At 40.4% G+C, this 288358-nt stretch overlaps 1 protein-coding gene across 3 annotated transcripts; it reads right to left on the minus strand.

Moving 5' to 3' along the window:
* Positions 1–56493: 56493 nt before the first annotated feature.
* bcl11aa (BCL11 transcription factor A a) lies at positions 56494–219663 on the minus strand. Of its 3 annotated transcripts, XM_069931508.1 has the most exons (4): positions 219469–219663; positions 214922–215254; positions 73579–75467; positions 56494–56665 (listed from the first exon to the last, which is right to left on the minus strand). In XM_069931508.1, the coding sequence occupies exons 1-4, from the start codon at positions 219521–219523 to the stop codon at positions 56594–56596; spliced, it is 2349 nt and encodes a 782-aa protein (XP_069787609.1). In that variant the 5' UTR covers positions 219524–219663; the 3' UTR covers positions 56494–56593. The 3 variants fall into 3 exon arrangements, with proteins under 3 accessions (XP_069787609.1, XP_069787608.1, XP_069787611.1); XM_069931507.1 differs by lacking the exon at positions 56494–56665 and having other exon boundaries at positions 70651–75467; XM_069931510.1 differs by lacking the exons at positions 56494–56665; positions 219469–219663 and adding an exon at positions 216750–216884 and having other exon boundaries at positions 70651–75467.
* Between the last annotated feature and the right edge of the window lie 68695 nt (positions 219664–288358).

Raw genomic sequence — 288358 nt, forward strand, 5'->3', positions numbered from 1 at the left:
TGCAATAAATTGCTGTGTGTGCACGTGTGTGCGCGCGTGCCCGCCTATATGTGAGTCTATTGATTATTAAATTCTGAACACACAAAACACACTTTTTTATTTTTGAAGAGACTTCACGAGGCATTTCATTTAAATAAAAAGTATTGTCCCATTCAATTAAAATTCTGTATTTTTTTTTTCCTTGAAGTCTGTGTCTGGAGCCAAACATAAAAAATGTACTGTAACCAAAGAGCCCTGAACCTCAGCAGGTTGGAGTATTGAAGGCAGATTCACCTTGGTGCAGTGGATGAATATTTCAAGCCAAGGTACACAGTTGGAGGATGTCATCAGCACGTTCGTGAGCAAGGAGCATAGCGTATGGCAAACAAAATTAGGGGAAGTTCAATAGCCTGCTTCCAATGCTTCACAAACATCATTTCACTGATTAGAAGCTCCATAGCATGTGAGAACAGATGCAAATGTTACAGGTGCTAGAGACTAGAAATAAAAACAAGATACATTGGAAACATTCAGCTATGCAAAGCAAGCAGTGTCTGAAGGAAAAGAAATTGATTAACATTTTTAGTCAATGAACAAAGGGTCTAAAACATAAATACCCTTATGTTTTAGTCTTAGCACCAAGTATCAGGTAGGAACATCCTGATCCGCATACGGTGTGGTACAATATTTATGGTCTCCAGCTGTGTGTTTTAAATGATTGAGTTATCAAAGCAGTAAGGTAATGAATAAACTGCTTTGAGAGTTGAAGGTGCAGCATTGAGCTTGTGTATTATGGAGAATATCAAACAAAATTTTGGAGATTTCTTCTGCACTGTACGGTAAGGAACTCAGCTTTTCTTGTGCATAGCAGTACTGTATTCAAGCACTGAGAGACACAGAGCAAGGTATTATAGTAAAGGTCAGAAAATTCGCTCCTAATGAACAAATTTGAAAAATGCATAAATACTGGTTAAATTTTCTCCATCCTTCATCTCTTCCTTTCCTTCAGCACTTCAAGTGTTTCTTCAGTATGAACTGAGGCAAAACATTAATCATCAACTGTGAAACTCATTGAAACTGACATCCATCTGTCCTTCTAGAAGGGTAGTAGGCAGAAGCCAGGAAACGTTGTTCATCATCTCCCCATAATTTTGCATTCCTCATTACATTCCCCTAGTCCGCAGAGATATGTAAAACAGAGAGTACAGGTTTACAAGAAAGGTTCAGAGCATTCGAGGGGATCAGAAGATTCCAGTATATACTCGTGTAATAGTCGAATTATATGGACCAATGTTTAGAGCAAAATTTAGGGGGATAATGACTCATATTATTTTTGACTGTGGTTCGCACCTGCGGCATTTGAGGTATCGGGAGCTCGGGATGGGTGGGTGGGTGGGTAGCCAGGACCAGGTGGTAAGTCCGCTTTCAAGGTCGGGAGCTCAGATGGGCAGGCAGCCAGTGCATAAGCGAGAGTCCACGGTCAGGACGTCAGGAGCTCCAGTGGGTGGGCAGCCAGGGCACAGGTGAGTGTCGGGAGATCGGGTGCTCCAATGGGGAGATGGCCAAAGCCAAAAAAAAGAGGGTGGGATGCGGTCAGCTCCTCCATGCAATATATGGAAAATACCAGATTTTAGTACCAAAAATAGGGGGGCGGTGGGGAGTGAACTTTTACATGTTATCAACTATTACATAAGTATATATGGTAAATGCCAAAGACAACCCCCACCCCCCCCCATCTTGCAATTCAACGAAAACATATCGATCACCTTTATTATCTACACCGTCCCACTTTATTCTCATGTTATAGATATACTCACTCTCCGACATTGTGCTATCCATCAATATGCTGCTCTATACCAACTCAAACTGAAAATATTACATTGCTACCTTAAAAAAAATTACTCAATACAAACCTTTTATTCTATTCAATGATATGCTCCATTTTAAACAGTTCACTCACCATCGAACAGATAATTAATCTAAAATGGCCAGGCTTGGCCTAGTGCCAAAATTCTTACCTCTGAGTCAGTGAAGGGAACCATTCTCTATGCCAAAGACTGCAGCCCACAATGCAATTTGGCTTTCCAGTGTAGTACTAAGAGTCACTGAAGACTGTGAATACCTGGAGCAAAAAACAAGCTACTGGAGAAACTTAGCAGATTAGGCAGCACATTGAGGAGGGAAAAGGATAGTTGACATTTTAGGTTGAGACCCTGCATCAGGTCTGAAAGTTTAGAGGGAAGATTGCCAGCATAAAGAGGTAAAGGGAGGGGCATGGCATGAAGTGGCAGGTGATAGGTGGATACAAGTGTGGAGGGATTGTTTGACAGATAGAATTAGGTGGGGTAGTGACAGAGCCTGGGAAGTAATGTGCAGATTATGGATAAGAAAGGAAGGTGAAGGAATCAGATAAGGTGGTGACGGTGGGTAAATTGAAATATTGGGGGCAGGTGATGGGAGAATCAAGTGCGAGGAGTGTGTGAGTAACGGGCATCTGGAATAGGTGGGGTCGGGTGAAGAAACTACACAACGGAGTTTTGAGGAGTAGGAAAGAACAGGTAGATCAGAGGGAGAGGGGAAGGAAAGTTACTTGAAAATGGATAATGAAATGTTCATGCCATTAGGTTAAAGACCACTCTGTAGGAATACAAGGTGCTATTCCTCTAGTCTATGTTTGACCTCGTGCAGTAGAGGAGGCTGAGGACAGATAGATCATTATGGAAATGAGATAGAGAATTAAAGTGGCTTGCAAATTGGCACTGCTGGTGACCATTTCAGACAAAGTATGAAGCTTTAATGACAAGGAAGTGCTGCACTGTTGCAGCTGTTATTTCTTGAATGAGATATGAAACCAACGGTCACACCTATCCCTTCATATGATCATTTTATGAACAGTCAACAATAACTCTTCAACCAACTGAGATAAAGAGAGCCTTTATTTATCTTAATCTTGTAAAGTGAATTGTTGCAATAGTGATTGTCTCAGAAACACCAGACTGACTGAGAAGTTATTTGGATGTGCACAGAGAAGATTTTTAAAAATCCTATCACTAATAGTTCCATCATCACTCATTCCAACTTTCTCTCCACCCATTGACAGGACTGTGTTAAGCTCACACACAAAACAAAAGTCTCCAATATTTCCACACCTTAGTGTCCATTTAGTGTTTAAATCTTAAAGCACCTTAGAAACTTTCTAAATACAAATGAACTGATGTCGGTGTTATTACGAGGTTCTGTTTCATTTAGTAGCCTAAAAGAACCCCAATAGCTTGTCATGCAGTTGATGTTGGAGATGCAAACCCTATCAAACAACATCCATATCGAATAAATGTTGAAAAGTGCAGACTGGCAGATCAAGAGATTGAATATATGTAAAGAATGATACTATTAGACATTCTACCTCAGATTGGAGTTCACCTTGTCCTGGTACCTAAATCAAATGAGACAGTATGATTTTGCACTGAATATAGAAAAGTTAATGGAGTAACAAAAACAGATTCTTATCCTATCCCTAGGGTGGATGATTGTGTGGAAAAGGTTGGAAAGGCTAAGTTTCTTATGAAGATGGAGTTATTAAAAGGTTACTGGTCTGTTCCTTTAACAGAGAGAGGAGGGAAATTTTTGTATTTGTGAACTCGTCAGGGTTATATGAATATAATGTTTTACCATTTGGAATGAAAAATGATCCAAGGACATTCCAAAGAATGATTAATTCTGTGATTCGAGGTTTAGAGCATACAGATGCTTATATTGATGATTTGTTTATGGGGAATGACACCTGGGAAGCACATATCTCTGAGTTAGAGAAATTGTTTGACAAACTTTCAAAAGCCAACCTCACTGTTAATTTAGCTAAAAATGAATTTGGCCATGATGCTGAGATTAATCCTGGTTATGTTGGTCAAAGCACATTGGTGCCTGTTCAGGCAAATTGGCACCTGCTGGTGACCATTGCAGACAAAGTATGAAGCTTTAACTCAGATGATTTCTGAGTTTCCTGTTCCCATGAGTAAGAAAGCTGTTAGGTGGTTTTTGGGATTAGTAGGGTAATATAGAAAGTTCTGTCAAAATTTTGTTGATATCGCCCTTCCTTTGACTAACCTTCTGAAGAAGGGTGAAAAATTTGTATGGACAGAACTTTGCCAGGAAAATATTTGATAAACTGAAAGTCATTTTATGCCACCAGCCTGTGCTTAAGTCCTATTACAAAAGATTGGTTGCAATGATATTGACCATCCAGTGACTTACTTATCCAAGAAATTCAATGAACATCAAAGGAATTATTCTAACGTAGAAAAAAAAATTATCACTTGTACTGGCTTTGCGGCATTTCGATGTTTGCATCTGCACAGCTCAGGAACCACTTGTTGTGCAGACTCTCCATAATCCCTGAGTGTTCTTGAGTAAAATGAAAAACAACAGTAGGCGATTGTTAAACTGGAGTCTGATTCTGCAGGTATATGATTGAATGATAGCTTTTATTAAAGGCAAGGTTAAGGTAATTGCTGATTGCCTTTCAAGATGTTAAGTTTGCAACATTGCTAAAAATGTTATATTTGTCTGTATAATATCATGTAACAATAGTGAATGAAGTATTTCAAACATTGTAGATTTTCTCTTACAGTTCAAAATGTTATGTGATGGGGGAGGTATTATGAGTTCCCATTTCATTTATTGACAGTCACTTTAAGGGTTAGTACAGGCTGCAACCATTCAAAACTGTGGTGAGAACAGAGTGGCAACAATCAGGTACTAACTGTGCCCAAAGTTGATCCGCTGGAGGAAAAGAGAGAGCATTTGTTGCTTTACCCAGGGACAGGTGGAGAGAGAGAGAGAGAGAGAGAGAGAGAGAGAGAGAGAGACGTGAGAGAAATATTTAAAGGAACAGCACACTTTGTGATCAGCAGCCATCTCATGAATGTTGTGCTGGAGTGACTGTGTGAAATGGACAATTTGGCTGATTCTACTGGTCAGGGGAATTATTGAACTCACCATGACCAAAGGAAAGGTAATTTTGAAGGGGACTTATTGAACCATACCATGACCAAAAGAGAGGTGCTAGAGGAAGCATAGTGGAGGTCACACATTTCGTTTCCCCTACACAAAGAAAAGGGGAGTTGTGACAACTGTTCGTCCAAAAGGATATTTCTCAGCAAGCAACTCGACAGGGGTTCGTGAGTTTTCAGCAGTCTGATCACTCAGTGTCACCCACCTCCTTTGTGATTACTTCTGTGCATCGGTTAAAGAGTATGCATTCCATTCCAGAATTGTGCCTAAACTGTAATGGTTTGGGTATCACACACAGGCATGTATAGTTGGGATTAAGTTAATTAGGGTGTTATATTATTGGTAGCTATCAATAAATATATTGTTTTTAAATAAAAACACTACCAGTCTCTTGGTGAATTTCTATTACTGCTGGTCTGCGATGTAACAGTGTAAGTAGCTCTAACACTTGTGATAATAAAAGAAGGTTGTCCCATCAAAGAGCAGTCAGGTGAGAGATATCTTGTATCAATGAAGCCAATTTCAGGGCTAACCCATGCTCATCCTTATGAATAAGAGGTTCCGTGGATTATCACGATGCAACTAAAGAGGTGATTTTCGGAAGTGCTTTTGGATGCTGCAAATTCTCTATTCTCCTCTCAACCTTGACGCAGTCTTTTCCATGTGCTTTGAGTCCATTAGAATGATCAGATCATCCTTAGACAATAATGAAGATCTACAAGATACACTGTAACCCAATACTTGTTTATTTATTTTATTCCAGATCAAAAAAATATTGCAGGTGCCTGAGGTTTTGCAGAACCAATTATAAAGGAGTTTTAGGATGATGACACAGCAATATCAATGAAGCCCAAAATATGAAGCTCATACGATGTGATCTTATGGTGGAGTTTATTTTCTGAAGTGATGTGTGTCCTTAACAAGGCTCATTTTTACTTTCTTATCCCAGATACCAAAACCAAATTAACATGCAAGCAGAGATCAAGGTACACTTCAATTATAATACAGCAAAAAAAATTTATTGAAAGGAATACAAAATACATGTTTCTGAATCCATGGTGACTTGCTGAAATAGAATACATTTCATAGCAGCATATATACACTGTCAATACAATGTCTGGTTACAGCATTGTAGAAGGTTGACAAGGTGCTTAGTATTCTCATGACAAGCTTAAATGATTGTTCAGAAAGATTGAAGAATTATGATTTTTTTTAAAACTGATTTTACAAGTTTATTTCTATGACCCTTTAAAATGAAGATAAATTGTTTTTTTTTACATTTAGGACATAAAACAAGGGATTCTAATGGATTTTGACTGGACTTACAATCATAGCAACACCAGCAATACCAGAGCATGCTGTACGTAGTGTCATTTTCATTCTGTTACAGGAACAGAGTATGTCATTCTCAGTTAATGAGCTGCCAATTCTGGTGTCATCTACAAAAACTAAAATTCTGTACATATAGAAGAATCCATACAGATGCAACCTTGAGACCAGCATATTCCCAATAGATGGAATTTGTTCCCATACACCAGTTCTGATTCTAACCATCAGTAATGGTGCTGTTAGACCTGTCATGGCTGAATTTTATTGTTATGGCATAATTATCCATTGCAGGATTCAACTGCATTTACTGCTCTGCAAAAGGGAAAGAAAGGTGCATCAGTCAACACATGTTTAATAAGTATTTTGTGGCATCTGTGATGGTATATCTAGGGATGAGGTCCTAAAGAGGGAATATGGAGAGTTAGGAAAGAAGTTAAAAATCTCAGAACTGCTGCCTGTGCCACACACCAGAGAGGGTAGGAATAGGAGTTGTGGCAGATGAATGCATGACAGAAGACTTGGTGCCAGGGGCAAGAGATCATTGAAATCTCTTCTGGGGAAGGTCTGACCTGTACAAAAAGTGAGGGGTTGCATCTAAACTGGAGGGGGGCCAATATCCTGGCGGGCAGGTTTGCGAGAGCAGTTGGTGAGGGTTTGCTAGTTTGGCAGGGAGGGTGGGAATCAAAATGTGAGTGAAGAAATTAGGGTATAAAGATAAATTCATCATGCTAGGTCCTCTGAGATGGTGAGGAAGAACAGGCAAGGGACAAAATGTATCCATTTCAATGCTAGGAGTATCAGGAATAAAGGGGATGAACTTAGATCATGGATCAGTACATATAATTATGATGTTGCAACCATTTCTGAAATGGCTGGAGGAAGGACAAGATTGGCTGATGCAAGTACCAGGGTTTAGATGTTTTAAAAAGAATAGGATGGGAAGTAGAAAAGGTGGGGGTGGGGGGGGAGGGGGGAAGTAACATTACTGGTCAGGGATTATATCATGGCTATAGAAAGGGAGGATGCTGCAAGAAGGAATGTCCACTGAGTTGGTGTGAGTGAAAGTCAGAAATAGGAAGGGAGCTATCACTGTGCTGGGAGTAGTTTATAGGCACTTAAATAGCCCTCGGGACACCGAGCAGCAGATAAGCAGGCAGATTTTGGAATGGTACGGGAAATACAGGGTTGTAGTTATAGGTGATTTCAACTTCCCTAATTTTGATTGGCAGCTGCTAACTGCAAAAGGGATAGATGGGGCTGAATTTGTCAGGTCTGTTCAAGGATTCCTGACACAGTATGTGGACCAGCCAACTAGAGGAGAGGCCACACAGAATCTGGTTTTGGGGAATGAACCTGGTCAGGTGGCAGACCTCTTGGCAGGGGAGCATTTTGGTGAGAGTGACCACAACTCCCTTACCTTCAACATAGCTATGGAAAAGGATGAAAACAGTCAAACTGGGAAAATGTTCAAATGAAGGGATGAGGCAGGAACTAGCAAGTGTAAATTGGAAACCCATGTTTAAGGGTGAAAGCACAGAAGTAATATAGAGGAAGTTTAGGGACCACGTGTAGGGTTCAAGCTAGGTTTGTCCACTGGGACAAGGAAAATAGGGTAGGAAAAGGGAACCATAGCTGACAAAACAGGTTAGGCAAGAGGAAGAAGGAAGCATACATTAGATATAGGAAGCAGAAAACAGGAAGGGCTCATAACAAGTATATGGCATCCAGAAAGGACCTTAAGAAATTACTTAGGAGAGTTCAAAAGGGACATGAGAAGGAAGTGAAGAACAGAAGGATGACAAGAATGAAGGTGGGGCCACTAAAGGATAGAGGAGGCAACATATACCTGGAGGTAGACGAGGTTGGGGACATCCTAAATGAATACTTTGCTTCAGTATTCACAAGAGAAAAGGACCTTAATTACGATGAGGTCAAAAATGAGCAGACGTGTGCTGGACAATGTGGAGATTAAGGAAGTTGAGTGTTGGATCTTCTTAAAAACACCAAGATTGATAAGCCTCAGGGGCTGGACATGATATACCCCAGGTTGCTATGTAAATTGAAAGGAGAGATAGCTGGGGCTGTAGCTACTATCTTTGAATTCTCTTTGGCCACAGGGGAGGAATGGAGATTGGCAAATGTAGTCACCTTGTTTAAGAAAATGTAATAGAGGATCCTGGGAATTATAAACCAGTGAGCCTTACATCAGTGGTGTGCAAACTAATGGAGAGGATTCTTTAGGATAGGATCTATGAACATTTAGAGAAGTATAGTCTACTCAAGAATAGTCAGCATGGCTTTATGAAGGGAAGGTCATGCCTCATGAGTCCAATTGATTTTTTGAGGAGGTAACAAAAGAAATTGATAATGGTAGGGTGGTATATGTGGTCTACAAGGATTTTAGCAAGGCATTTGACAAGGACCGCCATGTCATGAGGCATGGGATCAGTGGAACCTTGGCTGTGTGTATAAAATAAATTGGCTTGTACGAAGAAAGCAGTGGAAGGAAAGTATTCTGCCTGGAGGTCGGTGACTAGTGGAGTGCCGCAAGGATCCCCTGCTCTTTGTGATTTTTATAAATGACCCGGATGAAGAGGTGGAAGGATGGGTCAGCAAGTTTGCAGGTGACATGAAGATTGGAGGAGTTGTGGATGAGGCTGAAGGTTATCAAAGGAGACAAGAGGATACATACGGTGTGCAGAGTTGGGCAGAAAAGTAGCCGATGGAGTTCAATCCAGGTAAGTGTGAGGTGATGAATTTTGAAAGGACAAACCAGAAGGCTGAGTACAGGGTTAAAGGTTGGTTACTTAAGAGTGTGAATGAACAGAGGGACCTTGGGGTTCAAATCCATCCATCCCTCAAGGTAGCTGCACAGGTTGATAGGATAGCTAAGAAGGCCTATGGGATATTGGGATTTATTATTAGGGAGATTGAATTCAGGAGTACAGAGGTAATGTTACAACTCTATAAATCTCTGGTAAGACCACACTTGGAGTATTGTGTTCAGTTCTGGTCACCTCTTTATACAAAGGATGTGGAAGCTATGGAGAGTGTGCTAAGATTTCACAGGATGTTGCCTGGATTGGGAAACAAGTCATATGAGACAAGGTTAGCAGAGCTGGGACTTTTCTCTTTGGAGTGCAGAAGGATGAGAGAGACTTGATAGAGGTCTACAAGATTATGAGAAGCATGGATAGGGTGGACAGCCAGCACCTGTTACCCAGGGCAAGATCAGCAAGCACTAGAGGATGTATATACAAAGTTAGGGAGAGAAATTTAGGGGAGACATCAGGGGTAAGTTTATCTATTAATTTATTACACAGAGAGTAGTAGGTGCCTGGAATGCCTTGTTGGGGATGGTGGTGGAAGCTGAAACATTGACATGGATTAAAGAAAAATAGAGGGTTATGGGGTAGAGAGGGTTTAGTACTTTTCTTCAAGGAAGGAATATTCGGGTTGGTACAACATTGAAGAGTGAAGGGCCTGAATGTTCTAATACCTGATAAATGGTATGACCTGGGCCATCTCCGCAAAATCTTTGTATGGCAAGCGGTAGGCAGAGAAGAATAGGTGCAGTCCGCGTGACTTGGGAAGGAACATTGGGTTAGACCCTCTGAGAAGACAGAAGAACCTGCTCGCTGGCCGTTCTCAGTGAGGAATTAATAGTGTTCTGGTAATAGGCTACTGGCTCACTCACTCACTTTGCACAGGGCAGGGCAGAATCCAGAGATGCAAAGTAGACTGAAATGGGGGCAGCAACAATTCACAAATATGTTTGTTGTTTGTGAATAATGTCATTAATGGAATCTTACTACTGGTCCCCTTTTCTCAAAAAAAAAATCAGAATGTTTTGACATTCCTTATTTCTGTTCATTTTGTTGCTTTGTTTGGATGGTATTGATGCCATCATCAAAAGAACAGCTTGGAAAAGTTAGCAATTCAAATGGTCGACTGGAATTGAATACAATATGGGCATCCAACACTGAAGTACTAACAGCGATATCAACCAATGTTAATTATGCTCCAGTACACAGTTAGAATTAATAAATACTCCAAGACACTGCTCTTCATTATATGTCATCAGGACCAAATGCTTAAATAATTTACAGTAAAAAATTAACCGAAGTAGCCACAGAAGAACAAACGGGCATTCAAACAATCATAGTCCTATGTAATGGTTTGATTTATTTTTAAAGTGGTTTTGATGATGAGACACTCTCATTGATATTTCTCAATGCATTCATTAATTTTGTTTAAAGAAAAGGAATAACCTGTCACGTTATCAAGAACACTGTCAAAGCTTGATTGCTGGCCATCAGGAAGGGTACAGTGACCCAAATGCAATCCTAAAGGGGCCAATTAAGAAGAATGACATATGGGTCGTCAGGAATTTCCAACTTGCAAACTCAAAATGCCGGAAAAGATAAAAAAAAACGAATTTCCTTAGCAGTGTTCAAAAGAGTGACAGGTGTGAATGCACTGCAAACATTTCAATAACAATTTGGATAGTGAGTTTATCCCATAAAAATTAAGTCACTCCAAGCAGTTACCAGAAGTGCTCACCTCCTCCTCCAGTGGAACAACCATGCCCCTTTAAGGATTTGGGTGGGGAATGGTCGTTACTTTTTGAATGCATATATATTTAACATCCAATTCTAATTTAGAGTTTATCCTCTTTATGTGGAATGTCTTTGTTTTCAATGATATGATGCTCAAGTTCAATTAAAATTGCTCTCAGACATCAAACTTCCTTGTGTGTTCTTGCTTTCATTTCCTTCTAGCCATTCCAGTGCAGTCCCATATTAAAATCTCCTTAAGAATCTGAAAATCCTACAGAATCCTATTAAATCCTATAAGGCAATAAAAATCCTCCAAAATTCCCACAAGATCCTAAAGATTATTAAACAGGATTTCCTTGGGGAATATTTTAATGGGATTCTCACTATTGATTGGTGGAAACATCTTACTGCATTGCACAGCTTCAAGTGTAACGTATGAAAAATCTATAGAAAAAAAACAGTGCATTGCACAGAGAAATTCTACAGAAAAAGTGCCTTACCAGAGAGCGTCTTTATATCAAATATTTAAATGTTTTAAGTTATGAATCTCATACTTTTCAAGCACTAGCTTTAGAAAAAAAATCTGTTACATTGTTTCCCTTCAAAAGGGGAAATGTCCACGCAGCTTCCATCGGTTGGAACTCCGTTGATGGTGCTCCAGGCTCACCTTGCTGAGCGAGTGAGGCAACCTGTGTCTGTTTTTACTCCAGTGGCCCTGTCCATCTGCCTGTCCAGCTGGATTTCACTGTGGCTGTAATTGAGACAGATAATAGCCGTAATACCTCACCTACAAGGATAAGATTTGGTGAATTAATAGACAAATATAAATCAAAAAGCAGCAAATTGAAATCCAGAGTATTTAGGAACAATTAAATAAAATGTAAGTTTCCCAACTGGAATCACCACTAGTCTGTTTGTTGTGAGCAGGTACAATATCGCCTGGTTTGTCAACCTTCCAGAATTTCCCTGGCATCCACAAGAATTAAAGACTGATGTCAACAGCTTCAGGACAAAATATTGGGGCATTCAAAAATACACTTAAATTTAAACTTTTAAATTTAGGCAATCAGCATGGTTACAGGCCATTTCGACCCACGAGATTGTGTCACCCAATTACACCTAAATGACCTATACCTCTGGTAAGTTTTGAAGGGTGGGAGGAAACCAGAACACACAGAGGAAACCCATGCAGACATGGGGAGAACATACCAACTCCTTACAGACAGTGCCAGATTTGAACCCAGGTCGCCAGCACTATATCATTACTCTAACCACTACACTAACCGAGCTGCCCTTAGAAAAAATTAATTGGACAATTTCCATTAAAAGTTACAAATACATTATGGACCTACCCTAAGGTTGCCTGATACCTAAAAATCAAAAGATGAGAACTGTTCACTTTCGGATTTAGCTTGAAAGAGAGATGGAGGATGTGTGACCATTAGTAAGCTGTGAGATGAGTCAGTCATCTCTAGGAATACATCCAGTCAAAGCAGATAACCCTGGATATCTCTGCCATAGAGTTGTGCAGTATAGAAACAGGCCTTTTGGCAACTTGTTTTGCCCATCTTAACTGCTCTTGCGTGCATGAAGATTGCCTCCTCCTAAGCCACCATCCCAAGATGGTAGCAGGGCTGTAACTGCAGTAACGGCAGTGCTATCAACTGGAGCACACCCAGAAGAGCAGGATGTGAAGAGGGATCTTCCCAGTCATTACACTGACAGCTCCATGGAGGTTTAAACCACCTGCTTTCAAATACAGATAGATTATTTAAAACATCAGAGAACCCACAAATGTCTGTGTCCAAGATGGCAGTGCTAGGGTGGCCATTTTCCAAAGGAGGTCATGGTTATATATTTGCATTTGTAAAACAACAACAAATGCAAACACTGTGTGTGTGTGTGTGTGTGTGTGTGTGTGTGTGTGTGTGTGTGTGTGTGTGTGTGTGTGTGTGTGTGTGTGTGTGTGTGTGTGTGTGTGTGTAGCAATATATGGTAACCTATGACCATGTCCTCCTGTGTGTGTGTGTGTGTGTGTGTGTGTGTGTGTGTGTAGCAATATATGGTAACCTATGACCATGTCCTCCTTTGGAATGGCCACCCTAGGCAGCGCCCATGCTTGGCAACCCAGACCATGATTATTGTGAGTTTTGGGGGAGCAGCAGACTGGCACAAGGTACCAGAGCAGGAGAGTATCTCCTCCACCCCATTAAGGACAAGACTAAGAGAAGGATTACAGCAGTCGACCAGAGAGCAACTTGTGGTTGAAGGGCTCACACCAACCTGCAGGCTGCTGGCAACTGGCAAGTGGGAGCCAGGTATCAGGACCAAGAATCATGAGATGCCAATGGTGAGCAGGGCTCCAAACAGGCCTCTGGCATTGACAGCTTCTTTATCATGTTGGAGGTTTAGAACCAGAGTCCGAGGAAGGGGTCTCAGATGATTGGAGTTTGGGTTCACTATTGGATAAGACAGGATGCTGTGCAGAGATTATGGCAGCAGAGGAGGCGGGGCATTGAAGGAGGTGGCAGGATCCACTGACACTCGATGTCTTTGAATGGACTCTCTTTTCTCTTTTACTTCTTGGTATCAGTGCTAAACCATTTCTCATCCTGAGTTCATCTGCCTTATCTAAAAGGTTTCTTGCACTAAAATAGATGGAGTGTAATCCATTAGATTCCTTGTCTGGCCCCTACCTGTCCTGACCATTGCACTTACGCCTTTTAACATTTCTATTTGCTCAACTATACCAGCTGTCTCACTGCTGCTTTGGTCGCTCTTCCCTGCCCCTCCCTCCACCAGTAGCATGAGCAAATCTCCTTGTCAATGTATTGGTCCCTCTCCAGTTCAATTTCAACCTGTCCATCTTTTGCAGGTCTTAGTTTCCCTGGAAGAGACCCCAATGATCCACATCTCTGAAGCCCTCCATCGTACACCTGCCCCTTAGCCATGATTTAACTGTACTATCCATCTATTTCTCGCCTCACTATCTCATGGCACAGGGACAAATCCTGAGATTAAATCAGAAAGCTCGTGTTTTTATTTTAAACTTACTGTATTGTTCCCTAAATTCCCCTTGCCAATCTCTTCTGTGTACTAATTGTATCTGATTCCACCACTTCCTCTGGTTACATGTTCCTGATAGCAACCACATTATACTCGCAAATCCCATTTAAATCTCTCTCTTCTCACCTGCAACTTGTCTTCTCATGTTCTCTTCAGTCAAAACACAGAAATGCTGGATGAACACAGTTGGTCTCACAGCATCTATACCTGTTAAAGATATATTTCCTCAAGGTAGGAGTGAAAAAAACAGGCATCTGAATTAAAGGCTAGAAGAAGAAAAGGGGAAGAATGGGAGGGGAAGGAGTACAGACCAACAGACAAAAGGTGATCATTGGATAAGATAAGAGGAAATGTGAGGTCTGTGAAAGGAGACAGAGGGAAAAGGGAAGAGTGAGACACATCTAGAGGAAAGGAGACAGGGGGAAGAAGATGGGGAAGGGGATTCTAACAGAAACCAGAATTTGCAGGTGATCTCAGTCTGGCAGTGCATGAGACTATGGACAGACATGTCAGCAAGGGAATGGGGTGGAGAACTGAAATGGGGTGGCCACTGGGAGATCCATGCTCTTGTGGCGGAGAGAGCTGAGATGTTCAACAAAGAGATCTCCCAGTCAGTGTCTAGTCTCTCCAATGTAGAGGAGATCACAATAGGAGTACCAGATGCAGTTTCTCTGATGTAGAAGAGACCATAATGGGACCACTGGTTGCAGTAGATGACACCTGCATATTCATAAGTGAAGTGTTGCTTCACTTGCAAGGACTGTTTGGGGCCTCCAATGGTGCTAGGGAGGAGATGTGGACATAAGGAGCATCCCCTGCAGTCTCAGGGTTGATGCCAAGGGATGGTGAGGAGGGAGATGTGAACGAGGGAATCACAGAGGGAGCATTCCCTGCCGAAGGCAGAGGAGAGGAGAATATATGTCTGGTGATGGCATCATGTAGTAGGTGGTGGAAATGGCAAAAGAGTATATGTTGGATGCAGAGGAAGGTGGGGTGGTAGGTGAAGACATTGGGAATTCTATCCTTGTTGCACATTGAAGCAACTGAGAATATGTGGGTGAGGGCAGAGTTGATGGTGGTAGAGAGGAAGGCTCGTTGTTTGAAGAAGGAGGACATCTCTAATGATCTGCCTTGTAAGTCCTCATCCTGGAAGCAGATGGAGATGGAAGAATTGAGAGAAAGGAATGGAATCCTAACTCAGCCCTACTATGTGATCCCACCATGAGACACATAATCCCCTCTCCACCTTCCACAGAGTCCACTCCTCCCTCCCCTCCAATTCCCTCCTTGGCACCTAACGATGTGACCGCAGGAGATACTCCTCATCCCACACCTCCTTTCTTATCACCATTCGGGGCCCCAAACAGTTCTTCTAAGTGAAGCAACATTCACTTGTGAATCTGGTGCTCTCAATGTGGTCTCCTCTATATTAGAAAGACTGGACACAGATCAGGAGATCATTTCGTTGAGCACCTCTGCTCTGTCTGCCATAATATGGTGGATCGCCCAGTGGCCAACCATTTCAATTCTCCACCCCATTTCTTTGCTGACATATCTATCCATGGTTTCATGCATTGTCAGACTGAGACCACCCATAAATTGGAGAAACAGCACCTCATCTTCTGTATGGGCATCCTCCAACCATTGACATTAAGATCGACTTCTCTAGTTTCTTATAGAAACCATCTCCCCCAACCCCCCCGCATCTTCTTTCCCCTGTCTCCTTTCCTCTAGTTCTCTTCCCTTCTCTGACCTTTTCCCTTTGTCTCCGTTCACCGAGCCAAAATTAATTTTCACCTTTCCTCTTATCAATATCCAAATAACGCCTTTTATCTGTTGATCTGTACTCCTTTCTCTCCCATTCTTCCTCCTTTCTTTCCCAGCCTTTATTTCAGACACCACTTTTTTCACTCATACCTTGAGGAAGGGCTTGGGCGTGAAACGTCAGTAACTTACCTCCAAAGGACGCTGCGAGACCGGCTGAGTTTTTCCAGCATTTCTGTGTTTTGACTACAATCACAGAATCTGTAGACTTTTGTGTTTCATTCTCTTGTTCCCTTGGGAAAAAGATTCTGCCCATCTTCCCTGTCGATACTTCCTATGATTTTACTCCTCAGCCTCCTTTGCTCAAGGGAAAACAGGCCCGGCCTATCCAATCTCTACCAAAAATCAAGTCCTCCAATCCTGTACTGTCTCCAATACGACCACATCCTTTCTGATGTGAGGTGACCAGAAGTGCATAGAAAACACTAGGGCAGTTAACTTGTAAAGTTGGAACAAAACATCCTGACCTATGAAGCCAAGCATACTATCCTGCATTGTCACCATCAGGGAAATACAAATGTTAACTCTAATACTCCCTCACTCTAGGTCCAACACTTATTTTTGTTTATTTAGTTAGGTGGTTTAATATAATCCTGCTTCAACACAACGAATTTCATGCCATTCCTGACAATAAATTTTGATTTGATTCGATTCCAAAATGCATCACTTTACATTTGTCAGGATCAAATTCCATCTGCCAATACTCCATACAACTTTCTATCTGATCTATATACAGCTGTAACCTTGGGCATCTGCATGCATCATCAACAATTTACATCTCACTCTCAAACTTACTAATGCTAAGCTCATGTCCAAGTCATTCATACATTCAACAAACAGCAAGGATCGACAACATCAGTCCCTATGGTGCATAACTGATCACTGACTTCCCAAGAGAAAAGCAACCTTCCACCAACACCCTCTGCCTCCTATCTCCAAGCCAATTTTTGCTCCAGGTAGCATTGGATTGCATATGCCTCCCCTTTCAGGAGCCATATGCCTGCTGGAGTCCATATAAATAACATTTCCTGCCTGTCTTTACCAATCTTAAGTTGCTCCTTCAAAGAAAAAGTCAAATTTGAATTTGACCTGCACAAAGCTGACTGTCTCTGATCACCTCATCTTTTCAAATGTACAGAAATCCTATCCCTTAGAGTTTTTTTTCCAATAATTTCCTTGCAACTGGCATATAGTCCCTTTCACACTGCCAAAAAAAGTGGACAATTTAGCAGATAATCTGGCAGTATGGAAGGTCCAAGCCAGGCAGGGAGGGTAAAAGTCAACCAGGCTCTGAATCTTGTTGGTGGGGGGTTGTGTCAGAGCCTGGCCAAGTTAACTCAGATTTGACTTGGTCCCTGATAGACTGCAGTATGAGCAGGCAACCATCTCTACCAGGTGTCACCACTGGAGATTGGACTCCCCCTTAGATGAGAGATATCCACATGAACCAGGTGATTTCATGGTCCAGTGTGAATGGCTTACCAGGAACTGCAACCCGAGTCATTTACTCATCTTTTTGGGGAGTTGGCAGTGTGGACTCACCAGCTTGTATTTACCTGAAATAACATTCACTATCCTCACAAAACACAATACTATCATCCCCTGTGGTGAACAATGATGCAAAAATCTCCCTCAGAGACCCTGCACTCTTCTTCCTTGCTTCCAATTGACCTTTTGATTTAGCAAACCCTATGCATCCTGTGACATCTTCCTAACATTAACATGCATCAGACAATCAACATCATGCTTGAACTCATTACCTTCCATTTCTTCATAAATACAGATGAAAAGTATTCAGTTAAGTCCTTGGCCACATCTCCTCTTTGGTTCCTAAGGGATCCATTCTTTCTCTGACTCATGATACACTTATAGAATATGTCTGGGCTCTCCTTAATCAAGGATATTTCATGGCCCCTTCCTAACTTTTTTTTCCAAGTTCTTTCCTACACATTTTACATTCCAGTTGCTATAGCTGTTATCTGTTTTCTGATCAAACTTTCAATGTTTTTTTAAAATCATCTAGGGATCACAAATCATATGATCCCTGCCTTTCACCTTTACCCAAGCAGGCTGGCTTTGAATTCTTATGAATTCTGTTTGAAAAGACTCCCACTTACCCACATGCATCTACTCCCAGATTACATTCATCGGGTCCTCTTACGCTATCGAAATCAGCCTTTACCCAATTTAGGACCTTAACTTGAGAAGCAACCTTAACCCTACTCATAACTACCTTGAAGCTTACAGAATTATGGTCACTGCTCCCAAAGTGATACTTGCATCACCTGCCCAGTTTCATTTCTAAGATAACGATGAGTGCTGATCCATCTCTTGTGAGACTACATACATATAGTCTCCAAAAAAAACACTCTGAACAAATCCCATCCAAACTCCTAGCAATACTGAGAAAGGCAAAATCCTCCTCTACTATAACCATATTGCTCTTACCTACCTTGCTGTGATTTGCTTATATATCTGTTCCTTGGAACCCTGAAGTATAATCCCATAAAAGTGATTACTCCATTATTATTCCCATCTTGGACATCATACAGACAAGTATTAGCAAATATAACATTGCTGAGGAACTCAAGGCAATTAGCCCTGTACAATTGCAGCATGTTTTATACCATTCACCTTCCTCTTGCCTTCTATATCTTCCAGCATTTCAGTGGACAAGTTATCCAAGCCCCAATACATGCATCTGGTGCATTAATTGCTCCAGCCAGTAGCAGAATCTCAATTCCTTCAGCAACACATGAGCAGTTGGTTTAATTCTGCTTTGGCATTACCACAAAGTGCCACTGAGCTGACAGCATCCTGTTCAGAAAATTCTCGTCGTGTACACAAGTGGCACAAAAATACATCTCCTCTCAACATTCATGTTGAGAATGCATTTTCAGAACTTTTGCCATTCTAATCTATCACTGCAGCTAATATCAGACCTGCAATATTCACTTACACAACATAAGTTATAAGGAATCCAAACAGTAAGCTAATTATTTCAGGAGTAGGACACCAGCCACACTGTTTGACTCAGTCCCTTCTATAAGCAAATAGTTTTTCTACAAAATGAAACCATAATTAGAGATGATATTATTTCTTTTCACCCAAACCTAAATAAATCAATAATACATTAATTGTCTTATAGCATGCACGCAAGTACAATCAGTAGATCACGCCGGATAACATGACGTGAAATTGATACCATAATCTATTTAAGATCCAATAATTTGCTTGAAATTGAGTGTCGAAGAATGCACTACCATCTATGAATGGCTTTGCACAAGTTGCACACATCGGCTATCCTACACCTTACTGTGTGATTTTGGCCTTTAAATGGTATCGCAATCGACTAATGTGGCCTTCTTGATACCGAACTAAGAGCTTCCACACAATTCATATTTTGCTACTTGGCTGGTTTTTCAAACCCAGTGATTTTTTTCTACTGTCTTTTTAATCTAATAGCAGATTTAAATATTACAAAACATATCTATTTAAAAAAATTAAAGAAGTCCATACTGTGCAATGGCAAACAAAAATGTAAAGTTAACAGCATGTTACAAGTGAAGGATGAAAAAACAGCATTCCGACTCATCAATCCCACTCCTCCTGCCAACAGTCTGGAATTGACCCAAACAGGTTCAAAAGTTTGAGTTATATTTATCCGAGGTCATCTTTGTACCACATCAATGTGCCATGACTGAGAATGCAGATCTCCATCTCTACAATAATGTTCCACTGCATCCTTGACTAAGTTCATCTGCTGCCAAAACCTTCACATCCTAGTCCTGCGGACATCTTACTATTCACATATATTCCAGGCAAGAGTCCTTCATACTGCTCTTCACAAACTCGACACCATCCAAAACCTGACTCTGGAAATCCTTCACTCCCCTGCTTCTCAATCTCCCTTTCCTCTTTTGAGGTGATTCTTAAAACCTACCACATCGGTCATACATACATACACAAGCCTGTGCTACCCAATTATACCCAACTAAACCGGTGGGAGGAAATCATAGCACCCAGACAAAGCCCACGAAGACACGGGGACAACATACAAACTCCTTAAGACAAGGCAGGATTTGAACGGTCTAACCATGCCACAACGAAGTTTACTGCATGACCGGGCGTCGTCTTATTTTTGATAAACACCTGAACTAAGAGATGGTAAACAAATGGAACTTGTGCTGTAGGTTGTTCCCTCTCAAAGCTGCTTTGACATTCAGTTAAAATATCGCTTCTCTTACCTCAGCTTACTTCCAATTAATTTTTGATAATCCTATGAACCAATTGATCTCAATCCTGGAAGTTTCAATTGATACAGTTGTTTTCCTTTTGGAATTTGCATGTGGAAAAATGTATTCCTAATTCCAAGCCAAAATAATCCAGTAATAATCCACTTTTATATTCTGCATATTCTGGATTGCTTCACCAGATGAAATGGTTGCTTTGAATTTGCCCATGTAATTTTCAAGACCTCAATGAGATCAAACAACAGCTTGCAAAGTTTACCAGCTGCCTTGATATCATTCTGGTGGATATATATGCTGCACCCCTTTATGCAGGTATATTATAACCAAGAAATTAGATCAATTAGTGATCATTTCCATGTGCAAATCACAATATACAGATCTGAACCTGATCACGTGATCATATCTGGGTCAAATTGCATGCAGAAGGAAATTAGTTTTGGCATCTTTACACTTCAGATTTCAGATTCAGATTTGTTAATGGAGTACATACATGGCATCACATACAACCCTGACATTAACTTTTTTCTGTGGGTAAGGCAGAATTACCATTTACTGGTAATTAAAAAAACTGTACACAATATACACATGTAAACAAATAACAAATGTAAACAAACTGACTGTGCAATACAAAGAGAATTTAAAAAATCAATAAAGTGCACAAGTAAGAGTCCTTAAATGAGTCCCTGATTGAGTTTGTTGTTGAGGAGTCTGATGGTGGAGGGGTAGCAGCTGTTCCTGAACCTGCTGGTGCCAGACTTGTGGCACCTATACCTCTTTTCTGATGGTAGCAGGGATGTTCTTGATGTAGATGCTTTTGATAGTGGAGAGGGTTTTGCCGTGATGTTCTGGGCTGTGTCCGCTACCTTTTGGACATGACTACCAGTCATGTATACGTTTCCTTGTTTATTGACATAAATCGGAGCTTCATATTGGTTGAATATTCATAGTAGGGCAAGAAGTGCTTTGTTGGTTTTTACCTATTTAAAGAAAATACTCTGAAGATATTGGAGGGGGGGATGGTTGCAGGAAAGGAAGTGATGCTGAATAGGAAGTTTTAGAATGGATCACAGGCTTCTTAATCAGTACCCCAAGTTCACAGCTCGCAATCCAGGGGTGAAGTGCTAATTCTTCTAGGTGCTGGAGGGAGCGGCCCCATGAGGCTCCCGGAGCGGTGCTTCATTGAACTCCGGCAGCACTGCATCCCTGTTGCACTCTGCACTCTTCCACAATTTGGCAGCTGAAATCATTCAAGGGCTGCCTGAATGGCCACATTCCATAACTGGAGATGCCAATAAGACAGTGAGTGATCACACAGGGTACAGCAGAGGCAAAGTACATATTCATATCTAGACTTCCCTGATGGTTTCAGATCTCTCAAGTCTGCCATCCCTGAGGTGAACGTCATTCTCCACCCACACTCTCCTGCTTGGACTGCTCTCTCCACAGAGGTCATTATTTTCACTCTCCACCTCTTTGCCACAGGATCTTTCAAAGTGGCTGCAGCACTAATATGCTCAGAAAAGCTAGAGATGCTCAGAAAAGCTAGAGAGTCTGTCAACACTGACACAAAAGGACTCTTCAACCATCATCCTGTAGTTGATGCACGTCCTCATCTCCATAGCGCTATAAGTTTAAAAGACAATATGTCAACTGAAAAAAAAAACTAGAGGACCTCAGGAGCAAACAACAACTCTGATTAATTTAAATCTTAGAAGAGAGGAACAAGACACTTGTTCACAGCCTCGTCTCCCACATCTGGCAGGAGGACATGCCAAGAGATCTAACAGATGCAGAACTGTGAACATTTCCTTGAAAGCAAACAATTCTGACTGGGTAACTACACAAGCAAATCACTTTTCAATTCCACGTTCCAATGCACAAGGAGTTATCCCTTAATTACAGTGCAATGGTCATGGGTTTTCACTTCACACCAACTCCAAGAATAAGGTTAAAGAAAAAAGTGGCATCAACTATTATACATAGTGTTAGTGACATCACAAAAGCCTTTGCTAATAGAATATCCTTCTTACATTTGGTGGCCCTTAGTAACTGTTCCACATCCTAAAGGTCTTCAACAACTTATATAAATGGGGAGTCACGTGATGGAGTAGTGGCTGGTAGGGTAAAACCAGCCCTCTCCAGAAAAGAAGAAAAAAAGTCAAGAAAGGCAGAGTTCAACAAATATAAAATATAAGAAATAAAAGATAAAGTTGCAGAGAAGAGAAAGAAGATGGCACCTCAGAAGGAAAAAGTAAAAACAACAGGGAAAAAAGGAGAAAAGACACCGGAAAAGAAGGAGAAGGCCTTACCTGCACAAAGGAACAGGGAGCCGTGGTGACACCAGGGCTCTCAGCTGGGTGATGAGGAAAGTGGCAGGAGAGGGAGTGAAGTAAGTCGACAGGGTGAATAATAGATCCAGCAGGGAGGTATGTAATGATAAAGTGCAAGATATATTCAGAATTCTGGAATTTGGTCAATATATATGCACCTAATGAGGAGGATCAAAAGTTTATGCAGGATATTTTTTGAAGATTGTCGATACACAAGGAAATATATTGATAGGAGGGGATTTTAACCTTAATTTAGATCCAATGTTGGATAAAACTGGACAAAAGACAAGAAAAAGAATAAAGTGGCCAAATTTATGGTTAAATCAATGCAGGAAATGAAACTTATGGAGACAGCACTCAAGAGAGAAGGAATACTCATATTATTCAAGAAGGCATAAAACATACTCAAGGATTGATGTGTTTTTGTTATCGGTCCATATTCAAGGGACAGTTAGGAAAACTGAATATAAAGCTAGATTACTATCTGATCATTCACCCCTGTTATTAGCAATAGAACTGGAGGACATCCCACCAAGAACATATAGATGGAGGTTAAACTCCATGCTACTTAAAAGGCAGGAATTTAGAGAGTTTATTGAACGCTAAATTAAAACATATTTTGAAATAAACATGGAATCAGTGAAGACAAATTTATATTATGGGATGCAATGAAAGTCTTAATTAGAGGGCAGATAATAAGTTATGTAACTAAGATGAAAAAGCACTACAATTGGGAAATAGAGCAGTTGGAAAGGGAGATAGTAAGTACAGAAAAGGAACTAGTAAAAAGGGATGATATAATGAAAAGGAAGGAATTGGCGGACAAAAAAAAACAAAACATTACAAACGTACAAGGTGGAGAAGAACATAATGAAAATAAAGCAAAAGTATTACGAACTGGGAGAAAAAAAACACATAAAATATTAGCCTGGCAACTTAAAACAGAACAAGCTAAAAGAACTATATTGGCATCAAGGAAAAAGGACAAACAAATTACATATAACCCAATAGAGATTAATGAGAACTTTAAGGAATTTTGTGAACAATTATAAAGATGATAAAATAGAAGAGTTTTTAACTAAAATTGAACTGCTGATATTGCAAGAAGAGGAACAAAGTAAACTGATAAAACCATTTGAAATAGAGGAAGTATAGGATATATTAAAAAAGCTGCCGAACAATAAAACGCCAAGAGAGGATGGATTCCCAATAGAATTCTATAAAACATTTAAAGAGTTATTAATTCCTCCTCTCCTGGAAGTAATGAACCAGATAGAAGAAACACAAAACTTGCCAGATTCATGTAAGACAGCAATAATTACAGTAATACCAGAGACGGGGAAGGGTCCATCAACACCAGCATCATATAGACCAATATCTCTACTTAACTCAGATTATAAGATAATAGCAAAATTATTAGCATACAGATTGGCTGATTGTGTACCAAAAATAGTAAAACGAAATCAAACTGGATTTATTAAGAAAAGATGAACAGCAGATAATGTCTGTAAACTTATTAATCTAATTCATGCAGTTCAAGGAAATAAGAAGCTAACTCTGGCTGTTGCTTCAGACACAGAAAAAGCCTTTGACAGAGTAGAATGGAACTATTTATTTAAAGTATTACAGAGATTCAGTCTACCAGAAAAATATATTAATTGGATTAAAGCATTATATAATGGACCGTTGGCAAAGATAACAGTAAATGGATATGTATTGAACCAATTTAAATTAAGTACATCAACTAGACAGGGATGTCCATTATCCCCCTCACTGTTCAGAACTGATAAGAACAGAAAATAAAATAAAAGGGTTAAAAATAAAGGAGAAGGTGTATAAAATCAGCTTATTTGCAGATGACATCATAGTATACTTAACAGAACCAGAAATATCAATAAAAGAATTACATAAGGAATTGAAGGAGTATGGAGAAATATCAGGGTACAAGAGCAACGCAAATAAAAGTGAAGTGATACCAATGAGTAATGCGAATTTTAAAGAATTTAAAGAAGAATCACCATTTAAATGGCAAACACAAGCATCCGATACCTAAGTATTAGGTTAGATAATAACTTAAGTCACCTGTACAAACTAAATTATCAGCCACTAATAAAGAAATTGCAGGAAGACTTAGAACATTGGAAAGAATTAGCGCTAACGTGGATAGGGAGGGTAAATTGCATTAAAATGAATGTCTTCCCAAGGATACAATACTTATTTCAATCATTACCAATTCCCTTAACAGAGAAATTATTTAATGAACTAAAGAGAATAATAAGGAAATTCTTGTGGAAAGGGGGGAAACCAAGGTAGCATTAGATAAATTAACAGAGAGGTATAACCAAGGTGGTTTGCAATTACCAAATTGTAGAAATTATTACAGAACAGAACAATTAAGGTATTTATCAGATTTTTACCAGACAAAGGAAAAACCAGACTGGACTAAGATAGAACTAGATAAAATAGGGCAGAAGATACCAGAACATATACTTTATAAGTGGGATGAAAAGCTGGTGCAATATAAAGGCTCACCAGTATTGCATCATTTACTTAATATATGGAAGAAGCTCCACTTAGAAAGGAAAAAAAACAAATGACCAAATAGCAAAATTGTTACTGACACAAAACCCACTAATCCCTTTTACAATAGATAATCTTTCCTTTAGAGAATGGGAGAGAAAAGGAATCAAAAGAATAGAAAATTGTTTTTTGGGAAATAATTTATTAACATTTGAACAGTTGAAGTACAAATATGGAATAACTCATGGTACAATGTTTGCATACCATCAACTGAAAGCTTATTTAAAGGATAAATTGGGAAACAGACTGAGATTACCAGAAGAAAGCAGCTTTGAATATGTGATAACATACACAATGATAATTAAAAGATTTATAACGAACAAGCTGCAAGATAAAGAAAATGATGAAATAAGCTATAAGCCTAAATAAAAGTGGGAAAAGGATTTAAACATAAAGATAAAAAATGAGGCATGGGAAAAGTTATGTTCTGGAGCTATGAAGAATATAATAAACACAAGGTTACGCATGATACAGTATAATTGGTTACACAGGTTATATATCACGCCTCAAAAGTTAAAAGAATGGGATCCAACATTATCAGATAGATGTTTTTGGTATAAGAAGGAAATAGGAACAACAGTACATGCAATTTGGGCATGTAAGAAAGTGAAAATGTTTTGGGAAGATCTAAATCAGGTATTAAATAAAAATCACAAAAAGCAACATACCAAAAAATCCAGAGATCTTTCTTCTAAGTAATATAAGAAGTAAGGAATTAGGACTCAAATTGGATAAAGCGCAAAAAAAGATTTATTATGATAGCCTTAGTAGTAGCAAAAAAATGTATAATGTCAACTTGGAAAATGGAAGAGAGCCTGAGAATACAGCAATGGTACATTGGAAAAAATAATATATAATTTAAAAAATAAAGTGACATTATTTGAACAAATTTGGGAATCATACATGGAACATAACAGAGAGGGCTTGCCTTGGACCTCCACCCCCAAAAATGATAAGAAGACAAAACAACTTGATCCAGTGTGTAAAAGTAGATGACACATTTTTCTTGTGTATTTTTCATTGTGTGATGACATTGTTTAATGGTTTTATTGTATTGTATATGTTGAATATTTATTGGTTTTGGATGGGGTGGGAAGGGGTGGAAAGGGAGAAAATGCCACTGTGTATATTTAATGAGAAACTTTTGTATATATTTTGGTTGATATGGTTCACAGTGTGAAAAATAAAAAAATTATATAAAAAAAACAACTGATATAAATGACAGATGAAGTCACTGAAGGTGCACTTGCTTAATTTGCTGACGACACACAGCTAAATTTGGAAATAAGTTGTGATGAGGATATAAGGAGGTTTCAAGCAGATAGATAGGTCATGTGAGAAGGCAAAGATACGGCAAATGGAGTACAATGGAGTACAATGTAGATATGGCAGAAAAAATGAAAAGCATATCATTGACATAGGAGAGATTGCATGGGTCTGAAGTGCAGAGAGATCAGGATGTCCTAGTGCAATGTTCCACAAACAATAATTGTACCATAATTGAGAAACTTAACAGAATCTTGTTGTAAAGACACAATGCTGAAGAAACTCAGCAAGTCAAGCAGTGTCCTTTATAAAGGTAAAATACATAACCAACATTTTGGGCTGAACCCTTCATCAAGGTATGGAAAAATGTCAGCAGATGTCCAAACATAAGTGGGGGGTGGGGGGGTATGTTGATGTTTATTGCTAAGGAACTTGAACATAGAAATAGTGATTTATACAAAGCATAGGTGAGACCACATCTGGAGTAACTGCACAGAGAGTATGAATCACCTCATTTAACAATAGATGGAAAATTATTCCAAACAATTCAGAGATGGTGTCGTAGACTAGAGCCTGGAATAGTAAGATTGTCCATTGAGGAAAGATAGGAGGCTAGGCTGGCATTTGTAACAGAGAGACGAGACTTGATCAAAACATACAAGATTGAGGGGTGGCAACTAGGTGGGTATATAGAGGATATTTCGTTTTCTCAAGGTCACTATTTAAAAGTAAGAGGATGCCCATTTAAGATAGATTTTTTTTTTTTACCTCTTAGAGGATCATGAGGATTTAGAGCATGTTTCCTTAAAAAGAGGTGGAAGCGATCTTGAATACTTTGTTTCACAGAGATGTAGAGAGGCAAGGATCTGGCAGGTGGAATACAACATTGGTAAGTGTGGGGATTTTAAAATAAAATTAGGATATTGGACTATTATTTAAATGGTGAAACATTACGGCACACTGTTGTGGAGAGAAACTGGGGAATAAATTGCAAAACATTGAAGGTGCACCAGGTAATAAAGAAAACAAATGGGATTTTGGCCTTGATTTAAATTTTAAATTTAAATTTAGATGTACAGCATAGTAACAGGCTCTTCCAGCCCATGGGCCCAAGCTACCCAAATAACCCAATTAACCTACAACCTCCATACATTTTGAAGGATGGGAGGAAACCAACACAGATACGGAGAGAACATAGAAACTCCTTGCAGATAGCGGCGGATTCAAGCCCGGGTCCCTGGTACTATAATATAACTGAGCCACCCCAGGGAGATTCTGTTAGAACTGTACAGGGTACTGCAAGCAGTTCTGGTCTCCTTATTTGAGAAAAGATAAACTAGCTTTGAAGGTAGGGTAGAGGAGTTTCATCAGGTTGATTCGGAAATGAATGGGGTTTGCTTATGAGGAGAGATCGAGTAGTCTGGGACTATACTCATTGGAGTTTAGAAGGAAGCGGGGACATCATACAGAGAGATACAATTTTGAAAGGAATAGATAAGATAGAAGCACAGAGATTGTTTCCACTGACCAGTGAAATTAGAATTGGGGGACATGGCCTCTAAAGATTCAAATGAGTAGAAGCCTCTAAGAATCAAGTCAGTAGAATTAAGACAGAGATCAGGACTGCTGTTCCCAGGCAGTAGTGAAGCTGTGGAAAACGTTGCCCAAAAAAGCCAATAGAGGCAACCTTATTCAATGCATTTAAGACACAGATAAATACTTTTTGACTAAGGGTGATGGGATTCAGGTGAGTAGGTTCATGGCCAGATCAGCCATGCCCTTATTGAATGGCAGAACAGGCTGAAGGGGCCAGGTGGCCTACTCCAGGCTCCTGCTCCTATTTCACAGGTAAATAATTCTTGATAAAACAAAGGGATGAAAATCTTACTGACACTAGTGTGAAGACTGAGGTGAGGTCACAATCAGTTTACTGAATAGCAGAACAGGATCCAGCCCTGCTCCTAATTCATATGTTCAATATCATAATTTCAGCCAAGACATCCACAACAGACTCAATCACCTGACTCTTTGCTTAACTTTCCCCTCCAATACCAGACCTCACCCAACCTCCTATTGGAGATTCACAGAAGTCAACAGATGCTAGAATCTGAAGCTAAACACAAGCTGATGGAGGAATTTAGTGGCTTGAGTTGAATTTATCTGACAGATTGTGTTTAGCTTGAGTTCTATTAGAGTTAATCTACAGGTTAAAAGAAACCAAGGTCACTCCAACATCAATTACTAAGTTGCATTCCAAAGAAAACATTACATTTGCACTTGGACATGCTCGAAATCCAAATAATTGTCATCTTGTTCACCTCATGGTGCAAGAAAATGGGCTTAATATTAAATCTTAGAAAATCTAAAGATCCTTTACCAATCTCTTCCACTGTCTGACAGATCTGGGGTTAGTGCAAATGCATGCTTGATGGTCAACAAGGATTTGGTAGAACGAAGCGCATCTTTCCATGCATTGCATCTCCATGACAAGTGGCTGAGGCCAAGGCAGATTACAAATGAGAGACATGAGTTTGAATTCAGTTCACTGGGGAGAAACAACCAATTGAGATTGGAAAAGTAGGGAAAACAGAACAGGTAAGTGCAGGTCTCAGTGGAGGAATATTGGAGCCGAAATTTATGCAGGAAGGAGCCTGCTGTTGGAAACCTGGAGATGAAGGAAATAAAGGTAAAAATGTGTTAGTGGGAATAAGGGTGAACCAGGCCATGGATGAGATATAGATGGGATTGAAGCTCAACTGGGTGTGAAGAGAAGAACAACCTCAACAACATCAGAGGGAGGGGACTAGAGGGGTGATTCTTATGCCAGTGTTTCACATCTTGAGAACAGAAAATCAGAACAGATCTGAGGGCTATGGCAAAAAGACAGATTTGGATGTTATCAACAAACACACAAGACCTTGGAACCATAGCAGAGTTCATGCCCTTGGGAGGTGTGATAGCAACAAAACAATAAAAAAAAACACTCTTTGTGAAATTCAGCACACTTTCAAAAATTGAACACAATACACAGAAAGGTCAAGAACTGAGGAGCAGGGAAGGATAAAGTATTTATGCTTTCAACCTAACACCACACTCACCCTGCATAATAACCATCACCATCCTCACTCGCTTAACAGAATCCAACTCTGTATAATCAGGACTGATGGGAACAGACACTCATGGAAGAGCTGGGTGGAGGTTCTACTGAGGACTGAAGGTGGGAGTGGATTATTGCTCTTTTCACTTCTGACTTGTTACCAGGACTGGTAAGCTTGAATTATAAGGAGAGGCTGGATCACTGGGGGTTTTCCCCCTGGAGCATAGGAGGCTGGGGGGGGCCTTCAGGAGGTTTAAAAAATCATGAGGAGTAGAGTTAAGGTAAATAGTCATAGCCTTTTTCCCCAGGACTGCAAAATCTAAAAGTAAAGGACATAAATTTAAGGTGAGAGGGGTAAAGATTTAAAAGGCACCCAAGTTACACTGTCTTCAAACAGAGGGTGATGGGTGAGTGACATTTGTAATATTCAAAAGACATTTAGACAGGAACATGGATAGGAAAGGTTTAGAGGGATATGGGTCAAACACAGGAAAATAAGACATGCTTGGTCGGCATGGAAAAGTTGGGATGAAGGGCCTGTTTCTATCCTATCGAACTTTATGACTCCTTTGTCGATGCATTTTCAATAAAATATCAAGTCTCAGGGTCACCATAAATTGTTCCTTTTACAGGCTTCAGGCAACATTTACAGCTACTGTGTTTTCCTTAATTGGCTGGAATATTGGCAGAGAAAGTGTCCATTTCATGATCGTGGAATGGAGCGGGTAAGAGGAAGGAAAAGGGGAGAAAAACTTGTTATGTAAAGTTCAGTCATTCAGGAAAGACCCCATATGTCGACTGCATTTCCTTTTTGATTACCGTTTAATTAGTTTCTACAATTGATGGCACTGTTTCTCAAGGACATACATGTAGACAACTGTGCCATCTGCCTGTATCATGGTTCTCAAGAATTTCAATTAGCTGCTTTATTTCTTTATACAAGCAAGAAACCAGAAACTGATCCCCACCTTTCTGCTGTCGCTTTTATTATTCTCCATTAAAATATAAGTGGCAAGGTTTTGTGCACCACAACTAATGGACTAATCTATTTTGTAGTTGACATTGTTTGCTGTGCCTCCCACAGGCCACCACACAAAATGCTTCTTAACCTTTGAAGGCCAGTGTGGTGAAAATGCTTTCAGAACTGCCGTCTCTCAGCTCAAGCTTGTCGTTCTGCTGGAGAAATTGGCCAAACATTCAGGCACTGACAGCTTGCGCTGAACTCCAACTGCTCCAAGGAGCATGTAATATTTTTCAAAAGAGTTGAGGCGTTTTTGAAGTTGTGAATTACCAGTGAAGGTAAATTATTAAAAACTAGAGAGATAAAAAACTAAAATTTCAGTGTGCCTGTGCTTTACTTCCCTATCATAGCTTGATGCCAATGAGATAATCCCATAGACAGAGTGTGGAAAATAATGGGAGAGGTAAATCTGATGTTGTTTAAAATAAATGCATATCTGCGCACCAGTGCATCCATTCAGAACCTGCCTGCTGTTTAACTAATTAATGGGCAATTTTAACTAAAGCTGGCTAAATTTTGGAAACAGAGGCAAAGAAAAAGAGGCAGCAGGCCTGCTTCTACCACTACCAAGGAAATATATTGTACAGAACAATTTGATTAGAAGCACATTAATCCATGATAATGTTTGTTTTATTTTTCCAGTACTCATGAACATACTATTTCTGGCCTCAACAGTTGCAATTTTGTCTCTTTAGAAACCTATTTTCATGTTTCTTCCAGCGTTGTCTCCGCTCCATCCTCAACATCCATTGGAGCGCTCACACCCCTAACGTCGAGGTACTCGAGATGGCAGAGGTCGACAGCATCGAGTCCACGCTGCTGAAGATCCAGCTGCGCTGGATGGGTCACGTCTCCAGAATGGAGGACCATCGCCTTCCCAAGATCGTATTATATGGCGAGCTCTCCACTGGCCACCGTGACAGAGGTGCACCAAAGAAAAGGTACAAGGACTGCCTAAAGAAATCTCTTGGTGCCTGCCACATTGACCACCGCCAGTGGGCTGATAACGCCTCAAACCGTGCATCTTGGCGCCTCACAGTTTGGCGGGCAGCAGCCTCCTTTGAAGAAGACCGCAGAGCCCACCTCACTGACAAAAGGCAAAGGAGGAAAAACCCAACACCCAACCCCAACCAACCAATTTTCCCTTGCAACCGCTGCAATCGTGTCTGCCTGTCCCGCATCGGACTGGTCAGCCACAAACGAGCCTGCAGCTGACGTGGACTTTTTACCCCCTCCATAAATCTTCGTCCGCGAAGCCAAGCCAAAGAAGAAGATTTGATTCCATCTATTTTGCCAGCCATATCTCAACTGAAGTCTTCCCTCATGCAGGTTAAGATGATGTCTGTGGTGGGGGTGCTCCTCATCCTGCATTTGCATTAATAGCATTTTCCAGCAGCTATCAGTGCAAACGGAAGCAGTAGCGTTTAGCACTCGCAGATTCTTTATCTCTGTGGCCCTGTGGTATGAGTGCCTATGAGCGTTCCTCCAGCTGGGATGAGGAACCTCAGCATTAAATGGCATCAAATCTTGAACTCCCAAACAGAGAGCAAACCAGGGAACTTTCGTAATAGATGCTGTCAACATATTTAAGGTAAATACACAAAGTTACTGGAGAAACTCAGCAGGTCCCACAGATTCTATAGGAGGCAAAGATACATTCATCAAGGTATGAGCAAAATGCAGGCCAGTACCTGTATAAAAAGGCTGCATGAGGAGGGAAGAAGGGGCAGGGGTGGAGCATAGGCCACAAGCCAGAGGTCACGGGTGGAAATTGATAGGAGGGCAGGGAAAAAAAAGTGAAAATTAATCGGGAGAGGTGAGTAACTCAGGCACCTGCCTGCTTTTAGTTGCTTCTTGTGATGGGCCCTTGCTTCAGCCATAACATATAGAGCACTCAGAGCTGTCCAAGAATATTGCGAAGCCAAGGAGCTGACCCACCAGGATCTGTGAGAGTTGGCCTTTGTGCCTAGTTCCCCCAGGCAGCTTATTAGCTTTGACTAACAAAACCTGTTCTCCAGAGGAAGTCTCAGTGCTAACAAACAGCAGAAGCCACGGGGACGGCAGTTCAAGCCCCTGGACTGCAAGATCTCCTCCCATTGGCAGACGGCAGGGGAGTTTAAAAATATTAAATTACACTTTGCTGACAAATTCTTTAAAGACTGTTGATTAATGTAAATAACCAGCCAATATTTTTGTTTAAACTCTCAAATAAAGTGGGAGATTCTGCTACTAAGCGGTTAAAAAATTACAGCGGCCAGGAATAAAGTTTAAAAAAAGTACTATGATGTTTATTGCAACTATCGTTTGGCTGACATACCCAATTACGGGATTTTAAAAAGCTAGGTTTCATGTATTAAGTGTATTATTTATTTAAGTAGATGTGACCTTTGTGGAAAGTCTGCTCTCTCCACCTTCACCCAGCCCCCACCCAACCCCTGAGACGAAAGTTCTATAACTGATTCCAATAAAAACAAGTTCCACTGGTATATTGGGCTACTGTCCAAGAAATGTGTACATTTTGTGAGCTGGGTGATCATGACTGCAGCTAGCGATGTTGCAAGGACGTGGCTAGCTTGCTTTGTGCAACAGATCTGATCAGTAAGATAGAAAAATTGTCATAAACGGCAAGAAATCACTTGCCACCCTTTCAGGTAATGAATGCCTTTCACTTCTGGTGTCAACATCATTTAGATCTATCATTAATATTAGATCTACGCTCGAAGGGTTATGGCATGTTCAGTGTTAAATGACAGTGCTTCATTCAAAGTAGATTTAAATAAACCTACAAGGGATACCAAAAGCAATTGCAATGTACAGTAAAAATATAAAGATAAGCAGATAGCATGCAAAATATGCTGCCAAGTTAAATGAAGGGCAAAGGGATACACACAACCATAGCCAAATGTTCACATGCTCGGCTGCAAAAAGAAGGATCTTTAGAAGCTTTGGCTCCACCTTGCCCCGCAGCGAGTTAACCTCGACTACAGCTGTACCATCTTTCAATCCAGTGGACTTGCCTTTCCGTAGACAAATTGATTTGCAAAGGTTCAAACTGGCAGCTCTGTCTGCTTTGCATACAGAACGTTCCTCCGTTCAATGTCACAATAAAAGTATCTAAAGTCGACAGTAAGTCGCAGCAGGAACTGGCCGGTTCAAAGTCCAACTGCATCCTCCCCTCACCCTCGTCTGGTTTGAAAGGTCACCGCATGTCTGGGACAAAAAAAGTCTCAGGATCTGAGCCTTTATTAAAGGTCAGCATTATTCAGCAGAAGTTAACATGCTCGTGCTCAAAAATGTGCGCGCACTCACACACATAAATCCCCTGGAGCTCCACGTGGTTACAACTGGCCAACTGTGAAACAAAACTCTCTGTCCAGTGTACACACACTTGCACAGCCACGGTGCCTGGGATGGACTGAAACCAGGGACACCTTGATGTGGCCTTGGCACATCTTTGTAAGGTTACAGCAGCTCAAAACACAGTGGACCGTTTCCCTCGGGCACTTCCCAGATCTTTTTGGCTCCAGATTTTGTTGGTTTGGTCCCAATCAGTTTGTACACTTTTCAAAAATAAAAGGCCGCTGTTGATCCTTTATATTAAATTTTCCTTTTCTTTTCATGCACCATTTGGTCTCACCACTTCTTGCACCAACCTGATTCTTTCACAAAACCTTTTCCAGTGCTATCATCAGGATGCTTTTTATCAACTACTTTTCGGCGTCTAACACCATCATCCCCTCAAAACTAACCAGCAAACTACAAGACCTGGGACTCAACATCCCACTGTATATTTGGATCATTCCTCACCTCCTGTCCGCATTCAGTGAAGATTGTCAAGAACTTCTCCTCCACAATCTCCATCAGTACCAGAGGGCTACATTCTTAGCCGCCTGCTTTACCAACTTTACACTTTCAACGGTGTGGCTCGGTATGGCAATAACACCATCTACAAATCTGCTGACAGTAGCACGGAAAATAAAGGAAAATGACGAGTCAGCGTATAGGAGGAAGATTGAAAACTTGACTGAGCGTAAAGCCCTTCAACAGGTAGTGGACATAGCTCAGGATATTACAGGCAAAACCCTCCCCACTATCGAGAACATCTACAGGGAACACTGCCGTCAGAGAGCAGCAGCGATCGTCAAAGGGTCTACACCACCTAGCACATGCTCTGTTCTCGTTGTTTCCACCAGGAAAGAGGTATAGGTGTCACAAGACACACACCACCAGGTACAGGAACAGCTGCTAACCCCTCCACCATCCAACTCCTCAACAACAAACTCAATCAGGGACTCATTTAAGGGCTCTTACTTGTGCACTTTATTGATTTTATCTCTGTATTGCACAGTTGATGTGTTTACATTCATTATCTGTTAACAGTTATACATTTATTTATATGCGTACATTGTGTACAGATTTTTCTTGCACTACTAATAAGTGGTAATTCAGCCTTGCCCACAGAAAAAGAATCTCAGGGTTGTATGTGGTGTCATGCATGTACTCTGTCAATAAATCGGAAATCTGAAAAACGATGGTTTCTCTTAGCTCCTTGCCACTGGTTAAAATAGATCATCTCGATGTTTGAGGGCTTTATCAACGTTGTTGTTGGAATACGGAATCTACACAGCATTCAGTCGCTGAGAGAAGGTGGTTAAGGAGGAGCATGACATTAAAGTCCCCTATAGAAGACAGCACGGAGCCCTTCTTTAGTTACCCGTCAAGAGTCATCGCCTTTCATAAAGATGGTCATTACACTGTCTCTGAGGACGCCTGATACATTTCCCTCATTGTGTTCATGGGAAATATGGTTATGAATTTGTGACCAAAGTTTATTGACACCAAACCTGCAAGGATACCATCTGCTCCAGAGTTTTGTGTTGCAGTTGACACGTCAGTCATGGTGGAGACCCAATAGTTTACTACAGAATACAGTCAAGATGCTCACATCAAAAGTTCTTCAAAGTGTTCCTGCAAGCAGGTGTGGGTATCTTGTCCTTCCTAAAGAGGATCTGAAGATAAAGATTTTTCCATAAACTTAGCGGTTATCAGTCTGAGGAGGAGTTAGAGACAGATACAATTACAATGCCCTAGAGGCATATGGACAGATGTTTACATATGAAAGGCATAGAGGTACATGTCTGATGTAGGCCACATGGGATTAGTGTAGACAGGCCATGGGGATGAGGTGACTGAAAAGGCTGGTTTCTATGCTGTACTATTCAAGTATTTTATGATTCTATATTCAGCTCCATTCCTGGTTCTCTGCAGGCTGGACCCTTAGATATTTGGGCTTTACATGGCTCGGACAGTATTGTGAGACCTGCACATGTATGGTTATCACTGAATTGTTTGACCCGTTGCCTTCTTTCTGCTGTCTACCCTTCGGCTTTCAGGTTTTATGTTGGACTTCAACCTTTAGGTGGTAGTCAAAAAGTTTATTTTTTGCTGAGCATCATGGCACTTCTATCCAATGCCAATATTGTAGTTAACAAGCTCTGCATCTCCTGACCATTCTCATCAATTTAGTCCTTTTTTAGGGTAGAGAAGTCAAGAATCTCTTCACAGGTGCTAATAATGATGACCTTGAGGCCAGTCCAGACATATTAGGCACTGTAAATGTCTTGTTTGTTAGAGTTAATCAGGTTGTCTATAAAGACAGTGCCTGATCATTTCCTTATTGCAGGGTCCTTGCACCATTAACATTTGAGTTCCTAATTCTGTTGCTAGAACAAAAAAAAATTGAAATGTTGGAAGAAGTTAACCAGTCAAATAGTAACTGCAGAGAGAAACTGTCACTTTATGGGTCCAAGATCCTTTCTCAGAATGAAGGGTGAAATCAGAGCTGACATGTACATGGGATGAGCTAGAGCTGGAGCCAGACTTTCATGGAGGCTGTAGAAGTGAGATTTTGGTCAGAACTTTATCAAAGGCAAGAAGGGAAGCAAAGACAGCGACGGTGAACAGTGTGAAAGAGACCAAGAGAAATCCCACCAGAGACACGGAGAATGTAGACACTCCTGGCGGAGAAGTCACAATAAATTCAACAGTAATGGAAAACAAATAAAACTACAGATGCTGAAATTGGAAACAAAAGTTCTGAGGCAGGGTCTCCGATCCAAAACGTGGACTGGTTTCTCTGTCCACTGAAGATAATGACAATGAGTCATATATATTGTACAATGTACAATATTATCCAAAATTCTTACCTCATGCTGCTGAACAGGTATGTTTAAAAAAAACTACAAAAATAACTAAATCATCAACAATAGTATACTTAATTGAATTAGAGACAATAAACATAAAATAATAAATATTCACAGTTATCCTAGTGCAAAACAAGTGATTTACCAATAGTGCAGACAGCCCTTTTGTGGTTTTGGAGCAGTTCCTGATTTGCATAAATTCGAAGACCCTGAAAGCTGTTGGAAAGAAACTGTTCTTGAACCTGGAGGTGCTGTTTGACTGGCTGAGTTCTTTCAGCATTCCTGCTTTATTATTCCCCCAAATTCCAGCAACTGCCACTTACTTGTTTTCCATTCCTGTTGCTGGTGTGGTTTTGAGATATCACAGTGGTGGATATCACAGAGGTGGTCACTCCACTTGCCAGTAGTACACCTCATAGTGAGGTGGCATGAACTTCCTTGCAGTATCTCACACAGATGATGATTTAACCAAACATGTGCCAATGCCTGGACTGAGGGTGATGTCTTGATGCCTTGTTACTGTCCAATGCAAAACAGATATAGACTCCTTCCATCTGGACAACTCCAAGAGAAACAGAGCAAGCTGAATGAACCACTTTCCATATCCTTTTTGTGGCATTATCAAAGTCAAGGAGGACTATGGAGCATCTTGCCAAAAGTTGGTTGCTATTAGAAATTCATTTCCATTTTATGTCTGCTTCATGATCACATACAAGTTGTAACCGAAAGTAATGGGTTCACAACAGGCTCAAACTCAGAGCAAACTGATGTCAAATAAGGTTAGGTCATTGCAACCACATCTTTCCAATCTTCCTCACCATGAACGTATGAAGAGTATGTCATCATATAACACAACGTGCAAGTGAAATTAAAGTCTTATTTGCATGATGCTGCACCTCATGCCTAAAAACCTTCCCACTGTAGTAGAAGTCATCTAAAGGATCAGGAAAATCTGTTGAACCGATATAACATCCACTCCAGAACCAATGTCATCCAACTTCAGCAATCAAGCTGCAGCATGCACATATTTGGAGGCATCAATCACTAATACAAGAGAATGTGATTTACAATTTAATATCCACAAACAAGTGGTCCTTGCAATCTTCCAACAATAAAAGTCCACAGAGAAATCCTGACAAATATGGACTGCTTCTCATATCCTGGATGTCACCCCCTTAGCAAAGACAGGCATTGATGAAGAAGTTCACCAATGCCTTCAGTGAACCATCATAGCCTTTAGATATCTGAGAAAAAAAATGATTGAAGAACTTAGACCCAGCACAAAGCTAGTAGTCGATATGGCTGCAGTGACACCTTCCCTTTTATGTCCTTCTGAATATCTACAATAGCCACCTTAGTGTATTGGAAAAATACCACCAACACTATCTCTGCAAAATCTTCCAAAATGACTGGCAAGGTAAGGTCAAGTTTATTGTCATCTGATTGCACAATACATCCTGACAAAACAGTGTTCTCCATTTACAGCCTGACTGACATACAAGGACTGACACAACCAGACAAAACACACATAGGTAACCAATAAAATTTCAGCATCCTCACCCAGACTAACATATTCAGCATGAAATTCCTAATTACATCCAGCCAGCTCCTATATCACTCGTATGCCAGGCACAAAATTCGTTAAACAAATTTTATTCTCAGCTCTGGTGAGGTTACTAGGAACCCATTATTAATAAAGTAATAGAAGAAGATTATGAAAACTATAAGACCGTTACTTTATGAAAAAGAAATCATATTTTTTGAAAAATTGTTGCAGATCTTCAAGGATCACCAACAGTGTGGATAAATGAAACCAGAAGATATATCTGGATTTCCAAAATGCATTTAATAAGCTGTCACATAAATATTTACTGCATATTATAAGAACACACTAGGTTGGGAGGGGGTAATATAATGATATGGATTGAGGATTGGGAAACCAACAGAGAAAAGAGTTGAGATAAGTTAATTATTTTCAGATCGCAATCTGGAACTAGTGAGAATGTGTGGCCATTTGGCGGGTTCTGCAGACTCAGCTGGCCGTGCTTTATTGGGTGCATTTGGCTGCCAGCAAAACTTCCAGTGCCCAAGATAAAGGCACAAGAACTTATCATCCACTCGGCCAAAGCTAACCCAACTCCACTTTAGTGCAATGCATTCAAATGTTGAGATTCATAGGAAGTAGGAAAATATTTTCTCCCGCATCCTATGTATAGTACTCTCGTCAAGGGGGAGGGTGTGGAGGTGACGTGTCTATTTTTCGGAAATGTGCTACAGCTGCCTAGTGAATCACACAACTCACACTCTTTGAGTGACACCAGCTTGCCAATTGAATCAAGCGTCACAACCAATAAAGTAAAAGGGCAGCATTCCCTCATAAAGAGCATGGAACCATGCCTACATCTTTGTGTGCACTTGGATCTATCTGCCTCACAATATGGAAATGTAAAAGAAGAGTGAATTAAATGCAGTGCATTGTAATTAATAGTAAATCCATTCCCGCTTTTCCTCACCAGGCTCTGTCCATGAGCTGCCCTTAGGATTAGAGAGGATGTACATGTACATCCGAGCCTTGGGTTCTATCCATGTGACACAGTTGTGATCTGTAACTTTCCGCTTCAAATGAAAATAAATATTAGATTATACTTACCCATTTTCTTTCAGATTTTCTCCTCTTTCTTGTCCTTCTCTGCTGAAGGCAGTGACTCACGGTGGAGGCGCCGGCCCAGGACACTTGTGGTCTTATGATTCCTCGCCCAAATGGCTGTTGGTCATGTGTGGACCTGGACAGTAAGCGTCACCAGGTTTAATGATCATTGAGAAGAGGTGCCTGTTACATTGCCCAAGGTGCACATCCAGACAGCACAGTGGCTGCATATTAATCAGGAAGTGAGAACTCGAGATAATTCTTCTCCTCCAAAGCCCAGGGGCAGTTAAAGTTATCATTTCCCCTCCTCCACTACAGATTGGCTCAGCGCGCAGTCAAAGTTTGTGTAGAGCTGGGTTTTTCAATTCACACATGTCAAATACAAATTTTTGTAATGAGCACAGTGGTTTTTGAATTAGTTGAACAGAGATGCACCTACATGAATTCAGAAATATAAAACTTCCCAAGTACATTTCCAACCCAGTTGTTATTTGATTCAGAAACTGGGCAGTCAGTACGTGATCCGTTTATTCAAAATATGTCAGAAACAATTCTTAATTTATTACACCATCTTTTTGAAAAAGGTGCTTATCAATAATAACAAGTTCATTCACATGCTCAGCTTATTAATGGAACTGAAAACGATCCTAGAAAGTACTTTTTGAATGGACCTCATACCTTTCATACTGCATGAATGAAATCCTTTAAAAAGGAATTCCTTCACTATGTAATTTATTGACTTTTAGCAAAGACTGCTCTTCGGATGGCCATCCACACTCTGCAATCCATAAACATGTAATGGTCTGTTTGTGTTAAGTTTCATACATCTGTAAATTTAAAAAATAAAACATCTCTATTCTTTGTTCTTGTTGAAAGGGAGAAATAGTTTCCAGATATTACTGCTGGGTCACAAAATGATCATAAGGAAACAAGTGGAATCTGTAATATGAATAAAATCAGAAAATTCTGGAACCAGGCAGCAGATCAGACTCCATCTATGGAGAGAGAAAGTGAGTTAATATATCAGTTGATGGTGATGAAGGATAAAGCCATTAAAACAGGTGCAGAAATTATTGACAAAATTGAATTTATTCCGCAGCAGTTGAAGGCACACCAGAAGTGTTTCTTTCATTTTATTTATTTATTTATTCACCGGATGTGGACTTTGCTTGCAATGTTAGTATTTTATGTCCATCTAAAATTGAGCTGGCTGTTAAAAATCAAAGAGATTTGTCACACTCGAATCGCATGCAGGCCTGACAAGGCAAGGATGCTGATTTTCCTCCCAGTAGGACGTTAGTAAATCAGATGGAGTTTCACAAGAATGGTAGTTTGATGACGACTACTCAGATCAGTTATTTTTTTCTAATGGCAAGGTAAATGTACGGTGGGGAAAATCCACTAGGGCACATTGTAAAGTAAGGACGAGGTTTCAGAATGTGACGTAGGGATAATATTTTTGTGAACAGCAAAACAATACAACCCAGAACTAAGTAAATATCTTGAGACCCAAATAAATGAGAAAAACACTTTTCACCAATTGGTTGCAAATGTCTATATTTTTTTAAAGAGTGTAGGAGAGAGTTTTTCTCTTCAAGTATCATGTCAGCCTGGCCTGACCCAAACCTGAATCCATGCTATATACAAAGGATATATTCAGCTAGCCCAACCTGAGCCCAACGCCTATGATCACATAAGATCCAGAAGCAGAAATAGGCTATTCAGCCCATCAAGTCTACCCTGCCATTCAATCATGAGCCAATCCTTTTTCCCTCTCAGCCCCTCTGCCTGGCCTTCTCCCCATAATCTTTGATGTTCTGACTAATCAAGAACCTATCAATCTCTGTCTTAAATACACCCATTGAACTGGCCTCCACAACCAGCTGTGGCAACAAATTCCACAGATTTACCACCCTATTGCTGAAGAAATTCCTATGGATCTCTGTTCCAAGCGGATGCCCTTCAATCCTGAGATTGTGTACTCTTGCCTTGATTCCACCATGGGAAACAACCTTTCTACATCACCTCTGTCAATACCTTTTTTAACATTCAAAATGTTTTAACAAGATCCCCCTCCTTCTTAAATTCCAAAGAATAGAGCCAAGAGCTGTCAAACGCTCCTTATATGATAACAGTTTCATTCCTAGAACCATCCCAATGAACCTCCTTTTGACCCTCTCCAATGTCAGCACATCTTTTTTTTAAATGAGGAGCCAAAACTGCTCACAATTGAGGTTTCACCAGCGCCATGTAGAGCCTCAACGTCACATTTCTATTCCTTTTGAAATGAATGCCAGCGTTGCATTTGCCTCCTTCACCACCATCTCAACATGCAAGTTTACCTTCAGGCTATCCTACATGAGGACCCCTAGATCCCTTTGCATCTGGGTATTTTCAATTTTCTCCCCATTTAAAAAATTAATTCTCCATTTGGTAGACATTACTTTCTGACATTATATTTCACTTGCCATTCTCCGCTCATTCTCCTAATCCAAGTCCTTCTGCAGTCTCCCTGTTTCCTCTACACTACCTGCTCCTCCACTTACTTTTATATCATCTGCAAACGATCACAACCCCATTCATTCCATCATCCAAATCATTAACATACCACAGCAAAAGAAGTGGCCCCAACACCAAGCCCTGTAGCCCTGGCAGCCAACACGAATAGGATCCTTGTATTTAACCTTCTGCTTCCTGCCACTTAACCACACTAGTATGTTTCCTGTTAAGTAGCCTCATGTTCAGCACCTTGTCAAATGCATCTGAAAATTCAAATACACAACATCCACTGCATCTCCCTGATCCAGCCTGCTTGTCACTTCCTCAAAGAATTCCAATAGATCTGCCAAGTAAGATCCTCCCTTGATGAACCCATGTTAGTTTTTGCCTATCCTGCAGTGTGCCTCCAAGTACTCTGTAACCATTATGTCATGTTCCATCAGACTCTAGTTAGGTACTTTAACAATCCAAATGATGACACCTCCAACAGTCCAGCCCTTCCTCAGTTCTACATTGATGCATATCCATCGACTTTTGCACTCAAATCTTTGGAATGGGACCTGAAACCTGAACTTTTGGACAGTGACAAAATTTTAATCCATCAAGCCATGTTCAAGTTCATCATGGAAAGTAATACAATGAAACAAAATATTGGAACTAAATTAACAGTAAGATTGAAGAGTATGTTGGTCAACATACTTAATTAAATGTCTTTCAGCAAATATAGTATCTCACTGACCATGCTGTACTAATTCACCCATCAGAATGGACAGAATTCTGCTGATACACATGCTCCCTACAGCACTCTCGAGGGTTAAAAGTTCTCTGCAATGCAAATTAAATTAAAGCTATTTTCGTAAATATAGACAAGTTTTGAATTGATGAGATGTCTGGAATTAAGGAACCACAAAGCACCTTTCCAACAAAGATCCTTCATTTGTGTACTCACTAGACCCTGCCATTACCATTGACATAAAATCCATCTTCAAAGGCAGTTTGGACAGCCTAAAAGTTACATCCTGGAGAAGTGCAGCTTTTTTGTATTACTTCCTTTTCAGTGTTTAAAGAAAAAGCTCTAACATTTCTTTCTGCTTTTGGTTTTTTCCCCCCCTGGCTGTCATGGTTGCTGCACTATATTTTTCAGTGTACAAAATGCCCCAGTGAGACTCCCACATGGGTGGCAGCACTTGCACAGAGGAACGCTTATTAAATATGTTTTATCCATGATCTTTAGGAAACCAATCAGTCTCGAAAAAGACCACATCTTAACGTAAGAAAAAGGAAGGAAGACCTGTGAAATAAATAGTAACGTAAATGCAAGAAGTCATGTGATGGCTGACTTCAGTAATACAATGTATTTCATTTGAAATAACTCAAGATCTATGATGGTGTAAGAGTACAATTCCCTGGTATAATTTGCGGTATTTTAAAAGCAGTTTAAAATTGTATTTAACTTTTAAACTTAAAATGTAAATTTTAACTTTTTTTAGGCCAGTCAAGCAGGGGAATTTATATGAAATAGCCAAATGTATTTACAGGTTTCAACAACTTTATCAGCCATTTTACAAGTTACAATTGTCCACAGGCTTTTTTTTCCATACAAGAAACTATATGTGATTTTGTAAGGCCCCAGGCATTTTACATACATTATATAAAGACTTCAATGCAGACGGCAGGCTCCCAGAACAACAAAATCCAGACAGCAGTGCTGCAGAGAAATGTTTGACAAAGGTGTCATGTGATGTTAACCATGAAACCTAACACATGAACACTAACCTTTAGCCCTCTCTCAGTATTTGAAATTTAGATTTCGTTGAGTTACAGAATCACTTCTATAGGTCTGAACTGAAAGACAATGCACTAATAGTGTGCTGGCATTACTGTAAAAGGTTTCCATCTCATATAGGAGACTTAAGCTACTAGACACAACACAGATTTGAATTTTTTTAATGCTATCGTGAAAACTGGTCTATGCTAAATCTCAAACTTGTATAATCACCCCACATCTAATCATACTGTTTGAAATGAAACACAGTTTAGCAGCAGAGGATCTTGAAATGAGCCAGCAGATTTGCTATGCACGCATTTACACATGCAGTAAAGCAGTTTTGCAAGAAACAAAGCTTAATATTCTCCTAAGATGACTGTAGCACTTGCTGTTAGCCTTCATTTCTTCTCTGCCTTAACTAATTTCTCAAAAACTTCTCCTACTCTCAATTTCAGTCAATAAATGTCCATGTAATTGTTTAGAAATCTAGTCTCATTGCTTCCAAAAAGAAAAGCTTCCAGTGAACCTTAAAAAATAATTTGCATGTCGACTATTATATTTTATGAATAAAAATAAACTCTGTATCTGAATTGTGATGTGCTGAATTTACCCTTTTTAGCTATGGTAGAAAGACGGGGCCCAATATTCACCCTTTGCCTTTAATAAGGAATATTCTTTAGTTCATGACAGAGACAAAGCAAGATCATATGCTAGTTTCTACAGAAATTGATTTCAAATGTTTATAGCACAGAAAATCAAATAGAAGAATCAATTTGGATGGATCTAAGAAACAGTAAGGGGGAGAAAACATTCATGCATAAATTGGTGGCACCTGAAACATAAGGCATATAGTCAATGTGGAGGCACATAGGATTCATTTGCTATCATGAGGCGCATAGACATAATGGGCCGAGGGGCCTTTTCTTGTGCTGTACTGTTCTATCTCCCTATTGGTTGTGGTGATATAGGGAATAGTATAAATCAACTTATTAGGGGAACAATCGTTATACACTAATTATGTTAAGCTCTAATCTACATGTGGACAGGGTAAACAGACTAGAAATGGAGGACAAATATAGGGAGACCATAACATGTGGTTCACTTGATCAGCATGTTTAGAACCAATAAGATAACAAGCTATTTTACATCAACTGTTGTGCAATGAGAAAGGGTTACTAATAATATGTAATTAAGGGCTTTAAGGCAAGTATTATCTTCATATTATTTGATTTTACATAAAGAAAAAAAATGTTCAATTCAATCCAAACCCAGGGTCTTAAATTTAAACTGCAAACATAAGTGAATTGTTTATAGTAACTTGGGAAATTACATCAGAAAAGTACAAAAGGAAACATGACTAACTTTTAAAAAAACAGGATAGAATTTAGAAGACATCTATATGGTATAGGCAAATTCCACACAAAGCTGACACCCTACAACCAACATGTTTGAAATGCTGCAGTAAATTCTCATTTTCCCTGTATTTATTCTAATTCTAATGCAAAAACATTCAAAGTATAGAGTAAGCAATTTTTATAAATATTTTTCAGCAGCAGGATCTGGTATAATTTTGTTCATGCACTGTTCTCCCATCATCTTCTCACAACCTTCATTGTTATCTTAGCCCAGTGTATAAAAGTCAAGGCAGAACCTCCATCATATTGTTTCGATTTTATGAAATTAAACTCAGTGAATTTTATTTATTTTGTGTTATGTAAGATAAATGTGAAAGAAGAAAATAGAGATGCACACATCTCTATTGTTAAAGGGATTGAGAGCAAGAGTAGAAACGTCTTGTTCCAATTATATAGACAACCCCGGTGAGGTGATAACTAGAATACTGAGAACGCATCTGGTCTCCCTTCCTAAGGAAAAATATATTTACAATAAAGGGAGTAGAGCAAAAGGTTTACTAAATTGATTCCTGAAATGGCAGTCTGTTGATGAAGGAATTTATGCGGAATAGTTCAATATTCTCAAATTAAGAAGAATGCGAAGTGATCTCATTGATGAATATAAAATTCTTATGGGTCACAATGCAGGGATGGTACTTCCACAAACAGGGAAGTCTCGGACCAGGGATCAAAATAAACCACCAACTATTAAGTTGAGAAGAATGTCTTCATCCAGAAGACAGTCAATTTTTGGAGTTCCTTACCAAAAAGAGGATTGTGGACCTGCAGGGATTGATAGATTTTTGGATATTATAGTATATGGGTTTAGTGGGGGAAAGTGGCACAGAGGTCTTATTGATTGGCAGACCAGGTGCAGTAGCACAGCTGCTGCATCACAGAGACCGGGTTTAATCCTAACCTGGTACTGTGTGGAGTTGGCACATTCTCACTGAGACCACGGGGGGGTTCCTCTGGCAGCTCCAGTTTCCTCTAACATCCCAAAACGTGTCGGCTAACTGATACTATAAATTACTCTGATTGTACAGGTGGGTGGTTGAATTTGGGGTGAGGAGTTGATTGGAGTGTGGAGAGAATATAACGGAATTTGAAGAAGATTAATGTAAATGGTCACTTAATAATTCACACTGACTCAGTGAACCTGTTTCCATGCTCTATTACTCTATGACTATTCCTGCTTCAATACCTTGCGTCCTTCTCTTAGTTTGGCCGTTGGCTACAGAACAAAGTGCAGAAGAACTCAAGATAGGTCAAGGCTTCTTATCCCATGCTGCTAAAGTCTTAATTCAGTGATTGACAGTTTTTCAATGTCATGGAAGCAAGTATGATACCAACAGACAAACTGCCATGACCCAAAATAAAATTTTCATTGCAGAAATTCAAATACTGGGAAGCTTGTTGGAGGAAAATGAGTTCAAATGGCCACACCAATAAACCCTTCAGCTGTGAGGACAGCAGATTCAAGTTCCAGTTATATCTCCTGTCTATGCCATTGTGTAGGTTAGTTGGGCACCAAGTTTTAGCACTGCAGTGCATTCACTCACAAGAAGGTTAACCTGGATGGGATACAGGGTGACAATGATTTTTTTTAAATCAAAAGAGTGGAAAACAAGGGGCAGCTTGGTTAGCTCAATGCCAGCAACGGTGGTTTGAATCTGGTGCTGTCTGTAAGGAGTTTTCCCAATGTTTGCGTGGGTTTCTCCTGGGTGCTCCTGCTTCCTCCCACTCTTCAAAAACATAGAGCAGCTGTAGGTGAATTGAGGGTAATTAGGGGGCACGGGCTCCTGGGCTGAGTGGGCCTGTTACCATGTTGTATGTCTAAATTTAAAATTTAAATTTAAAAGTCCTTCCCAGCTTGTCCACATCCAAGAGCCTGGTAAAGAGTGAATCTTTATTACAGGCTTGGTTAGTAAAAAAAAAAATTCCTCACCATGATGTTTGAGAAATCATGCAAAACAACAGGCATAGACATGGAGCAAGGAACAATCCAAATAGGCAGGGAAATATATCATTTACAAAATGAGGGGAGAAGTAAATCTTGTCATAGAGAGCTACAATAAGAGCTTTAAAGGATCAAGAAAAATTAAGAAATTTTGATTTGAGTTGAAAATGCAATTGTTCTGGTGCATAGGGCAAAAGTATGATTTTAAACTATTCAATATTTCTGCATGTACAATTATACCACTATTATTGCAACATATCAAAATACCCAGATATCTTGCAAATCTCAAATGCACTGAACAACACATGCACCATCCTCTGAAGCTCTTAAACTATTTCTAGAATAACTTAGGCAGCTTTGCTATGATTGTGTTCAATTATGTCAAACTTTTGACAAACCTAGCTGATTATACTTCTTATGTGTATAAAATTTCTAATTAAATTTTATGTGGTGGTCAGAATGTTTATACGATATTGGGGCTTCCCATCTTCTGTGCCCTAAAAAACAAAATTTTAATTGTGGCATTAAATATTGTTCTGTGTAGACCTTGTATGCACGTCTGAGCAATGTCTGTAATTATTTACTTGGGTAAAACAAGAAAGGCTGCAGACACTGGAGTTGAAGTAAAAACATAATGCTAGACAAACTGTCCTTTTAAGGGCTCAGGCCCAAAACATTGGTTATGTATCTTTATCTTTGCTATATAAAGTTCGCCATTTGACCTGTGGAGTTTCTCCAGCATTGTGTTTTTAATTCATTCACTTACATTTTACTTTCACTATTGCCTTAAATAATCTACATCCAGCTTTAGTCCGCCTTTCATGATCATAGTTTGCTGATTTGTTTTCTGTAATGGGTTTACTGTTTTATGGGAGACTAAGGGTTAATAGTAAGCTCACTACAGTCTACTTCAACTTCTTTGTACTATCTGAGCCAGCTAACCTTGGGTCTCCAGACCAGTAAATACAGATGTCAGATGAACTTCACCTTTGTCCCCTCCACTTTTAAAAAAACACACACACACAACAAAACCAAACCAGACAATAAAACATTATTACACAAGGCTTGGTTTCTAGGGAAAACCACTCTCCTAATCTTTAAACTGTTCAAAAAGACTGAAGGGCACTTGGAGATTGAATACTGTATTTATGAAGACCAGACCACTTCCCCTCCCACAACCCCTTTTGAGACTAACAGCTGACCTTTCATCTTTTAAAATGGACAAAAAGCAGACAAAACACATCAGTGTTCAGCCACTGTGCTTATCTCAGTTGTCCACACCTAGCATTCCAGGACCAATTATCTTTAGACTTTAGCCTTGTGTGTTCGGCAAACAGTTGGGTCCTGAGTAAGGGCACCAATATAGAGTTTCATATCACTTCTGTTGTGTGTGAAAACAGCCTCTAGAAAAGAATGCCTAGGAAAATGGGGTTTCACAAGGTTTTAAAAAGACACTTCCTTGAGGCTGCTAGCTCCAGTTGAGTTTTGTGTTTCACTGGACTGACATCAAAGTGCTTAATAGCGTTAAAATGCGCTCACATTCTGGTCAAATATGCATTATTAATGACTGATAGAAAAATAATTTTACAGTCTTTGAAACTCTTTGGGTTTAAAAATATGTTCTACTTTCATTTTCTTACTTTATGGTTCTTCAAATGCTAACAAAAAACTGAAACCATTTCTGTTTTTAATCCTTTTGATTTGAGCTACGTTCAAGTTTCTGTCAGTTTAAGCACCTAAACCTTTATTTTATAGCAATCTAAAATGCCAGAGGAAATCTTTGAAACTCACTTTACAAATTCCATGAATAAACTACATCAGATCATTGAAACTGTTCAAAAACTGGTTAAGACTACATGCCTATTGTCAGGCTGAATACAAGCCAACAAAGCAAAATGATTCCAGACAACAGACATTTAAATGGTTGTGCTAACCTAGTAAATAAGGTTCTTTCCAACAACTCAACCATTTTAAACTGTAAATAATTTAGAAATTACACAACTAGTATTTATGACACTTAAAATACACCAACACAGGGATGCTGGCCTCTCCCTGCTCCATTGCTTACAACTTTTTGAATTATTAGACTTTTTTCTGTATTTTAATTTATCTTTATCTTCTTTTCTCATTTTCTTTCCCTCACACGTGCATCTCAGGAATATCTTCTACTGTCAATGTTTTCACTTTGTTCATCCATCACTCTTTCTACAAACACATATTCATGTTAAAAAAAACAGAGCAAATTTCTCTCACTCTCAGTAGCATTTCAAAACTAACTTACTTTGTTCCAGCTGTGGCAGAGAACTACTATTTTTTGAAGATACTGGAATTGTCTTCAATGTTGGACAAGGGCTGACAAAGTGCCAGGTGCAAACATCAAAGTGATGTGCGGTCCCAGGACACAAGGATAACGTCTCAAGTGTAAAAGCAGCAGAACCATGCAGTGAGACTTCAGGATATAAAATTGCCTTGTGTGGTGGTGCTGAACATGTTGGATTTGTGGGACTGGGGGCAGTCAGGGAGGGGGCCCAGCTGTCAGAGGGTTGGAAAAAGGGGAGCGTTGGATTGAAGGCCACTCAGGTCTTTGGCAGAATGGGCATCTTCAGCTGACCACAGAGCAGTGCCTTGTGGGGATCTGGGAGGGTTGAAGCTGCCACGAGGGAGTTGTTGATTCTGCGGAGAGGTAAATTTGGAATCAGAGGTGGTGGGGACATAGTTATCAGGCAGAGAGGGTATGGTGAAACCACTATTGTATATATTTGCATGCAATATGTAAATGACATGACCTTTCCTGGTTGACTCTGCTCTCACTGGCCGGCTTGTGACTCCTCCCCCTTTCTTCCCCATAAAAGGCTATCATGCCACAAGCCTGCCCCCAGTTCAAGTCCAGGTCAGCGTGAGTGTAAATAAAGTCTTCAGTCTCGGCAGCTTCAGTCTTTGTGTAATTGATCAAGCATCAGAGGAGCAAGATCAGGGGTTGGGGGAGGAGAGAACTGTGGAAATTAGGTAATGGACTTATGCAACCTCATGCAACAAAAACATAGTATGAATATGCTACAGTACAGGAGCAGGCCCTTCAGCCCATATATCTATGCTGAACATGATGACCACATAAAACTAAAACTCTGCTGTTTGTACACGGTACATATCTCTCAGTTCCCTGCATACTTGTGTATCTATCTAAAAGCTCTTTAAAGTCTAATTCTGTGTTTTTCTTCCATTGCTATCCCTGGCTGTCTGTTCCAGGCACCCATCATTTTCTTTTTTAAAAAACTGTTTGCATATCTTCCTTAAACTTCCTCCCTTCATCCCAACACATTTCTCTAGTATAACATGTGACATTTTTACTCTATGAGAAAGATTGTGACCATCTACTCCAGGGACGGCCCAACCTATGGTGCATGTGCCAAAAGCCGTGCATTGCATGATGAGAAGTGGTGCATTGCACTCCAGTGGCAAAATCAAAACACACTCAAAAAGGTAAAATAATGTTTATCTTGTTTTTATATTAAATCAATATCTCATGTAAAATGCTAAATATGTCAATATTAACATATTTTTACAAGAATTGATGGGGGCACATGAATTGTATGGCCACCCCAGATCTACTCTATCGATGCCTCTCATAATTTAATAAACTTCTATCAGGTCTCCCCTCAGCCTTCGATGCTCCAGAGAAAACAACCCAAGTTTGTCCAACCTCTCCCCATATCCTCCAACCAAGCAACCACAATTGCACACAATAAATTCTATTAATCAAATCTTAATGATGCTAGTGAAGAGCTAACTGCTAGGTCAGAATGTGGCTCCTGACGATACCTTATAGAATAATACAACACAGATAGAGGACCTTTAACCACTCTGTCCATGCCAACTTTGATGCCTACCTACACAAATCCCATTTCTCTACCATAGCCTGTATCCCACTCTACCTCTCCTGTCCAATTGGCTTTTATATAATAATGTATCTGCCTCTACCACCTCTTATGACAGCTTGTTTCAGATAACCTCTACTCTCTGTATGAAAAACACTCCTCAAATATATGATAAATTTCTTCCCTCCTCTCAAACATGTGCTGTCTATTTCTGGACTCTTTTATCCTCAACAAAAGATTGTGATTATCTATGCTATCTGTGCCCCTCATCATTTTATAAAACTCTATCAAATCACACCTCAGCCTCATACATTCCAGTGAGAATAAACAGAGCCTCTCCAATTTCTTCTTATAACTCGCTCTCTATTCGAGGCAACTCCCAGGTGAATCGCTCTATGGTTACTCCTGTCATGAGGAAACTAGAACCATAAATGATTGTCCAAATGTGACCTAACTAATATTTTGTACAACTGCAACATCATGCCTCAATTCCAGATACTCAACACCTCTGACTATGTAAGTGAGCATATCAAATGTCTATTTCACTGTGTTGCCACTTTCAATGAGCTGCTGACTTGCATCCCAAGTTCCCTCTGTATATCACTCCTCCTAAGGTACCTGCCATTTATTCTATATGTCCCACCCTAATTTGGTTACCCAAAGTATATTACACCTCACACTTATCTGGATTATATTCCATCTCCTACCCTGCCAAACTTTCTGTCTAATACCACCAATCCAGCCTGCTCCCTCTCCTGATCATCTATCATCTCCTCCTTCATCTTCTGGGCTCACTGCTGCTGATGGGGGTGGTGGTGGAAGCTGGTGAAATAGGTTTCTTTCAAAAGACTCAAGCGTGACTCATGGATGTGAGAAAAATAGAGGGTTATGGGTGTGAGGTGGGGAAAAATTAAATTGTTGTTTAATAGGTTCACAGGTCACCACAACATTATGGGCTGAACGGCCTGTATTGTGCTGTAATGTTCTATGTTATAAGGACAGGGCTCACTGATTAACCAGGTTTGGGGGGCGTACAATGGAAAAATCGCAAACTCAGATACTTCCTCTGAAATATCCTACTTTGTACGTTGGGAATAGTCCAAGCAGCAGGAGGATGTGGACGTTGATGGCTTGCTCTTCAATTTTCCAGATGGCAGCATGGTTTACTGAAGGACCAAGCTCCCTTACTTCCAGCTGACGTGGAGAGACAGATGTTCATGGACCATCCGTTGTCCTCAAGCAGCATCCTTCTTCTGGCAAAGAAACTCAAAAAAAGAGGCCACAGCAGACAGTCTCAGGAACAAGAAGTCATAACTGCATCCTATTTATCTAGCATTGACCTTTTGCATAGGAACACCTGCAATCAATTCCAGATTCAGGCAGTGAAGCCCTTTATGGTATCCACAAATCACTGTCAAAGCAATGGGTGTAATGATAGGCCTCTTGTGTCATAAACCTGCCTACAGCCCTTGCAACTTCCTTGCTTCACACTGGTACTGCCCTGCATCTTTTTTGTTGCAAATTGAACATTACACCAGGGGATATCGGAAACATCAGAGTGGAGAAGATCTGCAAGGACAGGTGCAAATAGAGCATGTAATAAAAAAGGAAAATTCATCAGAATTTTGAATGAGCTCAAGCCAATTATCAGTGAGGAAAGGGAGGTTGACCAGAAATACCATAAAGTAAGATTCATGCACACTGAAGTAACAACGCAATATGCACAACAAGCTGTTTCAACATTGGATCGAATGTGTTCATTATTCTGAGTGCACAGAAAGAACTTTGATACTTGCACAATGGAATGGTTCGAATGCAGATAATTCATACATTTAATCATTCCAGATGCTAATACATTTACTTAAGGAGTGTTCACAAGTGACATATTGAATCGTGCCACAGAGTTTGAAAAGTGCCACTTGCAGAGGAAACATCAAAATGAGTAACATAAAGGGGCAGATTTTCCAATCAGACACCTGCATTTCTACTGAACTTACCCACAATTCTCCACCAAAGTCCCAGATTCTCCTACTGGTGCAGAGGTAAGCCACATATCTTGTGACACCAGCTGACTCTACCCTTCACTGCTAGACTTTCATGGAGTCCAATAGGGCGGCTCAAAGTTTTTTCAGACATACAGCATAATAACAGGCCCTTTCAGCCAAAGAGCCTGTGCCATTCAATTACACCCATTTGATCTTACAACCCCCGGTTTTGAACTGTGGGAAGAGACCGGAGCACCCGGAGGAAACCCACACAAACACGGGTAGAATGTACAAACTCTTTACAGACAACATGGGATTCAAACCCCAGTCCCAACTGCTGGTGCTGTAACACTGTTGTGCTAACCATTCCAGACTTCTCAGCTCTCTGGCTGGTGTACCTGTTCGCCCAGGCTGTGGCAGGTTAAATAATGAGAAATTACGACTGGGAGAAGAGCAAGATGAATGCTTTACTTCAGATAATGTGTCATTAATTATTTTAAACAGTATACAAGAGTTCACATTTGGAATTCTAATTCTTTTTCTAATATCATTTTTAAAAATAATTTCCAAGTGACTTGGGATAAAATTTAGCCTGAAGTTTCCAAACTACTGCCATTGACATCCGAATGTGAGGCACAGAACATGGGTGCAGGATATTCAAAGAAATGAACTTTTATAAATTTTAAATAGAGTAAGTGAGACATTATGAAGCATGATTTGAGGATACAGGTTTCTGAGATGATTCATTTTAAAGAAGATATAATTTCACATGTACCAGACTGTTTAGACTCTAAAAATGCACTATCTCTTCAGACTAAATGATAATGTTTAACAGTAGATGGTCATGGCTACTTTGTTTTAATGCAAAGCTTTTTTTTAAATTGCATCCCACATTTTTTTGCCATCATTTACAGTAACTAATTAGCTTTATTAGAAATTATGGTTCATATCCCATGCCTGCCTGTGATGTGACACAGTAATGATTATTGATTTGCTTCCAAAGAAAATATTTGAATTTAATAAATAGTGTTGTGAAAGAAAACAAGAACCTTGTATAAAGTCAGTGTTCTACAATTTAGTTTTGATCTCAACATTTTCATTCTAATCCTTTTTTGTGACCATCTTGCTGCTTGATCATGAAAATCCAATGATAAAGTGCCTCCAATAAAGCTACAAATTTACCTTTTGCCCACTCATTTAATCTGTCTTTGTCCTCGTCTAGACACTTATCACTTGCTCATAACTCATCTTCCAATCTATCTTTGCTTCGCCAGCAAACATTAATACATGGTAAATAGCCAACCCCTGAGGAGGCTTCCAACTAGTTATGCTTTCTTACATATTAATCCAATTTTTTGCTTTCTGTCTGTTAACCAAACCTCATTGATAGAAGCAAGTTAACCTCAATCCCATAAATCCTTTTGTGTTGCATCTTACTGAATGCCTTTTGGAAGAACTAAGTTCACTACATTTACTGGTTTGCCTTCATCCAGCTGGCAAAGACCATCAATTACTTCAAAACGACACAAATAATGAGACATTAGGGGTTAATTTATCCAACCCAGTCACAAAACCCCAGAGAGACAGGTAATTAAAGTGTCCCAAGTTATGTATTAAACATTATTCCACTTTCATAAGATTATATTGACTTTGTCTAATCATGTTGTGCTTCTCTGGGTGGTCTGTTATCAGTTCTTTACTGGATTTCAGCAATTACCTGACAATTTACATTAGATTAACCTGCTTGTTACTTCCTGTTTTCCTTTCCTCTCCTTTCATGAACAACTGCTGTTTCTCAATCCACCATAACCTTTCCACAACATGAGGAAGTTTACAAGATGTCAAACAATGCATGCACTATCTCTGCAGCCATTATTTTTGCAGTCCTAAGATCGAGGGCATCAGGTCACGAGGATTTGTCAGACCTTGTGATATTACTGATGCCTCCAGATGAACAAACAGAAATACATCCAAAAAGATCTGGTTAAAATCAGACACCACAAATCCTAAATAACCTGGGACCTTTTAACTATCTGTCTCTGTGGCTGGGTAAGGATAAAGTAACCCCTTATTTGTCTCTGAAGGAGAACAATTCCAATACTATTAAAAATTGCTCCTGGTGGTGGGAGTGTGGGGTAGTGGGAGGGGAAAAGGGATTTATAAAATGTGCATTGACAAAAAGTATACAACGAATGAAGCACATTTCTATTCATTCTTTATTTGTCCTACAAGATGCCGCAACCACATGATGAAAATATTGCAATTGATATCTACATTTAAGCAGCTTGGAACCAATTTTGGAATCCATTTTGGCACAAAGTGTGTGGTGGCAGACATTATGAATTGTACTGAGATTTGCCTGAAGAGACCACTGTTCATTTTTCTTACCACGTGAAATTTCCAAAATTATCTAAAGGTGGGAGGAAGCAGAGCGGTTGGAAGCAGCAAACGGAAAATGTACGAAGCCTCAAAAGGAACATTTCATTGTTAAGTTAACTGTTTTATAATTCGCTCCATCATTTTCCAGTCCTTGCAGCTCTAGGATCACATTGCGATTCTACGGCAAGGAGAGGTAAAATAAAGTCATCTTAAGGATTTGGTGAGAAGACTTGATCAGAAATTCGAAAGATACTACAACTGATTTTCCTTATTTATTTGTTGGTTGGTTTTCATTGCAAGCAAAGCCATCAGCAAGAGTGGGTAGAATAAGCTGCAGGGTAGAGAGGTAAATACATTTGTTGAACCAGCCCCAATAGCCCAAGCTGCAGAGGTACTTACTTGCTGGTTTAAAATTCATCAATTTTAAGAATCAGAAGCTGATTCGGCTTTTGGCTTCCTCTCTTATTATTCGTCTTGTGTATAATTTTTAATTAAATCAGAGGTACAGCACAGTAACAGGCCCTCCGGCCCATGAGCCTGCACCACCCAAATGTACCCATGTGTCCAATCAGCCCACTAACCCTATATGTCTTAGGAATGTGGGAGGAAACCAGAGCACCCAGAGGAAACCCAAACAGATGTACAAACTCCTTAGGGGTAGCGCCAGATTCGAATACAGGTCGCTGACACTATAATTAGTGTTGTGCTACTACGTGTTAGTTTCTTGCTTGAAGTGACCAATGGATTCCCTAAAGAGAATTCCAGCAGTGCAGGAAGTAATTAGGGCCACCTTTGTGGCCATATGTCAGCACTGACACATACATATTTGCTGATAAAAGAGTTAAACATTGTCTTTTGCATCAGACAATCTCATTAACAAGAGATTTTGATGGAGGAGAATGGTAATACAGGTTTGTGAATGTCTGTGTAAGTGCAATGCTGCCCATAATCTTAGAATGTCATGCCAGTAAAGAAGTGGAGTGGTCACATCTCATTGGAACCTAATTGGCTGTACCTACCAACTAATGACCAATCAAATCTACAGATATTATTCAAAAAGCAATGGAAAGAGACCAAAAGATTAGCACAAGATCAATTAGAGCAGGGGTGGCCAACATTTTAATTTAGACATACAGCATTTCAGCCCACGAGTCCATGCTGCCCAATTAACCTACACCCCAGTACATACTCATGGGTCAAAATAGCCTATTACCATGCTGTATGTCTAAATTAAAAATTAAAAGGTTGGCCACCCCTGGATTAGAGTAATGTGCTGACTGATATAGGTTGTTCAAGATGATTCAGGAAAAGGGAGTTGTCCATAAACAAAAACAGTGAGGTGCTGCCTGCCTGGATCTTGTGGAAAGATAGTAGGCAGCAACCATTTGACATTGCTTTCAAAATCAAATCTTAAACCTCCAAAATCTGGCATCTTTAAGTCATGTTCATGAAGCCATAGAAAACCATTTCATGAATTTTAAAGCTTCATATAGCACTCAACATTAATAATCAAATTTACAGGCCTGTACTCTCTGAGAAGGGGGCTGTGAAAAGATCGGTTCCTGATTATCATGGGGAGTCCTGGTCTAATGACTGGTGAAGAACCCTTACAAAGTTGCTCCAACTTTGAAATGTCCATGCCTACAAAACAAAAAAAAACACAGATTTAATCCCAGACTTAATGGCATTGAGCATACATGGACTACTGGAAAGATGCACAAATAGAGTAACACCTCCCATTCTTCTTCAGTTAAGACTGATTGACTCATACCTGCAAACAAGATGAGGCAGCCAATATTCCAATTCTTTATCAAACATTGGAAAGGGTAAGTCATGGATATTTACTATTTAAAATTCCAATAACAATATATCTTAAGCAAAATCAATGAGCAACATTCAAAGGTTAACTCAGTTCCAAAATCCAAAAGATCTAAACTCGTAACGAAAAAATTAGTTGGGGACTTTTAGAATGAAAGCAAGAGTAATCTATAAACTCCATAAGGATTTAGTCACAGGACTAACAATTTTTTCAAATGTGCTGTTCTAAAAGTAATGCCTTTGACTTTAAGTAAAGTCAGAACTATGCTATTTATCGTGCATTGAATAAAATAATATTGGACATGGACTATATTTACCAATGATTAGAAAAATATCGTCTTCGGGAAATCATTTGACAATAATGTACTATTCAAAAATACAGTGGTCTCATTGAATTGGCATCCTAGATGGTGCAAATCCCAAAAGAGACTTCTTACCCTGGCCCCAAAGCAATTCAATCACTATCTTAAAAATTGCTCTGAAATTTATTCGCCTGTATATTTCTCAATGACCCCATTTTGAGCAAGTTTAGTGACACAGAAACACAACAGAAATCTCCTGCTTCCAAAATAAAGAAATCTACTATTTCACAAACTTTGAGACCTATTACAAATTTAGCTCAGACCTCAAGGAAATAACAATAGAAAGGTATTATCAAAGCACCACGACAGAAGAATGCAAATTGGAGCTATCTAAGCAGAAAACTGTGAGAAGGAAGTGACTGAATCTGAAGAGAAGATACAAACTCAGTTTTAGCATTGTGGCAATGGTCTCTTCTCAATGTTATTTCATAAAAAGTCTCATCATCTCCAGACCAAGTAGGCTTGGAGACCTGATCAAGACGTACAGCAATTTCAGTGCCACCTCTTGTTTGTAGAGGCCCCATATGGGTAAAAATCACTGTAAATTGATTCAATACATTTTTTCTTTGGGTGTTTCTGTCAAAGCAGCATTTTTTTTCTTTGTTTCAGCAGCAAACTCTATTTTTATTTGACCCACAATAGATAAAACTCCACACTGAGCTCGAACTAGGATGTTGATACTGACATTTCCCCCACCTCCCAGAGGTAAGATCAAAAGCTGATCAGCTCACTATCTGAGACAAGGTAAAGTAGTTCAACCCAAACTGCATTAATTTCCACTGAGCAATGCATAATATTGAACTGAAGTCACCAATTTAAGAATGTCACAACATGGCCTTTCTACTGAAAGTGTCAATATACATGTGTATCAACTTAATCTGTAAACATTGGTTTTGGACAAGTAAATACACAAGCCACTATTAAAATACTTGAAGGTATTGAGAAAATGCACATAATTATTAGAAAATGAAATAATTATGTCTGTTTCCATTTACAATAAATGAAACCTGGTGTGATTCTGCCCTTAAAGTCCTCACATTTCACAAAATACGAAAGGTTGACCGTTTGAGGGAGAAAATGTTAGATTGCTTGTGAAAAATAAATATCGTTCAATTCATGGTATTGTTTTGCAGAAAATGCATTAAGGACAAACAGGTATCTGAATTTATTCAAGCAATCAAGAGCCCAAGGCTGACTTCACAAGGTAATCAAAGTTAATTGCAATTCATTTGTTTTCTACCCAGGACTTTATACCATCTCCATGGTATAACATGGAACATGGCGATAGACCACAGACGTCAAAATTAAATGACCCTGGGTGGTAACAGTGTTGTATTTTAGAATCTAATCTTTTTTTTTCATTTTTCTAAACAAATAAACTTGATAACTAAAATATAAACTGATCAGATGCTTATTACAAATCAATCTTTTCATTTTGATGTACGAATCCAGAATTGATTTGCATAGCCAATATCAAGGAGACACTCTCCCAATCCTTGAGGTAACACCCCTGTTGTCATTTGTAAGTCCATGGGGTTTTTGATCCAATACAATTTGCAACCTGGAAAATGGATTCTTACCATATAGAACATGGGGATTTTCAAATAAAGTTGACTGAAGCTGATAAACAAGAGGAAATTATTCTCACAAAGGGATTTCAGCAAATAATACATTACTTTCTGGTATGAGAAATCTTGTAAGTGTAACAATAAAATAAATCTTCCACCAATCATATTGTTTCTGATAGAACATGAAATTCCTGATTTCTGTTTCTTGAAAAATCAACTTTCAATTCAGATGGAACACATTAACTGCACTATGACCACACAAATCTTTTGTGATAATATTATGCAATAATCCCTAAACATTTTGTATCAGTGATGATGTTAACCTATTAAAATGTGAAACTGGTAATCTTATTCATCATTCTGTGAACTGACCATCGATGTACAGTGTACAGTGTGAACCAATTATAGGAGATGAGAGGATCTCCTCTTCTTTCCCTCGTGCCTTGCTTCTCCACCCCGACCCACTTCATCCACCAAATATTCCAGCAGATAAATACAACTTGTGGCGCAGCACTTAGATCAGTAAAATCCCAGGAACAAATCTTTTTTCTATGCTGAATGAGAGGCTTTCAGCAAGGGTTAGTAGTGGGCATCTGCAAGTGGTCTAGGCATACCAGGCTATGGAAAAGGAGAGAAATTCACCCAGGACTTCAACTCCTGATTGCTAGCTAGGACCCTGCCTGCAACGATGGTACAAATGATGGCTGGAAGAGGACACAATCAGGCTAGGCTGTGATGTTCTCACTGTCAAACAGCCTACCAGCATTGATTGCCTAGGTTTACACATGAAGAATGGCCACAAAGACGAAGTAGTGCAGGGTTGCCGACATTCATTGATCCGTATCCACTGTGAGCCACTGCCTCCCGGAGATGAAGGGAAAGAAGAGAAAATTTGAAAGAAGAGGTTAAAAAGACACCAAGTAACGTGAATAGTTTTAAAAATCAACACAAACAATGAACAGTTAAGGAAGACAAGGTAGAATGGCAAGGAAACAAAAACACCATTTGTACTTGGAAATCATCAAGGCTTTGGAATAAGAATTAGCAACAGGAATTTTTTAAAAAATCAAGTGCTTTTAGAATCTCAATCTCACCCCATCCCATCCCAGCCCACAACAATTTTACACTTTTAACGTATAAAGTACCCAGGATAGGCCAGCAGCACTTCATCACCAAACTCAATTTGTCAGCGAACAAATGAGATTATATTGTGTCATTAAGCAGTAACTTCTACGTCATTTGAACATTCTATCAAATAAAAGGGAAATTTGCTGTTTTATGTCAAAAAAGCAAAAAAATTACAACTTTTTAAACAAATATGAAACAAAAATCCAAAATTAACATTTTTTATTAAATACCATGCAACAATTTCTTCCTTGTGTAAAAATTCACTCTTTGTAGAGCAAATGCATAATGGAAGCTCTATTTAAATTTATAACTACGCCATTCTCTAGTGCAGTATTAATGCCATCACAGCATTGACATGAAGGAAAAGAAGCACAGTATTGTATAGCAAACAACATCTTGAACATAGTCATTTCAAACATGCCATTGAGTAAGGAAAAATTTGTTGTTCAACAAAGTTCTCTAAATTTATCTAGGTCATGTAAACAATGGAATCCTTGTATGTAGCATATGGATGAGTTGAAGATAACCACTTTTCTCTGTCTCGCTTATAATAATATACATATAATTTGGCTCATTATTTTTTTAAAGTAAATGTTTGCCATGCAAGATTTTTCATCATGAAATGACATTTACAATTTTGCTATAGAACAGATGAAATGTTTGGATTGGCAACCAGTAACTGATAAGTTCCACAGGGATGAATGAATGAGGCCCCAACATTCATTCATATTATGAAGGAAATCTCATTTTATTTAATCTATACTGAAATCTGCAGGTGGGTTAGCAATTTGTGAGGAGGACACCAATAGGTTGGGACAGGGCAAGATGACAGATGGAGTATAATCTAGGAAAATGTGACCTTATCCACTTTGCAAGGAAAACTGCAAATGCAAATTATTATTTAAATGGAGTGAGACTACAAAATTTTGCAGTGCATGGGGAACTGGGGGCATGAAGGTACAGCAAATATTTGGGAAGGCTAACACATTGGGCATTGAGTGTAAAAGTAGGTAATATTTGATACAGCTTTGCAGGGTGGGGGATGAGATCCCATCTGGAGTACTGTACCCAGCTATCATTTCCATATTTATGAAACGATGTACTCATAATGGAGGCAGTGCAGAATTCCTGGCATGAAGGGGTTGAAGCAAAAAGAAAGATTAACCAGACTGGGCCAAAAATTATTGGAGTTTAGAAACAAAAGATTCTGAAGAGGATTGTCAGGGTAGACCCTGAGAAGGTGCTTCCCCTAGTGCAGTGGCTGTCAACCTTCCCCCCCTCCCCCACCCCCACTCACATACCACCTTCAGTAATCCCTTACTAATCACTAAGCACCTATGGCATCCTACGGCATAGGCGTTCTGCCATTAGTAAGGGATCACTGAAGGTGGTGAGTGGGGGGAAAAAAGTGGAGAACCACTGCCTAGTGGGTGTGTCTAGAATAAAGTACACAGTCTCTGAATAAGGGGTTGCTCGATGCAAGTGGAAGGCGAGGTGGAATTTCTTCTCACAAAAGATCATGAATCTTTGTAAATCTCTAGTTTTGAGAAGAGTGGATATGGAGTCATTAAGTACATGCATGGCCAAGACTGACACGTTAAACCAGTAGGTCAAGGATGATGAGGAGAGAATGGTGAAAGTGGTGTTAAGGCCAGGAGTGAATGAGGAAGCGTACAGGTGGGAGATAGATCAGCTCGTTGAATGGTGTAATGTCAACAACCTTGCGCTCAACGTCAGCAAAACCAAGGAGATGATTGTGGGCTTCAGGAGGAAGTCAGGGGAACACAACCAGTCCTCATCGAGGGCCCAGTAGTGGAGAGAGTCAAGAACTTTAAATTCCTGGGTATCAACATCTCCAAAGATCTGTCCTGGAGCCACCACGTTCATGTAATCACAAAGAAGGCTCACCAGCAGCTATACTTTGTGAGGCGTCCTAGGCGGTTCAGTAGGTCACTGAAGACTCACGTAAACGTCTACAGATGTACTATGGAGAGCATTCTGGCTAGTTGCATCCCTGCCTGGTATGGACATGCCAACTCTCAGGACAAGAATAAACTCCAAAAGCTTATTAACTCAGTCTGTGACATCACAGGCACCAGACTTCACTCCATCGAGGACGTCTACATGAGGCGGTGTCTTAAAAAAGCAGCCTCTATCCTCAAAGACCCCACCACCCAGGCCATGCTCTCTTCACTCTGCTACCATCGGGGAAAAAGGTACAGGAGCCTAAAGCGGCACAAGGACAGCTTCTTCCCCACTGCCATCAGATTCCTGAATGATCAATGAACCAAAGACACTGCCTTACTTTCTATGCACTTTATTTTAGAGTAATGTTGTAAGATGGAAATAATATGAACATTTGAGCTATGATGTTACCACAAAACAGAATTACCATGACTTTTTCATAACAATAAATCTTGATTCTGAATCAGCCATGTTCTTGGCAGGAAAAAGTTCTGGGTGCCAACTAACTTACTCTTACTTCTGATGGAATTCTATACTTTTGCATCGCTCACAATTTAGAGGAAAATATTTTACAAAAGTAATCAATCAGGCAACATATTTAGATTTTCTGAAAGTGAAATGAATTATTTTTCAATAAAATCTTGAAATAAATTACAGATATGTGCTGTTAGCAGGGAATAATTTACCTGATTACAATTTTTTTTTCTCTCCTACAGATCTTCTAACATTTGGATGAGGAAGGTCGAAATGATCAGAAGACAGGTGGCACAACTGCTAGATGCCCCATCATATAATAATAGTGTGTAGAACAGGGAGCCCCAAAATTGACTGAGAAGTCAGCACTGACGCGCATTTGAGATCTAGGGTGTTACCCCAGATGGAAAAAATTAGGCACAGACAACTCACCACAGACCATTTGATCACAGCACTAATAGGCACCTAAAGAACAGTGTTGGGTTAAACCTGTCAGCCATTGATCTGCATGGAAGTGAATGATGCATGCCCTTGGAAGACAAAAAGGGAGCCCAGGCCAAAAAAAATTACAAATTAGATAATTCACGTGAACACACTTTTATATTCTTGCCAAAATAAATTTTAATGTGAAGAATCATTTTTGGAATTTTAATTAATTTAGTTGATTTTCTGTCGTGGAAAAGGAAAAAAGAATCACAATGTCTCTAAAATTTAATAGGGGAAAATTAGCCTGATTTCCACCTGTAAACACGAGTGCAAATGCTGGCCACTGGTCACGTTCATTTCCAAACTTTCAGCTGCCCATTGAAATTGAACAAATGCCAGCAAGTTCAACGGGTGGCCAAAATGCTTTCGTGTTCAGAGCTGATGACCAGAAATTAATTACTTCCCACTATTTGTCATTTACTACTGAATGTTCAATAATAATGCAATAAAGTTTTCTGCCACATTGCTTGAAACACCCATGGTATGTTGCCAAAGTGCATGAAACATAATTTGGTGAAGGTCAAATAGTTATCCCAATAAATATATTTTTCTATTGAAGTTAAACAGATCATTTCTATTTTACACTACATCAAGTATCCAAATAAATGCTTCATTAATTGCTTATGAAAAGTGGTTTAGACCAAGTCTCATTAAAGGAAATATCAAGCTTCAAACAGTTTCTATTTAATGCACAGATCATTATCCTTTACCTACTTCCCAGCAGTGAATTATTTTCATCATTTTATTTACTTAGTGAAAGGAAGTTCCAGTTTGAAGACCCTTCATTCATTGCACAGCAGTCATTAACTGGTTTGAAGAGATTAACAGATTTTTGCCACCAGGAAGCTGAAATATCTTCCTTTTCTAATTTTAGTAAAGAGAAAAAAATGTCAGGAATAAAAAGTGTTATTCTACTTTTTAGTTAATATTAGGATCTTAGCCCTGACAAAATGGAAGTTTTCACAAGAACATCTAAAATCCATGTAATGATTAGAAAAGAAGGCTTTTAAGGAATGCTGGAACAGAGATTGACCATCCTGTGCCTCAACATGTTATTTAAATCGATCAAATCTGAATGCTACCTCAACTCATTCATCAGGAGCACTCCCTTTTTTTTGCCTTTGTCCGTCAGAAACTCACCAATCTTGCTTCTGTAATGTTCAACTGACCTCTTCTCAATGGGTTTTTATTTTGAGTGGGTGTGGCGGAGAGTGTGGAGGTGGGAAGAGACAACAGTGGTACGCTGGAATTTTAGTTCCAGATTCCAAGCCTTTGGTGAAAGGAAAATGATTCTTAACATCTCCTTTGAGTCACCTCGTTCACAGAAAATATTGGCTCTAAATGTAATCATTTAACTCTTTCAGTTCAATTAAATCACTTCCGTATTCAAAGGATATAGCACTGGTCTCTGGAATCTTGACTCTTAATTCCTCCCATAACTATACAGTTGTATCAGAGGTGTGAAGTGCCAGAAGTTAGCAGAGTACTAGATGAGGTCTATCCTGGGCTTTATGTCACTAATTCCATCTCTTTCTATTTCAGTCTTTTAGGGATAAGGCCAAATACATCTTGTTTTGATAAAAGGCCATTAACCTAAAATGTCCGCTGCTTCTTTCTCTCCGCTGTTATCTGAACCACTCAGCATTTCTTGTTTTATTTTAAACTCTATTAACCTTTTGAATTTTTTTACCTATTCACAATGTTGTATTAATTACAAAATATGGATTGCTAAAACTTTGTTCCTATTGTTTCTAGTTTTCAATTTAAAGATTGGACTGACCTATATTTCAAGAGAACAAGCTAGGAAAATCACACTGAATGCAGCTTTCTGCAGTTTTGGTGCCTTGTTGAACTTGGTAGTGCCCTGGTCCAGTCCTTCTCTCACCTACACATTCTGCAGTGCTATCTTCATTTGGTCACTAAACATTAAGATACAGTTCTTCATTCAAGTTTGATTAAATAGTTCAAAACAGAGTTCTCAGTTCATGTCCATCACTAGAGATGTTGGCCACTGTAAATTGACCTCAGTGTATAGTAGTCTATGCAAAACGATGATGGGAATGTGGGGAGAATAAAATTAAATTAATGTAGGACTAGAATAAATGAGTGCTTGATGTTTAGCACAGATTTGGTGGGCCAAAGGGCCTGCTACCAAGCTGTACATCACAAATCTATAATTCCATCCGCACTAAATAATTTCCCCCACAGTTAACACAGGTGTGGAGATGAGTTTTGAAAAAAATCTACAGTATTTTGCCACAATTAGTTATTGAGGGAAGAAATGAAACATTCAAAACAAAAATACTAAAAGCCAAGATTTTCATATTTATAGATTTAGAAAATACTGAGATCTGGGAGCACCAAGTTGAGGCCTGGAATTCACGACAACCAGTTAGGTAATAAAGGAAGTCACATTTAAACAGTATTCTGTATTGCATTGAATCTAACATTAAATTAACTTTCTATGGTCTAAAAACAAAGGCTACAACCTAAATAACATGGTACTAAAGCTAAAAGTACACAAGAAAAATCTGTTCTCATCAACTATTTTTTATATTCACATTAAACTCTCCACAAAAATCACCAAGTTTTGATAAGTTGCTGATCCCATATTTTATAGACAATAATATGGTAACATTTATGATAAGCTACAAATGCTCCAGGAATACAAACCACTGGTTAATTATAGCTATACCATGCATCTATGCCATTGACACCTTGGATTAGTATCTGCATTATTGTTGTACTTCCTTAGTTGATATTAATAATGACAATTACTGCTAGCCACTGCAGAAAATTAATTTATAAAAGACTTAAAGATAGTTCTGTGTATCTCAGAATGGAATTCCTGTGTGTATCCAGAGCAGCCATAAATGACTTTTAATCAGAGGTTTAAAGCCTCTGATTCAAGGCATTATTTAATACTTATTCTGGGGACAAACTGAACTACATAAAAAACACTAGAGGTCAGTGATTATGTACATCTATACATTGACTCGGCCACAATAAAACATTAATAAACCAGGTGAATGATACGACCATCATTACACAAGTCTCACTGGGAAACCATAATCAACTTGAAGCATCTTTAGATTTCATTTCCTGGAAGTCACACTACTTTGCAGGTGCTGTATTCGCTAAATAAAACTTCTCAAAGCTACTGTTGCTCCCTTCAACTAAATTAATCCAACATTTTATTCCCATTGCATTTAAAGTTAATAAAAATTTAAAAGAAATTCAACAAGGATGTTATCAGCATGTAGGAATAATTTGCCAAGGCTTGTTTTCAGTTTAACAAAAAGCATCCAATAGACTTTGCCAATCTGAAACAAGTGATTTCAACAATGGGTCACACTCATAGGCAAAGATTCAATGGGTGCTTCATAAATGTAGAGAAGGGACAGAATTTTATGTGTGGGAGAAGACTGTGGCTGAGTAATTCGGTCAGGTAATGCCTTTCAGGAGACAACTGGAGCAAAAGTATAAAATAAGCCAGCCAGCACCATCCTATTTACAGTGGGATTTTACACCATTCCAATGTTTACCAGTAATAGTAGTTAGCTTAATTTGCAAAATGTAACTTCATAAACATTTAAACAGTGTTGCATATAAAGAGATTTTGCAACTACAAAACAGGATTTTCTGTTCTTTTCTCCCCAAAGAATTTCAAAGCCCTTATCAATGAAAGAGACCAAAAAGCAGTTGAATTGTCAGGAAAGAAATGCTTCTAACCCACCTAGCAACTTGCATTTATATAGTGCCTTTAATGAAGCAAGACACCTCATGGAGCATTTCACCTCAAGGAACATTTCACAATAGAACAAACAATGGTAATCAGGGACACACACTCATCACAATTGTGGAAGATTGTAGGGACCCAACAAGACACAGATAAAGAGCCAGATAAGGTTACAGATTTGAACCTGTATAGATGGCTCTTATCTGCCTTGTATTAAGGCTGATCAAGAACTCATGGGCAATCAGGGAAAGGCAATAAATACAAGTGCTGCTAGCAATATCTCACCTCCAAAATGTATTTTTAAAAGCATAATCAGATCAAAATGCAGCAAATTATCTGTAAACACAAGGCAGCCATTCTCCATGCATCAAGATCCCATGAAAAGCAATGAGATTGAATGGATTAGTTAATCTGTTTCGAACGTATTGGCTGAGGGAGGAATATTAGTTTGAGAATTTTTTGATCTTTAGGTGGAAATTAAAAGTTAAAACAGTGAGGTTCAGAATTTATATTTTTATCATACATAACTTTACATCACTGTGCCCATAGAATCTATTGCATCTAGGATAGAAAACATTATTTTTCTTTCTTCCCTTTATTTTTCTGTTGTCATTTTAGATGTTAGTCATGAATTCTTTCATTTCAAGGATCTGCGAAACTAATTATTTTTAATGTGACATACAAAGTTTAAAAATGCATACTTTTAAAAATATAAACATATACAAATCACAACAATTAAAATTGGAACCCCTAACACAAAAAAAATCAGTCAAAAAATAATCCTTAAAACAGACCTACAATTTTCAACTCTTGAGAAGGGAACACTATTTATTGACAACTTTGCAAATGTCTGCAGCTTTCAAAGGCTGACTGTTGTAAAATGATGCCATTTGGATTTGTTAAAGCATTCTTATCAATAAAATGTAATTGAATAACAGCATCAGCAAAACAAAGTGTTGCATCCATCACAACTTTGAGATCTTGGTATGGGGGCGGGGTTTAAAATGCTTCGTGAATCAGCAACACGGAGCTTTACAGGTGTGTCTCCCTTATTACCCACACCTCTCCATTTACAAAAGCAAAAACTACCTGTTTCTTTAAAAATGTACATAAGTTCTAACAATTCAACCAATATGTAAAAACAAAGGAAGTAAACATATCCAAAATTTATGAGAACAAGGGGTCACACTTGTATATGGTTTTACGGTGGTGCCTTACATGTTACTCTTGTCACATAAATCTGCTCATGAAATTCTCATAAACGCACAAAGGCCTTATAGGTTCACGATTTTATAATGCAATTAATGTGTAACAGGATGGAAAAGCCACCATTTTAATTTGCCACTTTGCTTGCAGTGTTTGAGCTACATGGTACATGCACCTATGATTTGTTTGATGTATGATTTTTGGCAAAGATATGTCAACAGCAGCACACTAAGATTTAAAGCTATGGTCTTCTCCAGCTGGCAAGACTAAATCTGGAGCAACTGCAACAATAATGTTAAATTTAAAACAATTATAAATTAATTTGACAGTTTAAAATTCTCACTGCAAGAAAAAAACCTTACTAGAAATTTTAAAATTTTAAAATTAGCATTTTAAAGGACAAAATAACATTTTAGGTTACTTTCTAGATTCTGTTACGTATTTTCAATATTTTGTGCTTTATAACCTACATTTTCCATAAATAGTTTAATATTTGATGAAAATAGTATTATGATTGTATCCTTTTGTGGAAAAGCCATATGAGGAAGGTTCTCAAACAGGATTTTTCTGGGCAAGAATATGTAGAAACTCAGTTAATTCATAATAACTTCCCAAAAAACTCAATCCCCTTCTATGTCAGTAAGACAAGTAAAGCAAAAGGAAGTGTGGACTAATATAAATCTGCTTTCATTGAATTGAAAAAGACTAGAAATAAAGGATTCCCTCGTTACTCTAGATTTAAAAGGTTAATCTGTAACCTGGATATCTAAATCAGATACCAAAATATTTAGCTAGTGCAGTAAAAGATAATTTAAAACAAAAAAGCTACAAGATACTCCAAGTGATATTAGCAGAAAAGCATTTTGAACGTTTCTGTGCCACATATGTGTTCATTGTTAACACAATAATTCCTGAAATAATTATATTCAGAGGAATTACATGTAAACATAATTACATGGCTTGCTAATATTGCCACGGGTAATTTCTAGCATGGATTTGTTTAGTTAAAAGTTAGAAAAAATATCTAACATTGAGCCTCAACATAATTTTTAACATTTATGATAGGATCAAATTTACTGCCTTCCCTAATGGGTCAGTGGGTTAAGCCACTGGGGCAAAATTGGTCTTTACCAGTGATGTAAAATATATTCAAAGCAAATCAGCAGGCTGCTTTATATTGTATTTGATTTTCCATTCCACTGAAATTAATTGCTTGCACCACAAAACAGGCTGCTAAACTGAAAGCTCGTTTTTCTGTGAGATGCAAAATCCAATTTTACTCACATTGCATAGCTGACCCAAATAGTCTGAAGATTTCAGCTGCAGTTGCTAGCTTGTGCCAAATCAGTTGATGCCAACCAGAGGAAGAAAGAAGAATCCTAAAATTAACCTCAGTGCACTTGGGAGCAGGGAAAAAAATTAGTCAGCCAGGATCCCAGCTCACTCCAGTTCTCTTGTTGCACTAGGGCAAGACAGAATCAGTCATACTGTAATGCCTTTTATAATCAAGAGGTCTGTGCATTCAATGTCTCAATGCAATTCTGAAGAATATCACAGTGGTGAAGGTATATGGCTTCAGCAGATACAATATGACTAAAATTATGATTTACATACTGTAATTTTAAAATATTAACTAAAATATACATTTGTACATTTTCTCATTTACACCCTTGTATGAAAAACATGAAACTATGACCAATCCCCATGAACAAATCAAATAAAAGGAAATTCAAATCAGCATCTCAGATGTTCAATAAGTAAATTCACTGCCCACTGCCATACTGAGTCATGCAAACCAAATTCAATCTACATCCTACACCAAAGTGGTTGATGTAGATGATAGAGACAAGAACAAATGTAGTCAACATCCAAAATAGGATAAAGAATAAATCATCCCTGTATTCTGTACTATATCCTGTAGTATATTACCCAAGATTGAATTGGATTCTCCACATCTTCAAAGCCACACATCATTATATCATTGCATTAAAATAAAAAACCAAAACTGAAAAATATGTTTGAAAGCACATTTGTGTCCTGAAGAGAATTTGTAGGGTTGAGAAATTACAGGGTTCCTATAAAAGAAATGACCCCAAATTGTGCAAATTAGAATTTCCTGCACCTGGTTAATGCACTGCAATTCCACTAAACAAGTTTATGTGTTATTTTTCCAAGTCAGAAGATCAATTCTCAAAGAAAGTACTTTTGAGTAGAAGTGCAACATTGGCAGTACCACGAAAATAACTAACAATATTGCTGACTCACCTCATCGTAGGTCCAAATATTTGGACCTAACAATCAATTGATTTGTTGCAATTTATTTAAAGAGGTCTTGCTTGTATTTTCAACTCCCACCTGATCAACAGTCAACTTTAAACGTGCACAAGTATGAAGATTAATCATGCACTTTTAGTCAAGAGCAATTGTTGAAGAGAAATTGGTATTGATTAATCATATTTTAGACTTTGTTAGTTACAAAGAATTTATTGTATGCTTCATTCATTTTCTTTCAAATATTATCACATTTTTTGGATAGCCAATAATCTACTCAATCCAGCTATAGCCATTAACCCCTCACCTATGCAGGAAACAAACCTGCACATGGCGCACAGTGAATTTCCTGGTTGTCTGATATGTTAAAACCTTTCTTCAGGTAGACAATTTTCTGTAGCATGCTACCAAACTCTATATGGGTCAGAGAAAGGGGTCATTGCAGAAATAAACTCAGCTGGAGCAAAAGCTATGTACTTTAATTTTGCCATACAAAAACAAAGAACTAAATAAATTTAAAAACTAAAATAATGAGGAAAGCAATAAATAAGCACACACAAGGTTCACCAATTAGCATTAAATTTTTTATTATTTTTTTCATAAAGGGACAAAATGGGCATGTGAACAGGATAATGCAGACAACTGCCAAAACACAGACAGTGGTTTCCAATAGACTCCTGAACTTAACAAAGACCAGAAACAAATACAATAAAAGCCAGGTTGTAATGACCTTTGGTCATCTAAACAAAACAAAATAAAAAATAAAATGAAAAAAAAGATCAATTTAGTGCATCTGTTTTAAACAGCGCACATAAGCAATAATAAATAGTGAATCCCATAGTAAAAGATAAATGTCAAGTTACAACAACAGCTTTTATTACAGGAATAGAAAAGGCCGATAACAAAATATTCTGCATTGCCATTTACAAAAAAAGTATTGACTCAAGCGGTTGTAATATGCTTTGCATATGAAATTTTCCCAATCTAAATATAAAGCACCATTTAGTTTTTGGCAATGAAAAAACTGCAAACATTTAATTTACTGCATATGAAATTAGATGCTGGAATGTAGTAGGTGAGAGGTTAGGAGACAGAAGCACACTACAGAACAAACATTAGCTTGCAGTACTGTATACAGTATGGCAGCAGGAAGGGAAAGATATGTACAACCATCCACTTTGACCATTGGCGCAACGTTCTAAAGTTTCCCCAAGCAGCCGTTATACGACCTCTTATCTGTACAATGTCACAGGTGTATTCTTTTTTTAATTTTTTTTTGTTGAAACATACAAATAATTCGCACTATATTATCCTGCCAAATTAAAAAAATATACTGTGGCAGCCTGTTTTTTTCCACTACCAAAAAAGGTACATTGATACCTTTAAAGAACAAGCAACAGTTAAAAATACAAGCTTCAATATAAATACTATAGTGCCTACACTAGGTGAACATTTATTTCAAATAACCATTCTAGAAATACAGAAAAGTAGAGACCATAAATGTGTTTAGCATAGGAATCAACATGTGTGCATTTTTCTAGTTAAGTACTCTCTCTCTCTCTCTCTCTTTCTCTCTCTCTCTATATATATATATATATATACACACACACATGTATATACATATATATATATATATATATATACACACACACATATATATATACACATATATATATGTGTGTGGTGTATATACACACACATGCACACACACATATATATACACACACTCACATATATATAGACACACACATATATATCACACACACACACACACATATATATACACACACACACACATATATATAAAACACACACACACATATATATATAACACACACACACACACACACACACACACACTCAATATATATGTGTGTGTATATATATAAAATTTTAAACCTTTCCCCAATGCAAGTTTATACAACCTGAAGAGCTGTGTACCCAAGGCAGAGTATCCACTAACTGTATAACATGTATAAGTCTTGACAACCACCAAGACACTGAAATCCTAAAATATACTTCTCCCTAAATTAATGCAGTGTTTTTTTTAAAAACTTACCACTTATACTTAAAAAATCTGTACAAAAATTCTTGCACTGAAATAGTGAGATTATTTATTCTAATTGACGGCAGTCCAGAGGAGACATGCTGTTAAATCGTGTTGCTTTACATTTTATATTCTTTTTAAATTTAGCCAGGTGCACCATTCTAGTCAATGACTGGCAAATTGACTCTAAACAAATCCACTCATTTTTCTTTCATTAGTATTTTAGGATTTTTCCCCTTTATTATATGTGTGTAAACTGGGAAAATTGTACAGTGCATTTTATTGTTCTATTCAAGCTGTCTTTTATCCTTTTGTCTTTTTGCTCAGCCTCTGTACCCCTGATTAAAAAAAAGGGCATAGAAGTCATAAGCGGAGTCAAGTGCGATTAAAATATAAGATAAGGGTGGCTGAAGGGGCTGATAGGAGTATTGATGTATCATCTTTATGTTTATATAACGAGTGTGTGGTGTGTGAACCAAGCAGGACTTAACGAACCATTAGTGGGTGCGATGTGATTAATGGAATTTTCAAGATATTTTCCTCCTTTGTTCCTACTATTTTTTTCTATAGTTTTATTTATATATTGAGTATTGGTTAACTCACTGGTAGCCAAAACTATCAAGTGCATGACGTAGAAACATCACATGGGTCAACACAAACCCAAGGCTACTCCTCCAGGATTTAACTGAAAGAAAACCAATGCAGCTCCAAAAGATCCAAGGCACTCAGATTATCTTTTTCCCTTTAATCAAACAATGGCATCCATCCAATTATCATCGCCATTTTTTTCTCTTTCGCCAAAAGTCAAGGTCAGCAATTGTTCTTATGTTTTAATTTAATATAGTAACAGATTTTCCTTTAGAAAATAAAGACGGCTTTAACAGTGTGAATTCCAGCCTGTCCAGAGAGGGTTAAATAAAGGAATATATATATTTCTTTTTGAGGGGGGGTGGGAGACAAGAGGGGAGAAAATCCCCCATTTTGTCTTCCTCTCTGTGTTATAACCAAAACTATACATGATGTGTGTTACAGGACACTATGCAGCATGGTCTTCTTTTAAAAACTAAAGAAAGGACAAAGAGTGGTTACTCAGCACTAACCGAGGACAGAATTAAATTGCCAAACATACCATACATGCTGTCTAAAAGAAATTAAAACATACACAACACGTAAATTATTGCACAAGAGAAAGGCTCGAGTTTGCGTAAATGCAATAGTATTGCCCCGATACAAATCATGCAATCATTTGTGACATTAAACCAGTCTACTGGCATCAAGCACTTGTTCCTTACGTCCTCAGCTTCCACTTGGTTTTGATCACAAGAGAATAGAAAAAGCTATAGGGAACTTGAGCATCAATACACCTAATCAGTTTTTATATCATTATTTAACAAGCGCTCACTGTGCCATTTTTTCATGTGTTTCTCGAGGGTACTATACACGCTAAAAGGCATCTGACAAATTTCACATTTGTAAACGTCTTTCCCCACCTGACCGTGCGTTTTCATGTGTCGCGTAAGCTTGCTACTCTGGGCACAGGCGTAGTTGCACAGGTCACATTTGTATGGTCTCTCGCCCGTGTGGCTTCTCCGATGGACTGTGAGATTGCTGCAGTTCTTGAAGATTTTACCGCAAAATTCACATGTGTCACTTCGCTTGCCCTCCTTGGAGCTAGGCCGCCCTGGACCAGGTCCGGTGATGTGTGGAGTGCTGCCGCCACTTCCTGTGCCGCTCCGACCTGAGATCCCACCGTCCATCTCACCTGGGGGAGTGGAAAAGCGTAAACTTCCATTTTCTGAAGAGTGCTCGGATGAAGTTGCAAAAGGCGATTGTCTGGAATCTCCAAAGCTGAGGAACGGGTCTTTCATCTGCCGTGAGGCAGCGTAACCAGCAAGCCACTGTGAATAAACATTATCTGTGGGTGCCAAAGGTGCTGACGGCAGGTCAAAGTCTTTTTCAAGCTTAATACGTTTGGAAAAAGGACTGAGGGATGTTGGACTACCCAATATAGGCTTTTTTGATATGGCCCCAGAAGCCGATTCACCTGGTGAGGAACCTCTTCCATTGACTGTACCATCATCTGTGCGATCAGATTCACCAGCAACTGAGTCCTCATCATAAGTGTCTCTGTGAACTTCTGCTTCAGAAGAGCGATGCGTCCGCTTGTGTTTTTCAACCAAGACTTGATGGAAGGCCTCACCGTAATGCTGCATGGTATTCATAGCAATGCTATGCATTACTTCAGGGAGAGAGTTCTTCTCCTCCACAGGCCGTGAGCTGTTCTCATGGTGACGCCCGCCCTCAAGACTAACGCCAAAGGCAAATTCAGATCGATTTTCATTCTCGGGTTCCTCCTCTTCCTCCTCTTCCTCCTCCTCTTCTTCTTCTTCTTCCTCCTCTTCCTCTTCCTCTTCCCCATTTTCTGGGATCATGTTGGCATCAGTTTCGCTCTTGTACTTGGCTACCACTGACTTGAGAGCACTGCTGGCACTGCCAACAAGGTCACTTGTTCCAGGTTCGGGAGAGCTTGCAGTGGAGAGTCCATCATCTGACTTGACTGTCATGGGCGATGATTTGTGCAGGTGTGTTTTCATGTGCCTCTTTAATTTGCTGGCCTGAGTGCAGGCATGATCACAGAGGTGGCACTTGTACGGTTTCTCACCAGTGTGGCTTCGGCGGTGCACAATCAAGTTGCTCTGAAACTTAAAGGTTTTCCCACAGAATTCACAGGACTTGGACTTGAGAATACTCTGGGCAGGAGGAGCTGTGGACTGGAGGGGTGGGAGGGGTGGTGTGCTGAGAAATGGAGATTTGTTACTTGATTGGAATGGTTGTAATAGCCTTTGCATGGGACTTGGCCGGTTTGGTGACAATGGAGGAGTGGAGGTATTGCCAGCTAATTCCCTAAGTCTCCTGGAGAAATCCATTGATGGCGGCTCAATCGGTATGGAGTTAAGACGCAGTACCCTGTCAAAGGCACTGTTATGATGTGCTGCTGCCATAGCCATCTCCTCAGCACTCAGACGATCCATTCGATGAGGGTCCAGGTGATGCCGGGGCGGAGGGCTAAACAAGGGAGGTGTAGGGGGAAAGCGGCCTTCCACAAGCCCTGGTGTTTCCCGAGAGACAGGCCCAGACATTCTTAGCAAGTTGAAAGGACTATTATCTGCCACATGAAGTCCATGAAGAGGGGGTTGAGGACCACAATCTGCCCCAAGACCCGAAGGAATCCCAACCCGTGGTGTCAAGGGACTTCCATGCTCAGTCTCCAAATAAATTCGGAATCCGTGGGTGTTCTGGGCATGTTGGAGGAGAAACCATGCGCTGTTGAATGGCTGTTTGCAAGTTGTGCAAGTGTAACTGCTCGGCTCATCCTTCCCTGCAAGAGAAAACAAATAATGCCAACATGAAGACCTCTGCAAACCACACTCTGCCACTATCTTGCCACTTAAAACACCTATTTTAAAAGAAAAGGTTTTTAAAAAACTTGCACCCCAAATTTAATGGAAACTGTAAAGGCGCTAGGAGGCAACTTGAATGACTGAGTCAATTTCTCTTCAGTCTAAGTGACCTAATTGATAGATCTACAGCCTCACAAACTCTGTTACAATGGTCAGTTAGGACATGTGCATATTTACTTACATTGTTCCCAAGATTCTTTTAGGTGTGTCTGTGTGAATCAGCAAAACAAAGCAGGACGTAAAGTACACTTCATCCTGAATTTTATATCATTACTTTAAATAGGAGTTGATTTCTCTTGATAACAAATTTAAAGTACTCATAATTAAAGAGGAATCAATACATGAACATTTCCCATTCATCTGGTAAAACCACACATCCATTGCTCACCTACTTTAAAAACCTTGCTTGCAATGGTCATTTTTATTCTGTTTGGTAAATAAAGTCACTCTTGACCACACATTTCTCCATTAAACCTTCTTAGAAGTTTGCTACCAATCTTTTTTTTAATTAAGCTCAGTCCTAAAATGTGAATCAGACAGTAAAAAATAGATTATTTTCCATTAAGACAAGGTGGAGATGCTTTCGACAGGGACAAGTATATTCACAAATTCAAATCCTCAACTTAATTCCCTACATTATCAGTGCAAAGCCACCCTGCTCTGCCCAGTTTGAGAATGGTCAACAGATGGGAAGTCTATTTACCCTTGGTTTCCTCCACTTTAAATTTATGATTAAAAATTGATACAAGGTTATATTTTCTTCTTCATCTCTGCTCCATCATTCTTCATCTCTGCTCCATCAATGCTTGTCTAAGTAGGTTGAAGTTGGGTGCTAAATAATAGAGTCAGAGGAGTAATTGACTTACAAGCCCTGGCATTTCCCTTGACAGAGGCCCAGATGTTCTCGAAAGGTTGAAAAACTATCAACTGCTAAATGAAATCAGTGAAATGAAGATATCATCAAGGTATTGGTCACCCAATATGACTTTAAACTGCAGAATTGTGTCAATTCTTTTAAAGGAGTCCAGGCAGTAAATGTTGCCCATAACTCTTGATTTACTTTGATTTTCTTTAAACCAATGTGTCCCTGATGCTCAGCTGAAATCAGAAAACATTTCACAGGTCAAGGACTGAAGTGACAACCTGCTCATCTGTAAGGGTCTTTAACAACTGGGGGCATCAGGAGCAAAGTCTCTAATTCTTATTAATGGTCATTTCATGACGATCACACAAAATAACGAATCTGAAGAAGAGAAAATAGAGTGAGGTCATTAATATGTTCAGTGGAGATCTATTAGAAATTTGATGGGGATTTTCAAAATAACTGCATGATTAGATTCATGGTTTGGCTTGGTAGGTTTTGCAGCACCAGAGACTCATACATTTGGGTCCTCATGAACAACGTCAACTATTAGAAAGTCCTGGTCTTGCAGAGTCACCAACCTTTAAAACAGATACAGACTTGCTGCAGGCATTAATGGAGTGACCCCATATCCCAATTGGGGCTCTATAACATCACACAAAAGGAATATGACTCTTGTGAATGACTTCCCAGATCACTGTACTCTCATGGGATTTATTCTAATCCTTTCCAGAGAGATTCCCCTTGAATTTAGCCCAAGAATTTAGTCCTTCCTTGGGGGGAATTTCATGACAGTAAGGTTAAAAGTAGGGAGAATGTCAGAGGTTGCAACAGTTTGGTCAGTGATTGTCCTTTTCAGACATCAGTAAAATAAATGGTGTCTGCTGATTCCCACAGTCCAATTTCATGGCTGAAAGTTCTTCTGAAAAAGATGCTGGTTCCCAATATGACTTTAAACTGCAGCAGTTCTTGGAACAAACAGCATCGTGATAAATAATAATTTAAGACCCATCTGATTATCTAGATTGAATATCTAGAACTGAATATCACTGATAAATTTGATTTCATTTCTTAAACTTATTACCTTCATGGTTCAAATCTTTATTTCAATTCCCCATTTCTTTTACTTGTAGCCACATCTTATAATTTGTGTTGCTTTAGTGAGTTCCTTAAATTATTTAATCTCTTTTGCTCTAAATTAATTTTTAAAAAACTGGTTTCAAGCCTCCATAATTGGACCCCTGCTCCCTCAACCAATTGTTGGCAGAGAAACTGTGCACATAGTATTGAGTAGGAGACTCTTTTGTAAAGCTTACAGATGTAAAGTGAATACTTTGCACAAGTGTATTAATGTACAAATATACAGTTGACACTTTTACTTTGCATTCTCATAGCTCACAAATTGCCTACAAATATAGAGAGTTTATTTACTTTTATTTGCTGTAAACTCTTAAGTCATTTTTGCTTCCTTTCAAAACACTCCTTTTTCACTTCTTGCTACCTTTAAACACCATCTCAAAGCCCATCTCCCATCAGTCTTTTGGATTTCCACCATGTGCACTGGACTATTTTCAGAAATGTACTGTTTCACAGAGGAACAAAAGTATAAAACTCTAAATGGAGTTGGCAATGATCATGGACAGCATCAGAACGAATGAGTTCAACTATCCAACCCAAGCAAATACATCATGTGTGAACGCACCACCAAAAAGGTGAGCTGGGTGGTTCATAAACACTGTTGTTTTCTGCATGTTCAACATGGAGGAGCAGAGATACAGAATAGTGGGCCAGACGGAATTTAAAAGAAACCTTGCTTCCCTTCTGAGGTTGTATACTTTGGCTGCAAGAGTGTGTAAAATAACTTTGTCATGGAAAGCAGTAGTCCCATGCTTCCCAGATGTGGCATCAGATCTCTCAGTGGGAGAACACAATATGCTGGGGAAACTTAGCTAATGCCTGAATAAAATGGTACTGGCAGAGGTCGGGGGAGGAGCCGTGTGTGCATGCTTGCATGCTATCAAGACCTGTGACTGGAATGATGAATGCTAGGCCAAAATATTGTATCATTATATTTCTATTCCATGAAAATCTATATTGTATTCATCATTTTTAAACATTTAAAAATTATAGCATACTGTATTCATCAGTCAGCACTTTGGTACATCAGTAACAAGGGATCGCATTAACAATGCTTGCACAAAATCATTGATCCAACCAGGTGAGATGCACAAAATATTTCAGTACTTTATTGCCAGAGGTGCAAGCCTGTCTTTCAGCCCTCAGCACAATCTGATCTCTACACCAATATACAGTATCTTCCTAATGACCACACACATATTTGCAAATAAAATGTTTACCAACATTTTTTTCTCTAGTAAAGAATGACCACATTTCAGAAACAGTAGAAAAGGTCATCTGACAACCCACAATTTGAAACTCCATGAAGACATAATCTCATGGACATATCAGGCACAAACAGGAATTCAATCTTAAACAAATCGGTGGGATGGGGGGGGTGGGGAGGGGGAGGTAGTAGAGTTTGAAAATGGTACAGCTACAGAAAGGTCCTATTTATTTATATTTTCTTCTATTGGAATATCTTTAAGATCTTCCTTGCAAAAGTTTTGATATTTTGGCCATGATGCTCATTCCAAAATTAGAAATAAAGCCAATCCTTACATCCCTATTAGCTAAGCATCTAATCTTGTTACACTTGAAGTCTGATAGGGGTCCCTTTATTACACAATGGATTAAGGATATAAATTTCTTTATTAAACTGGAGAAAATCAAATGCACATTAAGAGGGTCCCCTGGAAAATTTGTCCATAAATGGCAACATTTATGCATTATTTCCCTGAATTACCAGTGCTTACAGAGTAAAAGATTAATTGTGGGAAGGTTATACCAGTACGATCAGTAATATACCGAAAATACTGTCCACAAAGGTGTCAAGGTGTTCAGGGAGTGAGGGGCCCGGCCGTGTATCTGAGGGTGTATGTAAACATTTGTGTATATGTGTGTTGATTTTTCTGTCAAAAAAATTAAACAGGAGCAAAATGTACATTTGTACAATGTTTACAAAGTTGTTTTTAATGCTCAGTATTTTAGGGGGAAAAAAGCTAATCCTCTGCAGTTTACTGAAACAAATATAATTTTTTAAACACTCCAGGTATTAAAATTCATGGAAAAACATCCAGTGGCAATAGCAATATGAGGAATTGATCAGTAATGCTTCCAAATGTCAACACTGTTCACATTTACTATTTCTAGCCAGGAATCAACTGTTCCCAATTGTCAGCTCCATGGACAAATTAAACAGGCCACCTCAGGTCCTGATTTTGTCATGTTCAAGACTTTCCACTAGATACTGCTAGTGAGCTCCATACATACTCTGGTGACCTCCAGTGGCTGAAAGCAGAGCACTGCAACTACATAGGGCCGACACCTTGGGATGATCTGAGACCACCATCTCCACAAAACAATTTATTTCAAGACAAACAAATGCTGCAATAACAGCCTCCCAGATTTCATTCTTTCCAAATAATGTCTGCTTCCTGGAAGAGAAAACGATTGAGTTGGAGATTTGATTTTGATGTCACTGGTGTCAGTGTTTTGGTGATAACAGTGTTTTGAGGTTTGTGACCAAGAAGCTTTGTGGTCCAGGATGACCTTCTACCCAACAAACATGATAAATGAATAACTCCCCTCATGACTCCCAGGATTCCAAAGGGAAAATAAAACAGGTCTTTGGGTACTGGGATTCCCAACCTGATTTTAGAGTAAATGGTATATCTGACCACATAATTCAAATGGTAGGAATAAAAGGAAAAAAAAACAAAAGTAACCTAAGTTTTTTATTAACCATGATAGTTTCTGTGGTCTTACTGGACTGTGCTGCAATAATGTACATGTTCTCTGGCACAATTTCCTGCTCTTCCTCCCTTGCTCAGCCCCCATTTGGAGATGTCAAGATCAGGCATGTAAAACTTTTCCAAAGGGAAGAAGTTGTACAGTAAACTATTTCAATGGAGCAGATTCCTCTTGGCAAAATATGAATGGCAGCAGAGAAAACCTGAGCCAAGATTTCTGAAACCTCCCACCATCCAGCACTTTCAGTGCATGGCAAGAGAGGACAGAATGCAAGCTGGCAAAACATTCCTCTACATTTTCATGAAGAGACCCGACAGGTAAAGATGAATTCCATGTTTTCTCCACCCTCATCTTTAACCTTTTCTTTGATCTTCCCTCTTTATTCCATGATCAGGAACTGGGAAGGAAGTCCACTTGCATAGGAATTTCTTCAGCCCAGGGGTGGCAAATCTGTAGAATTTGTTGTCACAGGTGGTTGTGTCGGCCAGGTCATTGGGTGTATTTAATACAGAGATTGATAGGTTCTTGATTAGCCAGGCCATCAAAGGTTATGGGAGAAAACCCAGGCAGGGGGTCTGAGTGGAAAAATGGATCAGCTCATGATTAAAAATGGGACAGACTCGATGCTCCTATGTCTTATGGTCTTGACCTGTGAGTCTCTACTAGAAAATACTGGATTTCAAGAGGTAGTACCAATGGGAACCTAAAGATACCCATCTGGTAAACCAACCTTGCACCCATGATGTAGTTTATGGCTACACACTGGCTGTATATTCAACAAGAAATAAACCTAGTGACCAAAAAAATTACAATATTAGTAACCAATGAGATTTTCTGTGAATATATTTGTTGTGCAGCTATAACAATGATGCTATTTGGCATCTCTATAGGTTCAGGATTGAGAGTTGCAGGTTGATAATTGTTGCCTTTAAGAGTGAGAAATATGAAATGGTCCAAATTTAAGCGGTAATATTTTCTGCCTTTCTACACAAAAACACAATTTAATCTGGTAGAGATGGCTACATCCATGAGTAAAAATATACATTATCCAGAATATCCTGCAATTAAGTGGCATATTTTACAAGACAAAGGAAGGGATCAAAGTAGCTTACAGAGCTTCAGATAAATATTAGTGATATGCATTGATGAACAATGTGATTAAGTGTGACTGTCTGTATTTAAATGGCAAAAAGGCTTAATATATAATCATCCAATTGACAAATTCACATGGGCAGCATGAATTTCATCTGCATGAATTTGACTGAATTGAGAAGCTAGTGAGCTTACAAACACTGAATGTGACCTCCTTTCTCCGTCTTATTTGTTGAGGTTAGATCAAGACAACAGAGGCGCCTTTTTCATGCAAAAGCAGGGCATACAAATATGTGCAAATTGTATAGTCATAAATTTGTAAAAATCAGATCAGAGAATTAACTGAAACATTGGAGTGTCGAAGAAACACAAAGAAACTAATAATTATTAGTAGTCAGCTGGAGTTCTAGGCTTCTTAATCATCAATTTATTTATTTCATGTCAGACATGTTAAGTAGCATTTTGCTTGCAGTTCAGTGGCTGCACTAAATAATATTTTGGCTCTGCAAAAACATTCATCTTAGGCTTTTAAAATGTGCTGTCATGAACCATAGAGGCCCCACGTAAACCTTGTATATCACCCACAAGTTAAACTTCAAAATTTGGTTTACTATTCATCCCTTATTTGTACTTAAGTGGGTCCAGCCAGAAGCAGGCTAGTTTGGATTCACCACTGGGCTTTTTTTCTTCTTTCATGAGAGTGAGGCAGACTAGGCCACAAACCCCTCTATTAATGTGCCAATGCAAATGCTGTGATTGACCCACAGAGGGGAAAAAGGGTGATTTACTTCAAACCAGTCTGACACTTCACCCCACCCCACCCCAACCACCCCCTCCCCGAAACAACCCCCCTCCCCCCAGCTCTACAGTAATTCATTACACTTCTAAGCCAGTTTAAAGACACAATTATATTTGAGCTTGGCCTCCAGGAGAGTAGTGCCTGAGCAAAGAGCTGCAATGTGTTTCCAGCCCAATTCAAGGCCATTTCATCAGTTAATGAGGCAAACATTTTAAGTGTTGTATCATTGGGAACCTTTGGATATTCCTCATGTCAATCTAACAATTCCCAACCATCCATGTGGTTAATGGCTACTCATTGGCAGTATATTCAACAAGAAATAAAACTTAACACCAAAGGTATTGTACATTTCCATTCTAACAGGTTATTTTTTGCCGAAGTACTATATTACCTATAATGTTGCAATATTAATGCTTTATACAGCTATGTACGATGCTGGAATGCGTTAAATGATGCTTTCCCATTTTTAGTGCCTTTATGTGGTTTCTGGTTCATGGAAGAGCCTATAGAAAGTAATGCATGTTTTTAAAGTCTCTGATCTTCATCCATGGAAGTTGGCCTCTGGGCAATACTGAGGTAGAGAGGCAACCTGCTTCACATTACAGATTTCCAGTGCCAGCTAAGACTACCACATTCCTGTTGCCAATGGTACACAAGCAGCACAAATCCCCACAGAAATAATATTTATCCGACACATAGTCTCCCTTTGTCTATTTTAGCAAAAATAAATCTGTCCACCATTAATTGTGGAGCACACAGCCTCAATAGTCATCAGCCCAAGTTCCACCATCTATGTATACAGTACATACTAAGATCAGTAGAAATAAGTTGAAGCCTGTATTCAACCTCACAAGAATTTCATGTTACATCAAATTCACAAAACAAGTAGACTTCCATTTCCATTTATTAATTTTCCAATTTCAAGCCCTGAGACTTCCAAAGAAATCTCTCTTTCCTCCCTCTCTTCCCACTCTCCCCTCCCCCCTCTCCCACACACTAAGTAAAATGTACACACTGAGTAAAATTCCAATTTTACTCAGGGGCTTGTGCATCATCTGTTAATACACTCCTTGCCAGATCCCATCTGCATTTCATTCACCAAACCAACAACAGGAAAGACAAATGTTTCAAAAAATGTTTTAATAGAAAAATAATCGCTAAGAATCTGCCAGTGACATGGAACTCTGGGGAGTAGTATAGATCTGTCATTTCTTTTTGCTGCTGCATTGTGTTGTCTTAGGTCTGAGCAGTTAGAAACTCTAATTTCTTTCTTATGGATGGAAACTTTGAAAGATGTCTGTCAAATGCTGTGATACAGTTTTTTTTATATACCATTTTTGTTTGTTCCTCCCCCTCACTCAACTATTGTTTAAATCCAGTGAGAAAATAAAGACTAGCATGCTTGACTGTTCCAGATGCACTTCTAATCTTATGGACACTGCCCACAAAGTCTCAGTGGGAGACTCCCATGGGAGTAGTTTCTATCTCATGTTGCACTTATATCATGTTGAATTTCATCTGTCCTCGGCCTACAGTGTCCATGTTAGCCATCAGGTATCTATCAATATTAAGCAAACAATGAACTGCTGGAGGAACTCAGCAGGTCAGACAGCCTCCATAGGTAAAATGGGCAGCCAACTTTTCAGATCGTGACCCTTCATCAAGTCTTGATTCCTCATTGTTTACTCAAGACCTATCGTTACTAACGCTATATACCATCCCTTGGCCCACAGACTTTTACGCATGTCAGGTGGTCACATTCAGAATGTTTGTGAGAGAACCCCCCCCCTAGAGGGTATCCCTCAATCTCAACTGCTATTACAAAAATCCAGTCTCTCCTGTCTCTACCATCCTCTCTGGCAGCCTGTTCCAGATTTCAACCACTCATTGAATGCAAAAAAATTCTTCCTCAAATCCCTGCCAAATGTCTTAAACACAAATTCTCTGGCTATTGACGCCATGATAAATGGGAACGATTTCTCAGTATTTATGTTATCTGTACTCTTCTTAATTTTGTTTACCTCACTCAAATTATCTCTCAGTCTCCTCTGCTATAAAAAAAATCTAGCTTCTCCAGTTTCTCCTCATTCCTGAAATGCTACCCAGGCAACATCCTGGCGAATCCTCTCCGCAGCCTCCATAAAGCAGTCATGTTTTTCTGATAGGGCGGCAAGTAGAACTGGACACAGTACTCCAGCTGGGACCAACTACTATTGAATATAAGTTTCCACACAATTTCCTTGATCTTATATACCAGGTTCTATCTAATAAAGGCAAATATCCTGTATGCTTTTTTTCACCACCTTTAGCTATTTGTGCTGCTGCCTTTAGGTGTCGATGGACGTACACCAAGGTTGATCAGCTCCTCATTACGTTCCAGGGACTTATCACTCATTAGCTCTACTCAAGCCCTGTTTCTCCTCCCAAAATAAAGGTCTAAATTCCTCCTGCCACTGCTTTGCACCTCTTATGAACTCATCAATATAACTCAATAGCCAAAGATTACTTTCCTCACTGTCAACAATGCCATCAATTTTCATGACAGCTGCAACTTGCTCATCATACCTTCCATGTTCACACCCAGAATGTTACTGTACACAATAAACAGAAAGAGCCCCAGCACCCATTCCCTGTGACTGGTTACAGGGAATCACACAACAAACGTCTACCTCTTATCCCTAAGCCAATTTCAGATCCAATTGGTCAAGTTGTCCTGGATCCCATGGGCCCTTGCATTTTGGACATTTCTCATGTAGGCCTTACTGAAATCCATGCAAACTATATCAACTGCATTACCCTCACTGACACACTTATTCACCTCCATGAAAAATTCAGTCAATCTCATCAAATCGGATTTCCGCTTAACAATTCCACATTTCCAAGTCCATATTTATTCTGTCCCTCAGATTTTTTTTTTCCAATGGTTTCCCTACCACTGACATAAAATTCACAGTTGCTGGCTTATCTTCTTGAGTAAAGATGCCACATTTGCTGTCCTCTTGTCATCTGGCACTTCATGTATCATCAGAAAAGATTTGAATATTTGTGTCAGGAGCCCAGTAATCACCTCCCTTGTCTCCCATTGCCATCTGGGATACATTTCATCAAGCCCTGCTAGCTTATTCATCTTTAAGTCTGCTATGACATCAAATAGCTCTTCCTTTTTTTAAATGCTAACTTGTTTTAAAATTTCACTGCTTCCATTCCTGGATTCGCCAAACATCACATAATGTCCAATTCCCAAGTGAATATGCTGAGAACTATTCATTTAGAACCTCACCTATGTTCTATGGCTCCTCACAGATTGGTTCTTTGGTCCTTCTTTAATTTAGGCATAGAGCACTGTAACAGGCCCTTCTGGCCCAAGTTCGTGCCCTGAAATACAGTAATTAACCAACAATCACCATATTTCTTTTGAGATTAGAAAAACCCACACAAGTCACGGGAGAATATACAAACTCCTTTCAGATTGCACTGGATTTGAACCCGGCTAACTGTGCCACCTCCTTGGTTGTTTCCTTGCGATTAATCAAACACTTTTCAGGATTTTCCTGAATCTTGGCCACTCTGTGATCTCTTATTTTCCTCTGAACTATTTTTTTTAAGTTTCACATATATTCTGTTCCCCTGTATCTTTTATTGATCCAACCCTCAATATCTCCTGACCTCCCCGGTTCCTTGAACTTGTTGGCTTACCTTTCACCCTTCCAGGAATATATTGGCCCTGAATTTTCTCAACTTCACTTTGATTTCTTCCAATTAGTTGCATATGGACTTAGCTGAAAGTTGCTGGTCACAACCTATTTTAATCAGCTCCTGCCTATCTCATTAAGCTACGTACTTGGGCTTAGATTAATGGGGTGTAAGTTGGGTGGCACGGACTCGTGGGCCGAAATGGTGTATGTCAAATTTTTAAAAATATTAAAAGCAGCCTTCTTCTAAATCAGGGCCTTAATTTCCATTCTATCTTGTCCTGCCCCATAATCACCTGAAAATCTACAAGGTTCTGGTCACTATCAAGTCAACTTGGCCTCATTTCCAAAGATTAGGTCATGTACTGTAGCACTAACCAATACTGGCTCAAAGCTTTCCAGATGTACTTTAGATATTTCACCTCCTGTAAGCTTTTCACACCAAAGTGTTCCCAGAAGTTAAAACGTCCTATCACTCTTCTCCTATTGTTTTTGCACTTTAGATCATTAGCATATATTTTATAAAGACCCATAAATGTTCCAAGAAGGCTCTCAGCAACCACTTTCCTCATGAGGCCAATGCAAAACACAATCCAGTCAATAATCTTGAGCAAGAGGGCTCTGAATAAGTTTCCTTACCAACTATTCCATTAAATATGATTCTGCCTCTATTTCCTTATATCTCTTGGAATTATTGCTATGAATAGATTTTGGAAAATCCACTTCTCACTGCCCTAAAAGGAAAATAAAACACTATTTCCGTTAAGAGGAGGAAAGATTAAAACAAGAGGACATGAGTTAAGAATTGAGGGGCAGAGGTTTAGAGGTAACATGAGGGGGAACTTCTTTACTCAGAGAGTGGTAGACCTGTGGAATGAGCTTCCGGGAGAAATAGTGGCGGCGGAGTCAATTGTATTATTTAAGAAAAGGTTGGACAGATATATGGATGAGAAGAAGATGGAGGGTTATGGGCATTGTGCAGGGAGGTGGGACTAGAGAGGGGTGTTTGGTTCGGTGCGGACTAGAAGGGCCTAATGGCCTGTTTCCGTGCTGTAAGTTGTTATGTTATGTTATGAAATGAGATGGCCTGGCAAGTAGATTTTACTATATTCCCTACCAGTGAAATGTTACTTTGTAAGTACCTTTGGCAAGCCATCTTGCAATAATACTGGAAGAGGCCATTCAGCCCAATGGGTCAATGCTGGCTCAAAGAACAAACAAGTTCCATTCCCCCTTTCTTACTTCACTGTACACCTGTAAATTATCTCCTCTCATACGTCCATCCACTTCCCTGTTAATTATTTTACCATTTACCTATACTCTGGGGTAATTTACAGGTGAACATTTTTAAAATTATTCATCCAAGGGATGTGGACTTCCCAGGCTGAGCTAACATTTAATTGCTCATCCCTTTTTGCTCTTGAGAAGGTGGTGATTAGCTTCCTTCTTATGCCACTGCAGTCCATGAGCTGTGCAGTTTGGGAGAGAGGTTCCAGGATTTTGACTCCACAATGGTGAAGGCCCAGCATATATTTCTCAGTCAGGGTGGTCTAGAGCTTGGAGAACAATTTCCAGAGTGGTGTTCTCTTTTTTTTTTTGCCACTCTTGTCCTTCTACCTGGCAGAGGTTGTGAGATTGTAAGGTGTTACCTAAGCAGTCTTGGTGAGTTGCTGCACTGTATCCTGTAGATGGAACAAACTGCTGCCTTGGTAGTGGAGTGAGTGAATGGTTGTGGATGAGAAGCCTATCAAGCAGGTTGCTATGTCCTGCATGATGTCAAATTTACTGAGACCTGCTAAGGCTGCACTAACCTGGGCAAGTGGAGAGTGACTTGACTTGAGCTTGTGAACAGTGGATAAGGTTTGGGCAGTTAGAAGATAAATGACAAGCCCCAGGGTTCCAAGCCTTTGCCCTGCTCTTGTAGCCACATTGTACGGATGGCTACTCTAGTTCAGTTTCTGGTCATTCAGTGATGGTTATACCACTGAATCTCAGTAGTGATTTATTTTTGTTGGATATCTTCATTGTTTGGCCCATGTAGTATAAATGTTACTCACCCAGCATGAGGAACCAAAGCACCCAGTGGAAATCTACGTGATCATGTGAAGACCCCACAAACTCCATACAGACTCCCAAGGTCAAGTCTGAACCCAGATTTTTGAAACTTTGAGACAGCAGCACTAACTATGCAGCCTTTCTCTCAAGTTTGGTTATAATGAAGAATAACAATGAAAGGGGGCGTCCCATTTTTTCCGATTTCCATTCTTTCTCCAAATTCCTCTTTCATTTCCTTTAAGACTTTAAACTTTCACTCCTAGCCTACACCTAAGAAACCTTCTTCTCTATCATACTAGAGAAAGTGAGGGAAGCATCACAGCCTTCCATTGCCCTGATCCAATGTTTAGACAAAGATTCTCTTACCAGTAGAAGTAATGAGCAGAAATAGTGACCAAGTTTTCCCCAACCCAGCCCATATCATGATCAACTGCAGCATGTTCTTCCACAACCCACCGACAAATATCATCCAGTTAGAAGCACTTTTACTCAGGCTCTTTAATGCAAGAATGAAAGCCACATGCAAACTATGCTTGATCTCCGATTAAGAATTTGCCCTGATTTGGAATTTGATAGCAAGGCAGAATTTGTTTTTTTTTTAATTTTAGCGAGGTAAGAAATACAAGATCATAGCAGCCATTTTCCCCAGCAGGTTGGCAGTAAAATATCAACCAACAACTTCACCCAGATTCTGCCACTCATTAGGTGCAACATACAACAATCAATTAACCTATGAACCCACACATTACTGGGATATGGGAGGAAAACGGACTACCCAAGGCTCTGGAGTTTACAAATAATTGAGGAAATTAGCCTGAGATTACCAAACCAGAGTTAAAGACTTTCAAACACAGGTAAAATTCATTGCAAGCCCTGTGGTGCTAGCCTAAAAAATATAATACTGCCAACTGGCTCTGGCCCCAGAGCTGCCCTTTTGAAACCTTTGAAGAAATTTCTAAATTTTTTTTTATCGTTCAAAGAAACTTTCTGCACTTTTCATAAGATTTTATATATTTATTAAAAACGATTTTGTGCTCTCTTGTAAATAGAAAATTAGTCCAAATAGCATTTTATTTATTTTCAGTACATTAAAGATTGCAACAAAACCATTAAAAGCCTTTTTTCCTTCTGATAAACAAAGATAAACCTGGCTAACACTCTTAAATATGACCAGGATTTTAAAGTGATAAAAATAATTGTGCTATTTCATAGATGCTTTTACATTTGTGATAATGCCAATGAATTTGAGTGGAAACTTGAACTAGAACTCTGGAAAACCATCAGAATTCTTTTGTGCCCAGGTTGCCAGCAAAATAGTCTAATTTCCTTTCTCAGAACTGTAAAGAAAAGCATAGGTGGGGGGGAGTGCGGGGGGAGGGGGGGAATTATCAGAGAGTGAAATTCCCCTTGTGTGGTTTGTGCACTTTGTCCTTTCTGCAAAGCCAAGATGTTTCCTGTTCAAGACCAAAGTTGTTGGCTATGACATTTTGATTGAGAATCATATTCAACTTACTTGAATTACCATTCTTTCACAATGAAAATAACACTACTCAATATGGATAGAACTCTGGATGGCTCTGCCCTAATAATGTCATCACATTGCTTCAGCACCCTCTTCCCTCTAACTGGATCCATAACTTCCCATCTAACAGATCGCAATCAGTGAAGATGGGTAACAACATCTCCATGATCCCACTCAGCACCGGCGCTCCTCAAGGATGAACTTAGTCTCCTCCTACGAGCCCTCAATAGCCATGACTGCACAGCTAAATATTGTTCCATCTCAATCTTCAAATTTGCTGAAAATACCACAGAAGGGGGCTGGATATCAAATAACGATGAGATGGAATCCTGGAAAGAGACTGAAAGTCTGGTGCCAAGATAACAACTTCTCTCAACCTCAGTTAGATGAAGGACATAATCATTGACTTCAGAAGCGAAGATAGAATATACAAACCTCTCCAGAATAATGGAAGCTAAGTGGAAGGAGTAGGTAGCTTCAAGATCTCGGGTATAAGACAGCACAGTTAGCACAATACTGTTGCAGTGCCACCGATTAGGACCGGGCCTGGATTTGAATCCCATGATGTCGGTAAGGAATTTGTACATTCTCCTCATATCTACTTGGGGTTTTCCCCGGGGGGGGGGGGGGGGGGGGCGCTCCGGGTTTCCTTGCACCCTCCAAAATGTACCAGGGGTTGCACATCAATTGGGTGTGATTAGGTGGAACGGGCTCATGTCCTGTTACCATGCTGTATGTCTAAATTTAAAAAACAACCTGACATGGGACAAAAACACTTCCGCAACAGTCAAGAAAGCACACCAATGCCTTTATTTTCATGGAAGACAAAAGCAAGTTTGGCACGTCCCCCTTGTCCTTCAACTATTTCTTCAGGAGCACCATTGAAAGCATGCTTACTGGATGCATGGTATGGGAGCTGCTCTGCTCAAGATTGGAAGACTCTGTGAAAGATGGTGATTGCAGCTCAGAACATAACACAAACATCCCTCCCCTCCATGGACTGTATCTTCATCTCCCGCTGCCTTGGAAAGACACCCAACATATTGAAAGACCCACCATATCGTGGACACACACTGTTCTCCCTGCTCTCATCACAGAGAATGCTTAAGAGTGTAAAAGCAAACACCAACAAGACTTAAAGGTAGTTTCAGCCCCGCAGCCATCAGGACCTGAATGAGCCCAGTGAATGTCCTATCATCCTGTCTTTGTTGGTGCTAATTAATCATTCTTTCATTGCAGTCCTATGCTCTGTAAATTGTGCTCATTACCGAATTGTATAAATGTTAGAGATAATTTGTTAGTCTGCTCACAGAAGAACCTTTCTCACTGTACAACATGACAGATAAACTTAAATACTGATGGTTCAAACACCTTGACATTATGAGATTTACCTTCTTTCCTCCAACCATTCTTTTTAAACACACTGGTTAATAGTTTTGTGCTAAAACCATGACTGTTATTTTAATCAATTATTTGAAATAAATATACTGGAATTATAAATAGTGATAAAAGAAAAGCATGTTGCAAAGATAGGTGGGAAACAAAAAAAATTAAATGGAGAATTTAGTACTTGTGATCACTTTTCCGATTATAGCAATTGCAGGAATTACACTGCTCACATAACACGAAGAGAGATTCAGTAAAAACATCTTTGCTTTCTAAGAGCTGCTTTGGAAATCTGGACTCAACCAAAAATAATTCAATATTTCTAGTAGCCAGTGAGAATCATTAAATTACACAAAAGGCCATCAAACCCTTATCAGAGAATGGCAGACCTTCGCTGTTTTAATAAAAAAAGCAGTATCAGATGTCTTTTCAAGTACACTAAATCTCTCCTCATTACAGCACATAGACCCAAACATCCCACATTATTGTTCACTTCAATTCACTATTTTAAAAATTTCAACAACCTTGAAAAAAAGGAACTAATCAAGTCTCAGTTTGATCCTCCTCCCCTCATTGGTATTGACATTATCAAACCTGTAACATTCAGGACTGGCATATCCTAACCTGCTTATTATTATCTGAACTCCATGACGCTTGCTTCAAAAAAAATCACATTTTTGACATTTTTTTTTCATTAAATAAGGTGACAGTATTAAACCTGATCAAGTAACGTTTTCCAAACAAGACAACTGCAGCAAGATGAAAGTAATGAATTGTTTCCACATTATGCCAGACCTTCATCACTGTTCATGAACTTAGAAGATTTGGATCAAGTCTTTATGCTTTTAATATCATAGACAAGATATTAAAACCAAACCAATTAGTAAAATTTGTCTCAGGAAAGGCATTTTCTCCAGAACTTTTCAACTGGCTAATACTTCATTAAAGGGAATAAGCACTGCAGAACCAACTCAACATTTCTGGCAGAGGAAGGATTTTGCAATTCATGTCATATCAATTTTTTTGGAATTGCTCATTCTTTCAGTGTAACATAACTGACAGCCTAATAAAACGTTTTGACCCAAAAAGCTATTTTGTTTTCTTTGTAAAACAGGACTTTGCAAGAGTGGTGATAATAGCTAGTAATCATTCTACCGGTAGCACACAATTAAAACCAAATTATTTTTATTAGGTCTAAACAAAGATGAATTATGCAGAAATTGAATTAGCCAAGCAGAAAATATATCTAAATTTAAAGTTTTCCAGTCAGACATTAAAGATCAAGGCAATAGGGCCCAAGGAGGCAATGAAATAAAAGTTAAAAGATATGGAAAACTCCAGACTTACATTTAATGCAGTCAATTTGATGACTCAACTTCGATAATGTTAGAATATAAAGCATTACAGCATAGTACAGGCCCTTCAGCCCACGATGTGCCGACGTATTTATACTAAAAAATAAACAAAACCCTCTCTACCTCATAACCCTGTTTTTCTTTCATCCATGTGATGTTGTCCCTACTTTCCCTGGGCCTTTAGGATAATCAATAGCTGACAATAAGAAACAAAGCACAAGGCTCAATCGAGCTGTTCTGCTGCAAATCTAAAGCTCAGCCCCTCCAATGTCACTCACTCTAACTGCCAATCACTCATTTAGATTTCAAATTGTGACCTATTTTGATGTATGTCAGCCTTAAAAATAAACACAGCTCCATACGGTTAAACGGGTTTGCAAGCCATGTCACTCTTAGCGTTCATAAATGCCAATCTGAACATTTCCCTTCATGTTGACAGCCCTGAAAGAGGTTTATGACCATCAGCAAAAATTGTGAGTCTGAATTATTACCCTGTATCTCACTGTCAGATATTTGTCATTCTCTCTCATGTTTACTTGAGGCAAAATCATATAGGTGGAAGGGTGATAAAAGAGGATGGTGATGGAAGAGCAGGCACACATGACTGTGCAAAGATAGCTTTGCCTCCCACATAGCACAATTGTCACATGGGGTAGAAAACTGGTTGGTGACATCACTTTTCATGATTTCCCCATGAGCTGAATTTCCACTCTTTGCCTTGCCAGCATGGAGTCACTGACAGAGATAATATCTGCCCATTCAGGAGGTACATGGAGAAGAAAAAAAATCATAGCCAGTCTCTTTTACAGTGTAATCTGGGGAAAGTCTCCAATTAGGTAAAAAGCTCTTCCTTTCAGCTGAGAATACTGGAAGAAAGATGTGAAAAGAAAAATTATTATGAAATATATTCCAAAATCTAGCAGCAAAACCAACATTCCAAGTCAATGTATGGACTACGTACGTCTATGATAGATCATTTTTAATTTTTTTAAAAAATTTCGAAATACAGGCCAATTACAGGCCAATTCAGCCCTGTAACAGGCCAATTCAGCCCTACAAGTCTGTGCCTCCCAATTTACACCCCATTAACCTACTCCCTGGTACATTTTTGAAGGGTGGGAGGAAACTGGAGCCCCTGGAAAAAAGCCCACGCAGGCACAGGGAGAATGTACAAACACCTTACAGGATACAAATCCAGGTCCGGTCGCATTCGCTGGCATTGTAAAGGCATTGCACTAACCACTACGCCAGAAGTGCCACCATAGTTTTGATTTTATTGCCACATAATTAAATTGACAATGTCTCAGTGAGCTGTCATATGACTAGAGCAGCTCCTACTTTCTACAGGAATTCATGAAGTTGCAATGTCAATAAATGTGTGCTTCTAAAATTTGGGTAACCTTAAACCAACAAGAAAACCAGGATCCCTAAAGCAAATATAACCTTTCCTACATTCACAAAGCTGGTCGAGTCGATTTTCCTAAGACTTCACAAGCTCCTCATTGCAAGCTTGACTGTGAGACCCAACTCTACAGCAGCATCCTCCTGTCTCCAAAATACAAGGTTCTCTTTTGGATGATATTTAAAATATTCATCTAGACTAAATATTGCATAAAATATCAATATCCTTGTTAGAACAATAAACAATTACTAATCTAGTGCTTCAATTTATCCATATAAATATATATTTTTAAAACTACTGCTTTTTGAAGTCTGGTAGAAGCATCTTCCTAACAAAAATAATTGTGCAAACCACAGAAATGCACCCATATGTTCCAAAATGCAGTGTTTTTCAAATATCAATAAAATAGTATTCATTCTTAAACGACTGCAAATCTGTGCATTTTACAGATATAGCAAACAAAAAATAAATCAGCCTTCCCTACTTAATATTAATTATATTTATCATTTTTTATTTCCCCTTTCAGTAATACCTCACCCAACTTTCCATGTTACAACTATGGGATCAGAGTGAGTGAAAGCAGGCCTGTTCTTGTCCTTACTCTCCACATTTAGTTTCTTCCAGCAGGAATAGGCGCATCATGCATCAATATCTTTCCTGACATAAAGGTGGATTCCATGGTTTAGAGGGGAGACCCTGGAGCCCACCATCATGCTTGGCAAGATCAGACAACATGGAAAATGACTGGGAACAGTCATTAGCCCCTTTCACACTTGCATCCCACTAAATTGGCCGTTCAGTGTCCCAGGATAGGAATGGAGTTTTTGCTGTTCTCACTTCACCACTCTTGATTGGGGCACTGCACATGTTCACACTTGCAAGGAGCCATCCCTGGGGTTAGGACTGTTCTACCTTCTACTGGTGATGTCATGACTCATCGAGCGATGCTGGACCTGCCCTAAATCCTGATCAATGTATTATGATCTTACATAATTAATCTTTATGTACAGCCCTTCAGCCCATTGTTGTTGGGGCAACCTATATAAACATTTATAAAGGGACCGTGGTGAAAGTGCTAGCAATAAATAGCAATGGCAGACAATTTTTAAACTGGGTGGGAAAGTTGATAGCACTATAGCGCACAATTTATACAGCATGGGAATGTTGGTAGCGCTATCATGTACAATTTATAAAGACCACGGGAAAAAATGATGGAGGACCTGCCCTCCAGAATTGCCTGCGGCAGAGAAAGGGCTGTATGCATGGCTATATGCACAGAGCACACATGGAGGGGTTTTTTTGCCACACAGCATTCTGGGAAGTCAGGTCCGCCATCGCTTTTTCCCATGGTCTTTATTAATTGTGCGCTATCGCGCTATCAACTTTCCCACACTGTTTAAAAATTGTACGCTATTGCTATTTATTGCCATTTATTTCCTCTCTCTCTCTCTCTCCTGCTTTAACTTTCCTACGGAAAAGTTTATACCATTTTAATCTTTTCTTCCTTCATGTTTCTGCACTCATGCAAACACTTGGGTCATTTCTATCCCAGAATGCAATTACCTATTCCACACTTGCCTGATGGCATGGCCGGCATCTGCAGACACTGAGGATTATACTAAGGGTTGGGAGAGTCTATCTCTGGCGTGAAATGACATCATCTCACACTGGCGTTGAGAAGATTTTCCTTTCACACTAGACCCTTTTTAGTCCGGTTGGCTGTTAATTCCTAGGATCACTTGCAAGTCTGAAAGGGGCTATTGAGACCTTCCTTGACGTGGCCGTTCAGAGGTGAAGAAACTACCTGGATAATCAAACTAAACTACACATTAAAAAATATACAAACTGATAGGCTCTATCAATAACCAAAAGTCGAGAGCAGGGGAATGATAAACTGAAGACTTTGGCTGGCCCAGATCCAGGCACAGGAATGCCGGAAGTGGGGAGGGAGGTCGACCTTTATGGCCATGTCATAAGGGGAGAAGACATAGGAGATGAGTCACTAGTGGGCAGGCCAGCCTCATACATACAACAGCATATAGGTAGGGAATGATGTACTATATCACTACACAAATTTCACTATTTTGTCACAAATACTACAATCGTAGGTAAGTTAGATGAGAGGATTTAAGATTTTTAAAATGCTTCATGAAAATACAGTAACACAACTTTGCTCCCATTTTCGTTTGTGGTTTGTTTCCCTTTGACAGTTATGGATTACCATTGACACAATGCTCTTGCATTGAGCATTAACAGGAAGTAAGCCATAGAAGTCAAAGCAGCACCATTAACTGCAACTATGATACAACTCTGCAAGCCAGACTACCTCATCCAAAAATAAATACCAAATTATTCCACACCAAATAACAATGGTAATTAATAAAACCAGCAAATGCTGGAAATCTACTCAGCAGATCAGACTGATTCAATTAGTGTCTTTGAGCTGAAACATTAATCCCGTTTCTTTTTCACAAGTGCTGCCTGGCTTGCAGAATGTTTCCAGCCCCCTTTCCCCCAAAGAGGGAATTAAATATGACACATTGCTCCATGTCTGCAAAAACCAATCAAAATATCCACCAGAAAAGGTAGTTTTTAGAATTATCTGATTGTATTTTATTCATTATTTCAGGCAAAACTAATAAGAATTCATCCAATTTCAAAACAAATTTACTATTTCTAGCATAAAGCAGCATCAGAACAATCTGGATTAGTCGTAGTTAATGCTATACTGCATTCCTGCTATTGTTGATTCATGATCCCTCTACATCTTAAATAAAGATTATAGTCTATTAAACATTTGAAAACAAAACTGCAGCTTAGCAGGCATCCCACTTCCATCAGTAATGAGAACACCTAGTGCTTAGAACTGGCCCAACATGGTCAAACTGTAGTTGGTAGTATTTGCTTTACCCATAGGATGATATTTTTATTGTTGGATTAAACGGCATCAGTGGCAAACTCAGGAGATACAATTAGCTACTGAGAAGAGGGTTCAATTTCATTTATTTCACATTGTGCTCCCTTAAAGTTGATCTGATCTTCAAAAGGCTGCTGAAGGTGGAGTTTGTTGGATGTAATGATTAGCTGTAGCTCGACACGGAGCATTGGAAGTGATTGGCAATACAGCTCAGCTTCAATTTGCAGATCCTCAATTAATTAGAAAGCCTTTGGATTCATGCAGATGTGGGTCACTATTGACAGTTCTATCTTTGATGCTTCCTGTGTGACCGTTGTTAAGTTGACCTTCCCTGAGCTGGCAGGATTACCCAGAATTTCATTGTCTGAGGAATTCATTCACTTCTGCTTTCTCCAACAGGAAACCATTGGCAAAGTTACCCAACCGTGCAGTTCCCATGTTAAACAAGTACTGATAACATCTGTATGGCCCTCAAACTAAAAATTATCACTGCAAAAGTTCCAAGAAATTTTGAAAGTGTGTGTGTGTGTGTGTGTGTGTGTGTGTGTGTGTGTGTGTGTGTGTGTGTGTGTGTGTGTGTGTGTATTATTAAATAATTTCCTTTGACGACAGTATCTTTCTGTTTTATCTTGTGGTTTGTTTACAATTGCTGTGAACTGCTCAATACAGCACAACAGACATTATAAAATGTCCGGTTAGTGTACCATAATATCACATTACCTCAAGAGCCTATAATCAGGACAGCTGGCTTATAGTGATCATACAAATCATATTAAAACACTTGCACCGTTTCAGGGAATCGATTTTCAGATTCCATTTGGTTTTAATACAGTTTCTGGTTTAAGGTGACTGGATAAGTTTAATTTTGCTTCTCTTGCATGGTTCAGAATTTTTATTTGGGGTTTTGGAAATTACATTCTGGCCTTTTATGCCATAAAACACAAAAGCTCTATTATCTTTTAATGCAAGCGGGTAAAAATATCAGAGGATGTGAATGATACAGGATACCACATTTTGATATTTTAATTCATCACCAAAATCATGTCCGTAATTTTCATGTTGCACAAGAAAAAAAAATCACAGATCAAAGAAACACATCAGTTTGCCAGGAAGAATTTATTTTTATCAGAAAGATTCACCATCTGGTACAAACAGTAACACCAATATAAACCCACAAATGCATTTAAATCAATAATATAATTAAGAAGGTTTTTTTGCTCATTACAAATAGAGGTTTTGAAGGATTGAGTGGAGGAAGAAGCTGATCCCTGATATTACATGCACTTTGCCAAAGCTTCTGGGCATGAAGACATCTGGCACAGGAATATATTGCTGCCACCTCCTTCAGGTGGCACAATAAACTGGCTGAAGTAAGAGCAGGTAAACAAAGTGGGAAAGATTCAAGTTCATCCATGACATGTAAATTAATAAATCTTCAAGAAGGAGAGACAGTTCAAGCTACACCACAGCTTACTAATGGTACTGGAATCTCTGGATTGGACCGACCTTATGTTTAAAGGCTGTCGCCTTTTCCTGCAGCTCTACTTCCCTATCGAAAATAATGGAGATTGCAAGTGGCTCACTTTTGAAGGGGTAGAGTCAGAGTATCATTTCCTCTTGGAATCGAAGTTCAATGCAAGTGCAAACTGCAGGAATGAAAATAGACAAGCTCCCCATTCTGGTAAGCTGACCTCCTTGTGGGAATAATAACACAATTTTGAAATTCTTATTGCAATGTAAATTCATCAATAAATGACTGCATCCAGAATGATTGCTATGAGCATTTCATTAAACACACAAGATAATTATTCCATGTACATAAATCCACAGAATAAATTTGATGTTAAGGCAAAAGCACAAAGAAAATTCTGTGGACTTGACTTAGAAAGTCTCTGTACTCGCTATATTCTAACTGGGAGAACCCAAGCCCTATCATTCCATTTTAACTGTTTGGACTCCATGTCCCCAACGAGTACATAAACTCCGTGCCCCGGTTTTCCAGGATTGGTTTTATACCCAACCACGTACAGTACTTTAATAATGTAAAGGTTTACCCAAGGACCCAGTCAAGAGTATATAAGACGAAAGGTTAAAAATAGCCAGATTTCAAAGGGTTAAAAACTAAGCATGTTTATTTGGAATTGCTTGTTTGAAATCTGCAAAATCAAACCTATGACATCAAAGCATCTCTTTGTCTCCATATCTATCACCATAGGATTTTTTTTTTCAGTTTTTTTTAATGAAAATGTCCATATCAGCCCATTTATTTTGAATGGAAGAATAGCAAGCAGGAAAATAATGTCAAAGGAATTATACAACCAATATCAAAAATATTTTTGAATGGATACATTAAATTGTTTTTGGAGTGAGTATTAAAAGTAAGTTTACCGTTTGATCCAATGTTATTTTTATTAGGGGACATTAAGTCGATTGCTTTAGGATTGAGATTGACTATGTATCAAATTGAATTTTATGTTTGGCTTTGGCCGTTTCTAAAAAATGTTTGGCCATTACTTGGAAATCTGATGTCGTTTTGGGATTGCAAAGATAGCATGGTGAAATGAAATCCTGTATTCGTCTAGAAAACACAATGTATAATTTGAGGAATAAATATCATATTTTTGTAAAGGTATGGAGCCTATGGAATTAAAATTTAATCTCCTGGTCTGTTCCGGTGGATCTCTCGGTCTCCACAGCTAAAAAGTTGATCATTTGTGATGATCTCCTTTCTTCTTTCTTTGTAGGTGGGTCGGGGAGGAGGGAGGGTGTTAGTGGGGTGGATGAGGGAGGTTGGGGGATTTTATTCAATTATATAATGTTTGTAGCAATATGCTATAATTAATGTTGTATGATTTAAAGTTATAAATAAAATATTTTTTTTAACATCTTTGAATTATGAAAAATACAGCTGGTTAGTACAACTGAAGCGGTGTACTGTACAAATTAACAATCATCAAATCAAGTCAAGTCGCATTTATTTGTCATTCATGCCATAACCATTGCAGTGTACAGTGAAAATGAGATAGTGTTTCTCCAGACTGTGGAGCCTGTTATTTACATGGATAAATTACATCAAACTTTTTTTAATAAATAACATATCACTTATAAATATCACTTTACATATGCTAGATCTATCCCTGGAGTTCAGAAGCCTTGTGGCTTGAGGGAGAAAGCTATTTCGCAATCTGGTCATGAGGGCCTGAACACTTAGGTACCTCTACCCGGATGGCAGGAGGAAGAATAGATTGTGGGAAGTGTGTGTGGAGTCCTTCACAATGGTTATGGCTTTCCGCAAACAGTAGCCATTATAAATGTCTATCATGGCAGTGAAAGAGACCCCAATAATCTCCTCAGCAGTCTTCACTATCCGCTGCAGGGACTTATGTTCTGAGACGGTGCAGTTCCCGAACCAGGTAATGATGCAGTTACATAGGATGCTCTCAATGCATCCCCTGTAGAAAGTAGTGAGAGTGAAGGGTGGAAACTGAACATTCCTCAACCTCCACAGAAAGTAAAGGCATTGTTTGGCCCTCTTGGCAATTGATCTGGTGGTCAAGGAACAGGAGAGATTCTCTGCCAGGGGCATGGCAAGGAACTTGGTGCTAATGACTACCTCGACAATGGAGCCGTCGATGATCAGCAGAGAGTGATCCCATGGGCTTTCCTGAAGCCCACCACCATCTCCTTTGTTTTGTTGATGTTCTGGTGTAGGTTGTTGTCTCTGCACCTGCCTGTTAATGCCAGCACCTCCTCTCTGTAAGCTGATTCATCATTCTTGCTTAAGAGCCCTACCATGGTCGTGTCATCTGCAAACTTGATGATATGATTAGAACTGTATCTCACTACACAGTCATGAGTCAGCAGGGTTAACTTCAGTGGGCTTACGCAGCCCTGGGGGGCCCCCCATGCTCAGTGTGATGATGTTGGACATGCTGTTTCCGATCCAGATTGACTGAGGTCTTCCAGTCAGGAAGTCGAGGATCCAGTTACAGAGGAAGGTGTTTAGGCCCAGCAGATTCAGCTTCCTCATCAGGTGCTGTGGTATGATTGTGTTGTAAACTGAGCTCAAGTCTATGAACAGCATTCAAACATACGAGTCTTTATATTCCAGGTGGGTGAGGGCTAGATGAAGAGTGGTGGCAATCTGGGGTGAGATACTGAATAAAAGAGAATGGATTAAATCTATACAACTTTGTATTTTCACATTTAAATTACCCAAACACTAAATTATTTTTTGTGCCTAATCAATTGAGAAGATTGCCAATTTTTGTGAATGGATATGTCATCAAGCCTGATGCCTTCAACACATCCCTTAAAAAACTGATCACCACTCTAAACTGCAATTCCTTGCAATAAAAGCAAGTGAACGTTAGGTCTCTTTGCAGCTTAAATAACGACAAGTCTCTCTTACAATACAATTTCAGTCTAATTCCTTGGCCACAAATCATGAAGTCGACATCCAGTCTACACTGTTTGAATTTTAAGCTTCTTAAAAGATTTTTATCAAACATTTTAAAACTTATTTATGAAGTTTAGTTGGTTTCTTACATTGTATATATTCCTCTTTTAGAAAAAAACAATTAATTTTAAAAGATATATATTCAAAATATCTGGCAGAGGAAAGAGACCTGCAAAAAAAAAATGTACACATTTGAAACACTACAATTTAGAATAATGATGTCTTGTTTGTTTAGACTTATATCCAAGCATTCTGTACAATTTTTTGTGGATAACTATATACTTTTGATAAGCACTCACTGTAACAAAGAATAAAAAAGATATTAATTTGCTGCAACTTGGTTGCAAAGTTCTTTGGGATATCCTGAAGTCAGGAAAGATGCCACATTCATAGATTCACAGAAACCTACACCACAGAAACAGGCCCATTGGCCCACCTCATCCAAGACAATTGTGATGCCTGTCTACACTAATTCCATTTGCCCACATTAGATCTACATATCTCTGAAATTTTTCTATCCATGTACATGTTCAATGCCTTTGAAAAATTGCTATAATAATTACTTCCCTTCCTGCTCTAGCAACTCACTCCAAATATTGACCACCCTCTGTATGAGAAACTTACTCCTCAAATCTCCATTAAATTTCTCCATTCTTACCTTAAGTCTGCATCCTCTAGTTTTGGACTCCCCAACTCTATCTCTCTATGCTCTCATTATTTTGTAAACCTTCCACCTCCTACATTTTAGTGAGTAAACTCAGCCTAACCAACCTTTTATTAGAACTGCAGCCCTCCATTAAAGACAACTTCCTGTTGAATCTTACTTTTGCACATTCAGTTTGTTTACATGTACATGTTGAGTCTGGGGTTTTTTTGCACAACGAGTAAGTGGTACTTCTGCCTCACCCGTCGGAAAAAGAATCTCCGGGATGTATGTGATGCCATGTATGTAAATCTGAAATTTGATTCTCTTCTGCAATCTCTCTATTGCTACGATGCCCTTCTTTTAGGGTGGCAATCAAAAATGTACATGAAATTTGTGAATCTTTTCTGGACCCAAGAGAGGTTGGGACTTTTTTTTCCACCAAAAGGAGAGGAGACTTGTGGAGGTACATAAAATCATGAGAGGTATAGATAATTTGTCAATCTATTTCAAAGGATAGGGAAATCAAAATGAAAGGCATAGTTTTAAAGTGAGAGGGAAAGATTTAAAACAGACCAGAGAGGCATCTATTTCACACAAAGGGTGGTAGCTATCAGACAAGCTGCCAAAGTAATAGACTATTACACAATGTTTAAAATAATTTAGATAGGTATGTGCATTTAAAAAAAAACATCTAGAGGAATATGGGCCACATGCATCAAATAGGATTAACTTAGGTAGGCAACTTGGTCAATATGGATGTCAGGCCAAGGGAACCATCTCCATGTTGTAAAGCCATGCCTCTATAGACAACCTTCTTCACTTTTCTTAGGTTTTGTCTAATAAACCAGATTCCCCCCCAAAAAAGAGTAGTTGACTGGTTAGGTTTTCCTAACATAGATGTGGGGTAGAATGCAACCAATATCAAAAGTTCCCATGAAGCAGGAATGTTCTTGCCACTTTTAGAGCAGCAGTGGCCAACATCAGGCACTCCTCTACTGCATTTCTTCTCGGGCGATTGGAATACTAATGACGCAGGAACATCTCCCTTTCTATTGCCTGGATTGGTCAGTCTACAGGTCCCAGAGGAAGTACAATGTTCTAATTAATGACAGGAGTTTGACAAAGTTAAAGAAAACTCCAGGCATATTATTGGATGGACTTGCATCTTCTAGTATGGATATGCTGCCTAAGTATGAAAGGATAGTTTGAGACGCTGCATTGGATTCAATTGAATAACAAGAAGCTGGGTATAGAAACTGCAAGCATTTGAAGTATATCCCAAAATTAAGTGAAACAAAACATTAAAACCACATATTATTGTAATTCCTCGCAATATCCAGAATACAGTGCTCTCCAATTTAACACACATCATTATCTGCCCTAACTATACCAACCATCTCCTGCCAATTCACTCATATCCTGACTATTTGACACATGCGAGATGGCAGATGCTAGAATCTGGAGCAAAAAACAATCTGCTAGAGGAACTCAGCGGGTCGAGAAGCATCAGTGGGAGAATCAAGACTAGAAGGATTCCACCCTGATGCTTCTCGACCCGCTGAGTTCCTCTAACAGATTGGTTTTTTTTCCCTGACTAATTTACAGCTGAAACCTAAATTTGTGATTTGAGTTCTTGTGAGGAAAATCTATGATGATATACTTGAAATTCAGGCTCAATAGTCTCGCTCACATTAACATAAAAGATCTCATGGTGCTCCTTGTTGACATGAAAAGGACAAAGTTGGTCCCCTAGAAGATCAGAGAGTCTGTCTATGTGTGGAGATGGGGGAGATATTGAACAGGTTTTTTTTTTGGATCAGTATTTACTCAGGAAAAAGACATGGTGCATAAGGAAGGAAGGGAAACCAGCAGTAGTATCATGGAACAGATAGAGATTAAAGAGGAGGTGCTTGCTGCCTTACAGCAAATATAGCGACTTTGATCTAATAAATAAGTCACTTGAAGGCTCAGTGAGACACTTATTAGTGACATCTTTTCAATTAGTTTCAATACAAGTCCAAATGTATTTAAATTCTTTATTCCATAAACTTGAAATGATCTTCTTTAACATTGAAATGAAATATCCACAAATAAAATTTGTATAAACTTCCAGTAACATTTATGATCATGGTCAATTAAAGATTTGAGCATTTCACCCACCCTTCCTTATGACTCCAAGTTTTTAATATCATATCTAAAACTCGCAATTTGCGCTTTGCCCCACTGCACATGTTCCAACCGGCACTAAATCGCCCCAACGCACTAAGCATGCTTCAGCCAGCACTCCAACACCTGAAAGTACTGTGCATGCTACTGGAACCGCGCATGGGCATAACAACGAAGATGGCCGCAAAAAGTAAAACTAACTCGGGGTGCCTTCGACGCTCGCAGGAACAAACAGGACGCCAACCTAACAAGATAAGTAAACAAATTACTAATTGTTTTCGCCTTTATGTCCCCTACAGCAAATAAAGGTAGATAAATCTCTCGGACCTGGCATGATATTCCCTCAGACCTTGAGGGAGAATAGTGCAGAAATTGTAGAAACCCTATCAGAAATATTTAAAATGTCCTTAGCCATTGGTAAAGTGCCAGAGGATTGAAGGATAGCTCATGTTGTTCCATTGTTTAAAAAAGGCTCCAAATATAATCAAGGAAATTGCAGGCCAGAGAGCCTGACATTAGCAGTAGTAGTTAAATTATTGGAGGGTGTTCTGAGAGATTAAACATACAATTATTTGGACAGCATAGGGCTGATTGACGATAGCATGGATTTGTGCGTGATAGGTCATGTTTAATGAACCTTAGAGTTTTACAAGGAAGTTTCTAAGAAAGTAGATGAAAGAAAGGCTATGGATGTTGTCTATATAGACTTTAGTAAGGCCTTTGACAAGGTCCCACGTGGGAAGTTAGTTCAGAAGGTTCAGGCAGAATGTATTCATGGAGAGTTTGTTAACGGGATTTAAAATTGGCTAAATTGGAGAAGACAGAGAGTGGTAGTGGATGATTGGTTCTCAGACTGGAGGCCTCTGATTTGTGGTGTGCCTCAGGAATCGGTGCTGGGACCATTGTTGTTTGTTATCTATATCAATGATCTACATGATAATGTAGTAAATTGGATCAGCAAGTTTGCTGATGACACTAAGATTGGAAGCGTTGTGTTCAGTGAAGAATGCTTTCAAAGCTTGCAGAGGGATCTGGACCAGCTGGAATAATGGGCCAGTGAATGGTAGATGGAATTAAATGCAGATGAGTGTGAGGTGATGCATCTTGGAAGGGCAAACCAAGCTAGGACATACATAGTAAATGGTAGGGCACTAAAGAGTGCAGAGGAACAAAGGGATCTGGGAATGCAGATACACAATTTCCTGAAATGGCGTCACAGGTAGGGTTTTAAAGAAAACTATTGGCATCTTGGCTTTCATAAATCAAAGTATTGATAATAGGAGCTGAGATGTTATGATGTGTCTGTATAAGACAATGGTGAGGCCAGTATTGTGTACAGTTCTGGCTGCCGAACTACAGGAAGGATATCAGAAAGACTGAAAAAGAGCAGAGATTATTTACTAGGATGTTGCCAGGTCTTCAGGAATTGAGTTACAGGGAAAGATTAAACAAGTTAGGACTTTATTCCTCGAAGCGTAGAAGAATGAGGGGAGATTTGATACAAGTTTACAAAATTATGAGGGGTATAGACAGAGTTAATGTGAGTAGGCCCTTTCCACTTAGGTAGGAAACCAACAAGGTCGGGTCAGATACAGCAATGAGCTCTCTGAACCCTTCTCCATTAACAATGGCGTGAAGCAAGGCTGCGTTCTCGCACCAAACCTCTTTTCAATCTTCTTCAGCATGATGCTGAAACAAGCCATGAAAGACCTCAACAATGAAGACACTGTTTACATCCGGTACCGCACGGATGGCAGTCTCTTCAATCTGAGGCGCCTGCAAGCTCACACCAAGACACAAGAGCAACTTGTCCGTGAACTACTCTTTGCAGACGATGCCGCTTTAGTTGCCCATTCAGAGCCAGCTCTTCAGCGCTTGACGTCCTGTTTTGCGGAAACTGCCAAAATGTTTGGCCTGGAAGTCAGCCTGAAGAAAACTGAGGTCCTCCATCAGCCAGCTCCCCACCATGACTACCAGCCCCCCCACATCTCCATCGGGCACACAAAACTCAAAACGGTCAACCAGTTTACCTATCTCGGCTGCACCATTTCATCGGATGCAAGGATCGACAACGAGATAGACAACAGACTCGCCAAGGCAAATAGCGCCTTTGGAAGACTACACAAAAGAGTCTGGAAAAACAACCAACTGAAAAACCTCACAAAGATTAGTGTATACAGAGCCGTTGTCATACCCACACTCCTGTTTGGCTCCGAATCATGGGTCCTCTACCGGCATCACCTACGGCTCCTAGAACACTTCCACCAGCATTGTCTCCGCTCCATCCTCAACATTCATTGGAGCGACTTCATCTCCAACCACGGCCAGTGGGCTGATATCGCCTCAAACCGTGCATCTTGGCGCCTCACAGTTCGGCGGGCAGCAACCTCCTTTGAAGAAGACCACAGAGCCCACCTCACTGACAAAAGACAAAGGAGGAAAACCCAACACCCAACCCCAACCAACCAATTTTCCATTGCAACCGCTGCAACCGTGTCTGCCTGTCCCGCATCGGACTTGTCAGCCACAAACAAGCCTGCAGCTGACATGGACATTACCCCTCCATAAATCTTCGTCCGCGAAGCCAAGCCAAAGAAAGAAAGAAAGAAAGAGGAGAGATAAATATGAGAAGACATGGCTTTAGGATGAAAGGGGAAAGAACTTTTTCACTCAGAGTGGTGGGAGTGTGGAACAAGCTGCTATCTGACGTGGTAATTGCGGGCTCAATCTTAAATTTTAACAATAAATTGGATAAATACATGGATGAAAGAGGTCTGGAGGGTTTATGGACTGGGTACAAGTTAATGGGACTAGTGGAATAATGTTTCAGCACAAACTAGAAGGGCCAAATGTCCTGTTTTCTGTGCTGTAATGTTCTATGGTTTTATGAACAAGCAGTCCCATCATCCTTGACAATTTACCCAAGAACTACCTTGTTAAAATCAATTAAATTTACTGTTTGCAAACCTTGTTTTTTGTGTTAGCTCTACTTTATAATTAAACTCTGTTCATCCATTTGTGAATAGATCCTCAGTTTCTCCATGAGCAGACCCCAATCAGTAGTGATTGGGGACATCACATCCTCCTCGCTGAATATCAACATGCGCACCCAAGGCTGTGTACTCAGTCCCCTGTTCTCTTCCCTCTACACTCATGATGGCATAGTAAAATTAGACTCCAATGCAAGCTATAAATTTGTTAACAACACCACCATAGATGGGTGAATAATGAGAATGGGTCAGAATCCAACATAAAAATCAAGAATCGGCTGGTGTGGTGCCAGAACAATAATCACGCACTCAACATCAGCAAGACCAAGGAGCTCAATGTGAACTCTAAGAAGGGAAAGCTGAGGGACCACACACCTATCTTCTTTGACATGATGGCAGTGGAGAGGGATAGTTCCTGGGAACTATTCAGAGAAGCTCTCCTGGATCCAGCACATCAAAGTAACTGTGAAGAAGAAGCACCAATGGTAGATGCGAGAGAGTCATGGTGGACAACTGTCTGTCAGGATGGAGGCCAGTGACAAGCGGGGTGCCTCAGGGATCGGTGTTGGGTCCCTTGTTGTTTGTCATTTAGATTAATGATTTGGATGATGGAGTGGTAAATTGGGTTAGTAAATATGTGGACGATACAAAAATAGGGGGAGTGTGGACAGTTTTCAGAGACTGCAGAATGATTTCGACTGCTTAGAAGAGTGGGCTGAAAGATGGCAGATGGAGTTTAATACAGATAAGTATGAAGTGCTTCATTTTGGGAAGAGTAATCAAAACAAGACATATGCAGTGAAGGGGAGGGCATTGAGGAATGCAGAGGAACAGAGAGATCTTGGAGTAACGGTTCATCGTTCTTTGAAAATGGAATCTCATGGGTAGAATGGTAAAGAAGGCTTTTGGTTTGCTGGCCTCTATAAATCAAAGCATAGAATATATGAGTTGGGAAGTAATGTTGAGACTATTCAAGGCATTGGTGAGGCCAAATTTAGAATATTGTGTGCAGTTCTAGTCCTCAAATTATAAGAAGGATGTCAATAAGGTAGAGAGGGTGCAGAGAAAATTTACTAAAACGTTGCCTGGATTACAGTATCTAGAATACAAAGAAAGATTGATTAGACTGGGTCTTTATTCATTGGAGCGTAGAAGGTTGAGGGGGAATTTGATAGATGTATTTAAAATTATGAGGGGGATAGATAGAGTACATGTGAATAGGCTCTTCCCCTTGAGGGTAGGTGAGATTGGAACGAGGGATCATAAGTTAAGAGTTAGGGGGAAAAAGTTTAGAAATAACATGAGAGAGAGCTTCTTCACTCAGAGAGTGGTGGCTGAGTGGAATGACCTTCCGCAAGGTCAATTTTGTCAATTAAGAAAAAGTTGGATAGGTGCATGGATGTGAGGGGATTGGAAGGTTATGGACAGGGAGCAGGTAGGTGAGACTAGAGAAGTTCACTTAAATCAGTGGGGTCTAGAGGGGCCGAGATGGCCTGATTCCGTTCTATAATTGTTATATGGTTATATCATTGAATACTCCATCACACTTTTACCCATGTACTGCGGAAACAATACTAACTAGTTACACCATGTTCTGGTTCCATAACTCTCATGCCAAGAACACAGAAGGCTTCAGTAGATGGCAAAGCTAGCCAAGCCTATCCTGGGCTCTGATCTTCCATCAAAACATCTTTGTGAGGTGCTGCCTCAAGAACATCACCCTGGTCACAATATTTTCTTGCTGCTACCTTTAGATAGAAGGCACAGAAGCCTGAAGTCCAGCACCTCTAGACTCAAGAACAGTTTTTATCCAACAGCCATTAAGCAGTACCTTAAGCTTAATCATTAACTACTCTGGGACTACCAAAAGGTCTGTATGCCTTATTGATATGTCCCTTTTTTTCTTGCACTAACTGCAACTGTGAATATTTATTAAGGGCAGCACGGTTGGCGTAGCAGTTAGCACAATGTCTTTATAGCACCAGCGACTGGGACCTGGGTTCGAATCCCACGCTGTTTATAAAGAGTTTGTACATTCTCCCCATGTCTGCGTGGGTTTTCCCTGGAGGTTCCAGTTTCCTCCTACCATTCAAAACTTATAGGGAATGTAGGTCAAATGGGTGTAAATTGGGTTACACGGATTCATGGGGCCAAAATGGCTTGTTACTGTGCGAGATGTCTAAAATCTAAAAAAAAATCTAAAATTTACCTAAACTTTTATATTCATTACCTTCTCTTCTGTCTTGGTATATTGTGGCAATATAATGTACGCTATTGTAGTTGGTGCATCTTATCCACCTGTTTGGCTGCAGCAAACGAGAATTTCGGTGCATCTGTACATCGTACTTGTGTATATGACAATAAACTCTAATTATTCATTACCCATAAACTGTGATGACACTTTCAAAGTAAATTATTCACTGGAAGCAGCTAGCTACACCTTTGCCCATTTTTTTTATTGCCATATTTTATCATTTACTTTTGACCTCTAAATAGCGAACAGTGTCCCACCATTTCTGTTTTCCACAAACTAAAATCCTTACCCATCATCTGTTTAAAATAGTCATGGAATGTGGTACGCCAAGCCCCAATCCTTTCAGCATGCTACTAATCACTTGCTGCCAATTTGAGTACTCACCCGTAATGCCAATATCATTGACTCCTGCTACACAACCCAGTGCATGCCAGCAATGTATTCTCAATTCAATGGACTTCACATTTTAGCAACACCCCATATATAAACTTTAACATATGTTTCTCAGGATCCATCTAAACAAGATTCACAGATATTATATTTCCTGGTGAGCAGTTCTAGACTAACATAAATTCATAGAGACACATCAGATTGGATCATCTTTATACAAATCGAAATCAAATTTGAAATGAACTATTCCTAAACTGCCCTTTATTTTCTAAATTGCCTTTTCCTTCTGCAATTATACACAACCCTGCCCATCAAATAAAAGCATAAAATAATCCAAACATAGCCAATGTAAAAGAAAAACATTTCAAAATTTCAGGTGCAAATCCTGAAATCTCCAAGTAAATGGGGCATCACCTAAAACATAGTTAGTTGTTGCAGGTTATTTGCATTCCTGATCACAATTAACACTGCTAAGCTGATATTTTGACAGATCTTTCAATAGAGTAAATATTCTGAGATTTCATACCGGTCAAGGATTTCACAAAATGTGCCCTTATGTATCAAGGAAGATGTTTATGGTTGCCACAAAAATTCAGCCACAATTTAGATGAGTAGAATTGCAATCAAATCTGATAACCAGGAATTTAGGCCATTTAAAATAATCCTTTCATCTCTTTAATAGAAGAGGCCCAGTGTACAATGGTGTAAGAGAGTTGCAATTACCAAGTTCCTTCACTCATGTGAAGCTGGCGTCCTTCTCAGACACTTGTTGAACGTTGTTAAGACTATTGTTTGCAGATGTGTAATGTCAAATACACCAGATACTTTCACACTAAGCAGTAAAATGTTATTGATCTATCATCAATTTTTCTTTAACCCAATTCCAAGACAAATATGACGGTGGAGTGGGATTAAATCCACAAGAGACCCTTTAATTATTTTTGAAATATCATAAAATGATTACAGCATAAGGAGACATTTCCATATGCTGCATTTGTATCAGCTCTCTGCCAGAGCAACTCATTAGTTTCAAACCCCCACCCCATACCCTTTTTTCTGTGGCCTTGCAAATTTTTCTTCGCCTTATATTGATCTAATTCCCTTTTACAGGCCACATCAGAATCTCCTGCCACCACATCTGCAGGAAGTGCACTCCAGATTCCAACCTCACACAGCATGAAAAAGTCATTCCATATGTCACTTTAAATGTTCTTCCCCTTTATTTTATACAGGTGACCTCTAACCTTCAATTTCTCCACCAAAGGAAACAGCATCTCACCATCCACTCTGTCCAGACTTCTCATCATTTTACATGGTTCTGTCAAATCCACCCCTCAGCCTTCTCCACAGAAAACAGTCCCAGCAACTCTAATCTCTCCATGGTATAATTTCAGAAATTATTTGTAAATCTTTCATGGACTCTGCCTTCACCTTCTCTCTATAATGTGGGAACCAGATTTGAACAGGACACCTCATTTGAAAGCAGATCAATGCTTTATAAAGATTCAGCTCGAGTCCCCTGCTTTTATACTCTATGCTTGTATTGGCAAAGTTTAGAATTCTGTACGTCTCATCTTTCAACTTGCTCTGCCACTTTCAATGATTTGTGTGAACATAACCCCAGCTCCCTCTGCTCCTACATTCCTTTGAGAATAGTATCTTCTCATTCTACCTACCAAAATGCATCACCTCATATTTCTCTGCATTAAACTTCATCTGCCATGCATCTGCCCTTTACACCAACCTGTTTATATCCTGCTACAATTTATCATTCTCATCTTCACAATTTGCAAAACTGTCAATTTGGGAGATGCAGACTCTGCCATAGGTAACTCAGGAGCTATTTGATTGGGTCGACCATTTGGAAGGTGGTGCACTCCTTCAACCGTTAACACTGGGCTTCTGCATTGTGGTAAAAAGATAAGGTTCTTGAATGCTCCTTTTCCATATATGTCTTCAAACACATTTTTCCCCCTCAGACACTCAAAAGCATGCTGACCCACTGAAGCTGATGATGAGTTTTGCAATTATTAAGTAGCTCCCAAGAACCGTGTTTCCTTATTGGTTTCCTGTAATTTTGTGTGTCTTGTCCATAACTCAGCTGCAATCTTACTACTTAGGTATGGCCTTACCTTCAATATTTTACAACCACTATCTCCTCCCCCACCACCCCCTCTCCCCACCCCCCTTCTACTCCTGCCAAAGCCAGCAATGTGCACCAGTGAAATGGAAAATCTTTCTCAAGTTTCTCGGAAAAGCTCTCCAGAATGTAAAAGATGAGCTCCATGAGGATGCACTTCAATCATTCGCCTGAATGTAATTAGCAGCTGTCACACACTGCTATTACTTCATCCACCTTAGAACCTCTCTTATAGTAGTTTACAGAACAGAACCAGGCCCTTCAAATCAAATTGTCAATGCCAACCAATGTGCCTTCTGGTATTAGACCCATATCCCTCTAAAACTTTCCCATCAAAGAGACTGTATTTTAAACACTGTAATTGTACCGTCCTCCATCATTTTGATGGCTTATTCCAGATACCCACCATCCTCGGTGTGAAACCTTGACCCTCAGGTTCTCATTAAATCTTTCTCCTCTCACCTTAAACCTTTGGCCGCTTGTTTTAGACTCCATCTACCTTATCTTTGTTCCTCCTGATTTTCTAAACCTCTCATTCCTATAGGATGGCAATGAGAAATGAACCAAATATTCCAAGTCAGAAGATGCTGAAATGTATTTGCTAGAAGAACTCAGCAAGCTTAGTAGTGGGAGATAAATAATTTTCAACATTTTAGGTCTGTACCCTTCATCAAGACTCAGAGTATACAGGGGAGATAGCTGGAATAATGAGGACAGGATGGGAAGGACTAGACGAGGTGAACCAAGGAGCTGTGAAAGATGACAGACTGATAGATAGGGAGACTGAGGCACTTGAATGCTAGGTGCCAAGCAAGAAAAAAAGTAAGAGATGAAGGAATCAAATTCTAAGTCCACTATCACCGACGTCTTGTTCAACTGTAAAAATATACTTCACCAAATCAGGTACAATTTATTTACAATGTATTTTCAGGAATGTTTGGCTTTTGAGTCTAAGTTAGCTTCAGTAATAGAGTACATTTTAAACAACCTACAAATGTTACCTCTTCCAGTGTCTTAACCATTGAAACTGGAGCCCCAATGCTTGCTTAGATTCATTCCTTCTAACAGTCCAGTTAATGCCCCATAAGTGATTATCCATGGGTGCAGTATCACAGTTGTCATGTGCAACAACAAAAACAGCTTCCTCATTGTCCAATGCTCAGTGCTTTGTTTGTGGTCAGTCACTCAGCACTCAACAACATCTTGTTTGACCAACAGTGGTTCCAAAACAAAATCATGCAGGAGGAAGTGTTGTTAACAGCAGGAATTGATGTTCAGACTGCTACCTACAGTCTTGCGTCCAAACAGAATTCACCTCAAAAACATACATATTAAAAAGTAGCACAAAGTATTTTTTAATCCCTGTTAATTAAAAATGAGAAACTCAAAAAGTATACCATTGGCAATATTCAAAAAAGTTCACCAGGCAATGGCAAAGTTCTTAAATCTAATGATTTTTAAAGATTTTTCAGCACCTCTCTTGAATTGAAGGGATTTGGTCGACAGAAGGAAAACAAAAAAAAATCTCTTGGAAAACATTACTGTTCTGATCTGGGCAAGAGGAAATCTTTTGCTTGTCTTAACACGGCCTAAATTTCTTCTCTTCTCTCCAGATCACATTGGTGCTCTCTGGGAGCAGAGGTTCTCGAATCTGTTTTCTCTGCACCACCTCCACTCTACTGTTTGATTACTTGCCTCCACAGGTGTCTTGAGCAGAGAATCTCTTCTGGATGATGAAATGTATTCTCATCTTCTTTCTGAATGCCTAACCCCTTATTTTGAAACTGACCCTAGGCTCTAGACATGCTAGCCAAGAGAAGCATCATCCCTGCGCAGGCATTTCTCTCAAGAGAATTTGAACCCAACCATCTTAATTTCTCCTCATATGACAAACCCACCATTCCAGGAATTAATCTGGTGAACTTTTGATATACTTCCCCAATGACACCTCCTTCAGCAAGAAGAACAGACAAAATCCCAGAAGCAATCTCACCAAAGTTCTTTATAACTGGAGCCAAACTGCTGCACTCTCTTAGTGAAATAAATGTCAACATACTATTTGACATCATAATTGTTTGCTGTACATGCATGTTAACTTTTATTGATTTATGTACAATGAGAGCCAAGTCACTCTGAAAGGCAACACCTTTCAAACCCTCAATTTTAAAGTACATAGCATTCTAGTTTTCCACCAAAGTGAATGACTGTACTTCCACCGTTCTTAAAGACAGATGGTCTGGATCAGACACCAAAGTATTAAAAAATTTTCCTCAGAGCTCCCACACGATATCAATACACATCAGCAACCCATCTAGTATCTCACCAGCATGAGAGCACAGTTAGTGACACTGGCAGATACACAACAGACAAATGTAGCCAGGCCCTCATCCAAGTTCCGTGGTTGTACAAGTCCAGAGCTAATTTGAGTCCTATATACCTGCCACCTTTTAGGGCTGAGAGCACCAGTCCAAGTACAGTGTCTTGTTTTGCCTGAATGTCTCACAAAGAAGATTTCCTCATCATGTTGTATGAGGGGAGAAGGAGACAAGAATATTTTCAACAAGAATACCATTATATAAACTGAGACATGGTTTCTCTATCCATCAGATGATAGAAATGTTCCAGTCAGAATCAGATGACACTAAGGACTGCTGAATTACAGTAATGGATTTGAAGTTCAGTAAAATTGCCATTTATACAGTTTATAGAATCCTACAACACAGAAATAGGTTATTCAGCCCACCGTACCTTGCCAGATATTTGAATGATCTATCCAATTGGACACTTCCCCGACAACCCTGCAAACTTGTCCTTTTCAATTACATATTCAATTTCTTTTGCAAGTTACTGCTTAATCTGCTTCCACCATCCCTTTGCATTCTAGATCTAAACATATCGCTGAGTAAAATAGAGCCCTTTATATCCCGTCTCCTTTGACAGTTGTGCTAAATTATATACCATCAGACAACATTCCTGGGTTATCATACTCTTATTGAGGCCCACTTTATTTGTCAATACAGTCATCTACCGTTCCCAATACACAAAGCTGTTCCAGGCTTAATTCATATGAATCCCTTTGTCCGTTGTACAAATTCCAGGCTCCATTTACCTTGCGCTGCAACAAATCTGTTCAGCTGTCACAATTCCAAAGTTAGAGTACTGCCTTTGAAGCTTCACTATTGATGAACTGCACGAGCTGAGTGCAACTTTGAGGACTGCTTTATACTACAAACTCAATATTGGAGATGTCGAGCTTCACTTAATGGCTAGCCTAAAGCCCTCAGAATTCTAGTTAGCTGCAATCTACTGCAAAAGAATATCATTGTGTCAGAATTATTATTGAAAACATATGTTTAAAAGTGAATGTGAATTCCAGATGTAAAAATAATTTTTACCATTACGCAATAAAATAAACTTCAGCTAATCAACTGGAGACTTGTCGGTGCAATGACTTACAACAAGCTTTTTACCTCTGGGAAGGAGACATAAATCTTGCCCACTTTGGTATGATTGAAATCTTTTCCCTGAAAGTTAATAGACCCTATGTGAATTAAGTTTACACAATTTTAACCTGTTTCAAAAAGGCACAGACTCAAAATTACCCAAAATTGGTACTCCTATCCTGAGATATCATAAGAATGGTTGCTGTGAAAAAAATTGTATGATCAGGGAATTTTACAAGGATTTTATTGAGAGATCTTTACACTATCACATGGGTGCAGAGTAGAGTAATAATTATACAGTATTGGGACGAAAGAGTCTGTAGGTGCTGAAGTCTAGAGCAAAACAGCATGTTGCAGAATTCAGAGTGCCAAGCAAAAGGTGTACATGACATTTTTGGTTATAAACCCCTGCATCAGGATTGAAAGGGAGCATAAAAGGTAGCGAATATATAGCAATACCTAAGGGGTGGGAATAAGGCTAGTAGGTGCTCGATTCACCCAGACAGGGAAGGCAAGATGGGTAGATGAAACTAGGTGAGAGGAGCAAGTAGGATAGAGGATAGCAGGTGATAGGAGGAGGCAGATGGGAAAGATATGATGGTCAGATGGAATGAGGTGGGGTTAGAGGATGGGAGCAATGAATTAAAAGGGAGAAGAAAACTACATGGAAAGATGAGTGCATGGGAGAAGAGCATCAGCAGTGTGGGTTACCAGAAAATGGAAAAATTCACATTCATAACCTACCCAAGAAAAATGTGGAATGTTGTTTTTTCTAATTTGTATTTGGCCTCTCCATAGTTGTATGGATGGCTGGGTCAGACTGAACCATGTGGGAGTGGGAAGGAGGGTTAAAATGACTTGCAACTAGAAGCTCAAGTTGGCCAGTGTGGACTGAATGCAGGGGCTCTGCAAAATAGTCACCTGGTCTATGGTTGATTTCACCGGAGTAGAGGAGACCACATGGCGAGCATCAAATGCAGTAGACCAAGTTGGAAGGGGTGCAAGTGAACTCCTGCCTCACCTGAAAGTACTGTTTAGGTCCCTGGACGTGGTGAGGGAGGAGGTGTAGGAATGTGTTACACTTCCTTCAGTTGCAGTAGAAAGTGCCAGTCAGAGAGGGGTGGTGAAGAGGAATGAATGGACGGGGAGACGTGAATAGCATAAGTTGAGGTGTTGGGTGCGGAGACTATTGGGATGGAACACGAAGACCAAAGGAAGTACTGTGGCTTAAGGGGGTGGTCAGAACAGAATGTGGAAAATGGAAGAAATACAAGCGAGGGATCACATTGGACTACCAATCTCGCAATTACAATTTTAAAATCGCGCCATAACATGAACATTTTTGCATGATCCAGTTGTCAAATTCTACTTTTTCTCCAATTGCAACCTTTGACAACAAATAATCAGCTAGCAATCTCATGCATAGGGACATTAACTGTTTTCTCAGTTGGACATAATAAATCCATGATATGTTATAAGAGGAGCAGGGCAGTATCCATCATACATTATTACGAGAATCAAACTTGATCATTATCACATTGTTCTGGGAGCTGCTGTGCACAAATTGGCTGCTGCCTTTTCTTCATTGCAACAGTGACGACACTTCAAATATTCGTTGGTCGTAAGTGCTTTGAATATCCTGAAAGGAATGTGAAAAACTCTGTGTCAATCTTTTCCTGATCTGAACCAAAATAAAAGCAGAATCCAAACTACTTTGACAAAAGTAGGCAACTCGACTACAATCTTAAAAAGTATTGGATATTCCCAGTTCGAGATTTCCCAATCCTTTCCACCACATTCTAGCCCGGCTACCTGTTGCTTCCAAAGTCTGCTCTCTTGATATATAGGCCCAACTTAACTGCACACATGCTCTATTTCAGCCTGAATCCTGCCTCTGTTATTCCCACAATACCTTTCCCCTGCTGATCTTCCTCCAGATGTTCCTATGTTTTCGGCTCCAGACTCTGTTCCAGCCAGAATTCACTGTTTCTTTCCCTCCTTGCTAGCTTCTCAAAGTTAACTGCTCCCTTCCTTTCTGTTAAAACAATTTCTATAAACTTAGAGCTCATTATATATCTATTGCAGAAAAACAAATTGTAACTTTAAATCATTCACAGAAATAGCTGAATGCTTTTGCGCAATTATATATTATTAAAGCAAGACCTGAAAACACAAAGGTAATCAAGTATTTCAAGCCACAAGTTTGGGAACATTAAAGAATTAAAGGATAATCCAAGCATTACTTTTAATATTCTGATTATTGTTTAATTGTACTCAATATCTTAATATTTTCCATCATTGGAAATGACTCACAACATTAACCAAGAACGATTGAACTCCACAAGCAATAATTGTTATAATTTACCCATTTAACTTCTACAGTGGGAAGGACACAGAGTCTAATGGCAGTAATTTTGGTGCATTAAAATTATAACTTTTCTGACTCAACCAAATCACATTTTACTTTAAAAAAAACCTTGAATTTTCAAACTGTTTCAGAATTAGGACAAGTAAAACTTGTTAAATACCAATGCAAACTGCACCAAGACTGAATTAATGAAAGGGTCAATCCTCTGCATTGATCAAAGATTCTCCTCTGGACTTTAGCTAGGAAGGACAAAACAGGTTCTCCATACCAAATGGCAAGCAGATCTAGATTTTCTTTACAATAGCTTTTCCAGAACTTTGAAAAGACACATCCACTAAGGAGGAAAATAATATTGTTATCAGGCTCTGAATAACTGGACCAGTGTGACAGAGCAGAATCATCCGATTGCTGGGCAGTTGAGGGGAAATGCCTTCTTTGGCCCAAATTCACATTTCACAGGATATCACCCTGCAATCGAATCTCATCCTTATGCTGAAGAGCAAAGGCCAGTAACTATTTTTTTTACAGAAATAGTTTAACTATGCAGGAAGCCAATAACACATTGACAATACCTCCATGCACCTCTGCTTTGCAGTAATTATTAAAAACATAACCCATGGCATTATATTTAGACAAAAATTTACAGTGGAAAACCCTGGAAGTGATCAATATCATGGAACAGCTGACAAACAAATTCCCTGATTGATATCCCACACTAAAATTGGCCAGCAACTCAGGAGATTTGGATCACAAATGAATCCAGGGCTAAATTAGATATTTCCAGAAGCATTCAGTAAACCACTTTCTACAGTCTGAAAATTCTGTTGAGATTTTCCTTCATTCACAGAAATTGTTGCATGCATTTGCAGAAATCATATTTTAAAGGCTTTAAATTACAAATGTAAATTTGAGAAATTCAAGCAATATAGTGTATTTGAAAATAGTAAATAAAAACACACATTTTGTGGATAATCCAAACATTAATGTTAATATACTGTTTTTTTAAAATTTACTGAATATCTTAAAAATCCATTCCCCCCCTTTAAAAAAATGGAAGGGAGCCTAGTATATGTACATCCTATCAGGGGTACACACACACACACACACACACACACACACACACACACACACACACACACACACACACACACACACACACACACACACACACACTCAAAGAGTGGAGAAAGAAGAAAACACATTTGCCGAGATCAATACAGCTCATCTGAACAAAGTTACAGAACCTCCAGTGTTTTATAGTGAATTACACCCAGCAACAGTACTCTAAAGTCACAGAAGATTACAGCCATAAAATTAAAAGGCATAAATATCTTACATGTAGCTGTTTATATTTCTGCTGTTTATGAGTGCTGGGCATTTCTAATCAATTATTTGTTATACATTAATCGTCTACTTTCACTGTACTTGGAACAATTTAGTGATTAATATGCATTAGCCATGGTGTTTGATATAACTGGGATTTAATTAACCAACAGATTGTGGACACCGATCAACTATTTGAGAATCTATTAAATATAAAGAAGAGAACAGGTTAGAATTACTGCTTCAGTTCATAGCAGCATTGTTAAATCAACAGCTGAAACAAAGAAAATATATACAAGAGGGCTATGGTCCACAATCATTGGACAAAAAGGAGCATTAAGTGAGCTCAAACTTGGAGCAAGTCCAGTGGCTGCCAGCCATTTCACCAATTTTAATATTTCACCAGATCTCATTTACTTCAATAGTCTATTGAATAAAATCAAAGTCATTGGCCCTTTTCATTACATAGAGTTGTTCATCCAGAAGGAGCCCATTTGGGCCATTTTGCCTGGAGGGGGGAAAAAAATCCTATTCACTTGCTTTCCTGATAGTTCTGCAAATTTCTCTTAGCCTTACATTTGTGACTCAGTTGATCACTTTCTTTATTGAGTCAGACGATTTTGAGCTCGCTCGCGGAACGCGGCAGAGTTGACAGCACAGGAACTAAGTCTAGCCTGGCATTTCAGTGCACTACTGAGTGAGTACTCCACTATTGGAGGTTCTGCAGTATAACAAGGCTTTAAAGCAAGACACAATGTCAGAAAAAGATGGGTTAATTAGCTGTTTTCCTTGCAAGTAGAATGTGCCAAGTGTGTTGGATCATTTTGACTTTTGGTTATGCTCAGTGTGAACCATTGCCTCAAATGAGAAGCATCCAACAATGTAAGAAATTGTTCAACTGTCAGAATAAAGCAGGAATGCAGTTAATGATTTATGTGCTTGCTATCAGCTATGAAACAGTGAATATAAACCTGGACAACAGTGCTTAAACTTGCTCTCAGAACAGTGAGACAACTGGTGGATTCTGACCACAAAAAGAGCTGCAACAAGAGATAAGCCATCATTTATCTTTAGTTACAAAACTACCATAATGTGCAAGAATACACCAAGCTGAAGCCCATAATAAACATTTGACAGCCACGATGTGATGCAAGTGGACCCAAAAGATGTGATGTGCTCAGAGATAATTAGATTCTCAAAAAGTGGTCACAAAGACAGCAGCGTCAAATTATCCTGCCAGAGTTTTTAAAAATCCATTAAGGCCACTGAATACGAGATCGCCAAGAGGAAACTTCCCCCTTATCTCTGAAACAAGGGACGATTTCTCCCTCTCAAGGTGTGGAAAAGGTGTGACTCCACAACCAGCTGTGTCCTCCAGTGCATTTCAGGAATTGAAATATCATTTTTCTTTATGTTCCTGCTGTGTAACAAGTACATTGTATCAGACGTGAATATCCATTAAATCTGTCACTTTCACCATGTGCCAAGGCACCAAACCAGTGACTGTGAAAATTTGTCAACAGTTTTCCCCTTCATATCAAAGTCCTGATGGTAATTTTGATGAAGAGCAGAGCATTATCTGGTGTCCCAGCCAATATTTATTCCTCACCAGTCATTAAAAGGAAAAAGATATTATCTGATGGTTATCTTGCTTTTATATTATTTACCTTACAACTTTATCTCTCTCATCTGGCACATGGTGGAAGACATCGGAGTCTGTAATCATGAATCTAGAAGTCCAAATGTGGTAAATATAGAAGGGTTCCCCTGCCTCCTCCCTGTGACTGATGAGCCCCCTCAGAGTCACAATGCATATTTTTGCCCATCTGGAGGTACAATGAAGCAGGGAGAATCACCAATCACAATACACGATCAGCTCTACAAAAGCCTTTGCTTCTGTCAAACAAAGATCCTGGAGATTCCTCCTCAAATTTGACTGTACACAGAAATTTGTTAACATCCTGCATCCGGTAAACAATAATATGTTAGCCATCATAACCAACAGGTCCAATCATAATGTATATTGGGGTTAATTAAGGTCATGACATTACAAACTCTTTACTCAATCGTCCTTGCTGCTATGCATCCTTTTTATTTGAAAGTCCCTCAGGATTGAGATGACTTGTTTACACTCCAGTTTTATGGGTTCTGAGGTGTCTAATAAGGCACAAAGGGAGTAGGGGTGGCTGATGAGGCAAGTGGGTTGGTAGTTTAACTAATGTTATTCTGGTTTTCACAGCTCTCAATCCTCCTGTCACATGACTATGAGATTCCCAATACCACCCTGAATGCTCCTTCCCCATGTTTTCGTGGGCCAGTGGTTCTCAGGGATTCGGTGGTGTTGTTGATGTTAAAGGAAGCTTTGAACACATCTTTGAATCTTATTTACTGTCTCTCAGACAACCTTCTCCCACATCAGCACTGCCAATAGAATGTCTGTTTCTGGAGACTGGCTTGGGGTATGATTGTCATGGCCAACAGATCTAGCCAACTGAGAGAGAGCAGGGTACAATTACAATGTTCAAAAGGCAGTTATATGGATAGGAAGGTGGTAGAAGGATACAGACGAATTGTGGCAAATTAGACTAGCCTCGAAGGGGAAAACCAGAGTTGCATGGTTTAAGACATGGTACAGGAGCCTGAAGACAAGCACTCAACGGCAGAAGGACAGCTTCTTCCCCAATGCCATCAGATTCATGAATGAACAATGAACCAAAGACATTTTTCGTGTATTTTTTTTAATGTGGTTTATATGAATGTTTGCACTGTGACGCTGCCATAAAACAACAAATTTTGTGACTTGTTCATAACAATAAATTTTGATTCTGATACTTGAAAACCCTTGGCAAACTTTTCCAGATAGTTAATGGAAATTGTGCTGATCAGCTGCATCACGGCCTGGTATGGGGGCACCAATATCTCTGAGTGGAAAGCCCTCCAAAAGATAGTGGACAACATCCTAGTACAGCCATTCCCTGACATACGTCTGAGTTCCGTTCTGACTGACCGGTCGAATCTTGAAATGGACATACATCAGAAGTATGTCAGCATGGCATGTAGTCCCCACACTGATCCCACTGTCCGATGCTCTCCCGACAACTGCTGTACTTGTACACCATTCTTTTATCCTGAGAACTGAGAGAGATGCTGTGATGTACACAATGCTGGGATATCGTCTGACAGTCACTGTGGCACTGGTGGACATAGGACCAAGCATAATTTTTATATTTACATATATTTTTTCTTAATTTTTTTAATTTATGCAGTATTTTTTTTCAGTCATATGTGCAGATAGTCATAAGTCGCATAGGTCGTAAGTAGGGGAGAGGCTGTACATCACAGGCAAAACTCTCCCCACCATCCATAAAATCTACATGGAATGCTGCTGTCAGAGAAGCACCAATCACCAAGAATGTACACCACCCAGCACACACTCTTCTTGCTGCTGCCATCAGGAAAGAGGTATAGGTGTCACAAGCCTCGCACCACCAGGTTCAGAACAGTTGCTATCCCTCCATCATCAGATTCCAGAACAGAGACTTATTTAAGGACTCTTTCTTAGCACATTATTTATTATTGAATATTTATTTTTTGTATTACAGTTTGTTTACATTTTCCTCCTTTGTATGTTACTTTTCTTAAGTACAGGGTTTTTTTGTGCTACCTGCAGGGAAAAAGAATCTCAAGGAAGTATGTGATATCATGTATTTATTCTGACAATAAATCTGAACTTTGAACTTTACCTTCTGCGCATTTTCTATTTTGATTTTAGATGCTAAAACAAGGTTATTTAAGTTATCGAAAAACATAGTTAAGACCAAAATTCAAGAGACTTTTTTATTTTATTCAACAATTTAATTTATAAAAAGCAAAACTTGGCTCAACTTCTTCAGCAAAAAATTGCAAAAATACTGTGATACTTAAAGGGTTAATTATCAAACACCAATGAAGGTTTTCACAAACACAACAAATTAATTAAAAATGTATACACTGCTGTGCAAAGCCCCAGAGGTTCACCTCCCTGAGTAATTTTGTTAGTACAAAAATAGATGTTGCAAAGTACAAGGCAACAGCAGTCTGAAAGAGAAAAGTACAAGTCCCCTTAAAATTGCGTTTGAAGTTTCTTCCTGATAATGGAGGAATCCCGTGGCAATGCAAATATTCCTTTTTATCCCACCATTCCCATTAAATAGTCTTGGGAATTAATAAATACCTGAACAATCATCCTCTTCAAAGCAGCAACCTCATTATCAATGTCCATTAATTTTTCTTATGTTCTTCATCCTTCTTTCTTCCCACAAGTTCTTTTCTCAGAATGCTAAGGAAGTCCGATTTAACTAAATTCTTATTTGCCCAAGTGACTTAGCAAATAAATGTACATCTTTAGGTTGTTTAAAAGATCGCAAGATTGAATTTGTTGTTTGGATATGCTAGCTAGGTGCATTACCACCCTCTGGCCCTTAGACAAAGGAATGGAGGGCAGCTTAAGGAAACACTTTTCATTTTTAATAGGTTTCACTGAACTTGGCTGGAAAATCTTGCTTTTACATTAATAACCTTCACCATAAAATAACTGGACGGCCATTATTATGGTTGCAATCGAAAAACAGTCAGATGCTTGAGCTACTGGATGGCTGTCAGTGCTTGTAGATCTAAAGAACATTAGTGCCATCAAAGCAAACAACGAGAGGCGAAGAAATAAATTAAAGTCTAATTCAATAGGCCATGAACATAGGGGCAAGGATCGCAACATACAATTAACCTACGCCCGTGCAGCGTAATGCAGGCAGCGTGCCAACTTCACACTGCCAGCTAATTGTAACAGCTTCAACATCAAGCCAGTGCTAAACTGGCAATTCATTAGCTGGAAGTTACAGCAGGGAATCTATACCAAGTTGCTAGTATCAGCCAAAGCCTGCCTTCACTTCTGAGGAATGAAGCAGAGGCTGCAGCAGGAGCTGGAGTTGCTTCTCAACCCTAAAAATGACACACCGGAGTACATGGGGTCCAATGGTTTCCAAACATGATGCCCCATGATCTGGGGAGGGAGGTAGATAGGTGAAATGCATCTGGTGTCACAGGAGATCTTGAGGGCCTCCAAAGTCAGATATGGAAAGCATCGAGAGAAGATTCACTTGAGGTTAAGCCATAGAACCTGAGTACAAAGTCAGCAGAAGTTCAACAAGTTGCCAAGATGTATTCTCAAATCCCACCAACTACATCACTGCTCCTCGTGCATCACTCATTGAACTTTTCCACCTATCAGCTATCCTAACTGGTCTGCACATTCCTAACATATCAATCCTTGTTGAAAAACTTGACCCAAACTGGGAGAAGCAACAACTCCTTCCATTCCCTACATCGGATATTGGATGCAGACTGGGAGATCATTTCACTAAGTACCTTCGCTCTGTCCACATCAGTGGCCAACCACTTCAATTCCACACCCTACTCCCATACTCACATGTTTGTCCATGTCCTCATGTTCTGTCCTACGAAGACCACCCATAAATTGGAGGATCAACACTTAATTTTCCGTCTGGCCATCTGGATGGCATTAACAGTGACATCTACGGTTTCTGCTGGCCCACCCTCCATTCTCACTCCCTTCCCTTTCCCTTTGTCTTCTTTCCTCCAGCTCTCCATCCCCTTCCCTCTCCATTCATAGAGCTTTCCCTCCCTTCCCCTTTCTGGCTGGTGCACCCTCTCTCCTTTAACCACCTATTACCTCCTGCTTTTGAGACTGTGCTCCTCCCCATGTCCCTCGCTCCCAACCATTTTGTTCTGGCTATACATCTTTATCTTTGCTATATAAAGTACACTATTTGACCTGCTGAGTTTCTCCAGCATTGTGTTTTTACACCTTGCAGTGGTGTTGAATCTGTGGCCAGTAGTGGAGCTGAAACAATCCAAAAATCATACCCAAAACTCTCTCTCTCTCACACATCTCACCTCCTTTTCAATCCAGACGCTCCTTGGATTTATAATCGCAAGGTGTCAATGTACCCCTATTATTTTGCTTCTCTGCCAGTATCTCCACCTTATCCATGCCATATTATTTCTGAAATCCTGAGCTATTATTTGCTACAGGATTCCATGTTAGACAGTTCTAACAAAGGGTTATCAATTAGAAACATTAATTCCATTTCACTTTCTGCACATGCTGCCTGATTTGCTGAACATCACCAGTACCTCCAGTAACAAATCTTGCAGGTTTCTAACATCTGAAGCTTTTTTAAAAAAAATATTTTCAATGACTCTCTTGGAACACTGCACCATATTATTCAGAAAGTTAGATTGGAATAGGTTATTTTGTGGAAATTTTTGCAATTTTACCAAGGGGGAACTGCAATGGTTAATGACAAGAAGATGGTGACATGTGGAACTGTCATCAAATGAGGCAATGGAGATGGGATTACTCAAATCTCACTGGGATGCATTTAATATAGGACGCAGAGAGGGAATATTCAGATGGTCCCCTGCCGTCATCTCTTGCTTCTTCCCCTCAGATCCTCACCATATAGCCAGCGCCGAGGCTACACACCACGCAACTCAAAAAACTGAGCCGCACAGATACACAAGATACATCAACAACAGTAGTATAAATTAAATTACCACAATTGGCTAAGAGCCAGAAAAAAAAGACAAAAGGGTAGGTCAATATTTATGTATCTTTTTATATTTAGTATTTTTTTATTTTTATATCACATGACACATTATGGCAATTTAATTCATACTGTGATGTATCTGCAGCAAATAATTTTAGTGTATCTGTGTATTGTACTTGTGTATATGACAATAAACTCTCAAACCTCCATTCCTTCTCCGAAATGGTCCAAGCAGTGAGAGGGTCACTTTAGCTGTGTTATTTATCATATTTCCTGCAAAACTATGGTGCAGCCAAAATCAGCAAAAATATTGTCAATTAAAAAGCCCCATCAGTCAGTAACCACTCTTTGGTTTAGTGCAGCAGCTCAAAATGGAACTGGCCCTGTGGATTACCCCAGAAGGAAGGGCACAATGATACAACCAGGATATTTACTATTGAAATAAAACAGAGAACATTGGAAAAACTCAGCAAATCAAAGTGTAACAATATTAATATTTGGGGAGAATTAGAGTAGGTCACATACATGCACACATTTTACAACTGATCTTATTTGAAAGAATGAAGAATTGACATTGCAGGATCTCTTGGAGAATGTAAGCACCTTTCACAAGTAGGTGTTAATTGAACTGAAGTCATAAAATGCTTAACTATTGTCTTGCTGGAGTCATGCTGTCTATCAGTACCCTTTCTGTAAAGTGCTCGTAGAAAGGTCACTCCTGGATTTCGTTTATCTAACAGATGGGAGCAGAAGAAAGAACTCCTGTTATTTTGCTCAGGAAGGTGGGGATTTTGCAAAACATGAGTCACAAGCTCTTTTTGGAGTTTCCTTGGAGAGAGAAGCCCTCTCAGCTGGTGTGTGTGTGTGTGTGTGTGACACAGTGCAATCCAGGAAGAACTGATGAAAAGTTCCAAAAGCAATGGATGGCTGGAAGTGCTATCTGTGTGATGTTTCTCTTGGAATAAGAGGAAGAGAAGGTGCTCTGTCGTAACCTGAAAGAAAGAGGTTACCATCTGAAAAACCCCTGATGGGACAAGTTTCATCAGCAAGACATTGACAATGGTGATACCTCAGTTGTGAAGTCCTGGAGCAACAAACATCTCTCCGCAAACCTTACAAGAACCCTTCCTGAGCGGTAAACATTTATCTTTCAAGCACCAAAGCCTGGTGAACTTTATACATGTTAAACTCTGTGCACAGTATGGTGATTGCCTGCAACCAGAGAACTTGGAAGAAGTGAGATTGACCTGTGAACCAAAGAACTTTTCTTAAATTTATACACACATTACATACATGTGGGCTTAGAATTAGAAGGGTTTTTTTTGGGGTTAGTTAAGTATAGAGTTAAGTTAAAGTTTGATTCTATTTTCATGTTTGAAGTTGATTAAAAACAACTTTTGTTTTAAAAACCACTTGTCTTGGTGAATGTCTATTGTTGCTGGGTTTTGGGGTCCTTTGGACTCGTAACAAAAGATACAGTCAACATTTCAAGACTGAGACCCTTTGTCAGAACTAGGAAAGAGGACTCTGAAACATAACAGAAGATGCTATTTGATTTGCTATGCTTTCTCAGCATCTGCTATTTTTGTTTCAGATTTCCGGTATCTGCATTTTTTTTAACTTACTATTGACCTGTAGGATTCACTAGGTTTTCAACCCCTATTAAAAACAAAGAAATGCTGGAGGAGCTCAGCATGTCTTGCAGCGTCCATATGAGGTAAAGATATATTACCAACATTTTGAGCCTGAGGCCCTTTTTCAAAATCTGTTGACTACTGACAAGAATGCCCTTCAATTCCAAACTAAGGCAATGTTGGCATCAACTGCAATGTATTATGTGCATAATCAATAGTGCGGTGGGCAAGCCAAGCATTGTTAGTATCTCACCATGCTGGACTATGACAAGAGGGAAAAAAATGTCATTGGTTCTTGTTCAATAGAAAATGGTTGGAACTTTATGCAATGGTGTCCAGAAGAGATAAAGGTCTTGCGGCTATCTCCTGCTCCAGCCTGGAAAGAACTGGATAAATAATCTTCATAGCCACAGTCATCTTAATACCTGTTCTGTTCAGAGGCTGCAACAAAAGACCAATTGAATGTGTTAGTTTGAATCTTGAAAGATTCTTGCACTACTAGGCCGTTTCATTATCCAGCACATCACTTCATTGAGAGAGTTTTATTCTTTTAAAGTTCACAAAATTTGATGATCATTCAGAAACTTGACCAGAAGACTTGCTTATAAAACAATTCACTTGTCTGCTGAGTTGGGATACAGGAGTGATTCCATTATTTCATCTTTTTTTTAAACTTTATTTATTCGTTCAAAATACAAATAGTAAATAACATATACAACAATTAACCATAAACATGAACGTTATATTTTATAGAAAAAAGAAAAGAACCCCCCCCCACCCCCCTTCAGCCAACTCTCCTAAGGAGAGCCATAAAGAAAGAAAAAAAAATTAAGGAAAAATTAAACATACATATTGAGATTTAATCAACGTAAATCAAAATGTAAATATTCTGAATATAACAACCACTTATTAATAAAAAACTATAGTTATCACGCGAAACATATGTAATTTTTTCCATTATTAAACAATTTTTCATCTCATTATGCCATCTATTAATATCAATCATATTTGTATCTTTCCACGTATTAGCAATACATTTTTTCGCTACAGATACTGCTAAATATACAAAAGCAAGTTGAAACTTATCTAATCCCAAACCTTTCAGAGGTTGCAAACTGTCCAATAAAAATACTGTCAGATCTAAAACTATTTTAATCTTCTACAGGTATTCTAAAAACAATTGAATTTTCTTCCAAAAAGATTGTATATATATACATACACACAACATGACCAGACAGCATGAAAAAAAGTTCCAACAGAATTACCACATCTAAAACACAAATCTGATTCATGAAAACCATACTTTTTTAGTTTTTCAGGTGTTAAGTATAATTGATATAAAAAATTATAATTAATCATTGCATAATGTGCATTTATCAATCTAGTTACACTATCATAACAGATATCTAACCAATCATCCTCAGAAAAAATAAATCCAATATCCACTTCCCATTTACTTTTGGATTTATCCCAACCCTTTTTATCCATACCATCCTGTAATATTTGATACATAAATGAAATATAACCCTTCTCTGGTACCTTCATAGGAAAAGTCTCAAATTTAGTCATTTCAGGTAAAATCATATCTCTACCAAACACATGTTTTACCAAAGATCGAATTTGATAATAAAGAAACAAAGAGTTCTTATCAATACCATAACTGTCCCTCATCTGAATGAAAGATAAAAATTTACCTTCTTTAAAACAATCTCCCAAATTTTCCACACCTTTAAATCTCCAATGTAATAAACTTCGATTGTGTATTGAAAAAGAAAAAAGTTGATTATTATACAACGGAGTCAAAGCTAATAATTCACCCCGAGAGCCTATCATTTTCTTTTTCTTTATCCATAACTTCATTAAATGTTTTAATATAGGCACATTATGTTGCTGTAACAAATTTATATTCCATCCAAAGAAAAATTGATGTATTTCAAATTCAGAAATATTTGCCATCTCAATTTTGGCCCAACTAGGGGGCCGTTCCAAATCCATCAATGAATTAATAAATTTAAGTTGGGCTGCTTCATAATTTTGAAAATGTGGTAAACGTAATCCCCCTAACTCATATTTCCAAGTTAATTTATTCAAGGCTACTCTTGAAAATAAAATGTACCCGTTATTTAATCTCTTAACAGATTTTTAACATTGTATACCACTGCCAAAAAAAAATTTTCATGCTGCTTGTGTACAAGTTCCACAAAATATATTACAGAATCGTAAAACTACAGCATGCCAGTGTCATCACAGTACCTTCAGGCAACATTCTCATGACATCCATTTGATAATGTGGTGAACTGATGAACTACTGTATTCCTGATAACCTAGTTCCTCCCATCCTGTGACTGCACCTGTGGCCCCTCCCTCTTTTGACCTTGTATAAAGCCTGGACCCTTCACCAGAGAGCCCGGTTCACGGCAGAGAATGAGGTCCTTGACCATTGTGAATAAAAGCCGGTAGATCAGTAGATTCAGTCTCAGCCTCTCGAGTATTTACTCCACAATTTCACAATTTTTTGTTTTCATTGCTAATAATGGACCAACTCCTGAAACCTAACAAGCTGGAGATCGATCCACAGCCGAATGATGCCTCAGACAGCTTCGAACTCTGACTATGTTTTTTTGAGCTCTTCCTCCAAAACTCAGCCGCCATTGATGCAAACAAACTGCATCTTCTCTTCTCCCGGGTCAGACCAGAGTGTTACCAATAATCAGGGATTCCATCATGTACGTGGAAGCAATGGATATATTCAAGATGCAATACAGGGAGAAAGAAGTATATGCCAGGCACATGCTGGTCACCTGCAGAGAGCAACCAGGTGAATCGGGTGATGTTCCTCCTGGCCCTACGGGAACTCCTGTGGGCGTGCAACTTTCAGGCAGTGTCAGCCACCCAAAATACAGAGGACATGATCAGGGACACCTATGTTGCAGGCATTAGGTCTGAATACATGCACCAGAGTTACTCGAGCAGAATACGTTAGACTTAAAAGAGGTGATCGATCTTGCAAAGTCGCTGGAAATCGCTCTCTGCAACATGGAAGCATACACTGCAAACAGCCCCACACGGGGATCACCATCCTGGGACGCAGGTCTACAGGCCACTGGTCCGCTGCTGCACTCAGTTAACGAGCCCACCACAGCCGCTGTCTCCCAGGAGCACCCGAAGTGCTACTTCTATAACCAGGCAAAACATCCCTGAAAATGTTGCCCAGAGAGAGATGCAATTTGCTCCAAGTCCTGAATCTGATCTACAATAATGATAAATGTGTTTTACACACTACCCAACTGGCGATTCTTGGCTGCGTTGTCGAGAATGGGGTCACTGGCCCCGATCCCAAGCGCATGCAGCCTCTGCTAGACCTCCCCCTTCCCCACAGCCTCAAGGCCCTGAAAAGGTGCCTGAGGTTCTTTTCTTATTACACCCAGTGGGTTCCAAATTATGAAGATAAAGACCACCCCCTTATCAGGTCCACGTCCTTTCCCCTTATAAATGAAGCACGGGCAGCCTTTTACTACATAAAGGAGGACATCATGAAAGCCACATGTGGATGAACCTGCCCCCTTCCACGTGGAAAGCAATGCATCCGATTTTGCCCTGGCTGCTACCCTTAATCAGGCAGGCTGTCCCTTTGCCTTTTTCTCCCACACTCTACAGGGCCCTGAAGTCCGATACTCCTCTATAGAGAAAGAGGCTCAGGCAGTAGTTGAGGCAGTACGGAACTGGAGGCACTACTTGGCCGGCAGATGTTTTACCCTGCTCATGGACCAATGGGTCATGGCATTCATATTCAGCAATAAGCAGCAGGGTAAAGATAAAGAACGATGAAATTTTGAGGTGGAGGATCGAGCTCTCCACTTACAATTACAACATCCTGTACCAGTCGGGGAAGCTCAACGAGCCCTCAGATGCCCTGTCACGAGGGACATGAGCCAGCGCACAGGTGGATCGCTTCAAAGCCCGGTATCACAAGGTTTTTTTCACTTTATCAAATCTCCCAATCTGCCATACTCCACCGGGGATGTCAGAAACATGATCAAGGACTGCAGGGTTGTGCAGATTGCACCTGATAAAAGCCATATGCCCCTTCAAGTGCCTGAGCATGGACTTCAAGGGCCTCCTTCCCTCCACCAACCTCACGGTTATTGACGAATATTTGTGGTTCCTCTTTGTCATCCCCTATCTGACATGACCACCCTCACAGTTATTGGGGTCCTGCGCAACCCATTCACCCTGCTTGGGTACCCATCGTACATCCACAGCGACTGGGGGTCGTTATTTATGAGTGGCGAGCTGAGCCAATTCCTACTGGCCAGGGGCATCACCACCATCAAGACTATTAGTTATAACCCCCGGGGGAACGGTCAGGATAGTGAGAGAGAACAGCACCGTGTGGAAGGCCATCCTTCTTGCCCTAAAGTTCAGGCAACTGCCTGTCTCTCTCTAGCAGGAGGTCCTTGCAAAGGCGCTCCATGCCACTCGATCTCTGCTATGTCCCGTCACTGACACTACTCCAAACGAAAGAATTGTCTCCTTCCCCAGGAAGTCTGCGTCAGGGACTATACTACCCTCCTGGCTGACATCTCCAGGGCTGGACCTGCTACGAACACATGAGGGGCCAAAAAACTGATCCCCTGGTCGAAAGGGTTCAACTCCTCCACGCAAACCCCCAAAACACATATGTAGCCAACACTTATGGGTGCGAGGAAAAGGACTCCATCTGGGACCTCATGCACACGGGGGTCCCCAATGAGCACACCCACCAAGCAGCACCCCCCCACCTCCATCCATGGGCACGCAATACGTACCATTGCACCCTCCCTCCACCCCACTCACTCCAGACGAGCCATCAGACCCCCAGCAGGACGACACAGTGCTGGGGGTCCGAGACAAGACAGCAGTGCTGGCCACAACCCAACAACCAGCGCTCTGCCAGTCAGTACAGAAGATCAAGCCACCAGACTGGCTAAACCTGTCAGACATTGTGCCCGACGTCACCTCACCAGACAAAAAAAAACAAGGGCTGAATGTGGTGAACCCCTGAATTGCTGTATTCCTGATTACCTGGTTCCACCCCATCCTGACTGTTCCTGCGGCCCCTCCCTCTTCTGACCTTGTATAAAGCCTCTAACGCCTTGACCCTTCCCCAGAAAGCCTGGATCATGGCACAGGATGAAGCCCCTGTCTATTGTGAATAGAAGCCTGTAGATCAGTGATTCAGTCTCAGCATCTCGAGTTATTTCCTGTGCATCACAATGCTAACCAAATTTTTAAAAGTCATCATTTACAGAAAATTCAAGAATTTTTCAGGGAAAAATATGCCAACATCAAGTACTGTACAATATATAAATGCTTTGAAAATCTTACTTGCTGCATCCACAAACATGCAAAATACACCAACTACAAGAGTAAAATTTAAATTACCACAAGATACCAAGACAGAAAAAGAGATGATGAATATCAAAGGAGAGGTAAATAAATATTAATGGTTGCAGTTATTGGAAGTAAAGGAAAGTGACATAAAAAGCATTTAGATGCTGAATTATTCAGGGAAAATGACTTGGGAATTAAAAAAAAGTAAGGGACCTCTTACTGGATAGAATCCACCACAAGTCCTCAGCAGTACAATAATGTACAGTGGCCACAACCAGGACATCATACAGGATTTAGCACAAGGCACCCATTTGCCATTTTTGTCGTTTACACGACGAAAAGATAGGAAACTGTAAATGGGGAGAAGGTTGAAGAGACAAATTGAATTGAATTGTACTTTTGTTACATTTAATGAGATAAAATAGAAAGCTTGCTATCCAGGCAAGTCCAACAAGAAATCCAGTAATAAATAAATGAATAAACAGATAGCTCGACAGTGTAGGGAGCAGTAAAAGCTGCAGATGCTGGAATATTACATCTACGCTCACTTTGATCGAAGGAAAAAGGAGGTCACCCTCAAAGTGGATCTTCCACCTGGTAAACTGCCTCTCTCACTTTCCACCTCAGATGTTTGCACCACCCTGAGGAGGGTGAATGTGAGGAAGGTGGCTGGTCCACCAGGAATACCTGGCCTTGTGTTCAGAGTCTGTACAGGGCAATTGGCCGGGATGTTTATGAACACTTTCAATCTGTCCCTGGCCCACAAACTTCAAGATTGTCATTGTCATGCCGGTGCAGAAGCATTCCACTGCCACAAGCCTGAATTACTTCCGTCCAAATTCACTCACTCCCATCATTGCAAAGTGCTTTGAGAGAGCGATTCTATCACATTTGAAATCCTATTTGCCAACCACCCTGGATTCCCAACAATTTGCCTATCACACCAACAGGTCAACTGAGGATGTCATCTCCACGTCACTTCACTCTGCCCTGACCCACTTGGACAGCCCCAACTCTTATGTTAGAATGCTGTTCATTGACTTTAGTTCAGCATTCAATACTATGACTTGACTCCCTCCAAGCTGATCGCCAAACTTCGCCAGCTTGGTATCAGCTCATCACTCTGCAATTGGACCTTGGACTTTCTGACTAACAGATCCCAATCTGTTAAATTAGGTGACCTCTCCTCCTCCATTCTCACCCTAAGCACCCACGTGCCCCAGGGCTGTGTGCTGAGCCCTCTCTTCTGTACTCCCTTTTCACTTATGACTGATTTCCTATATATGGTTCTAATTCCATAATCAATTTGCAGATTACATCATGGTGATTGGCCTGATCAGAGGGGATGATGTGATGTCTTACAGGGATGAGGTACAGCACCTGGTTGCATGGTGTGGTGACAATAACCTGGCCCTTAACACCCAGAAGACCAAGGAGATCATTGTGGACTTAAGGTGTGCTGGAAGCCACACTCACGTCCCTATTTACATTAATGGAGTTGCAATGGTATGCAACTTGGTGCCCACATTTCCAACGATATCACCTGGACCCTGAATTCCTCCATCCTGATCAAAAAGGCGTAACAGCACCTTTATTTCCTGTGGAACATCAAGAAAGCCAACCTCTCTCCCAAGGTACTGACAGATATTTACTGTTGTACTATTGAGAGCATGCTCACCAATGGCATCGTAGTGTGGTATGGCAACTGTCCCATATCGGACCGTAAAGCAGTTCAGTAGGTGGTGAAAACTATCCAGCAGATTATCAGCACCCAATTTCCCATTATTGAGAACATCCATCAGAAACGCTGCCTTGGCAGGGCAAAAAGCATTATCAAGGATGCATCTCACCCTAACTATGGACTTTTTACTCTCTTTCCATCTGGTAGGTGCTACAGGAGAGTTTCTTTCCTGAGGCTGTGATCCTGCTGAACCTTGCATCACAGCACTGTGCAGTATTGCACTGTATTGTACTGTCAGTACTTTTATACTTGTTTGTTGCTGGAGCGCTTGCTTTTATTCACAGTTACTTGTAAATAGCACTATTCTTTGTACTTCTCGTTAGATGCTAATTGCATTTCATTGGCTTTGTAACTGCACTTGGCACAATGACAATAAAGTTGAATTTAAATCACACAAAGAATTGCTGGAGAAACTCAGTGGGCCGGATATCATCTGTGAGTAGAAATGGATAGTCTTGATAAAGGGTCCAGACCCGAAATGCTAACTGACCATTTCTACCCTTGGATGCTGTCTGATCTTCTAAGTTCCTCCAGCAATCTTGGACTGCTCTGTATTGGATGTTACAATAAGTTAAATAATGCAGGGTATGGAGAAAAGTACAGCTAAAAAAGCAGTGCAAGGCATCATCTTTTGCCAGTGAGAGATCCATTTAAGAATTTGATAACAGCAGGGAATAAACTATCCTTGAATCTAAGGTACGTGTGCTGAAGCTCATACATCTTCTCCCTGACAGAGTATGGCTGGAATGGGATAGTTCAACCTTCATGAGACAGTGGAAGGTATAGATGGAGTCGATGGAGGGGATATTGGCTTGTCTGACAGTCTGAGTGGTGCTTTCAACTCTGAAATTTCTTGTGGTCTTGCTTAGAGCAATACCCATACCAAAATATGATCCAATCAGACAGCATACTTTCTGTGGCACATCTGTAAAAGTTGGTAAGGGACCTTGGGAATACGTTGAACTTTCTCAGGCTTCAGAGTTTGAGGTGTGCTTTCTTGGTGGTGGCACGGTTGGGCTCAGACAAGGTTATCGGTGGTATTTACTCCTAAGAACCTGAAGCTCTCCACCACAGCAATGATGAGGTGTACAGAGACGTGCTCCTCTCAATTCCCAGCTCTCTTATTGAAATTGAGGGAGAGATATCCTGACATAATGCCACAAAATTCTCAATCTTCTTCTGATAGAGGTGCCTAACTTTACTTTTTATCCTGAATCGTCAGGACTGGACACCTTCCGTGGTTCGGAATCTGTTGATTTCAGTCCCTTTAAACAAATGCCTCGCACTGAGGCCCCGCTGTCCGTCCCCCCTCCACCGTCCATCGCCCCCCGGGCCGGTGCCAGACTATTTCACGCCCTAGGCCAGGCTGAGCACAGTGGAGGACTGGGGGTATTGGCTGGGCTGAGCACAGGTTCGGAGAGGGATGGTGCTGGCCGAGCAGAGCAGAGCAGGGCAGGGGGAGGGGAGAGGAGGGGAGGGGGGGATGGGGGAGGGGAGGGGGGAAGGGGTGGAGGGGATGGAGGGAGGGGGGGAGGGGATGGAGGGGGAGGGGATGGGGGGAGGGGATGGGGGGAGGGGAGGGGGGAAGGGGAGGGGGGAAGGGGAGAAGGGGGGGAGGGGAGGAGGGAAGGGGGGAGGGGGGAGGGGAGGGGAGGGGAAGGGAAGTTCTGACCGGGCTGAGCTGCAGGAGGAGCGGGCCGTCGGGGTGCTGGAGCCGAGCGCTGGCAGCTTTCAGGCGCTCCACCAGCAAATCGGGCCGCCCCTCAGCCTCACCCAGTGGCGCAGCGCTGTCCCCCCCACCCCGCCCCCGTCCCCCATCCCCCGTCCTCCCCATCCCATCTAACTCCTGTCGCGGCAGCAGGGCTGCAGAGTCCGGAGTTGACGGAGCGCCGCACTAGATCGCAGCGATGGTTCAATACGGGAACAATGGCCGTCTTCCTTACCCATCATCCCCCACGCAGCTGGAACCGCTCCGCCACAACCAGAGCGGTTCCAGCTGCGTGGGGGATGATGGGTAAGGAAGACGGCCATTGTTCCCGTATTGAACCAGCCGCCGTCTGCTTCTCTCCCACCAGGTCCTGGAGGCTGAGAGTCACCCTTCTACTGAAGGTAAGGGAGGGTGCCCACGGGGGTGGGAACAACAGGGCTTTGGGAGAGGGGAAAGTCTCCTTCTGAAAACAGAGAATGGTGTCATCTACCGAGAGAAGTGGCAGTTTTTGAAGGTTGCTGGTTTTCAGAATTCCATATAAAAGGTTAGGCATCTGTACTCTGTCTCTCATTTTTTGGTGGTGTCATTTGCAAACTTGGATAGAATTAAAACAGTACGTCACAGCAAAAGAAAGGGGCAGATTAATATATTTTGAAAGGTCACCGCAGAACGTATTTTAGTCAGGATGCAGGCAAAATAAAATCAGTGTCTCCATATGATCATTAACTAAATTCCAGTAAATGATGTGCCAGTGACAACTCACTCTAATATAGAATTGCCTACAGCAATTTTTTTTAAATGACAGATTTCGAACTGATTATTCAAAGGTGGAGTTGCAGCAGATTTCTTGTAAATGGAAAGCTTAGCAATTGAAGGGTGTTGATTAATAAATGGGTTAAAAAAAAACTCATTTTAAAACCAGCATTGAAAAATCTTCATACAATTACCTTCCATAATTATTTCAATATTTTTCTTTGGCTTGGCTTCACGGACGAAGATTTATGGAGGGGGTAAATGTCCACGTCAGCTGCAGGCTCGTTTGTGGCTGACAAGTCCGATGCGGGACAGGCAGACACGGTTGCAGCGGTTGCAGGGGAAAATTGGTTGGTTGGGGTTGGGTGTTGGGTTTTTCCTCCTTTGTCTTTTGTCAGTGAGGTGGGCTCTGCGGTCTTCTTCAAAGGAGGTTGCTGCCCGCCGAATTGTGAGGCGCCAAGATGCACGGTTTGAGGCGATATCAGCCCACTGGCGGTGGTCAATGTGGCAGGCACCAAGAGATTTCTTTAGGCAGTCCTTGTACCTCTTCTTTGGTGCACCTCTGTCACGGTGGCCAGTGGAGAGCTCGCCATATAACACGATCTTGGGGAGGCGATGGTCCTCCATTCTGGAGACGTGACCCACCCAGCGCAGCTGGATCTTCAGCAGCGTGGACTCGATATAATTTATTTCTAAAATCAATATAATTTATTTCTAAAAGGCCAATAATTCTCAAATGCTGTTTTACTTTTGGAAAAATCAGGATGGCAAGTGTACACCGGTTGCTACATGTATTCATTTCCTGCTCTTCCTCCTCTCAGGAACTAAAATCAACATTCTGATGCTAAAGACTTCTAGCCTTCAAAACATTAGCAATTATTTTAATCAGATAATGCTTGAAATTATTTGTATAATTGCACCCCATAGTCATGCAAAAGTGAACCACAATTTTCAAAGCTTTCCATACACTTTTAGAAGGTTGGGAGGAGAGTTGGAAGCTGTATGAAGGGCAGTGGGAGCGACTGGCCATTGCCATTTCACTGGAAGAGGGCAAACAGAATAGATGCCCCTCGCAATGAGATCACTTGCAAGTCCCAGTTTTGTACGTCAATTTAAATGGTATTGTTTCAAATTGAATGGCATAACCCTGCCATATATTTACAATCTTTTTTCTTGCACAGCTTGAGTACTGCTTTCCAGTGCCAATAACTCTTGCTTAAATATTTTTTCAGAAAATCCAAGAGTGCACATTAGCAGCAGCAAATAAGGTTAAATCTCATTCACAACAGCATATTATTTGACTCCAAAGTAGGACTCATGAGCCAGCCTCACTTAGGGTGGACAGATGTCCGGTTTTAGGCTAGACACTCTGGTTTTGAAAACTCGGCCCTCCATCTGGTGCCACCTCAAACTGGACGTTAATTTGAGGGTGCAGGCCAGCCCATGTACGTTGAGTTAGTTCACATGGGCTGGTTGGCGTGTGTGTGTGTGTGTGTGTGTGTGTGTGTGTGTGTGTGTGTGTGTGTGTGTGTGTGTGTGTGTGTGTGTGTGGTGGGCCCGCAGATGGGGGATTCGGAAATATTTAGCAAAGGTGCATAGTTCTGGGACAATCTTTGGCAGCACTAGCCCATTGACAATGAGAGGAGTAAACTGGGCTTTGAGGGTGAGTGAGGCTCCATAGTAATTTCTTTCAGTTCTTTATTTATACTGTACGAATGCATGTATTGCATGTAATATGTAGAATGATAAATCGTTGAATACAAAAAAGGGATCTAGTAGAAAATCACTGATTTATGTTGAAATAGCTAGGTTTCCTGGTGTTACGGAATGGGTTAATAAAATTATGATAAAATATATCTTAAAAAGATACAGATTGTGGGGGTTTAGTTTAGGTCACACTTCATAAACCAACATCTCCCTTACAGTTCACAACCACCTCATTTGGAATGCAAGGACCTGTGCAGGTGAAGCCTTCATTTCTGCCATTGACTTTACAGAAACCATGAAGAGTGCCTGTGAAGACTTCACAAGTAGGTGTTAATTAGACTAATGTGGAGAATTGAAATGGACTATTGCCTTTCAAAGAATAGCATGTTTAAACAGATCCAGATTCAGAAACTGATTAATCTTTTATTGCTAAACTGATGCCTACTGTTCTAGGAAGGTTCATGTGGTTTTGCAAACAGAGAGAAAAAAATGCCATTCTTTGGATGGATAGAGAGAGAGAGAGAGTTTTACTGCAGTAGTTGGTGTTGAAGACTGCAAGTTTGCAGACCTGCTGCAAGACCCCATGTGAAGATGAGTTCAGCCTATTCTAAACCTTTGTAGTCAATTACAAGAAGCTGTGGCTGGTTAATGTGTTTCTCCTGAAATAGGGAAAAAAAGAACTCTGTGGTAACCTGGAAGAAGAGGTTACTGAAGAGTTTCTTCAGTAAGACACTAAAGTGGCTGAGTGAAGGAGATCAGTTTGTGTGTGTGTCCATCAAATAATGAATATCTCTCTGATACCAACAAAGACCTTCCTGAGTGGTAACAATTTAAGAGCCTGATGAAGATCAAAAATGTTAAATTCTATGCACGGTATGGAAAACTCCCTGATACCAGTGAACTTGGAGAAGTGAGAAGTGAATGATTGGACAGTGAAACAAAGAACCTTCCTGAACACATACACATTACATACACGTGTGCTTAGAATTTGAAGGGGGTTAAGTTAATAGTAATGATTTAAATATTGATCTTGTTATTCTGTATAAAGAAAATTAAAAACATTTTTGTTTAAATAACCATTGTCTTGGTGAATTTCTGTTGCTGCTGGTGTTTGGAGTCGTCTCGGCTCGTAACACTGGATTTATATAGGAAAAAAAACTTTTGTGTTAGAATTTTTATTTAATTAAATAACTAAGGTGATCAATCATCTGTTTGCATTTGGTTTAAATTTTACTTTTTTTTTAACATACTGCTTATATATTATGGGAACCTATGACCATGTCCTCAGGGTCGGGGGGAACATTCGCAGGCATTGACCCCCCCCCCCCAAATGAGCTATCGTGCTCCCCACCTGCAGCACTAGCGTCAGTACTCAATATAATCACAGCCCCCAACCCCCCCCCAGTGCTGAGAGAGTCTTCAAAGGTCAGTTAGTGCCCCTCCCACCCTGCAGTTACCCTAATGCCCCCCCATTAGACTTGTTCTGATGCCAACCTTGCATGTCCTTCTTTTTGGAAATTTGGAAATGGCCTCTCTATCCTCACTGTACATAAAAAGTCAAAAAGACAGGCACCAATTCTGGAGGATGCATGCTAATGGCACAAAGCTGCAGGTGACCCAAGAAACAGCAAACCATTTGCCTCATTCAGAGATAATGATACATTTGTACCCTGCAAGAATCCTCAATAATTTCCTATTAAATTTTGGTTCTGTCAGAACTATTCCTAGCTGTCTTCTCCCTTCCCTTCCTATAATGTGCATATAAAATCGTATATAAAATTGCACTTTTCTGGAGAATCTTTTCAGAAGATATACCAGTATTACAATTGCAATATTTCAGAAGCACGTAGTCTATTTTGCTAAAAACTTGAAACATTTTATGCTAAATATTCTATAGCCTCTATAACATATCTCTAATTTCACTCCACCTTCCAATCTAGGAAGTACGCCAAAACCGCATCTCAATGATGAAGATTTAACTGCCATGCCTATTTGCCTGGCACAGCATAACTATAAATCATACTTTTTTTTACATAAAAATGTATTCAGATTTAGGATCTGTGTGTCACTGGCAAGGACAACATTTATTTCCTATGCCTAATTAACCTCAGAAGGTGTTTGTGCGCTGCCTTCCTGAACTGCTGCAGTCCTCCTGGGAAAGAAACTCCCATAGTTATTACACAGGGAATTCCAGGATATCATAGAATACTTTCAGATTACTAGGTTTTCAGACTAGTGTTCGAAAACTATATGAAGCAAACAAGAAAAAGCCAGTTTACCAGCATTATGTTTAAGGTAAAGCAGATCTCTCACTGGTATATGATGAAACAGACCCTTTGAATTCTGAAGAGGCCTAATCCCACCATATCTCAGAAAGTAAAGCTGAACCCCATGCACTTGGAAGGTGAACAACAAATCTCTACCCTGCAAATTAAACAGACTAAATTTGAATGCTGGGGGCAATGAGGTATGCAACAAGATTGACACTTCATTAGGAATTATGTGAGGCACCTGATTATTAGCCTATTCCAAGGGAGAGAGCACAATTCACAAGGGTTTCTGTATATTATCACAAAATGACTCTAGCCCATTTAAGAAGATACCCATCTATCCTAACACACATCAAGACTGCTAACCTATCATACATATTCATTGACCCAAGAGCACCTGATTAAGTAAAACCTATTTCTAGCTCTAGAAATGGCCCTACCCATCTCTGCAGCTTCCATGACACTTAAAACTTTCAGGGATACTTATGCAATTCCAAGTTGCCCTCTAACTCATCAGATGGTCCACTGACAAGCTTCATCTTCAGTTACACAAGTCATAGCCATTAGTGGAAACTTCCTGAACATTTTGCCTCTCTGTGTTTTCAAAATTTGCTCTCGGCTTTTCGTCATCTCAATATCTCCTAGTGCAACACAATGCCAATTTTGTTTGATATAATTTTTGAAAGTATGTTTTATCAAATACACTTTGTTTTGGCATGTGGATGACCAGAGTGATACACAAACATTATTATAAAAGTAGGTGTGGAAACATTCCATTCAAAGCATACCTCAATCAAATCAAAAGTTCCTCAAATAAAGCTGTCTGAACTTCCATTTTTTTCTCTCCATAAATACTGTAGTGCACAGCCTCCAGAGAAAGGATATATTTTTATCCACATTTTATTTTACCCCTATTGAAGGAATTTTATTGTCATGCCTTGCAGAGCATAAACTGGTGACTTTTGCCAAACATGGCTACAATGAAAATAATACCAGAGCTCAAACCCAGTTCAAGTATAATGATAATAAGAATCCAAGAAATTGGAGCAGGAGCAGGCTATTTGGCCTATGGAGCATGCTTTGCCATTCAGTTTAGATTATGACTGATTTGCCTATGGACTCACCTCTATCTCTCTGGCTGTTCCCCTCTTCCTTAATTCCCTTATTATTCAAAAAACTATCCGTGTCATAAATACATTCAATGAGGCAACCTCTACATCTTCCTTGGGCAAAGAATTCTATAGATTCACTACACTCTGCAAGATGCAGTGTCTTCTTATTTATGCTGAAAATATATTCTCCTGAACCAGGGGAAACAACCTCCCTTTTTCTATCTTACCAATTCCCTCATCCTTCTAAAGTTAGTGTAGCAGTTAGCACAATCCCATTACACCACCAGAAGCCAGGTTCAAACTTGGCAATCTCTGTAAGGAGTTTGTACGTTCTCCCAGTGCCATGGTGGAGTTCCTCTTCATGCTCCGGTTTCCTCTCCAAAGACATATAGGGTTAGTAGGTCCACTGGTCACATGGATGTACTTGGGTGGCACAGGCTCGTGGGCCAGAAGGGCCTATTACCATGCTGTATCTCTAAATTCAACATTAAAATAAATTCCACTGAGTACAGTTCCATGGTACTCAATATCTCCTCATAAGATCATCTGTTCATTTCCATAATCAACCTGGTGAATCTCTTCTGTACCATCTGGAAAGCCAGTACATCCTTTTCTCAAGTAAGGAGACCAGAACTGCACACAGTACTCCAGGTGCAGCTCACTAGTACCTTTTGTACAATTGCTGCAGAACCTGCCTGTTCTTCAGTTCAATCCCTTGTGCAATGAAGGCCAACATCCCATTTGCCTTCTTGTTACCTGCTGCACTTGCCATTTTTGTTTTGCAAATTATGCACAAGCACCTCTAGACCACAGTCTGTCCAGGTCAGTAGCAATATGTCGAGCACTGTCACACTGAACACTTGTGCTCCTCAGGGCTGTGTGCTCAGCCGCTCCTGCTAATGCAACTGACCCACAACTGCATCACTAGATTCAGTTCCAACAATGTCATCAAGTTTGGAAATGATACAACTATAGCTGGCCTCATCATCAAAAACAATGAGCCGCACTACAAAGAAGAGGTGGAAAATCTTGTGAAATGGGGAAAGAGTAACAACCAATGGACAAGATAAAGATGATTGTGGACTTCAGGAGGAAGAAGAACAACCATCCTCCACTAAATCAAAACTCTGCAGTACTCAGAGTGGAGAGCACCAAGTTCCTTGGAGTTCACTTAACCAGTCACCTATCGTGGACATTCAACATTTCTTCAACACTTGTCTGGAAGGCGTGCCAGCAACTGCACTTCCCGAGAAGACTGAAGCGGGCAAGACTATCGGTCAACCTTCTATAGGAGAGCGTCCTGGCAGGCTTCATCACAGTGTGGTGTAGTTGCTGCAGAGAAATGGATCAGAACCACAGGGCCACAGAGATGATCACTGGAGTCTCCCTCTCCCACCCCCCTCATCGTCGTGATCTACCGGGATCATTGTCTGAAAAGGGCATGCAATATCACTGGGGACCCTTCCACCCTGCACACAGCATCTTTCAGCTGCTCTGGTCAGGGACGAGATACAGGAGTATCAGAACCAGCACCACCAGGCTGAGGAACAGCTTCTTCCCACAGGTAGTGAGAATACTGAACGACCAAAGGAACTGCTCACACTAACCATCCGAGACTCTCATATGCTCCAAACAATGTTTATTTATTTTTATAGATAAAATACTTGTCCTGTATATGTATTATTTTTCTGTATGTGTGTGATGTCCGGTTGTGTGTCTGTAAGTTTTGCACCGAAGACCGGAGAACGCTGTTTCATTGAGTTGTACAGTAGTTTTATATAGTCAGGATAATGCGAACTATTTTGTAATTGCATAAGAATAACCTTCTTACTGTAGTGCACCACTATGGGTGTGTGTGTGTGTATGTACAGTTTCCTGAGATGGTAGAAGACATCAGTAAGTAAAGTCTCTCTTATTATTTGAATCTTTCAACTCTAAGTTATTTAAGAAGCCTCCCAAGTAACACAGAGACATAACATGGTGGTAGCAGTGGGATAAGAGAACAGGAATAAAGACATACAATTGATTGTAAGTCACTGAAATATAAAGGGGAAGAAGAGAAAAAACATGGCTGGAGCAACAACAGTTCACCCAGTGATGAACTGGGAGGCTGAAAACATTGTTGAATCGCTTAAAAAGTTTCACGAGAAGTGCAATTTAGCATTCAAAAGATTTTTTAAAATTGCAAAAGCAGAGGAGAAGGTCAATTATATACTTCTCTGGACAGGGGAGCGAGGCCTTGACTCTGGGAGTTTACAAAGGTGAAGAAAAATCATCCAGAGCAGATATTTGTAAAGTTTGCTTCTCACCTTGAACCCAGGTTTAATCATAGAATTAAAGACTATGAATTTCAAGGCTTAATGCAAGAGACTGATGAAACTGTTGATGACTTCCTCACTAGACTAAAAATTGTTGCTACAAAATGCAGATTTAAGGATATAGAGCAAGATGATTTAACCTAAAGGTGAAACTAGATACTGGATCACAAAGCTACGTCCTTTCACTCAGACTCAATCGCCAGGTGTTCCCAAGAACATAATAAAAGGGTATCCAAAAGACGGTGCATTGGAAACAGCAAATATCACATCAACTAATATGGGGGAGTGCCCATCCTGAAGTGCAAAAGTCTCTCGTAGGGAAGGATAGCTTGAAGCTGGCTGAAGTTATAGACACAGCCAGAGCCTCTGAAGCCATGAGGAAGCAAATGAAATCCCTATCTATGCAGACCCACCCATAGCAAACAGAAGGAAGGGTTGATGCTATAAAGAACACAATGAAAAAAGTGCAAACCCCCCAAGACCTGCAGGAAGTGCGGCAGACAACACCCCTTTGATGATCAAAACAAATGCCCCGCATACTGTTCTGAATGTAGAGCCTGTGGTCAAGCAAACCACTGGGCAAAGATGTGCAAGCCTGGTATTAATATTAGTGAAGAAAAAAAACAAGAAGGAGAACCACCACATAAAAGGAAACAACCAAATTCTGGATGTAGAATCCATGCTCCTTCACGAGAGGTCGGGTGAGTTGAAAGAAGGAAGCGAGTTGCACACAAGGATCCAAATACAGAGAACTATCCAGAATAAGCCTACGATATTTAACTTAAAGGTGAAACTAGATACTGGATCACAAAGCTACATCCTTCCACTCAGACTCCATCGCCAGGTGTTCCCAGAGAACATAATAAAAGGGTATCCAAAAGACGGTGCATTGGAAAGAGCAAATATTACATTAACGGCCTAAGGTGGACCCATTGATTTGGACCCATGATCAGGCAACGAGGGAGAGTTAAGATCAATGGCTGCTGTAAGGGAAAGAACATCCTCTGTAAATTCTACAAGGTAGATGCGGACGGACCAGTAATTCTAGGTCTTGATAACTGCCAGGAGTTGGAGTTGATCTCTGTCAATTATGAGATCCAGACGAAGAAGTTATCCAAAAGCATCAACAGAAACTCACAACAAAAAGAGGAAATAATTTCAACAGAAGTACCTGCCAGGCCATGGCACACAGTGGGAGCAGACTTGTTCACAGAGAATCAAGAGTGGTATTTAATAGTAGCCTGTAACTACTCTAGGTTTCCATTCGTCAAAAGGGTGAAAGACCTGAGAACATCAACTATCATCTCAGTAATGAGAGCGCTCCTTGCTGAACAAGGAATACCCAAGCAAGCAATATGTGACAATGGAACACAGTTCACATCACAAGAATTTAGAAAGCTGGCTGCAGAGTTTGGGGTTGTTATCACTATATCATCCCCATACTACCCCAAAGGTCATGGTTTCATTGAAAGACATGTGCAAATTGTGAAATGCACATTAGTTAAGTGTCGTGAAACAAAGGAAGACCCGTACCTCACTCTTCTCTCATTACGAGCAACACCTTTAAGGGCTGACATGAAGTCCCCAGCAAAACTTCTAAATGGCAGGAGATATAAAACAACTCTGTCAAGCAAAATACACCCTCCAGAAGATCAGGAGGAAACCAGAACACGACTGGCTGACACACAAGAAGAAGAACACCAGCATTATAACAAAAATGCACAAACATTGCCAGAACTCTTCAGAGGGCAGCATGTACATATTCAAGAGCTGATGTTGAAAACATGGACCCCAGCAAAGGTTATCAGAGAAGCTGAGACACCAAGATCATATATTGTCAAGACAGACTCTGGCAATCAGCTAAGGAGGAACAGAATTCAAATCCAGCCAACACAAGATATGATGAAGCAAAAAGCTTTAATACCAGCAAAACCTGCAACACCAATATCAAGTGAAGAGACCATAACTACTAATACCGAAACATCAAGACAGCAGTTGTCAGGTGAAGCTCAACAAGCTACATCACCTACTCATGTACCAGCAACACAGAGCCCAATGGTCGCAGCCAAATCCACAAGAATGGCGAAGCAACATATTGCCACCAGTGCGATATTAATAAGATCTATTTAAAAATAGTTGTGTAAATAAACTAGTGTACAAGTTCAATTACTTAAGTTGCACTGGAAAGAAAGAGATAAAAACACTAAATTTTTCTTTATCTTGAGAAGGAGGGATGTTATATAATCAGGAAAATGTGAACTATTTTATAACCGCGTAAGAATACATTCTTCTCATTGTGGTAACTGTAGTGCACCACTGTGGGCCATATGTATGTGCATGTGTGAACAGTTTCCTGAGATGGTGGAATACTTCAGTAAGTAAAGTCTCTTTCGTTACTTAAGAAGCCTCCCAAGTAACACAGTGACATATCAAGTAGTATTTGTACAATTCAGATGACAATAAACTTGACTTGACTAGATCTTTGCACAATGGCATGCTGAAATCTTTCTCAACTTAAATCACAGTCTGAAGTACTATTTTTCTTTCCAATGTGGACGACATCACATTTAGGCTCGACACAATATGCTTTCCCACTTAATTTTACGTCATCAGCGAACTTAGATATGCTACACTTGTGCCCTCTTCCAAATCATTCACCTATATTGTGCACAGTTTTGGGCCCAGCACAACCCTATTTGGCACATCACTAACCATTAATTGCCAACCAGAGAAACACCCATTCATCTGAGCTCCCTGCCTTCTCTTGGTTAAGCAATCCTCTATCCACGTCAATACATAACCTCTAAGTCCTTATCTTATGAAGAAGTATTTTGTGCAGCACTTTACCAAGTGAATTCTGGAAATCTAACTGTACCATATTCACATATTCCTCTGTATCCACTGCACTTGTTATATCCTCAAACAACTCCAGTCAGTTATTTCAACTTGACATGCCCTTCCCGAATCCATGCTGGATAGAAAATGTTCTATTTCTTCCAGAATGGCAATAATTAACTAATCATTCAACCAGACAAATTTTGTTGGCTGCCTTTGTTTTGATGAAAACCCGCCTCAAGATTTAAAGCACAGTACACCTCAATTGAAAATAATGTTAATGTTCTGAACTTTTGTAACATTGTAGATTAGCACACTGCCAAAAGAGTTGAGCAAATATTGAAGAATAGGAATAGGTTAAGGTTAAAGGGGTCATATTGGGTGAGCAGCTGTGAAGTACAAGATCCCCTAGTATTGGATGAGTATCGAAAACATCAGTGTTTCTTATATTCATGTGACTAAATACAAAGTGCCATATATGTTAGCATATAGAACAATCCTTCAAACAAAAATTTCACCTTAAAATCAGAGGTCCTCCTGTACGCCGAGTCTAAAATCCGACCCTTAACGGCAAAGTCTCAACACCATTGCCATCTTCCCACCTGCTCCGATACAATCTTGTTCATGTCCTGCTAGCTTTCAGCAAAGTCTCGGCACTCCCCCACAGGGTCCATCCACCCTCTGCCCAGTCCAACTGCCGTCGGCTCCGTACAGGCTTTAAACGACTTGTTACAGGAGCTGACAGTGGTTTATTTTAAAACATGTAAATAAAATTAAAACATTTACATGGAAATATGTTGTTAAAATCTTGTGATTTGTTTTTAACTGCATCCACTGGTCAGCTGTAAGTGCCAGATTTTTGGTGGTTGTCTTATACAAAGAGTATTACTCAAAATCTGCATTTTCGGTGAAAATTCCAGATGTTGTCCTATACGCCAGCATATATGGTAGTCAGATTTATAGATGATACCAATCAGGTTGGGGGGTAAAAATCAAAGGAGGTAGCTCAGAAATTAATCGGTGGACACAAATATGAGTTGAAATGATAGATGGAAATGAATGCAGAAAAATGCAAAGTATTTCACACTAGATAGGAAAAATAAATGACAGATCACTGCCAGGATCCAGCAATCCAAATAAATTCAATAGACACCTTGTTAAATATATACAAAGAAAACTAATAGCATGTGAAACTGCACATCCAACACTAAAGTCCTAGTTTGTGATCAAATTTATAATGTACGAATCAAACTGCATTTTGAGTACTGGTATGTTCCATTCTCAGAGAAGCCAAATGAACGCTCAAGCATTGGATGGAACGAAGAGAGTTTCCACCATGTGGGTCACTAACATAAAAAGAACTGCACAAGAAATAGCTGATGAATATTGGACTTTCCAATGTGGAAAGTGGAAATCTAGGATAAATAATTTAGTCACAGGGCTTCTAAAATAAGTACCCGTTGTCCATTTTCAATCAAATATATCTGGAAAAAATATTTTCATCACTTGAATAGCTTCCTACTTTAACAACAAGGCACAGAACAACAAAGTATTGTTGCAATTACCCCCAAATTATGATCTTGATTTAGATCATAAGACATAGGAGCAGAAATAGGCTATTCAGCCCATCAAAACTGCCCCACAATTTAATTATGAGCTGATCCATTTTCCCACTTAGCCCCACTGCCCAGCCTTCTCCCCTTAACCTTTGATATCCTCGCTAATCAAGAACCAACCAATCTCTGCCCAAAATACACCCAATGACCTGGGCTCCACATTAGTCTGTGGCAACAAATTCCACAGATTTGCCACCGTCTGGCTGAAGAAATTCCTATGCATTTCTGTTTGCTGCAGACTCCCTTCAATCCTGAATTTGTGCCCTCTTGTCCTGGACTCTTCCACCATGGGAAAGAACCTTTCAATATCTGCTCTGTCCACAGCTTTAAACTTTTCAAATATTTCAATGTGATTTCCCCCCTCATTCTGCCAAATTCCAACAAATACAGGCCATGAGCCATCAAACACTCCTAATATGATAACCCTTTCATTCCCAGAATCATCTTAGTAAACCCCCTTTGAACAGTCTCCAATGTCAGCATATCTTTTCTTAAATGAGGAGCCCAAAACTGCTCACAATACAAGTGAGGTTTCACCAGTGCCTTATAAAGCAACATCAAATCCATGCTCTAATATTCTATTCCTCTTGAAATGAATGCTCGCACTGCACTTGCCTCCTTCACCTCTGTCTAAACATGCAAATTTACTTCCAGGCTATCCTGCATGAGGTCTCCCAGGTCCCTTTGCATTTAGGTATTTTTAATTTACTACCCATTTAAAAGTAGTCTGCCTCTTTATTTTTTTAAACCAAAGTACATGACTGTGAATTTTCCAACATTATATTTAATTTGCCACCTCTCTGCCCATTCTCCTAATATGCTTAAGTCCTGCAGCTTCCCAGTTTCCCCTACACTGCCTGCTCCTCCACCTACCTTTGTATCATCTGTATTTTGGCCATGTAGCTCAATGTTCTCTTAAGACGTAAAAGACTGCAGATGTCTGAATCAGGAGCTAAAGGCAATTTGCTGGAGGAACTTAGCATCAGGGGAAGAAAAAGCATTGTCAACATTTCGGGTCAGAATCCTTCATCAAAACATCTTACTATTCCACAGCAAAGTCTCTTGAAGTCATGCAGACTTTGAAGAAGCTCCCCTCCAGTCTTGAATGAAGGATTCCAACCCAAAATATTAACAGTTCTTTTCCTTCCACTGATGCTGTTTGAGGGATGGCACATTTGAAATAAGGTTCGTGCAATGCCTTTGCAGTGCCAGCGATCGTGACCAGGTTCAAATCCCACGCTGTCTGCAAGGAGTTTGTACGTTCTCCCCGTGTCTGCGTGGATTTTCCCTGGGGCATCTGGTTTCCTCCCACCATTTGAAACATACCAGGGTGTAGATTAATTGGGTGTAAATTAGGTGGCATGGACTCAAGGGCCAAAATGGCCTGTTACTATGCAGTATATCTAAAATAAAATTGTTCAATGTTCTACTCATTCTGTTAATTGCTGCTCTGAATCTGTTTTCTTATCAATATATTAATTACAGCATTAAATCCCCCACAATGATTTTCTCAAAAATTCTAGGTTCCATTTAAGATTTAACTCCAATCCTTATTACATCGGTCCATACAGATAATGCAGAATTCAGCTTCTACTTTGAAGAATAACATGATTTTTGGAGTTGGTGCTGCAATTGGTAACCCAGATAAGTCAGTTAACCCTGCACTGAATAACCTAAACAAAACAGAAATCAGTCACTATTACCAGATAATACAATATCTACTGTATGGATAATCCAAATAATACAGAGAACATCTAACATAGATAATGTCGAAACCAGTAACTACAAATAACAAATTCTCCAAATAATAGAGCCAAACAACTACTGCAATGTATAGCCCAAGGAAATGAAAAGCACAGCCAGTTACATATCTAACAGAATAATTCTCAGAATAAATATTAAGGAGGCCGTGACAGATAGCAGTTGTCATATCAGAATAGAGTAAAAACGTGGCACAAAATTCCAGTGGTGCATTCTTATATTCTACAGTGACTCCTGCAATAAACAATGCATTTGCATTCGAATCACAAGACAGATATTAGCAAATATCAGACAAACTGCACAGAAAGGAAGCACTTGTCCCAATAGATTGCTAGAGTTGCTACCAGCAGCATTGCATAAGTTTGTCAACACCTTGTGCTGATGATGTATAGGTAACTGATCTGTTTTATCAGGTTACTACAACTGGAAATGCCGTCACATTCAATAACATTCATGAAAACCTTAATTCTTGCTTGATAATGAATGCTCCTATCATTGGAGAGAAATGCCCACCCCTTTCAGCTCTACAACCCGATGTTTAACTGTAGGCTCTTTCAGGTGGCCAGAATACCCCAATGTAATGCCACATATTCTACCCCTATGCGGCTGATGAGGTACCCACCTGAATACGCCGAACATGCCACCGAGGCACCGACACCAACCCTCCTCCGGGAGAGATAATCGGCTGATTGCCGGGCTCTGCCGAGGCTCCTGAATGTGCAGCCACTGGAAACGGCCGCCCCGACATCCCCCCACCGGCTGCCCCTCCTCAGTAGGGCAGGGTCTGTCAGGCAGCGGCACGGGAGGCTGTCGGGCAGCAGAGAGGGGTGCTTCAGGCAGTGGGATGGGGGGCAGCTGTTGGGTAGCGGGGCAGGGGCCAGCGCGGGCTGTCACTGCCTGGCTGGCTGCTCCTGCACCGGGGCCGCCCTCTGCTGCTCAAAATGCAGCATAGAAATGGCGGTCTTCCCTATTCATAAACCCCCACACAGCTGGAAGTGTGTGTGGGAAACACAGAGCGGTTCCACCCGTGTGGGGGATTATGGGCAGGGAAGACTGCCATTGCTATGCCTCATATTTATGATGGGTTGCGCTGCGGCACCAGTCGCCCTGCCACCATCAGATGCGGAGGCACTACGAGGCACCTCTGAATATCAATAGGCCCTTTCAGGAGGGCTGTACCACCCTTTTAGGTAGCAGTCTTCAGGCTGGGATGCGCTCCTGCAGCTGCCCTCAAGGCAGAGGATGCACCTGAAAGCAACTTGTATAACATAGAAGTTACAAGTCCTGAAATGAACTACTATTTCCTGTTGCCTCTATCAAACTGATAGGCCAAGTTGGCTCATCTGGTGAATACACCCTCAGCCCTAGGCACATTCCCCAACACAAAAAGGGAAGATTTCATAAACAAAAACAGAGAAATATAAAATATTCCAGGCATCAGAGCATTCCCAGAAATGTCATTTGTTAAATGGTTCTATTACAAAAGACACAGCATATCCCTTACATTTGTGAAGAGAAAAGCCAAATTTCTAGAAAAAAAACTGTACCCAAAAGTTGCCAGTCTCTTTTCTTTACTCTAAGAAAATTCTACTTACTAAAGTGTGGCACTACTTGGTATTAATTACAAATTAGAATATAACAAAGTTTATAAAAATAAATATATTGAATACAATAGGATTATGACTATACACACTGGTTTAGTATGACCCAGCTTTTAATCACGTATCACACAAAGATTGCCCCTCATCTCAATACCCAATATTAGCCAATACTAATCTTATATACACATTTATTTGATCCCTCATGATAAGACCACAGCCAGAAGCATGTTAAAATTTAGAAAATAATCTATGAATTCAGATAGCATTCATCAACTGCTTAAGCCTGCCTCCCTCACAGGTATGCATGATTCTGAGTGTGGGATTGGCAATGTCGAGTGGATCTAGTGTGAAGTGTTTGCTTTTAATTGTACTGCAGAATCAAAACAATTTTTTTAAAAATTCTGTGTGTCAATGTCATTGCAATTATCACTGAACGGTTTATTTAACCGGCTTTTCACTTGTGAGTTCTGAAGCAGCCAACAAAAACACTAACAAGGACTATCAATCAGAAGACCAAAGGATCATTCTTTAAAGTGCTGATTAGCCAATATTGCTTTGAGGTCAATGTTACTCAGTCTAGTCTTCCGTAAGGCAGGCACTATTTCGAATCACAATACCCAGGCAGTATGAGAATAGAATTTATACTTTCTTTTACCAAGCATGTTTCACAGCTGTCTTCCTCTCTCTGAGCAGTTTAACTGCTGAGAAATCAGAAAGTAAATCAATTGAGCATAAATGTTTAATAATAAAAGCATGAGCATTTAGATATTTTGGATACATATTTTTGATTAGAAGATTTTTTTGCAAGATGTATGTATTTTTGGCTTTAATAAAGAATAAAGATTTTGTAACTTGCACAATTCATGAACACAGAATATTAAAATTGGATCAGTACTTCCAATTTACACGAGTCTTTCAACTTTCATGTTTTTGCTGCGACTCACTCTTAAATAATAACGTGTGGTACAATTTACAACTCAAAAGTCCAAGAGGCTATAATGTAAAACAACAATAGCAGATGGATCTCTGGGAGACCTTTCCTGAGGTAAGAAATGCTCAAATGAGCAGTTTTCAGATTTATTTCAACTTCCTTTTTGTGGTGTTTATTTGCTGCTGTTTAGAAGAACAGAAAATAAAATATTTATATTGGTAATACCGCAATTGCACTTTTAAATGAGACACCTGCATTGACAGTAACTATTCAGTCGAGACTTTTAGCATATAGCTTTTGGAACAAACATTGACCAAAACACCAATCACCATAAACAAACCTATGCAATTTTCAGAAAGGCCAGATCTAGAATTTTGTAGCTCAGCGGCATTTTTAGACCACAGCAATATTATCAAATTGCACTTTGCAATGCCTCAGATTCAACAACCACTAAAGTGTTCCAGGTACAGTTACATTGACCCAAGACAGATCTTTACATTTCTTGAAATTTAAAGACCATGCTTAATGCCATAGATTGTTTTTTTTTAAATTTTTTGTAGTATCACTTCTTATAAAATGTTAGAAAATTATTTCCATTGCAAAATTGCCTTTTAGTTTCTCACTTCAGAATTTAATCAGATATCCAGGAGATTAAACTTGCAAATAACACAGGATGCCACTTGCCATATCATTTTATGCACAACACAGCTAACATTTAAATACAAATATAAAATTCTAGTTAACAAGTTGGATTTTGGACAATGGCAGAAAAGCATCAGATATGGAAAGGTAGAAATATTACATTTTGAACATCAAGTCCATTCCACCTATTCGATTATAGTTGATCAATTATACATCAGGGTGTACCTACCTCTGTTCCATACACCTCATTAACTTCACCCAACAGTAAAACAAAAAATCATACTCAATTTTACGCTTTCAATCATCATTGCCTTAATGGCTTTATGAGGGAAGAGATTTCAAGATTCAGAACTCACTCTAACTAATTGCCCAAGCCACAATTCCTTACCCACCACTCACACCCCCATCAACCCAACACTTTGTGGATATGCTGGGATGACATCAGGGTAAAGAATGTTTCATTACTCTAAATGCAGTACCATTCCAATTACAATCTTTAGTCACCAGGAGAGGTTAGTGAACTCTTGGGAACAAAAAATAAGGTTAGAAAGGGATAAGAGTTTAACCTCAGGCAACATGAAGACAAATGTGAGAAGGAAGATGAAGAATATGGTACTGAAGGAGTTGTATTTAAATCCATGTGGCATACGAAACAAGATAGATGAGCTTAAAGTACAGCAAGAAATTACCAGGTACAACATTGTGGGAATAATATAGTCAGAGCTAAAAGGTCACAGCTGAGACCTAAATATCCAAGGATACACTTCCTATTGAAAAGAAAGGCAGATGGGTAGTGGGGTGGGGTGGGGTGGTTAAAAGATTAAATCAAAATCTTCCACAAGAAGTGTTAGAGGATTAGAACATGTAGAATCATTGTGGATAGAATTAAGAAACTGCAAGGGTTAAAAAAAAAATTCTAATTGGAGTTCAGAAGACAAGCTTCTGAATGGTAGCCAAGGATGTGAGATACAAATTACAACAGAAGTTAGGGAAAGCGATGTTATGAAGCAGATAGACTGAGAAAATCAGGGTTGGTTGGCACTGGATCCCAAGAGATGGAATTTTTAGAATGCCTGCAAGATGGCTTTTGAGAGGAGCTTGTAGTCAAGCCCACTTGAGAAAAGGGTATTCTGGATTTGGTATTGTGTACTCAATTTGATCTGGGAGCTTAAGGTAAAGGAACCCTTTCGGAGACAGTGATCACAATATGATAAAATTCACTCTGCAGTTTGAGAGGGCGAAGATAAGATCAGATTGGTCAGCATCCAGTAACTCCAGATGGCCAACATTGATTGGAAAGGGATGACAGCAGAAGTCCAAAGCTTCTGGTTCTAATGCAGGGTTCCCTAAAGGTTAACTTGTAATGGCAAGAGTTCCTGGAAGTAATCGGAAGGCACAAGATGATTTCATCCCAAGGAAGAAGAAGCATTCTATAGGAAAGGTGAGGCAACTGTGACTGACAAAGAAAGTCAGACAACATAAATGTAAGAGAGGGCATACAATATTGCAAAGGTTATCGAGAAGCTACAGGATTGAGAACCTTTTAAAAAGCAACAAAAGGCAATAAAAGAAGAAAATGTAAAATATGAAGGCAAGCTAGTTTGTAATATAAAAGAGGCTATCAAAAGTTTTTTCAGATACATAGAAAGGAAGACAGAGGCAAGAACGGACATCAGACAGCTATAAAATGATGCTGGAGAAGTAATAAAGTGGAATAAAAGAAATGGTAGTTTCCTTCAGGGGAGAGCTTGTCTGACAAATCTGTTGAAATTATCTGAGGAAGTTTCAAGCAGGGCAGACATAGGAGACTCAATGGATTTTGTGTACTTGGATTTTCAGAAGTCTGTCGACAAAGTGCTGCACAAGAGGCTGATAAACAAGATAGGAGCCCATGCTATTACAGGAAGCATACCAGCATGGAAAGAAGATTGGCTTGCTGGCAAAAGGCAAAGAGTGGAAATAAAGGGGCTTTTTCTGATTGGCTGCCGAAGACTCTTAGTATTCGCAGGGGTTGGTGTGGGGTCCACTATTTTTCACTTTATATGTTAATGATTTGGATGACAGAAATAAAAACACAATGCTAGAGAAACTCAGCAGGTCAGACAGTGTACTCTATACAGTAGCAAAGAGAGATACATTAAAAATTACCAATAATTATCAATGATCTTCACCAACCATTCACAATACTCCAAAAGTGTAATACAATTCTTAAAGAAAACAACCCCACTTTGGACTCTCTTTAATCCCCATAGCCGATATGAAGTAGATTACATTGACTTGATTAAACATACATATTTTAAGTGAGCTCAGTTAATTTTCCCAATAAGAATATCTCTAAGGAGTTCAACATATTTCTATATATTATATTTATTTTTAAATGGTTCTCAAAAAGGGAAATATATGAAAATTAATATAAAGCTAACAAAGCCAGGATAAAAACAGAACTTTCATTATGTGTTATTGCGCATCTAGTATATTCCATTCGCAAGTCTTTATTTTCCAATGGAAAGTGACAAGCAATTAGTTTTAATGAGAGAGGTGCGGAAGACAGTAGCTTGAATTAAATATTCCTATTCGTTATGCACAGCACAGGTCAGCAGTTCCACTGGCAACTTGAGAAGGCAGCCACAGCAGACGATTTGTTTGGACTTGCAGGTACTTTAGAGACAGCCCAAAAAGCAGCTGCCTGACCTTGAATCATTCAGCAGCTCTGGTAAAATGAAGGACCAAGTTCAGGCTGGACAAACTTTTCAACCAAATTAATCAATTCAGTACTTTTCATCTTGCTGATATTTGCAGTCTCCACCTTTTTTTAAGCCTTTCAATCAGCGTTGTACACAGGTTCTTATTATTCAGCACTGCAGTGATGAGAGTTGGTAATATAACCACACAGATGGTAGAGGGTGTGGATGGATTTAGCACAGCTAATGGACCACATGCACACATCTGTAGGTTTATTCTCCACTACATGACAGAACCCACTGTGAAGGGGCATTGTGCTTATTTCTACTCTTCACATATTGCTCATTTTTTTCTCCTTCAAGTTGAACTCGCTTTACAAATTTAGATGCTGCATCCATTGAAAACTTGAATTGAGGCCATACAAAAGGTAACACAGGAGCTAGTAAATGCTGAAAGGCAGATTTTAATTTTAATCAGGAAGCAGCTTGCAAACTAAATATAGACTTGTTCAGGTCCTGTGCTTTAAATACTCAGAAATCATTATCAATATCCTCTTCTAGGCCCCAAATAACACAAGGCAAATATTCTCATGTAAAATGCTTAGCGTGTTTGTACAAATCACTTCTCATCTAACTGAGAGCTTATTTCTTACAAATAATGCTAATATCAAAATAAAAGCAAGTATTGTGGATGCAGCATTTGAAGACCTTAAGTCTCGTGCTTCCTCATCATGGAAGAACTGAAGTTGGGTATTACATCGAGTGGCTTTGTATACTAGACTCGACTCTAGAAATACACAGAACTCCAAACAGGGCACAGTATTTTGCTGATGACATTAAATCAGGGTTCTCAACCTTTTTCTTTCCAATCACATGCCAGTTTACATAATCCCTATGCCATAGGTACTCTGTGATTAGTAAAGGATTGCTTAAAGGTGGCATGTGAGTGGGAAGGGAAGATTGAGAATCATTGCTCTAGACCCAACTGTTACTGAAATATTTTGCTTGAGAAAAATTGTCACTGGCCTATTTCCTTTGGAGTCATGAAACTGTGCACATAATGAGTCAATGAGGTACAATTAAAACAGTAGTTTTCAAACTTTTTCTTCCCACTCACATACCACCTTAAGCAATCCCTTACAAATCACAGAACACCTATGGCATATGGAATATTAAAGTGGTATGAGAGTGGAAAGAAAGAGGTTGAGAACCACTGCATTAAATCAATCTTTCAATAAAACTTTCACAAATCACTTGGTTAAAAGTTAGAATGCATCTTACAAAGAGGTAATGGGGGATAAATAAAAATATTAACATTCTTCACTTTAAAATAAATGGAAATTTAAGCACAAGAAAGACGTGGGGAAATTATAAATTAATATTGAGTTAATTTAAGTAACTTATTTGAATTAAGTTACTTATTTGTGATTCTTTTCTGTAACAAGTTTTCCTCAAAAAAGTGTTAGAGCTACTATAAGAAATTTGTATGTTCTCCCTGTGTCAGCGTGTGTTTCCTCTGGGTGCTCCCAGTTGCTTAGCTAAGGGAAGGGACCACATTTTTCAAAAGAAGTGCCTTATCCCCTCCTGGTCCCATGCCGACCCACGCCAACACCACCACCCCCTCGCACCGTCGGCCCCCTATGCCACCCCCCGTTGAAAAAAATCAGTGTGGCCCACCATTCAACCACTGACTCACCATCTGGCATGTGTCGTGGTGCCTTTTTTACATGCATGTTCCTCCAACTTTAGAACCTGGCTACGCCACTGGGTGCTCTGGTTTCTTCCCACCTTCCAAGGACATATGGGGTTAGAAGGCTAATTGGTCACATGGGTGCATTTGGACACCACAGACTCGAGGGGCTCATTACCATGCTGTATCTCTAAATTAAAATGAACTCCTCTTGCCTGTTTCACCATTGGTCACAAACATGGTTGATCCACTTTTCTTCATTAACTCTTTACCACTCCCATTCCAGATATACAAAAGTGAATCAATCTCGGTCTTAAATATATTTAGTGATTAAATTCCTTCCAAAAAATTGGAACATTTAAGTAGTATAAAAAATATTCAGCGATAATAACTTCCAGTGAGCAAATGGTTCATTGCATGTTGGTTTAAAAATGAACTTCAATCCACTTGAGCAAACTTGTTGGTTTAATTGACCAACTATTAGACACTAACCAAGTAATTTATTAATTAAGCTAAAAGTTTCAAGCCAACTTGTTTCATGCAGTTAGGTTAGTAAGTCAGGTCTCAGAAGTTGAGCAGTTTTCATCTTCAAAGGTTGAGGATAGTATTCTTCTTTCTTTGGCTTGGCTTCGCGGACGAAGATTCATGGATTATGTATCATTTAGAACAGAGTGCACTGTGGTCTGAATGTTGATCCTTTGTTTTACCAGCTATTGTTGTTCGTTGGAAGTTAAACAATGTTCAATAAAAATTGCTTTACTGGTAAATCTCCCTGTTATTTGCTTGGATGTGATGAAAACTGAAAGACTAGACACGCCAATAGTAACAAGGATGGTATATTGCTGTTGGAGAGGGGAGTTGGATGGTAATCACGAGTGTTTATATTAAGTGAGACAGAAATGTCACCGGGGTTGAGAAATATGATTGGTCTCAGCCATTTGACTGAAGATTCTTTCAAGGGTGAATGAGATCAAAATAACTTCTGGGAGAGGATAGTCGACATTGAAAAGAAGGCATAATTGTTTCTCATAATAGGGTCAGAGGAATATGAGACATTGGTGAGAGTTAGTGTCACAAACCCTACATCTTCATCAGAGATTTCTGAGAGTTACAAGTTTGGCAAGTGAAACCAGGGAGCAAAGGAGATGATTGGCCAATGCACAGTCAAACTAAAACTCCGACACAACGTTGCTATTTCCATTTTAAGCTGGCTGTAGCAAGATTGGTTTGTGTGCATACTGTAAAATGAGCACATTTAGGCAAAGTTATTCAACAAATTGGACAATATTTGAGTGAGTGTGCAAAAGGACCAACAGTAAGGGAAAGATTTCAGGATGAATGCAGGGAACAAACAAGCCCACAAAAGTGGTAACAGAGGCATTGTCTCTTCACAGCTAAGTCACGTGAGTGTTCAGCAGGAAGATAATATGTTCTGAGAAAGACAAATAATTGGTGCTAAATGCGTGAAAGCCTTAGCCATGCTATTCTAGAGGCTTTGAAATATCCATTTGAAATTGCTCAGGTCTGCAAATGTCACTAGGAATCAAGTACCTGAAGAAAACAACTGCTAAGACAACAGCATGTTTGCCTTGGACACAAGGGAACAAAGGTACGGAACGGTCCCAGTAGGACAATCCAAGGGGATAATCAGGTAAAAGCAAACTGGAGTCAGTGATTTTGAATGATATTCATATCACAACTGAAGAATTTATGGGCCAAACAAACTAATTGAAAAGGGAATGAAAAGCAAGCATGTTTAATCAATATCAAGTTGATCTAACAGGCCAGAACATGTACTTAAAATACTTCAACCACTCTCTTCTGAGGCAGAGTGAAAAAGCTTTAAGAAGCTATACAGGACCTGCTCTCCAGGTTATGGGAGTGCAAATTGTTGAGTTGCTAGTGGAGACAAATGGGTACATGGTTCTATTATTGTTACGAACCAGGAGTCAGTGGTGTCACTAGGGTTGGTGTCCCCCAGTGTCACCCACCCACCCGCCCCCACCATGGACCTCCTCCTGCACCAGACCATACAGAATCCTTAGTAATGTTTTTTGTATTAATGTAATTCATAAATCTTAATTCCCGTATATTACTGAATGTACTGGCAATAATAGTGAGATAAAACAACTAGCAAAATTAAAATTACACCTTTAAATTACAATATCATACACATGCCTAAATGTATTTAAATACAATATTTCTTAGATTATACGAATACTAACAACAAAATTGTTTTGTAAAATCTTTCTACATTGAATTACAACATTATTAGTAACTGAGCAGAAGCCTTTTTCGATTTTTCTCCTTCTTTTCCCTTAATTTCTACTTAATTCTCAACATTTTTATTGATATAAGCTCACAAATACTAATTACCACAATATTGTAGCTAAAACACTTGAAATTTTGACAAAAGCAGCGACTATAAAAACACCAGCAAGCAACGAAAACAACAGCGTATGCTTGTAGCGCATGCAGACAAAACCACGTGATTCAAAACATCATTGTAATTGGATAATAATGACACTTCTAACCGAAGAGCATTAAAAGGTTCAAAAAGTAAATCAGCAGAGAGTTTTAGCCTTGTAGATATTATTGATACATGTAAGCTGCGCTTACGAAAAATATTTTTGTTGTAACTAACTACAGGGATATTTTTATAAAAAATAATATCTGCTGAAATACAGCACAAAAATTTTATAGACAGTAATTTTGGTATCACCTTCTCTGATGGTGTCACCTGGTGTAGTCCGCATCCCGCCCTAGTGTCACCAAGGCCAGGAGTGTGTACTAGCAATCATATGCATAGATTGATGAAAGGCTCAGGCCTGAAACATGGGTTTTGTATCTTTATCTTTGATACATAAAGAATGCTTCGTGACTTGCTGAATTTTTCCAGCATTTATTTGTAATAAGTATATAATTGGATTGATAGAGTGGGTGTTTGAGGAGTTCACAAGTATTAGAAACCTTCAAAACATACAGGGTTTGAGGTTAATTGGATGTAATTGGGCAGCAAGGGCTCAGGGGGGCAGAAGGGCCTGCCATCGTGCTGTATGTCTAAAAGAAATAATGTGGGATCCAATTAGATCTCTGGTCTGGTGGGTATGAGAGGTGCCAAGAAGTCTAAAGGTAGCAGATAGCCTGTTGCAGGTCAAACAATGGCTTCTACTCTTCCAAAAAAAGTATTACTTTTCATGAGAATACAGCATAGATACAGGTAAGTGGCTTTCTCCACAAAGGTAGGTAAGGCAATCAAGATGCAGAGAGCAATGAACAGGCACCATTGCAGAGGAAGTTAGATGACAATCCATCCAAAGAAGAACCTGAAGCATGGCCTAAAAAGTGTGGGGGGGGAAGGCAGGTGAATGCCAAACTTTCCTGGATGGAGCCAAGTTTGAAACTGGTTAATGCATGCAAAGTTTGAAGACTAAAAATTTAGCAAGCATGTCGTATAGGGGGGCTGTGGTGAAACCACATGGTAATGAATAGAATGGTCATGGTCTCAGGAGTCGACTGATCATGCATACTGGTAATGTCAATAAAAAGAATACAGAGAGTGTATTTCAAAGGTTATGGATTTTCTGTGCTGACCATTCAAGTGACTCCCAACAAGGAATGCTATAGGACAACAAACAGAACAAATTTAACCAATATTCTATGACAATAGCAGCAAGATACTAAAACAGATTTGAACATTGGTGAAGAACCAGCAGAGCTTACAAAGTTTTGCAAATTAAGCCAACAAAAAAAGCTCAAGACTTTTAAAAACCAGTATTAAGACCAGGGGAAAACTTTGCAAATTGTGACCTGCCATGACCAGAAAATCATTTTGACAGGTGATTGAACATTGATCAATAGAAATATGTCTAAGCCTCAACATCAAGAAGCTCAGAAGCATAGTCAAATAATTTACTTTGTCAATAAAGCATAGCTGGTTACAGGAGTTTCAAAATGATGACTGTGCCATCATAAGAATATAATAATGTAGTACAAGGTAGAAGGCAAAAGGCTGAGCAAGATGTTCGGAGTGTGGTCATTTCAATATCTGGCCTAGATGATATTGCTGTAGAGGATGTGTCTCACAAGTTTTGGGGAAGAGTTAAGCATCCACCAGGATTTTTTATTAAATCATTGAACAGCCTAAAATGAGCCCAAATTAAGCTGAGAGGAATTTGCAGTCCAGAGTTACTCTGGACTGAAGTTCTGAAGATCCTAAGAGCATGCTCAACTGACTTCATGATACAAGCTCAATACAATACAGCCAGAGAGTAACATGGAAGGCTCATGAGTGAAGAGTTTATAACTGAAATATTTTGATCATAATATAACTCTATTATACGTGAATAATCAGTTAACGAACATGGTTTAAATGTAGACAGAAAGAAGAATGAAGAGACTATATAGAGAAAGCCAATCACAAATGGTTTTGGTGCCCGTGAGGCCTGTCTTGCAGTTTTAAGTAGAGCAAGGTGAATGAGAACTGAGGAGAGATAAGTCCTCCCTGGGTTTGCTCCCCAGTTACCCGGCAGTTAGAAAGGGTCCAACTCAGTCAACCCCGTCAGAATCCAACTGGGCCTCTGACCTACCTCAGAAGTCAGTTAAACTTACGTAGGTCATATCCACAGGTGATTTGAACAGGAAGATGGCCATTCTGCTTATTCCGGTGACGTCAGCACTTGCGTTGGTGATTTAATGGGTCGATCTCCCTGCAATTTAAAAGGTGCTTCCAGCACCTTTGCCCCAGTAATCACACTCAGGTCCCAGGTGGGCTACCCAGGTGCTGCAGTTTAAAAGGAGCCAATGTTACATATTGATCAGTCAGAATTTATTGTCATGAAAATGTCAAAAAATTTGTTGTTTTTCTGCACCATCAACAATGGAAACATTTATATAAAATCCACATTACAAAATAAATAGCAATAATGCAATAAAAAAGACAAAGTGAGGGAGTGTCTGTGGTTCATTAGTCATTCAGGAATCTGAAGGCATCGGGAAAGAAGCTGTCCTTGTGCCACTGGGTTGCTCATCTTCAGGCTTCTGTACCTTTTTCCCCCGATGGTAGCAGAGTTAAGAGGGAATAGTCTGGGTGGTGGGGGTCCTTGAGGATGGAGGCTGCTTTTAAAAGACACCGCCTCTTGTAGATGTCCTCGATGGAGTGGTGTCTGGGGCCCATGATGTTGCAGGCAGAGTTGACAACCCCCTGATCGTTGACACCTCTGTACTATACAGTGAGTGATACAATCAGCCAGAAAACTCTCCACGGTACACTCGTAGAAATTTTCAAGAGTCTTTCGTGACATAGCGAATCTCCTCAAACACCTCACAAAGTATAGCCACTGGTGAGCCTTCTTCATGATTGCATCGACATAGAGGCTCAAGGACAGATTGTCAGAATTTGAAGTTCTTGACTCTCTCCTCTGCTGATCCCTTGATGTGTTCTCCTGACTTCTGTTAGGTCTGCTTTGTTCATGAATGAGTGAGACAAACTCCAGACTGAGTCGAAATCAGGGTTCTTTGTTCTTTATTACCGGATTGTAACACTTGCGACTAACCATGTTAGTCGGAGAATGCATTCTGCCGTTATCAGCAAAATGGTGATTTTTTATACCCTTGGATACGTGCTTAGAACATCATCATATCATTACTTGTCCAATGACTAAAACTGTTGCTATCCTTTCCCTGCTAGCTTCCTGCCTCTCAATCCATCAATGTCTCTCTTATCTTGTAAGTACAAGGATGCATTCACATCTTGTTACAGCCCTGCCCAGGGTAACTCCTTACACATTCCCATCTCATGATGTTTTACCTTACACTTCCTCCTGAAGTCCACAATCATCTCCCTGATTTTACTAACGTCAAGTGCAAGATTGTTGTTGTGACACCACTCAACTAGCTGATCTATCTCCCTCTTGTATGTTTCCTCATTGCTGCCTGTGATTCTGCCAACTACCGAAGTGTCATCCGCAAGTTTGTAGATAGTATTTGAATTGTGCCTCACCACAAAATCATGGATGTAGAGCATGGGTGCCAAACTTGCTTTACATAAGAGCCACTTAACAACAAACCTCAGATGTTTGAGAGCCACAGACATGAAAAAAATTACATACACGCTTTTACTCTTATATGCACATTTTGTTACAAAAAATGTATATAAATATTAAGAAATACACATATGTAATAATATTTATTCATGCATGAAGTTTTAAACTGCTCGTTTGTGTTAGTTTTAATAATCAAAAAGTACACATACTGTATTAACTCATGTAATGGTCTAATTATGTGGACCAATTTTTAGGTTAAAATTTAGGGGGTTGACAATTACTCCAATACTACTTTTGATCGTGGTAAGCACCTGTGTTGCTAAGGGCGTCAGGAGCTCATGGGTGTGCAGGCAACCAGGACCAAGTGGTAAGTCCACAGCCGGGGTTTCAGAAGTTCGGATGGGATGGCAGGAGGCCTGGATCACACCAACACTCTGCTAATTTCACTGCCCGTAACACAGCCACACGCGCCACAATCACGCAATTGTAAGCCACGCCCACTAACACTACCATCATGAGCACCAGCTCGTACGATACCTCTCTCAGCCCACTTATTTCCATAGGCTGCACATTATACGTCAAAGAGAAGAACGTGGCTTGTGAGCCATGGATTGGCTACCCCTGGTGTAGAGTGAGTATTCTTGAGGTGCACTTGTGTTGATTGTTAGTAAGGAGGAGACATCGTTTCCAATTCATACTGATTGATGACCTGTATATTACAGGACAAATACACCATGTGCCTTGATATTGTTGATGTATCAACAATGAAACCTTTTTGTACCAGCTACTGATTACTGAGCAAGCTAGGAGATGACTACCTTCAATAAAGGATATTTTATTGTCCTTTCTACCTCTGTTATTTACCTTAGCAAACAACAGCACCAAAGAGTCTACAGACATTACAGGGATGGTGTTGGGATAGGGGCAATAGAGGAAATAAGAGTGAAATGACTTGTCTGATCAAACAATCATAAAACTATACCTCCGCCAGAGCAAGAAAAAGCAACAAAACTATTCAAGGTCACAACGTCCAAAAGGAACGAAAGTATCCATGGTAAACATGTTATCAGCGTTGCAGCCATATTATCAAAAATCAATGGGACATCTTTCACTTTGATAATAGCCAATTTGATATAGTTCTGGCCATATTTGGAAAGTTACTTTCACTAATTCTAGGTGCTTTTGCTGTTAGAAGTTGGACAAGAATAAATGGTCAGGACAGTGAACAAAGCTGTGATCTATTTGTTCCGCTGGTTTTATCTTACCTTTAAAAATCACATGAGATATCACAGGCCACTACTTCATACTCTTTATGTATGTCATATGGCTGCAAAATTGCTAGTTACAAGGAAGCCCCCTTATCTTCAAGAAGTTGATCGCGCACTTATCCAAATCAACAGGAGAGTCTGCATTTCCGTCATTCTTAAATGAGCCACATAGAGGCTCTGAGTGTCGAACAATAGGTTTTTTAATTACTAAAATGTATATATTTAATGGTAGAGACAAAGAAAGCAAGGGGGAAAGAAAAAGTAGGGGGCAGGAGAGAAAAATGAGGAGAGACAGTAGGGGTGGTCGAGGGGGTGCGAATAGAAAATCTGACAGAAGTGATCGATTTGCTCCACTGAGCACTGTTCTGCTTAACTGGTTACCCTGCTCCTGCATAAACCGCCACGTAACGTGGTTCTGCTTCCACATTTCAGACACCTGCATAAACCCCACTAGACCAAGTCTAAAGATGAGAACCTCTCACATGCACAACTTTGTTCTAAGAGTGCACAGAAAGAAATCATGGACATGTATTTTTTTACCCACAAGAAGAAAGAAAGTATCCATAACACTATAATTCACTAACCTCTGATTTATTCTGAGAACACACTTAAAGGACCCATCTCTCCTCCTCCTCTTTGCCCAACAGGGAATTCAGAATGTAGCTTTTGGGAAGGTATTAAGGGGGGAGGGTGGGGTCTTTTTAATATTACCCTTGTTCATCAGAGCCCTTTCATGGAGGGATTGAAACTTTCAAAACCAAACTGCTGCTCTTTCCATTAAATAGGAGCCACCGAACATGTTTCAGCATTATTCATGAGTTGATGATCCCATCTGCAAACTTTAATCACAACAAAGGAAAGAGGATAAAGTCAGGAGAGGATATTTATTGGCAGTGCCCACCTCCTGTAAGCTAAATAAACTTTAATGACGATTTCTAACACAAATAAGTCCATTCTATTTTAAACAGAAAATTAACTTAAAGCACATGAGAGTTGGAGGGTTATGTGAAAGGGAAATCATTTGTACTCACTTTTCCAGCTTGTGAACAGACTTTCTAAAGTAGTGTCCTGTCACATTCTAACTGTAGCAAGAAACAGCAACTTAAGAAACATCAAAAATCTGTCAAAGACAAAAAGCACCTATTGTAATAGAAAACTAAATGGAAAGAAAAACTCTGGTGTAATATAATATACATGTACAGGTATACCCCGCTTTACAAACTCACTTTATGCAAATTTGCTTCTACGAATAAACCTGTACAGGGATATTCGCTTTTCTGAAAGGATTTTCACTTATACAAAAGCAGCGAGCCGTAATAGAGGCTGTGCGCACACCTCAAGCAGCTCCTTCCCCGGAAACTATGATGAGATGTCAAGAGGTAGATAACCCTCTTCCTTTCTCTCCTACATCCCAGTCTCTTGTACCTCCCACCCAGTGGCGTCACTAGGGTTGGTGTTGCCCAGTGTGGTAACTCATGGTGTCATCCTGGCACACCCCCCCACCCCCCACCCCCATGGACCAAGTGTACAAGTGTACCGAGCGTAGAAGAAACAGGTATGTGTTCCTTGTATGTCTGGGGTGGGAGTGAGTGGGGTGGGGGGATCTGGGAACCCTCAAAAAAAATTTGCATACAAATCAATGGTAATCGCTTCTTCGCTTTATGCCATTTCAGCTTATGAAAGATTCTGTAGGAACGCTCTAGTGTCATAGAGTGGGGTTCGTCTCTATTTTTATATATATTCCGTATATTTATGTATGCATACACACACACACACACACACACACACACACACACAGGTTAATGTCTTGTCTTGAAAAGCTCAACCAATTATAATTAATCGTATTAAAAAGTATAAGTATATTTTGACCTGTTTTCCACACCGATACCCCATGACACATTTTAGTTGCAGAGATAAAGATTCTCAGAATAGCTAATTTAGAATTCTCTCAGAAGAGCTATATTATAAACCAGATTGATCCCTGGGATGGAGGATTTGTCAAATGAGAAAGGGGGCCAAATACTCATATTTAGAAAAATGTGCAATGACCCCCAATGAAAAATTCTTACAGGCCTTGACAAGGTAGGTATAGGCTTCCCTTGGGTGACTGCTTTAGAACTAGGGGTCACAATCAGTTAAATAAGGGGTCAGCCATAAAGGACTGAGATGAATAGAAATGACTTCATCCAGAAGGTAGTGAATCTTTGGAATTCTCTTCCCAGGAGGGCTGTGGAGACTCAGACATTGAATATATACAAGACAACTTGACAAATTTTTAATGTTAAGGGAATTATGGGACAGAGAATTATATATTTTCAATATTTAGGAAATCAAAGAATATGCGATAAGCACAGAAAAATGGGATTGAGATATAATATATGCCTGATCTTATTGAATGGTGTAGTTGGCACAATGGACGGAATAACCTAATCCTCCATCTATTCCTTATGTACTGTAACAATATTAATATTTGGGGAGAATTTATAAGATTTAGAGTAGGTCACATACATGCACACATTTTAAAACCGATCTTATTTGAAAGACTGAAGAATTCACATTGCAAGATCTCTGGAGAAGGTAAGCACCTTTCACAAGTAGGTGTTAATTGAACTGACATCATAAAATGCTTGACCATTGTCTTGCTGGAGTCATGCTGCCTATCAGTACCCTTTCTGCAAAGTGCTCATAGAAAGGTCACTCCTGGATTTTGTTTATCTAACAACTAGAAGACCCTGATGGGGCAAGTTTCATCAGCGAGACCCTGAGGTGACTATTGGTGGTACCTCAGTTGTGGAAATCCTGGAGCAACAAATATCTCTCTCTGCAAACCCTACAAGAACCTTCCTGAGTGGTAAACATTTACCTTTCAAGCACCACGCCTGGTGAACTTTATACATGTTAAATTCTGTGCACATTATGGTGATTGCCCGCAAACAGAGAACTTGGAAGAAGGAGAACTGTGAACCAAAGAACTTTTCTTGAATTTACACACATATTACATACATGTGCGCTTAGAAGGGGGTAATTTGGGTTAGTATAGAGTATAGTATAAGAATAGAGTTAAGTTAAAGTTTGATTCTATTTTCTTGTTTGAAGTTGATTAAAAATAACTTTTGTTTTGAAAACCACTTGTCTTGATGAATGTCTGTTGCTGCTGGGTTTTGGGGTCCTTTGGCCTCGTAACAGTACCACATCAATTAGTCAGTCCGAAGCAACAAATGGTATCATCAAGTTTGATCAAAACTGTGGCTCAAACTATTCATATTAGTTCGAATGAAAGGAAACTATAATCAATAAGAACAAGATGTCATAACTCTTATTCTGGCACCACTCTCCATTACTCATTATTAAATCCACAAACTCTTCTTTTCTCTATTGCAAGCATTGTAGTGATAACATTCCAATGTGTCCAAAATACACTAGGTTACTACAGGAAGCAAGGGAAGAAATTGCTGGGGCTGTGGCAATAATCTTTATGTTCTCCCTAGCCACAGGATTGGAGAATGCCAAATGTGGTCCCCTATTTTAAAAGGTAAAAGGGAGAATCCTGAGAATTATAGACCACTGAATTTTACATTAGTGGTGAGCAAACTATTGGAGAGGATTCTTAGGGTCAGGATTTTGCGAACATTTAAAAAAGTATAGTCATCACAGGTGGAGGGGTGCTGCTTTGAGGCCGGCTCCATCAGTGTAGAAAAATGTGCACTTACCTTTTTATAGAGAAGGCCTAAAAGGCTGCTGCAGCGTCACTCTTATGAAGAGCGGTACTTCGCTGCTTCCTCCAGACCTGATGGAAGTGGGGAGACTGGTGCCATAGTGCCGCCCGTCAACATGACGGCACACATACACAGTGAGCAATGGCTATCTTCATTACCCATAATCTTCCATGCAGCTGGAACTGTTCTGGGAAATGCAGAGTAGTTCCAGCTGCATGGGGGGGGGGTTATGGGTAACGAAGATGGCCATTGATCCTTCTGCCCGGCGCTGACCCTCTAGCACACTGATGGACTCCGACATCCAGCACTCATGCGGTGTCACTGCTTCAATGAGTGGGTCCTGGGTCCTGGGCTGACAGCATCATCTTGACATCATCAACCCGCCCCCCCTAACCAGCCGCTTGCAGCGGCAGCACATTTATGGAGCGAGGCGGAGTGCAACCAGCCTGAGGAAGGATCAGATTTGGCGCCTTGAAGCCGCGAGCAGAAGATTTATGGAGGTAGGTTTAGCGATGAGAGGTTTGCCTTTACAGTCGCAATTTTTTTCTCTATAAAAGGGCTTAGGGATAGTCAGCATGGCTTTGTGAGGGATAGGTGATGCCTCACAACCACAATGCAAACTCTGATTAGACCACACTTGACATATTGTGTTCTGGTCATGTCATTACAGGAAGGATGCTCAAGCTATGGAGAGATGTTCCAGGATGTCTTATGAGACAAGGTTAACAGAGCTAGGGCTTTTCCTTTTGGAGTGAAGAGGATGAGAGGTGACTCAATAGAGATCTAGAAGATTATGAGACACAGATAGGGTGAGCAGCTATGACCTTTATCCCAGGGCAAGAGTAGCAAACATCAGAAGATGTCTGTACAAGGTGAGGGGAGGAAAGTTTAGCTGAGACATGAGGTGGGGGGGGAGGGGGGGGAGTGGAGAGTAGAGGATTTATTTTAAAAGGCAGAGTAGGGGTGCCTGGAATGTATTGTCAGGGGTGCTGGTAGAGCCTGGTACAATGGGAACATTTAAAAGACTCTTTGGCAGACACATGGTGCAAGAAAAATAAGAGTGTTATAGATGTGAGATAGGGAAGGTTTAATTTATTGAGTAGGTTTATATAGGTCAGCCCAACATCATGGGCAAAAAGGCCTGTATTTTGCTGTAACATTTGATGTTAAATAACCTCATATCCATAGTGGTTGGGGCAATGATTTGCTATTTACTCAGACTTGATTAAAGTTCCCAAAATTCATAGTTGATGGAACTTTTAAAAACAAACTTGGTCAACTAAGGCAACAAATTAATCAACAAAAAATAGACTTCAAATATGATGAATTACCAAGTTAAAAAAGATTTTCTCTGCAAATGACATAAACTAATCCACTGCATCCTGTTTGCACACTGATGCAATTCATGAGCTACTCTGGTCCACGCACTTTTTCCCCCAAGATCTTCTATTTTTCAACTTTTAATTTTGAAAACTGAGAAGGAAATTCAACCTGCATCCTCCAGGTAAAAAAATTGTACTTTGAACTCCAGCCACTGAAATCCAGGCTTATGGGTCTGCCCCATTCTCCCTCTCCACCACATTTCCTCTCAGCCCAAAGCAAATCTGAACAGATTCCATTACAGGCATCCAAACACCCTCAATAGATGGACTCTCACACCCCCATGGCAGGACACTGCCTAACCCCGAGCATAAGGAAAGTGCAACGTGCTTCCACCTGCAGGCAAATGAGCTAGCTCAGGAAGATACCTTATCGGCATGGACAAATGATACTTAAGGGCATATTTCTATGCCACATAATTCTCTGACCATACTCATACCAAGGAAAACTCAGACTAGTTTTGATTGTGACAGTACATGAATACAATTTTCCATAAGTTACCATACCATCCAACAAAGTCCTTAACAAGTATCAAGGTTGTTCTCATGGAGTCCATATTGTTCATTAGAATGGGTGCAACACCCATGAATCAGAGAAGAGACAAGATAATTAGGCTGTTTCCATCTTGCTGCTACCCAATGTTCTGCTGGTATGTTCTAATTTTGTAACAACTTGAGACATTCAGCCCACTGAGTGTACAGCAGCTCCCAATGAAGCAATCTAATTCATCCCTTTCTCCTTTCCTCATTTTCCCAGTACTACAAGGTTTTGATCAGAGTTCAAAAAGCTCCACACCAACTCAGACAAAGCTTGATCACCATAAACCTTCATTCCCACCATTGCCAACACACTGTGGATGTCATGTGCGCCATTCACCTAATGCACTGCAGTTACTATCACAAGCTACTCAGATTTATCGTATTACCACTTATTGGTTGTGCAAAAAAAACCATGCAGCATATGCATATAAACAAATAAAGAACTATAAACAGAATGTAAACAAACTGACTATGCAATACAGAGAGAATACAAAAGAAATCAACTAAGTGCACAAGTAACAGTCCTTAAATGAGTTTTTTGTTGAGGAGTCTGGTGGTGAACAGGTAGCAGCTGTTCCTTAACCTGGTGGTGTGAGTCTTTTGGCACCTACACCTTTTCCTGATGGCAGCAGTGAGAACAGAGTGCATGCTGGGTGGTGTAGATCCTTGATGATTGCTGCTGCTCTCGGACAGCAGTGTTCCCTGTAGATATTCTTGATAGAAGGGAGGGTTTTGCCTGTGATGTCTTGGGCTGTGCCAACTACCTTTTGGAGAGCTTTACACTCGGGTATTGGTGTCCCCATACCAGACCATGATGCAGCCAGTCAACAGACTTTCCACCACACATCTGTAGAAATTTGCCAGGGTTTTTGTGTCATACCAAACCTCTGTAAACAACTGAAGAAGTAGAGGCACTGACATGCTTTCTTCACGATAGCATTAATGTGTTGGATCCAACAGCACCTCCCAAATCAACGACCTTGACTCAAAGACTAGAGCTCCAGAGAATGCTACCACCTACAGATTCTACTCCACAATCCACACCTTGGAAATAAATCGCTGTTGTTTCATTGCTAAGCCTAAATATAGTACTCCTTACTCTAGTGCATTGTGGAATGTGGAGGACTGTTAACAGTTCAAGTTGGTCACTCACTTCTAACTTCTCGAGATCTAATCATATACATTCAGATCCCAACATATTATTAAATAAGAACAGAATGGGGTTTCATCCTACAAAGTCTACCAACAATGACCATCTAGGTGAGCATTGGTAGGCTAACACCTACGGGTGAGGAACACTAGATTTTCAGCATGAAATGTCCATCATCAGGGGAGAAAATTGAGAAGAAGGGATTTAGAAGTCAAGCCTAATTAACCACTAGTTTTCACCTTTCCTTTCTGAGCAGGCTGGACATGTTTGTATTGAAAGAAAGCACCCAGCAAACTTAAATTAATATTTGGACCTCAACTTAAGTGAAGCAGGTGCTTCTGGTAATAGGCAAATGTTTCTGGAGGTTTGGATTAAAACTCTCCCATGGTGCAGAGCACACTGGTGACATTGTAGCTCTAGCCAGACAAGAAGGTTTTCTGGTTAATCTGCTGCCAGAAAACATTTTACAGTAGCTCTTCAATACAGCTGTCTGCTCTACACCATGACATACAACAGAGCACACACCATTTATGGCTTGTTCGCTGTTACAGAAACGAGATAAATACCCCTCACTACAGTATGGTTCGGGTCGAATTCCCATCATAGCCTTAAATGGTCACTATATATTATGTGTGCAAACTTTATGAGATGCCACAGCAAAGCAACACACAGATCTGAATGCGAGAAAGCTATTCAGTCCAATCAAATGCCCACTGTGAATGTCACCGTTCATTCTCATCCATCCCTGCCTTGGCATCAAACCAGCACCACTTATGCCAGTTGAAATAGCAATTAGTGCTCAGTATGCGAGGACACACTTCATAAATCACTATGTATCAGGCGACAACCAAGTTATATACATAGTTTCAGTTTTCTTTAAATTATATATTTCTCTCGTCCCTCTCACCCCATCATCTGAAGAGAACTGGATACCTGATCTATCTTTTCCCCACCTAAGGTCAAGGTGAACCATCTTGCACTGCTCCCACTGCAGTGAGGTGACTTGCATTATGCTCATGGCCTACCAGAATGTTAACTCCCAGGAGCATTGAAGGAATGGTGATACATTAATATTGCACTAATTAATATCAGTGTGCTATCAGATTTGGTGGTGAATTTCTGAAATTAGACCGCATGCTAATTTAAAAACATATCACTATTCTAAGTGGCAGTATTACCATGCTCCTTTTACTACCTTTCTAAGTGGCAGAATCTACAACTTTAGGAAGTCATGTCATGGAAGCCTTGGTACATTGTTGCAGGGCATTTAAGTGAATAACACAGAATGCGCTCAGACGTGAAAGGAATGTGGAATGGATGGGTTGCCAATCAACCGCTGTTTCATCCTGGGTGACAAAAAGGCCAAGTTCTGGACCACTGACGAAGAGAGTTCAAATCCCACTGCAAAACTTGGGAATTTGAAGCTAGCTTTTATCGCTTTTGGATTTATTTGAATTTTAAATTCCCAAGTAGAAAGTGCAAAACCAGATTATCATAAAAATTCATCTGCTTCACTAACGCCCATCAGGAAAGGAAACTTGCATCCTTGACCAGGCTGACCAATGTGTGACTACTACCTACCATTGTGGTTAACTCTCAACTACTTGCTTGAATAAGGAAGGAACAAATTGCCCACATCCAAAGAATGAGTGAATCACAGATGCTGCATAACCTGCAGAATATTTCCAATAGTCTGTTTCGGTTTTAGACTTGCAATACAGTTGGTGAAATAAAAAACTCTGCATTTTTCACCAGTTGGAAAAACATCGTAAGAAAATTTCACCCAACAATATTGCATTCCCTTATTGCATATGTGTACCATATATATCTGTACATTCTTCACAAGAAATTGAATTAAAAGTGTTCACTAAACAAATGATTGACTGGAAACAATAGGTGCTCAAGAAAGCTGAAGTATAAAGAAATGAAGATCTACATTGAATTCTAGACTGGAGAAACCCCGAGCAATAGGAAAAAGCACTTAGCTCACAACAGGTATCTTCTCCTTGATGGCAAGATGCCCTAAGCCACCACTCCATTCAGAAATTCGTGTAAATATAAAAGTCAACACAAACAAAATCTTCTCCAGCTGCTGAGGAATAAAATAGAGTAAAATTGCAAGCATCCATCATCTTTCTTTGGCTTGGCTTCGCGGACGAAGATTTATGGAGGGGGTAAAAAGTCCACGTCAGCTGCAGGCTCGTTTGTGGCTGACCAGTCCGATGCGGGACAGGCAGACACGATTGCAGCGGTTGCAAGGGAAAATTGGTTGGTTGGGGTTGGGTGTTGGGTTTTTCCTCCTTTGCCTTTTGTCAGTGAGGTGGGCTCTGCGGTCTTCTTCAAAGGAGGCTGCTGCCCGCCAAACTGTGAGGCGCCAAGATGCACGGTTTGAGGCGTTATCAGCCCACTGGCGGTGGTCAATGTGGCAGGCACCAAGAGATTTCTTTAGGCAGTCCTTGTACCTTTTCTTTGGTGCACCTCTGTCACGGTGGCCAGTGGAGAGCTCGCCATATAATACGATCTTGGGAAGGCGATGGTCCTCCATTCTGGAGACGTGACCCATCCAGCGCAGCTGGATCTTCAGCAGCGTGGACTCGATGCTGTCGACCTCTGCCATCTCGAGTACCTCGACGTTAGGGGTGTGAGCACTCCAATGGATGTTGAGGATGGAGCGGAGACAACGCTGGTGGAAGCGTTCTAGGAGCCGTAGTCATAATTGATGAAAAAATAAAATCAGCATGCAGTTATAAAAAACAGGACATAACCTATAATAGGCATTGTTGCCCGAAAATAGTTTGACAGTCACCAATTAAATTCATTTAATTAACCAAGACAAGCTTCTACTATAACCATATAACCACTTACAGCACAGAACAGGCCAGTTCGGCCCTACTAGTCCATACCGTTGCAAATCCCCACCCTCCTAGTCCACTGACCAGCACCCAGTCCATACCCCTCTAGTCCCCTCCTATCCATGTAACGATCCAGTCTTTCCTTAAATGTAACCAATGATCCCGCCTCAACCATGTCTGCCGGAAGCTCATTCCACATCCCCACCACCCTCTGCGTAAAGAAATTTCCCCTCATGTTCCCCTTATAATTTTCCCCCTTCAATCTTAAACCATGTCCTCTAGTTTGAATCTCCCCCTTTCTTAATTGAAAAAGCCTATCCACATTTACTCTGTCTGTCCCTTTTAAAATCTTAAACACCTCTATCAAGTCCCCTCTCAATCTTCTACGCTCCAGAGAAAAAAGCCCCAGTCTGCACAACCTTTCCCTGTAACTCAGACCCTGAAATCCTGTCAACATTCTCGTGAACCTTCTCTGCACTCTCTCTATTTTGTTTATATCTTTCCTATAATTTGGTGACCAAAACTGTACATAGTACTCCAAATTTGGCCTCACCAATGCCTTGTACAATTTCATCATTACCTCCCTACTCTTGAATTCAATACTCCGATTTATGAAGGCCAACATTCCAAATGCTTTCTTCACCACACCATCTACCTGAGGGTACTTATTTACCATAACTCCTAAATCCCTTTGTTGCTCTGCACTCCTCAATTGTCTACCATTCAATGTATATGACCTATTTAAATTTGCCTTTCCAAAATGTAGCACCTCACATTTATCTGTATTAAATTCCATCAGCCATTTCTCAGCCCACACCTCCAGCCTTCCTAAATCACCTTTTAATCTACGGTAATCTACCTCACTGTCCACAACACCACCAATCTTTGTGTCATCCGCAAACTTGCTTATCCAATTCTCCACCCCTACATCCAGATCGTTAATATATATAACAAATAATAGTGGACCCAGGACCGAACCCTGAGGAACTCCACTAGTCACCGGCCTCCAATTGGACAAACAATTATCTACCACTACACTCTGACACCTCCCATCCAACCACTGCTGAATCCATTTCACTACCTCTTTATTTATACCTAATGCCTCCACCTTTTTTCCTAACCTCCTGTGGGGAACTTTGTCAAAAGCTTTACTAAAGTCCAAATAGACAACATCTATAGCTTTCCCTTCATCAACCTTTTCTGTAACCCCCTCGAAGAACTCAATCAGGTTTGTCAAGCATGATCTACCCCTGATAAAACCATGCTGATTACTCCCTATCAATCCCTGTACCTCCAAAAATTTGTAAATAGCATCCCTCAGAACACTTTCCATCAACTTGCCCACCACAGACGTCAGACTTACAGGCCTATAATTCCCAGGTTTGCATTTGGACCCTTTCTTAAACAGAGGAACCACATGTGCCACCCTCCAATCCTTTGGCGCCACCCCCGTGGCCAGTGACATCCTAAATATCTCTGTTAATGGCCCCACTAACTGTCCACTAGCCTCCCTGAATGTCCTAGGGAATATTTTGTCCGGTCCGGGAGATTTATCCACCTTTATCTTTTTTAACACAGCCATCACTACCTCCTCGGTTATCCTTATATGCTTCATGACCTCCCCACTATTTTTCTTTACTTCAACTGGTTCAACATTTTTTTCCCGAGGCAAAGAAATCATTCAAAATTTCCCCCATTTCCTCAGACTTCTCACTCAGCCTACCCTCGCTATATACAAGGGGTCCAATTTTATCTCTCACTAATCTTTTACTTTTAATGTACTTATAGAAACCCTTTGGATTTATTTTTACTCTGTCAGCCAAAGCCTCTTCATGCCTTTTTTTGGCCTTTCTAATTTCTTTCTTAAGATTCCTTCTACACTCCTTGTAGTCCTCCTTCAACTTCTCAGCTCCCTGCTCTTTATACCTCTTGTACACCTCCCTTTTACTCCTAACCAAATTTCCAATATTCCTCGAAAACCAAGCCTCCCTCTGACTTCCAGCCTTTCCTTTGATCCACACTGGGACATAACTACTCTGTACCCTCAAAATTTATTTTTTTAATATCCTCCATTTTTCATTAACATCCTTACCTGAAAATATCCTGTCCCACTCAATACTCCCCAAATCCCTTCTTATTCCTTCGAAATTTGCTCTTTTCCAATCCAGAACCTCAACTTTAGGCCTCTCCTTGCTCTTCCCTAAAATTACCCTAAAACTAACAGAATTATGATCACTAGACCCAATTGGTTCTCCAACATTAATGTCCGCTACCTGACCTAGCTCGTTCCCTAACAGGAGATCCAGTATTACACTGTCCCAAGTCGGTTCTTCTACTAACTGATTTAGAAAGCAATCCTGAGCACATTTAACGAACTCCAGCCCATCCAGCCCTCTAACCGTATCGGTATCCCAATCAATGTGTGGGAAGTTAAAATCTCCCATGATCACTACCTTATGATTTTCACACATATACGTTATCTCCCTACAAATTTGTTCCTCTAATTTTCTTGGCCCATTTGGTGATCTGTAATACACCCCTATTAGCACCCTCTTGCCTCCTTCACCCCTCAATTCCACCCAAACACCCTCACTGGTCGATCCCTCCATACCATCCTGCCACCTCACGGCAGTAATGTCCTCCTTAACAAGCAGAGCAACTCCTCCTCCTTTTTTACCCCCTGGTCTATCACATCTAAAACAAATGTATCCTGGAATATTAAGTTGCCAGTCCTGCCCCTCCTGTAGCCAGGTCTCACTAATTGCCACAATATCGTGACCTCAAGATCATATTTAAAAGAAAATGCATCTGAATCAAAACATTTTTTCCAATCACTGTAAATCTTATAAACAACAAATCCAGAACTATAAAAATGCTTTGTGATCACTCAAAGTTCACCTTCGTGAATCTCAATTTCTTTTTGTACCTGTATTTACCTTCCTAATAGGTTTTGTTATTTCTGGAAAGGTAAAAGATGCAGGAAAAGGTTTTATCCTTTTATATCCAAAAATTAATCATAATTTGAATATTCAACAAATTATTGAAATGATTCCTTTATGGCAATTTCAAAGTTACATTATGTTCATATTACAATGGAATGCAAAAATGCATTATATTATTATTCCTGGTCTCATATTGTGATGCTTTTCCCGGGAAATAGTTTTATTTAATTTTATTGTAATGCTGACTGAAATGCCATATTTTCATTTCACAGTAGCTAGACTAAATGAATTTATACCAAAAATATTTCCAAATTACAGAGCAAATAATCTCCTGGTCTTCTCTTGAACTTGTTGATAAAATAGCTAACATGTTTGCAATTTCTACATTGGTTAAATCTTGTAAAATTTGTGTATGTGTTCAAGTTCCATGTCCTCCCCCATCAACTAAGAACACACATAAATTGAACACAAATTAATATGACCAGTAAAAAGTCAATGAATTGCTCTCAAATGATCAAACTAAGGATATGGTACTGAGTCAAGCTTAGCTCTAAGCTGTTGACATCACAAAACCTCAGATTCTGCTTGTCAGTCTTTGCCAGCTAATTGAAAGCAATCAATCCAACACTGATGAAATAGACTCAATATTTCTGAGTGGCAGTGTTCCTGATAGTATAACATTCAATTGACGCATGCTACCCAAACTCTCACACTTACCACAAGTTCTATCGTAATCAGCTGCTTTGTGCGAGAAACAAAGAAGACAGTACATCTCAACCAAGGACTCAACACAATAAGGTCATGAACTCACCAAACTCAGACATTCTACCCCACAAACCCGCAGTCATGTGCTAGAATTCCTATGTACTGAATCACAAATGTAGAGTAAATGTATACCTCTTAATAACACTCACAGGTGATTTAGAATGGTCTGGATTTAAAACTGGATACTAAATAAATTGGTTAAGCAGTTTAATCAATTACAAATTAAATCAGGAATCTGTCATCATGCCTGCATGTATGGGCATGGTACAAGATTGTGCACACTCTGTCATTCACATCCTGTTCTGCGGGAAACCAATTGTACAAAGCTAACAAAATAAATACTGAAGCAGATTTTGGGTCTTTAGCTGGTCAAATGCACCCAGGCCAAGAAAGTGGCATCCATATAACCAGGGTTATATTTCAAGAAGATAATATGGAATCTGGAATTAATAAAGAGGAAGTATTTTTAAATAATAATTTAAATAAATTAAATTTATACATATATACAAATTTCATTCTTTGAATGTTACATCACTACCATTGCATCACTGAAACTCCACTGTTCCACTCTCTACATTTTCTAGAGGCTCTTTTTACTGTAAATATAACGTGATCAAAATCTTCACTAATCTCAGTGAAAAAAATTGCACTTTCAGTACCAGTATTAACGTTAGCAATATTAATAATACTTTACGGCTAAATTCTCAGTAGACTTAATTATTACCTGGTTCTAATGGTAATAATTTTTAAAGGATGTACACTTCTTTCTGGCCATTTTGTTACACCAGCTGCTGTGTTATATACTCGGTTCCTGTCCAAAATTGAATTCTATACCACAAAGCAAGTCAGACTGACTCATTAGTCTGCAAATAAACAAATACAAACTATAACTTTGTTATTATGTTGGTCAAGCCCAAATATGAGAGTTACTGAACCCCTCCTCTTCTTGTGACCTTCATGACAATGAGTCAACAAAGGGTGACAAGAGATCTGATACTTCTGTTAAACCTTGCATCCAAACATGCAAATCTAAAGGAAAAACATCTCAATTACGATTGTAGCTCATAATTTTCAGATGATCAAAATTCTAATATTTATTTGATGTTTCTAATAAAAAGGTAAAAGAATGGAATGAACATCCAATTAACAACATGTATCTCAAACCTCCACCAGCCCGAAAATGCAGATTTCTGTGGTCGAATTTTGGCTCTTGGAAATCTCCAATTTTAATTACTCTACCTTTGGTGGCCTTGCCTTCAGTTGCGAGAATTAAATTTCTGAAATTTATTTGCCATATTTTTCCCGATGAGACATTAAACCAAAGCATCATCTGGTCAATCAAGATATAGTAAAAGATCCCATAGTGCAATTTCAAAGAGCTGGGGAAATATCCCAAGTGTCCTGGCCTATATTTACCCCTCAATCAGTACAACTAAAAAGCAAATTATCTGGTAATTATCACACGGCTGCTTGTGAGGACTTGAAGTTACTACAGTGACTACATTTCAAAATTAGCTGTAAACAGCTTTGTGACATGCTGAAAGAAATATACCATACAACTCTTCATTGCATTTGACTAATGCTATCTCATCCAAGAAACTTTTCATGAGCTACCTACTTGAACCATCTTTTCTCTTATTATTACCTTGTACTGCTTTGCAATGTCCCTTGACAACACCTTGTAAAGGTGCTACATTAATTCAAGACATTGTTGCAGTTGACCAATCAACAATGCATAATTGCTCAATTCCAGACAGATATATTCACCACTCAAATATGAACCTCTCCTCCTTCCATAGGCCCATTTTAGGATATTAAGGATCAACTCTTCCCAGTTTGTCCATCTTACACACTCATCAATCACTCATCCCAATACAATTATTGATAGCTAAAGGATTTCAAATTAGATAAAACATAAATTTAGTAAATTATTTGCATGATAACAAGACATTTGGTGAAATCCCTTTTTTATCCTTTGTTGCACTTTGATGCATATCACTTTTTTCATAGACAGACAACTTGACTTACTCATCCTTTGGCTGTTTTCCCACAGCCTGTGATGTACAATTGTTTGACAAAATAATGAAACAAAAATGCAAACCCCAATAAACTCATTAGAGCTTTCAGTCCAACCAGCTTCTTAACCCAGAGGAGTACATCTAGACTTCTGTTGGCTTAATTTTAAAAATCTTAATACTTCACAGTGTACATATAAACAGATAATTAAAACTACTGCGCTTATTACTTTCAGACTAACAATTTTTCTGTTGGACTTGAAAAATAAAATATCCAGTTAATAAATTCGACACCAGGAAGGAACCCTATTAAAAAAATCAAAAACAAAAATGTTAAAACATTTAATTCCATGTTTTTAAAGCCCCTTTCACATTTGCAAATGATCCCAGGAATCAAAGCCAATTGGCCTTTAAAGTGGCAAGTGTGAAAGCAAAATCAACTCAAAGCCAGCGTTAGATGATGTCATCTCACGCCGGGGATTGACGACCTCGATCCTTAGTATAATCCCCAGAATTTGCTGACGCCAGCATTGAAAATCAGGCAAGTGTGAAAGGGGTAATTGCATTATGGGATTGAAGTGACCCAAGTTTTTGCGTGAGGGCTGGAAGATTAAAATGAAGGTATAAACTTTTCCATGGGAAAGTCGCAGTGAGGGAGACAGAGAGAGAAAATATACAGCAATAGCAGACAATTTTTAAACAGTATGGGAAAATTGGTAGTGAACAATTTATAAAGACTATGGGGGAAATAAGTAATGGCGGATCTGACTTCCCAGAATGCCATGCAGCAGAGAAACCCCTTATGAATGCTCCATGTATGCAGCCGGGCATATAGCCCTTTCTCTACCACATGGCATTCTGGGAGGGCATGTCCACCATCGCTTTTTCCCACGGTATTTATAAATTGTACGCAAGAGTGCTACCAACTTTCCCACACTATATAAATTGTGCACTATAAACTTTTCCATCCTGTATAAATTGAGTGCTATAACACTACCAACTTTCCCACCCTATTCAAAAATTGTCCGCTATTACAATTTATTGCTCGCACATTCCCACGGTCCCTTATAAAGTTTTATATAGGTCAGCACAACAACAACAGGAGCTGAAGGGCTCATACTGTGCTGTACATTAAGCTTAATTATGTTATAATTAGGCATGATTAATTTTGTTCAAATATAAGATCATAATACATTGATCAGGATTTGGGGCAGGTCCACCATCACTCAATGTGTCATGACATCACCAGTAGAAGGTAGAACAGTTCTAACCCTATGTGAAAGCATTCAGTGTCCCAGTTAGGGGTGATCAAGTGTGAAAAGCCAAACCCCCATTCCTATCCCAGGACAATGAACAGCCAATTTAGTGGGATGCAAGTGTGAAAGGGGCTAAATTGAAAATTCTATTTATCCCAAAAAAGTGTTACAATTAGACTAAGTGAAGTGCTCCAGTATCCATCTTAATCTTTCTATCAGCAAGGATTAAGTTCTATCTTGCACATTTGGTTGGATTTTAAATAATTTCTCTCATTGCATCTTTATGCTATTTGAATGTCCACTGATTATCACCATCAGGTGCCTTGCCATTCAGCATGAGCTATCATGTCTCTCCATCCATCACGGACTCTGACCCTCTGAATTGTAGTTGTTGCCTCCCCAGTTTCTAACCATGATGTTAATCCACCTAGCATTTTCATTCTCTGTCTACTACTGCTTCTTTTTCTTTCCAGCTTTCCTGTTCTAATGTATCTCTTCCAAAGAATTCTTTGTCTCCAAAGAATTTTGATTGCTATTTTCTGATTCTTTTAAATAATATAATTTTGTCTTCATTCTTTGTTGAGCTTCTTCATTATACAGGAACAAAATGCCTCTGGAAATGCTCGTTTCAAACCTATGCCATCATCTGCACTTTTTTCAAGTGGTATGCTTTTTACAGACATGCACACAAAGCCTTGCAAATGCTGTAAGTTTATTCTATCAACACAGCTAAAAAAAATTCCAACAAGATTAGACTCTCTCACTGGTAAATAGCCTTAACCTGTCCATCAATATTTCTGAAATAGTAACTGACCATAGCTATAACAGACAGATAAATTTAACATTTAATAACTTACTGAAGACTGTTAAGTTAGACCAGGATACATTTTGCAGACTGACTGAGGCAGTTAAAGAAACTACCTTTGAGAAGTCTAGTGACAAGCCATTTTGTTTTTAAGTTGTATTGAAGTGCCAATTAACCACAACAATATCATACACAAATTAATATAACAGAACAAGATGCAAAACTGTTTGTCAATGAGGCCAGGAGTTAAGGGCTGCAAAGAAACTCTATTCTTACTGCTTGCCTTGCTGAACAGCAAACTGGTAAAACTTACAGAAAGAATTATGCAAATATATAGAGAGACACAAATCATCCAAAGTTACTAATATCCCAGGCACCAAGCCACTTGCCGACAATATTTTTATACAGGGCATCAATCTATTTAAATATGCAAATCAATGGCTGCGGAAAAGTCGCACAGGTAGGAATATGGTACAAATGGTGAATTTTTTGGAATTTATATTCCTGAGGAGAAGCGTGGACAATTAGAGATCAAGGCTCCTTTGGATCTCCATCTATGCTGACAATGTTAATATGAACAAGTTGTTTGCTTCTCCTTCAAAAATTTTATTTTGTCATTTCCAAATTCATTAGTATTTTCATTGTATTTAAACATTCCCTAAAATTCTCTCTTTTCCCAGGCAATCTGGCATGTCTGTAAGGAGTTTGTAAGTTTTCCCAGTGTCTGCATGGGTTTCCTCTGGGTGCTCCAGTTTCTTCCCACCATTCAAAATTTACTGGATCAATTGGGTGTAATTGGACAGCATGGACTCAGGCCGATTGCCATGCTGTATATTTAAAAATGTCACCAATCTAACTCTGCAGGTTCCCAAATGACTGATGAGGACAATGTGAGAGTGCAGACTCTAGCACAGGTGAAGCATGAAGTACCTGATGAGGCAGGTGGGTATGTTTCCAAGTCTTGCTCCTTCAATGGAGGTGATCTGAACTATCACCTCATGAACATAGGTGTCGAGTCCTAGGATATCCATTTCTTTCCAATTCTTTGGTTGTAATTTCATTGCATTCCTTATAAGTTACTTGCCATGAAGAACTACAAGTACTCGAAGCCAATGAACAAAGGTTGAAATAAATTAACCAGGGACTTAGAAATCTTCCACAAATTCTTATCTTCAATCACTTCAATAAATGTGTTCATAATCACATCACTAAAATAATACCACAGTGGGTAGGCAAACCTTATTGCACACAAAATTATTAAAATTTTGCAGGAGGTTCTTAGACTGTAAATTACAACTCCTGGACAGACATAGGTGAAGCAGAAAAGGGAATTTCAGAACTGAAGATGCCCACATGTTCCCTGCTAATCTAGATGTCATACAATAGAGGCCCAGAATTTACCATTACCATTCAACCAACAATTCTCACTTGGCATTTCCTTTACTTAATTTTAGAGCTCTGACAGGCTTTATTTTTCCAGAAATATGTTTTCTCATGAAATTTGCAAGCATATAAGAACATAGAACATTCACATGTCACCATTTTTAGTAGCAACCATGTCATTTATTTCCAATGGAGTGAGGCCTTAAATGGCGTTCTTTCCCCATTTAACCTTTGAGGCAGTTTCACTACATTTCACTGCAGGTAGACTTGAATTCTGGAGTGTCCAGTGTGTCACATTCAGTCACAGATATTACTTGTGCAGGAAGCCCAGCAGGTTTAGGGTAGTCTTTTATGAGTTGATGATCTTCCAATAGCAGTTAATAGCTAACCCAGTAAAGCATCCTGAGAATAGAGCCAAATAATACACCATTTTTAGGAATAAGCCTCAACAAAGACAACTGCATCTATTTCCAGACCTTTTTGCTAAACACCTAGTGAAGCTGACCCTAAGGCAATGTGTAGGTGGCAATGACTCTTTGGCTGTTCAAGAAGGATAATAACAGGGAGCACCCTTCTCACCAACACCCAGTCAAGGACTTTGTGCTTGTTTGATGGTTCTGGTGATAAGGCATTCTGCCAAATGACTTTGACAGTTTGCTTAACAAATCATCCTTCAGCATCTATCATCTCCTGCTCCCAGAGGCCTTCAGAACATTCCATGTAATCTCCCATCTGAATAACGTGCACAAGCATGTTCTTTTAAGATGTGTTTTCAAAGCTGGATAAGCAGTACAGCATGGTCCAGCCACAAGAGATGTTCCTCAGTAACAGGTGTGGGTGGATTCACACCAGGGTCAGTGAGGATTGCACATCATGGTGATACTCAGTGTTAGTGTGCAACTTGAAAGTAACATTACACAATGTTAGCAAACAGGATTATGGTCATATTGAGTACATTTTCCCCCTTTCTTTGGAAATTTATAAAGAAACAAATGCATTTGCATAATGAGTTGAAGTCGTGTATCTATATGGAGTAAATAACATAATTTACATAATAATTATGATTTTTTTTGTTAAGATATGGACACCATATATGAAGAATATGAATTTAGTAATATTGTAAATTACTGAATGTTTCTGTTTATTTTTAATGCTTCCCTTTAGGGATCTGTTGTGGGAGGAGATGGGTTTGTTTTACTGTTTTATTATTAGACTACTTATTCTGTAAAAGTCTGTTTATTTTTATTGAAAAAATACTAAATAAAGTTTAAAAAAAAAACAAATGCATTTGAAACTCCAGACAAAACTAAAATCACTAAAGAACAGAAGGCTATAGTCAAGTGCTGGTAGATGGGATTAGTATAGATGGGGCTTGATTGAACTGGACAATGAAGATTTTGCTTCCTGAACACTTTTGGGTGTATTTTATGAATGCTGCACTATTGATCATGAAAAATCGCCTAAAAATTCTTTTATCATATTCTGATTTTTAGATGTAACCTATTTTTGTGATTTCCTGTCATATTTTAAGTCTACAAGTATATTGATCATAAAGCAAACTGTTTTGGTCAGTCCAAGCATTGCTGGCCATGCACTCAGTGCAGGTTCGAAGCAAATGTTGTCTTTAGCCTGGGCATGCTTTGACAGGATAGATGCAGACAGGCTTTTAAAACACCTCACATATATAGATGCTGTGCATTACATTATTATAGAATGAATGCATGTTGATGCACATGTTCTTCAGGCATTGTGAGTGTACTTAACAATAATACTTTGGGACCAAAGTATTATTGGGACCAAAGTAACTTGATTAGCCGTAACTCAATTGGTTGTAAGTCGGATTTGCATGTCTTAATGAGGTATTGAAGTAATTTTTCATTAAAAATTTCAACAAATTAACCTTTAATGAATAATCTGAGCAAATGTACATTTTTTAAATTTCAGTCGTATGTGCAAGTGGACTTCACTCGTGTAGATCGCAAGTTGAGGACTACCTGTATTGTCTTCAGGAAGATTCAATACAGCAGAAATGTCTTGTCAATGCCACAACAGCTGTGATACATTCTGTTACGTTTGCGACAAGAATACGCTTAAGGCTCAAAATTGCAGTATGATTGGGCTTATGAAGCCTATGAGCTCTATTTCAGTTGTAAAATTGGTGACCAAGTCAAACCCTAGGCTCCTTACATTTGTTATCCAACACATATTCTTGAGAGCTTGTGTCAGCATCATTATGCAATTCAAAATGTGAAATTCAATGAGTTAATTTATATTTCTCTGACTTCCTACATGATACAGCAAATCTAACATTATCTTGAACAGTGTTCAACTTGAAGTTGTCTATCATAAACCACCATTTTTTTTTCAGGAAGCAAACATTTTGAAAAAAATTGTTGTCCAGTGATAGTCAGTTTAGGGCTTGTTTCAGTGCTTTATGGATTCTAAGAAAATGGATGGAGTGAGTACTGTGGTATATGAGCAGAATATGGGGAACACCTGCTGAGCATAGGGTTCATGGAGAGCACTGATAAGCAGTTTCTTTCCCACAATGAAGGAGTGTTGTTGCCATAATACCAGCTTCTGCTTTGCCTTAGTTATACACAAACCCAGAGGTTTGCTGACATTAAATAGTCACACAACAGAGAAATAGGCCTTTTGGCCCACCATGTCCACGCTGATCTTTCTGATCATCTCAACTAATTCAAGATTTCTTTTGTCATTTAATAAAACAGACGTAATATTACACAAAATTGACTTTAGTCTGTTGTAAGGCAGATGAAGATTCGCTATCAGCAGAAATTGCCTGCCGCCCCTTATAGCCTGAGAAAGAGAAGCAAAAGAGAGCCCCCCCAGTGTCACTGAGTGTCCATGGATTTGCCTCTCGCACACTCGCAGCCACACAGACTTCACTCCAAACCATTGGCCATGAGAGTCCCAGATCCAGACCTCTAAAAGATCAAGAAGGCTTCAGCGTCCTTTGCACCCTCTCGCATCCTGGTTCCAATATTTGGCATCCTTTCAGCCAGTCTCCAGCAGTCCACAGACTGGTGTGAGTCCTTTGACCGCAGACACCAGCAGCCCTCAACCTGCATGGGTTCCGTGCAGTCCCAATCAATCTCTGCCTTAACTACCAACGATCTAGCCTCCACTAATGCCTGTGCCAACAGATTCCTCTGACTAAAGAAATTCTTCCACATTTTTGTTTTTAGTGGCTGTCCTTCAATCCTGAAGCTTTGCCTTCTCATTCTAGACTTTCCCACCATGGGAAATGACCTTTCTACAACTACTCTGAAACATTTCAAATGTTGAAAGGCAATGAGCAATGAGATCCCATCTCATTCTCCTGAATTCCAACAGGTACAGTTTAAAATTCCTCTTAATGATAACCCTTTCATTTTACGAGGAGCCCAGAACTGTTCATAGTACTCCAAGTGAGTTCTCACCAGTGCTTTATAAAACTTCAACAACACAACCTTGCTCTTTTCCGCTTGAAATGAATGCCAGCATTGTATTTGCCTTCTTCACCACCAACTCAACCTACAAATTTACCTTCAGGGTGTCTTGCATGAGGACTCCTAGGTCCCGTTGCATCTGGGTATTTTCAATCTTCTCCACATTTAGAAAATAATGTGCCTGTATATTTATTTCTATGAATGGTATGACCATACACTTTCCGACGTGGTATTTCAAATGAAACTTATCTGCCCTTTCTCCTAATATGATTAAGCCTTTCTGCAGCCTCCCCATTTCCTCAACACTACCTGCTCCTCCACCTATCTTCATTATCATCTGCAAACTTGGCCAGAAAGCCATTTGTTCCATCATCTAAATCATTACTGTACAATATAATAAGAAGCGCCCAAACACAGAACCCTGTGGAACACCACTAGCAATTGGCAGCCAACCAGAGTATGATTCCTCTATTCCAACTCGGTTTCCTGCCAATCAGCCAATGTTCTACTGTTACGAGCCCAGAGGACTCATAAACCCAGCAGCAATAGATATTCACCAAGACAAATGGTTACTTAAACAAAAGTCGCTTTTAATTATCTTTAAACATGAAAACAGAATCATACTTTAACTTATCACTATTTACTTAACCCCCTTCTAAGCGCACGTGTACGTAATGTGTGGGTAAGTTCAGAAAAGTTCTTTGGTTCACAGTCCAATCTCACTTCTCATTCCTCCAAGTTCACTGGTTGCAGGCATTTCTTATACTGTGCACAGAATTTGACATTTATAAAGTTCACCAGGCTTCAGTACTTGAAAGGTAAATGGTTACTGCTGAGGAAGGTTCTTGTCAGTTTTCAGAGAGAGATTTGTTGTTCTAGGGCATCCACAACTGATTCTTTTTTAATCAGCCACTTCAGTGTCTTGCTGATGAAACTTGCCCCATTCAGGGTTCTCCTGATGATAACCTCTTCCCTTCAGGTCACCAATGAGTGCCTTTTTGTTTCTCTTATTCCAAGTGAAACATTAGACAGCCAGTCCTCTCCTCCTGCATGAAGTACAAGGGCTTTGACCAGGCTGAACAAAGCACTTACAAACCCTTCTTCCAAATGGGGCTTTCCACAAGCTTGCCAGCTTGTCCTGTTCCAGTCCAAGCTGCTGTTACTGGCTGCAACACCGCAGAAGTGAACTCTGTCTCTCTCTCTCTCTCTCTCTCTCTTTCTCTCACACACACAGAAAACCTGTTTTACTCTCTCTGCTTGCAAAACCACATGACCCTCTTAGAACAGCTCCAGACAGAAGGAGGCTCCAACAAGCTCTTTCATCTGTTGCCTTTTTGTAAACAACAATCCATTAGTGAAGTCCTTGGGTACTCTCCAAAGCTCTTGCAAAGACTGTTGGCCCCAACATGTCTAACATGGGGCAGAGCTCCAGTATTTTAAATAAGATCTGTTTTAAAGTGTTTGTATGTGACCTAACAAACCTTTCCCAATTTATCTCCCAAAACCTTATCTATATACTCTGTCACAATATGCATGTTATTATGTTGACTGCTATACCATGGGCTCTCATTTTGTTAAGTAGCCTCATGTGTAGCATCTTGTCAAAGGCCTTCTGAAAATCCAAATACACGACATCCACTACATCTCCTTTATCTTGTCTGCTTGTCACTTCTTCAAAGAAAAGGTTATTCCTGATATCCTTCGACATATGGCACATTGTTATTGTCTTCCACAGTGAAGACTGATGCAAAATACTCATTTAGTTCCTCTACCATCTTCCTATTTCTCAAGTGGTCCTACATCTGCTCTCACCTCTCTACTCTTAATATACTGGAAGAAACTTTTTGTATTCACTTTTGATATTATTTGCTAGTCAACTTTCATACTTAATTTCTTTTCCCTCCTTAAGAGTTTTTTTGCACCTTCTACAAGTTTTAAAAACTTCCCAATCCTCTATCTTCTGACTATTCTTTGCTTCCTTGTATGGCCTCTTTTTTGCTTTATGTTGGCTTTGACTTCCCTTGTCAGCCACAGTTGTGATATTTTTTCATTCAAATATTTCCTTTTTTTAAGTAGGTATTTATCCTGCACCTTCCTCATTTCTTGCAGAAACTCCATCCATTGCTGCTCTGCTGTTTTCCCTATTAGCGCCCCCTTCCAATCTACTTTAGAAATTCCCCTCTCATGCCACTGACATACCAACACATCCGACTTTTGTTTCACCTTGTAAAATCTCAAATTGAACTCAATCATACTGTGATCACTGCCTTCGTGGGCTCATCAACAAGTTGCTCTAAAAAGTCATCTTGTAGGCCTTCCACAAATTTTTTTATAATCCCATACCAACTTGGTTTTCCCAATCTTAAAATCCCCATGACTACCATAACATTGCCCTTCTGCCATACCTTTTCTATTGGCTGTCCACATCTCATCTACTGTTTTGAGGTCTGTATACAACCTGCCAATAGTGTCTTTTTACCCTTGTATATTTCATAACTCAATTCACATGATTCTATATCACCTAATTATTTAATATTATTCCTTACCAAGAGAGCCACGCCTCCCCCTCTGCTTACCACCCTATCCTTGCGATAAACCATGCATCTTTGGACATTCCGTTCCCAATAACATTAATTTTTCATTGGATTTCATTTTAAATATTTGTCTGTACCTTCAAAATTGGGCAGCATAATTTTATTAAGAAATTCCAGTTCACTTTAAAATTGAAAATGATGTTGTAATGTCATACCCCATAACTGTTTCCATTGTGCACCAGCTCTGTCAGCCTCAGTAGCACCAGAAACTCACAGTTGGGCATTGCAAATGCTCACAAACCAACAATCAATGTCAGGAAGATGGAGCTGTTGTAGCAGGAAAATGTTCCTGGTCAAAGGTATATCAAAACTTCAGAGTGATAGCAAACAAAATAAAATTATGTGGCAGAGAGTCAGAGTTTCACAGACGGAGATAGCACCTTCTGCCCAACCCATAATGACCCAAGTTATCCAGCCAAGTGCACTTGGCCCTTATCCCCTCTAAACCAGCCATTCTCAACCTTTTCTTTGGACATGGCCCCCTTAGGACTCTGTTAAAAATTTATGGATACACTTCCTGTGAAGCAGTCAAGTTTTAGTTTCTTCCATAGTTCTCTTCTAGCGACTACATAAAAAACATAACAAAATATTTATATTACATGAGGTGAAAAGAAGGTCAGGCTTTTATTTAAATGTCGGCTGCATCTAAATCTTTCCTGTCCATGTCTTTTAGATGTTACGTTTGCACCCATCTCTACTTCTGCATCTGACAGTTTGTTCTTTACATCCATCCTTCCCACCCCCCATCCAACTAAACAGTGCAATGCAAATGTATCATTAAGGGTCAGAATGATCAGGCAATTATAAAGCTTCATTCGCTTCAGACATACCCTGTGGATCCAGCATGCTGTTGGCTTTTTAAATTGTTGCCCCATGACTGGACATGATTGTAACAATATTAATATTTGTGGAGAATTTATAAGATTTAGAGTACGCCACATATATTCACACATTTTAAAATATATCTTCTTTGAAAGAATGATCTCCGGAGAATGTAAGCACCTTCACAAGTTGGTTGTTAATTTAACTGACATCATAGAATACTTGACCATTGTCTTGCAAGAGTCATGCTGTCTATCAGTACCCTTTCTGCAAAGTGCTCACAGAAAGGTTAATTCTGGATTGTTTACCTAAGATAAAAACTTGAGAAAAAGAAAGAACTCCTGTTGTTTGCTGGAGAAGGTGGGGGTTTTACAAGACATGAGTCACATGCTCTCTTTGGAGTTTCAGTTGGAAAAGAGAGTTGAGTTAACAGCTCAGTCAGTCAGTCAGTCAGTCAGTGTGTGGGACACTGACAAGTAACTGAAAAGTGCAGTCCAGGGAAAACTTTGAAACTGATGAAAGCAAGTTTCAGAGCAGTAGATGGCTGGAAGTGCTATCTGTCTGATGTTTCTCTTGAAATAGAGGAAGGAATGGAACTCTCTGGTAGCTTGAAGAAAGAGGTTACCATCTAGAAGACCCTGATGGGGCAAGTTTCATCAGCGAGACCCTGAGGTGACTATTGGTGGTACCTCAGTTGTGGAAATCCTGGAGCAACAAATATCCCTCTCTCTGCAAACCTTACAAATGTAGATAAGTGGAAAAATAACCTGCAAATTGCATCAATTTATTCTTTCTGTATGGATGTCATTATGTAGCCCAGAAACAAGAGAAACAAGTTCTTATCTCTTAGACACTCCTAAAGATCTCCCATGCCACCTGACACCAAATTCTTCCCCATCTTCAAGAGCACATAATAATTCAAGCAATGCCAAGAGTAGAACCACAGATAGTTTCAAATTCTGTAGTTAAATGTGGATAAGGACTATCTCCACAAAGTCATTGGGGTAAATTTTTATACTCCTGGGGCAGCAATTTAGAAATCTGGCATGTTGGGTGGGGGAGGAGTTAGAGAGAAAGGTTATCGTTGAAGGAGGGGTGAAGAATATCATTTTTGAACCACCAAACTGAATGTTCAGTTCTGAATTTCAACCTGTGGTGCATCTGTAGGCAGCGTAGACTTGCAATACTTACCCTCATTGTATTTTAGTGAAAAGCCAAAAAACCCATAAAACAATTGTACTTTTGTCAAAAATGACCAACTCCCGAGACTGGACATGGAAGCCTCATGCATAAATTTGGGGATTCAACATGAATGAATCATAATCTAACTGAATGAAAGAACAGACTTGAAGGAATAAATGACTTACTCCAGATTGTAAACTTGTAGCAATTATACATAAAAACACAGCATTTCATTGCACCAAATAATTAAGTTCTTTATTAGGGACAAGAGGTGAACTTCAAGAATCTAGAAAGGGAATTGGCAAGGAGTCAACAAAAGTATGTTATCACTTATTCCAAACAAGCAGCTGAAAGGTGTATATCCCAGATGGCCCCAGATGGCTGCAATTCAACATCCCATCCACATCTCCGTGTTGAAAACAAGTCCTGGGGAGCAGGCCTGCAGCATGCAATAGTTGTAGCTGCATGGGCCCAATGTGCAGCCAACTACAACTACTGACTGCCCTTTCACTAGGTTTAAAAAAAATACTGGCATCGTTCTATGTTTAAAAAATGTCCACTGCCAGCTAATTCATGGAGCAAAACTGCAACAAATCTGAAGAATCTGGCAGCCAGGAAGTAAGTTCTCTCTGAACGAGAGGGTCAGAATTGGGACACTTGAAAATATTTCAAAATCTCAACAAGAAAATCCAGTTCAATTGAGCGATGTTACCAAAATGTTAGTTGCACATTAACAATTTTAAAATCATAATTTCAAAAAAAATGTAGCATGCCAATCATTGGACACTTGCTTGTCAGTCAGTGCTGGATTCCATTTCCAGCACTGTTTTGATTATCTACTTTCTGGGAGGCCAAACCAGCCTAAAACCTCATTTATGCAGATGTAAACCAAGAGTCAGGCACTCAAGTGGCAGCTAAAAATGCCACTCTCAGATAGTCAACTGCCTCATGCTAATAATAATTGCAAAGCAAGTCAAGATCAGGTGAAGATAAGTTGTTAAATTGATAAGGAACCTATCTATCAAATTACCTCAGGTGCAGATTGAAACTTTTCCCCTCAGAACCTGCAGAGGTTCCAAAATCAATCCTCAACTTCATTAGTGTTAACAGTGACTTCCCCGCCTCCTACTGTGGGGCTGAATATGTGAGGGAAGGATTGGAATACAGCCACAATCATCGACTATGATTCTATGATGTAAACTTTTCTTTCCATTTTTATAATAAAAAAAGCAAATTAACGCAGATGGGTGTAAATCAATATCTTCCCTCAAATGCCAATTAGGTACTGAAAATAAAATCTTCATTAATTGGGTATCACTTAGTTTACTAGGCCAATCATAATTAACAGTTTATGGATTCAAAATTAAAATTATTTAACAGTGCAATGTCTACCCATTGAAAAATCTCCTCAGGAACCCCATACAGATATTTGAGAAAAAAAAAATCTGGAAAACAATGCTGTACAAAGATAATGACAAATATCTACCCTGTATGCAACAGAAAAAAGCCTTCCAGCCCATCAAATCCACATTGGTCTCAGTAGAGCAATCTCATCAGTCACATTGCCTCTTGACATATTCCCCTCCCACTTTGCAACATTTTCTCTTTCATATGCCCACCAATTTCTCAAATGATTATTTTTCCACTTACCTACATTAAAGGCAATTTACAGTAGCTAGTTAGCCTAGCAGCAAATTTTGCGATATGGAAGGAAACTGAAGCACCTGGAGGAATATGCAAACTCTATGCAGACAGTATCCCAGGTCAGGAATGAACCCACTGAGTCCCTGGAGCTGTAAGGAAGCAGCATTTACTTCATTATCATGCTGTCATGGAAGACACTGCAGTTGAAAGTGAAACAACAGCCCTATCAAGTATGTCTGTACACCCGGAATGTTGATAAACCTAATTTATCTGCCAAGTACTAAATCTTTCATGGAACTCTTTGTGGTCTATTGGGTGTTCCAGAGAAGCACACCGAGACAAACATTGACTGCTACTGGAAGGCTATCAACTCAAAGAAATGCACACTGGTCAGTCTAAAACATCTTGGTTGTCCACAGCAAGAAGCCAACCACAACTGAGTGTTGCAGATAGGCACATTCGAAGAACTCACTGAAGTGCAGTGCCATGTCCAAAAAGGCCACAATTTAAGACCCTCTTGAGGGGCAGCAACCTCTGTAAAAGGCCCGTGGATAATGCTGATGGAAATGTTTGTGGTCTTGGGTTAATATTTTGTTCAAAGACAGCACCTTGGAGAATAAGCCCCTCACCTATTTCTGCAGCGAATTGCCATCTTCAGAAATGAATTGAGGAACCAAAGCATGGCTTGAACCACCACTTCTCACTCAGTTTTAAGGGTCTTATGAGCAAAGTTAACTTTACATAAATTAAAGATTGAAGGAACAAAAAAAAAAATCCAACTGCTACCTCCCACATAAAAAGAATGAAGAATGAAATTTTGTGTATACAAGTGTTAGTGTACACACTCAACATCATCCACCATCTGTGGAGCAGATTGTACATTTTCTGTAAGGAATGAAAGTAGATAGTGTGCATAAGGTTGATAAGTTGTGACAAACTGGATTTCTAGCTGCCGAGTTGCCAGGAACTTGCATTACAAAAACCATTGCTGTCAAATCCCCATTCTCCAAGAGCACATAGGCTCAGTGTATATTAGTTTTGGTTGTGCTTGGAGGTGTAAAGTCTTGTTCCTTTCCTGATATTTACTGTTTCAAGCACCCTGCAACATTTGCCAACACCAAGCACCTGAGAAAGTATAAACAGGTTTAATCAGTTTTGAAAAAAAAGAAAGGAACCTTGTTTATGTAATAGGTCAATATTAACCAAAGGCTTGCAGCTAACTTTAGTAACAGGCCCTTTCGGCCCACAAATCCATGCTGCCCAATTACATCCAATTAACCTACAACCCCAGTAAGTTTTGAAGGGTGGGAGGAAACCGGAGCACCCAGAGGAAACCCACACAGACACAGGGAGAACATACAAACTCCTTACAGACAGCGCGGGATTCGAATCTCTGTCATTGGCGCTGCAAGTGTTGCACTAACCGCTACATTAGCCATACTGCAATAACACTCAAGAGTTGATTGGAATGGCTGCATATGTCTACCATTCCAAATTTTGGTCATTGGCAACTATTTATTTCTATTCTGATTACTTTGTACCAATTCTGCAGTGAAAGACTTAAATAGGAGACTGAAGTTCAGTTCTAAAACTGCTCAGGCACTCACACGACAGCAACCCCTTGAATGGAAAATAAATCTAACCAGACTCCACTGCAGTTTTAGTTGTGGGTGGGGGTGGGGGAAACTATAGAAGTCACTTTTCATTGCTTCAGTCCAAATCTTGGTGAATGAATCCAAGAGCAGCATGCGTCACTTCACAGGTTAAACCACGGAACCACTCTCCATCACACACAGGAAAAATGTGTTAAAAGTAAAAGGGAGCAGCAAGAGAAAGCACCAACACTTTTTTTGTTACTAAATTTTAAAGTTTAAAACATTATTTCATTCTGTTTCTTTCCTCTTTTCAGTTGGATTTCATTATATACATGGAAATAACTTTCTGTGTGATTTTTAAAAAAAATATTTATTAATGGCACAGTGAGGGAAATCACCTGACAGACCTTAAATCCAAGTGATACATTTGGGAGGACTAATAAAGCTTTATATGCACAATGAATGGTGGGATCTGGTAGAGATTGAGGGATTAAGAGACTGTGAAACGCACGTTCAAGGATTCGGAGCGCAGGTAGATTCGATTATTTAAAAGACATACTGGTTGCTTCCCTTCATTAGCTGGTGAAATTCATAAATTTCAGTTATGGCGAGGGAGACATAATTATCTGAGTTATTTTCCTTGCAGCAAAAAGGATGCAATCAGGGTAGGTTTGAGAGAGGGGGGGGGTTAGTGGGGCATTTTCTTTTGAGCTGCTCATAATTTTGAGAGGCATAGATAGGGTAGATAATGAGAAATTTCTTCCCTTTAGCAGTGATGTTCAATATCAGACAGCAGGAGTTGAAAGTGAGCCATAGTAGGTTTAAAGGGGATTTGTAGGAGGAACTTTTCATCCAGAGAATGAAGGAAATTTGGAAAGCCTAATGGAATGATGGGCATATGCACTCTCATGATATTTGAGATGCTTGAGATGTCAGGGCATAGAAGGCCATGGGTCAAGCGAAAGAAATAGAATTTGGACAGATGGATACCTGAAGGCTGGCACAAATACGGTGCGGCAAAGAATCTCTGTTATGACATAGATCAGCAGCACTAGAAATTCACCAGAACAATGGTATCTCAAAACAAATTTGTAAAATTAATGACTATTAATAATATAAATTCTTACTTAACTCTAAACTTAATCCCATTATGATGTGTGTGTGTGTGTAATTTTGGAGATCATTTTAAAGTTCAGTCTTAGATAACTTTTGTGTTGAAACTCAGTCTTTAAACTGCTGTTCAAAAGTTCACAAATTCTTGTAGATTCGCTTTCAGAGAAATATTTCTTCATATGAATGACTTTTTCACAAATTCCCCTCTCTTGCATGGTGTTTTCAGAACTTGTGTTTCACACGATAATTTCACAAGCCCAGGCAAGGGTTACGTGAAGAGATCATTTAAAAATGAGCATAGTAGAAATTCACTCTTTTGACAAAAAGACAGTTGAAGTGGATCTTCTTCATTGTCACTGATTTTGTGTACCTCCCATGATAAGGAGAACACAACAGGAGACCTTCTCCTGAGAAGGTCACTGTATTTCTGACTCCAGATGAATCTAGTTGAATACTTAAAATTCAGTTTTTCAAATGTCTTTAATCACATGACTTGCTTTGATAATACTGGTTTTGTTTGAAGTTCATCTCTTCCAAATGTTAATGAGAAAATGCTTCTGAGCTGTCTGCTCAGACCAACAAGCAGAATGGCTGTGTTTGTACACAGGTGCTTCTAAGCAAACATCCATTGTCTCTGGACTTTCAATACCACAATCCAAAATTCTTACTGCTTTGAATTAAGAGTCACTTTGTCTCCAGAAGACCTCGCTTATCTGATAACATAAATGTGTAATGTGTCTTTGTGTGTGTAATTGTCTTTCCCTGTTTCCAAACCCATGAAGTCATAACTAAAAATAATATATTTTATAACTTAAAGATTACTAATAACATAATTCTGTAACACTTCCTTCTATGCTCCATTACGATGACCCATAATATCCTCAAAGAAAACATGATCCGAAAATGTCAGTTCTGCATCTTAACTTCCTATCTGTGCTGCGAGGCCTGCAGAGTTCCTCCAGCATTTCTGTGTTCTTTACTTAAACCAATACAAGGCCAATACAGGGGTGGCACAGTTACCACAAAGTTATTACAGCATCAGCAAGCTAGGTTCAAACCCAGCAATGTCTTTCAGAGATTTGTACTTTCTCTCTATGACCTGTAAGGGTTTTCTCCGGGTGAACCAGTTTCATCCCACCCTCTAAAAACATATGGTGCTGGTAGGTAAATTGGGCTGCACAGGTTTCATGGGCTGAAAAGACCTTCTACTCAGCTGTATCATAAAAATTAAAACTCCATATCTGCCAGAACACAATCCATACCCTTCCATTCATGTGCATGTCTAAATGACGCTATTTACTTCCACCACGACCTCAGCAGTGTGTTCCAAGCACCCACACCGTTTAAAAACATCTGGCTCACAAATTTCCTGGAAAACATTCTAAAACATGTATAATGGTTTAATATTTTTAATATTATTTTCATAATGTGAATGCTAAATTGGAACTTGAAAGGAAGAGGATACACATTTTATTCTTCTCCCTAATTGTTTATTCTAATTTGTTTACAGACCTCATTTTTATGCTCTACTATTTCCCAGAAAATTTTCATCCATAGGACAATATAGACATAGACGTCATACCCAGAACTTCAAGCCTATTGTATTATTTTGCAATTCAGGTAACATTCTGTTCTTTTCAACCCTCCAAGTCTTAAGGATTTTACTAAATAGGAAATGGAGGAAATCACACTTCAATTGTTGTTTGCTGAAGAAACTGTAATCTGGAAATTGGCTTTGGATAGATTCGGAAGTCAACTAGCCCTTGGTCATCTTTGTACAACTGAATGTTTCCAAACTTCTTCCAAAATGTATTTAAAAAGCCAAACACCAATAATCAAAACCTGCAAAGTAAACTAAACAAAATGCATTGACAGTGAACACATAACTCAATCATACCAGCATTGTCTATACAATAAAACAATAGTGGGTACACCATAAACAGCTGTAGTTTGTAACAGGTATACTAGCACAGACATCAAATTACATATTCAGACACAAATAAATATCTACAAACAAAAGTGATTAAGGCATTCAAAGACCAAAAGTGCAATTATAAAGGATACATTTTAGGATGAGTTTGTGAAATATATTCATTTAAAATAAATTGCCATTAAAATTGCTTTCAATAATGTAGGTGTCAATTACTGAGAAAAATATTGCAGTCACCAGATCGATTCCTTTTCAGCCATTGATAGATTCGGCTTACTGTTTAATCTCAATTTGTTGTCAGTATTATTCATCAATTGGCCTCCATTGATCATTTTTAATTGTTGGTAGTTTCTCTCTTCACTTTTAACTTACTATATACATTTAGGAATACACTGCAAAACACAAAGTTCAAAATAATCATGAAATACAGAAAATTTGTGTGTAATGTTCAAGAGTATGCCAAAATTATACATATGGCATTATATGGTCGCTAACACTTCAGATGTGCCTTTTAATATTAAAATTTGTAGCCTTGTACAAATGGAAATGTGAGTAAATAAATGTCAAAACAATCTTGCTTCAACCACTAAAGTGGCCATTAGAGCAAAAACATCAGTAAGGTAAATTTCCCCTTTAGACTCACAGAATGCAGACATTACTAAAATAATTTCAGCATTTGCACACGTACAATTGCAACTCCAAATTTCAAAGTCAGATCTTCTATTCTGTGTTGCTGTCCTATGCAGTACTTTGTAAATTTGGGAAAAGACCATTTCTAATTATTCCACAAATAAAAAATCCCAAACTGACCAAAGTCTGGCAAATATAAACATGAAGGACAGCTCCAGAAACACCATTTAAAGATGAATTATTCATATGTTTTCACTGAGATGAATTTATTCAGGATTTATCATAACACATTACAACAGTAAAAATACATCAAAGAAATGTCACAGGTTGTAAAGTACTTTAGAAAATACTCGGGTTGTGAAAGATGTGATACAAATGAAAATCCCTTTCTGTTCTTTGGTTAATTCTTCATGTACAGATCAGTCTGGTTGTTCAATATTAAAATGAGACGATACTACAGTGTTTTTATTAAACAATAAATTATTTTACAGCACATAAATCAACTGATTATTTTTTTACATGTAGAGCCAATCAAGAAAAGCAAAGACATAATAAGCATGGTTTAGCCAGAAAGAGGAAAACAGAAGGGATTAAGATATCAGTAATTCTGCTCATGTATATTCCTGTTGACTTGTCCTGAAAGCATAGGTGGGTCAACCTTCAGATGAGTTGCCTTTTTAATATCTGAACCTGACAGATTAGGTGTAGGAGATAATAGGCAAGGGCAATTTGAGATTTAAAATTAGTTTAAAAACTATTTGAAGAGCACTTTAGACAGCAAAATAAAAATCATGTCTTAAACCTGAAATCAATCCCCAGCCATGGAGTTAAGGACAGTATAAGTCTTGTTAGAGCCAATGGTCAAGTCTTATTTACCCCATTTATTTTGTACCCCATAGCACTGAGGTTCCAAGAGAAGAATGATTTCACTATTTCATCAGAATTAATCAAGATCCTTTCTTAGTCAGTTCCACTCACTAAGGGCTTTGGATAGAGAAAGTGATATTTTTAAAACTTTAAATTGTGGCACTTTCCTCTTCCTCAAAACATGCCCCAACGTCTTGAGAAGCAGAAAATGAACTCTACATCATCAATATAGTTCATGCTGTGACAGTAATTTCAATGATAGTGGGCACTGTCAGGGGGTGGAAAGAGCAATTTAAAATTCTCCTTTCACTTTTGTGAGCTCCTTGCATATGTGAACCTTGACCCATCATGGTGGAACTCCGCTCAAAGAGACCAGACAGACAGAATGGTTCAGAGAATGAGGACAAGCAACACATTGATCCACATATTAACACAGGAGAAAATACTGTCAGTACAAAGACAAACAGTTCCATTTAAAAGAACAAGTACCTAGACAGCTTGGGCAAGACGAGGGTTAGAATTTTAGAAAATAAAAGCAATACGCTACACTTATTCCTTTTAAATAAATTTGGTTAATAAAGTGCCATAATAAATACAAAATTCCAATAGTTCCAGGACTTTATAAAAGACCCCCTTGGTTAGATCAATGATCGTTGACAGTATTTATGGTGTAGGTTTCTTTCTCTCCTTCTGCCAGACAGTCAACAGAACTCAGTGCAAGTTCTATAGTTTTTTTTGTGCCAAAGCAGGTTTCAGTAAAGTTTCTGAATGCAGCTTTGGAATTGGCATAAAAACTTGTGGTCCCAAAGGTGTGAGGTGACCTTCAGTTTGCTTTGCAGGTGAGTGGAAGACGATCAACTCTGAGCCAGACACATAAAGTTAAACACAATAATAACGTTACCGGTTTGGAGACTGGCAAAAGTAGGGCCCATTTGAAACAGGAGGGAAATTTCTTTTATCGTCCTCATCAAACCACACGCCCCAACTTCAAAAACATTCAACAATAAACATAATCCAGCCATCCCTTTTTCAAACTGCCTGCCCTATTACGGTAGAGTGCTATGACAGGCGTAGCGATAACAGTCTACCACACAATAAACGGCATGGAACATCACAATTTTTTTGAAATACATTTTGGCAAACAGATAATGCTGTGCTTTCAGTGGTTTCATTCAGTCAGAAGAGCTGAAAGGTGTGTTGTCTTCCTTTGAAAGTATTTTAAGCAGGCTGTAGTGCAGGAATACGCCTGTTTATCAAGAATACAAACTGAGCCAACCAAAAGCCTGACGCTTGGGCAGCAATAAGGGCCCATGATTACTGGCCAAGTGTTCACTCCTCAAAGTTCCCTGATTCCCTTTATAATAGCTGGGAAGAGCTAGTACAACATTTTTAACTACGATTTTAGGACATTCATTCCTATTGAGAAAATAAGGGCTTAAGTGAGCACAAGGAAAGTAGCCAGAAGCACTTGCTTATGCAAAAGAGCAAGCTTTATTGAGAAGGTCAGAAAGTTTAGACCAAACAATCCAGAGCTCAAAAGAATTGTGAAACTCAGAAGAACATATTAATATGAAGCCACTCTGACTTAAAGATAATATTACTGACAGCAGAACAACATTAGTGCTTGGCTCAGAAGACGCAACATTAACACTTATTAAGTATCGGATGAAATCATTTTAATCATACCACATCCTAGTTTGTAGGATTAACTAGCTTCCAGCTCACACATGTCCTCCACGTGAAACAATCCACATATAGGGATAGTGGGTGTATATTTTGCTAATTTGAAATGCTGATGTTCAAAATGCTGCACCGTTTTAGTTGCAATTCTGGATTATTTAAAAAGGATGAACCTGGATCTTGAAATTACTTCCCCTCTTTAATCAATAAAATTTTAGTTCCTCATTCCCAGCTGTGGGACAAGGTCTGGGATATTTTACTAGTAATCATTCTTCAGTCTCAAGATGCCACTTATGAACCTGCAAAATCCCAGTCACATTTTGTAGTAATAAAGTGTGTACAGAACATAAAACAGTACAGCGCAGGAACAGGCCTTTCAGCCTACTTGCCTGTGCTGAACATTATGGCCAAATCAAATTAAAACTTTGCTGCTTGCACTTGATAGATATCCCTCAGTCCTCTTCAATTCATGAGTTTATCCAGAAGCCTCTTAAATACTACTATAGTACAGGTCAAGTACCCCTTATCCAAAGATCCAAAAATTGAAAAACCTTTTAATCGCCGACATGACAAGTAGTAAGAAATTCAACACCTAACTTGCTTACCTGGGGCTCTGATGCCGCCAGTTTGATTGCAATAACAGTAAAAAAAATGAAATCTTTGCTTCTGTCTGGGAAGATGCCAAACGGAGCCAGGTACAAGTCTTCAGCATTGGCTGCAGATGGAATCAGTGACTCTACTCGCAACATTGGGTACAGTGCCATCTACATCGAAGAAGTCGCTTCAGGCTCTCGGGCAATAATGGGGACCGTAGTCAAGAGACCGACAGCAGTGGGGAGTTGGTCGGGGACTGACGGCAGCGATGGGGAGGTGGTCTTCTTTTGTAAGCAGAGATCATTTTTTTACTGATGTACTAAACATTATTTCATGTGAATTTTCCACTTGTGGCATCAAAATCGGTGCTCAAAAAGCCTGCCACTGTTTGTTGTTACTGTTTAATCGCTGATACTACTGCTGCTTAGTTCCATTGTTCCAAATTCCAAAAAATACCTGGTCCAAAGCATTTTGAATAAGGGGTATTCAACCTGTATCTGCTTCTACCTTGACACAGACAGCCCATTCTAGGCACCCACTATTCTGTGTTAAAAATTTGCTCCACACAGTACATTTACTCCCCCACACATTGAATGTAAGTCCTCTGATGTGTGACTCTTTGATCCTGAGGAGAAGATTCTAACAGTCCACCTTATTTATCAATGCCTCTCGTGATTTTAAGTTCTGTAAGGACACCCCTCAACTTCCAAAGCTGCAAAGAAAACAACCCAAGTTTGTCCAACCTTTCCCCTTAACTCATACTCTCTAAACATGGCAAAGTCCTGGAAAAACTCTTCTACATCCTTTTCAAAGCCTCCATTTCCTTCTAGTAATGGAGCAACCAGAATTACACACTGCATTCCAAATGCAGCCTAACCAAGGTTTTGTATAGCTGCAATGCAACTCGCTTCTTTTTGTACTCAAAGCTGGTCTAATGAAGCCAAGCATAACATTCACCTTCTTTATCACCTGATCCCTTCACAAATCAGGTTTTCCCTTAAAAAGGGGAAAAAACCTCAAAATATTTTGTTAGTCCACTTCTACCAATCATCTTCAATTGAAGTCTATACAAACTGTGGGATATAACTTAATCAAGTATACCCTTATTGATAACACTTCAATGAAATTTAAAATGATCAATGCCTGAAAATGTAGTATAAAATGACAAATGGTAAACTGGTAACATAAAACCCCTTTAAATAGATCCTAGTTTGCTTTACGCTTGTGATATCAGATTGGATTTCTTTTTTAAAAAATGTTAAAATGATAAATACCCACTATGATTAAAATCTTAAACACAACTTTAAAGTATTTTTAAGAAATAAACAGCAATTGTCATATTTTTTTAAATAGTATTTCATTTTTAATAGTTCCTTAACAGTATTTCAAGCCCCCAGGGTCCAACTTGAGCAGATGCATAAAGTTCAGTATTGCATTGCTACATGTGGCCAATTCAGAAAATACAAGTTTGAACTTTGTTTTTTTCCCTCACTCTGGAATCATTCAATATAACAGTTCTTATTTCAGTGCAATTACCTAAATTAATAGAAATCTCAGCAGCAGCAAATAAAGATCTCTCTCCAAATCTTCCTGCTGTCTCCTTCCTCCATTTGGCAGTCACAGAGAATACTGGCATGGCCAAGTGCCATATCTTACAATCAATCATCTAAATATGCTCCTAAGATGAGATGCATGAATTCAGGTATGTCATATTCATCTGCACTCTATGCCAAAGCTGATATTTGTTAATACAGTATTCAAAGTCAAAATTGACCTCTTTCCCCTCACTGTGTACAATTCCTAACTTTCAAATCACTAATTCCATTTGTTCAATGATTGTCAATGAACCACGTCTTATTCGTAAGTTACTTTTTAAAAAAATATATAATTTAATTTAAAAATTTATTTTTGAGGCTCTCTCCTCAATCCAAGCTTGTGTGTGACATCCACCTGAAAAGCTAATCACATGCCATGAAATGGCGAGGTAATAGGGATTTGACTAAGTGGACATGGGCAACAAAATTCTCCATGACCAACTTTGAAAATAATGACCTCCTTCACTCGTACCTTAGACCTTTTAATTCAAACTGATGGATTTTCTTTACAAAATAAAATTATTAAATTTGTGTGTAATTTCAACAACGCCACCACAATCCCCAACAATTACTTCCAGTACAGTCATCAGTATCAGCAAATCGAAAGCTCTGCAACTGTTCACATTTAAATAAAAGCATCTAATTATGCTGGTTTACCAAATAATTGAGCCTTCATTTGAAATTCAGGACATTAGACCTCTGAAGCAAGTAAAATCAATCTGTTGAACTACTTTAGATTGGCTTCTGCTAACTGGCTGGTATGATGGAACATTGTTGCTGAGGACAGCACTGTGGTTTAGTGCTTTTTCCATGCAGCTCCAGTGACCTTGGGTTGATCCTGCTTTCCAGTGCTGTTTGCGTGGAGTTTGCAGTTATCTTTGTGGGTTCAGTGTGGATGCTCCACATTCCTCCCATATTCCAATGACATGCTGATTGATCAGTTGATTGGCTTTGGTAAATTACCTCTTGTGGGGGTGGGTGGTAGTTATTAAAGCAAGTGAGCATTCATTACTGGGAAATAAATATAGGAATAGAATTGGTCAGAGAAATAGTACAGACTTGATAGGCTCAATAGCAATGTCCTAAAATGATCGAAATAAGGAGCACAAATAGGATTTGAGAAGAAATCATGAGCATGTTCAACACTTTAAAACTCATGGCCCATGCCACAAAGGTGGATTCAAAATAATACCTGGTCCAGTGGCTAGAAATACTGGGGAAAATTTTATCAAAATAAATTTATAGCTGCAAATTATACATATTCCAAAAGCAGTGGTGCAATAATGATATCTACCCTACTGAATACTGAAGTGTGGCTTTTGGGGTAAATGAAAAAACAGCTTTCTCAAGAAGTCTTTAGTATAAATATTTTAGAGGCGTAGCTTTAGAAGAACTGTCAGTTCCATGCTGGAGTATTGATTAGGTTTTCAGCTGTGAACCAGAGGCATTTCCTTCCATTCTTAGCAGCCCATTACACTGATCAGAGAACAACCCCCTCCAAAAAAAAACACTTTTCCATAAAACAACAATTGATATCATTGCAATGTGGTTCACACCAATACACCAAAAGTAAGCTGCAATGAAAATATTCAATGTGTGAAGGCACTCATAAATTATACAAGAACAGCATTAACATATTCTGAGGAAACAATTTTTTTTTAAAGAAAAAGGAATGACCTACAACAGACATGATGCATTGTGACAGAAATAAAATGCTAGAGAACTGCTCTTTGTACTGGGAGCTCATCATTGAGTACCAGAATAGTTAGCACTCAGAGTACTGTAAATTATCACTGGTCAAGGCCATTGATTTTCTGTTTTTTTTAGATCAGGGGAACAATACCAGCCTTACTAACACCTTACCAGCAGCTTCGCCATTCACAAGACTGGGGTCTGAACTGCCAGCACTAGCTCTTTTAGATTTTTTTCAACCCTTTTTCCCTCAGTCTTGTGTCCATCATTTACAATGCATCCTTTTGTCCTCGTATCCCCCTCCCTTTGCTGTCACATCACGTTTCTAGACACCACGTGTGGATTAGTTTGCAGATGATTTCTATAGGGCAAGTTCAACCTCTCCCATTTATGAAAGACTCTCAATTTAATTTGCTTGCACAAACACCAAACCCCTCTCTCTTTTCTCTCTCCCCTCCCCTGCGCACCACCCCTTGCCACAACCACCACTCCCCCCCCCCCCCACCCCTGTCCAGAGCCCTCGGGTTACTGGCATTATCACAAGTCTTTACAACGCAAGCCAGGAAAGACGATAAGAGCCCGCCCGCAAGGCCAGGCAGACCAGTCTCAACTGGTTCTCAAGATAAAAATTGAGCCGTGTCGGCTTTTTACCCCCTGAGCCAAAAGACCCAGGAGCATTAATGCTGTCAGCAGGTTAAAAAAAACTGCTCGATGACTATGACACTCTCATCAAAAGTCTGGAGCCAAGCCAAGTTCATATATGTTAATGGACAACCATCATCAGGGCCTCCAATCTTCTCCCCTCCCCCACCAGAAGCTCCTCCACCCTGCCAGTCTACTCTTCTACCCCTCAGCTCCTAAAAGCTAGACATAGATTATGTCTGCCTTTCCCTTTCTATTCGGCATAAACAAAGTGCTTCAAGTTCAGGGCACACCCTGGGACCTATGACAAAGCAATCTATCATTCTGTCTGCTAAACCAGTCTGGCTGCACCAAGGCTAAAGAGACTAATGGTTCAAATGTACAATTTCCCTTTGTGCTGCTGCCCCGGTGCTGCTAACCCCTTTTCTTTCCCGTCTTCAGACGAGCAGATGTGCTTGACCGCTCTGCATAAGCCCCTCCCGGCCAAGTTCAGTTTAATAAAAAGCTGAAGAGGAGGAAAGACACAAACCTATATTAAATAAAAAAGAAAGTGACTGTTCTTTCTCCCTGTTTGAAAAGTTTTTTTTTAATTTATGTGTTCGGAATGGAAGTACCCAGGCAATTTCTAAATTATAGGATTTTAAAAGCTGTTACCGGTGATGCTCAAAAGAACAGGGTCAAGGAAACAGCAAATAAATTATTACAGGATGCCCTTACCTACTTCAACTGTTGCACTTGTGGCAAAAAGGTTTGGAAAACATTTCTGTTAGAACTTCCTTTGCTAGAAAAAGCTTTCAAGCTGCTTTTCATCTTGGCCCCTAGCAAAGTCGCGTGCTCACATCACACATCCCTAATTCTGTTTGTCTCTGTGTATATTAGACATTTTAAAGTACTTCATTTTGCTCTTTATCACCTGTATCTCTGCACATTTAAGGCAGCATCAGGTTTAGATTGATCTTTAATAAATCTACTCTGGGGGTGGTTTATTTCAGATAAACTATTTTCTGTGCTGGTGTGCGCAGATTGGTTCATTAACAGCTCATGCAGTGAGCTGAATCCATTCACGTCTGCACAGGGAAACCAATTCAGATTGATCTGAAATAGTGGAATTACCATGGGGAGCATACAGCCAAACGAGTAGGACTCAAGCTGTCAATAAGCTGATTTATTAAAGGCCAATTCAAACCGATGTTGCTATTCATGGAGCCTTTGAGCAGCGACACCCAATCTCACACTTCTGCGTTGCCAGTATCTGGTATGAACTCATCATCAAAAATTAGCCAGATTGCAACTCAAACTTTTGAAGGGATTATTAGAAAAGCCCCAACTATTAGACTGTCCATTATTAGACATATGAATGTACTAGGTTGTATTCCATTTCTTGCGAGGAAAGTCACAAACCTGCAATGCTTTGAACAGAACAACTCTGCAATGTTTACTTGGTGCAAGCTGATTTCTCTTCCCTGTGTGTAAATTGGAAACCACAACCAGAGAGTGAAACAATTTAAAATGGGTTAATATCAACTATAACAGAATATTTTATCATAAGCAAAGACAGTTAAACCAAGAGAAAGAAAGGGAAATCCCAAATAAGTGCACTATACTGTATAGTCAGCTGTTCAGGGCAGCGGTGAGGCGGTGGCGGGGGCGGGGGGGAATCAGGTTTAATGTTTGCATTTTGAATAATTTCTGCTCAATCCAAATAGTAAGAAGAGGTATATTTGTACTCTATGCTAATTTGGATAGGGTCTATGCTCTTTATTATCAAGGCTCCTTAAATTCAAATTCCTTGGTACAGAACAGCTTTGTCACTAACACCTTAATTCTACTTTAATAGAAAGATTAGTGATAAAAGTCAGCTTCTTGTGGACTTTTCATCAATCTGCAGCAACAATAGTCTCAAACAAATTTAACAAAATGCTTTTCATCAAATTGTACAAGTTTTTGGAGAAGATTCTCTCCAATGAACTCAGGCAAAAAGATGCATTTATTTCTCCTGTTTCTTTAGTGCCAATGCTCAGTGCCTTAAGCAATTAAGCACAAATTCCTCAATACATTAAAGTGCTGCAGGATTTCCAATGATCATTAATGAGGGAAATGGAACATTATGTTCCTTGTTCCAAAGTGTTTTGCTCAAACTGTAAAATGACAGGTTTAATTCAGTAGTATTTAACTATTTTGTTGAGAAGATTTTTGTTGCCAAAATCAAGTCACTCTAACTGCTTTACAGACAAACAACAGCGGAGCAAACAACGTGGCATGGAGAACCTTTATAGCAGGATTTTTTTTCTCCTACCTATCCAACCCCTTCTTTCACTCTGGTCTTCAATTCTTAACACATAAAAAGGGGGAAAACATAAATTATCCATTAGATTTCATCGTATCTTACTAATGCAATTACATCAAGAATATGATAGCGCGTGTGGAATCAATTATGCATGCACTTGGACCAGGACCAAAGGCTACGAAGTCAGATAGGACTGCGCACACGGAAAAAAAAAACTGGAACTCACAGATGGACCCCATCAGTTCATCTTACTGTCGAAAAAGTTCATGCACTTAATAATTTATTTGTGTTCTGGATACTGTTTCGTCAATGAATATTAACAACTCTGAAGCATGCTTTCAACATAGCAGAACTGGAGGAAGTGGCGGCTTGCTGGTTTTGACTACAGCATCTTTGGGAAAAGAGCCACAGTGGCAGCTTCTGTGCTAATGCAGAAAACATGATCAAAAGTGATTAACAACAGCTTCGTATGCAAATTACATTAATAAAGGAGTGCAAAGTCATCATGTAAATTAAATATGTCAAATCTCTTGGTGAACTTTCAATCTTGAGGAAAGAGACACTGCTTTAATTTACAACATCAATTTTCCAAGCTCAGAAATACTCAAATCTTGGCGATACAAACAATATTCACCTTTTCTTCTGCAGTATTCTGACAAACCCATTTGATGCGTGCCGAATGCACATGTTAATAGGCCAATCAAAAATGCAAAACAATTGGCAATTACAGCGAGGACCTAATGGTCATTAGAATTTACAACTAGGTAATGAACTAAAGTCTGCCCAAACCATGCATATTCATAAAGCAATTTAGCCTTTGAAGATTAAAGAAGTGCTTAAAATTCAAATGAGCTTTAGTAAATTATCAGCAAGATTCATCCAGGAAGCGCAGGTTGTTCTAAGCTATTTCTTTAAGTTTTTTTTTAATATGCAAAAATATTAGGTCCGTTAATCTCATCTTGCTAGAAATAAGGATCTTCAAGACAAGTCACAAGAACATTAAAACACCAGAATAATGACATGCATTGGCATTTATGAACCAAAATTCACATTCGGAAACCAATAGATAAACTAACAATGAGCAGCACTCTCTTGTAAAAAACACAAATAGATTAAAATCCACCCACATGACAGTTGCCTAACCGGGAATGCTGTGATGGAATATAGCATACAGTACAACATTTATAATCATCTTTAATTGTAGGCCATTAGACAACAGTTATCTCCACAACAAGATGTACCACTATGAAATAAATACTTTAAAATTTTGGGAAATTTCATCAACTGTCCATACACATGGATGGATGCCCACATCAAACCTCACAGTGCCCAACAGTTCTCAGTGCATTTTCTGCATTTCCAAAAACACTCTGCAGAATTCTGTCTCACACAGGAAAAGGGCAATAAGGAGAACAGATACAACGGTTTGGTGGAAAAATAATAGCTCAATATTTATCAAGATTCTTTGATACTTAATTTGTGACTGCATAAATATTCGCATTGTGGAGTGCATTGCCCACTAAGTCTTGCTTTTACATCACGGTCCATCAAGGAACTCTGCGATCACCACACCCGTGAACAGGGCTGTGGAAATGAAGAGGAAATGACAAGCAGCTGCTCCATCAAATAGCCACAGTTATTTGAGCATTTCAAAGGAAAACCCAGGAGTAACAAGAGCAAAACACTTGTGGCCACACGTTCTTCTGAACAGATTGCTGCTCTTGGATGTTAACAGCATTCCAAGAATAAGGCAGCTTCCCAAGTGCAGAGCATTTCATTGTCTAAATATCATGAAGTGGGGTAGACCTTTCTCATTGATAATTCTGACCATTTCTCTAACTAAACAATCATTGTATCCTAGTGTGATCAGATACATACAAAATAAACAACTGCTGTTAAAAATTAGACAGGTAATTCAATACAAATATCTTGCTTTCATGGCAAAGAGAAAATCTTTCTCTTCTGTTTCCTACACTTTTCCCTCTCCTACGCACAAAATCAGGTATGTATTAAAGTTACATAAGATGCTTATTTGATTGATCAAATAATATTCTCCCCATCTTAATTAAACAATACTAAATCAAACTGCCAGAAAAAAAGGTCAAATTTCTCATTTAATTGCATTCAGAACTATGTTAACATCATACTGAATTAACGCCCGCAAACTAGTGTCATAACTTGGTAGCCAAAATACATGACAATTCTTTTAGGCAAAATATTTAAAATGATGATCAGATTTCTTACTTTGTACAAAAATTTAACTGACATTTTTTGTAGGAAAAGAATTGTTCAAATATATATGTAGACTCCAATATAACAAACACAACAGGCAAATATAACTTTCATGGAAAAAAAAATTGGCCATAGCAATGCATATTGTAAAATTGAGTTATCATGAGTGAATATTCATCATGTAACTCTGAAACTCTTCAGAAGAATTTTCATTTGTTTAAAAAGATCTGTGCCCATTTCCCAAAAGGTGCCACACCCTGAGCTGCCATTTCTAGTTTAGCGCAATATTACAGTGCACTCATGAATAACATTAATATTACAGCATGGCATCTCACACGACATTTACATGATCCCATCTGAGCTTACACCTGAGGGCCACACTCAGGCTTGGTAATTGAGCTCTGATTGTAAAGGCAAATGAAGAACACTAAAATCCTGCTGGGATCTACGTTGACCTCTTTCCTACCTGCACCTTGCTCTTTCCAGTACCAAGATAGTTCTCAGACACTGAATAACATATTAGGACACAGATACCAAATCAATATGGGATGGGGTGAGGTGGGAGGGGTAGTGCACAGAAGATTAGCAGTGCAGAGAAAGGGGGAGAAGAGTATATCAGGAATATCATAAAATGAGTGGAACACAGCAGGCCTGGTATGCACTGCTGCACCAGTGTTCAATATTAAACTAGCACAGAGCACGAAGCTGAATACTTAAGATACCCAGTGCTTTGAGCTTTTGGGAAAAAGATGGCATGATGCCAGGAAATGGCCGACTAGGCACTAAATGCTTTTATTTCACAAAGCTTGCCAATATGTATGTAAAAATTTTGACAGTGAATTGTTCTCTGCTAAGTAAAGCAGTTCTTTTGATCACATTTTATAACTGAAAATATATTCAAAAAATATATTTTTCAAACCTTTATCAAGGGCAAGTTATCACAAAAAGAACTGAGTCCGGCACCCTGACCTGAGTTGGTGTCAGTCAACGGTCGCTGATTACCAAGGTTAATAAACCATTCACCACATTAGGATGCTGGTCTTGCTTCTACATTTAACAGCTTTCGCCTGAACATAAACTAATTAAAAGAATCGAGTAACAATTTTCAAATAAATTTAAGTAACAAAAAAAAACTTAATGAGCAGTCTATTTTATATATTGCAAGCTCATAGATGTACTGCAATATTTATTGCCTTTACACAATATTTCATAACAAGGTAATAACTACCTTAACTAAAATTTTAACAGGTTGTTGGGAACCCTATTCAATAAATATTTGGTGAATATGAGCTATGAAACTACATCAGATTTGTCACGAAACATTCAAACTTTTCCCAAACACTACATATAAAGATGTGACAGTGCACAGAGTACAAGGACATATGTTTGTAATTTGTACTTATGAGAACATTTATAATGTTTGGTGTTTTATTTTCATGAATGAAGTGGCTCTTGCACTGTAATCAGGAGTCTAAATTCCTGCAGTGCAAGTGCAGGTTTGTGCGTTTGTTATCCAACACATTCAAAGCTACTGTGCACTCTACTGGCTTTTAGGCTCTGCTCGATGCAACCTAGATCTCATCTGTTTGAGGGTAGCTGAATTGTACATCTCTTGAGCTGCTTTTCTTAATATATAAATAGGTGGTTGCATTACTCCAGAAATAGTCCATATTTGGCTATTTAGCATGGTTTTTTTTCAGTCTCCAAAGGCTAGAAGCCTCTTCTGACAAACTCTTGGTTCATTAATCATGCCCTGCATTTGTGTTCATTTTCCTTCACATCTGAGACAATACATGTAAATGATCACTGCATTATTTGTCCCCAAAAAGTATCTCCAACCCACTTCTCAAAGGAAAATAGGAACTTCACTTGTGTAGGAAATAATAATGCAACCCACTGCCTATCACACAAAAAAGGTAGAAACATAATTTATCTAAACAATGAAATAAAGCAGCTCGTTGTAACAAAATTTCATTCTCAATAAATGCAATTTTCTGGTATGGGGTGACCATCTTCCAATACAATTGACTATCATTAAATAAATATAATCTACCATGCACATTTTATCTTATTTTTGGGGGAAGGTATTAACATCTTTGATTGAAGCAGTTATGCAAGTAAAACAACGCCACATTCAGCTTTAAAAATTACTAACTTAATGTGCACATAGATCTAAGATTTTGTTTAAATTAAGAAACAAGTTTTTGACTTTTCCAGACTCTCATTCACCAGGAAATAAACCACATGAATTAACTAGTCAATTTTGTCTCAGATAACAACATTTTCATAATAAAACTCTTAATTTCACAACTCAGACATTAAAAAGGAGCTGACCTAGACTGTAATAACTAAAACAACTTTTATTTGTATCATCATAAATTGCTTGCAAATAATATTTCTGGAGTTTTAGTTATTTCAAATCAGTAATAATTTACTTACAAGCCAAAAGCCTTCAAATTTTCTTTAATATTATCACTCTTAATAGATTAAATTAACCACAAAAAAGAATGATAATATATAAAAAAACAAATAGAAAGAGAAAGATTGCTATCAAATTTCTGTATTGGCTCAAAGAAAACAAGTGAATCAAGGTTTGACATCATTTCTCAAGAGAATAGGAGAAAGGCTGTGAGGTGGAAGGACCTGGGAATGGGCAGCACAAGGCAGAGAAAGGGAGGTGGAGTGTGCACAAGTTGAAAAAGTGAGAGAAATCAACAAGAAAGAGACTGATAAAGAGGCAGTGGGGTTGAAAGATGGACAGATGCGCACCTGGAAGAGGTGATATAAAACAAAACGTACAGAGAAAAAGAACAAATAAATGAGGAGAAGCAGAGGGAGTGTACGAGCACACATGAAATCAGAGAACAAGAACAGAAACTGGCTTATTAGAAAGAGTGTGAAGGGGTATGCATGCAAGAGATCCTGAATTTATTGCAAGCACCTAACAGCAATGGAGGAGAGCAGAAGCAGGAAATAGAGGAGGGACAGGAAGACTGTACACATGCAGGAGGGATAGGGAAGCAAAAGTAGGAGAGAACAGCACTGCACATGAGAGAGAATGAGAGAGAGAGAGTGAGAGAGAAGGGGAGGAGAGAGAGAGAGAAGGGGAGGAGAGGGAGAGAGAAGGGGAGGAGAGGGAGAGAGAAGGGGAGGAGAGGGAGAGAGAAGGGGAGGAGAGGGAGAGAGAAGGGGAGGAGAGGGAGAGAGAAGGGGAGGAGAGGGAGAGAGAAGGGGAGGAGAGGGAGAGAGGAGGGGAGGAGAGGGAGAGAGAAGGGGAGGAGAGGGAGAGAGAAGGGGAGGAGAGGGAGAGAGAAGGGGAGGAGAGGGAGAGAGAAGGGGAGGAGAGGGAGAGAGAAGGGGAGGAGAGAGAAGGGGAGGAGAAAGAGAGAAGGGGAGGAGAGAGAGAGAAGGGGAGGAGAGAGAGAGAGACGGGGAGGAGAGAGGGAGAGACGGGGAGGAGAGAGGGAGAGACGGGGAGGAGAGAGGGAGAGAGAAGGGGAGGAGAGGGAGAAGGGGAGGAGAGAGAGACGGGGAGGAGAGGGAGAGAGAAGGGGAGGAGAGAGAGAGAGAGAAGGGGAGGAGAGAGGGAGAGACGGGGAGGAGAAAGGGAGAGACGGAGAGGAGAGGGAGAGAGACGGGGAGGAGAGAGAGAGAGAAGGGGAGGAGAAAGAGAGAAGGGGAGGGGAGAGAGAGAAGGGGAGGAGAGAGAGAGAAGAGGAGGAGAGAGAGAGAAGGGGAGGAGAGAGAGAAGGGGAGGAGAGAGAAGAAGGGGAGGAGAGAGAGAGAAAGGGAGAGAGAGAGAAGGGGAGGAGAGAGAGAGAGAGAGACAGGGAGGAGAGAGAGAGACGGGGAGGAGAGGGAGAGAGAAGGGGAGGAGAGAGAGAGAAGGGGAGGAGAGAAAGAGAGAAGGGGAGGAGAGGGAGAGACGGGGAGGAGAGGGAGAGACGGGGAGGAGAGGGAGACAGCACCTATACACGTGAGGTCGGGATAGAGGGCACATGGTAGACAGGTAGAGAAAGAGAGATTTAGAGAGGCTATGATATTGAGTTAGAAGCCGAGAGACAGTGCACGCTTAAAGAAAGTACTGTTATGCAAAGAGAGTGCAAGCGAGGTTGAATGGGAGAGCACAAGTAAAGGTGTGAGAGTGAAATGTTGCACAGGTTACCAAAAAATAAAAATGAAGATAAATCTGTCAGAACGACATCAGCAACAGAGAGTATGGAGGCCTTTTATCTCTCCACTGAGGAGACATGATGCATTGAATGGACTTTCCTGTCAAACCAACCTTTGAAATTTCCAACATGCCCTTAAACTTTCAAATAAGCAAGTCTGAGCGCTTCAGTAACTGCCCTCCTAACTCTGGCCTGGCTGATATAAATGGCATCTTAAAGTCAAGGTCACCCATGTCACTTTGCCATGGGGCTGTGTTTAATTACAGTGCAAATGCTGACAACTGATATAGACTCAGGACTAGCAGCAGCAGTTTGATTAAAACAAGAAAAATAGATAAAAAGAATACATCAAGGCATACGTTTTTCTTTTCTCTGCTTGTTTCTGCTTGTGCAAGTGGAGTGTTTTGTTTGCTTTTTTTTACCTGTTGCTGTGCTTTCCTGTTTGGGGCAAACTCCCTTGGATGATGTAGAGAGACAATCGTCATCATCTGGTGTGACCTGGATGCCAACCTCAACAGGTGTGGATGCCTTTTTGAGTTCACTGGGAGAAGGCGACGGTGGCTTATCCACAGCTTTGTCCAGACAGAGGCCGCCATTGCATTGCTTCCTTTTGTGCTCAATAAAGATTAGAATGTCCCCCAGTGGGAAATTCATCTGACACTGGCCACAGGTAAGGAGGTCGTGGTCACCCTCAGGAGCTCCCAAGGTGCCATGCTCCTCTTCATCATCCGTGAGAATAGCTTCAAGGGAATCAGCTACAGCAAAGACAAACAGGAGAGGAAATTATGAAAATCAATTGATTCTTCTTAGCAAATTTATGCATCGTCAAACTTCCCCACCCCCACACCTCCCCCTGCTTTCCCTACAGTAACAGATCGAGTTAACACAGATTGCTGTGTTTAGAACACGGGGATCACTGTATGCATCTCAGAAATTTATCACAGCATAGCAATAACTGGACATAAACATAAATATCAAGTTTTCAAAATTGCTTAATTTGATTTCAAACAAATGAGCTTCTTCACAAACAAAAAAACATACCCGAATTACAGAAGAAATATCACCAGAATTCCCAACAGATGAACTGAGTTCTGTGGGAAACACTGGTCATTTAAATTATAGCACAAGACCAGTCAAAGTCATTTCAAATCTTTTTCTTCATCAAAGTAAATTTTGGTCATTTAAATTTTTTTAAAATTATCGAAATTATGTGGCTTGATTAGCACTAAGGAATTGGCTTGATAATATCGATTGTATAAACCAGCTATCTGCTTTACATTGCACGGCTTCAAATACCCATACTTAGGATATCCTTTGTGATGGAAGCTCTTTCCTCCCTTGCTGTTTTTGTTAAATGCTTCCTATCAAAAACCAAATAACCATTTAGTCTGCACTTAGCACAAACATTATTAAATTATTTTATCATAAACGTTAATAACATTGAAAGGGCTTCCCTTCATATGCAAGGTATTGTAACCTCCTTTCACAGAATGCCAACAAATTGGTTTTAATTACACAAAGAATCACACATCCATTTTGGACTTGCATTACAGAGTTCTAACATATATATTTCTATAGGATTCTGATCCCCGCAGGTGACGTTTGCTTTCTGGTAGTGAAAGATAATCAACTTTATCACATACATTTCATGACAACTGAAATTTAATGTGAATATATCGCACCTATTATCACACACCTGGCAACCAACTTTGACGTTAAAATGTCTACTATCTAAAAAATTACGTTAATCAAATACACAATTTGCATTGCAAGACATTTATGTATATCAGTAAGAAAAAATATTTGCATATAAGCGCAAATGCATGTCCACCAATAACTTGATTTAATTTAAAAGGATCAAGATAATTAAATAGAATGTGCACCAGCACTTAATAGGGCATATACTGTGTAACTATGAAGATACCTTGAAAACTTGATTTTAAGATTTTGAAAGCAAAAAGTGCCAAGGAATGGGAAGGAGATCATGCAAAAATATTTCAGTTTATCCTCTGAATATTTTTCACAATGTATTACTGAAACATTTTGAATAGGAATTTATTTTTCTATCATCTCTTGTCTTGAACCCGTGGTGAGGGTAAGCCCTCAGAAAAACATAAACCTAGCAAGATGAGATATAATTACTGAAAAGGCTGCAATCCAGAAAATCAGCCCCATAATTTTGCCATTGGGTTTGAAACAGCAATAAATATTCATTATTAAGAAACAGCATGTGTATTTATCTCTACATACAGTCACTGTTTCGTCCATGAGATTCCCCTTCACCAAATTAATGGCTTCCTTGCTGCAAAATATTCTAATTCCATACTTCAACACTTATGAGTCCTGCTTTATGCATTTGAAGATGTCATTGCTGTGACTCGGCTAATACTGAGAGGTTGGTTGTGAGAGTTTTCAGTGAGAAATGGTTTATCGTCCTTGACAATATAAAAATAGAAATTACACCGCTTCGAACCGCAAGAACAAATATTTTATTTCTATGTGATCACAAAACGGGTTGAAATCTGCTTTTGGTTCTTTTGAATGATTACTAAGTGGAATGGAGAACTGCACACAGTGCAATGCAGCCACTCGCATACAACTGGAGGCAGACTTTACATTCAGCTTCCAATAAAACTGAAAGCATTTTTAAAAAAAAAGATATTTACATATTATTGACTCGCCAGCACTATCTCGAGTCTCAGCTGTCAAAATCTATTCAAACAATATCACGGCGTGTTTTTCCCTCTGAGTCGAGGCTTCCGCACCATTTTTGAGACTCGACAACGAGATTGTGCGAACCATCGTGTTTTCTTTTTCTACAAAACACAATGTTACAAAACTGTTGGGAAGTGCAGATCGGAAAGGGTTTGCGAATGAAAATAGAAGTTCCGAACAATGCAGCGGGCAGACTCAAGAGCCAAATCTCTTGCCACGGTGGGTGCGAGAAGGCAATAGAACCCGAGAGAGGGAGTCCTTCTGGACAAACGAACACTCGCCGAAGCCCCAGTCCCCCTCATTGGGTCGGGCTTGTGCGCTGTCTCAAAGCCTTTTACCGCAATAATAAAAACCATCAGGCCAACACGTGCATCAAAGCAAACCGAACTGTTTTAGATTCGCATTTAAGAAAGCTGCTGGTTTTCTTCTGATCTCGATTTCTAGTTATGAGACGAGGTGCTGCAAATGGGGAGGGGGGGGGGGGGGGGACTGGATTCAGGTTTCCTTTAAAAAAAAACTTGATTTTTAAAAAATATATATCACCGATTTGAAACCCACGGTGAAGTTGCGGCCAGTTTATCTCAGTGTGCAGTTGGAGCCTCAAAGAATTCCTTTACCTGAAATGCCAGCAGAGAGAAAACGGCCAGTGAAGCGGAGAGGGTTTGGGGGTGGGGGTGGGGGGTGGGGAGAGAGTTCCAATTTCTTTTGGATGGGGTGAGTGCGAAGAAACCCGAACACTTCAGACACGGTGTTGAAGTTCGTGGAGCCCAGCCTTGTTCTTTGTGTTATTCTGCCTCCTAGCGACATGAAGCGACTCCATCGCCCTCCCTCCCGGCTCTCGCGCATGAAACAACTTGACACATCTCTCTCGCTACAAGCACCGCGCCAACACTCCGCACTGACACAAGCCAACGCTGACTTCCCAGACAGGAACCTGCAAGCCCGCGAAATCACCGTTAGTTTCCATTTATTGGAAGTAAATACACCTTTTCTGCAACTGTTGTGTTTTTAAGAAGCGTCGAAATGTAAACAAATCGACACATTATGTTCGCCAGGTTTGTTGGCGTCGAGCACGCAAAGAGCCGACCTTTCTCTATTCAGTTGGGGTGACTGGAAGCCCCTGGAACTGAGGATCGCGACGCAGCGCCACTTCGGTTTCTGGCGAGAAACTAGAGGGGTTTCCCCCAGAAAAAAAACACACAGGAACATTGTCATCCGCGCATACACACACCAGGGGGGAAAAAACCTCTCCTCTTCCAGCCACAGAGCTCAACATTTTTCGGGGAGTTTGTGCAGCGGGAGGTTGGGGGCGCACGGAGCTTCCTCCCCGCACCCGGTCCCGGGACCTCGGCGGCTGCACAGCCCCTCCATGGCACGTGCGCTCAAACCCTGGGAAGCTGAAAGGACGTGCCGAGGGCGGTGTGTGCATGCCAGAGAGTTGCATCAACTCCAAGTGTTAACCATTCCAGCGGAATTATCATTCGGAACAGGGCTATTGATCAGGCGGAGAGTGGCGAGGGTCCGAGGAGAAGGGCAACGGTAGCGACGCCGGCGACCACGCGCGGCCGCTGGGCTTTGCACAGGAGGTTCCGCACACGCGGAGCCGCAGCTTGTTGTAAACATTCAGCACGAGATTTTTCCCAATCACAAGCAAGTTGCAGCTTTTTGTTTTGAAAATCTTCCAAAAACACCACGGAGGAGGGAATCGAAAGTTGAGTGGCAACTAAAGTTAGAGGCATGAGAAAGTCCGGGCGATTTCAGCGCAGCTCAGGAGACGAGGGAAGGGGGGGGGGGGGCAAAAGAAAGCGAATCGACAGCGGGGGAAATCGGGTGCTTTTGGGGCGGGGGGGGGGGGGGGGTATGAGGAATCACTGGTGCAAATTCAATGCATGCCAGAAAAATGGGAGAATTCGCGCCGGGGCTGATCGCAAACTCTCCCGAGTTCCACTAGTGGAGACGCGGGTGACTGTGTGGCTGGGCTGCCGCCCGCCTGCCGCGCTCGGGTCGGCACCAGGCTTTGCCCCGCTGCCCTCCCGCTCTCCTGCACCCGCGCTCCCCGCTTGCCCCACTCGTCTCTCCACTCGGGCCGCCCGCTGTCAAGCCTCCAGCGTCCCTGCGCTCCTCCACTCATTAACTCTTCTTTTCCCCCCCCCCCCCTCCCTCCCCTACTCTTTACTTTCACATGGGCAACTACACGCTTTTTCTAAAAAAAAGAGAAAAGTGCAACAACAACACAAAATCAAAAGATACTTACGTGAAAATTCCCGTTTGCTCAAGTGCTGAGGGTTGCCCTGCTTGCGGCGAGACATGCTCGGTCACATCGGGAGCGGGAAGAAGGAGACTCCAGAGAAAATATCTTCATCAATGGCTTGACATAAAATAAATTAGAAATAATACAAAGATGGCGGATGGAGATGAATTGTGGGATAGCCGTCATGGCTTTAAAACCACCAAGTTCAAGTGCGTACGTGACGTGCCCGCGAACTTGAACGTCAGGAGGTGGCTGGGCAGGGCGAGAGGAGAGAGCAAGCCAATGATACATACCCAGGGACACGGGGCTGGACAAACCCCTGTGATCAGAGAGAGAGAGAGGGAGACACACACATACACACACACAGCTGCACTCGTCCAATCGGCGCAGCTTCGAGCTGCTTCCCATCAATCCATCATCCCACCCCTCAAAGCCACTCCACCCTTCAAAACACCCCCCCCCCCTCCCCATCTTCTCTCTGCCAGCTCAGGGCTGTGTGCAACTCAATGGGCACAGAGTTTATTGGCTCAATCAATGCAAATAAGCCATGAGCTGACCGATCTTCTGCACAAGTGCAAGAAATCGGAAATTAGAACGCACACCTCCACTATAAATATAAATGTGTGTGTGTAGAAGTGATTTCTGTCAACTCCAGCAAAAGGCAGGCTTTATTCAGGAAGCGGATGATTGGGGAAGTGAACGAGGTTTGCAAAGTATCCTACAGAATAAATAATAAAACAAGGATTAACTTTACATTTTTCGATAGCGCACACGCGAATCCAGATTGTGTCGAGGGAGAATATCATTTGAATATAATTATACATTTGAATCAGAAATCTAAGCATTTGTCACACTCTCGTGCAAAAAAAATCTGTTCGCAGAGATTGTTGACACTTTCTGTGCGTACATAGATTTTTTTATATATACTGAATTATATGCTGTTTGTTTTGTAAATAATAAGTGTCCTCGACTATCTGTTTTGGGGACATTACCTGTTAACCACTGCTCTGGTGTTTTCAGTTATTTATAGGTGAATATTTCACAAGACTTAAAATGCATCAAGCGAATCTGTAATGCCAAGTGAAATACTAATCCTATTATTTTTCTACCCTTTGTGCCGCTCTTCTATGCTGTATATTAAACCGAGGGCGGATTAATAATTGAGCTTCACGCATTTCATTCTCGTTATTCAATGGATTTGCAGATATTTTAGTTGAGTTGAATGCAAATCATACTTAAAATTGCAATGCTGCTTCTCAATTCGTGATACATGTCCACCGTAATCATTTATCTGAGATGAGAAGAGTTTTCAAGTAACCTTTTAAGATTTTGCAACTGTATCGATCGTTTTATTTAAAAGGTAATAAGATTTCAAAGCATATTATTTTTAAAGGAAAAGTGATTCTATGTTAATTATGTTGCCTGTGGTGCTACTTGAATGATTTAATTAGGCGATAGCTAGAACTCTGATAAATCAATAACATTTTTTTTGCTAAATCTGTCCTTCATCTCCATTTAAAGCAAAGTTTGCACAACAAACTAGCAAAATAACATGTACTTTGCAATTAGAAAATCAGAAATAAAGAAGAATTCACGCCGAATAGATGGCAATGGAATTCAGAGAAATGTTGACCAGTACAAGATAGTCAGGGGAAAATTTTCCTTCAAAACTTATACTGTGCGATATATGGCAACCGAGATCATGCGAAAGGGTTGAGAGGGTCGTCTTTAAATCGTAGTTTCCGTTGATTATGCGAACTGTACACCACCACCACCTTCTCCACCCACCAACTCCCGCCCCTAACTCCAAAACGTGACCTTGTGTTGGTGCTTATTTTCTGGAATATAAACGCTTTTAGCTGGAGGCTCTGAACGTGAATGTGGCCAACAAAACAGTTTAGGCAGAAGTGAAATTGAACTCATTTGTGATCAATGATGGGACGAGTTAACAGAAATTACGCCATTTTTTTGTGTTTGTTTTCACGAGATGTGGCAAGTGGTTGAATGGTTAACTATTTTTACTCCTGACACTCAACGATCAGATAAGACCTGCGGTTGCAGCTGTAGGGTCTCTCTTTCAGGAGGAAGTTATGTTACTCAAAGTCATGAATTTTAAAGTAAATGGGTTTGTACCTCCTTACCCAGGGAGGATGGCACTTTATTAAAACGGTGAAAGTATATCTCCCATCTGTATGGATTCTAAATGACAATTGATTGTTTTGTTTTGAGTGTGCGGTTTTCTGCAGGAAAAGGGCTCTGTAAATTTATAGGAGAGAGGGCAAAGAGCCGCAGAACTGCCTGAGAGCCAAATTCCTTCCAGCACACCTCCCCCACTTCTAATGCAAAATGATTTCTCATCTAATCTGCATCTGGGACCTGGCTGCTAACCTGGTCAGCTTTTATCTGCCATCTTATCCAGTAGTCTCTGAACTAAGCAAGCTGATCCATTTATGGCCGAGACCCCCCCACCCAGCCAAACTAAAACGCAGTCCTTGTTTGCTTACTCTTTCGTGATTAAAACTATTGGCGCAGTCAATCTTTTAAAAAAAAAGTTACTGTTGTATGTCCGATCCTTCATAAAAGCGATCAAATGACAAGAGGAGGGGGCGGTTGCACGCATTCAGCTACGAATTGCGGAGAAGTCTGTAATGAAGGAGTTAATTCTATCTTTTGATTAGCTCACTAACAATAACTTTATGCCAAGCATCCAATGACTGGCGCTGTGTATTCAAAGTCGGCTGATTTGTTTAATAAATGTGCCGAGCAGATATCTGCGTATGTCTTTTTCAAAGAAGTGTTTGGCTACTCGTATTTTTAACGCATCTAATAATTATTTTAGCATTCAGAGCAGCGTCGAACCGTTTCACTTGTGACTCCTTTTATTCGCAGAAACCCCTATGGGTGCCTCCGAGCAAAGCAAGTCAACGATCTATCACGCAGCCGATTCAATAGCAGGCTGAGCTAACCTTGACCTTTACCTAGACCTCGCTCCATCTGGTGCCAGGGTGTTTTTCATAATGTTGATGCCTTGCAGTCAAAATTGATCAACGCGGAATCGACCGCCTGACCTCCTCAAGGGGCGTTGCGAGGTAACCTGACTGCTTGAAAATCGAGAGAGCCATGTGCAAAACATGGGCAGGAAAATTGAGTGTCCGCTTGGTCGCATTTCAATATGTAAATGATCAGGCATTAGCAGTCGTGACCCATCCGCCAAATAAATCAAACCTCTCTGCTGTTCTGTCATTATATTTTTCTACATCATTTAGTAAATTGACTTCTTTAAAATAGTGCCTTGTAGAATTTGTTTCCCCACCCTTGCTCAGCGGTCAGGGCCTTTTTAATGCTGATGTTTTGCATAATCTACATACAGTAGCTACGATGGCCAGTGGTCAGCGGTTGGAATCATTCTGAAGTTTAATTTCATGGTAAGACAGATAAAGGCTGGGTCTTAGTTAGCAAAATGACAACCAATGAACGAATAGCTTAATCGATAAGCCTCAGATACTTAGCTTCCCGTTGTTTTGCGACAAAGGAAGAACAAATAATTTAAAAAAAAACGATGGTATTGGAAAACGAGACAGCTGGAGCATGAGACTTTCTCTGTTTCCACTGGATTGAAGTGAATGCATTAATTGATGATTATCCCATCCGTTGACAAGACGGACTAATAGCAGTAATGCAACACTTTCCATGTCTTTCTCTCAGTATCAGATACAGTACGCTTCATTGGAAAGGTCCGTTTCTGTACCTATTGAGGATAAAGCCGAACTTGGCGGTGTTTTTGTATTGTCTGCGGGTTCCTGAAGACGTGCCAGTGCTTGCCAGTAGAAACGAGTGTCAATTACAAGCTTCCATATTCCATCCCACATATTAGGAGGCACTTGAGCAGAAAGCGTTCAGATGACGTTTACACTATATTCAGAAGTGCAAATCGTGTAGGCTTTGCACCAAAACTAATCGCGAACAAAAGATATGTGTCTCGGCATACAAAATTGAGTGAGAAAGTGTAACGTTTGAAATACCCCTGCTGTACAATCCAAACGTAATTGGTGGCATGCATGCTGTGTGTTATGTTATACATATGGATCTGGTGCTATAATATTCATTGCCTTTGTTCAAGATGAGACAGGCAACCGAGAGGTAGTGGTACAACAAAGATTGTTTTGTCTGTAGTTGAATCTGTGTTGCGCCCCCTCCCCTCCCCCAGCGTCCCGTCCAGGTGTGAGAAAAGGGAAACTCGTAAAACTGGATTTTATGTTCCAAAACCTAGAGTGAAAATAAGTGCCTTTCATTGGGATACAAATCGCTTTCATTAAAAAAAACGTAAGATTAAGAAATGATGTTTCCACTTTTTTCTCTTAATTTTTAAACTCCATACCCAAATGACAATGTTTTTCCATGTAAGTCCTCGAGGACTTTTGAAGTGCTGGACATCCTCTCTAATGCTCATCAATCCGCTTTATCAATGTTATTTTTTCCAGAATAATAATGTTTACATTTTCTCATATTTTTAAAACATTTCTGAACACAAATTTGCATCAGGAATTTTTCTTAAAGTTTTGTAACTTTATTCATTCCTGAAAAAAAATCAAATCAAACGATCATCGTTTTAAGCTTATTTCCTTTTGTGGTAACAGCTTCTTAAAGTAAATATATTCTTTTTTTTTTGGTTTCGTTACGTGGATGCATTTTGCAGGTGTTGTGCGAGTCCAGATATTGTCTATGTGTCCGCTAATGCTGATTTCTTGATTCAAGCAAACCCTGTAACCATTTACTTTTAATGTGGAGAAATTCCTATACATCAAAAGAGGCACCCTGTTTTACATCATTTTGAATTTCGTTATATTCAAAGGTCTCTACTCTGGTAAACTCTTGAACATTTAGTTAGTCCAGTTACAGGCCATTTCACCTTTTTGGGGCCAGACATAAGCACACAAGGACCTATTGAATCTGTCTGGACTCAAGTGCAGACAGATGGACGACGCAGAGAGCCAAGAGGTTACGTTTGCCAAACCCTGCATCGACCCTTTCAGGGGGACTCCGCTCAGCCAGTCTGTTGTTAGAGCTGAATTATAGCCTTGCGCAGACATACAAAACGTCCTCAATAACACTACTGCACATTATTAACCGGCTAGCGACCACTTTACATAGGAAGTTCATTTCGAAGTATTTTTTTAAACCTACAGCAACTCGTCAAAATGTTCGGCTAAAACATGCGTCAGAATATCGAGACGTAGTATGATATTTAAGCAGTGAATAAAGCAGAGTGGGAGAATTGTCCCTGCAATGCATACACGTGATTTTACTATGGTATTTATTTGAGCTTCTTTATATTATCATTTCAAGTTTTAATGTACACTTTATATGAGGAGTAAGGGCTCAAACTCATTTATACTCAAAATGAGTGATCTAAATTATACTGTCTGCTCGTAAATTGCAGTAAGATTCTGAAATACTTTCAAAAAGCAGAAACTCTTAAAAGTCAAGTTAAAAAATAACCATCGGTAATGCATGCCACCTATATATAATCAATATATTTTGAAAAAGATACATCATTTTATACTCTGCTTAGTAGTCTTTATATATCAATGTGTATTCGTGTACATCAGCAGATTATTTTCAGTGCCCATGCAAAAATGGAATTATAAAACAACAATTGGATTAAAATGAATTGTCTGGGTTATGTTGGATATTTACTGGTTTTAAAATAACGAGTTAAGAATTAAGTTAAAATCTCAGCCACTGCTGCGTGGTGTTTTTTTTTGTTGAAAAGCCAATCTTCAGTGTTAGCAGGTTCAGCCATCAGACCAGGTTTAAATGGGTAGCTGACAATGAATATTAATGTGGAGATTCCATACTGGGTATTATCATACTGTGAAACGAGTATATTATCCAGGTTTTTGGCAAGCATTGGTCATAATCAAAAGGGACCAGCAAAAAAAAAACATTTTAATTAATTTTATGTTTTGTCCATTCTCTTAATTTGTTTTAAAACCGACACACAAATGTCTTTCCTAATGATAAATTTTACACTACATCTTAAACATCATAATAGCTGTGTCTTAAATTTTTTTTAAAAAATTGAATAATCCTTTCCTACAATTGAAATGTTTTACGCAAAATTAATTTTTAATGTGAAGCATGTAATAACTTTTAGAAATGCGAATTCATGCATCACATTAATCGATCGCGCTGTGTAAAATTTGGGTATAGGCAACCCAGCTGTCAAAGCCAAGCAGAATTCAACGTTATTTCAAATAAAATCATTTATGAAATCCATCTTGAAAAAAATGTTAGTTGGGGTGAATGCATTTGAGGACTTGCACTCTACCGTCAAACAAGATTCCCCGCGTGTGAAAAAAAGTCGATGAAACTCCATGCACATTTTACTTTATTTCACGGCGTACTTGGCTGCCCACTGTCCATCAATCTATCGTAATGTATGATCTTGTTTATAACTGGTGTAGTTAAGTTGTTGTTAATTTTACACTAAACGGTTGTTATGATGACAAATGAGGAGGCTGCGATCACACACATGGGACCACAAACCATTTATCTCACGCGTGAAAAGCAGGATTTTGATTCGGGAGGTTGGCATTTCTTCAATATGCCTCGGGTGGGAAAGTGACTGAAGGTCTCCGTATCTGCACGAAACCCGTTCACCTTCGGAATCTGGGGTTCCAATAAAGGAAGCTGTGTGTTTAAATCTGGCTGTGGTTCAAATTGAAGTATGTAGAGAGAGAGAGAGAGAGAGAGAGACATCGCATCACCAACAAATGATTTACAATGGTATGCATATTAACATTTGATAACATTTCAAATCCCTCTTTCAGATGCATTGTACATGCCGAGCTGAGCACCTTTATTCCATAATATTTCTACAAGTTCTCATCACTGGTTATATTTGAATATAATTATTCGGAACTTGGATTAAACCAATCTTTAGTTCAACAGTTCGTTTTACTTTGCGACTTTTCCCTCTTTCAAAGCCTTATATCCCACATAGGATGAATTTTATTAGGTGCCTTAGTCAGGGATATTGCAGATCAAAGCGAGAAAGAGGCAGGAAACGATAAAGATCCATTTCAATTTTAAGCGGACAGATTGAAAAACTTATGTGTTTAGATCGGCTCAGATAAGCGCGCTTTCCAGTGGTGAGCAGATTGGGGGAGAAAGAGTTGGTGGTTGTCAGAGGTGCTGCACTGTGCCACAGTTTGTAATGAACGCGCGCCATCCACAGGGCAAAAGCAGCAGTGTCGACCCAGCAACCACAGAACCAGGTCACAGCTCGCATTGCCAAACGGGGATCAACATATTGCTGAGACAAGTATGTCGTAAATAAGTATTCAATGTTTCTACATCAATGCGACAGTTGAAATTTCCCTTCTTAGAATATTAATATTGAAAGAAAATTAGTAGAAAACGGGAATTGAGATAATTTTACAGTTTTAGAAGGGCCCAGTGGACCCCAAAAACCCAGCAGCAATAGAAATTCACCAAGACAAATGGTTACTTAAACGAGTCATTTTTAATTTTTTTTAAACATAAAAACAGGATCAAACTTTAACTTATTACTGTTAACTTAACCCCCTTCTAATTCTAAGCGCACGTGTATGTAATGTGTTCAGAAAAGTTCTTTGATTCACAGTCCAATCTTACTTCTCACTCCTCCAAGTTCGCCAGTATCTGGCAATTCTTTGACTGTGCACAGAATTTAACATTGATAAATTTTCACCAAGCTCTGGTGCTTAAATGGTTACCACTCAGGAAGGTTCTTGTTGGTTTCAGAGTGAGATTCGTTGCTTATTGGACACAATCAGCCTCTTCAGTGTCTTGCCAAAGAAACTTGCCACATCAGGGTTTTCGAAATGATCATCTTTTCTTCTGCAGGTCACCACAGAGTTCCTTTCTGTTTCCCTTATTTCAGGTGAAACACTCTAGCCAGCTATTTCCTCTTGTATGGACCACATGGGTTGTTTCAACAGGCTGAGAACTCAGAACTCACAACCTGTCTTCAAAATGGGGTTTTAAACAAGTTGCTAGCTTGCCATGCTGGAAAAACCAGTTCTCTCTCTCTCTCTCTCTCTCTTAGAGAAAGCCTGTTTGGTCTCCTCTCTCTCTGCTTGCAAAACCACATGATCTTTTTAGAACAGCAAACTGCATTTAGATAAATTGCAGCACTGAACCCAATCTTCTGAGTCCATTCATCTGTTGCTTTCAAAACAATAATCCATTACTCCATAGCATGCAGACCTCTGGTATTTTAAATGAGATCTGTCTTGTGAAGTGTTGGTGTTTGTTTGTGACCTACACTACCCCCACAATCTATCTCCTTCAAAAATATATCTATATACAATATAAAATATAATATAATCCATCACAGCAAATTAATAACAACCTTAAATTTCACCCAGAAAAACAAAATCAGTTTTAAATATTTTAGCTGGACTTAAGAAAATAATTACATCAAATAAGTTTAGTGAAACAATTAATTTGACATTTCACATACTTTCTCTCCAAACTGCAATGTAAATCACGTTTCATGTTGCTTAAAAATGTTTACCACATGCTGTACCATGAGTTAGTTCTTTGTTTCTTCCATACACCATGAGCGAGGAATCAATAAAAGCACGTGCAATGATAAAAGAAAAACCTCAGAAGATATTGAAACAACTCATTGCTGAAAGTATCAAGCAATGAAATTCAGAAAGTTAATGTATACTGTAAATGGTTAGGGGTGATGGTGGGGCTGGGGAACGTGGTGGCAAAGAGGAGGGTTTTGGAAATTGAGATTAGAATTTAGTTGTGCATTCAAGATGTATGGTAAGAAATGTTAATTACAAGTAACATTTTTAAGTTAAGATGTAAATTATGATCTCTACAGCACTTAGGTCAACATGAATTGTTTTAAATGTGGAAACTAAACTAAGAAGTGCTTAATCTGGGAGAAAGTGAACCATTACTTTTACCCCAGTGGAAATAAAACAAAGTACAAGCATTAGAGCAGTGAGTACAGGTTCTAAATTTAAGAAGTTAAACAAAGGAAACTAAGGTGAAGAGGTGATCACAAAATGGAGAGAAAAATCTTAAGAACAAATAGAAGAAATGATCAATGGATGTAGGAGGAAAACATGCCCTCAAAGGCAGAACAATCTATGAGGAAATGTCTTGACAGCATCAAAAGGTTCCAATATTCAGTCTCCAAGTGAACTACCATAGCTTCCAAAGTCCCCCCCATGGATATGGGTTTAAATTGTACAATGAAACAAGAGTAGTTTAGATGGAATGACAGTTAAACACAAAAATAAGAAACAACCCTAAAGATAATAACTTGCTGAATACACTCAAAGAATGCATCTTGTGGAATTAAACCCTTGAAAAATAAGCATATCAATACCCTGAGAGGTTAACTGATGACTTGTAGACTTTTGAAGTAGATGGAATAATACTTCACCCAATTTGGAACTACTTTTGAAGCTGGTCACATCTTTCATCTTTGTGTGCTTAAGAGTTAAATTATCAACATGATTCACAGGCTTTTCTCTTACTTTCAAGCCAAATATAATATTCAAGATGTAGAGGAGGGCTTTGGTTCCCCTTGCCAATCCATTTTTTTTCTCATATGCGCTGGATTTCCATGAGATTAAATAATTCTTTCTGACAAAGCATCATTGATTGGAAATATTAGCTCTGTTTTGCCTCACCTGTGAAGTATTTCTTCATTAGACAGAGTGTAGAATATGAGTTGGGACAAATTATAGCAACTTTAGAAAATGCATTTTGTGCTGCCCTTGGACTATTGTGTGCAATTCTGGTCACTACACTATGGGAAGGATGTGATTACGCTGGAGAGAGAATGAAGAGGAGATTCATCAGGATATTGTCTTGATTGGAGAACTTCAGTTATGGGGAGAAATTAGATAAGATGGGTTTGTCTTCCCTGGTGCAAAGAAAGCTGAGGAAAGATCTGATAGGAATGTGCAAAAATATGAGGCAGATAGTCAAAATAGTTTTCTCATGGTAATGGTATCAAAAACAAGAGGGTATTTTCCGAAGGATGAGGATCAGCAAGGATAAGGCTTTGGACGCTGTCTCTATGAACTTTAACAAGGCTTTTGACAAAGTCCTGTGTGGTAGACTGGTCTGAAAAGTCAGATGACTTGGGATCTGGAGTAAACCAGACAATTGAATACATGATTTTTTTTGGTGGATGGAGATAGAGGGCAGTAGTGGAGAGTTGTTTTTTATATATATATTGGTCATGCATGTGCTGCAGAGAGCACAAGAAATTAGGTGGCATGATTAGTAAGTTCGCAAATGACACCAAAATTAGAGGTGTTGTGGACAACAGGATCTGGCTTACTTTCCCTGTGGCCAAAAAATGGTAGATAAAAATACAAATAATGAAACTCAGACAAGTACAGTGTTGCCTTTTAGAGAATTAAATCAGAGCAGGACATATATGGTAAAGAGCAGAGCCCTGCGGAGTGTGGTTCAACAGAAAGACCAAGGAATGGAGGAGCACAGTATCCGGAAAGTAGTGACACAGCTAGACAAGTTGGTGAAGAAGACATTTACCTTCAGCAATCGGGGACTGAGAACAAAAGTTTGGAAGCCATGTTACAGATATACAGGACAGAGGTGAGACCACCCCTGAAATACTCTGTGCATTTCTGGTCACCATTCTATAGGAAGGATGTGATTAAGTTGGAAAAGCTGCAGAAAAGATTCACATGGGATTATTTGGATTGGAGGGCTTGAGTTGTTAGGAGCACTTGGGACTGTTTTCCTTGAAGTGACAGGTGACCTTATAAAGGTTTATAAAATCATGAGAGACATAGATAATGTGAATGGTTATAAACTTTTGCCTTAGGTAGAGGAGGATAAAATTAGAGGGCAAGGCTTTAAGTTGAGAGGGGAAGAATTTAAAGGGGACCTGAGAGGCAAGTTTTTAGTCAGAAGCCGGTGGGTATATGGGATAAGTTGACAGAAGAAAATGGTTCAAGTGTGTTTAAAAATCATTTGGATGGATACACAGATAGGAAAGGTTTTGGGGAATAAGGCCTAAAGGCAGGCAAATGACTCTAACTCAGCAAGTCAACTGGTTCAGCATGGACATGTTGAACTGAAGGGCCTGACTTTGTGCTGTATAACTCTGACCCTCTATGACTGTTTTACACAGAGTGGTTGCTATCTGGAATTTGCTGCCCTTGAGGAGGTGATAGAATCAGAATCAATAATTAGAAAAATATAGACAAACACATAATCAGACAGGGCATAGAAGGATACGGTCCTACTGCAGGCAAATGCATTCAGTGTAGATAGATGAAAAGGTCACCATGAACACAATGGGCTGTAGCACCACTTTCTGTTCTGTATGACTCTCAAACTATATTTTTTTTAATAAAACTCAAACTCTGAGAAAAGTCAAGAACTGCTTCAAAACATATTGATTAAACAACTAGTTAAGAAGTTTCATAGCAAAACATGAATAATCCCCACAATTGGAAGGTGAAATTGATAATAAGAAGTTGAAACATACATAAAGGGGAAAAAAAACACATAAAAAGGGAGTGAAGATCGTAAAGATGGGACTGGACATAAGGAAAAGAAATTAAGTATTGAGGACAGAGACAGTGCTGCGTAAGTCAATTTCATTAGCTGAATAAGAACTGAAAATAGCATATTGAACTGGTATATGATACCACAGGAGATGCATACCTTCAGGCAAAGGAAAATAAGCAATGTGAGCTTCAGTCAATGGGGATAGACAAGTCAGAATATAAACATTGATTGATACAACCAGAATTTACAGTTATTGCACAATGTATTTGGACACCCAGAAGATTCACTGGCTGTCAGATAAAAATATAAATAATGGTACATTAATAAATATATGCTCAGAAACGTCAGCTAAACAAAGCAACAATTAAAATATTAATTGTTTTGTTTCATGAAATTACAAAATTACAGCTGTAGAGTGAAATCTTCAGGCACAAAGCATTACAAAGGAAAATAACCTGCAAACCCCTGTTGTGATAAATAGGACAGATTGTGCAGCTCATAATGATAACAAAGCTTTGCTATCCTACCACATTTGGTTGTGAATGGTGGTGCACAGCTAACAGAAGGAGGCTCCAAGGACATTCCCATCCATGATGATGGCAGGGTGCATACTCATCAAAGATAAGGTAGGAACATTTGCTGTCTTGTCCAACCACAAAATGCCTTTTTAGCTTCCTTCTGAGATCTCCGCTAGCACAGAAGCTCAATAGTCTGCCAGTTCGATTCAGTCTACATCATTTTAAGAAACAGTGGAAAGCAGTGGATGGAGGAAAGATTATTGGACCAGTTAATATTTTATTTGCAGTACTTGTCCTGAGCTCTAAAACTAGCCATGCCTCTAACTAAGCTGTTGCAGTACTGGCATCCAGCTGATATCACCCAAGTATGTCTTGCCCACAATAAGTAGGCTAATTGAATCCAGTTAATTACTGCCCAGCAAACTGAAAGGAAATGTCATCAACTGTGCTATCAAGTGGCAGATACTAGCCAATAACTTGCTCATAAATTTTCCGTTCAGGGTTTGGCAGAACCTCAGAGCTCAAAGCTTCATCATAGTCATGGTCCAGAAATGAAGTGAGAGTGACCTTCCACCCTTGATATCAAAGTAGTATTAATGTGTGCATTAAAGAGCCCTAACAAAGCTGAAATCAATCTCAGAGAAAATTTGTATCTCAGACAAAGAAAGAGGATTGTGGTTGTTTGAAATCAATCATCCTACCCCAGGATCTTATTGGAAAAATTATTTGGAGCAGTTTCTTAGGCCCAATTATCTTCAAATACTAATGACCTTCTTTCCATCTTGAGGTCAGAAGTGGAGATGTTTGTTGATGGCCACACAATGTTAAATCTAGACACAACTGTTCAACGACTAACAGGGCAAGGGCAGCATTCAGGCCTGGATTACAGGAAGTAATATTTGGCAATGACCATCTCCAACAAGAGAGTGCTTTTGGACCTATCCTTGGTCTTCCATAGAATTTTTATTGCTAACTTGCCATCATATTGTGGAGCTCTTCGCTGACCAGAAACTAAACTGGAAAAACTACAGTTACAAAAGCAGGCCAGAAGCAGGGCATCCTAACATGAGTGTCTCACCCCACTCCAAAATTCCAAAGCTTTTCTACCATCTATAAAACACAGCAGTGTGATGGAATACTTTCCATTTCTCTTAGATGGCTGCAGCTCCAACAACTTTTAAGAAGCTCAAATCCATCCAGGACAAAACAGCCAACCTCGTTAGTGTCTCACCCACAATCCAAAACAAAATGCACCATAACTATTCATTTAGGCTAATCAGAATGAATCTCTCAATTCCAGGATATCTACCACAAAAGGACAGCAGAACAGCACCATCAGTCAAATTCTGACATCATGGAAGTACTTTTCCACAAGCAGTTAAAGGAAATGACCACCATCACTTGCTCAAAGGCAATTTGGTATGGACAGTAAATGCTGACCTTACCAGGAATACTTATATCTCAAAAACTGAACAAGTAAGTTGTGCCCTCTAATTCAGAAATGCAATTTAGAGGCATTCCCACTACTGTGTAGCTCATTCCATTTGTGCTGCAGGTGGATTTCACAAGTCTAGTAAGATGCATGGAGACATCTAAAGTCCCAACCGCAGCTTTATTTTCATTTTCTCACTGCAGACCTTTTGTAAAGGCTAAAGTGAGTTTGTGTGAACCAACAATTCTAGCCTGCTTGTGCTAACTGATTGCAAATTCTTCCCACAACCGGAAACCACAGTTAGCTGTGCCTTTGTTAGAGAACAAGAACAACTTATAGTTACCTAACGCAAAATTTCAGATTCAGTCACCAGAATCAGATCTTAGTCTTGAAGTTGGAATATATTAGACACAAGTACATTTGAAGGGTAGAAAAATTGAACAGGGTATTTAGGCCATAATTTTAATGTCCATCTAGATCATACATGTCAAACTCTGGCCCGCGGGCCAAAATTGGCCCGCGATATAATTATATTTGGCCCGCAAGATCATTTCAAAAATGTATTAGAGGTGACCCGCCCTGCAGCGAGAGCTGATGCTGATTTTTGGTAATGTCACCCTCACCATCCTCCCCCTTCATTGCACATCTTTCCCCATTGTAACACGAGAAATTGTAACACGGGAAGTCTGTCGATGTCATCAGCCGGCAAGCCAGTTGGAAGGCTCCCCGCACAACCAGTCACTCCTTCCACCTGTTGAGCGGTGCGGCGGATGGGCGAGCGCCTGTGATTTCCTGTCGGCGCGACAGGCATGGCAGGCTGCGCACGGCCCCCGGGCAGCGCGAGCCCCGCGCGACTGGCACCAGACGGCCCTTCCACAATGCGAGCGCACTTCTCCCGGTTGCCACGGCCTTCAGCGCTTGCACCCGCGCGGACCCCAGGGGCGGCTGGTTCGGCCCTGCACGTGAAGAGAGAGATGGTGGCTGTCCGCAAAGGCTGATCGGCAGCGCGCTGGGCCTGAGTGGGTGGGTAAGCAGGGGTGGGCAGAGGGTGTAGGTGAGGAGTAATGGGCAGGGGAAGTTATGGTGGTGCGAGGGGCAGTTAGAGGGAGGGATGAGTAGAAGGAGGGGTGGATAGGGAAGAAGTAAAAGGGGAGGGGCAGGGCGAGTAGGGGAGGGGTGATTAGAGGGTGCGAGACGGATAGAGGGAGGAACAGGTTGAGGGGAGAGGCAGTAGAGGGGCGTGTATAGGATGGGTTGGATAGAGGCAGAGCGAGTGGAGTGAGGGGTGAGTAGAGGTTGGGTAAAGGACTGGTCAGGTAGAGGGATGGTGGGTCGAGGGTGAATAGAGGCCTAGAGCCTGAGGAGTGAGCAGGAAATGCTGAGTCCTGATGCAGTCCAAAATGGACGCAGCCTGTGAATGCTGACTACATCTCCACAGGGACCAAATATGTTTCCCTCAGGTCAAGCAAAGGGTGAACTTGAGCTACCTACTCCTGACCTGTAACATTATCCTCCTAAAGTTATATCCTAAAGTTTAACATTACATATGTTGAAAGAAGAGAAAACATGCAGATGTTGTTGAAAATTTTCAATAAATACATAGTTCGGCCCTCGACTTAGTCCAAGTTTTTAATTTTGGCCCTCCGTGAATTTGAGTTTGACACCCCTGATCTAGATATTTCAACAATAATGTATAAGAAACTGACAGATATTTAAAAATTTAATTATTCCTCTTATCAATATTCTGTTTGAAATGTCTAAATTCCTGTGAACAAGATTCATTGTTTTCATATTTCGTTAAAGAAGTAGGATAGTCTTTCTACGTAAATGTATTAAATTTGTGAAACTCATTAAAAGTGGATGCATTTCAATTGAGAATTGTTCGTTATGATGAAGTGCTTTGTACTGCAATTAGTCCCTTCAAGTGAAGAGCCTCCATCAAATTCATCTGCAATATGGATAAGAGAAGTTCCCCAGTATAAATTTCTCTACATTTTTTTTCCAGATAGTATCAGGTGACTCTCCATAAGAAAAATACCAGGAAAATGGAAAGCTCATCTGTGAATATCCCTCTCAGTAACAGGTATATTTTGTTGGATGCTGTTGAGGGAGATGACCTGACAGAAGCTGGCAGCAGTGACCAGGTCGCTGGCACTGAGCCTGGTATGGTGGCCAAAAGGTAAAGAGGAATGCAGTGGTCATTGGGGACTCCATTGTCAGAAATACAGACAGGAGATTCTGTGAGCCAGATAGGTATGCCCGCATGGTGTGCTGCTTCCCTGGTGCAAGGGTGCGGGATATCTCAAATCGGGTCCAGGGTATTCTAAAAGGGGAAGGCGAACAGCCTGATGTCTTGGTACATGTGGGTACCAATGACATAGATAAAAAGAAGGAGGAAGTACTGAAAAAGGATTACAGAGAGCTAGGACAGAAACTAAGAAATAGGACAGCCAGGGTGGTGATCTCTGGTTTGCTACCTGTGCCAAGTGCAACTGAGGACAAAAATGGAAGGTTAAGAAAAATGAATGTGTGGCTGAGGGGCTGGTGTAAAGGACAGGGTTTTGGCTTCTTGGATCATTGGGTTCTCTTTTGGGGAAGGCATGACCTCTACAAGAAGGATGGGTTACACCTAAACCCAAAAGGGGTCAATATATTGGCAGCTAGGTTTGGTACAGCCGTCGGGTGCGGTTTAAACTAATTTGGCAGGGGGGTGGGAACCTATATGATAGGGCAAAGGACAGAAAAGATAAAACAGGAAAAGTTAGGTTAGGCAGCGAAAGTAAAAAAGATGGGGAAGTGCAGAGAGACCTAGGGGTACTTGTACACCAGCCTCTGAAGGCGAGCATGCAGGTACAGCAGGTGGTTAAAAAGGCAAATGGTATGTTGGCCTTCATATCAAGAGGGTTTGAGTATAGGAACAAGGATACCTTACTGCAGCTGTACAGGGCCTTGGTGAGACCACACCTGGAGTATTGTGTGCAGTTTTGGTCACCTTATCTAAGGAAGGATGTTCTTGCAATGGAGGGAGTGCAGAGGCGATTCACCAGGCTGATACCTGGAATGGCAGGAATGACTTATGAGGAAAGATTGCGCAAATTGGGATTGTACTCGCTGGAGTTTAGAAGATTAAGAGGGGATCTCATAGAGACATATAAAATTCTGGCAGGACTGGACAGAATTGATGCAGATGGGATGTTTCCAATGACGGGAAAATCCAGAACCCGGGGCCATGGTTTGAGGATAATAGGCAAACCATTTAGGACCGAGATGAGGAGGAATTTCTTTACCCAGAGGGTGGTGAATCTGTGGAATTCATTGCCACAGAGGGCAGTAGAGGCAGGTTCATTAAATCTATTTAAGAGGGAATTGGATATATTTCTTCAGTATAAGGGTATTAAAGGTTACGGAGAGAAGGCGAGATCAGCCATGATCTCGTTGAATGGCAAAGCAGGCTCAAAGGGTCGAATGACCTATTCTTGCTCCTATCTTCTATGTTTTCTATGTTTTCTATTCATCAGGCAGCTGTTCAACATTATATCATGGTCACTAATGTTCTGTTCATGCCATTGGAAGAGAGAGAGAGAGAGAGAGAGAGAGAGAGAGAGAGAGAGAGAGAGAGAGAGAGAGATTGAGAGAGAGAGAGAGATTGAGAGAGAGAGAGAGAGAGAGAGATCCATGTTTCCACATGTGTAAAGAAAAAAATGACAGATTGCCTCTGTCCCTATCATTTTTTGGCAATCCCCTTAGTGATATGAACAGAAAATATTTTCATTCTGAAAGATTTTGGGGGAAATAACAATGTTATGACACCTTCTTGTAGGCTGACACCAATCACCTTACACTGTGTGTCAGAGTAAGATAGATAAAAAACTGGCATAATCCTATATATACCCAAAAGTTTGTCTAAGGCATATAGCCTTATAGCCAGATAACACTAAAGACATAGATTTACTTGGCATTTTTATATTTGAAAAGTCCAAAATTCACACTATAAGCTACACTAGAATTTTTAGGATGCTCATTCAAAAGCTTAGTATTAATAGAATTTAAGATGTAGTTTAACAAAAAAAAAGTTTTGGAAATAGAAATTAGAAATCTAGAAATTAGGTCTAAATTATCTGGTTAACCTTGCCAATGCAGGATGGAAGGAAATCAGGCTAGCACTGGAGAAACACAAATATCTTGGAAGGTTGAAGGGTTAGAGGAGGTTGTACAAATAGACACAAACAGTACTGTGGCTGCCTTCGAAACATGAATTAGAATTTTAAAATCAATTGTTTCAGGGCTGGAAGCAATATCATTTAGTGAGCACAGGGGTGATGGCAAACAAGACATTCTGCAAGTTAAGAAATGGACCACAGTTTTGAATGAACTCATTTGCACAGGATACAATATCCTAGAAGTAACAAGGACATGGGTGAAGGTTCCTGAAGTTGGTAGCATCAGATGGGATGGAACTGGAAAACGGAATGAACTAGGCAACTTTGGTGATAAGAAGTCTACAAGTTTGCCAAATTCAGCTAATAGCTAACTAAAATTGTCTGCAAGAAGTTTGGTTCATGTTCAATCAGTGGCCATGAAGCATAATAGAGCTGTTAGTGGAATTTCTGATGAAGTCCATGTGTCTTCCCAATATTTGATTGTAAGAAATTTACTCAAGCAACATATGAGATCTACTGGGTTCAAAAGTGAAACCATTACAAGAACTTGAAAAAACAAATAAAACTGAGGGTATTGGCATTTGAAACAAAATCGGATTTGCAGAAAGAATTCAGCTTGTTGGAAAGAAAAACCAATTAATCTTTCATGTCAGGGATCTTATGTCAAAACTGTATGAGATCATTTGATGACAGGTGCAAATAAGAATGGAACTAGGTAAGGAGTTCCATTTGTCTGTATAGCGGGGTTATTTTTGCTCAGAATTATCCTTTGTTATGTGGCATACAAGAAAGTGGAGCAGGAGCAATAGGGACTTTAAATCAGGTGCAGAGATGAGCATTTCTTTGAATACGAACAAGACTTCAGAATTATGTGTTGCCTCCTGGTGCTAGGATTAAGAATGCCTCTAAGCAGGCACGAGACATTCTGAAAGGGGAGAGTGAGCTGGCAGTCGTTGTGATCCATTTAGGCACAAAAGACCAAGGCAAGAAGAGAGAAAGGAAAGTTAAAAAGCAAGTTCAAGTTTATTGCCACAGGAACCAACATACCATGCAGCAAGCAGGACCTTTAGGGTTGTAATCTTGGGATTATTTCCCATGCAGTGAATGACTAAAGAGCTGTTGTAGGGGGAGGACTGTAAATACCTGTATCATTGGGATCTCTTACAGGGCAGGCGGGACTTGTCCAAGAAAAATGGGTTGCACCTGAACTGAAGGGGCCCAATATCCTTCCAGTGAGATTTGCTAGTGCTACTCAGAAGAGTTCAAAATATTGTGACAGATGGCTGGGAACTGGAGCAGTTGATCAGCAGGTAAGTGATTAAAGAGAAGGTAGAAGTAGGTATAATAGGAAGAACAGGCAGGGCAAGGACAGGAATAACAGTCAGAGTATATTTATTTAAATCCAAGACATATTATGAAAAAGGCAGATGAGTTTGGAACTAAGATGTAGCTATTTGGTTTAGAGAGGGGCTGGACTGGACTCTCAATATTCCAAGATTTAGATGTTTCAGATGTGATAGAGAGGCATGGTCCTGTCTCATAATGTTGATTTAGTTTTGTGAAGAAAAAACAAAGATGATTGTTGAAGTAGGGCAGTGGATGTTTTCTAATTGGACATTAGTAAAGCATTTGACAAGGTTCTCGTGGTAAGCTGGTCCAGAAGATTAAGTCCCATGAGATCTTGGGGTGCAAGTCCATAGCTTCCTGAAAGTAGCTACGTGCGATAGTGGTAAAGAAGGCAATATAGCAAGCTTGCCTTCATGAGTCAGGGTGTTGAGTATAAAAGTTAGCAAGCAATTTAACTATTATTTGCTGTATAAAACATTACTTGGGCCATATGTACAGTACTGTATGCAGTCTAGTCGCCAGACTACAGGAAGAATGTGAAGCTTTGCAAAGTACACAAATGAGATTTACAAGGATGTTGCCTGGATTAGAGCTCATTTAGCTTAAAAGAGATTCATAGATATCACCTGATGCTGAGTATCTTCTCTGTTAATGCTCTGCTAGGCATTCTCTGCAGCCATCTTCAGCTCCTGCTTATTTCGGGGTTTGTCCCTTTAAGTTTTCAGCATATGGAAGGCATGCTAAATTAGATTTAGATTGGGTGACTGACTTGGCCATTCAAGATTTTTCCCGGTTTTAGCCTTGAAAAACTTCTTTGTTGCTTTCATAGTATGTTTGGGATCATTGTCTTGCTATAGGATGAAGCACTGTCCAATGTGTTTGGAGACATTTGCTCAAAGTTGAGCAGATAAAATATTTCTATATTCCTCATGAATTTATTTTGCTACTGCCATCGATGATGATAAGTGCACCAGTACCTATAGCAGCCATACATGCCTAGACCACAATACCCCCACCAGCATGTTTCACAGATCTAGGGCAATTCCTTTATGATCCTCACTTTGCTATTGCCATAACTCTGATACAGGTTCATCTTGGTCTCATCTGTGCATAAGACCTTTTCCCATAAATACTGTACTTCTTGGCAAACTGTAATCTGGCCATCCTGTTTCTGTGGCTAATTAGTGGTTTTATCTTGTAGTGTAGCCTCTTTATTTTTGTTCATGAAGTCTTCTGCCAACAGTAGTCATTAGGATCAGTGCCAGAATGTATATCAGAGGTGGCATTAGCAATTTTGAGGGGGGCTCATTTAATGGGGATGTGCTAGCATGGACCTGTCGATGGGAGGGGTGCTAGCAGAGACCTACCTGTCATTAATGCCATCTGCCCCTCTGACATGGGGCATGAGGTCACTCTTTTTATTGCATCAAGTGTCACTAGACACTACTAACTTGGGAAGGAGTAGGACGGGTCTGACAGCCAGGGATGGCTGTGACCTTGGGAGGGTTGGGGGAACAGCACTTCATTTGGAGGGGGCATAGTGCCTCATTTGGGGGGGTGTCAATGCCTGTAGATGCCCCCCTTGGCACCGACCCTGGTAGTCATTGACACATCTACACCTGCCTCCTGAAGAATATTCTGTTGTGCCGGACAGGCATTTGGGGATTTTTCTTCATCATGATGAGAATACTTCTGCATCAACAGTGGAGGTCTTCCTTTGCCTACCAATCCATTTGTGATTACTGACCTCACCTCTTTCTTCTTAATGATGTTCCAAACAGTTGATTTTGGTAATTCTAAGGTTTGGGTGATGTCTCTTACTGTTTTATTCTTGTTTTTCAGCCTTAGGGCAGCACTGTTGGTGTAGCAGTTAGCATAACACCTTTACAGCACCAGCGATTGGGAGCAGGTTTCAAATCCCACGCTGTCTGTAAGGAGTTTGTACATTCCCCCTGTGTCTGCGTGGGTATTCCCTGGAAGCTCTGGTTTCCTCCCATCATTCGAAACGTACCGAGGGTGTAGATTAATTGGGTGTATTTTGGCGGTACAGACTCATGGGCCAAAATGACCTGTTATCATGCTGTATGTCTAAGAAAAATAATGGCTTTCACTGGTACAACTCTGGTCCTCGTGTTGCAAAATGACAACTGCGGACTCCAAAGATGATCAAAAGCTTTGAAGCAATCTTAGCTTTCTTACATCTGCACCAATTAAGCAACTAAACACACCTGAGTAATCATAAACACCTGTGAAACCAAAAGTCCCAAACATTATGGTGCCCTGAAATGGGGGGACTATGTATTAAAAGTGCTGTAATTCCTGCATGGAAATAACTTTTAATAAAATCTGGAATGTGCACTTTAATCACATGTGAATCGTTTGATTACAAACTTAAAACCGTGGAGCACAGGAAAAAAGTGTCTGTCCCAAACCATATGGAGGGCACTGTTCTTCACACCTCCTGCCCTACCTTCATCAATTTCTTGTGTTACTTCCTCAAAAAACTGAATTAGGTTCATGAAGCACAACCTTCCCTTCACAAAGCCATGCTGACTAGTCATGAGAAGACTGTATTTCTCTAAATCCTGTCCTTAAGAATCCCCTCCAATAGTTTGCCCACCACTGACATAAGGCTCAATGGTCTATAACACTGGAAAACAAATTTTTCAAAAGGTTTGCTTCCTGGGGATTATGATAGACAATTTCAAGCTGAACACAACGATAATTTCAAATTTACTGTATCACGTAGCAAGTTGGAGAAACATTAAATTAACTTTTATTAGCATGTTTAATCACATAATGATGCTGAAACATTGGATTAGTTCAATTGACCTAAAAATGTTTTGCCGCTGATTTTCATTTGTTCTCTGCATCTGATACCTCTTGTGTCATTATCCAACAATAGTTGGCCAGCATTGATGTATTCCAGTTGCCCTGATTGCTTTTCTATGCAATGTCCTATTGAAACCTTTCACCATGTTCATCACTAATTGCACCAAGATCAGCAGGAAAGAAACCAAGTGCAAATACAGAAAATGAATTTTCAATGACATTTTGCACTTCCTAGTTTTGTATGCTTGAAGCATGTTTTCAATCAGCTGGATACAGTTTGGTGCTCTGAAATTGTCAAGAAAATTCTCTTTTTTTAAAAATCTTTTTTATTGGTTTTTATAAGAAATACACAACAATGAAGAAAAGGGAACAAAACTGAAAATACAATATCACATGTATGTATATGTGTGTGTGTATACATAAAGATAAAACTTCAAAGTATAAACTTGGTTTCCCCTCCATTGCAATGGGTGAACAAAAATCAAAAGTATTATATAAAAAAAACTCACATAACCTTCTCTAATAATAAAAAAAACTAACAAAAAACAGTTGAGCAGCTTATTCTGAGGGTTACATATATTTTGTAGTTTTTGTTTGCTACCGTAAATCAAATAACAACGGTAAGACTATATCTCATCTGGAAGAGTAAATACATCTAATCACATTAGAAACATTTACATCATATGAAAATAAGACATAAAAGGTCGCTGTGTATCTTCAAATTTCACTGATGAATCAAATACATGATACTGTGGCAGCTCACCCACGCAACAGGCGAACCAGCTCATGGCGCCACGGGAAAATCCGCAGCAGATCCGACTATAAGAGCTCCAAGTGCGGGGCATGCCCACAGCCTGGCAGCTGCCCCACAAGTTGTGGGGGTTGCTGGGAGAGGGTACTTAAGCGCTTGGCTTTTGAATCAGTAAAGCAGTTGGTTCAACTCACCTTCAACTCTGCATGGTCTTTCGCTTACTGCATGCCTAGTGCAACTACACTGGTGACCCCGATAGTCCAAATGGCATAAAAATAAATAAATATTATTGTTAAATAAATAGCTGAGTCACAGAGGGTTTGTATGAGCAGTTCATTAGTCACTTGACAGTCTCACGGCACGTGGGAAGAAGCTGTGTCTCAGCCTGATCTGTGCTATGCTGTTTTACTGTTCAGTTGTTCTATAGAACGCCTTTCACATATACAGGGAACTGTAGAGAGAAAAAGGGCTTTTAGGAGTATAAAAGTTGAGCCAATTATGATCATTTTCAAGTCCTCTTGGAAGCCTTGACTGCAGATTGCAGGGTTCTGAATGTAATTATATTTTTGAGAGGCTTGCTCATGCTGGAAGTGGAAAGTGATGAAGTTCATGTGGGGAGAGGTACATCGAAATCAGAGGATGCAGAACGAGATTGCCAGGGAAAGGATACACAATCATTAAATAAAGCAACTTTCTATGATGATGACAATCATGGTAATGAGTTTATGGTTTTATAGATATTGTGCAACGTACATAGGCACCAAAATTTTTGCTTGCTGCAGCTGAACAGGTACTTCATAAACTAAAACCGCAATGGTATACTTAATTGAATTAAAAAGAGACAATAAATACAAATGATAGATTGATAATAAATATTCACAATTATCTACATCAATATTCATGGCAGTTCAACCATGCTGACTACTATCAACTTCACATAAATACTCCTTACAAATAAAGCAGGCAACTTCTTGATTACATGTAAAAGTTTAACATAAACCCAGAACTGATTGCATTGAACATTTTTTAAAATGCACATTCTGGAAACCAGAAATAAAAATAGAAAATGCTAGAAATACTCAGCAGAAACATTTCACATTGAAGATCCTTCATCAAGTCCTTGACCTGGAACAATAATTCATTCTTTCCATCACAGATGTGACCTAACTTGCTAAAGTTTCTAACATTCTTTGTTCTTGTATTTTTTTTTGTTTTGTTTTTTTTTTTATTTTTGCACCGTTCCCAGAGGCACTGCAATACTGGGTCGATGCGTGGAGTGGACGGAGCAAGCCCCTATTCCATCTCTTTGTTCTTGTTTTAGAACGGATGGTTATTTTTATATACAATTCTTAACTTACCTGGCCATGCTTCCCATTATCACTATAATTGCAATTAATTTTACACCTAATAACAAATAAAAGATCAAGAGGGGTTTACTTGACTCATCTTTCCTTGATTGTTTTTGTCTAATTACCTTTCAATGAAATGTTGCAGCACCTTCATCTGTTTGTAGGATGTTAGAAATGGATTTTACTTTTATAAAAATCTCTTCGTTGTTATGTTCTGCTGTCCTCCAAAGCTTGCTAGATCTTAAGAAGGCTTCTGATATAACCAGTAAGTCAAAAATAGTGATGAGACCTCTAGCCACACTGCATTGCCAGATACTGGGTGTGTAAGATGAGTGATTTAGGCTTACAGATGTTTCTATCAAAAAATGTAAACACGTCAGGGAAGCTAGCATAAAGATCATAATAACAAATAAAAGAGCTTCTGAAATATAAAGAGAGTCAATAAATGTAACATTCCTATTTCAACGTTTGAAAGACATTTTTTGTCATGACAAATTGCTTTAAAATTAAATATGATAGTCAATTTTAACAGGTTGTTTTAGTTCAGTAAATGTTAGAATATTGATATCTATCTGAGTTAGTGCTGCTATAAGTACCTTCATATCTAATGTAATCAGCTTCTTATTCATAAAATGAAACTAAATAAAGTAACAATTTCTATTCCAAAGATCTCAAATAAGAAAATCTCATTTCTCAGGAAACATGCATTTTCTTTCAAATCACCGAGACTAAAAATTCCCATTGTGCAAATCTCTGACGTGCTACTTACTACTCAATGGATTGCATTTTATATTGACAAACATGTGCGGTGGATTCCCCACAGCTAGTGCCAGATCTTACCTGGTGCTTACCTCATTCTATAATGAGAGCAGTTAATTTGTCAGATACCATCCATCATTTTTGATGTTAACTCTCTGTGGCCTGAATCACAGCGATTTATAGCTGTGGAATGTTGGATGCTGGCCCTTTGGCTAACTGGCTTTTGCTCTTCCTCTTTCATCCCTAATTGCATCTGGATCATTGTGCATTGTTTATGCACCCATTTGAAACAGTTGTTCAAAATTCTTTGTCATAGACTATTCTGGTGTTCTCCATTCTGTGCCCAGGTTTCTATTTATCTGGGTCAAAGCAGGAAAGTTTATGGCAGAAGTGTATGCATGGGGTGGCCAGGAGGTTCATGACCCCAAGTATGCATTAGGTATGCTAAAGATGATGCATTCTCATTGTGTCGAATACATGCGCTTAATATTTTGCTCTCACAGAGGTCAACATTATATTTCTGGAAATTTGCTTGGTTCTTGGGGTGTCACTTCCAGATACCTTGTTAGGATAATGCCCAAAAGATTTGCTTTAAACTATGCTTACATATTTGGAAGATATTGGAATAGTTCATTTCTGAGGGTAGGCTATTGATAACTATCCACCATAACCTCACTGACCAGAAGTATTACATCAATACCAATGATCTGGATGATAAAGTGGCAAATTGGATCAGCAAGTTTGTAGATGACACAAAGATTAGAAGTATAGTGAACAGCGAGGAAGGCCTTTAAAGCTTGTAGAGGGATCTGGACCACATGGAAATATGGGGTGAAAAATGGCAGATGGAATTTAATGCAGACAAGTGTGAGCTATTGCCCTTCAAAAGGACAAGCCATGGTAGGACAATAGATCACTGAGGAGTGTGGTAGAACAGAGGGATTTGGGAATACAGATTCATAATTCCTTGAAAGTGGTCTTAAAGTAGATAAGGTCATAAAGAGACCTTGTCATAAATGCCCTCATAAATCAAAGTATAGGAGTTGGGATGTTATGGTGAAGTTGTAAATGACATTGGTGCGGCCAAATTTGGAGTATTGTGTGCAGATTTGGACACTTAACTACAGGAAAGATTGATAGAGTGCAGAAAAGATTTACAAGGATGAAGAACTGAGAACGGAGCCGAGTTAAATGGGTTTAGACTTTATTCCTTGGAGTGTAGAAGAATGAGAGGAGATTTATGAGGGGCATAGACAGAGTAAATGCAAGTAGGTTTTTTTCAACATGGGTTAAGGGTGAAAGGGGAAAAGTTTAAAGGGTACATTAGGAGGAACTTCACAGAGAAACTGGTGGGAGTGTGGAATGAGCTGCCATCTGAATTGGTGGATGCAAGCTCAATTTTGACATTTAAGAAAAATTTAGACAGTTATATAGATGGGATAGGTATAGAGGGATATAGTCTGGGTGCCGATCAATGAAACCAGGCAGAATAATAGTTTGGCACAGACTAGAAGAGCCTGTTTTTGTCCTGTAGTGTTCTATAGTTCTGTGGTTTTAAATTCCTGTATATTGATTACATTTCCTACCTTTCCACTTCTTAAAGGTATTCTATTTCAATTCTAATTCAATTTCTCAATCTTAATCACTTGTTCTGTTGATACTACTGACATATAAATGCACCTGTTCTTTTTTCTTTTCTTGCAAATCAAGAACTCCCCATTATTTTTGGTTGACAGAGCCATCAGCTATGTTTGTTTAATTTCCTGCATTCCTTCTCTCAATCTTCCATCTTTCATAGTTACGAACAGATTCCCACTGGCTTCGTCTTCCAATTCACCAACCATTTTATGCAATATATAATTTTCTATTAACTCTTGATTGAAAGCACCACCATAGGCACCCTTCCCCCATCTCTCATTTCCAAACATTTGTGTCCAAACTTCAATCATCCCCAACACCCAACCCCATCTCATCACACATTCCAATGCAAGTGCAAAAGACACAAATCCTTTTTTTTTATTTCTATCCTTCTTAATATTCATGTCCCAAATCTTCCATAGTAGTGAAACTTTATTGACCTGTCCTTTTAATTTAGTGCACTGCATTCACTGCATGTTGTGGTATGCTCTGCAGCTGTGAGACAAACCAGACCTTGTGAAATACTTGTGTTTAGTGCACAACTGCGAGCCTAAGTTTCTGGTTCAATATGACTGTAAATTTCCATCCCACTCCCAATCTGACTGCTCCAGTGGAGTTCACCTCAACTCATTTTAAGGGCTCCCAGATATAACATTGAGTTTATCAACTTCAAATTGCAGCCATAAATTCCATTTTGTAGGATGCAATTGTTGGCAACAGTTCTGTTAATCACACTTGCACCTCTTGTACACTTATCCTGTGAGGCATCAGAAACAGAAGAAATGTACAACACTGCAATGTATAACCTCCATGGCCTGGTGTATCCCTCATTTTGCCTATGTAATAGTTCAATTTAGAGGGCAGAAGAGCATGCCAGGAGCAGTAACAAACATATCAAAAAATGATGGAGTGTCAGATTGGTGGACCTGCTGAATAGGATTGTACGATTCACAGCTGTAAACACAGCAGAACCAAGTGATCTTACAAAGGATCATATCAAAGATCTGAAATCTTTCCACATCTAGTCATGAATGGATGTGGATGACTAAACAGCAAGTGAAGAAGTCTCTCAAAATATCTGCAGAATCCAGCACATAAGGACTTAAGAATAAAAAGCTGTCGTATTTGTAACTCTATTCAGACAAAGGTGCTCAAAAGAGGTCCATCTGAACCACCTGAAATCCTCACCATCATAAAAGCCAATCTCCTGCCAATTCAACACTTTAGATATACTGTAATATCAAGAAGTGGATGAGAGTCTTGGTGACAGCAAAGGTGATGGAAGGACACAACATTTTATCTGAGGTACTGAAGACCTGTATTTCAGAATTAATGGTATTTCTAGTAAAAACACAAAATGCTGGAGGAACTCAGCAGGTCTCACAGCATCCATAGGAGGTAAAGATATATTTCCGACATTTCGGTCCTGAGCCCTTCTTCAAGGTTCCTTGGGCCTAATATGTCTGACATATATTTTAACCTGTTATGGATGCTGTGAGACCTGCTAAGTTCCTCTAGTATTTCCATGTTTTTACCACAATCACATATTTCACTCCAGTACTATTTCTAATCAAGCTGTTTCAGTACAGTTACAAGACTGGCATACACCTGACAAGGGGGAAAATTGACTAGTATGTCCAATTCACAAAATTAGCCTGCCTTTTTCCTTTCAAAAAGTCAAGTTCAAATTTATTTTCATCCAATTGTGTAAGCACCACCTGATGAAACAGTGTTCTCCAGTCCTCAGTTAAAAAAACATGCAATTACACATACAGACATAACATACATACAGACTGACAGTACATATTCAGTATGTATGTACATACATAAAAATAAATAAGAACAATTAAATAAATAGTAAGGTCTCAGAGGGTTCATATGAGAAGTTCATCAGTCATTCAGCAGTCTCACTTCTCGTGGGAAGAAGCAGTTTCTCAGCATGGCGGTTCTAGCTCTGATACTTCCATAGTATTTCTTTCCTGATGGGATTAGCTTGAAGATGCTGTATGCACTTACTGAAATGTGATTACTACACTCAACATGTTCAAAATATCAGATCACAAGATGGAAGAGTAGCGTCTATCATCAGTTTAAAAAGCTGACTTCCTTGTTCACAACCAAGAAAAAATATACGTGGATTTTAACATCTATTGTTTCTTTTAAAAAATATATGCAGTTGAATTGTGTTTCATAGAGTTCAAGAAATGTCCAGAGAGCATCTAATCGTAAACAAATATAGTAATTAGCAAGAGTTTTCCTGAATTCCCTGAACTTGACTATCTCATTTTCATTATTGACGTCCAATCTCTCTACACCTCCATGCTCCATCCAGAAGGTCTAAAAACCTGTGTTTCTTTCTTAACAACAGACTGAACCAGTCCCCCTCCTCTGCTTGGCAGATCTTGTTCTTACCCTCAATAACTTCTCCTTTGACTCATCCCACTTTCTCCAAGTCAAAGGAGTAGCCATGGGCCTCAGATATGCCCACCTATTTGTTGGCTTTGTGGAGCAAACCATGCTTCAAGCCTACACAGCTTAGGCTCTTCATTTCTTTCCCTGCAACAATGGTTACAACATTGGGGTCCTGCCTCATGCACACATGATGAGCTTGTCAACTTTATTCATTTTGCTGGTAACTTTCACTCTGACCTCAAAATCACTTGGTCCATCTCTGGTGACACTCTCCCCTTTCTTGATCTCTCTGTCTCTTTCTTAGGAGACAAACATTCTACATATATTTTCTACAAATCTACCTACTCCCACAGTTACCTCGACTGCACTTCTTCACACCCAATCCCCTGTAAGGATTCTACTCCTTTCTCTCAATTCTAAATCACATCAGCTCCCAAGATGAGGTCTTCAATTCCAGATCATTGGAAATGTCTTAAAAAAATGTGGCTTCCTCTCTACCACCATTAACTCATCCCTTACCCACATCTCCTCCATTTTCCTGCACATCTGTCCTGGCCTCCTCTACCCCTAGACACCACAAGACATGAAGGTTCTTGTCCACACCTATCACCCCACCAGCTTCCGCATCCAGCATATTTCCTCTGCAATGTCCATCACCTACGACATGATCCCACTATTAGATACATCTTCCTCTCTCCACTCCTCTCTGCCTTCCGTATGGTCTGCTCCTTCCATGACTCTCTCAACCACTCATCCCTTCCCATTAATCACCCCCTTGGCGTCTTCCCCTTTGACCGCAGGAAGAGCCACATTTGACTTCATCCCTCACCAGTGCTCCCATTGTGGCCATTCTACATGGAGAGCATGGCTGAAGGCTGCGAGATCACTTCACTGAACACCTTCACTCTTTCGGTATCAATGACAAGGATCTCTGACCATTTCAATTCTGTGCCCAACTCCTGCACTGACTTGTCTGTCCATGGTCTCATACACTGCCAAACCAGGGGTACCCATATTCTGTCTGGGCTCTCTCCAACCAGATGTCATTAACATCAACATCTTCGGTTTCTGCTAGACCACTCCCCGTTTTCTCTCTCTCTTCCCTATCTCTCTGTCTCCTTTCCTCCAGTTCTCCACCCCTTTCTCTCTCCATTCACAGAGCTATCTCCCCTTTCCCACTATTCTCTGTTGTGCCCTCCATCCCTTATCCACCTCTTGCCTATGGGGCTATGCTCCTCCCCCTGCCCCCTCCTCCTGCACCATTTTATTCAGGCACCTGTCTACATTTCGCTCATATCTTTATGAAGGGCTCAGGCCCAAAACCTTAGTTATGTATCTTTTACTTTGCTGTACAAAGACCACTGTGTGGTCTGCTGAGTTTCTTCAGCATTGTGTTTTCACTGCAAACATTAACAAGATCAGTAAAGTCCAATGCATTTTGTGGGACTTACTGATGTGCAATATTTGGCCTCTATCCCAACTTTCTGCCTCATACCATCAATACCCAGTGCTTTCACACTCACTTATTCCAGATGTCTGATCCAAAGAGTCGAGGCAAAGAAACTGCAGTGGTAGTACAAGAGGGAAGGGTGCAGTAGGTCTCTTGTCTTCTTTGGCTTGGCTTCGCGGACGAAGATTTATGGAGGGGGTAAAAAGTCCACGTCAGCTGCAGGCTCGTTTGTGGCTGACCAGTCCGATGCGGGACAGGCAGACACGATTGCAGCGGTTGCAAGGGAAAATTGGTTGGTTGGGGTTGGGTGTTGGGTTTTTCCTCCTTTGCCTTTTGTCAGTGAGGTGGGCTCTGCGGTCTTCTTCAAAGGAGGCTGCTGCCCGCCAAACTGTGAGGCGCCAAGATGCACGGTTTGAGGCGTTATCAGCCCACTGGCGGTGGTCAATGTGGCAGGCACCAAGAGATTTCTTTAGGCAGTCCTTGTACCTTTTCTTTGGTGCACCTCTGTCACGGTGGCCAGTGGAGAGCTCGCCATATAATACGATCTTGGGAAGGCGATGGTCCTCCATTCTGGAGACGTGACCCATCCAGCGCAGCTGGATCTTCAGCAGCGTGGACTCGATGCTGTCGACCTCTGCCATCTCGAGTACCTCGACGTTAGGGGTGTGAGCGCTCCAATGGATGTTGAGGATGGAGCGGAGACAACGCTGGTGGAAGCGTTCTAGGAGCCGTAGGTGGTGCCGGTAGAGGACCCATGATTCGGAGCCGAACAGGAGTGTGGGTATGACAACGGCTCTGTATACGCTTATCTTTGTGAGGTTTTTCAGTTGGTTGTTTTTCCAGACTCTTTTGTGTAGTCTTCCAAAGGCGCTATTTGCCTTGGCGAGTCTGTTGTCTATCTCATTGTCGATCCTTGCATCTGATGAAATGGTGCAGCCGAGATAGGTAAACTGGTTGACCGTTTTGAGTTTTGTGTGCCCGATGGAGATGTGGGGGGGCTGGTAGTCATGGTGGGGAGCTGGCTGATGGAGGACCTCAGTTTTCTTCAGGCTGACTTCCAGGCCAAACATTTTGGCAGTTTCCGCAAAGCAGGACGTCAAGCGCTGAAGAGCTGGCTCTGAATTGCCCATTCAGGTCTCTTGTAATTTATGTTCAAATGCCTTCCTTGCCATTATTGCGCCACTAGAGGGAGCGTTGTGACATGGTAAAGACCTAAAATAACATATTACCATATGAAACTCTACTTGTGCATTTATTTAAAAAGTTTCAAGAGTCATGAGATATTTTATAACATGCATTAATGACATTTTATAAAAATGTTTAATTGCATTTCAATCAACCAATTGGTGTATTTACATTAAAATATTGTAAAAATCATTGTTCTACAAATACATGGTATGGGATGCTTTAAAAGTGGTAAAACAGTGCAGAAAAATACAAATCCATAAGGCTATGTTTTTCTTTTCTCCTGCAAAATCACCAGTGTATTCCTTTATTGGTTATGGTGCCTATTATTTTAATTTGTAGGTTTTTTAAAATGTAATTTGTCAATATAAGTAGAAAGAGTTATTTTCATTTTAACATAGAACATTACAGCATAGTACAGGCCCTTTGGCCCACTATTTTGTTCCATCCTATGTAAACCTACTCAACAATCTAGATCTCCCCTCCCTCACATCCATAGCCTTCTATATTCCTTGCATCCATGTGCATGTCAAAGAGTCTTTTAAATATCCCTATTGTATCAGCCATCTCCATCACCCCGGCAATGAATTCTAGGCACCACTACTCTCTCTATAAAACAACTTACCATTGATGTCGCCCTTAAAAATTCCTTCTCTCACCTGATACAGATTGTGGTACCACAGCCAGCGTAGCGGTTAGCACAATGCTATTACACTGCCAGCAACCCAGGTTCAAATCTGATGCTATCTGTAAGGAATTTGTCCGTTCTCCCTGTGCCTGTGTTGTTTCCTCCGGGCACTCCAGTTTCCTCCAACCCTTCAAAATGTACAGGTGTTGTAGGTTAAAAATTGGGGTATTTGGGCAGCTTGGGCTTGTGGACTGGAAGGGCCTGTTACTGTGCTGTATGTACACAAAAAACTTTAACTTAAAATGCCCTTTGCTAGTGTTGCCCTGGGAAAAAGGCGCTGACTGTCCACCCTATTTATGTCTCTCATAATCAGTAGACTTCTATTAAGTCACCTATCATCCTTCTCTGCTCCAATGAAAAAATCCCTAGCTCTGTCAACCTTGCTTCATAAGTCATGTTTCTCCAATCGTGGCAATATCCTGGTAATTCTCTACTCCTTCTCCAAAGCTTCCACATCCTTCCTGTAAAGAGGCCACCAGAACTGATATTCAAAGTGTGGTCTAACCAGAGTTTCATAGAGCTGCTACATTTCCTCTCAACTCTTGAACTCATCCCCTCGACTAATGAAGGCCAGCATACCATGTCTTCTTACCCTATTAACCTGCATGGCAACCTTGAAAGAGCTATGGATTTGGGCCCAAGGTCCTACTGTTCTTCTACATTATTAAGAATCCTGCCATTAAACATGTACTCTGCCTTCAAGTTCGACTTTCCAAAATGCATCACTTCACACTTATCCGTATTGAACTCAATCTGTCACTTTTCCACCCAACTCTGCATTCTATCTATATCCTGTTGTCACCTACAGCAACCTTCTACAATTTTCAAAACACCTCCAACCTTTATGCTATCTGCAAATGTACTGACCTATCCCTCTACTTCTTCATTCGGGTCATTTCTAAAAATCACAGAGCAGGGGGTCCCAGAACAGATCCTTGCAGAACTCCACTAGTCACTGACCTCCGGGCAGAATACATTCCAACAACTACTAACCTCTGCTTTCTGCAGACAAGCCTAACATTGAAAATAAACAATTAAGAGAAACAATTAACAATGAGAGAGAAAAAAAGAAACAAAAGAAAAGCTATGTTTTGCGGAATGAATTCTTGCAACGATTCAGAATGCAGGTAACCAAGCCTGCTTAGCATGCAATCAGGCCAATTCAGCAAGAAAAAAAACTATAACCAGTTACAAATTCTGCTTATGGACAATCATCTTTGGAATTTGCAAATGGTCATGCCCTTGCATAAATAACAAAATGCTGAGTATTAAAACTACTTAACTTTCTTCCTTTAACATTGCAAAATATTGGAAACTTTACATTGGTATATTTAACCAGCTATGTCCCAAGGATTTAGCTGTTACAAAGATAGAGTATATGATTTTAAAAATATAACCCTATTCTGCTTCACAAGAAATCGGCATATCATAATGTTGCTGAATCTCCAATTCCTCCTAGGAAGGATTACAAAAAGCGAAGACCCAGTTGTAGAAAGCTGATAACTCAAATCACCATTTGCAGTCAGTCAAATGTCAAAATTCAATTACATGTTGGAGAAACTCAATGAAGGAACATCTGTGTCTACATTCACAATGTTAATGGTCAGGTAAGTGATCCAAATGACTGATTATGCAGGAAATTGGTAAATTGTACTTCATTTTTTGGTGAACTCAAAAAGATGCGAGGCAGGATACTGTTAATATGTGGAATTTTAGTTATTTCTTTATAACTATTGAAGGGTATTACCCAAAGTGGTGAGATGATATGGCAAGGAAATGTGTTGGTTATATCTTACTCTCCACCCTCAGCTAATAAATCAGCGTCCGCGAAGCCAAGCCAAAGAAAGAAGAAGATCGTTCAGCACCATGCAAAAGAGGAATTGAATCGCAAGGGCACGAAATGTACTCTGGGCAGACACTCCAGTATCCAACTGGTTGATTAGTACTATCACTGGTCAGAATGGTCAGATAAGGTCTGTTGTGACTAGTGACAAAACCAACATGATGTATAAACCAACATTGTCCTCAACCTACCTGTCACAGATGCATCTATTCATGAAAGTATTGGCAGGGATGGCCACCATAGAGTATTGGCAAAGATAGATCTTCTGAGGAAGTCTATCACCATTGAGAATAACGCTCCAGTTCTCAATTCTGAAGAGTGGAAATTGCTGTGCAAAACTCTTTCAACATGGGTACCCTCCTACATGGACACAGCAGAGTGAGTGTCCATCCAAAAGCAAGGTGACTGGACACCAGGTTCTGCTGCACAAACACACATGCACTCCTCCTACCATGATCTCCAGCCTCCTTCATTGTCTCACTCTCTCAGCTTCCTGCTCTTTTTACCTCCTTGCTTTCTAGCTCCATGCTCTTGATTCTCCTAGTCTCCTCCCACTCTCTGTCTGGCAGTGGCTTGCTCCCTCGGGGCGGGGGGGGGTTGCCCTTGACTCCTCCCCCATCACCCAAATCCTGTGGCCTACCCAAGAATCTCCATCCCCTTCTTTCAAACCTCTCCCAGGAAACCTCAGATGAATATTTCACTGTCTGACATTGTGGGATTTCAGCCTCTGCTTTCTCCATGGATGTCAGGGGAACAGATAAAACCATAAGGTATCGAAACAGAAGTAGGCAATTGGGCCCACCAAGTCCTCTCCACCATTCCATAATAAATGGATCCAGTCTCTCTCTTCCCTGCCTTCTCCCCATAACCTTTGATACCCTGAGGATTCAGCTAGATTTCGATTTTGATTTAGAATTTATTGTCAGAGTACACACATGACATCACATAGAACCCTGAGATTTGTTTTCCTGCAGGTAAGGGAGACTTACCACTTATTGGTAGTACAAAAAAACTGTGCACAATATAAACAAATATAAACACCTGACTGTGCAATACAGAGAAAAAAACAATGAAGTGCAAAAGTAAGAGTCCTTAAATGAGTCCCTAAGTGATTTTATTATTGAGGAGCCTGATGGTGGTGAGATAGTAGCTAGTGGTACGAGTTTTGTGGCACCTCTATCTCTTTCCTGATGGTAGCAGCGAGAACAGAGCGTGTGCTGGGTGGTGTGGATCTTTGAAGATTGCTACTGCTGCTCTCCGATGGCAGCGTTGGATGTTCTTGATGATGAAAAGGGATTTGGCTGTGATGTCCAGGTCTGTGTCCACTACCTTTTGCATGGCTTTACACTCCAGTGTATTGGTGTCACCATACCAATCTGTAATGAAGACTGTCAGGACACTTTCCATCACATACCTGTAGAAATTTTCCAGGTATGTGTTGTCATACCAAACCTCCACAATCTTCTGTGGAAGTAGAGGTGCTGATGTGCTTTCTTCATGATGCCATTAGTGTGTTGGCTCCAGGAAAGATCCTCCAAGATAGTAATTTCCTGGGCCATCAACAGCTACAGAATAGTATTCCATCTGCAATCTTGTAGCTCGGCACATCTGCTTTTTAACATTATCTTCAAGCCAACATAGAACCACCTGAGATAACCCATCCACAACCTATGAATCAAATCCATTCCCTGCAGTTTTGTTACATCAAGTCAAACAATTAACCAAGAGACTCTATGAACTTTCCCATCTTCAATAATCACATCACTTAGCCCTTGAATGTAAAATACAGGGCTGATGTATTTGCAATGATCTTCAAACACAAGAATCAAACACAAGAATCTATCACCTCTACATCTTTTGGCAACTTATGCCATTTATCATGCCCTCTATATATTTTTTCCAGTTATGCTTCAAACCAAGGGCATCAGTTACTAATGCAGCTAAGCTTGAGGACCGCTCGTGCAGAAATTCTACCTCACAACACAATCTATCAGCACCATGTGACTTCTAAGGAGTTTGGAAAAACATTGAAAATCTTGTCGAATTTTTGGAAACAAGCAGGAGATATCAATCAGCAACCAACTTCCAAGAACTTCAGTTCCTTTCTGCTAATGAATGTACAGATATATAAGGATAAAGTTCAATTTTATTGTCATCCGATTGTACAGAATATATACTGTATATACATTGTAACAAAATTCTGTATCTCCAGACCATAGTGCACACAGACAGACAGAACACTGACACAAAAAAACTGTGCACAATATAAGCAAATATAAACACTGACACATAAACGACATATATATTTAGCAATCCAAAATAAATATACACATATAGAAAAATAATTTACAGGTTTCTAAGATTGTGCAGCAGTTTCACCACCTGCGGAAAGCTGTTTCCCAGCCTGGTTTTTATGCTACTGTACCTCTTTGATGGTTTATGTCTCAGATATATTGCGGGTTGGATGGCAAGAGTCCTCAATAATTCTCTGAGCCTTCTTTAAACACCACTCCTTGTCGATATCATTGATAGAAGGAGACCCCAGTGATCTTCTCAGCAGTTTTAATCGTCCTCTGAACTGACCTTTGATCTGATGCTTTGCAGCTATCATAGTACCTTATAATACAGCCAGCCTGGACACTCTCTATTATGTTCCTGAAGAACATTGTTAGGATGGTACCCTCCTCAACCTCCTGACCAATGAGGGGTGTTGTAGATCCAGAATTGGTCATCCTGTAAATGGATGTCAAGGAAATTTGTGCTTCCACTCTCTCTACAATTGAGCTATTGATATGTAGGGAATGTTCCTTAGTCCTCCTGAAGTCCACAATCATCTCCTTTGTTTTGTCCACCTTGAGACTCAGATTGTTGTTCTTGCACTATTGACTTTTAACTTCCTCTCGGTAAACTGACTCATGGCTGATGAGGTCAACTACCATTGGGTCATCTGCAAACGATGATTCTGTTGGAGCTGAACCTGGCAGTACAATCATGAGTCAGCATTGTGCACAGTAGCGGGCTGAGTGAGCACACACCACTGAGGTGTGCCCGTGGTCAGTCTGATGAGGCTTGAAGGGGCAACTGCTGAAATTTAGAAGCTCTGGCATCAAATCAGTATTGCATTCTGACTGATGATCCTCTCCTGTTTGTATCCAAGGATGATGTGGCTTCAAGAGAGTGAATCCAAGAAAACCATCCAGCCTGGATGGAGTACTAAAAACCAGTGCTGACCAACATGCCAATATTTTCACAGATATTTTCAACATCTCACTGCGTCAAGGCACAATACCCACCTGCTTCAAACAGGCATGAATCATACTGGTTCCCAAGAAGAGTGTGGTAACCTGCATAAATGACATCTACAAGTGGGACTTACATCAATAGTGATGAAGTGTTTTGCAAGGCTAGTGTTGAAGCATATCAGCTCCTGTCTGAGCAGCAACATGGATCCATTCCAATTCACCTACTGTAGCAATGGGTCTATATTGGATGCCATCTTACTGGCTCTACACAAAGCCCTGGAAAACCTGAACAGCAAAGATATATACATCAGGATGCACTTTATCGTCTGGAGTTCTGCATTCAACACCATCAATTCCTCAAAATTAATCAGCAAACTCCAAGATCTGGGACTCACATCACTGCATAAATGGATACTGGATTTCACTTCCAGCCATAATCATTGAGTATTGGTAAAAACCTCTCCTCCGCAATCTATGTACCGGAGCACCACAGGGCTGTGTTTAGCCCCTGCTCTACTCCCTATACACCAATGACTATGTGGCTTGGTACAACAACAACACCATCTACAAATTCGCTGAGGTGGGTTATATAAAAAGGGGTGATGAGTTAGCCTAAAGGAGGGATATTGAAAAATTGGCTGAATGGTGCACCATCAACAACCTCTCATTTAGTCACCAAAACCAAGGAGCTGATTGTTGACTTCAGGAAGGGTAAACCAGATGTGTACAATGCAGTGATCAGAGGTGGAGAGGGTGAAGAAATTTAAGTTCTTGGGGGTCCCTATCTCATGAAGAAAGCAAATCAGTGCCTCCACCTCCTCAGGAGTTTGAAGAGGTTTGGGATGACATCATAAACCCTGGCAAATTTCCACAGATGTGTCGTGGAAATTGTCCTGACTGTCTTCATCATAGATTGGTATGGGGACACCAATACTCCCGAGTGTAAAGCCCCGCAAAAGGTAGTGGACACAGCCCAGGATATCACAGCCAAATCCTTTTTCATCATCTTTCTAGAACATCCATGGGGAACACTGCTGTTGGAGAGCAGCAACAATAATCAAAGATCCACACCATCCAGCACACACTCTGTTCTCACTGCTACCATCAGGAAAGTGATAAAAGTGCCACAAGACGGCCCACCAGGTTCAGGAACAGCTGCCACTATCAGGATCCTCAATAACAAAGTCAATCAGGAACTCATTTAAGGACTCTTACTTTTGCACTTCATTGATTTTTTTTTCTCTCTTTGCACAGTTTGTTTACAATCTTTATTTGTTTACATGTGTACGTTGAATATAATTTTCTTGCACTCCCAATAAGTGGTAATTCTGCTTGGCCTACAGGAAATAGAATGCCATGGTTGTATGTGATGTCATGTATGTATCATGACAATAAATCTGAAATGTGAAATCTGACTGCTGGGAACTGTCTACCCTACATTCTTTCAGAGGTCTTCATGGTTGCCTTGTGCTAATGCCCTTCTCAATACTGTGATTAGAAAAAAAGATATGTCCACAGATACCGGCTACCATGAGGCTGCCAATCTGGACCCCAAACCATGAACACAGTGGGGCCAAATTCTCCATCCCTAATCTGCAGCATGTTACAAGAAAAAATGTTTATGCATTAATTTATCCCATGGATCCAGCTGAGACCTCTTCTTCAAGGAAACAAATGTCAGGGAATCCAATCTTTCACCCTCGCTTGCTTTAAATCCAATTTCTTGCTGAACCATTGGATTTTTGAATTAACTTTCTGGTATTTTCCTAAAGTATAAACATAAACTATCATGAATGCATTTGTTAAATTGAGGTTATATATTACTGTAATATCCTGATTTAAATTTTCTTCTGTTTTGAAATTACAAAACTCTACATCAGGATCAGAGTTTTGGTGGAAAATTGAGCACGGAGGTCATTTTCAACTTTAATGACTTTAATGGGTGGATAATTAGCAGTACCTGTAAGTCAGCTGCACTGACCTCCATGCACAATCATTTGGGACTCAAGTCTTCTTATGCTCATAGCAGCCATCAGGGTTATATTCATGAGTTATTACTTTACTAACCAAATGCAGTCTCTTATGCAAAAAATGAAAGTAGCAAATGTTCAGGTTACATTATGGTTTCGACTGTTTATTATTGATGCCAAAATCACAAGCACACGCTTTATAATTGAGTTTACAATTTCACAATATATAATGCACAGAAGATTTCATGTTGAGCTAATAAATTGGTAAGTCCCCAAGGAGCAGCTAAGAGAGAAAATGAAGTATAATCAACAGACAAAGCAAAATGAAATGTGGGTGTGTTTCATAATTCATCATGTCAGACTCATAATCCCTGAGCTTTAATTGGAAGTAAATGAATGTGGACTTTATTTACATGCCCAAGAGTAGAAAAATAGTTGCCAGGGGAAGTAAGGCTCCAAAAAATGTGGCCACGTATGAGTTGGAATCAAATGAAGAAAATGATTTTACCCTGGAAATAAACAATAAAAGAAATAAATATTTAATTCCAAAAATACTAGGAAGACGGTTTGTGACATGCAAGGAGAGGATTTTGAAAGTTAAATATGAACTTTGGTGACATAGTTTCATGGGCATGGTTTTTTTTGACCACTTACAAAAGAACAAAAATCTAAGCCAACATTTAAAAATGACTGATAGAGCATCTGAGCCCTAAATCCAGGATAATCATCCATTCCCCCAAAACAATTTATCTGACACATTTTTCAACATTTAAAACCTCCATAAATGTACTTATCAAGACAACTGTTTCTCAAGTTGTGCAACAGATATTTAAAATCTATAAGTAAATGTTCACCTTAACATCCTTGATTAAAAATCATCAATATATAGTATATCAAAATAACTCACAGAGGAATGTCATGCAAACATTTGTAGTGGCTGTCAGTAGGGCCCAAGATGGCATCGCCTGTATTCAGCAGCATCGAGGGGTTGCAAACTCCAGGGGAGAACGCACCCCATTGAGAAGGAGAAGCAGAGGAGATGACTCAAAAGGCAGTGATCACAGTGCTAGACCAGCAAGGGTCCTGTAGCTGAAGGACACACACAGGTGGAGACATGTTGGTAACTCATGGGTGATAACTCACTCAGGCTGCAGTCAAAGGACACACACCAGACTGTGGGCTGCTGGAGATTGGTTCATGATTCAAAAGGATGCTGAAGTCGAGAAAGGCTCCAAACAGCAGTGCTGAAGGCTTCCTCATCGTGTCAGTGGTTTGAATTTGAGCTTGGGTTGCCGATGTTTTGAACTGAACTGGAGTCTGGTGCAACTGCAGAGGTTACGGGAGAGCTGAAGGGGAATCCATGGACATTCAGTCACTCTGAGGGGACTCTCTTTTGCTTCTCTTTCTCTGATTGTAACGGGTGCCAGGCAATGTTAATGGTGAATCTTTATATGCCTAATGGCAGACTAAAGTTAATTTCGTGTGATATTACATTTCTGTTTTATTACGTGACACATCTATTTCACAAAATGCAGACATAGCTAGAGAAGCCAGAATTTATTGCTCATTCCAAACTGGCTGAGAGACAGGGGAGCTGAGCCATTTTCTTGAACCTCTGTAACCTTTCTGATGAAGGTTCTCCCACAGTATTGTTGAATAGGGAGTTCCACAATTCATATCCAACAATAATAAAAGAACATACAAGAAATGTGACTTGGAGGAAAGCCTGTGAATGTCAGTCTCCCATGCACATCGTGGAAGTGTTTATGGGTTTGGGTGATGCCATCAGATTATGTAGTTGCCTGCATTGCATTTTGTGCCACTGGTGGAGGGAATATCCCACTAATTAGAAAGCCTGCAAATATAACCTACCTCATGATTAGGAGGCAAGGAGCAATCAACATTTCAGGCCTGAGCCCTTTGTCATGGTTTAAGCACTACAGACTTTCCTGTTTAACCCCCTCATGGTTACTCAGTTCTCCCATGTGCCCTCTTTTGAAGAATATCCTCACTCCATACTGCATTAATAGACTCCTTAATATTACAATGCTACATTCCCTTATAGTCCCTCCTCCCCACAACACCTGAACATTCTATACCCTGGAATGATGAGTTGCATGATGTGGTCTTTTATCAACACTCAAGCCCGAAATGTTGATTTTATATCTTTAACTTTGCTCATATAAAGTACACTGTTTGACCTGCTGAGTTTCTCCAGGAATGTTTTTACTTTAATCACGAGTTTTATTTTATCTTTTGAGTTTTATTCTTGTATCAAACATATTTCTTTGCTGCAAAAGTATATTTCAATATGCTAATCATTGGTCAGTTCATCACCCTTATTAATCACACTCCTAATTTTAAAAGATATGTAATTTATTCTTCAATTGTTTTCACATATCTATCACAATTAATGATTTACTTGTTGGATGACTATATCTCCTCTTCTCCAACTTCTAGTCTCTGTCTCATTCTGCTGCAAAATTAACAGCACCAACAAGCTGTTCAACTTGTTTAAATATTTAATTGTTGTTCCCACCACTTCATTAAGTACAGAAAGGTCACTGAGGCAATGGAAGAGATTGGCTTATGAGCAAACCACAGGGCTTTCTAGTCAAGATCCATACAAAATTTGGTCACCACGAGGCCATGCTTGTAGTCAGTGCAAAGGAAAGAGAGAGGGATGGAGCAAGAATGCATGGAGACAGTACACCTGTAAACCTTGAGCTTTACTGAAATGAAATACACAAATGTACTGGAAAAAAACTCAGCAGGTCACGCAGCATCTATAGGACGTAAAAGGTAACCAACATTTCAGGCCTGAGCCCTTCACCAAGGGATGAGCAAAATTGACAGGGGCCTGAATAATGTTTGGAGGAAGGAGGGAGGAAGAGGCAGAGGAAGGTGGATAAGGACAGGTGAACAGGTAAGACGTCAGATATGGAAGCAGGTACGTAATGCGCCTGAATGCACTCAGAGACAAGTGAGGAGTACAAACGCACTTTTAATAGCTTACAACCAATAGTCAGTAGGCACAATAGTCCTCAGGTGAATCTGAGGTAAGGCAGGAAAACCAGGGTTTATATTGGGGTAGGTGAGGTGGAGCCAGCCATCTGAATAATACACAGACAGTGAATTCCAGTTCACTGCATTCACACCTTCCATCAGAATTGAGCATATGGGTGAAAAACAGAGACCATTCATTCAAAAATGAATACTTTAAAAATATTTACAAGTTCATCAGGGAGTCTGGTAATTCTAGTAGAGCACCGCAGTACTGGAGGACTTTGGGATTTCAAACTTTATGGGCTCCCTGTGGTATAGGATCAGTGGGTCTCAAGGGCTCTGGCTCAAGTTGTGAGGTGGATTGGTTCACTTCTCGAGCAATGTCCTCCGGGACCTTAAGTGGGGTGCTCGGTAGTTCCTGACACACTTGAGGCATCAGATCCTCAGTTCCGGTGGGTGCCAGGTCTCTGATCGAGATCATATCCTCTTTGCCATCAGGGTATGCCACGTAGGAATACTTTGGGTTGGCATGCAGCAGGTGCACCCTCTCGATCAGGGGGTCTGTCTTGATCCTCCTCACGTACTTTCTCAGCAGGACTGACTCTGGTGCCATCAGCCAAGCCGAGAGAGAAGTCCCAGACGTGGATTTCATCTGGAACGTAAACATAATCTTGTGAGGAGTTGCATTGGGATCCATGCAGAGGAGCGATCTTAAGGAGTGGAGCAGTGTGGGTAGAATCTCTTGCCAGTGTTAGCCTGGAAGGCCTTTGGACCAGAGAGCCAATTTCATAGCCTTCCATACCATTGCATTCTCCTTTTCAACTTGTCCATTTCCCTGGGGATCGTAGCTAGTCGTCCTGCTTGAGGCAATACCCCTTACAAGCAAATACTGGTGTAGCTCTTCGCTCATAAATGATGAACCCTGGTCACTATGGATATAGCTGGGATACCTGAACAGGGTAAAAAATAGAGTGCAAGTCCCTGAATACCATGGTGGTGGTCATGTCTGAGCAGAGGAAGGTGAATGGAAAAAGTGAATACTCGTTAATGGCATTGAGAAAGTACATGAAGGGATCCTTGAAATCGACACTGAGTCATTCGAAGGGGCGGGATGTCTTTATCAGGTGCGCTTTGTCGGGGTGGTAGAAGTGCGGCTTGCACTCCGTGCAGACCTGGTCATTTCCCTGACGTCCTCAATGGAGGAGGACAGGTTGCATGCCTTGACGAAATGAACTATTTGGGTGATGCCTGGGTGGCAAAGTTCATCATGCAGTGACTGCAACTGGCAGGTGTGTACAGAGGCAGAGCTTCCTCTTGACAAGACATTTGGAGGTTCATTGAGAGCTCCTGGCCTGTATGCTATGTCTTAATTATAGGTGGAGAGTTCGATCCTCCACCTAGCAATCTTATCATTCTTTATTTTTCCCCCTTTCCCATTATTAAACATAAATGCCACTGATCACTGGTCAATGAGCAGTGTAAATTTTCTGCTGGCCAAGTAATGCCTCCAGTGCCTAATGGCCTCTATAATGACTTGAGCCTCTTTCTCCATAGATGGGTTCCAAAGCTTGTGGCCTTGTAGGGTGCGGGAGAAAAAGGCAACCGGCCTGCCTGCCTGATTAAGGGTAGTGGCCACAGCTACGTTACAGGCATTGCTTTCCACCTGGAAGGGTGCATTCTCATCCACTGCATACACAGTTGCCTTGGTGATGTTGCTCTGAATGTAGTCGAAAGCTGCCTGGGCTTCAGCCAAAGATGAAAAAGAGGTGCACTTTAAAAGGGAGCAGAGCTTATCCGCGTAGTGATGGACACACTGGGCATAGTCAAAGAAGAAGCCCAGGGACCTTCTTAGGCTTTCGTTGTCCTCAGGATTGGGAGTTCTAACAGGGGGTCCAATCGATCGGGGTCAGGCCAATGACACCATTCTCCAGCACATAGCCCAGGATCACCAAACATTTTGTCCGGAACATACACTTACTGGAGTTATATATGAAATTCAGGGCCTTGGCCATGTGGAGAAAGCTCTGGATGTTGGTGTCATGGTCTTCCAGAGAGTGTCCACAAATGGTGACGTTGTCAAGATAAGGGAAGGTGGCCTTCAACCCGTACTTGTCAACCATTTTGTCCATCTGTCTCTGGAAGACCAAGACCCCATTGGTGATACCAAAAGGTAGAGCTAATAGAGCCATCTGTCTGCCTCAAATGCTATGTAGGGGCGGTCCTTGGAACAGATCAGTAACTGATGGTAAGCAGCTTTCAGGTTGGTGGTCAAATAGACCCGGTACTACACAATTTCGTTTACCCTGTCCGAAATTTGAGGGAGTTTCCAGGAGTGTGAAACAATTAATTGTATAGCTGTAGTCAATCACTAGCCAGGATCTTTCTTCCCCTTTCATGACTACCACATGGGCTCCCATTTGCTGTTGCTAGGTTCAATTATGTTTTCTTTGTGTAGCCACTGTGTCTCGGCTGTGATGAATTCCCAATTCCCCGCACTGTATCGCCTGCTCTTTGTAGCTATTCGCTTGTAATCAGGAGTCAGGTTCAGAAACAGTTGGGGGGGGAAGAATCAATATTTAGGGTGGAAGAACTGCATGTGGTGTCCAACTTTTGGGACCTTCCGTTCCGCACCATGATTGGAAGGACTGGGCCAGAGTACTCCATGGTCATGCTTTTAAGTCTACACAGGAAGTCCAGGCCCAGAAACAGAGGAGCATACAATCAGAACTTACAAAATTTCCTTCTTTTTAAGTTGGATGTACCATACAATACTCCTGGTTCATTGCAGAGTGCGAGTGTGAAGCTAGGAAAATATGATAGTCCGTCAGGTACATTCTTAAGTTGTACCGCAGATCCATCACAGAGTTTATAAAGCTCTCATGGAGCCAGTGTCTACTAAACAATCAATCATTTACTATCACCTCTATCATTGAGTTATTCAGTTGGTGAGGTATTGCTGATTCCAGGATGACTGATGCCAGTGCTCTGGAAACCATGTTGCTCCCCATGCGGATGTCGGCTCTCTCCTCTTGGCCCATGGGCAGACAAGATGGCATCAACCACAAGATGTGGCAATATGGCTGTCCTCCATCTTGATCTGACAATGGACTCGGTGGCACTGACTTCGAGTCGTGAAAAGAAGACCACCGTGACTTTCCTTGATGCTTCACTTCCAGTGGTGGGCCCTGACACAAGGCGCAGCAAGACGCTGGAAGCAAACAGCATGGAGAGGCAGAGGCTGGTCCTTCGGGACTCGGGCATGAGTCAAGCGATGACTTTGGGGTTCCACATGCAGTCACCCTCTTTGGGTTCCCTTTAGCCTGGCAGAGCTTCACCCAGCGCCCTTGCTTACCGCATCCTGCACACACAGAGTCCTTCGCGGGGCATAGGGCGTGGGGGTGCTGTGTCTGTCCACAGAAGTAGCACCTCGGTCATGCGTGGCCACAGCAGTCGGCACTGGGGCTCCAGGGGGTCACAGGTGCCCCAATGACCTGGTCCTCTGAAAAGGCACCACTTTCACCTGAGGTCGTCAGCTCCCAGTTGGGCCTGTTCAAACACTATTGCCAGCTCTAGGGTGCTGGCCAAGTCTTTCTTCCCCAACTCCAGAAACCTCATGTACCTCAACCTCACTCCTGCCATGAGGGTGTCCCAGATTTGTCCCTCCTCTTTCACCAAGGCCGTGGCCGCTTTGTAGTGACATTTTCTGGTCAGGGCCCACAGTTCAAGATCATAGTCATCCAGTGACTCACCTGAATGCTGATGATGTTGAGAGAGTCGGTGCCTCACCAGTACATCATTCTGGGATCTCGTGTAGCAGGCCTTCAAGCCTTCTATGGCCAACTCATAGGTAGCACAATCTCTGATGACAGTGTACCCTTTGGGGCCAGCTCGCGAGGGAAGTGCTGATCTCCGTAGACTATCCAAGTTGAAGGCATCTTGTGTGGCCATCAGGTAGGAAGGACTGGAGGCATTCCAGCCTGTAGGCAAATTCCTCCAGATCCTCGGGGGACAGGGTCGATCTGGAGCATGCCTGCCAGGCATGCTCCAGATCAATCTTCAGTCCCCTGAGGCCCCAGAGAAATTCGCCTACTGACTGGAGTGCTTCCTGTCCTACCAGACGGCCACGGAAGGCATCTTCAACTCAGATGGTCTCCAGAGATCGGCACTTCTCTCTCAAGTCGGCCCCAAAGGGTACGCTTGTGGTGTGCTGGGGTAGCAGCAAGCAAGCACAATACCTAAAAGACTGTACAACATGTTTTATTCCAATAAAGGTCTGAACACCAGTTCATGCCTTGGTGATTCCTCATGTGACTGGCTCAGGAGGGGCCGGCTCAGGTTTATAATCAGGATCTGCTAATTGATAGCCGGCCAGGTGGAGTCAACCCCTTAAGTGGTCTATACAGGTCGGTTGATTGACAGCTGGCCAGGTGGAGTCAGCCCCTTAAGTGGTCCTCTTGCAGGTACAAAGATCGCCCCCTGCAGTAGGCTGGTGGACATATCACCATATTCACCCCTTCTTAAAATTGTCCTGGGGGGGCGGGGGGTGTGTAAACAGTGGCGGGTGGTATTTACAGATTCAGGTGGTCTGGTGGCCGTCAGATTCTCTGGGACTATCGCAGGGTTGGCTCCTGGTCAAAGTTCAGCGAGGGTATGGTTGCTGCCTGATGGTTGGCTGGGTCCAGCATAGCCGTGGCAGGCATCGGTGTGGGCAGCATGGTGTCTATCTGTATGTCTGTCCATGAGGGGGGGTGGCCAGGTGGGTGTGGTCTGACAGGAGTGGGATTCTCTGGAGGGGTTGGGCCAAGGGTACCCATGGTGGGAGGTTGGGCTGGGGGGGTGGGGCCCCTGCTGGTGCCAGATCCCTGGTCAAGACGATGTCTTCACGGCCACTGGGTTACCTGATGTAGGCATAGTTCTGGTTGGCGTGGAGGAGGAGCACCTGCTCGACCAGCGGGTTGGACTTGTGGGCCTGCACGTGTTTGCAGAGGAACACTGGTCCCAGAGATGTGAGCCAAACTAGGAGGGAGACCCCATTCGCCAATTTCCTGGGGAACGAGAAAAGGCACTCATGAGGGGTCTGATTAGTAGCCATGCAAAGAGCGACCTAATGGCATGGAGTGCCTCGAGGAGGGCCTCTTGCCAGTAGTCAATAGGCTAGCCTTTGGACCTCAGGACCAGGAAGACCGCCTTCCAGTTAATCCCGTTTTTGTGCTCCACCTGCCCGTTTCCCCTCAGGTTGTAACTAATCGTACATCTAGCCACAATGCCTCACTCATGAAGCCAGACCCTAGATCACTGTGGATGAATGCCAAATATCCAAACATGGTGAAGATCTGCATCAATGACCTGATAACAATGGCTGTGGAGGTGTCAGGCCAAGGGATGGTGAAGGGAAAACGGGAGTATTCGTCTACGACCGTGAGGAAGTAGACATTCTTGTTCGTGGAAGGCAGGTAGCCCTTGAAGTCAATGCTAAGCCATTCGAAAGGCCGACTGGCCTTGATGACGTGGGCCTGTGGCGGGCAGAAGCAAGGATTGCACTCCGCACAATCCTGCATGACTCAGTCATGGTCATGACTTCTTGGACGGTGAAGGGAAGGTTCTGGGACTTGATGAAATGGTACAGATGCGTGACATCCAGGTGACAAAGGGTGTTGTGCAGCAACTGCAGTTGGTCGGACTGCACAGTGGTGCAGGTCCGGGACAGGGCATCGGAGGAGCTGTTGAACTTCCCCAGTCTGTACTGGATGTTGTTGCTGAACTTGGCCAGCGCAAGATCTTATCGTTCTTGATCTTGCCCTTACGGGTGGTGGTGAACAAGGTTGGTGACGAGGGTGAACCTCCTGCCTGCCAGGTAGTGGTGCCAATGGCAGACCGCTTCCATGATCGCCTAGGCCTCCTTTCCAATGACAGAGTGTCTGAGTTCAGAACCATGGAGGGTCTTGGAGAAGGCCACGGGTAGCCTCCCCCCCTTGGTTGAGGGTGGCCACAAGGGCAACATCAGAAGCATCGCACTCCACCTGGAATGGGGTGTCCTCGTCCATGGCCTGCATCGTGGCATCAGCGATGTTCTGCCTGATCTGAGCGAAAGCTGCTTGTGCTACGGGATGGGGAGTGGGAGGGGAAAGGTGGTGGTTTGGGCCAGAGGGCAAACCTTGTCCGAAAAACAGGGCACCCACTGGGAGTAATAGGAGAAAAGTTCAAGACACCTACAGAGAGCCTTGACCATGTGGGAGAGGGGCAGTTCCATTAGTAGACGCATACGTTCTGGGTCAGGACCAATGATACCATGTTCCACAATATACCCTAGGATGGTGCACTTCTCTTTGTTGTAAGTGAGGTTCCGCTCCTCAGCTCTCTGGAGAAATCTCTCCAGGTTGTCATCGTGCTGGTCATGGCTGCAGATGGTGACATTGTCCGGGAAAGTTGCTCTTAGGTTGTGCCGGTCTACAATGTGGAAAACAGAGGGACCCCGTTAGTGACACCAAACGGGACCTGGCGGAAATGGTAGAGGTGCCCGTCTGCTTCGAAGACGGTATATGGTTCATCCTGGGTGTGGATAGGGAGATGGTGGTAGGCCGACTTTATGTCAATTGTTGAGAAGACCTTATAGCGGGCTACCTCGTTGACCATGTCAGCTATTTGGGGTAGGTGTCCAGTTGGGTGTACCGTTTTATGGTCTGGCTATAGTCGATGACCATCCTCGGTTTGCTACCCACTTTTACCACTAGGACTTGGGCTCTCCAGGGACTGATAGTGGGCTCTATGATACATTCCGCCAGAAACCGCCTCACTTCTGCCTTAATGAAGGCCCTGTTGGCTGTTCAATAGGACCTGCTCTTAGTAGTTGCAGAGGGTGGGAGAGGTTACCCATAACATGGAGAAGCCACAGGTGGATTGGGGGCAGTCACTGGGCTGTGTGCTGTGGAGTGTGAGCGGGGGAGGGGCCCGCCGAAGGTGAGGGAAAGGCTTTGAAGATGACTGGGAAGTCCAGCCCTAAGAGGTCTGGGGCATAGAGCTGGGAATAACCAGGAGCCTGAACTCAATTCCATTGAGCAGCACCCGAGGGCTGTGAAGGAGTGATCCTGGGCAGCGAAAGCTATGGAAAAGTTCATGGGTTAGGGTACACGAAGCTCTCAGTACTACCACTATCGAACAGGCATTTTGTTACCTTCCCATTGACAGCGTTGTCCATCATTGAGCACCCGGGTTCATGGGGAATGTCCATTTTTAAGGTGGTGGATGCTAGGACCATCTCACGGCCTGAGTCACTGCTCCCTGATGGATGAGGAGAGTAGCGGCCAGCGGCTTCCTTCCAGGGCGTGGAGTGCATCAGGTGGGTATGCGCCCATGTTGACCACATCGTCTTGTCAATGTGCAGTCGGGGACCGGCTGGCCCAAGATGGCATTGATCGGTGGACGCACGTGGCATCGATGCAGTTGCGCGACCCAACCAGCAGTGAAGCTGGAGGTGACGTTATCCAAGCGTGTGGAAGTGACATCTTTGGTGCGGGCAGAAGTGACATCTTCAGTGAGAGCAGAAGTTGTCCAGAGGAAGATGGCGATGCCCAGGATGAGCACACTGCAGCGGTGTGGGTCGGTGGCTGGGCCAGAAGTGACATTAGCGATGATGGCGGAAGTAGCGGGGCGAGTAATGGTGTCACCCAGTCCTCGCACGTGGCAACATTCGGGAGGGTTCCCAGCTGGTTGCGGAGGGCTGGAAAGGTACACCTTCGTGAAGTGGCCTTTCTTCCCACATCGGGAGCAATAGGAGTTCCTCGCTGGGGAGCCTTTGCAGGATCATCTGTCTGACCCACATTGGGACCCGTGGTACTTACAGGGGCAAGCTGCACCGGTGGCTGCGACTGTCTCCTCCATGTAGGGCCCTTCAGCGACAGTGGTCATTTGCATCTGCCAGGCAGGAGGTTGGGGAATTGGGCATCGAAGACCCCTGCAGGATAAGCTGCAGCCTCCAGGGAGCGGACTACCTCCTTTGTCCTGGTAAGTGAGGAAATGTTTTCCTCCTGCAGCTTTTGTTGGGTGCTCCTCGAGAGCAGCCCTCGCACACAGGCATCCCAGATCAATCACTCCAATTCTCCTTCGGTCACCCCGGTCTCAACCAGACACGGGCAGGCTAGCTCATGCAGGGCCCCCAGATAGTCATTTGCCATCTCACCTGGTTGCTGGAACTGGATGCTGAGCATGTACTTGGCGTAGACCACATTTGTCAGGGGCTTGTACATTCTCTCCAGGACAGCCATCGCAGGTTCATTGTCCATGCAGTCCTGGAAAGCTCATTTGCCCAACTTGGTGCAGAGCACCATGAGCCATTTCTGGTAGGTGTTGATCATCTCATTCTGTGTTAGGATGATCGTCTCAATCGCGTGCTTCCAGATCTTGAAGCGTGCCTGGGCATCCGGGTGTTGAAGGCCGATCTCCAGGCTCACAATCATCAGAAACTTCTCCATGGTCTTTCTTTAAAATTTTACTGGAATAAATTGTGCTGCGCTGAGGTAGCAGCATGCAAACACAAAACTCAAAAGACTGTACAACAGGCTTTATTCCAGTAGAAGTCTGAACACCAGTTCAAGCCTTGGTGGCTCCCCGTGTGACTGGCTCAGGAGGGGCTGGCTCAGGTTTATATTTAGGTTGGCTGATTGACAGCCAGACAGGTGGAGTTAGCCTCTTAGGTGGTCTTCCTGCAGGTACAGATATCGCCCCCTGCAGTAGGCTGGTGGTCATATCACCACAATTCTGCCATTGGAGACTGTGCTGCCTACGAGTCGGCCATAGAAGGCTTCAAGGCCTACTATATGAGGCCCCAGAATGATGTGCTTGTGGGACACTGACTCTATCAATGTCAGTAGAGTCCAGGTGAGTTGCTGGATGACTATATTCTTGAACTTGGGCCCTGACCAGAAAGTGCCACTACGAAGCAGCAATGGGTGAGAGAGGAGGAACAAATCCAGTACACCCTTGTGTCAGGAGTGAGGAAGCGACTGCTGGAGTTGGGAAAGAAAGACTTGGCCAGTACCATGGAGCTGGCAAAAGAGCTTGAGCAGGTCCAACTGAGAGTTGACAACCTTACAGGTGAAAGCAGTGCCCTTTCAGTAGACCAAGACATGGGGGCACCTAAAATCCCCACAACCCAGTGCCGACTGCTGCGGCCGTGCACAACAGGGGATGTTACTTCTGTGGACAGGCGCAGCACCCCTGCCCCTGATGCCCCGCAAAGGACTCCGAGTGCGCTGGATGCGGTAAGGGAGGGCACTGTGTGAAGGTCTGCCAAGCTAAAGGGAACCCAAAGAGGGCAACCATGTGTGCAACCCCCAAATCATCACTCAACCCGAGCCCGAGTTCTGAACGACTGGCCACTGCCTCTCCATGCTATTAATCACCAGTGTCTTCCTGCAACTCATTTTTAAATTTGCCAAATTTCTACATGATAGACAATAACAGTGGGACATTGAAACAATATTTCCACCATCAGGACAGTTCTAGTGGTGTTCCGTAGTACTTGGCAACTGCACATAGAGCAGCTGAGTCTAGAAGGGGCTAACTACCAGGTTCCCAAAAGCAATTTAAAAAAGGCAATAAATATTGGGAATGATTGCAAAATCCATACCCTGGATTTAAAAGAAATCTTTTTTACATTTCTTCCTTCTGTGTGGACATATGAAAGAGGCAGGACAAATGAAATAAAGTTAAACAAGAGATTCTGCAGACACTTTGATTGTAGTTCATTCCATTAAAATGTGGAGAAACTCCAGGTCACGCAGCATTCTTTACGTAGAAAAGAGGTATGAGCAAAAAAACAGACAGACATCTGAATAAAATGGTGGGGAGGGGCAGAGGGAGGAGCACAGACCCACAGGCAAGATGGCAGGTGGGAGGGCAGAAGAGAAAAAAGCCAGAAGTGACAGGGGGAAGGGACAGCTCACCAAATGGAGAGAGAAGGGAGTGGGGAGCTGAAGGATTGGAGACAGAGGGACGGGAGGGGGGGGGAGGGAGAGAGAGAGAGAGAGAGAGAGAGAGAGAGAGAGAGAGAGAGAGAGAGAGAGAGAGAGAGAGAGAGAGAGAGAAGGGTTCAACAGAAACCAGAGGTCAATGTTAATACCATCTTGTTGGAGAGTGCCCAGATGGAATGAGGTGTTCCTCCAATTTGTGGGTGGCCTTGGTTTGGCAGTGTATGAGGCCACGTTGGCATAGGAGTGCAATGTAGAATTGAAATGGTTAGCCATTAGAATGTCTCCATAATTGAAGTAAACAGAGTAAATGTGCTCAACAAAACAATCTCCGAGTCTGCAACGGGTTTCTCTGATGTAGAGGAAGCCACAAAGGGACCACCATTTGTACTAGATGATCTCTGCAGACTCACATGTGAATCTTGCTTCAAATGGAAGAACTGTTGGGGACCAAAAGGTGAGTAGGTGCGGGTGCAAGTTTAGCATTTCCTGCAGACACATGTACAATGGGGTAATTAGTGGGAAAGGATAAGTGAATGAGGGAGTAACAGAGGGAGCTGACCCTGTGGAAGGTGGAGACAGGATGAGAGAAGATGTGTCTGTTGGCAGGATATGTTATAAGTGAAAGAAATTACAGAGAATAATATGTGGAAGCGGAGGCTGGTGGGGTGGTAGGCAAGGACAAGGGAAATCAATTCTTGTGATGTCTGCGAGTGGAGAGGCAGGACAGATGTTGGGAAATAGAGATGCGGGAAAGGTGGATTTGATGGTGGTAGAGGGTAACCTATGATTTTTTCTTAGTAAAATATTTTTATTTGTTTACATTATGGAAAATTGAACAGTACAGTTATATATTGTAAAGTACAATTCAAAATATAAGAAAAAATTAAATACCTTATAGTTCAAACCCCTACCACTAAGCAAGGTTAAAAGCTGACATGTAGGAATCAAGTGACAACAGCCTGGAGATGGACAGCACAACATTCAAGCTTCAGATCAACCCTAATTCTTTAGGTTATGATAATAGTCCATAAATGGGCCCCTTGTCTTTTGAAAGTTAATATTTGAGTCTTTAATGGAATATCTAATTTTTTCTAAACTTATACAAGGTATAATATCACTTAACCATTGTGTATGTGTAGTATTATGAGCCCAGAGGACTTCAAAACCTAGCAGCAATAGAAATTCACCAAGACAATGGTTACTTTTAATTTATTTTAAACATAATAACAGGATCAATCTTTAACTTGTTACTATTAACTTAACCCCCTTCTAATTCTAAATTCACATGTATGTAATGTATATAGATTCAGGAAAGTTCTCTATTTTATTGTCCAATCATTCACTTTTCACTTCAAGTTCACTGATATCAGGCAATTCTTGTACTATACCCAGAATTTAACATTTATAATTTCCACCATGTTCTGGTGCTTAAAGTTAAATGGTTGCCGCTCAGGAAGGTTCTTGTTGGTTGCAGAGAGATATTTGTTGCTCATTGGACACACACAAACTGATTTCCTCCAATCAATTCACTTCAGTGTCTTGCCAAAGAAACTTTCCCCATCATAGGTTTTCCAAATGATAACCTCTTCTTCCAGGTCACCACAGAGTTCCTCTTGTTACCCTTATTTCAGGAGAAACACTCTAGCCAGCCATTTCCTCTTGTAAGGACTACATGGATTTTGAACAGGCTGAACTCAGAACTCACAGCCAGTCTTCAAAATTGGGTTTTCTACAATCCTGCCAGCTTGCCATTTTGCAGCCTCAACTGGTACTGTAGAACTAACTTCTCTCTTCCTCTCCAAAACAGAAATCACCTGTCTGTTTTTTTTTATTCTCACTGCTTGTAAAAACCAAAAACCCTCGCCCAAGGCTCCAAACACAATTTTCTAAAGATCTTATCAGTATCTGAGCCTGGATATTATCAATATTATGTTCCATTTGCACCTCCTTTTTAAGTCCTTTCCAAAGCATTTCCATTGTCTCTGCAGTCACTGGTGTCACAATGTCCCACTTCAGCAAAGCTCTTGCATTTTGTGGTGTTAATCTGTTTGTGAAGTGTAACCTAAACTAAACCCCCACAATTTATCTCTTTTAAAGACATATTTTACCCATAGGTATTCTAACATATCCTGTGACAATAGGTGGAGTACTGTCTTTCCATTTAATCAAAATTGCACGTCTAGCTAACAATGAAGTAAAAGATAAAATATGGTTTTGAGTTGGAGTCAGTAAAACATCATCATCTTGAAATGATCCAAATAGAGCAATTAAAGGGCAAAGTTCTAATTTAAACTTGAGAATCACCGATAATGTTTGAAAGATATCTTTCCAACATTTTTCTAAACTTGGGCAAGTCCAGAAGATGTGAACCAAAGAAAATGAGAGATTTTAATTTTAGACATATGTTCTCTATGGACCACTTTAAATTGCAAGAGTGTTGTGCACAAAAGGAGGTTATATTAATCAGATTACAAATAAAATCCTACACCACACCTGAGAATTAAAGATTCAAATTCTGATGCTTCCTTTCATGATATTATCACCCACAAAATAGGACTGTGTAGCGTTGCACCTACTCAGTGAGCGAAACAGCTCCAGCAGTCATGGACAGGAAAGCAACCGGCAGCATCTAGCTGATGTGGGGCGAGTCTCACACTGGAAGCACATGCCACTTCCACCCTGCTGGACATGAGAGTTAAAGGGTGTTTGAATCACGGGTTTTACTTTTGAGTAAAGTCTTTAATTTTTTTAATAAAATTCAGATTTAAACTCATCTTTGCCGGGAGATTTACCATTTTGCATAGAATTTAAAACCTTAATAACTTCTTGCAACATAAATGGAGAATTTTGATCTTTACAAGCTTGGCAATTCAAAGATGGAAGTTGAAGCTTCTGTAAAAAAAATCATTAATTTCTCCTTCATTATTCAATGATTGAGATGAATATAACTTAGTATAATACTTTAAAAGAATCATTTATATCTAGTAGTTTAGAAGTAATTTTTAAATTCTTTTTAACAGCATTAATAGTTCTTGAAGCTTGCTCCATTTTCAATTGCCAAGCTAATACTTTATGTACTCATTCTCCTAATTCATAATATTTTTGTTTAGTTCCATCAATTAATTTCTCAGTCCTATATGTCTGAATTGAATTATAATGTATATTTTATTTATCAATTCCAAACCTATCTTTTTCAGATGTTTTTTTTTTTATTTTTTTTTTCAAAATTGCTATTTCCTTCCACTTCTTTAAAATAATTTGGCCCTCGTTTGACTTGCTACCACAGTTGAAGTCGGGTTTGCAAGTTCTGACTCAATCACTTCCATAGTGCGCACGCGTGAAGTCCCGTGCACGTGTGAAGTCCCGCGCACGTGTGAAGTCCCGCGCACGCGTGATCATTCTACAAGCATTTCTGTGTTTTCTTCCCAGCATCATCTTCTCCAGTTCCCTGAGAAGGTGGCGCTGGAGTTTGAATCCTTACCTGAGGAGGTTTAGTAGATCATGGCTGGTGAGGAACCAGGATCAGAGGCTGAGTCTTCAAGGCAGGCCCAGCTTCTTCCATCACTGTAACTTCAGTTATAGCTGGGTTTTTTTGCAGTCTGTGTTTTAGATTTTTTTTTGCAGCCATCTTTTCAGACCTCTAGAAGAGTTTTAAAACTATTCACTGTTTTGAAATTTTAAAAAAAAGTCAGGTATTAATTAATTCTGCCCGGAGAGGCGTTTTCCACGTCTTCTCCCTATGCTATCACGCCACGCCCCCCCCCCCCCCACCCATCCACCTACATTTGCAACCAAGTCATTAACATATCATAAACAACAGGGGTCCCAACAGTGATCTCTGCAGATCACCACTGCTCACAGGTCCCCAGCCAGAATAACACATTTCCATCACTACTCTGTTTTGATGGGCCAGCCAATTTTGAATATAAGTTGTTAATACACTGTGGATTATATGTATCTGTACCTTCTGGATCAGCCTACCTTGTCAAATGCCTTACTAAATTCCATATTGACAATATCCATTGCCCTACTTTCATCCACCACCTTTTTCTCCTCTTCAAAAATCTCAAGTCATAAGACTCAAAACTCATCTGACCTGAACAAAGACATGCCTACTGCCCCTAATCTGACCATGCCTTTCCAAAATTGCATTAATCCTAATGCCAAATTTCCTCCCCAACAGTCTCCCTCACTTTGCTGTGAGGCTCCTCAGCCTATAATTTCCTGGATTATCCCTAATTCCCTTCTTGAGCAAAGGTAAAATCTTGGCTACTCTCCAGTCTGCTGGCATCTTCCTTGTTGATTATGAAGATACAAAAATCTTCATTGACCTCAGCAACCTCCTCACATCTCTTTTAACAGCCTGGAATATATCTCAGAGACTATACAAAATGTGTTAAAACATTAGCATTCTCCACATTCTCCCTATCACTCACCTCCATGTCTTTCTCCTTATAGAATATAGAAAGTACTCATCTAATACCTCAGCCACTTCCTCTGACTCCAAGCATAAATTCCCTCCTTTGTCCTTGATTGGTCCTATCTCTTCCTCATCATCCTCTTGCTTTTAATGTATAAAATGCCTTGGGATTCTATTTAATCCTGCTTGCCAAGGATATTTCATTGACTCTTTTGGCTATCCTAATTCCATGCTTAAGGTCTTCCCTGCAACTCTTACATTCTTCCAGGACCCTGTCTTATTTTAGTTTCCAAAACCTTACAAGTGCTTCCATTTTCTTTTCACAAGGTTGTCTCACCTTGCTATCCTTGTCCTTCCTCCCCCCAGAACAACTTCCACATATACACTTGCTCAATAACACCTGCTCCCAATTAACACTCCCTAGCTCCTATCTAACAATGTCATAATTTTCTGTCCCCCAGTGGAGTATTTTCTTACAAGGTCCAGGTTTACCCTTATTTATAACTACTTTGAAACTTAAGGAATTGTGATCACTATTTCCAAAATGGTCCCCCACTGAAACTCTGGTCAGGCTCATGTTGAGTATTGCCCCTTGCCTGTTTGGACTATTTACATGCTGCCTCAATAAACACTTTTGGATGCACTAAACAAATTCTACCCCACTTAAGCCTTGACAGTGAGAACATCCTACTCAATATTGGGGAAATGACAGTATCCCATCACAACAACCCTGTGGCATTGACACCTCGTCATAATCTGTATACATATATATATATATATATATATATATATATATCTGTTCCTCTCTCTCTCTCTCTCTCTCAAAGGCTATTGGGAGGCCTTTAATATAGCTCTATCAGAGTGTCCGGAGGGGCAGAAGTGACGTGGGCTTCTGGTGTCCGGAGGGGCGGAAGTGACGTGGCCCCACATCTAAAGTCCTGCTAGATGCTGCCGGTTGCTTTCCTGTCCATGACTGCTGGGGCTGATTCACTCACTGAGTAGGTGCAATGCTACACAGTCCTATTTAATGGGTGATAATATCATGAAAGGTCATATCATGCAATTTGGAGGAGATTAAATTTTTGCCTGGACCCTATTCTAGATCAGACAACAAAGACATTGACGAGGTCCAAGGTGGACCTTGGCTCACAGAATTACATTTGATAGACATTTGGAGACAGAGGAACTCGCAGGCTTGGGACTACTCCTTTTACTCAAAGTCTCATGACTCTCAAACCAGAATTTATTACTTTTTGATGTCTGCCCAGTTAGAAAGCAGAGTGCCTAAGTCAGAATATTTAGCAAGGCTCGTATCAGATCACTCGCCATTGACCTTGCAGGTAACAATGCCTGAAAAACAGCCAAATGCATATAGGTGGTGCCTTACTGCTATGCTGTTGAAAAACCTAGACCTTCACTTTTTTAAGGAGTCAAATTGCTCCTCAACTAAAAATATTTTTTAAAGCTGCGACACATTAATGGTCTATCTAAGGGGGTGTGGCGGCGCACGTCCTCATGGTGAACCGATCCCGCTTGTATTGCCACGTGGCGGGGCAGCCATAGGGAAATGGCGTCGTCAGAGGTTTCTCTCTGACTCCAGCATCCCTTCCAGTGCGCACCCTGGGCAGCGATTATGATGTCACAATGCACCAGGTGACTGAGCTCATGCTGCCCTTAAAAGGGCGTGCTGAATTTGAATAAAAACAGTCGTTAACAACCTTTGGTGTGGCAGGAGTGATTTCTTTCAGCTCCTGCAAGCGCCACAGGGGTGACCCCGACGGGCCCAGACAACTATCTGGACACAGCAAATGATGGATGCAGCCGAGGTGAATGCAGTAGCACTCAAACATCACCTCTTCTGGTCCCATCACCCATGGACGTGGTTTTGGCAGGTGGAGGCACAATTTCACCTCCACAACGTCTCAGCCAACACCACAAAATTTTACTATGTTGTGGGCACGCTGGACCAGGACATGGTGGAGAGGTTGGATGACATCATTCACTGGCCAACAGCCAGTCCTGGGGAAGTTTGGCCTCACTCCCCAGCAGCGTGCTTCCAGGCTCTTACACCTGGATGGGTTGGGGGAAACACAAACCCTCAGCCCTCATGGATGAAATGCTGGCCCTTGCGGAGGATCATGAGCCATGTTTCCTCTTCCGCCAGATATTCCTTGACCAGATGCCAGAAAATATCTAGCAACATCTGTCTGAAGAGGACTTTTCCAACCCCTGCAAGGCCGCAGCCCGGGCAGATGCCCTCTGGTGCGCAAAACAGGAGAACAAGGTAGCCCTCAGCCAAGTCTCCAAGGCGGGGCCCCACCGTCAGCAGGATACCCCCAAGCACAAGTCAGAGGAAACCCAGTCAACGGTGCTTTTATCATCAGCGCTGGGGAGTGAAAGCCTGCAAGTGTGGCAAGCCCTGTGACTTCCAGAGAAACGGCCAGGACAACCCCCGTTGATGGCTGCAACGGCTGGTGAAGTGAACAGCCTCCTTTACATCACTGACAAGTCCACAGGCCACCGGTTCCTGGTGAATACAGGGGCTGAACTGAGGGCCCTCCCCCCTACAGCACTGGAAACTTGCACCCAGACCCCCAGTCCAACCCTGCGGGCGCCAATGGTTCCGCAATCAAGACCTATGGCACCCGTAGGGCACGGATAAAGATCGGGGATGAAAAGTTCACTTGTAGATTCATCCTGGCCTTGGTGGGCACCGTGTTGTTAGGGGCTGACTTCCTAAGGGCTCACAGTCTGCTTGGTGGACATGAGGGGCAGGAGACTGCTCAACGCCTGCACCTTTCGATCGGTGCACCTAGGCATGGCAGATGACGACAGACCCAAAATTGCCACAGTAGCCACCGCCACAGACGAGTTCACCGAGATCTTCAGTGAATTCTCTGCCATCCTGGAGACGCGCTTCGACGTCGCCTCCCCCGTCATGGAGTTTTCCATCACATCTCCATGAAAGACCCCCCCACTGGACACCGGAGGTAGGTGGCTGCCACCGGAGAAGCTAAAACAGGCAAAGGAGGAATTCTCCAGGCTCCAGGAGCTGGGCATCATTCAGCAGTTGGACAGCACTTGGGCAGTGCCACTGCTCATGGTCCCTAAGTAATCAGGGGGTTGGAGGCCCTGCGGAGACTACAGGCGGCTAAAAAATGCCACGACTCCAGACAGGTACCCAGTCCCCCATATCCAGGACTTCGTGGCCAACCTCCATGGCACACGGTTCTTTTCAAAAGTTGATCTGGTGAGTGAATACCACCATATCTCAGCACACCCTGATGACGTTGGAAAGACTGCCATTATCACCCCTATCAGCTTGTTCGAATTCCTCCAGATGCCATTCGGGTTGAAGAACGTGGCCCAGGCGTTCCAGCGCCTCATGGACACATTTGGACTTTGTCTTTATCTATCTAGATGACATCCTGGTAGCCACCATGATGCACAATGTCCATCTCCGTACCCTGTTCGCCCGGCTGGCAAAATTCAGCCTCACGGTCAACAAGACCAAATGCCACTTTGGGAAACAGACATTGCAGTTCCTGCAATCTCAGCATCTGGGGCAGCTCCAGCACCGGAGAAAGTGGCAACCGTCCAGCATTTTCCCAAACCCTCCTCCCTCAAGGGCCTGCAGGAATTAGTGGGAATAGTAAATTTTTACCACAGATTCATCCCCAACGCCGCCCACATCATGAGCCCTCGTTTCGCGCTGATCGCGATGAAAGTGAAGACCCTGGCCTGGTTGGAGGAGGTGGACGAGGCCTTCACTGCAATGAAGCAGGACCTTGCAAAGGCAACTTTATTGGTGCACCCACTCCCGGAAGGGCACATGGTACGCTTGGTTGACCCTTCCACCACGGCGGTCGGGGGAGTACTTGAACAGTGGCTGGATGGGCAGTGGCGCCTGCTGGCCTTTTTCAGTAAGCAGTTGCGGCCGCCAGAACTTAAATATAGTGCATTCAGCAGGGAGTCCCTGGCGCTGTACCTGGCCATCTGCCACCTCCGATACTTCTTGGAGGGCAGAACTTTCATCATTTTTACTGATCACAAGTCCCTCACCCAAGCACTGGTTATGGCCAAGGACCTGTGGTCAGCCAGGCAACAGCACCACCTTCCTACATATGCGAATTCATGACAGACATCCGGCACAGGGTGGGAAAAGACAATGTGGTTGCAGATGCACTCTCCCGCCTGGCCATCAGCACACTAGCTTCCAGCCTCGACTATGCGCAACTAGTGCAGACCCAACAGCATAACACCGAAACTCAAACTCTCCGGACCGCCATCTCAGGTCTATAGCTCGAGGATATCCAGCTTCATGACTCCGCCAAGCCGCTGCTCTGCGACACCTCCACCAGCTCACCGCACCCAGCAGTCCCACAGGAGTGGAGGGCAAGGGTCATCAGCTCTATCCACGATCTCGCCCACCCCTCAGTAAAAAAATACCGTGCGTAACGTGGCATAGTGATTCGTCTGCCATGGCCTCAAGAAGGAGGTGGCAGCGCTAACCTACAACTGCATCAGGTGCCAGATGTCTAAAGTCCACAGGCACACACAAGCCCCTGTTCAATATTTCTACTCGGCAACGCAGAGGTTCCAGCATATCCACGTGGATGTCTTGGGCCCTTTGCCAGTGTCCAGGGAGTCGCGGTACCTGTTTACCATAGTGGACAGAGCAACCAGGTGGCCAGAAGGCATCCCGGTCCATGTGGCATCTGCGGAGACGTGTGCTAGAGCCCTGGTCAGCCAGTGGATCGCTCGTTTCGGCATGCTGGCACACATCACGAGCAACAGAGGTGCCCAATGGTCGCAAAGCTTTTAGGGGTAACACCTACAGTCTAACGGGTTGGTAGAGAGATTCCACCAATAACTAAAGTCCACTCTGATGGCAAGACTTTCCGGCCCTGACTGGGTAGACGAGTTGCCCTGATTTCTCCTTGGGATTAGGACGGTGCCCAAGGAGGACCTGCAAGCCTCGTCAGCAGAAATGGTTTACGGCGCGCCACTCTCCCTGACAGGTGAATTCTTCGGCCCAGAGGCCGAGACGATGCACAACAAAGGTGAACGGCTTACGGACCTCCATAAATGATTGGGCAACCTAACCCCGCCGCCCCCATCGCACCATGGCACCCAACCATCCCATCGATCGAAAGATCTGGATGTGGCGCAATTTGTGACCATAGAGGGCCCCGCTGCAGCACCCATACAAAGGGCCGTATAAGGTTCTCCGGCAGTTGGGTGGGACTTTTACTTTAGATGTGGGAGGCAGGGAAGAACTGTTTATTGTGGACCACTTAAAAGCTGCAAATAATTTTGTACACCAAAAGTATTTAAAAAAAAATACCTGACTGAGGTGGAGACATTGGAACACGAGATCACAAAATTGGAAAAAGAATATCAAAACCTGGGATCGAATAAGAAATATCAGGAATTGGAAAATGAGAAATTTAAGTACAACGCTCTGCAAATGTACAGAGTGGAAAAAACAATCTGCGATCCAAGCAAAGATATTACGCACCAGGTGAAAAAAACACAAAATGCTGGCATGGCAACTGAGAATAGAGGAAACTTTTAAGAACGATTAATGCAGTTCAGTCCGACCCGGATTTGGTAACACACGGTCCAAGAGAAATAAATGATACTTTCAGAACATTACGTGAAATTGTATAAATTCAAGGCGCCAAGAGACGTAAATAAAATTGAGAAGTTTTTGGTAGGCATTGAGCTGCCAAGATTAGCCCAGGAGGACCAGACAGAATTAGATGCCCCACTTTCCAGTGAGAAAATCAAACAGGCCTTGGGAACATCACAAACAAACAAGTCTCTGGGAGAGGACAGCTTTCCTCCTGGGTTTTATAAGGAATTCAAAACCAATTGATAACATTGTTAATGGGGATAGTGAACCAGGCAGCAGAGAAGCAGACTCTCCCAGAATCTTTTTCAACAGCCTTCTTAGTTGTAATACCTAAAAAGAACAGGAACCGATCGAAGCCATCCTTGTACAGACCTATCTCACTATTAAATACAGATTACAAAATAATACCCAAGGCATTGGCCAATAGGCTGGGTTGATACCTTTCTAAATTGATAGATCTGGACCAAGTGGGCTTCATCAGGAAGAGGGACTCTGCCAACACAGGCAAAGCATGATCCAAGTATAATATTCTCACTAGATGCAGAAAAGGTCTTTGATTGGGTAGAATGGCCTTTCCTGTTTAAACTTCCATAAAAATGGGTCAAACATTTTGTTAACTGGATAAAAACATTGTAAAAGTCAGTACGAATAGACAAACATCACCAACATTTCCCCTCAGTAGGTCCAACAGGCAGGGCTGTCCTCCTAGCAATTGAACCATTGGCAGAGGCTATCAGGAAAGATCGACTGATAAAGGGATTCAAAGTGGGTCAGAGCAAGCACAAGATAAATCTAATGGTAGGTGACATGTTGCTGTACCTGACGCACCTGGCCGGGTCTTTGGCAAAGTTGCTTACCCCACTGGAAAACTATGGTACAATATCGAGCTACAAAGCCAACATAGAAAAAAAGCAATATCATGCCACTGAATAAATTTGACCATGAGGAATACCAAAAAAAACAGCAATTGCAGTTGGCAGGCAGGATCTATAAAATACCTAGGAATCAAGATTGATAGTAACCTGGAAAACTTATACAAACTCAACTTCCCCACTATGCTTGAGAAGATTGAAAGTGACTTAATAAGATGGAGGGATCTGCCCATCACCTTAATGGGAAGGGTCAACTGCATAAAGATGAAGGTAATGCCGGGACTCCAATACCTCTTCCAATCTTTGCCAATTCCATTTCCACAATCTTTTTTTAAGGCGCTGAATGGCAATATAAGGAAATTTATTTGGAATGGTAAAGTTCCAGAATAGCCTTGAAAAAACTGGCATGGAACTACAGCTTGGTGGGGGAGGGGCTAAAGTTACCTGATTTTAAGAAATATTATCTATCAGCTCAGTTGAGTTTCCTTACATCCTTTGAGGAAGGGGAACTGCCCACTTGGGTGCAAATGGCAAAATAATTCATGTACAAATGGGATGCCAAATTAATAGCAAAAAAAAAGGATAACTCCATACTGAAACATCTGATTAAAATTTGGCACAGATCAATGAATGTATTGAAAAGAAAGTGAAAATATTGCCAAAGGCATCACTGACTCAAAATGATTGATGCCCATAAACAAGAGCATTAAAATCTTGGAAAGTCGGCATCAGCAGGATATCCAACATATTAAGGACTGCTACGAGAGGAGAACAGCTTATTTCCTTTGAGCAGCTAAAGGCCAGATACAATTTGTCTTATGGGACCTTTCACTGTTTCCTCCAATTAAAATCATTCCTAAGGAACAGGTGGGGCCCTACAATGACCCCACCTACACCTTGTGAGTTGAGAGGTTGCTTTGACTGGGAAACACACCCAAATTTATATCAAGAATGCACTCAGTACTCCAAGGTGAAAGCCCTAAACAGGGGCTACACAGGTCAAGAGAGAGATGGGAGTCAGACCTGGGCATCTCAATTGACAAGAGATTTTGGTTGGATTGGTATAATGACAGTGTGAAAACACTTATCAACACTAGATACAGACTGATCCAATACAACATTCTGCACCAGTAATAATTCACACCACAAAAAAAATTCAAAGACAAAGCCAGAGGTGCCAGAAACGTGCATCAGGTGTGAAGTGGAGCAGGGAACGTTCATTCGTGCAACCTGGTCCTGCGCAAAGATAGCCCCATTTTGGCAGGATTTGGCCAACATACTAACTAGAATAATGAAGGTAACCTTCCCACCTGACCCAAAGTTGTATTTACTAGGGAAGCTAAGCTACAATTTAATAAAATTCTATTCATATTTATCTCTTTGACCATAGCAAAAAAAATTCACAGCAATGACCTGGAAGTCTGACTCCCCTCTTCATATCAGCAAGTGGATTACCGAGATTCCCAGGGAAAAAAAAAATTATGTATAATCTTAGAAACTGACAACCATATCTGAAGAACACGGGAGCACGACTGAAGCCACACCCCAACAAAAAGACTTAGAGGTTCACCAACAGATGGATCAAGAAAAGTAGCTATACAAAGGAGTGGCTCCACAGCTTCTATGGATATGTACTGGAAACGGCGATGCCACACCCAGTCTCTCTTTCCTTTCTTTTTTCCTTTTCTTCTTTCTCTATTTTTCTTTCTCTCTTGTTATCTCTACTTTTCCTTTTCTCCCTTGACGGGTGGGAATGGGAGGGGGAGAAACATCATATGTACACAAATTGCTGAAAGATATTGATATGCTCTGTAACAGTCAGTGGAGTTCTCATTGTTTAATGATGGAAAATTAAAAATAAAATATTCAAAAAAATCAGCTGCGGGGCAAAATCAAAAATGACAAAATACTAAGGTGAAGAATTAAACTGTCCACCTATAATTATGATGTTCTGTACTGGCCGGGGAAACTTAATGAGCTGCCAGATGCCCTGACCTGCAGGACCTATGCCAGCACACAGATCAACTGGCTACAAAACCTCCACAACGATCTCTGTCACCTCAGAGTTATCATGTTTTTCCAATTTGTCAAAGCACGCAACCTGCCGTACTCCATGGACGAGATCAGGTCCACGACAAAGAACTGCCAGGTCTGCGCCGAGTGCTAGCCGCACTTCTACCAGCCAGACAGAACACAACTAATTAAAGTCAGCCACCCATTTCAGCGACTCAGTGTCAATTTAAAAAACCCCTGCCCTCCTCTGACCACAATATATATTTTCTTTGTATCATCGACGAATATTCCCGTTTCCCATTTGCCATCCCCTGCTCGGACATAACCGCTGCCAGAGTCATCAAAGCCCTGCGCAGCCTCTTCACTCTGTTTGGCTTCCCCAGTTATATCCACAGTGACCGGGGGCCTTCCTTTGTGAGTGATGAGCTGCGCTAGTACCTGTTAGTCAGGGGCATTGCCACAAGCAAGATTACTAGTTAAAACCCCCAAGGTAACAGACAAGTGGAGAGGGAGAATGCTACAGTTTGGAATGCAGTCCTCCTAGCTTTGTGGTCTAAGGGCCATTGGCAGGAGGTCTTCCCCAGGCCACGTCCTTCTCTGGAAGCATGCAAGGAACTATAAGTCTCACTCACTGGTCAAAAGGTTCCACCTCATCCATGCCAACCCCCAATAATGCCTACATGGCATATCCCGATGAACATGAAGACACTGTTTCTGTCAGGTACTTCACTCCCTCAGTGGCACTGGAGACCACTGCTGATCACCCCACGCTCCCCTTAACAGTTGAACACACATGATGCATCGGACCCCTGGTAGCCTGCCTCTACCTCGAGGGAGGATACACTGGGTTCATCAGCACCTACCCATCAGCAGAATACTGATGAGTATACACAAGTGCCCAAGACCATCCAGGACTCCGCTGCTGCACAGCAGCCACAACCGGTTTTACGACAGTCCCAACAAATGGCTAGACCATCTGAAAGACTGAATTTGTGACTTTTGAATTTGTAACCTTGTAAGTTCCACTTCAACCCACTGGAGTCCTTTTAAAAACAGGGTGAGTGAATGTGGTAAAACACTGTTGCATATAATTGTCTGGTTAGGTACATCTATTGGCTGATTGAACCTATGGCCACTCCCCACAGGGTCTTGTATAAAGGTGACTGTTCCACAGCCTGCTCCTCAGCGCAGGACAATCGAACAGAATGGATGTGCCTTTGTTCTTAAAAGCCTTTTGGTTTTTCAACAACAGTCTTCAAGTAATTGATGGTGCATCAATACGTATACAGATATGTAGTGGAAAGTGTGCTGACCAGCCACATCACAGCCTGGTATGGGGGAACCAATACTTCTAAAAGATGGTGAACACATCACAGTACATCACAGAAAAAACTCTCCCCACTATTGAGAAAATATACATAAAACACTGCCATCAGAGAGCAGCAGCAATCATCAAGGATCCACACCACCCAGGACATACTCTGTTCTTGTTGCTATCATCAGGAAGGGGGTATAGATGTCCCAAGACTCACACCACCAGGTGCAGGAACATCTGCTACCCCTCCACCATCAGATTCCTAAACAATAAATTCAATCAGAGAATTATTTAACAATTCCTATTTAGCACATTATTTATTATTGAATATAAATATTTTTTCTTCTGATTTTCTTAGTTGGTTTGTATCCTTTGTATCCATATTTTGTTCTTTTATTTTTCACACTGTGAACCGTATCAATCAAAATACATACAAACATTTCCCTCTTAAATATACACAGTGGCATTTTCTCCCCCTTCCTACCCCCCCTCCAAACCCATTAAACATTCAACATATACAATACAATAAAACCATTAAACAATGTCATCACACAATGAAAAATACACAAGAAAAATGTGTCATCTACTTTTACACACTGGATCAAGTCGTTTTGTCTTCTTATCATTTTAGGGGGTGGAGGTCTGAGGCAAGCCCTCTCTGTTATGTTCCATGTACGGTTCCCAAATTTGTTCAAATAATGTGACTTTTTTTTTAAATTACATATTATTTTTTCCAATGGAATACATTTATTTATTTCCATGTACCATTCTCAGGCTCTCTTCTGATTTCCAAATTGACATTATACATTTTTTTGCTACAGCTAAGGCTATCACAATAAATCTTTTTTGCGCTTCATCCAGTTTGAGGCCTAATTCCTTACTTCTTATATTACTTAGAAGAAAGATGTCTGGATTTTTTGGTGTGTTGCTTTTTGTGATTTTATTTAATACCTGATTTAGATCTTCCCAAAACTTCCTCACTTTCTCACATGCCCAAATTGCATGTATTGTTGTTCCTGTTTCCTTTTACAGTGAAAACATCTATCTGATACTGTTGGATCCCATTTTTTTTTAACTTTTGGGGCATGATATATAACCTATGTAACCAAATATATTGTATCATGCGTAACGTAGTGTTTATTATATTCTTCATAGTTCCAGAGCATAACTTTTCCCATGTTTCATTTTTTATCTTTATGTTTAAATCTTTTTCCCACTTTTGTTTGGGTTTATAGCTTATTTCATCATTTTCCTTCTCTTGCAGCTTGATGTACATGTTCGTTATAAATCTTTTTATTATCATTGTGTCTGTAATCACATATTCAAAGCTGCTTACTTCTGGTAATCTCAGTCTGTTTCCCAATTTATCCTTTAAGTAGGCTTTCAATTGATGATATGCAATCATTGTACTGTGAGTTATACCATATTTGTACTTCATTTGTTCAAAAGATAATAATTTATTTCCAAAAAACAATTTTCTCTTCTTTTAATTCCTTTTCTCTCCCATTCTCTAAAGGAAAGGTTATCTATTGTAAAAGGGATTAGCTGATTTTACATCAATAATAATTTTGGTATTTGGTCATTTGTTTTTTTTTCCTTTCTAAGTGAATCTTCTTCCTTATATTGAGTAAATGATAAATATTTTTTCTTCTGATTTTCTTCGTTGGTTTGTTTACATTTCTCTCCTTTGTATACGTATTTTTTTCTTGAATGGAGTTATTTTTCACCACCGATAAGCCTAGCCTGTGTGAAAAAAAAAATCTCAGAGTTGTAATGTGATGGCAGGCATGTACTCTGATAATAAATATGAACTTTGAACAAGTAAATTTTTTCCCTACTGCAATCAATTATCGGAGCTCAGTGATAGTGACTGTTCTCCATAATGTTCTCTGCTCTGTGACCATTCTCTCTTTTCTGAGAGCTATTTCAAACCTACTTCTTTTACCCACATTGTGTTAACCTGTCCAGGTTACTTCTTATATCATTAGAGATTAATTAATATTCTGGCATGTGTAGCATGTTAGGATGTTCTATTTTCTTAAAGGTGCTATATAAAAGCAAATGTTTTTTCTTGCTATTATTGGATTATAACTGTAGTAAAGTACATATATGCAAGAGATGAGAGAAATTAATTTGATTATTCAAGATCTGTTCTAAATTTATTTCTTGAAATCCTACAGTTTCAAAATAAATTGGCTATCTGCAATATATTTTATACATTATGCAGACTATCAATGCAAACAATCGATTAAGTCTGACTCCCTAAATGATTCAAAATATAGCCTTTGAACCATGTTACCAGCAACTTTGATGAATACTTTGAAGTTCCTCATAATTATTAACTTCACAAGGATCATGTCAAATTATTTTGCAATGGCAAAATCAAAATTGTGCAGAAATCAAAGGGAAATTGTATCATTTTAAAGAGCTACTGCTTGCAGCCATGTTATACTTAAAAATACAGTACAAAGTCACCACTGATGAATAAATACAAAATTTATAACAATAATGTGATAAACA

This window comes from Narcine bancroftii, chromosome 4, assembly GCF_036971445.1.
Source record: "Narcine bancroftii isolate sNarBan1 chromosome 4, sNarBan1.hap1, whole genome shotgun sequence".
In the NCBI taxonomy this organism is placed as follows: domain Eukaryota; kingdom Metazoa; phylum Chordata; class Chondrichthyes; order Torpediniformes; family Narcinidae; genus Narcine; species Narcine bancroftii.

Excerpts from the sequence above, each read along its gene's own strand:
- bcl11aa (XM_069931507.1), bottom strand. The coding sequence starts at position 219,523 with ATGTCTCGCCGCAAGCAGGGCAACCCTCAGCACTTGAGCAAACGGGAA. Across the intron at positions 215,255-219,468 it reads GAGCAAACGGGAATTTTCAC|CTGATTCCCTTGAAGCTATT; the intron begins GTAAGTATCTTT and ends TCTTTGCTGTAG. Across the intron at positions 75,468-214,921 it reads ACAGGAAAGCACAGCAACAG|GGAAGGATGAGCCGAGCAGT; the intron begins GTAAAAAAAAGC and ends TTTCTCTTGCAG.